Below are 288358 nucleotides of genomic sequence, written 5' to 3' on the forward strand. Positions count from 1 at the left end.
ACACAGAGTTGGCCTCTTCCGGTCCCATCAACTAAGCAATGCAGGTTGGCAGGGTCTTCTCTGTTGCTTCCCCGGGTCTATGGAATCAACTCCTCTTCGATGTCTATACTGCTCCCACCCTATGGGCCTTCTGCAAGGCCACTTTTGCAAGGCTTTGCCGGCAGGCCTGGGTGGGGGGAGGAGATAAATCAAGATAAATACTCCAATGTACTCTCATTTCCCCCATTTAGAGGCAAATGGGAAACTATTAGATCCAGAATGCAACAACCCTGCCATTGCAGGCTATCATGGCAGATTTCGAGGTAACAAAGAGATTTCAGCCCCACGTCAAAGTGTCAAGATTATTCTGTTCTCAGCCTCTGTATGTGTAATAACTTTGGAAGAATGGGCAGAGACATAGAAACATAAAAACATAGAAGACTGACGGCAGAAAAAGACCTCATGGTCCATCTGGTCTGCCCTTATACTATTTTCTGTATTTTATCTTAGGATGGATATATGTTTATCCCAAGCATGTTTAAATTCAGTTACTATGGATTTATCAACCATGTCTGCTGGAAGTTTGTTCCAAGGATCTACTACTCTTTCAGTAAAATAATATTTTCTCATGTTGCTTTTGATGTTTCCCCCAACTAACTTCAGATTGTGTCCCCTTGTTCTTGTGTTCACTTTCCTATTAAAAACGCTTCCCTCCTGGACCTTATTGAACCCTTTAACATATTTAAATGTTTCGATCATGTACCCCCTTTTCCTTCTGTCCTCCTGATACATTTTATGCTTAAGATCTTCCACCATTCTTGTAGCTCGTCTTTGGACCCGTTCAATTTTGTCAATATCTTTTTGTAGGTGAGGTCTCCAGAACTGAACACAGTATTCCAAATGTGGTCTCACCAGCACTCTATATAGCGGGATCATAATCTCCCTCTTCCTGCTTGTTATACCTCTAGCTATGCAGCCAAGCATCCTACTTGCTTTCCCTACCGCCTGACTGCACTGTTCACCCATTTTGAGACTGTCAGAAATCACTACCCCTAAATCCTTCTCTTCTGAAGTTTTTGCTAACACAGAACTGCCAATACAATACTCAGTTTGAGGATTCCTTTTCCCCAAGTTCATTATTTTACATTTGGAAACATTAAACTGCAGTTTCCATTGCTTTGACCATTTATCTAGTAAAGCTAAACCATTTACCACATTACAGATGCCTCCAGGAATATCAACCCTATTGCACCCATACATGCGTGAGTGCCCACACCCATAATTCAGTGCCTGAGGAGGGTGAAAAGAGCTTCCTCTGCCCCCCCCTCCCAGAGACTCCCTGGAGGCTGGAAAGGGCCTATTTCCCAACTTCTGGTGGGCCCAGAAAGCTCAAATTTCACCCTCCCCAGGCTCCCAAGGCTTCCCTGGAGCCATGGAAGGGTAAAAACGCCCTCCCCCATACCCCCGTAGGCTCTCTGGAATCCAAAAAAGTCCTCCCAGACCCTCTGTGTGAGCCAAAAATCAGCTGGCCAGCACACACATGCACATTGGAGCTGAGCTAGGGCAACAGCTCATGTGCCAACAGATATGATTCTGCATGCCACCTGTGGCACCTGTGCCACAGGTTCACCATCACTGTCCTAGAGTGTGCCAAGTTGGGTAGCCTGTGCTGACCGGGGCTGCTAGGAGATGGCAATTTGGCAACACCCAGAGGGAACCATATCTCCATATAATTGTCTGTAATTATTTGTAAAGGTGAATATAGGATCATCCTACTTCTGAATAAACACTGCTACAAGTTAAGTATTGCAGTTCTAAGCAAAGAGCTAGAAAATTAAATGTGAGTTAGAACTGCAAACAACAACAACAACAACAATAATAAAGCTTTCTATGAATTCTGTCTGAGATGCATATTTCATTAGTTCCTCTCAGTCTCTACCTTAGAGTACTTCATATACCTTTAAAATGGAAATAATAAATCTTTACACGACTCACAGAGCTGTCAAGAGGATGAATGGGGGAAATAAGTTTTGTTGAATCATTTTGCTCAATTAAAGTGCTCTGTAACAGATTAATAATAATTGGTTCCCCAAAAGACAAGAATAATGATATTCCTCTAGTTAAATTCATTCACGCTGCACTCCTAGCAAACACCATTACCAATTCCTTGCAAACAATAAGCTACACTTAATGTTCAATCCACGATTATCACTCCCAGGTTAGATGTCCTCAATAGGTTCAGTTTTCATCTTGGTTGACAAGAATAATGGAACTGCAAATGTTTCCACTGCATCTAAATGTTTTGAATGTTGTTCATTTCTTTTAAATCCCTTCAGTCTGTCTGGTTTAAAAAGTACTTTTAAGGATCATGAACAAGACCAGTGGGAACACATTTTTTGTGTGATGTTCATGGCTTAATTTACACAGTCCTAGAGCCAGGAAAGCAAGTGAATACTAAAGGGCTCTTGAGTAATGTGAAAGTGTTTTTCTGTCACCAATGACTACCTACAAAGATTTAATTTGTCCTCATCTCCATCAGTTTACTGGGATAGTAGGTGTTTTATGTATCATTACTCACACACAATAACATAGTGCACAATAACAGGTGCGTTATGAGTCACCTGGAGAAGGATACAAACGGTCATGCAAACATGTTTCAAGTAATGACAGTTACTAAAAGAATAATCTATTTGAGCCCAGATAATTGTCTTAAGGCTGCAATCCTGGACATCCCCAAAATTATTTACTTCTGACTAGACATGCATGGAAATTTATTATTACGTGTTCTAGTCTTGACTAAGTTGTTCAAGTGATTTCAAATTCATCGTTCTTAAATTAGATCCTGATGCTCTGAATTATGTAAACATTTATGTATGGAATAATTTGACTCGTTGAGCAATAGATTGTTATAGTAACCCCCCATTTTTAATCCATATCTTCTGAAAACAGTACTGGAGGCTGTGATAATGTCACAGGAACGGATGAAGCAACGTTCTCGGCTCATTTTAGGTGGGGGTAAAGATGGAAATAGAAACAGCCTCCCCCCCCTAGGAAATTGAACCATTTCCAATCCCTCTTAAAACTTTTCCCAAGGCAAGAAAATACTTCAAGAATGTGTTGCCAATTTTTGACAACAAAATTGCTTTCCTTCCCACCCTTAATTATTGGGGGGGGGGGGGCACAACGCCATAATATTTTGGGACTGCATGTGTGCAGGCTGCAGGTTACTTTCCCCTCAGCTACATAAAAACGGTTTAAGCTAGGCTTTATTTATTTATTAGGGAGAAATGCAGATTCTAATATATACAGTGGTACCTCTACTTACGAACTTAATTCATTCTATGACCAGGTTCTTAAGTAGAAAAGTTTGTAAGAAAAAGCAATTTTTCACATAGGAATCAATGTAAAAGCAAATAATGTGTGCGATTGTAGAAACCACAGGGAGGATGGAGGCCCTGTTTCCTCCCAGGAGATTCCTAGAGAGGCCCCACAGAGGCTTCTCCCTGCCTTTTCTGGCCCTGTTTCCTCCCAGGAGATTCCTAGAGAGGCCCTACGGCTTCACCCTGCCTTTTCCGGTTACAGTTTAGGAGGCTCGGGTTTGTAAGTAGAAAATGGTTCTTGAGAAGAGGCAAAAAAGTCTTGAACACCCGGTTCTTATCTAGAAAAATTTGTAAGTAGAAGCATTCTTAGGTAGAGGTACCACTGTATTGGCAAATTCTGATATGCATTCCTAGCTAGTATCATCAAAACTCTATTGGCTAACTCCAGCCTATTGAAGTTAGCTCTAGTCCCTGGAATTTTATAGGACCAATAAATGCATTGATCCTGAAGATGTATATTTTTGCAATTTTCTTCATACCTCAGATTTCCAAATGGAAATGTTTTGGATCTGCTAAAAGTAGAATGCCCTAGCAACAAGAGCAGAGATTTAGATGTGCAAAAAAAGAGAGAAAAGCATAGCATTTCTAGCCTTCTAAATTTTTAGGCATATTCCTGTTGCTCATTGCTGTGGCAATGGCATTTGGTGGGTGGGTGAGGGGAAAGAGAAGACGAATTGTCATAATTCTTGCTTATCTAACTAGAGTTCCTATAATTTTTGTGTGGGTTTTTACAGTAGTCTAAAATTGATATAGCCGTGAAATTCAGGTCTTTGGGACAAAAGGCAGAAGACAAGGCTTCTCTGGTGCAACAAGAAGATCACACTAGCCAATTAAAGTGTTGCTATTTATACGTGAGCACAGCGAGTATCTATGCACCAAGAACAGAATTTTTGTTTCTTGGTGAGCAACGTTTTATATATTTATTCCGGGGGGGCATTTTAATTTCTCTTCTGAATACAGCTAGTCCTCGACTTACAACAGTTCATTTAATGACTGTTCAAAGTTACAACTGTCCCTGAAAAAAGTGATTTATGACTGTTTTTTCCGCACTTAACAGCTGTTGTAGCATTCCCCATGATCATGTGATCAAAATTCAGATGCTTGGCAACCGACTCATACTTATGACGATTGCATTGTCCTGGGGTCATGCTGATTCCCTTTTACGACCTTCTGAAAAGCAAACTCAACGAGAAAGCCAGAATTACTTAACAAGTATACACTGCTCAAAAAAATAAATAAAGGAAACACTCAAATAACATATCCTAGGTCTGAATGAATGAAATATTCTCATTGAATACTTTGTTCTGTACAAAGTTGAATTTGCTGACAAAATGAAATGGACTGTCAATCAGTGTTGCTTCCTAAGTGGACAGTTTGATTTCACAGAAGTTTGATGTACTTGGAGTTATATTCTATTGTTTAAGTGTTCCCTTTATTTTTTTGATAAGTATATTACTAACTTAACACCTGAACTAACTGTGGTTAAAAAGGTTTTAAAATGGGGCAAAATTCACTTAACAAATGTCTCACTCAGCAACATAAATTTGGGGCTTAATTATGGTCATAAGTCTATCTATATTATCTTCACCAAAGCCAGACAAATAAATAGAAAGGAAAGATAGAAGGAGTTCTTATCAAAGAACCTCTGGATGATATAGCATAGAAGGAACATCCACTCCCTTGTTTTCTTCAACTTGGTCCCTTCTTAATTAATAGATTGGTCAATAATTGGACCCTCAAATCTAGTGATCCGGTCAACCCCATTAAAACCACAAGGACCAGGAAGGAAAAGTATGCTGGTTCGATATTGAGTCTTCACTTCAGTATATATGGAGCTCAAGAAATCACAATACAAATTTCAACTTTTGGTCAATTTCTTCTATGTACCGAATCAAGAAGAAGGGGTATCTTGGAGTCAGAACAGCCGAATGAATATTGACTTAACATACCCATGAGAAAATGGGCAAATCCTACCTGCTCATCATAGTTCCTATTCTGAAAAATGGGAGTCAATGAAAGAAATGTATTAAGGAAGAACATTTGTAGAAGGAAAGTATGCTTTGAGGAGAAGGATGCTGGGACAAGGTAAACACCATCTTTGGTCAGGAAAGTATTCTTTGAGGAGAAGGATGATGGGACAAGGCAAACACCATCTTTGTTTTTGCTAACAGAACAACTAGACACAAGAACAGTTTTTCCCCCCGAATGCCATCTCTCCGCTAAACAAATAACTCCATCAACACTGTCAAACTATTTGCTATGTTTGCACTACTATTAATCTACTCATCATTTCCATCACCCATCTCCTCCCACAAATGATTGCATGACTCTTTGTTGCTTGTATCCTTACAATTTATATTGAGTGGTTCCTAATATGATTTTATAGCTTATTTATACCCGGACTATCATTAAGTATTGTACCTTATGATTCTTGATGAACTTATATTTTCTTTTATGTACACTGAGAGCATATGCACCAAGACAAATTCCTTGTGTGTCCAATCACACTTGGTCATTATTATTCTATTCTATTCTATTCTAAAGTGGAAAGAGAATTTTAGAATTTCACAGACCTTTCTCTCCTTCCCTCTCATAGTTCTTATCTCTGTCTGGCACAAACAGGATTTTCTTTCTTGAAACAGACATATCATGCTGATTGTTGCAGTTATATTTATCTGGGCAACTTACATTGCTAAAAAAATGCAGCCTCACAAACCAATAGTTTATAAAACAATCTACAGATTCACCAGTTAAACAATCATGGTGAAACTAACAGGTAATGCTAAAATTGTTGGAATAAAATGTTGCAATGAAACTAAAACATATAAAGAACAATTGCTGAAATTGAGTATGTCTCGTTTAATAAAAAGAAGAACTAGGGGTGGACACAATAGCAGTATTCCAATATCTAACGGGTTGCCACAAAGAAGAGGGGATCAACTTACTCTCGAAAGCACCTACGGATAGGAAGCGAAGCAATGGGTGGAAACTAATCAAGGGGAGAAGCAACCTAGGACTAAGGAGAAATTTCCTGACAGAACAATTAATCAGTGGAATAACTTGCCTCCAGAAGTTAAGAATGTTCCAACACTGGAAGTTTTAAAGAACAGATTGGACAACTAAGTAGAATAGGGTTTCCTGAGCAGGGGGTTGGACTAGAAGACCTCCAAGGTCCCTTCCAACTCTGCTAAGGTCCCTTCCAACTCTGAAAAGGTTTCAAATGATTGGTAAAGTGCTGATTAATTGGGGAAGGTGGTGTGTGTGTGTGTGGGAGTAGTCCTTTGGAAGGTGCCTGGTTCTAATCCAGCTTCTGGCATTTGAAATTCTCTCCTAAAGGTTAAACCGGCCTGCTTTGCAGGAGTGCTGTTACAGATAGTTAAAATAACAGCCATTAATTTATGTTACTATCCTGAGTGATTAGTGGGATTCCTATGTGAAATTTCATTGAAAAATAGTATTTTCTTTAGGGATTATGGCCAGTTATCCAGACCTTTTTTGCCCTTACTGCAGGGGTAGGCAAAGTTGGTTCTTCTATGACTTGTGGACTTCAACTCCCAGAATGCCTGAGACAATCGTGCTAGCTCAGAAATTCTGGGAGTTGAAGTCCACAAGTCATAGAAGAGCCAACTTTGCCTACCCCTGCCTTCTCGAATAAAGTGTCACTAATAACAACAATAACAATAACAATAACAATAACAACAATAATAATAATAATAATAATAATAATAACAACAACAACAACAACAATTGTTATTATTATTATTATTATTATTATTATTTTTGAGCAGACAGGGTGACAGATTTTGAGGTAGAAGGAACAAGACGCTGTTGGGCAACTGGAAATCCGTCTCGGGTCCCCTAATTAGGGGGATCTGCTCTGGATTTTTCTGGAAGAGAAAACGGAGGACAAAAGTCTCGGCGGCGGATACCCGCGCGTCTCTGGAAGAGGCTGCTTCAAACGTGCACTTCCTCATCTACTCACAAGGTGGAGTGACAAGCGGGTGCATCCTCCTTCTTTGCGTCTCTCTCTCTCTCCCCCTCCTCCCTTCTTTAGTCTCTCTACATGAGAAAGAGACTGCGATAGCATCCTTGGAAACCCCCCCCAACCCCCCCCTCCAAGTTACCGTGCTAGACCCGGGAAAACATCACCACCTCCCTACTCCGCGCAGTCCCTGCACATAGGGGCTGTCTGCTTATGATACCCTCGTTTCCCTCTGCTCCAGCTAGCATGGGGCTATGGCAGGTGATGAGCTCCTTAATCCATGAATTTGGGGAGCGTCCCCACGCCTCTGCTTCAACAGACCCGACCAGCCTAGCCTTTCCGGTGGCGCAGTGGTTAGAGTGCAGGACTGCAAGCTACTTCTGCTGATCACCAGCCACCAGCAGTTTGGCAGATCGAATCCCAGTAGGCTCAATATTGACTTAGCCTTCCCTCCTTCCTTGAGGACCCAGATGGTTGGGGGCAATATATGCTGACTCTCTGCAAGTGTGAAGCGATATATAAATCTAAATGCTATTGCTATTTTCCCAATCCGGCGCCCTCTAACCAGGTTAGCTGTCATGCCAGTCCTTTCTCAGCGGAGCTACTCATTGTTCTTAGCTAGGGACAATGGGAAGCTGTAAACTGTGTGCGCCAGGCTCAAGAAACCAAGCTAGCTCCGGGGCAAAGTTTGTCGCGGAGGGCGGGCTGGCTGGCTGGCCAAGCTGGATTTTGAACCCTTCGGTTCAGATTGGCAGCCTTTTTTTTCTTTCTTTCTTGCTGTGGCGGCGCCCACGATCTTGGAAAGCGGGAAAATAAAGGGGGCGGTGCGTGTCTCCGGCCCTTCTAAGCAGATATGTGCTGCTAAGGTGGGACGGTGAGGTGTGCCCTGGGCAGGTAGCAGAATTGCGCTGGACTCACCGTCCCACCTTAGCAGCCCACCTCTGCTTCTAAGCCAGGTTGAAGTCAAAACTCCCCAAAAGAAGCAACGTGAGAAGATATAATTTTACTGAAAGAGTAGTAGATGTTTGGAACAAACTTCTTGCAGAGGTGGTTGGTAAATCCACAGTAGCTGAATTTAAATATGCCTGGGATAAACATAGATCCATCCTAAGATAAAATACAGGAATTAGTATAAGGGCAGACTAGATGGACCATGAGGTCTTTTTCTGCTGTCAATCTTCTATGTTTCGGACCGGCCAAATAAACTCTCCGAGAAAGCCCTCAGTCGGATCTCTTAGACGGCTGGGTTTTCAGAGCAACCCTAAAAGCTGTTGATCGTAGTTTAAATATCCGGATTCCCGCACTTTAAACAACGCTCATACGCCCTTCAACAACTTTGGTGCCCTGCCGTTCTTCTTCATCCTTCATTCAAAGAGAGGCATTGCACGGAGGGTTAACTGGGAAGGAAGCGCCCCCCCCCTCGTTGGCCTTTCTCCTTCCGAATATACACTGCTAAAAAAAAATTAAAATAAAGGGGAACACTTAAACAACACAATAGAACTCCAAGTAAATCAAACTTCTGTGAAATCAAACTGTCCACTTGGGAAGCAACACTGATTGATTGTCAATTTCACATGCTGTTGTGCACAATCAACTTTGGACAGAACAAATTATTCAATGAGAATATTTCATTCATTCAGATCTAGGATGTGTTCTTTGAGTGTTCCCTTTATTTATTTGTTTATTTATTTTGAGCAGTGTATTTTCCTTGACTTGAGGTCTATTGGCCTCGATTTTGGCTAAAAATACGGTTGCTTTGGAAAGAACTACGTGCATTCCCCCCCTCCCCAAATTTTACGTAGTTGCACTTGAGGGTAGGACGAGAAGCAATGGGTGGAAACTAGTCAAGGAGAGAAGCAACTTAGAACTAAGGAGAAATTTCCCGACAGAATAAATGATCAGTGGAACAGCTTGCCCCCCAAAAGTTGTGAATGCTCCAACACTGGAAGTTTTAAAGAAGCTGTTGGATAACCACCCGTCTGAAGTAGTGTAGGGTTTCCTGCCTGAGCAGGAGGTTAGATTAAAGGACCTCCAAGGTCCCTTCCAATTCTGTTATTATTATTAATTTGAAGAGACCCTAGGGACCTTCAGTTCCCCTGCAAGATGCGTTCCTCTCTTTCAGTTTCTGTAACGGATGGTACTTTTGATTTATGCTTGGTGTTTCAATCTAGTCTACCTAATGTAGAAATGTATTTATCGATGTGTTGGTTGGTTGGTTGGTTTGAGTTGAGTTGGAAGGGACCTTGTTCAGAGGTCTTCAAACTTGGCAAGTTTAAAGACCTTTGTGTAGGTCATCTAGTCCAGCCCCCTGCTCAGGCAGGAATCCCTGTACCATTCCGGACAAATGGCAGTCCAATCTCCCCTTGTTAGGTAGGTTAGGTATCCCCTTGTTAGGTATACTAGAGTTAGGTATGCCAATTCCTGTATACAGTATACAGAGTTAGAGAGGTTTTTTTTAAAAAAAATGTCTTTTTGTTGCTTAACAACTAGGCTACTTCATTCTTGCTTTCCAGGTTTTCTTCTCCCTTAAATGCCAGCGTGATTCATTCTACCTTTCTCTCAAATAGCTGATTTACGATTGGATCCTAATCCTGTCTACCCGGAAGAAAACTGCGGCCGGTAGTGATTCCACCGCTCCCAAAGATAAACCACTCGGTGCGTTCAAAGCAAGCGGGCGCATTTGACCTGCTCCGCTTGCAACTTTGGCTAAGTTGCATCCACAGTGTACCTCTGGCTGCTGGGCAGCGGTGGGTGGGAGGGGACGATACATCCCTCCCTTGTTTTTCAAAGTTATCAATACCTCTCGGGGGGAGGCAGGAAATCGCTCGCCCTTGAAACCTTTGCCAAGGTTTTTAAACTTGTCATTTCCGCGACTCGCGGGCAGCTGCCTAGAAAAGCCTGCCGGCGACTCCCACCTCGTTTGCAACTTCACCCGGTGTCCCAGAGGAAGAGAAAGGAAGAGAGAAAAGAGAAGAGGAGAAAAAGGGAAAGGAAAAAAGGAAAGGAAGGAAAGGAAGAAAAGGGGGGAAAGGAAAGGAAAGGAAGGAAAGGAAGGAAAGGAAAGAAAGGAAGGGAAAGGAAAGGATAAAAGGAAAGAAAAGGAAGAAAAGGAAGGAAGGGAAAGGAAAGGAAAGGAAGGAAAAGAAAAGAAAGGAAGAAAAGGAGAGGAAAGGAAGGGAAGGAAAGAAAAGAGAGCAGGGAGGGGAGAGAAAAAACAACAAGAATCTGAGACAAAGCAACCAAACAATTAGAAATAAAATCCAGATTCTTAAGGCAGGGTGCTCTCCTGGTGATTGGCAGCTTCAAAGAGAGGCCGAAGGAGGGGTGAGGGCAGAAAACAGGGACATTTATTAATATATCCCTCCCCCCCGCCGCCTCTGCTGCCCTGGGAAGGACGCGTCGCGTCTCCCTAGCTTATCCGCTGCCATCGATTGTGAGCAGGGATGCGGGGATGGGGATGTGTGTGTGTGTGTGAGAGAGGAGGGGCCAAGCCCCGGGCCAGCTGCAGAGGGAGGCGGGGGTCGAGGGCTGGGTCAAGGTTAGCGAGAGGCGGCTATTGATCCGGCTGTAAAACGCGAGGCGCGGAGCGCAGCGAGACCAAAGGGGGAGCTGTGAGACAAGACATCAACAGCTTTCGCTGGCGCTAATGATCGCCAAGTGCCAGACTGGGGAGGGGCGGGGGGGAGAAAGTAGAGGCGGAGGCATCGCCTTGGAATTCTCCCTTTCCTCCTCCTCCTCCTCCTCCTCCTCCTCCTCCTCCTCCTCCTCCTCCTCCTCCTCCTCCCCCTCCTCCTCCCAATCTCAACTCCCCCCTCCCGCTGGAGCTCATTCCAGGAGGTGCAAAAAACTCCCCCCCCCTCCTCAAATCGTTCCCTCCGTGGTTGAGACCACAGGCTTCCCCATCCCAGCGCTGTCCGGAGTGTGTGTGTGTTTGTGTGTGTTCCCATTGCCTTGGTGTGGTGGGATTGTTGCTTCCCCCTTCTGAAAGACCCAGAGGTGGGGAAGACTGGCCTCACCGGCCCTCAGAGGAAGCGAGAACAAGTGTGTGTGTGTGTGTGTGTGTATGTGTGTTCTCCAGACCTGTATGTGTGTGTGTGTGTTTGTGTTCTCCAGACCTGTATTTGTCATCCTGGTTTTGAATGCTCCCTGCCCGACGGTATTTTAAGGGGGCCAAGTTACACTCTGATGAACTACGCCAAACATGTTTCCCCCCTGTATCTTTTCTTTGGAAATTTCCCGGTAGGACTAGCCCAAAAAACATTCAAGATGGACTTTTTTTTTTAGTTATATGGTCCGGAGGCAAAAATGGTAAAGATGTAACGTACTTCTCAGGTTTAGCCTAAGGGGCGCATTCCCACGACCACACCCGTGTCAGCTCCGCACGAAGAGTTGTTCCGCACGCCTTCAGAATTCGGAACCGTCTTTCCCATTAGTTGATTCTGACAATTCTTCCTCTTGATAAACGCCCGCTTATTCTAAACTGAGCTACAAATCCGCTTCTCTTATTCGCTGTGCTTTATGAGGATGGCGATGTATCTTAAGAGTATTTTTAACTTCATGTTTCTCTAACTGTGAGGAATTAGAACCTGAAGAACCCCGGGAACCTTAGTTCTCAGACATCAAGTCCCAAGTTTAAAGGAAATTCGGAAAGAAACGTGCAAGATTCTAGGTTAGGCAGGGCGGTGACCACACGACTCATTAATGCATGCAAGATTGACAGGGATGAATATTTCTCTTTTTGTCGAGCTGATCCCAAATAGGACAGGAGAAGAAAGGATTATTTTAATCTGATCCTAAGAAATAAAACTGTTTATGACCCGATCCTATGCCTACATATATATTCAGCAGAAAGCGCAAAGTGAATTATACGGAGTAGGTGAAATTTAGTATGGGAATACTTAAACATGTAAGTGTTAAAATAAGTAAGTAAATATAAACAAATAGGAGGTTCACTCTTAGAGATAGATGTTTTGGGCTTATCACTAATATCTCAGGCTCGAGAAGAAAGGTGGAGGCATAATCGCTGGGAAATATAAATTGTTGGGTCAGTTACAGAAATAAAAATTCTCGGCGAGGAAGTTAGGATGAAAGTTCTGCCCGAGAAAATTATTCACGCGTGGAACTTCACAGCCGAGTGGCATCCGAGGGATTTCATACCCTGAGCATTTGCCGCGTTTTCTGTCACCCTTATATATATAAAACCCCCCAACTCGGATTAAGTGGTGGGAAACTACCCCGAGTCTCCCCACCCCGAAGTCTGGCGCCAAATGGGACTGGCGCGTTAGAAACCTTTCGTGTTGCACAAGAATCAATGGGAGGGAGGCTGGAGATGAGATCTATTATTTTTCAAAAATTATGCCGGAGCGGGGAGAAGCAATCACTGCTGTTCCCTCCAAAGCCTGAAGGCTCTTCAACTCCTTCAGCCCACACCCAGCAGCGGATCCTTTAAGAGACCCCCCTCCTCTTCCCCCACCCACCCCACCCCAGGATTGTTTGGGCAACTTTAGGAAATCAGCGCGTGCGGATCTTAAGAGTAACACACACACACATTTGCAAGGCGGCGGCTTCCTCTCTCCCAACGAGGAGGGTCCCCCTTCCCTTGGTACCGAGTTGCCTTCTTTTGTAGCCTAATAAACCCTGCCCAAGCTCGAGTAAAAAGCTGCAAAGGAGGGGGGGGGGGCGCGGATTGAAGAGGCGGGCGTCCAGGATCCGGCCCCTGCTCGCAAAAACCGTCGAGCGGGAGGCCGGGGAAGGCTTGGCCGAGAGGCAGCCGGGTCGGTTGAAGAACCGGGGCAGCCCGTTGAAGTACTGTACAGGCATGGCAGGGCATCACCATCCGTGGCACTCTGAAAAAAGGAGCAGGTGATGAAAAGTTAAGTTAAAAGACTGGGCGAGGCGAGGGGAATCGGGAAGAAATTGCGTCTGGACGTCAGATTTCCAAGAAAGTTAAGACTGATGAATAGATTACGGTAAGTCGGGCAAAAGAGGAAACCGCCCGCTTAATGACCGACAAAAACCGGAGCTAGGGAAGCTAAATAGATCCCTCATTCCCATTCAGCTTTACCTGGAAGAAAGTTCCCGGAATAAAGGGGTGGCTTAATCCTGAGTAAATGTGCATTGCCTGGGCGAGAACTTTCCAAATCCCATCGCTTGTAGTGAAAAAAAACCCTATAGAAATGTATACAGTACCTGCCTTCTGTTCAGGGATAAGTCGAATGGAATTGGGTAGGAACTGGGAAGGTAGGCAGGCTGGCTTCTATAGCCTTTGGGTATGCTTAAATCTTTCTTGGAAACGCAGGGGACTTATCAGCATGGGTTGGTTGCCTTCGCTTAGCCTATTAACTAAATAGCTTGACTCACACATTCTCCTAATCCGTATTTATCTAGTTGGTGGCTTAGAAACATAGAAACATGTAGTCTGCCCTTATGCTGTCCTTATACTAGAGTGACGTCCAAGCCAGATTCGTGATTTAACTCGTGGCTAAAGAAGTTAGGAACCCACACCCCGAAGCGGCGCTGAATCTGGCCAACGTGTGAATGGAGTTCAGGCCAATCAATCTCTCCCCAGGACCTCACTCTGTCTGTGAAGACTTGATTCAGGCGCGCGTAGCCGCCTTTCCAACCTACTCGCCCATACTGATGAATGGGTGGAGTGCAAGGAATCTTAAAACTGCCCGGAAGGGATAGTTTATCTCCCAACAGTAGCTCTCTAAGTCAGAAAGAAACATTGGGGGGGGGGGGGGTCCGCTTCAGTAGCCACAGATCAAACGTGGGCTGGAGTCCACCCCAAGTTGGCTTAAATTTAGTGCATGAATGTAGCCAAGAGGAAATAACTTCCCAAGCCGAAAGAAAGAAGCCTTGGTAGTAGTTTTGAGAGGGAGGGATGGTGATAACAATCAAAAGTACCCAAAGTGTCAGTTAAGATCCACCTACCATTCTGATCACCCATTTCCTCCCACTTGGGACTGTACGACTGTAGCTTGTATCCTTGTATCTTTTTCCCCGAACGCCATCACTCTACTAAACAAATAATTCCCTCAACACTGTCAAGCTATTTACTAAGTCTGCACTATTACTACTAGTTTTTCCCCTCATCATTCCTATCCTCCTTTTCCTCCCACTTAGGACTGTATGACTGTAACTTGTTGCATGTATCCCAAGATTTTTATTAACATTGATTGTTTCTTCATTGCTTATTTGACCTCTATGACAATCATTAAGTGTTGTATCTCAAGATTCTTGACAAATGTATTTTTTCTTTTATGTACACTGAGAACTTATGCACCAAAACCAAATTCCTTGTGCGTCCAATCACACGTGGCCAATAAAGAATTCTATTCTATTCTATTCTATGGAAAAATACATTCGACTGCCCCCTTTGTGTCTATGACACGCTGAGGTATCGTATTCGAGAGCGAGTTGAGGGAGTTTCCTCGCTTCAGCCCGCCATCCACCACTTCCGCGGAGCGCAGTTTAGTCGCAACTTCTCACAGCGATCTTGACCCGTTTTCAAGCGCCTCGAACAGGCGGCAGATTTAGCAACGTTGCAAGGCACGCTGAGTCGCATTTCCCGGGTGGGCTGCGTGTTTTTGGGGATGTGTGTGTTTTTTGGGTGGGGAGAGCCAATGAAATCGCGCTAGCGCGGAGATGTGGCGGGATCCCTTCCGCGCACGCCGGGTGCACTTCGCCAACACTTCCCCGACACCCCAGAGGCCTTTCTGTAAAAGTAGTATAGGCCACTGAGTAACAGTCCCAACGAACTCTTCTGGGAGAGTTAGTCATATATTTGCTCAAGGGGAGACTGCTATTATGTCTTGTTTAATCAGGACTGCAAGGCTGCGTCTAGCAGTCGACTATATTTACTTAGCCGGTCATTCAGGTTAACGGGTGGACAGTTCAGAGCGACTCCAAGAAGTTGGGCCAAAATTTGCCCAGCTGGGCCGAAGTCAAGCAATAGGTACCTTAACTCCCGCTTCACGTTTCGAGGGAAAATAAGTTAACAAGTGGCGTTACGGTCACTTTTAAAGGCTGTGTAGGGGACAACGTAGAGCCAGAATGGAGCTTCGGGATGGACAGGTCTTAGTTGAATATATATACTGCTCAAAAATATAAAGGGAACGGCTCAAAGAACACATCGTAGATCTGAATGAATGAAATATTCTCATTGAATACTTTGTTCTGTCCAAAGTTGAATGTGCAAAATAGTATGTGAAATTGACTGTCAATCATTGTTGCTTCCTAAGTGGACAGTTTGATTTCACAGAAGTTTGATTTACTTGGAGTTATATTGTGTTAAGTGTCCCTTTTATTTTTTTTTAGCAGTGTACTTCCCGGCCTTTGCGCTTGGCTGCATTTGGTGGCACCAGCTGGTTTGGCAGTCCAGTCCAGAATTGGGGGGGGGGGGGGGGGCTTGCTTGAGAAGGAGACACGACACCTTTTGGGGAACGTGCCTTATCATGCCTCCTCACACCCAACCCAACCCAGCGCTCCGAGTTCAAACTCCCACTTTGCGGAAAGGAAGCAATCCTGTTGACCAGGCAGCCCCTGGTTCCTTTTAAAACTTCGAACGTCTGAATAAGCAGGAATCTTTGGGGAGGGGGGGAAGGCTTTTTGTTTTTGCGAGGCACCTGGTTGAACGCCGGCTCCTTGATCAAAGCTGGAATGTTTCCATTAAGGGGGGAGGGTGCTCTTGGAAGACACCCATTAAGCCCGAGCGATCTTGCGCTTGAAGGTTAGGTGGAATCCCAGGCCTTCAGGCTAGACGAGGAAGTTGCAGGCGGTGGCAAAAGGCGCGCCTGTCCCGTTGCCAAGAACCTACCCAGCTCTTGGGCTGTTTGGGAAGCGCCCCGGGAGTCGGGTCCGGGAAGAAGGAGTCACCCATTGGGTCGAACCCGGCTTTGCATAGGTCAACCGCCGCTTCCAAGTCTTGGACCGGCAGCAGCAGCAGCCCCGGGAGCCTGCAAGGGAGCCTCCATTACAAGGGAGCCTTCACGTAAAAAGCGGTGAGGCGCTTGGGAAGGAAGCGAGAGTTAGGGCGCGCGTGTGCGCGCGTGTGTCTCCCTCCGCAATCGCGATTCACATGGAGGGGAAAAAAGGGGGTGGGAGAGAGAAATCTCTCTCTCTCTTTTTTTTCCTCCCCCACGCAGATATTTGTGTTATTGTAAAAAAAAGAAAGAAAAGGAACCACACACACAACTGTTGGAAAATACACAGCGAAGGTGTTCAGAGCAGAGTCGGGCTGCTTCTGCGTGCAGGGAAGAGAGAGAGAGCGAGAGAGCGCGTAGTTGGAGGGGGAAAAAAAGGGGGGGGGGAGAGATAAGCGAGTTGAATCTCTCGGGAGGCCGAGATCCAGCCGCCTGCAAGGCTCTCCGAGCAGGTGGATCGAGCTCCAAAAAAAATAAAAATAAAGGACCAGGAGATGGATTCGGCGGACCACCTCGGGCGCTCGCTCCAGCCGCTTCTCCGGGCCGAGCCGACCGCAGCCGCCTCCAACTCTTTCCTCCTCCTTCCCTTTCGCTTTGCCGGAGCCAGTCTGCGCGGCTCGCCTAACCTCCTTACCTACACCCTGCTTCTTCCCCTGGGAGACGGCCGTCCCATTTGGGCCTCCTGCCAGCGGGCGGCGGCAGCAAGGATGGCCCGGGTCCTTGTCACCGCTTCCCTCTTCCTAAGACCTGCGAGACCTTTGGGGCTGCTGTTGCTGCTTTTTCGTAAACTGGAACTGGGGACGTTGGGGTTTTTTTTCTTGGTGTGGAGGGGGGAAAGACCTCTCTCCTCCTGTCCTGCTGGATTTACTCACTCCCCCTTTTTTATTATCCCCCCCCCCCGAATCTCGGTTTTGGCTGCGGTTCTGCAGAAGGCAACCTTGGCTAAGCGATGGGAGCCGCGCGTGTGCTGGGAGTGTGTTGGAGGGTGGTTTCTTCTCCCCCCCCCCGCGCGCTTCTTGTTCTCTTGCAGGGTACAATGTTAAAAAGCCACCGCTAGTCGCCCCCAGTGCTCCTACTCTCTAGGTCTTTTTTGTCTCTAGTGCAGATTAAACGTCACGTCCGCACTTGAACTTGAATTTTATCCCATTGTACGGAGGCAGACCCAGCCATAGAGAGATTGAGCGCTCCCAGGGAACCAGGACTCCGCCATCTTCACATTGCAATATATCTCCTTAGTAATAGCCAGCAACTCACCCAGAAGCACTGGGGGGCTTCCTTCCTATCGAGACCTTGTGCCAAGCGAGGGGAAGGAGGGGGGGCGGTTGGAGAAAAAGCACTGGTAAAAAGTGGTGCGAGCAAAAAAGCAAAGCAAAAAAAAAAAAGCAAAAAAAAAAGCAACCTCAAAACAGTAGCACTTGAACTGGCAAAGAGGAGACACAGTTTGGGCTATTATCCCTTTTTTAAAAAAAAAAGCAAAGCAAAAAAAAAGAATTCTAATTAACTCAGCAAGGGTATTTTTGTGGCGTTTTTTTCTCCTCTCCGCGTGTGGGCAATTTTTTTTCTACTTTTGTGCGAGCTTGCGTGCGTCTAATTCAATTTCTTTTTCTTTTTCCTTTTTTAAAAGACAACCCTCCCGATGGAAGAAGTGCACTTTGCTTTTTAATTTTTATTTTTTGGTACCCTTTTTGTTTCACCCCCCTTCTTCTGACCGCTCTGGAAAAATAAATGTCAGCGCTCGGTGAAGTTCAAGAAAAGACCGGGAAGCCGTGGAAAAGGAAAACAAAACACCCCAACAACCCCAAAGACACTTCTTTTGAGAAAATATAAGCCAAGCCTGCCCCCCCCCTACTTCATTGACGATGTTGCTTTAATTGGACGAAGGACCTCATCCTGAGAAAACGCCGAGGGGGGAGAAAAAAAAGCGCTTTTCCTTCGAGTTCTTTATTTTGCTTTTCCCCATCTTTTTTTTAAAAAAGAAGAAATCCGTCGAGAAGAGCCTAGAAGAAGAAGAGGAGGAGGAGGAAGACGACCGCTCCCCCCCTTTCCTCCGCTCCCCCCCCCACCTAAGTCCAGCTCTCCGGGCGATGACCGTGTAAATGCCAGGGCAATGTCCCGCCGCAAGCAGGGGAACCCGCAGCACTTATCACAAAGGGAAATTATCACGCGTAAGTTGTGTCTCGCCAAGGAACCGGCTCGAAAAGCGGAACGTATGTGGGGAAAGAAGCGAAGGGGGTGGTGGTATGTGTGTGTGGGATAGAACCTGGGATGCGATTTAGAAACTGGACAGGGGAAGATTCGAGGGAGGGGGGTGGGAGAAAGTGAGGGGCTTGCAGAGTTGAGGGGGAAAAAAAGGAGATTCTGACCGCGGCGGGGATGCCTGGCAGGCTTATGGAGGGGGGACGTGTATGTGTGCTTGGAGGAGGGGGGAGGAAAGGAGGAGAGGCCGGAGCGAAAGAGGTGTGTATGCCGGGCGCCGAGCGAGGAAGGGGAGAGAAAGTTTGAGGAGAATTTGCAGGCAGCCAAGGAGGAAGGCCAAAGGAGCCGGCTGAGGGAAATGGGGGGAGAAGAGAACTCGGGGAAGGAGCGAGGGGGGGAACCGCGATAGGGAGAGGCGAGGCGGGTCCAAAGTTGGCCGTGACTGGAAGGCAGCGGCCGCCGGGGAGAAGGTGGCTCGGAGCGCCTAAACGAGAACCACATGGAGGGAACCGGGGAAAATGAAGCGGCCAGGCCGGCGTGGGGAGTTGCGAGAGGGGGAGGCGGAGGAGGAGCGTGGCAGGCGAGGTGGAGAGGGGGGGGGGGGAGATATCCAGCGATTGGGGCTGCTTCCCCCCCCCCTTCCATTAGGGAAGCCCCGCTCGGTAATGGCACATAGGGCCGGACGTGAGGGGGTGGGGAGGGGATGGCGGCGGCGGCCAGGTAGCTCGGCCAAGCTTGGAACGGCGTCTCTCTCCCTCAGCGAGGTCCTTCAACCCGGCACAAAAGCCTAGGGTGGTTTTTGCAGGGCGTGTGGAGAGAGCCCAGGCAGAAGAGCAGGGTGTGTGTGGGGTGGTGGTGTGGGGGGGGGGGAGATGTATGTAAGTGAGGGGTGGGGTGTGTTTGTGTGGGAATTTTGTTATTTTGGTGGGACCTCCGCAAAGGGGCGGCGGGCCCCGTTTTGAAAAAAAAAAAAAAAAGGCAGCGCGCGCCGGCCAGTCAGCGACCTCTGGAGAAAGTCCCGCGAAAAGCGCGCCACTTTCTGAGCCTGCAAACGGAGAGCAAGGTGCTGCTGAGATCCCAACGCGGCCCCCAAAATAGTTCAAGCAGATGGGGATGGGGTGTGTGTAGTGGTGGCTAAGAGGTGTAGAACGATACCTTGCACACATTGGAGGCAAATATGAGGGGGGGGGGCGTATCGGGTGTGTGTGTCTGGAGTGGGTTCACTGTCCCTCGGTTGCAGCTTCTGGTTGCAAAACCGACGGGACTGTAAAATAAAATAATAAAAATAAAGACAGCAACAACCGACCTTTTAGTTTGTATTTCTCCTCCTCTTTCCTTGCTTGTCCCGAATTGCTTTGAAATGCAATAGAGATCAAATGCTATTAAAAGTGCCTTGAGGATTTGCAAAAGAAGCCCCCTTCTGCTTTGTCGTTTGGCATTTAAAAAAAGCAACAACAACAGCTATAGGTGCAACATAAAGTAACTGCCCAAGGAGGAGATAGACCTGGAGTAGTTTTCCGGGACGTTGTGGGGGGACGACGGGGACACACACACTATTGCAGAGGAGAAAAAGGAGCGAAATCAGAACCGAGAGAAATGCAAACAGACTGTGCACTCTCCTTTTTGCACGCCCGGGCTGCTGAGAGAGCCGCCGCCGCCGCTGCTCCCGGGGAGCTGGGCGAAGCAAGGCGCGCGAGAGGGCTGAGTTGGAGAGACTGGGGGGAGGGGGAGGAGAAAAACCCAGGAAAGAATAGAATATGTATGTTCGATTTCTCCGAATTTAAATGCACATAAATGCACACACGGCCCTGCGTCTCCCCTCCCCCCCTTCCCAGAGTCTAGGACCAGCCAGCCATCTGCCAGCAGCATTTAGTGACAGCGGTCGCTCTCAGTCTTTTCCTTTGTTAGGGCTGATAAAAAATGTTATTTGTGAGAATACATCGGAATTATATGGATTGGAGAAAGGAAGGCGCTCCGACCCGGGATGGCGTTTTGGCTCGGGAACGTTGTTTTGCTTCTCCCCCTCCCCCACCTACTTCATTTCCCCCCCTCATCCCCCCCATTCTTGCATTTCCCCCCCACTTTTTACTACTCAGCTGCTGCAGCCCCACCGAGGAAGAGACGCTTGGTATCGGCGTTTAAGTTGATTTGGAGCAGGGGAATGGAGTGGATTTTAAACCCCAAACTCAGGCAAAACCTGTCCTGCTTTTCGAGCAAGCTGCGTTTATTTTTATTTTCCTGAAGGAAAAAAAAAACCCTAGCCAGGTTAGGAAATTCCCAAAAGGGAAGGAAGGAAGGAAGGAGGATTCTTACTATTATTTTTGCCAAATTATTCCAAGGAAATATTAACACTTTTCTGAAGGCTAGCTCGCAGGTGGACTTTAATTTTTTATAGTAAACAGGGTTTTGTGTGTGTGTGTATGGTGGGGAAAGAAAAAGATAAAGACAGTCACAGGTATTGGTACTAGAAGTAACAGACATAGTGCACACACATTTTGGGAAGAATTTCGAATCTGGCTTGATTTGGGAATTTCACTTCCCTTTCTCTCTTGTGAGGACCAACCTTCCATTACTTTGAAAGCAGATAACTAGATTTGCTAGAAAGATTCTCCCAAATGTCTCTGGACTTGTGGCTTAAGGTTTACATTGGTTCTAAAAAGTCTTCAGGCACTTCCCTTCTTCCTCAGCTTTCCCATTCAAATTCAACTTTTCAGGTGAAGGGACTTTACAAAGGGCCCTGAGAGAGAGGGCTTCTTGGATTAGCCTGTAGAAAGGAAAATCTGGGAGATAATTTTTGTCATGGGCACAAATGGTGTGTATGTTTGGGTGTGGGAGTGTAGAGGTGGGGAAGAAAGACAAAAATACCAAGAAAATGTCACTCTGTTTCAACTGTCAGAACTGAGGGAGAAAGAAGAGGGGGGGGGGAGTGTTTTCACCAAGATCAGGTTGAACCAATTTTCAGGAAGGTATTAATCAATTTTTAAAGAAGAGTGTGATTAAAAAGAAAGGAAAAAATAGTAAGAAGTTGGAAGGGAAATAGAAACAGGGACCAAATAAGTAAACAAATTCATATCAAATATCCCCTTCTCCACCTGTAATTTTTTTTCCTCAGTGACTATGGGGTGTTCTGAAAACTGCAAGTATCTGAAAGAGGAAGGGTCAACCAGCTTGGCAACTGCTTTTCAAGGTGGATGGCTCTATTAGGCAGGCATTTCTCTCTAGCACTCATTGGAGTGCTTTAGATTTTAGTCTCTGGATGCTTGAATAAAGATTCTTACCTTTGAGTGGTGAGTAGGCAGAAAGGAAAATATTCATGGCCTGAGAGAAAAAAATATTTACTGACTGATCCTGTACAATTACTCAGAAGTAAGCACTGCTGAGTTCAGTGCTGCTTAGTCTCAAGTAAGTATGTATAGGATTTTCAATTTTAAGGGAACAATCCAGATGCAGGTCAGGTCAGTTTTGTTGCTATCTTTCAGTGACAGCACTCTGACTTCATCGTTACCATATTTTAAATTTATTTCTTTAGATAAATACCTCTGCTTTCTCTGCATTCCTTCTTAATAAATGCATCTCACCTAATCTGTCAGTGATAGATTGATGAGTTGATGGAGGAAAAACTGGTTTGTTTTCTAGTGAAGGATTAGTGGGGAAATAGAATGAGTTACATTTAATTTAGTAAATTAAAATGAATCTTAAGGAAAATGCAGACAAATATTTTTGGATTTTTCTGTGCTACATAATAATATTAATTAGATTTTTTACAACATAATTTCTTGTTTAATAAGATAAAACAGTAAGATTTGAGCAGCAGCACTACAGCTTTAAAATGAACTGATAAATTAGAATGCAATCAAAGAAATCAATCATCAGAATAATTTTCATTGTGATATAGAGCTGAATTTTCCCTAAAACAATCTCTTCAGGATGGTGTTGCAGGATTGATAATAGAAGCACACCCTTGCTTTGCAAAAATAAATTTGCCAGATTTCTAGAATTCTTCTACTCAACAGGTGGCTTGCTGGTTTTCCTGTTTGGAACACGCTAATTTGAAAAATGTCACCATGATCTCAGTAAAAAAAATATTTTAAAGTTTTTCTTTTTTCTTTCTTTACTGAAAGGATTTCTTTCACCCAGAAGCAATTCAGCAATCTAAACAGACATATAAACTCAGGAGTTAGCTAGAAATAAATGTGTAGAAATGGTTTCAATTTCTGCATAAAATATAAGAGTGTGACGTGTGTATGCAGCAGGTATTATACGCTGAATTTTATTGCTTCTTCCATTGTTCTCACCTCTTATGAATTATTATTCATAAGTTGTACAGGATGTATTTTAGTCACAATTGCAGATGTAAAATATTTTATGAGACCTATTTTGGCTTTAAAACTCTATATCCCTTTTCTCTCCCTAATTTTTAGATACTGCCTAGCATCCAGTTTGCCATCTTTAGATGTCCTTTGAATGATTTAGTTTGTTTAGAAGAATAAATACATTGAGGAATAAATAACAGTTTTACTTTTTGTTGATAGGCAAATACAGGGATTAATTTGTTAGGCTTATTTAAGCATCTTAGTAAGCATGGAGATATACATGCATAAGCAGAGTGGTTCATTGAAAGCCAGGTTATTGTGTGTCTCTTCCATGGAAGTATGAGTTGAACAAAGGCTGTTCAAAAAATGAATTTGGTCCAGGTAAAAGAGGCCAAATTTTTCATGTCATTGGCTCCAGTTGGCACATTCAGCCTCCCTTATCAGAATGAAGTGGGTTTGAAGCTTGTTCCATTAGTTTAACTCAACGCATAACAAGGCTTTTCTTTTCCGTTTTCTGTTGAGATTGCTCTGCACTCTTGTTTGTTATTACAAAATACTGTCCAAAATAAACTTTCCTAGTTTTTTCAGTTGAAGTCACACTGGTGGTGATCAATGGCTTGCCTTGACGGCTAGGGGGCGCTCATAGCCTGTCTGATAGAGATTTTATTTCCCGGCATCTGTGAAGGCAAGGCAATAACAGAGAGGAATCGGGTTTCCATCCTTGCCTACAAAATGTTTTAGGTGTAAAGTTGTGGTATTGATTTTCATGCTGAGATCTATATAGTACAAGATGAGAGAGATTGCAAGTTAGATAAATCTATTTTTCTGAGCAAATTATGACTGATTAAACAACTCTGGCAAGATGGATGTTTTTTTTAAATTAAAATTAGCTTTTAAAAATGTCTTTTACTGTTAGTAGCTTGTCATTACTTTCTCAATTCCAAGTTGCTTGATTAGCTAAAATCAAGGACTAAGTCCTTCACAGAGTATATGCTTGTATATATTTATGCACATTTTACATATTGAACCTGAAAGGATATTACATGGAATGGGATCATTTTGAAACAATAAAGATCAGCGCAGTTGAATTGTTTAGGAGAGATTGGCCTAATGGAGTAAGAATTACAGAGAGCGTACTTAGATCAATATGCACATATTTCCTGTGTAAAATCATATACTGTAGATACACATTTTGAGCAACATAAATACTCTGACCAAACTAAAAAACTTTAAAAAGCTGTATGTTTAATGGTGGGGAAAGGGGATTTATATCAATTCAGATTTCGGCTCAGTTTTGAGCAGATGTTCATGTCTATCAGTTCATTAGAACCATAGTAAACAAATTGATGTATACAAAAGTGAATATTTAAGGAAACCAGATCTTACAAGGACTGCACTAGTCCATGGTATAGTAACTTAAAATTGATAACTATATAGTGTGAGATTCATCTGGTAGAAACATTTTATTCAAGTTATTTTAGAGAAACCTTAGTTATCAAATGTATTTAAATATTCTGTATAGTTTTATAGCGGCAAACCCTTTTAGGAACACCTTAATAATCATGGCTCTGAATGTTATGGAGCCATGCAAGCTTATTTTCATTGGTTTACCTTTGCTAGAATAATATGGATATAGAGCTTCATCATAGACAATATAAATAGAGAGCATCATAAACAGCATAAAAAGTTACTTTGACAGAAGGTAGGTATAGAATTATGTGATTGTGATTTCCCAGATTCCCCTGAGCAGCTTTACAGGAATTAAATCTCTTGAATCCTTTCTTGTTGAAATGTATGATGTATAATGAGTTATAAAAAGAGAATCCAGAAATAAGCTTTGCCAGAAGAAAGGCATTAAAGATTTTGTAGAAGTTTGTTAGGATTGTTTTTTTTTAAAGACTTCTGCAATATTTTCTCTCATGGCAGGGCACAAACTATGGGTAAATATTCTCCATTGACAGTGCAGTGGTCTCTATTTGAACTTTCAAAGAGAAATAAATTAGGTCAGACAAAAGAGTAGAGATGTCATTTACTATACGAGAACCCTTCATTCTCAGCTAGACAGGGCCTGCAATTTATCTGATCATTTCTCCACTTCATTTAGCGTTCCCATCTAGTTTCATGGAAGCATAGAGAGAGCAGGCAGCTTATTGGACTAACTTGGAAATGAAGTGACGAGAAGATCTCTTCCCTGCCTAACATCCACTCACATCCCCAGAATACATGTAGGTTCTAGAAAGCCTCAAATTTTGTCCCTGACAACTTGCTTCAATCTTAAAAACTTTTCACAGTAATAAAAGAAAGAAAATAGTAGTTGGTCATCAAAGTTTCACCAATAATTTTCCACACTTGTGAAAATAGTTGTTATGCCCTGCCTGTTCTTTTTATTTTGTTTCTGAATATTATTCTTGCCTGCTTTTTAAATATGTTCTACTTAGCGAATTTAATTGAAGCTAAAAGCAGTGGATAAAATTAAGAACATTGATTTAAGAAAAATTGCACACATGCATTTTTACTAAGAAGGTCTTCACTACATTGGTGAGACCTTAAAACTAAATTTTTGATCAGATTGTATCTTAAGGCTTCACTTGGGCTTGTGTGATTTAAGGATGCCCAAGAGATCATCCCCCAAACAGTTCTAAGTTAAAGAGGTAGGACACAATACATTTGCATTTGTGCAGTTTCAATTTATTTCAGATTTTTTATGTTGAAAAATTATTTGGTTATATAATTCTGCAAAACATTGTTTGGCTTGTGCAGGGCTCTAGTGTATTTAGCACAGTTCACAAGGTGGGGTTATATTGTTATGAATATGACTGCATAACGATCTAGGGGAAATGTGCTTAAACAGACTGGGCATTACTGATATGTAAGGAAATCTTTTAGCAGCTATTAGGATGATACTCTTCTCTTGTTTCTGCTTAATTAGTTTTATAAAATGCTCTTATAGAATCTTTTAGCATTCCCTGTTCACGTAGAATAATTCTCCATAGCGTTTATATTCATTCTGTTCTTTTATTTTATTTGGGAAAAGTACGGTTTCAGTCGACTAAGTTTCAACTGTATATTGGGAATTTTGAATTTTTCCTGTTCATCTGTCGGTACATTAGTAATCCTTAGGGAGCTGGGTGGCATACAAATTGAACTAACTAACTAACTAACTAACTAACTAAATAAATAAATATACATTAAAAAAATATAAATATAGAATTTAAAACAGATAAAAGGAGGATACAGCTCTTGCAGCATAGACAGGAGAAGGATAAGCAGTGGTCATAGACATCATGCAGGAATATAATTTTCTGGCAAATAAGGTATTTGGGAGTATCATTAATGGCATGAAATTCATAAGAAATGGCTTGAATGTTTTCTATAAATAAATTTAGTTTTCCATTTGCAAAATGTTTGAATGTAGAAGATTTCTTGGAAAGATCTAATGATTGGTTTGTTTTAGTGAGTGCTTAAATGCTAATCGTGAATTGTGTGGTACTCGTGGCACAGTAAGAATGTATTATAGAAATGTATGTGATTGTACACAGAGCATCACCTCTTTTAATGCTTCTGGAATAATCTGACTAAAATTGTTGAGTGTCAGAACATGCAAAACCTCTGTGTAACTTGAAAAATAACACCAATGGAATTTGGTATAAATAACGATGATGATTTACAATTCCTTGGAAACTACCACCACCTTTTGTGGTGGACATTTGACAAAGATGCCACCTACTTTCAACCCATAGCAAAAATCACATTTATTAAGTTTTTCTCACTTGTTGTCTATATATTGCTATAAATTTATAGTCTAGAAAGTCTCTCTACTACAGCCAAAAGTAGAAAAATTATCTGGATGGATTCTCTCTCTACATTCAGATATTTGGTTTTAACTAAAACACATCTATTTACACAGGCACAAAGGAAGCTTTTTAATCACAATCATATCATCTCACTCCCTGATTTATCTGTGAAGATTTACGGCTTTTATGGTCTGTACAAGAACCTATGTATTTTCACTTCTCAATTGCAATAAATCTTTTCTCTTCCTTCTGCATTTTGAATAGCTAGTTCATTTAGCAAAATATACAGATATTTGTATAGATTTTATTTAAATTAGAGAAGCGGAGTCATTTTTCAAGAAAGAAATTGAGAGAAACAGATTAGGGTAACACCAAGTATTCCAGAAATTGTTATAACCTATTGTTCTATACAATTATAGCCAACAATATACAGTTATTGTTCTATACAGTTATACAAGTTTTTAAGTGGTTGCTTACCCTAACCTTGCTGGAATAATTAAACTTGTGCTAAATAATTTTATTTTTTATCGTCCCCATCCCAAATTAAACTTGTGATAGGATTAACTTGTTCTCTTAAGGCAAAGGCAAGTTCTTCAAAAGATGTTTAGAGAAGGGCTTTTAGAAACTATAGCTTTGAGAGTGACATTTGCGTCTATTAATTCTCAATGAGCTCTAGGTAGTTTAAATAATTCTGCTTAAAAACATCCTGGTTAATGCTGGTTCCCCTATAGTGATTGGAAACCATTCCCATCTAGAGCTTGATTGGTAGTTTTGCAAAGCAGCCCAGTATAAATATGCATATGTATGTACCTGCAATATATGTGCCTACCAAGGCAGTGAACTGCTTGTCTTCAGTGGTCAAGACTGAAGGACAAGCAAGTTATGCAAATCTTCCCAAAAGCTGCATTGTACTTGTACATGCCATTTTAAAAAGTGGATTTCATATGTTTTGTATTCTCATTCTGCCTCTGCCAGCTGGGAATACTTTTAAGAAGGTGGAATAGAAATTGTTCACCTTATATATGTGTACTATTCATATTTGTAACATCTGCCAACCAACAAAGATAGACAAATTACATCTATCTGCCTGGCCGTATCTACATCTGAAACTTATCTGAATCAAAAGGAGTATTGTAGTCTAACTTACTTAACATTGCATAAAATGCTTCTCAGTTACAATTTTATACTCATTTAGTAGGAATTCACCTTGTTTTGTGCTTGCTTCTGAGCAGAAAAATACTCTTAGACCTCTTATAAGTAGATTTACATAACTATGAATTTGAGTTTGCTGACTTGCAAAATGTGATTGTGATGAGCCATTTTACCCTATCAGATTAGTTTTGTTTTATTCACCATTCATATTAGTCTGCATTTTCTATAATACTGATTTTATATGAAACTAATATGCAGGAATATGACAAAAGTGTAACTTTTTCACCCTAAGGGAAAACAATATACAGTATAGGCTGCTACAGTGACAAAGATTAGATTGAGATGAATCTGCAAACAAAATTACAAATAATTGGGATGATTAGCGGATAATGTTTTCCCTGAATTGTGGATATTTATTTTAGCGTATTCAGAATCTTCTCTCAGTGATTGGTCTAGGTTTTTAATGTGCCACTATGTAATTCTAATGAGTGTATATAGGCATAGTGGTATGCCTATATACCCATTAGCAATTTAAAAGTGGATATATGAGCAGAATCTCAAGACGAAAGCAATTTTCTTGGTGGCTGTCTGGGCATAGTTTTCAAATACAAAGTTATTTTTTTTCATATTATCAAAATCCTCAAATTCTGGTGCAGGGCCTGGGAAAATATGGGAGTGCATATAGAGTTTCTTTGAGGGGAAAAATATGGAGCCTGTTGGATATTCCTGCGAAATTAGGATTTCCCTGTAGAGTGGTGCAGCTGGCAAATGCTGCTTGATTCATCAATACATCATTACAAAGCGCAGCCATATATAGTTAATCTACAGTGTGCTCATCTAGGTCTGCAGAGATTTACATGGTAACCAACATTACGGTACCTATGATTGCAGCACCTGCTTAACACCTAAGCAGCATGTAGTATCAGCCCCATTTCTATTGGCTTCTGGCTTTGAGAAAGTTGTGGTGTTGCATAGTAGAACCTTGGCGCTCTTATCGGCAAGCGTGGAAGAGAGAGCATTATCATTTGCTGTTAATTTTTAAAGAAGGGCATTTTTTATTTAGCTTCCATTATTTAGCTTTGTCTTTTTTTTTTTACTATAAAAAAGTAAGAATTTTTCTTTTCTCCTCTATAGGTGATAAGGTTAGGGGGAAAAAAGAGTATTAAATGTTCAACTATTTCCCAACTTTACAGTTTACAGATTTGCAAGGGGAAAAAAGTTTACAGTTTTGCAAGGGAAAAAAAAAGTATTTTGAAACAGAATTTGTTCTCAAGAGAGCTCTTGGCTAATTACATTTTAAGAATAAAAATATGACCATGCAGATGGGAACACATAGTTACATTGTGAGATAACTGACTGTCGTCTGATTAACTGCATGGAGGCAGACTTGGTTTTGTTTTTGCACAATGTGTCAATTGGTACAGGAAGTCATCATTCGCCAAAAAGGGTCCTTCCTTTGGCTGTTTTCATGAAAAGTTTGGAGATAGTAAAAACAGGCAAATAGATTTAGCAAACATTACTCATAACAGTAAACATTGTGGCATGCATATTATCTATGCAGCATTATTAACTTATTTTACCAGTGCATTTAATTCAGCTATAAATCATAAAAAAGAAGTAGAAAAAAATTCCCCAGGCATCACCGAAGTACATAGCAGTTAAAAAGTTTGCATTTGCGTCTGATTGTTTTTTAATTCATATCCAATACCTCTCTTTTTCCTAAACCGGTTTCTTCCCCATCTGCAAGCAAGACATGTATTAATGTTCATTGTATCTTCAATTGCCCAACTGTAAATATATTAACATTACTGAAAGAAAAAGGTTAGTGGAACTGGTTTGCAAACCCCTGATGAAGAATGGAGTAATTATTAAGCCACTTAACTATGCTATGCTTCAGTCAGATGGAATGAAAACCTTTTGATGCTACAATTGTGTTGGAAGAAAACACACACTTTGGAATGATAAGCAGTTAGTTTTTGCAGGCTGGGTTACCCTGGTTAGTTTAAAGACAAGTCCTTTGAATTTAATAACATCTGGCCTGTTCAATTTTTAAAGATATTTTACATGATTGTTATAATTCTAACATCTTTATTTTTTTAAAATAAAATAAAATCTCTTAATTATAGAATATTATCCTATGTTTTATTTGTTTGTTTGTTTTGTCAAGTACATATTGGTGGTATACAAAGATCTAACAATATATACATGATATTAGTAAAAGAGGGGAGGCATACAAATCTATAAATTAAATTAAATTAATTAAAAGAAAAACATAAAGACAGGGGACAGAAGGCACTCTGGTGCACTTATGCACCATAATATATAGGTGTGTGTGTATGTGGTTGAAGGTTTGGATGTTACGTTGGGTCAAAAAAGCTGTCTTAATTCCTTTTGTGTGTTTGTGTACAAATGTGTGTGTGTGTGTAGAAGAATCGAGTGCTTTTGCTCTTCTTTGATAATGGATAATATTTATTATAATTTTTGAATTCATGAATGTAGCCTGGAAGAGCTAAGGCAAATATAGTCTACAAGTGTAGAAGGTCTTATGCATTATCATACTAGAACATAATATGCTCATCTTGAATTATTGGCCTTGGCTGTTTTTTTAGTGGAAATTCCATTGAAGTTAATAGCTGGAGGTTTTTGGGAGGGTTATCTTGTGGATCATGCCCCTTCTGTGCTTAGTTGGTGACGCAGTCTGGATTTATTGCTTTTAGATGAGATCATGAAATTTTGAAACAAAAAACGGTTTAGTTATCTCTATTTATACATGGACCCCTACAGAGCTGTACTGCATTTGCTTTTTGCTTTTTTTAAATGAATAAATGGCCAGTTTTTTAAAAAATGTCACCATGTTTTCATTTATTTTATGCATGGAAAAACTTCCAAGTTCTCATCAAATTCTGATCACAGATGTTCATATTTTTCTTGACTAATATGGATAATGTACATACGCATATATATTGTATGTGTCATTTCTAAAATTATATACTTTATATTTTCTATATATTAGGTTTCACTAGATAGTGAGCTGCTTCTTAGGTTTCCTTTACTTGTTTCACCAATATATTGATAATTAACAATGAGCTATTTCAGTTTTGTAATGATTAGTTGCTATATTTTTTTGCTTTTGTTGCTATTTTTTGTTGCCTTTTATTCTGTTTCAAAATAGAATACAATTTTGTGAGTTAAATTTTTAACCATTATTACTAAAGAAAGACCCCACACTTATTATTACTTCCCACTTATCTATCAACATTATTTTTACCTGCTCCAGATAATTTAATCTGTAATAATACTGCAATTCTATACTTGGTTCCCTGGGAATAAGCCTCCTTAACTTCAGCAGAGCTTACTTGTATGTAGATATGTATAGAACTGCACTATTCCACTTATCAGCATAGCTTTCTGTCTGGGTTATTAAATTTAATCAGAATTAAAATGACTGTTTTAAATAACTTCCATTGATTTCTTTGAAAACAGCAACGATAATTTGAGAGAGAACTTTATGCAAGGAGGAAATATAAAGCTGATTTTCTAAAATGGGATAGCTCCAGAGAATGAAAAATTACTCTCTGTGTGTACTGTGCACACCATTTACTTGGGTGAGAGTAAAGGGGAGAAGATTTAGATAAATGGGGACACACAGACTTACTAATCATGATGAGATGCTAATGAGACTCGCGTAGCACAGGATGTCAAGATAGCCAAATAAAATGGGAAAATTGATGACTTTAAGAATGTTTGATTTCTAAATTGTCTTACAATCTGGGAAAATTGATTTTTTCTTTAAAATATATTCAATCCTATTTTAATTCTTAATAATAGACTTTTTAAGGTTAAAAAATCAGCTACTAGCAGTTGAAGGGGATTTTGAAATGTCAAACAATATGAGGTCTCGAAAGCTGGCTACTTTGAATTTTTCTACTCCTTCCTCCCCTCTTGTTTGCTTTCCCCCTTAAAACCTTTTTTTGAATAAGTAGTATCTCCTACATCATAAAGTTAAGGAGCTTAAAAACTCCCCTCCCATTCCATATTAAAACACATACATAGTTAGCCTATTGTAATTTCAGCCACATATCTTACTTTAGCAAGCAGGGGTGTTAAGGAAATGCCAAGACATGTTTTTTTGAATTTTATCTATTTTCCGACTTCCATTCATTATGCTCCTTATTTGTGCCTAGGTTCATTTCTGGCTCTTCCGATCCTTTTACCTTATCTTCCTTTGTGTGTGCATGTTTTAATATTTTGACACTCTTCTCCCACCTAATAGGAATTCTTTTTGAGAAAGGATGCATATGTTGTCTAAAGGAGTCTTTTCACAGCCTTCGGTTTTCCCTTTCCCTTTTGGCTCTAAAATTATGTATATGTAATTGGTAATTAAAGGTGCAAGCTCTCTTCAATATAAACAGTATTGCTCAATGTTAGATCATTAAAGGGAACAGAAGCACTAAATAATTACCTTTTGCATTGTGACAAACTGTTCACACAGAAATCCACTCACTTCCCGCTCAGCACTAGGGTTATGATTACATTTTCACGATGGCAAAAGAGTCCTTTCATAAAATAAATTGGTAAATTAATTACGTTGCATTGTCTACCAGCCGCTTTTAAAGTAAACTTTGAGGAAAGGATGGAGGGAAAGTAATTAATGGGTTTCACACACCATGCATTATGCCTGTGTTTGAGTTACCTAGTGGATTAATTTGGCTACAAGTAAGTACAGGAAACTCAGAAGCTTTCATGCATGCATCTCCTATTCCTTAGGCTGACTTCTTGTTCATCCACCTCCGTTAATTGTAAAGAGAAGGCAGTTAGTGTTGGCATAATCTGAAGTACTATTATTATTATTATTATTATTATTATTATTATTTATTAGATGAATCCAACAAAGCCCAAGTTCTGATACACTCAGTTATTTTTCTTGTATACGTACCTCCTCTGTAAAAATGGCAAAACTGCATTTGACTACATTCATGTACTAATTAGCAATATTTTTTTCAAAAGCAGAAGTTAGATGCCTTTTGATCTAATTAAAACTGGGGGATTAGCCTCCTGGTTAGATAGTTTTCCGTTCATTATTAGAAAAAAATCCAAATAAAAATAAATAGCAGTTTTAAAAACTGCCTAGGCAAATTTCCCATTCGGTTCAGGGATTGCAATTCAGAAGTATGACAAATGTTTTACATTGTCCTGCTGCTTTTAGATCTCCAGGAAATTTGGAAACAAATCACCAATGCCAGTATTTCCATGTGTTCATTTTTTCCCCCCTGCGGAGTTCCACTATTCCCTTCTCTTGATAAAACTTCAATGGCTCATCTCTTTTATTTACATGTCGTTAATTCGCTGTGCATTGATCAGGCCAAATGATAAAATTCTTGTTTAGAGCAAAACACTGCCAGCCATTGGGAATTGTGCCTGATTAAGGTCCGTATTTTGTGTGGTTTTGCACTTAGCCTGCCTTTGAAATAAAAAGTTTATTGCACCTTATTAATATCGTGAATTAGCTATATTAAGTACTATTAAGTACTATTAATATTATCATCCTCTACAAACACAAGATTGTCCCAAAATTCTAGTTATTTTAAGTAATGAGAGGATATAGCATATAATAGTGTTGGTATTCAACAGTTAATAACAATTTAAAAATAACTATCAAAATGTTGAGCATTCTAAAGACTATTTATATAAATAAAATTTGATCAGTGCACGGACCATGGCGTGAATTGAATTGGGAAATTGACTCCCATTTAATTTTCAGCATTTTAAGATAATATTTATGGACTGAAATCGAGAACTGTTAGTTCTGAGCAAAATTCATTTTCTTTCAGCTAATAAGCATTATAATCTAAACAAATAAATTACAACTGAGTTTTTTTAATTTAAAAAAATGATATTTTCATCAATTTGTCTTTTGGTTTTTTTATAAAGGGTTTCTCTGTATAGTTTCTTAATGAGATATTTATGCTGGAAATCTCAATGTTGTATATTGTTTAATTGAAATAAAATAAAAATAAAAAGCCTTAAAGTTGATCGTATCTGAAAGTACAACAATTTTGCACTCCTCTACTCGCAACAGTATACGCTATGCAACTAGACTTACAATCCTAAGTTTAGGAAGCTTAGATCTACGTTGCCTTAAACATGACCTAAGCATAGCCCATAAAATCATCTGCTACAATGTCCTTCCTGTCAACAGCTTCAACTACAACAACACACGAGCACACAACGAATACAAACCTAAACTGCTCTAAATCTGACTGCAGGAAATACGACGTTAGTAACCGAGTACTGTAGTTGATGCATGGAACTCACTACCTGACTTTGTAGTATCATCATCTAACCCCCAAAATTTTCCCTTAGACTATCCACTGTTGACTTCTCTTGCATTTAAGGCAGTTGCAGTGTCCCAGAGTCATGTGATCCCTTTTTGCAGTGTTCCAGGGTCATGTGATCCCCTCCCGATTCCTAAGAGGTCAGTAAGGGGCATGCATAAGTGCACCGGCGTGCCTTCCGTCCCTGTCCTAACGTTTCTCTTTTGCTAGTATGTATAAAACGTATGGCTCCCTAGATTCAGTCTCTCAAACGCCATCCATGAAAACAGTCTTTCAGAGTTTTCTAAAAAAAGACTTTAGATTTTTTCCAGAAAACCTTCACAGCTAAACCACGCTTCCAACTGAGTAGGTTCAGTAGGCTACTTAGATCTTTTTCAACTCTTAACAGTCCTGCTCAGAGGATGATCTTAATATCAAGCTTTTTTTAAAAAAAATTTAAGGTCCTAATTCCTCTTTTTTATTTTGTTTTGTCAAATACGTATTGGTTGTATACAAAGATATAACAAGGCTCAGGGTAAGAATGAAAATGTACAACCCCACAACTGCAATCTCTGGCTGATTTCTTAATGCCCCTTAATGCACACTGAGCTTATAGACGGGTGTGTGGATAGATCATGGGGTTGGTCCAGAACGTATGGCTCCCTAGATTCAGTCTCTCAAACGCCATCCATGAAAACAGTCTTTCACAGAGTTTTCTAAAAAAAGACTTTAGATTTTTTCCAGAAAACCTTCACAGCTAAACCACGCTTCCAACTGAGTAGGTTTAGTAGGCTACTTAGATCTTTTTCAACTCTTAACAGTCCTGCTCAGAGGATGATCTTAATATCAAGCTTTTTTTAAAAAAAAATTAAGGTCCCAATTCTTCTTTTTTATTTTGTTTTGTCAAATATGTATTGGTTGTATACAAAGATATAACAATGTTTCTGGACAAACCCCATGATCTATCCACACACCCATCTATAAGCTCAGTGTGCATTAAGGGGCATTAAGAAATCAGCCAGAGATTGCAGTTGTGAAGTTGGATACATTTTCATTCTTACCCTGAACCTTGTCATATTAAGGTCATTGTGTGGCCTGGCAAGTTGGGGTACCGTTTTCCCCAGCTGAGCATTTATGAAATGTAGGGGGCAGAACAAAGCCTAATCGGTGTGTTTTGGGTGTGGGATCAGTTCCCTGCCTTTTCTCTTAAGGCAAATGGACGTGTCACTTTCTGCTGCTTGTAGACCTCAGGCTTGCTTTGTGGGTAGGGTTGAAAGAGATAGTCTTCCTGTCCAAGACAAGCCCAAGAACCTGTGACTGACTTGTGCTGCCTCTCAAGAGATTGCAGACATCAGGAACCACAGAAACTTGTTCTCTAAACTGGTTTTGGCAAATTTGTATAAATCTCCTTCTGGCAACATTGCTGTCACTTTCTCGGTACAATAGGGTTTGAAAAATCCTGAACTTGCAATGGCTTTAAACTTGGGAAAGACAGGTTTACGATGCCAGGAATCCGAGGCAAAACAGTTCCTCCTCCCCTGGTCATCCTGAAAAGGTGATGCAATAAAACAGCAATCAGCTCAAACTCACTTATATAAGATGTGTGTGGTGCCAAAAAAACCTGCTTTCTGTAAGCATGATTTATCCCTATATTTTTAATAAATCCTGAGAGATAATTAATTTCACTGTGATGCACTGAGCACTATTTCCATTCAAATTCATTTTGAACAGGTGCCTGCTTGTCGTCAAAGCTTTTCATGGTAATTTGACATGGCTGGTGCTACCTTGTTAGGTTAATCAGCCTCTTCACTATATTTGTAAGTCCAATGTATTGCATATTCATTGCTTCCAACACTCCTTGCAATGTTGGCCATGGAATGGATCCAATTAAAAAATATTTTGGAAGGCGAGTCAGTGCCTGGGCCATAAAAGCTAGAAATATGATAAATATCATAGCACAAGCTTAATCTTACAACTTCTTTTGAGAAAATAATACTCTATATGATCAATAAATATTTGAAAAATATCAGAAAAACCAGCAATATAAATTATTTCCAATGTCAATTGTTTTTCATGGTAGGCTTCCATAGTCAAATAGTTCAGTATTGTTGCTTGCTTTATAAAGAAAAAAGATGCTTGATTAGAATTGCTTCTGAATCATGGATTCCATTACAACTTGATGTAAATCTCTGGCCCTGTCCAGTGCATCTTACCACTTTTGGTTCTGGAAGTGACTAACAGGTATCTACTCTCCCCTGTTATTAATTCATTGCTGTGGAGTTTGATGGTTTATTCAGAAAAGCCTACTGTATTTTTTGGTGTATAAGATACACCTTAGTTTTTTGGGAGGAAAATAGGGGGGAAAATCTGTTTGCCAGATATTCATCTGGCTAGCATCCTAAGTCTGGTCAGCCTCAGCACATTATTTTAATCCCTGGTTATGGCTTTTAAAAAAACTGATTCAGAGAGAGTAACAATGGAAATCTTTGCAAGCGGGTAACAGCTGGGAACTTCGTTAGCTCCTGGTTAGGGCTGGAAAGAAACATTTGGAGCAAGTTAGAGCAATGAAAAAAATCCTGCAAAGACTTAGGGCTTGGAAAACATTCTTTGAAAAGGGTAACAATGAAAGAACCTGCAAGATAAGAGCTGGGAAGATCATTAGCACCTAGTTAGGGCTGGGGAAAAAAAGCTTCAAAAAAAAAAAAGCTACATTCAGAGTATAAGAAAAAGCTACATTCAGAGTCCTCGGAGAGGAGTGGCATACAAATCTAATAAATTATTATTATTATTATTATTATTATTATTATTATTATTATTATTATTATTAATTATTACAAGATGCACCTGAATTTTCAGCCTCTTTTAGGGAGGAAAAAGGTGCATCTTATACTCCGTAAAATACAGTAATTAGATATGTGTATTGTTTTGTTTTGCAGACAGACCTGATTGCAAAATGTACTCAGATCACTTGTGGAGATAACCAGGGTGGGAAATAGATTAAAAAAACACAACTATATGAATATTTAAACCAATTGCTCTCAATTATTTTTTCTTTCTCCCTTTCTCCTTGACCCTCCTTGACCCTCCCCCTTTTTTGGATTTCCGAACGAAGCAGAGGCTGACCACGTGGACACTGCCATCATCACCCATGAGGATGAGAGCCTAGTCCTAGGAGACCCGATTGGGCTCAGCATTGCGTTGGGTGGAACAGACCCCGACCTATTAACCTGTGGACAGTGTCAGATGAACTTTCCCCTGGGAGACATCTTGGTTTTTATAGAGCACAAGAAGAAACAGTGCCATGGCGCTGGTGGTGCCTGCTATGAAAAGAACGTGGATAAGAGCAGTCCTCCCCCTCCATCACGCTCCGAGCTCAGGAAAGTGTCAGAGCCAGTGGAAATCGGGATCCAAGTCACACCTGACGAAGAAGACCGTGTTCTCACGCCTACAAAAGGAATTTGCCCCAAGCAGGAGAACATTGCAGGTACAGCATGTTTTATGTTCATTCGTCTGCAAAGGTAGCCGTTCCTTGTCCCATCCTTTTTCTCCAAAAACGAGAGACAGGCTTCTTGACAGAATGAAAAATGTAAAATTGCCTGTGAGCAGTGTATAAGGCCATAAGCAGACTTTGAGAATCCTCTTGATTCTAAACCTCAGAATCCAGTTGATCCCAGTTTGTAAAGGGCTTAGTTGGATCCTTGGATTGTGGAATGCCCTCTGAAGATCTGCTTGTTTTGAGTGATAACTTTTAGTCTGTATTGTGTCAGATGTTCCATAGAACAGGTTGTTACGATTTTCTAGCCTGAGAATTCAGATATCGTCCCTTACTTAAATCATCGCCTTATCCTATCTTTGTTTGCATTCAATACTGTAATTCATTAAGACTTTCTACTGATAATTCGCAGCTCTGTGGATTGGCATGGACACTTAAGGCCTAGGTACTTTGACATTTTGTAGCCCCCCCCAAAAGTCAAAAAGATCCTAGAAATTAATTTTTTTGAACACTTATTTGAATTTCTATATTTTTCCAATGAGAATGGTGTCATCGTAATGATAGTTGTCTAATCTTTACTTTGAAAGTATTCTAGCCAAAGAGTACACATAATATATTCAAAGGGTAGAGAGAATTGCAGTGAAAAGCAATGATGCATAATCAGGGTGGAGACATCACATGTTTGGAGGGTCTTTTTTTTCCTTTGGATTTCATGGGTTGGGGCGGGGATTTTTTAATAACCATTTTGAGCTTGCTTTAGGAAATATGGCAGAGTTTTTGTGCATTTCCTACCTCAACATGGTGGAAATTGCCACTGATTTGGGTGAGTTAAGGTCTACTTGAGGCTTGTTGATAGTAGAAAAGATGTTGAGGGGCCATACCTCATATCAGATTGCTCAGCCCTGTTTGAAAGGCAGCCTCCCCATAGCTTAATGCCGCTTAGCTATTTCTTTAGTAAATATCAATACACAGTGTCCAGGCAAAAGAATATAAGGACTACATAAGAAGTTAAGACTGTTGAATTTTAAAGTAGTTTACTAGAGAGGCATTTAGTGTATGTTTTCTATAACTTATATGGAACAGTGAGAGAATAGGGCAGTTGTTCAAGGGGAATACAATATATTTCTGAAGAAAGGGATATTTAGGGCCTACAGATATAAAACAAGTTTAATTTGCATAATGCTTTCTCCCTAGTTAGTCTGTTGTTCATGTGCACGCACACACACACGTTAAAAGTTTTAAAGACAACATAAACATTAACACAAACTAATTCAAAATAAAGAAAATAAAGAAAGAGGAAAGAAAAAAGACATAAAAATAAAAAGGAAGGAGGCTTCCAATTGCCTTTGCAGAAAATATGATTGCAAAATTACCTCTTATTGTATAATTAAAAAATCATTATTTTCTGTTATTCGTTTTTTCTAATCATTTAAATCACAATTCATACGTACATTTCTTTTTTGTTTCATGCAAAAAGTCTGTAAGGGTTTCTAGTCAGCCTTAAGTGCATATTTTGTCTTTTCTCTAATCAAGGAAGTCAATTTAGCAAGTTACATCATCTTTACCTATTGTAGTGAAGTGGAGAAGTGTCTATTGTGGAGAGAGTCAATTTTTTCACTCTTTGTCCTTATAGTAATCTCACTGCAGTTCTCATATAAAAAAGAAAGTTCCATGACTTTTTCACTAGTTGTCTCTCCTTTTAATCTCAAAAAAAAAAAGTCTTCAGTTTCTATTGCAAATTTGTCCTGGATAGTTATCATGAACGTACTCTTCTGAAATAGAGTATTTTCATCCAGTATTTTCATGTATGATGGATGTTTTGCACATCCATCATACATGAGAAAATGTCCCTCATGTTGTTCACATGTAGTTTTAGTTAGCCTGTTGTTCTGGTGGGATGGTCTTGTGATTTTAAAGTGAAGATTCTATAAGGTTTTACTCATACAAATCTGCTGTTCTTTACCGCAGTCTTAGTTTTGAGTTGCAGATACAGCAGTACAAAACTAAACGAGGAAGTTGGATGCTTCTGGCTTACCTAGAACTGACCTTATTGGCTTCATAGCCTTTGAACAGGCCTGTGGCTTCTGAAGTTTAGGTGCCCCAACCGTTTGTAAGAAAAAAGGGGTGTATGCTTTGTTTCTGAAATTATTTTTTGCTAGTTAAGAATAAAATTAACGTGAACTTGTCTGAGGTCACAATATTTTTATTTCTATGGTGTTTGGGATATTCTTGTAAGCATGGGCATGTAAAGGCCTTCCTGTTTTCAGGGAATGAGTAGCCTGCACTTACTCAGCAGATTACCACATTATTAAAGAGGCATTACAGAAATAGGCTGCCTTGTTTGGGAGAAATTGATTTGTTTTTCCTCCCCTTTTAAGCCCTGGATAGTTATCATGAACGTACTTGGTCACTAATCAAGCTGAAATCAATTGAATCTTATTTTAACAATTAGAACAGGCTATTCAGCTGAATGAATTGTCTCTAGCAGGATTGGAACCTTCATGACTTGTCAATCAACTTAGAGCTATTGGGAGTTATAGACATGAGAGCTGTAGCTCAGGAACTTCTGGAAAACCCTGAACTGATTGGCAGAAAGACAATGGCTTTTGTGTTAGATTTGTTTTGTTATTAGAAATGTCTAGTCTTCCATTTTTCCATTGCTTTGGCTTTAGCATGCTTTCTCTGGATAATTCTTAGGCCTCGAAGGAGGATTTCCCTGGAGTTTTGAGGTAGGACTAGAAAAGACTCTTGTCTGAAACCATGGATAATTGTTGCTACCCAACACTGCTACTAGCTAGAGGCATCTGATCTGACTTCATATAAAAAGTTTCCTATATTTATAAGCTATAAAAGACATAGCCTACATTTTCACTTATATAGGTAATCCTCAATTTATGACCACAATTGACCCCCAAATTTCCATTGCTTAGAAAGACAGTTATTAAGTGAGTTTTCCACTTTTTATGAACTTTCTTGCTACCATTGTTAAATGAATTACAATTAAAGCTTTAAAGCGGACAAAACAGATAGAAAGGGAATATTTTTAAATATAATAGTGGCATAATTAAAAGTTAGACTAGGGATGGAAACTAGAGAGGGGAGTTAATGCAATACACATTTTTATATAATAACGTGAAGTAATATGAGGAGAAGTCAGAACTTGAATGATGATAGAATTAAGCATGTTTGAATAATATGGTGATTGGCATAAAATATTGAATAATTAAATAATGGAAAATTATAATGTAAACATAAATGCATGTATTATTAGTAAAACCATATAAGCCTGCTAAATGTAAAATATATGATTAAATTATTTGTAGTAAAAAGAATCTCACTCAAAATATGGTGATTGGCATAAAAATAACATATTGAAATATTGAATAACTAAATAATGAAATATTATAACAACAAAAATATGTGTACTGATACCAGAACTATATAAACTTGTCAAACATAGTAAATATGAATATTATTTTATTTGTACTAAAATGTAAGGCACTCAGGTGCCACACTGTTCACACATTCATATGTTTATAAAAAAAAATAAAAATAGAAAAATTTGGGGGGAAAAAAGAAAGTCAAAAGAGGTGATCACATGACCCCAGGGCACTGCAACCATCATAAATACACGCCAGTTGCCAGGTATCCAAATTTTCATTATATGACAATGGAGATCATAAGTGAAAAAACCAAGTGTGAAAAATAAGTGGCATTGAATGGTCGCTAAATGAATTGTTATAAGTCAAGGACTATCAGTAGTGAGTTTTAAGTTAGGCTTCCTAATGCCAAAGCATAAGATACTGAATCTGCCATATTAAAAATGGAAGATACAACAACTTCAGTGTAAGGTAACCTAATATAGTTCTACTTTTAGGTGTAAAATTGTCACGCTGAGTCAAGCTTGAGTACTGGATGAGTGTAGCTTGCTGTTACCCTCCCTAGGGCTGAGAAAAAGAGAGACTATGAAGTCTCTTAATTGATTTCATGCCTAAGTCAGGACTTGAACTCATAATCTTCCAATTAACAGCACAACACCTTTAACAGTTACACCAAACCACTAGGCTAGAAGTGGAGAGATGTGAATTTTACTCTTGCCTTGATGAGTATGGGTATCAACCATGGGGGGCTTGGGGCTATTCATTTCTCAGTAAGGAGAAAATGGCAAGCCCCTTCTGAAAATATTGCCAAGAAAATTGCAGAGATTTGTTCACCAAGAATCAAGACTGAATCAAGGCCCCCCGCCCCCCCAAAAAAACTACAACAACCCCCTTTACACAGGCATAATCTGAATAACATGATTGGTAAAAGAGTTGCATATATTTGTCCTTGACTTTCAAACTTCCCAAATCACAGGGCAGCTGCCGAATTCACTTTCAAATTTTAAAGTTATTTATATCTTCATTTACACTTTTCACCTTTAAAGGTTATTTCCTCCCGCTCCCCCCATACTGAGTTTAGTTTTGGACCATATCCCAGCCTTTTAGAATAAAAGATGCTTGTTGAATATGCAGCACAATCCCTTTGTAGTTTATCCATCAAAAAACGACATAAAGTTCTGTTTGAGCTGAACTTATTCCTCCTGGTGACTTAACGAACATATCCATGGGATTTGCTTGGCAACAATATACACATAATTTGAGATTGTCTTGTCTTCCCAGGATAGATCTGAAATTCTCTGAAGATCTCTATCCAACCTACCAATCAGGACTAACCATCTTCAACTTCCAAGTCCAGATACCTATTCACAGCTTCATCCGCCAAAATTACTATTGGGCCATTAAGTGACAGTAAATGCATACTTTTTTTGTGTTTACTGGGCATAGTTCTTTTAAAAATTCAGAAATAGCAGACACAGGCTACCGTAGCAATGCTATTGGCAGAATCTCAGAAATAGGAAACAGTTAAGTGTTTATCTTTCATGATGTTGTGAAAAGTAATTCTTTTGAACTTGCAATTTGGATGTTAGGAATTCCTCTTTGGAAGCAATTGTATCCTTCCAATACAAATATTAGCTTTGAGAGATTGAGTCTCATCAGAAAGTAAACATATCTCCTTTTTCTCACTAATATCTGCTAGGATTCCTCCCAGAAACAGCCCATTGTATTCTTTTAAGAAGCATGATGCAAAGATGTGCTTAATATAAATTCTAGCTTCACCCCTTTCACATCTTATAAGAAGGAAAACTCAGAGGACGAGGTATGAGCTGGTTTGGCTCTTAATGGCAGGAGAACATGAAAACCAAATTTAAACTTTGCTTCAATGATTTCCCTTATTTATTTTTGTATTGCATTTATGTCCTGCCTTTCCTGTAGGGGTTGAAGACTGTGTAAATGGTGATTACCCCTCCTTTTATCCTTTCAATAACAACTTGACAGGTATACAGTTATCCAATGAGTTCCTTGGTTAAGTATGGATTTGAATTTGAATCTCCTTGGTCCCAGTCCAGCTGCTTAACTACCATACATACTGATTCTCCTGGGTAATCCTTTGCTTTCTTGTATAAACATGAAGACTTGACATTCATTTCCATGGGAAAAAATAAGATGGTTGTCCTTGGAGGCCATGAGCTCTGTGTGGTACATGTGCCCACACACAGATTTCATCTGCATTGATCCTTGCAATATACACTGCTCAAAAAAATAAATGGAACAAGAGAATATAACTCCAAGTATTCAATGAGAATATTTCATTCATTCAGATCTAGGATGTGTTATTTGAGAGTTCCTTTTATTTTTTTTGAGCAATATACAGTACATCTATATGAATCACAACAATTCTTCTTTTTCCATATTCTTCAGGCCTTTGGCTAGGAATTATATTTGGGTAGTCACATTCTCCATCTATAAAAGCTCTATAGCTTTTATTTTTGTTACCTTCAGCATTCTTTCACTTTCAGAATGGCAAGTTAAAAAAACCCCCATCCCATTACTCTTCCAGTACTGTATAGGGAGAATGAGTAAAAATGATATTAAGCACACCATTTAAAAAAAGAGCAGAAACTGGAGGTCTTGATTTTTTCCCAAGCTAAAGCAAAGATTAATTTGACAATGATTGGAAGATTTTGAGTCTGAAAAAAAAATAAAAATATGTGGTTCATTTGATTTTACTCTATCCAGGATTCAAATTCCTTGGGTAAAAGAGGGCATTAAAATTAGGGTCAAAGCTCAAGTTCAGTATTGTTCTTTTATATTAGTTAAAGATTTTTGCTCACCTTCTCCCCTTTTTCTCTTTCTCTCTGTCTCCTTTTCTTTTTTAAACAGCATAGGATAGTTTTCAATAGTAGGATAAAAGCTTCATATTACAGCCATGGAGGATAGCCATGGAAAAAAAAACCCCTACAAAAGTCATTCACTGAAAAGGCTTTAGTGGGATATACCAAACCCCTTATTTATTTTTCAATAGAAAGGCTTTCTGCATTAGCCAAGAAAATCAGAATCTGTATTTAACACTAAAGGTATTTCCCAGTGAGAGTCTGTAGAGCATTGTTGTTAGATTTGTTAAAAAAAAGAGACTAAATACGATTTCATAAAAGGGAAACTTAATCTCTAAGGCAGTGCACTCTCTCTCTCTCTCTCTGTACCCCCTCCCCATTTTCCTACCTCCTCTTTTTTTAAAGTAATCAGCAGCCTATAATATTTTCACTTTCTCTATGACAAAAGATATTCTTAGGCTTTTCTGTGCTGCGACAGGAAGAATGAAAACTTCTTTATTCTGCTAAGAAATATGTAAAATAATAGAAGAATGGAGGAGATATATTTGTTCAAAGCATTTAAAATGTTATTTTAATCAAAGGCACATAACAATTGACATGCTATGTCAGCTAAAAGGAGACTATAACATTTGAACTGCAAATTGTGTTCATATTTATATATTTTTTTCTGCTCAACCAGCACTTTAAAACAAATTTAGAAAAAAATAAATAAATAAGAGAAGAGAAATAAAGATTAAAAGAATAAAGGGAGAAAACATCAGTGCCTCAAACATGTAAAAGTAATTGAATATGGCAGAAGCATTAATTATTTGAGCTTAATTGAATTCTGAGGACTGCAGCCATTGCATTTCAGATAGACAAGCTCTGTTTGTTATTTCTTTGTGTGTAGATTAACAGTAAAGGAAAAGTAGATAAGTTTCCCTTATTTCTTGAAAATAAATCTGTCAATTCATGAGAAGAGCAAGTTGTTCAGAGATAACTGAGTCTTTAGGTTGGAAGAGGAAAAAAAAAACAGAAATAGCTTAAGAATTGTTCTCAAAGGGAATGTAGTTACTTTTTTCAAACTCATGCCATGTCCTTAGACTTTCTTTTCCTCACAGTGATGTATGACAGTTGCTTCCATTGCCATTCTACCCCCCCCCCCAAACAACTACGTTTCGGAGCTCTGGAGTAACCAGATGAAGTTAAGCACTGAGCTTGGCTGAAACGTTTCTACCTTTCTTTTTCTGGGAGGCAGGACAAAAATGTGTAATACATTAGTTCATGGGCAATACATTTCAAAAAGAACCAGTAAGCACATTTGCTTTTTTAACCTGCTCCTTTCACAAATGCATCCTGGCCGAATCAAATAACTAAGTTTCTGTAGGTGCATTTGGTTTGAACAGGTATTTTTCCTATGACTACAATTCCTTTTTCTTTCCACATGTATTTACTATACTTTCAAAACTACAGTTTGGTGGTATCATAGTCGTGGTTTTTCCTTTTTTGGGGAAACAATAATCCTAATGAATGATCTTAATTTCACTGTTTCCTTCCTGGGTTTCATTAGTATTTGGCAGGTTTTTGTATTGGGAAACAGTTTTCCCCACGCTTAGTTTTTTATGTTTTGTGTCATGGAAAATGTTATTATTCTTTTTGTTTGAAAGTATATATAAAATGATAAAAATGAGACTGTCTTGATGCACAAAAAACAGAATTAACTATTAAGCAATGTAGCTAGATAAATAAAATATATATTCAATACATTTAAAGATATGCAGAGGATAAATGGGGATATTTAATGTTGAACTTGTGATGTTCACATGATCTGGAAATCAAGACCTGGAAATCTTGCACATTGGACCACCATATGGGCACATTTGGTTAGTCAGTTTATTAATTCACTATGGTGTTTGGATACTCTAAAACTACAGAAAGCCAACGTTAAAACTACTCTGGCTGTCCTAATTAATTCTTGTATTTACAACAATTTGCTGGGTTTTAACATATGCAGCCAGATAGGTGAATAGAATTAATGAAAATTATAGATGGAATCATGTGAGAATATTAAAGCATAAATCCTATGTTTTGCAGTGATAGCAAATCATACATAATGGTGTGTGTATGTGTATGTATATGTATGTCTATGTATACATGTGTGTGTGTGTTTGTATATATACACCCACACCCACCTACACCCACACACTAATAGCTGAATGATCGGTTACATTTCTATTGTAGGAGATTTGGGTAGAATCAAGAAGGATGTCTGATTTAAAGATAGTTCTCCATTATATACCATTGTATTTTTTGTAGCTCCTAATTTGTTTAACTTACGGAATGTGCTTTTGAGAAATAAGGATGTTCAAGAAAAGCACTCTCTATAGCCGTGATGGCAAACCTATGACACGTGTGCCACAGGTGGCACGTGGAGCCATATTTGTGGGTACATGAGCCGTTGCGCACTCCGGCCAGCCTTGCCTAGCCACACCTCCCCTCCCAAGAGTCTCCACATTGCCTGTTTTGGATGCCAGTAGAGGGCTCACACGAAGATTCTAGGAGGGCGTTTTTGGCACCTGAAGGAAAAAAGGTTCACTATCACTGGTCTATAATAATGAGCTAATGAAATAATTTTGAGTCAAATTTTTAAATTTAAATCAAAATCATCTACAAATAAATCCATAGTGATTCCAGGGAGATCTCATTTTGGTATACTATTCTGCATTCTCTCCAGGTGGATTCCTTCCTTAAGGAGGTAGGAAACACTGAAATAAAAGTCCATGTGATGTGTACATTGTTGAAATAAATTATCCTAGACTTCAGTCAAAGTGTTTCCCAGACTTAATAGAGGATGGAAGTTATTGAACTGAATGGAGGCTTTTGGGTTGACCTACCATTTCATGTTCCTTCTCCTTCCTTTCAGTCATAACATATAGAAAGCTGCTGAATCAACCTTGAGATCCTTCTTACTGTTTCCATAAATAACAAGCAAGGCTGTCTATGGAGATTCTCAGTCATCCAGGTCATGGTTGCCCCAAAGATTTTTTTCAAGGGGCAACTGGACTTTCTGGTTTTTCTTTGAAGATATTTCGCTTCTCATCCAAAGAATCTTTTCTTTAAAGACATTTTGCTTCACATCCAAAACGATTCTTCAGCTTGCATAAGTGCACCTTCGTGCCTATCGTTCCTGTCCTAATGTCTTTTTTTCTCTTTTCTATCTCTACTTTAATCTTATATTATGTTAAACATACTACAATATAATACTATATTTGTATGACCAAAAAACCCCACAGAAAGTCTAGTTGCCTCCTGAAAAAAGCACTTTTGGGACAACAAGCAAGACTGTGTTGGGAAGTCTACCCTGACTAGCTGTTTTTTACTTTGGTCCCTCAAATTCAGTACTTGGAAAATATCATGGCTTCACATATGGAAGTGTCTAGATTATTTAAAAAAAAATCTGAAATCAATTTACAGTAGAATTAGTCTTCCTCTATATACTATCTGTGAACTGTACATAATTTCTTACTTTGTTGTCATATCCTCAGCAATTTTTTCTTCCTTCCCCTCCCTTATTTTTTTACTAAAAATCAGTGACTTTTTAGAATCAAAGATTTTTTTGTTGCAGTTCTGAGCTCTAATACTTACATTTTATTTATATTACATATTAATATAGCCACTAAGGGTTTTTTAGTGTTATTTTACTTTGGATAGAGAGATGAAAAAATGTAAAAACAAATGGTATGAGGTAATTTTAAAAATTTAAAATAAAATAGTAAGACAGTATGATACTGGCAAAGATGACATTGAGTCTTGAAAGAGACCAGAGGTCTGGCCGACTCAAACACTGAAAAAACGTACAATATTTTTGCAAGACTTTTTTTTTGGCAATAGAATTGACAAAAATATTAATTATTACGTGCATATCTAGTGACACAACTCTGATTTTTTGAATTTTATTTTAAAGTATAGTCCAGATTTCAAATCTGGTCATAATAATAATAATAATAATAATAATAATAATAATAATAATAATAATAATAATAATAATAATAATAATAATAATATAGACTTGGGTTCTTGTCAGTTTTGCTTCCCAGTTGTCCTATTTTATCTCTGCTGAAATACAGTTGAAATTATCTCATGAGCAAGGATTTTTGGAATTAAATTATACAAGCATACTTTACATGCTTGGATGCTTTTCCATATGAAATAACTTATTGTAAAATCAAATTTAGTTCAATAAGAAAAAGGTTCTAGCTTTTTTTTTTTTTTTTTTAAAACCTGGCATTCTAGTACAGGGTGTGTTTTTTTTAACATAGGAAACCTTCAAAAAGATTTCTCCCATCCCCTTTCCATTCCCTTTTTATAGGTGGAAATGGCACAGTCTAGCAAATTTAGGGCCAGTTGACGGTTCTGATTATGTGCGTAGGTGCTCAGAAAGTGAAACCTGCGGGGAAAGATTGCATCACATCTGTGTTTGGTGCAGTGTAGCAATGTTAGTCCGCAGCTCACGGCAATAGAATGAGAGAACAACATTTAGAGTTATGAAGAAATCAGTAGTGCTAATTGCTGCAAAGACTGTAGAAGATACAACAGAAAGTCAGTTTTTAGTCCCTTCACCAAAGGAATAGTCTCTGCTTCATGAATAAAGTATCCTCACTTTTTCTTGGACTATAATTCCCAGAATAATTAGCCAATATAGGAACAATATAGGCTGATAATTCCAATATTCAATGAGGGTGTCAGACTTTTTCAGGGGAGGGGAGGAGAAATGGAACACTCACATACAGTACATGCATACACGCCCACATAACAAAATGAACAAAGATAGTAGCGGGTGGAAGTTAAGTGTCAAAAAGAGGGTTACAGTGCAGCCCCTGTTCTATGAATGTTTATTCTAGTCATTTAAATAATTAAACCGCTAGAGAGAAAAACAAACAGCAAAACCACTTAGACTTCTATACCACTTCACAGGGCTTTACAGCCCTTGTTAAGTGGTCTTTTTTACAGAGTCAGCATATTGTCCCCAATAATCTGGGTCCTCATTTTGCCTACCTCGGATGGATGGATGGATGGCTGAGTCAACCTTGAGCCTGGTGAGATTTGAACTGCCAAACTGCAGGCAGATGGCAGTAAGCAAAGGTAGCCTGCTATACTTCATTCTAACCACTGAGCCATCACATATATTTACTGGAAGCTAAACATTGTCAGGTTGTGAAAAAGAAGATGTCTGGAAAATTTAAAATTGTTGTTTTTCCTCCAAATTAAGTAAAATATATGTACCGTATGTTGCATAACTCGGGCATGGATTAGCTTTCCTTATATTATGACAGCCAATTGCCGTATTTTTCAGAGTATAAGGCACACCTTTTCCCCCCCTAAAAGAGTGAAAATGTCAGTGTGTCTTATATACCGAATACAGCCATTTTTGCTGTCGTAAAGCCTGGCCCCTGCATTCAATTTCTGGTGAAAACATTGGTCTGTTTTTTGCAAAAATGGAGTGGACAGAGGGTCTGGGAAGCCTGTAGAGAGCTACTGGGTGCTAGGGATTGGCAAAAATGCCCCCGTTTTTGCAAGAAATGGGGCATTTTTTAACCCATTTTTTCGTAAAAATGGAGTGGACAAAGGGTCTGGGAAGCCGGCAGAGAGTTCCTAGTGGAGTGGGAGAAGGCAAAAACGCCCCCGTTTTTGTGAAAAAACAGGGAAAAAACCCCAGACAGAAAAATTGGGGTATTTTTGCCATCCTCCAACATCCAGGAGCTCCCTACAGCCTACCCAGGTACATTTTTTACAAACTTCAAACTTGACAGCTTTAAGACTTGTGGACTTCAACTCCCATTCCTAAACTAACACGACTGGAGGAAGTATTCTGGGAGTTGAAGTCCATAAGTCTTAAAGCTGTCAAGTTTGAAGTTTGTAAAAAATGTACCTGGTTGTAAAAAGTATACATGCTTGTAAAAAGTATTCTGCTACACTAGTATTTTATTAAATAATATATTACCGCACAATTTTGTGCAGAATACTTTTGTTGTTGTTTTCCACCTCTAAAATTTAGGTGCGTCTTATACTTTGGTGTGTCTTATACTGTGAAAAAATACAGTATTACTGCTGTCCATTTGGAGACAGTCATTTACATTCTGGACCATTATGGATTCAGGCACCACACATTAACATTTGGGAGTCAGACAAGCCATTATGACATCTTCAGTACATAGAAGTAAAAGGCATGCTGCTAGATACAATGAACATGATTATTTTGAGTTCCTGTAGTAGCAGACAGATTGAAAATCAAGAGGCTGAAAAAGCACTGAACTAGGACTATATGCTGGGTACTTATCAGACCAAAGGGACTATGGATTGTGATATATGTATTTTGGTTGATAGAATCACAATTGAGTGTAGATAAGAACTAGAAGAGAATCAAGAATTATCCTAGAGGACAAAATATCAAAGGACAAAACTACAAATTACAAAATAAATCAGGTCTCTAGGATAGTCCCATCTTAAACACAAAGTATTTCATAGCCATTCCTGTCTAGAAAGAGCTGGTAACCTTTTTGGGTGGACAATACCATTTCAGATCTTAACACATCATTTCTTTCAGTTAGGTGCTCTCCAGGTTTGTTGGATTTCACCTGCCATAATTTCCAACCAGGAGAGAGCATCAAGTTGAGAAATGTTTGATTAGAAAGTTTCACTACCCTAGGAGTTGTTTACCACATACAGCAGCTTCATACAGCGTCGAATGTTTTCATTTTAATAGCTGTAATCCTTGATAGCTGGTAGATAATCCATGGTAGTCAAGGCTGAAATAATAAGACCCCATCTAAAGGTTATGTCCAGTTCTTGGCACCATCTTTTAAGAAAAGCTCAGAGAAAATGAAATAGTTAATGAACATTATTAACAAGGACTGGAAATATAAGGAGGACTGATTGAAGGAATTAAATATATTCCATCTTTGGAAAAGATAACTGAGGACTCTAATAACACTTTTCAAGTATACAAAAGGTACGGTTACTGTGACTTAGCCACCAAGTTTTAGTCTCACAACTATTCTGTTATAAGTTAGGCTATGACACACTAACTAACCAAGATGCAAAAAGCTTTTGTGCCAGAAAGCTAAACTTCACATCAAAATTATGAAATGTACTGTTGTCCTGTTTTTTTTACTTGAAAGTAAGTACAGTGGTACCTCAAGATACGAACCCCTCGTCTTACGAACAACTCGTGATACGAACCCGGGGTTCAGAAAAATTTTGCCTCTTCTTACGAACTTTTTTCGAGTTACGAACCGGCGTTCAGAGACTGCTGGGAAGCCGCACGGCTGTTTTAAAAGGTAACAGCCGGGCGGCGGGGCTTCCCAGAAGCCTCCCGAACGCCGGTTCGTAACTCGAACAAAGTTCGTAAGAAGAGGCAAAATTTTGCTGAACCCCGGGTTCGGTTCGGGAGGTTGCTGGGAAGCCCCCCAGGCCGGCTGCGACCTTTTAAAACAGCCACGCCGCTTTGCGGCTGTCTCCCGAAGCCGAATGCGGAATTTCGGCTTTAGCGTTCGGCTTCAGGAGACAGCTGGGAAGCGGCGCGGCTGTTTTAAAAGGTCGCAGCCGGCCTGGGGGGCTTGCCAGCACCCCCCGAACCCCGAACCCGGGTTCAGGGGGGTGCTGGCAAGCCCCCCAGGCCGGCTGCGACCTTTTAAAACAGCCGCGCCGCTTCGCAGCTGCCTCCCGAAGCCGAACGCAGAAGTTCGGCTTTAGCGTTCGGCTTCAGGAGACAGCTGCGAAGCGGCGTGGGTGTTTTAAAAGGTCGCAGCCGGCCTGGGGGGCTTGCCAGCACCCCCCTGAACCCGGGTTCGGGGTTCGGGGGGGTGCTGGCAAGCCCCCCAGGCCGGCTGCGACCTTTTAAAACACCCGCGCCGCTTCCCAGCTGTCTCCTGAAGCCGAACGCGGAAGTTCGGCTTTGCCGTTCGGCTTCAGGAGACAGATGGGAAGCGGCGCGGCTCTTTTAAAAGGTCGCAGCCGGCCTGGGGGGGCTTCCCAGCACCCCCCGAACTCCGAACCTGGGTTCGGGGGGTGCTGGGAAGCCCTCCAGGCCGGCTGTCACCTTTTAAAACAGCCGCGCGGCTTCCCACCAGTCGCCGAAAGCCGTTTTTTTGTGGGGGGGTTTTTGGTTGCACGGATTAATTGACTTTACATTGTTTCCTATGGGAAACAATGTTTCGTCTTACGAACCTTTCGTCTTACGAACCTCCTCCTTGCACCAATTAAGTTCGTATCATGAGGTATTACTGTATGTGGAAACTCTGATCTGAATTATAATCATGGCACATGGAAGTGGATAGTTTAGGATTTCTTTCCCAGAGCTACTTCTTTCCTCAAATTCATTTCACATGGAAAGATTTAAATAGAGTGGTCTCTATTGTGGCCTCTTGTGCTTCCTTTGAAGAAAAAGGACAAAAAATCAGTAGGTATAATCACACTACAGTGATGTCTGATATCACTAAAATATCTCTTTGGTCTGGCATCTGAACGCTAGAGAGACAATTCCAGGCTAACAGCTTCAGTTTGAAATGATCATCTGTGCTTTTATAATTGAAGGCTCTTCGCTTATTGTGTGTGGGAGAAGTGAAATTGGCTAATTAGTTGCTTCTGTCTTACATGCTCCTGGCAGATTTATGTTCATAGTACAGAAGTAGACTAGCCACAAGCAGGTGTCAATGATATAATCTTCTGTTGCATTGTACTATGTATATAACTTGCACAATTCGTACTTCAGCGTATGGTGGAAAAGGAAAGGCTAGCATACTTACTGCATCCTACAGGCCATCCTCCATCTCCATTTTGGAATAAATTACCATAGGCAGAGTTCACCAGCATATTTTCTGTACCCTGCAATCAGGGAAACCACTGAGAGGTGAAATGAATAGTCACCTCTTAATTCTAGACCACATATGTTTATAGAGCATCTTTGTCTCTACTGGCTTTGGACTCTATTTTCTCAATGTATCTATTTAAATGAAAATATGTTAGATAAGAGAAACAAGCAGAACTGCTTCTTGTTTTATGGGATATAGGTTTCAACATGCAAATTACACTGTCTCATTTTATGAATCCTGTATATGTTTGTGGATAAGTCTACTCTCCAATTTTTAACTAAAATACCATGACAAATCTGCAGAGGTTTATTTATTATTTATTACCGGTAATTAAATTTATATACTGCCCAGCTCACTGTTGAAATTATTCTGGGGTTTGCTCTAGATGGGTTTATATGATGTATATGGGTAGTTTAAAAAAGTATTACCACAGTAATAGTAATATACTGTGTCACAGTATAGCATCACAGCCCATCCGTAGATAAGCTGAAACAATTTTTTAACTTATCTGCAAGTATATACAATATATAAAATTCAATTGATTGAGTTTGAGGGTTTTAAAAGAAAAACAACAAGCACTAATTTGTTGTAGACTTTGGTGCATGTTTCCCCAGATATGTGAATTCTGGTTTTCAATTTTGTCTAATGTATATTGCTTTCCTATTTGTCCTAACACATATTTAGGTATACTTTTTCAATGAACATTGAAATATATCAACATATTTTTGTCTAACATGCATTTTTATCCCTTCTAATCATATGGAATAGTTCATCTTTATCGGAAACCTTCATCTTTATTGGAAAAGTAATTAGGCAATGACTTGAGATATTGGTAATTGCTCCATTCTAAGCTGTTTCCCTCTTGAGCCAGGGGGTCAAAGTGTTTTTAATGTACTACATGCTTTCCTTGTTACATGAAAGCATTAGACATATTTGGCTATTGGAAATAATTTCAGAAACTATGCATTTGCATATTCTCCATATTGTACTTCATGATTTCAAAATTCAAAGAATTGAACATTTCAGATAAGTTTTTATTCACAAATTGTCTGAAAATGCAAAAATTACATAATAATACTCCTCATCCGGGTACTATATGCAAAAAGACACACAATTAGAGTGCTGGGTATAACCTTATAATTCTGCTTTACAAATTAAATAGCTTTAAAACAGGTATGCTACTTTTAATTACTATTCTGTTCACTATGGCATCAGCCAGAGCTAGCTGTTTCATTATAAACAATTAAGTTAGCCTGTGTACTAAAATGAGGCACTGGGAATAGTATATTAATATACTGTTTTTATATTCTGCTCCATAATACCACTGTCATCTAATTTTATAGAAATTAACTTGTTTTAAATTATCTTACTTAAGAATATACAGAACTTATTATATACAATGCAGTTGATTGTAACAGAAATACTTTATTGTCTTAATGATAGTGTTATATATTATGTAGTTATATATTATGATAGTGAAGAACTGGGCTGGCGCAGTGGTTAGAGTGCAGGCTACTTCAACTAACTGCTTGCTTTAGTTCAGCAGTTCAAATCTCACCACCGGCTCAAGGTTGACTCAGTTTTCCATCCTCCAAGGTGGGTAAAATGAGGACCCAGATTGTTGGGGGCAATATGCTGATTCTATAAACCACTTGGAGAGGGCTGTAATAGTATTATGAAGCGGTATATAAGTCTAAATGCTATTGCTATTGCTATTCATTTCTCCGTACTGAAGGAGCGGGTCCAGCAGTCACATGGGTTGCTCATGTCCAATCCGGTGGAACTGAGCCTAGTATTAAAAAAGCTTGCCGGATCCGCCCCTTCCCCAGAATTCGCTCAGTTCGCATATCCTGCGGTTGTATGTGATAGCTCGTTCAACATTCTAACACCTTCCCTTCGATCTTTCCTTCAAAAAAGTAGTAAGATTTATTGTCTTTATTTTATTACTTGCACTATTTGCGCCAGCCGTTTTAAAAAGGAAAAAAAGTAAAAGGCGGCTAGGCTTTTTTACTTGGGAGAAGTTGCGGTTTCGTTTTCCCCCGGCGGTTTTGCCGGTTACGATTCCTGCGGCCGCTTGTGGATTCTTCTAATCCCTTGGCCTGGAGGTCCTGGTGCAAGTATTTATCATTGGATTATTGCTTATTTATTGTATAAAAATATATTTAAGGGCTTATAAATACCTCCTGCGGAGTGGGACGCCTCTAGTCTCCTGGACTTAGTCGATCGCTTTTCCCTTAAGAAATTCTACGAAGCGATTTTTTGGCGCGAAGGCCTTCGCGCCCTTTCTTAAAATATCTAGGCCTCTCGTGTTGGCCTTCTGCCAGCCGCGTAGGCCTCAGTCCACCGCGTGGATCCGGGAGCGGGCCTTGGGGGTCCCAGGCTAAATTCTCCACCGGCCTAGCCTCCAACCAGAGTGCCTTGGTTTTACTTAATTGCAAAGTTTAGGGAGGCTGGCCCCGCTGGATTTGGGGGCACGAACTCTGGGTTTGCCCAGATTGTCCTCACGTTTCAGCAGCTTCGAGGCCTCGAAGCAGGATCCATTCCTCTTGGGAAGTCCTTGAAATCTTCTCCTTATAATTTAGTTATTGGCTCAGCCTTGTCTTCTGTTAATTGTCAGACTATGGCTACTTTTCCCAAGAGAGGCACAACTAAAGGTCCCAGAGAGGCCAGGCCTACAGGCGATGAGATTACTAGTATCCCCCAGGCCTCTTCCTCCTCTTCTCCTGGGGCCCGCCCCTCGACCAAGGTCACCAGGGCCGAGAAGAGAAGGGACCTAGCCCTACAAAAGATTCATGATAAATCAGCAAAACGTTTGAAAGTGCAGGCCCAAATAATCAGTAGTCAAGACCCACCAGAGGCCTCTAGTCTGCCTCCTTCTGGGGTCCCTGTGTTATCTCTGGATGAGCCAAACCTAGACAGACCCCAACCTAACCTATGGGGCATAGGTCCAGAGGAACCAGATATTATGGAAGATTCCCCCCAGCCAGGATCCTCCCAGGCCTTTAGGAATTCTTCTGCCATTTCTGCTGATATTTCCAGTTTACCTCCTGAGTTCCAATCTATTTTTGCTGTGTTGTCCAAAGCCATTGATGCCAAACTCTCCTCCATCAATGAGCTTCCTTTACCTCTTCCTCCTTCTCGTTCCTCCCGCCCCTTGGGTTCTTCCCCAGCGGTCAGAGCTCCTATTCAGGATGACTCAGAGTCCTCCCAAGATGAATATGAGGATGTAGAGGAGGATGAAGACCCTTTCCAGGGCTTATCAGAGGATGAGGAATCCCAAATAAAGGTCCCTCCTCCTATTACTATTTTCCCTTCTCAACTATTCAAATCTCTCCTCCTCAAAGCTAGAATTTCTACGGGATTAGCGGCCCAGGAGAAACAAGCCTCCACTTCCACTGATCCCCCGGAGGAGAATTTACCTTACTTCACAGAGGAACAGGAGGATAACGAGGTAATCCCTATGCCTAAATTATTTAAAGATGCCTTACTTAAACAGTGGGATTTTCCAGCCTCTGGCCTTAATCCCTCTACCAAGGACAGAAAGTTGTATAAACTCTCCTCTTCCTATGAAGAGCTTCTATCTTTTCCCAAACCAGATGAACCTGTCAAAATTCTTCACTCGGCAGCGGCTGTGCCAGGCGAGGCGGAGGAAGTCCTCCGTCCAGAGGACAAGCGCATCGAGCAAATGCTCAAAAGAGGATTCTCCGCTGATTCCTGGGCCATTAAAAGTTCTGCAGCAGCCTCCTTCTTCTCCAGAGCCATGCTGCTGTGGCTTCGCCAACTTCAACAGCACATTCCTCCAGATGACTTGAGAGGTCAACAAGACTTCAACAAGGTCTTTGCAGCTGCCCAGTACGTGGCTGATGCCACCTTACAATCTACTAGATTTTCTGCTAAGTCTATTGCAGCCTCTACAACGGCAAGAAGACTCCTATGGATTCGCCCTTGGCAAGCGGGAGTTCGCCAAAAGTGGCAGTTATCCCAGGGCCCCTTAAAGCGCGACCTTCTCTTCGGTGATCTTCTGGATCCTCTCCTCACGGAGACCACAGACAAGAAGAAGGTTTTGGGTCCAACCACAAAAAAGGTTACTAAAACGCAGTCCTTTCGTCGCCCAGGGCGCCAGCAAGATCAAGCGGCTTCCTATCAGAGATCTCCAGGTCAGTATTCCCCCCGCTTTCGTTCCCAAGGTAGGAACTCCAGGGGTAGGGGTTTTCGTTTCCAAAGGGGAGCTGCCTCTAACAGGGCTTCAAAAAAACCTAGATGGTAACCTTTCCTCCATTCCCATAGGGGGTCGCCTAGCTCATTTCGCTGCAAATTGGCGTCTCACCTCCAAGGACCCTTGGGTCATTGACACTGTTCAAACAGGTCTTCTTTTAGAATTTATTTCTCCTCCCCCTAAACGTTTTATTTCCTGCCCTTCGTCCAGGTCATCCTCAGATTGTAACCGTATGGAGGAGGCCATTTCTCATCTATTGTCCATTAGAGCCATTCAGCCGGTCCCTTCCGGTCAGAAGGGCCTAGGTTTTTACTCCATCCTATTTATGGTTCCAAAGTCCTCCGGAGGTTGGAGAGCCATTTTGGATTTAAAGAAACTAAACCTATTCATCAAATATAGGAAGTTTAAAATGCACTCCTTGTCTTCTATTTTGGCCGCCATTCACTCGGGAGATTTCATGGTCTCCTTAGACCTCACTGAGGCCTACCTTCACATTCCTATAGCCAAATGCCACAGAAAATTTTTACGTTTTTCCTTTCAAGGCAGGCATTTCCAGTATAGGGCGATGCCATTTGGCCTTTCCTCGGCCCCTCGGGTCTTCACAAAGCTCTTGGGGTCCCTGGCGGCCTATATCCGGGCGTCTCCCATCCACATTTTATGTTATCTTGATGATATTTTAATTCATGGGAACTCCCTAGAGAGAGTGAAATCAGACCTTTCTGTCACCATGTCAGTCCTTCAGGACCATGGGTTTTCCATCAACTTTGAAAAAAGCCACCTCCAACCTTCCACTTCCATTCCTCACCTGGGAGCCATTATTGATTCAAAATCTTCCCAGGTTTTTCTCTCTCCCGAGAGAAAACTCAGTATTGTGGAGTTAATTTCTAACATTTTATCTAATCCTTCAGTATCCATAGTTACTCTATCTTCCCTTTTGGGGAAGATGGTGTCATGCATAGGCATCATTCCCTGGGCTCGCCTTCATGCTAGGGAACTCCAGTGGCTTCTGTTGCCTTTTCAGAGATCGGGGCACAGCAACTCAAATCGACGCATCGTCATTCCACTGAGTGTTCGCAGATCCTTCAAGTGGTGGAAGTCTCCGGCCATGGACAGAGGATCCCCGTTCAGGTGCCCGGATCAATTTGTCATCACCACAGATGCCAGTCTATCGGGATGGGGCGCCCACGCCCAGGGGATGATAGCCCAGGGCACGTGGTCCCCGGAGGAGGCTTCCAGGCCAATAAATTGGCTAGAGTTAAGAGCCGTCTCCCTGGCTCTGAAGCATTTCTCTTCTCGCATCCCCAACCGGCACGTTCTCATTCTCACCGACAACATTGCCACAAAAAGCCATATCTGCAGGCAAGGGGGCACGAGATCCAAGGCTCTCATGAGGGAGGCCCTCAAGCTGGGCCTTTGGGCGGAAAAACATCTCCAGTCGCTCCTAGCCGATCACATCTCGGGGAGTCTCAACATCCAGGCGGATTGGCTATCCCGAGCAACGATAGACCCAGGAGAGTGGAACCTCCATCAAGACCTGTTCCATCAAATCACCCTCAGATTCGGCCTACCAGTCCTGGATCTCTTCGCGACCAATGCAAACGCCCTACTCCCTCGCTTCTATTCCAGATTTCCATCCCCGGGAGCGGAAGCGATCAATGCCCTCCGGAGTCCATGGCCTCCAGGCCTACTCTATGCATTTCCTCCAATTCCAATCCTCCCGGACGTGATTCACAAGGTCCTCACCGAGAGGGCCCGAGTAATCTTAATCGCCCCTCATTGGCCCCGCCGGCCCTGGTTCGCAGATCTCCAACAGCTGTCCGTCCAGGACCCTTGGCGACTCCCCGTTTCGGGGGATATGCTGCGGCAGGGGGCCTCTTTCCATCCAGACCCGGAGTGGTTCCACCTCACCGCCTGGCTGTTATCAGGAGAGATTTAGAACTGCGTGGGCATGACCCCGATTCAGTGGAGGTCATTCTAAAGGCCAGAAGGGGCTCGACCAATCGAATCTACGACCACACGTGGTCCAAGTTTCACCAGTGGTGTCTTCAGGAAGGCCTCTCCCCTCTGTGCATCCCCATACACAGAATTATTTCCTTCCTTATGCAAGGTTTCCATAAAGGACTCTCCACCAGCACCCCCCGGCGTCATCTGGCAGCCATTTCATCTGTCCTAGGGGGCCCCCGCAGACAGCCTCTCCGATCCTTCCCTGAAGTTCAGGAATTCCTCAAAGGCATAGCCAACCTCAGACCTTCCAAGGTCCACAGGTATCCATCCTGGGACTTGCCACGGGTTCTCCACTCCCTCACGCAGGCACCATACGAACCCCTAAAATCGGCGTCCCTCAGGTACCTATCCTTTAAGGTAGCCTTCCTGGTGGCTATTACCTCTGCCCGATGCATTTCGGAGCTGGCTGCCCTCTCAATCAGGCAGGACCTTTGTCATTTCCATCAGGACAAGGTAGTCTTGCGACTGGACCCCACCTTCTTACCCAAGGTCAGTTCCATGTTCCAGAGATCTCAGGATATTGTCCTACCTTCCTTCTGCCTCCAACGAGACCATCCCTTGGCAATTAGATGGCACACCCTGGATCTCACCAGAGCGCTGAGAATATATATCCAACGCACAGGACCCTTTCGGAGGTCAGAAGCACTTTTTGTAGCCTATCATCCCAGAGTCATGGGGGCCAAAGTGTCTTCAACAGTAATAGGCCGTTGGATCAGAGGGACTATATCTAAGGCCTATGAGTCGGCCTCCCTCTCAGTTCCAAGGAACATCACTGCGCATTCCACCAGGAGCGCAGCCACCTCGGCCGCTTGGGCGACTCAAGCCCCGTTGGAGGAGGTCTGCAAAGCAGCCACTTGGGCCTCGCCAAATTCCTTCATCAGGCACTACAAAATTGATTCTTACGCTTCAGCGGACGCTGCCTTCGGCAGAAGGGTACTCCAATCCGTTATCTCACACGATAGCAAGCTAATCCCACCCTAGGGACCATCTATTGGGTATGTCCCATGTGACTGCTGGACCCGCTCCTTCAGTACGGAGAATAGGCGTTGATTGCTTACCTGAACGCCTCTTCTCGTACGGTGAGCGGGTACAGCAGTCACTTCCCGCCCTTGTATGTGTCTTCTTTACCTTTCTATCTCTTTCTTCCTCTAACAATGAGAGTTGAACACTACAGAGCTTCACAACTGAGCCTAGTCTATGGATTCGCGAATTCTGGGGAAGGGGCGGATCCGGCAAGCTTTTTTAATACTAGGCTCAGTTCCACCGGATTGGACATGAGCAACCCATGTGACTGCTGTACCCGCTCACCGTACGAGAAGAGGCGTTCAGGTAAGCAATCAACGCCTAGCTTCTGGTGCATTCAGATGTATATAATTGCAGCAATAAGCTTCCTGTGAGACCATACTTAGGTCTGTTCAAATGTCTGTCTTTCTTGTTTGCTATTGAATATGCTAGCACATCTAACTAAGGCTACTTTTTCCATAGTGGAAGGGAAGATTATCCAGGAATGGGTAGTAACTCTGCTTGTCTGCCTGGAGACCGAGTTCTCTTTTTTGGCCACACCTCCTCTGACTGGTTCCTTTCCAGTTCGACTTGGTCTTCCATTGAGTAGAGACACAGAAAAATTAGTTCTACACATTTTCCCACATGGGACTGAGTGGAGGTTGTATAATATGGCCTCAGATTTCTCAGACTTGCTGCAGATTCTGGCAATAGATCCCCCAGTGGCAGCTTTATCTTCTGCCTCTCCATTGGCTACTGATGTCATTGACAATCATTGACCAGAGGACAAGAAAACTGAGAGGGCTCTATGCAGAGCACACCAGATGGCTGCCTGGGCTGTTAAGGCCTCAATAGCAGCATCATTCTTCACTTGGACCTCCTTGTTCTGACTATGTCAGATGGAAGTGAGGATTCCCCCTGACAATGCATGATCCCATCAGGATCTTCACAAGTTAATTGCTGCGGCCAGGTTTACATCGGATGTCACCCTCAACACAGCGAAGTTCGCTTCATGTTTCATTGGGCCTCTGTCATGACTTGTTGCCTGTTATGTTTCACCAGTGGCAGGTGGACTTTATGAGTAAATGGAGGCTGGCCTCTGCTCCATTCAAGGGCTCTAGCCTATTTGGAGAAGCCCTAGACCCCATCTTGGTGGACACAAGAATAAGGGCAAGACCATGCCCTCCTTATATTGCAGGGATGAACATCATTATTCGTCTTATCCTCAGAAGCAGTCCTTTGGAGCTTCAGAGTTGGGGTTAGAGTTCAATGCAACTGGACAGGTCTGAGTTTAGGAACAGACAGCAAGAGCCAGGTAAGCACCCCTTTTGGGGCTTGGGAAGTTGTCCCTTTTGTCGGTGGGATTGATGCTCCCATTGGAGGCTGCCTAACAGTGGAAGGCTACGACGTTTAATATTTAATATTGTGAGGTTCGGTTTGCCTGGTGAGTTCTTGTCCCCTCCCCCATGTTTCTTCATAAGATACCCTGTGTCAAGGGAGATGGCTAAAAGTGGCCTGATGGCCTCGGCTATTTAGCATCTGTTGAACATTCAGGCTATTCAACTGGTCCCTTGGCACCAGAGAGGACAGGGCTTTTATTTTATCATATTCCTGGTCCTTAAGAGCTCAGGGGGCTGGATCTTGGATCTCAAGAGACTGAACAAATCATGTATAAGCAGATACCAGCCTATTTCCAGTCCTTGATAGCTCAGGGCCAGTGGACTCCAGCAGACCCACAACATCAATTGGCTAGAGCTAAGGGCTGTGCATTTGGCATTCAAGAAGTTCCAGGACTCTGTATCTGGACAATATGTCCGAAATTTGATGGATAATGTATCAGCCAAGGCCCACATAAACCATCAAGGGTGGTGGTGGTGGGACCTATTCCAGGTCCCTCATGCAGGAGGGGGAAGTACTGGGTGTGTGGGCAGAGAGAGATCACCTGTCCCTCAGAGCAGAACACATTTCTGAGGTGAACAATGTGCAGGTGGACTGGCTTAGTCACACCACTGTGGACCATTGTCAGAGTGGGGCCTATACCCATCATTGTTTCTAGAACTGATAGTTCGTTTTGGTTCTCCAGTCTTGGACCTTTTTGCCACCCCAGACAACAGTCAGCTGCCCAGCTTCTTTTCCAGGTCCCCGGCACCAGGAGTGGAGTGGACAGGTTCCCTCTGCAATATATGGCCTCAGGGTTTCCTTTATGCCTTTCCCCCACTCCCTCTCATTCAGGGGGTAGTCAGGAAGGTTCTGGAAGAGGGGGCTCAGATATTTCTCCTGGCCCCTTATCAGCCTAGGAGACCATGGTTTGCTGACCTAGCCAACCTGTTGGTGTTTCAACTGTGGAAGATACCTCGGGACAGAATCTCCCTCAGTCAAGAGGTCTTGGTCCATCAGGACCCTTAGTGGTTTCAGCCGCCCCGAGTTTGCAGAGAGGGGCGGCATATAAATCCAATAAATCTAATCTAATCTAATCTGATTGTCTGGGGTTTGAGTAGAAAGTCCTGAGTCAGAACATTTTCTCCTCGAGGGTGATCTGGATAATTCAGGCTTCTAGGAGGCCCTCCACTGACAGGATTTACAATGCAACTTGGACTTCCTTTTGTATCTGATGCTCCACAGGAAACATTTATCCTTATTCAGCGATGGTGATTCAAGTCATGGAGTTTTTCCAGGATGTCCTTGATAAGGGTCTGAAGCCTAACACCATCCACAGGCAGGTAGCTGTCCTATCTTAGGTTCTTTCATATAGAGCGAGGGAATCCCTTTCTCAGGATCCCATGGTCCGTCGATTCTTTAGGGGCACAAATAAGTTAAGACAGCCAGTAGTGCACAGGTACGCCACCTGGGACTGTTGAGATGTGCATGCTCTCACAAGGGGCCCCTTTGAACCATTACGAACTATGAACTTACGCTCTCTGACATACAAGGTGGCTTCTTGGTGGCCATCACATCGACCAGGAGAATATTGGAGTTAGCTGCTTTCTCAGTGAGAGAAGACATATGTATTTTTCACCCTGACAGGTGCTGCTGAGACTGGATCCTTCCTTCATTCCCATTAATTCTGCCAACCGTCTGCCCAGGGCCTTCTCATGCTCTTGGATGTCAGGAGGGCTCTCCATGTTTACATCAAGGACTGCTTCCTTTCGGAGGACAGAGTCCTTATTTGTGTCTTTTCAGCTGTCATCTATGGGCGCCAGGATCACTCCATGGACTGTGGGATGGTAGATCTCGGCATGTATAGGCAAGGCCTATAAAATCCAGGTTCTTCCGAGGTCTCAGAGTATCACAGCCCATTCCACTAGAAGTGCAGCCATGACAGCAGTGTGGGCAATGCAGGCTTCCATAGAGGAGGTTTGTCAAGTGTCAACCTGGTCCTCTCCGTCTCCGTTCATCCGTCATTACAAGTTGGACACCTATACTTCAGCGAAGATAGCCTTTGGCAGGTGAGTCCTTCAGAGGGTCCACATGAAACAGAGGGCTAGTGACCAGACTTCTCCCCGCCTGCTAGACTGACCGGCTTTGGTAAGTCCCATTCCTAGATAATCTTGCCCTCCACTATGGAGAAAGAGGTGTTGATCCTACCTGATATGCTCCTTCTCATAGTCGGTGAAGATTACCCAGCCCCATTCTGAGAGACTATCTGGTCCAGGGTCCAGGAGGCGTTACTGTTTTTTACAGGATACAAGTCTCATCATCGCTAGACCTTTGTCAAACTAGAAAGAACCAGTCAGAGGAGATGTGGCCAAAAAAGATGACTCGGTCTCCAGGCAGGGAAACAGAGTTACTACCCATTCTTGGATAATCTTCCCCGACTATGAGAAGGAACATATCAGATAGGACCAACACCTCGCCTCCTTTTTCTTTTTGGAACATGTTTTCATGTTTTAAAACTCTGTATTTATATGTGTTAAGTAAAGGTAATGAATAATTTCACCTGGATGGATGACTATGTGGAAGCCTAAACTAGACTTTTCTGGTTTGATTACATCTGAATGCACTCTGCAATTCATGTTAACTCTAGTGATTTACATCAACTATGGAGAGAGAATGTCTTAATTATTGTCCGACTGATCCCATTTGTCATAAAATTTGTCATTTTTTATTGCAGCTGTTTTTAATCTTGTTTTATCTAGATTTTCAATTGTTTTAATTAAGTATTATTTTTTGTAAGCCATTGGAGTCTATGGGAATGAACAGCCACAACAAATGTATTTTTAACAAAATAAATTCAATTTGCATCTATAAATTTCTTATGGATAAAATTGTATAATCAAGATGTGTTTTGTGAAAGTCACTTTTTATTTTTAAAGGACGCATAGATTTGAAGTGTAATTTTGTCATTTGATTGGAGTAAAAATTTTGTTACACGATGAATCCCATTCTCTGCCCCTTTGGGTAGAAACATAGAAACATAGAAACATAGAAGTCTGACGGCAGAAAAAGATCCCATGGTCCATCTAGTCTGCCCTTATACTATTTTCTGTATTTTATCTTAGGATGGATATATGTTTATCCCAGGCATGTTTAAATTCAGTTACTGTGGATTTATCTACCACGTCTGCTGGAAGTTTGTTCCAAGGATCTACTACTCTTTCAGTAAAATAATATTTTCTCATGTTGCTTTTGATCTTTCCCCCAACTAACCTCAGATTGTGTCCCCTTGTTCTTGTGTTCACTTTCCTATTAAAAACACTTCCCTCCTGGACCTTATTTAACCCTTTAATATATTTAAATGTTTCGATCATTTCCCCCCTTTTCCTTCTGTCCTCCAGACTATACAGATTGAGTTCATTAAGTCTTTCCTGATACGTTTTATACTTAAGACCTTCCACCATTCTTGTAGCCCGTCTTTGGACCTGTTCAATTTTGTCAATATCTTTTTGTAGGTGAGGTCTCCAGAACTGAACACAGTATTCCAAATGTGGTCTCACCAGCATTCTATATAGCGGGATCATAATCTCCCTCTTCCTGCTTGTTATACCTCTAGCTATGCAGCCAAGCATCCTACTTGCTTTCCCTACTGCCTGACTGCACTGTTCACCCATTTTGAGACTGTCAGAAATCACTACGCCTAAATCCTTTTCTTTTGAAGTATTTGCTAACACAGAACTGCCAATACAATAGTCAGATTGAGGATTCCTTTTCCCCAAGTGCATTATTTTACATTTGGAAACATTAAACTGCAGTTTCCATTGCTTTGACCATTTATCTAGTAAAGCTAAATCATTTACCATATTGCCGACGCCTCCAGGAATATCAACCCTATTGCACACTTTAGAGTCATCGGCAAATAGGCAAACCTTCCCTACCAGACCTTCCCCTATGTCACTCACAAACATATTAAAAAGAATAGGACCCAGAACAGACCCTTGTGGCACACCGCTTGTAACCTGACTCTGCTCAGAATACTCGCCATTCACAACAACCCTCTGGTGTCTATGCTTCAGCCAGCTGCAAATCCATTGAACTATCCAGGGATTAAGTCCAATCTTCACTAATTTATCTATCAGCTCTTTATGTGGAACCGTATCAAAGGCTTTGCTGAAGTCCAGGTAGGCAATATCCACGGCACCACCTTCATCCAACACCTTTGTGACATAGTCAAAGAAATCAATGAGATTAGTCTGACATGATTTGCCTTCAGTAAAGCCATGCTGATTTGGGTCCAATAATTTATTGTTTTTTAGGTGCTGATTTATCCTCTTTTTCAGTAGAGTCTCCATCATTTTAACGACAACTGATGTCAAGCTAACTGGCCTGTAGTTACCAGCTTCTTCTCTACTGCCCTTCTTGTGGATAGGCACAACACTTGCCATTCTCCAATCCTCAGGAACATCTCCTGTTAACAAGGATTGGTTAAACAAATCAGTCAGGGGGGTAGCAACCAATAGTTTGTGTATTCATTTTACATCTTTCTCATTGTATTATATATAAGAAGATAAGATTGCCCCCCACTTTGACACTCTTTCCCAAGGCTCTGAAGACCTGGTTTGATTCCACCAAGTACCTTATTTGACTGACTGATTATTGTCTCCAGGGAGCTGGTGGGTGGTGGGTTATTGCTTTTTATTGCTTTTTATCTTTGTAAGCTGTCCGGGGTCACTGAGAATAAGTTGGGCAGCTATATAAATATTAATTAATTCATTCATTCATTCATAAAAAGAAAGAATAGAAGAAAGAAAAAAAGGAGAAAAGAAAGGAAGAAAGAGTTTTAAAATAATACTGACTTGCCCAAGCAATTGAAGTAAAATATGAGCAGTATATGAGGGCATAAGGTATGTATGAGAAATATTTGGTTGTAGTATGTTCCATCTATCCGAAGTCAGTGAAATGAGGACCCAGATTGTTGGGGGCATTATGCTAACGCTGTAAAACTGTTTAGAGTGGGCTGTGAAGCACTGTGAAGTGGTATATAAATCTAACTGCTATTGCTATGTCAGATATGTATTTTAATATTGAAGACCTGTGCATGTGTATTCATACTTTTGTTTCAGGTCATAGAAAATTAATCTAATTTATTTACAATTATTCACTCTTTCAGTTGGGTAGTTACATCTTAATGTAATTGAAATTCAAATTCTAGTGTTTGAAAATGTATTCAATTGGCCCTTATTTGCACCTCACACCCTTCATAGTTCATAGATGTAGGCATGTTTCTATGTATAATATTGAAGAGAGATCCTCTTGATTGTTTCTTCTTAAAGGCAATGACATGGCTTATTAAGGGAGATCTGGCTTAGATACTCCTAGATGATGTTGAATCCTTGTTGTTGGATTACTTTGCTGCTGGCTGACTGGCAGTGACTAACGGAAACCAAAGTAGCATTTGCTGGCACATGTTTTAATTTGGTCATATTTTGAATTAGATTAATCTTGGCATTTACTTTCATTGTAATGAGACTTCATGGTTATTTAATCTTTACATCACCAAGAAAGACTTGGATCAAGCCTTTTATTTAGCTATAACAAAAGGCATCTGCAGTTCTTGTTCTCACTTTAGTTTACATCTTCACAGTTCCTTTTACCAATGCATTTTGGGAGATGGATTGTCAGGAGAAGAGGTGATCCTTCTAAATTAGGGGTGAAGATCTTTTCCATAACAGAGCTGAAAATTCTTCATGAGTCATTTTGGAGAAAAGATTGGGAAACATGCATTGATATGTATAAATAGCTGTTGAGGAAAGAGGTGATACTAAGCATGACACACTTTGATGATGTATCACTTACTGGTTTGTCTCTTTTCTGAATTTCCCTTTTATGTCTGACCTTGGTCATCTCAGCTCACAATACTAAGAGAGTTGATTGCAATATATGTTCATATGTGGGTTTTCTTTAACGCAACATTATACCAGTGCATGTTGAAAATATGTATGTGATTGGTTGGGGAGTCTTTACAGTGAATGTCAAATGACTTGAGATAGAATTTCAGTCTGATATTTTGATAAATCATTGTTAGGAGTGCAGCTGAATAAATAATACATAGTCATGTAAATCTTCACATTGCTGCATGCAGTGTAGGTTTCCTGAAACCTAGAGATGGAGGCACTGAAGATTGAAATGTCCACGGATCAGCTAAGCAAATGAATCATGCTAAACTCAGAATCAGGAGCAGACAGATTAAGGTTAGAGAAACATATTTGTTCATGCATATAACCTCTTATTTGCACTTACCTTGATAGGAATAGCACATGTCATTCATCCTTTATAATACTTAACTATAGAGAGCTGCTTTTGTATTCACAACCAATAGCTGTTGCTATAATAGGAAAAGACCCAGGTTGTGCCTTATGTCATTCATCTCTCAACAAAAAGTGTTGGACAAAATTGAAATTTGAAATAAGGAATTCAAATGACAAGTTGGCTTAAGCATTATATGAAGTGGTTTATAGAATAGGGGCTAGGTTTTTTTTTTACTTTACAATAAATGATTGAAACATATTTCTTCTTAACAGAACTTAAATGTATTTTATATAATTCTTAGGATATTTTATTCCAAAGAACTCAGTACGTTCAAACCATAAAAGTGGCTAATTTCATTTGTCTGTCCTCTATCCATCCAATTTATATGATCACTTCTATAACAAAACAGCGAGTTATAATAAAATGAAACATTTAACCTATGAAAGATATAAATTCAGAAAAATTTAAAGTACAGTGGTACCTCTACTTACGAACATACCGTATTTTTCGCTCTATAAGACGCACCTGCTGATAAGACGCACCTAGATTTTAGAGGAGGAAAATAGAAAAAAAATATTTTGAGCCAAAAAGGGGAGAGGAAGAGAGGAAGGAGTGAAAGAAGGGAGTGAGGGAGGGAAGAAGGGAGGAAGGAAAAGGAAAGCAAGAAATGGAGGGAGGAAAGGAAGGAAGGAAGGAAAGAAAGAAAGAAAGGGGGAAGGGACAGGAACAGAGGAAGGAAGCAAGGAAACTTATGAAAGGGGAGAGTAAGAGAGGAAGGACTGAAGGGAGGGAGGGAAGAAGGTAGGAAGGAGAAAGAAAAGAAGAAATAGAGGAAGGGAAGGTAAAAGAGAGAAAGAAAAAGAGCAAGAAAGAAAGCAAGAAAGAGAGAAAGAAAGAAAATGAAAGAGAAATAAAAATAGAGAGGGGGAATGAAAGAAATGGAATGAGGGAAGGAAGGAGAGAAAGAAAGCAAGAGAAAGAAAAAAGAATGAAAGAGCAAGAGAGCAAGAGAGAAAAAGAAAGAAGGAAAGAAAGAAAGAAAGGCAACTTCAAAGAAAGGCTCACTGAGCATCTCTCACTCTCTCTCTCTTTCTATCCCTCTTTCTTTCTTTCTTTCTCTTCCTTTCTCTCTCTCCTCTTTCTTTATCTCCTCTCTCTCTCTCCCTCTCTCTTTCTCTCCCCCCTCTCTCCCCCTTTCCCTCTCTTTCTCTCTCTCTTGCTATCTCTCCCCCCTCTCCCTCTCTCTCCCCCTCTCCCTCTCTCTTTCTCTCTCTCCCTCTCTTGCTATCTCTCCCCCCTCTCCCACTCTCTTTCTCCCTCTCCCTCTCTTTCTCTCTCTCCCCCTCTCTCTTTCTCTCTCTCTCCCCCTCTTTCTCTCTCTTCTTCTCACTTTCTCTCTCTTGTTTCCTTTCTGTCTGGGCAGATGGCTGCCTTCTGCCTTGGGGCGCGATTCGCCCCCTCTCCTCCTCCTCCGCCGCCTTCTGCCTTGGGGCGCGATCCGCCCCCTCTCCTCCTCCGCCGCTTCCTGCCTTGGGCGAGCAATCCCGGAGTCCGGGACTGTGTGGCTTTGCGCCATGAAGAGGAAACGGCTCCGGCAGCAGGGAAAAGTCGGCCGTTTTCTCTTCATAGCGTAAAGCCACCCTGTCCCGGACTGCTCGCCCAAGGCAGGGGGCGGCGGAGGAGGAGAGGGGGCGGATCGCGCCCCAAGGCAGAAGGCAGCGACGTTGGAGAGGGGGCAGATTGCGCCCCAAGGCAGGAGGAGGCAGCGGAGGAGAGGAGGCAGATCGCGCCCCAACGCAGGAGGTGGCAGAGGAGGAGAGGAGGCGGATCGGGCGGGCAATAGGGCAGCGTGGAGAAGCCAGCGGGGAGGCAGGGGCGGCCGCGGCTCCCTTTACTCCTACTGCCACACCTCCCCGCCCCCGCCCACCTCCCCGCGGGCTGGCAGGGGGATGGGGAGCGCGCGCCCGTGGAAAAGGGCGCTCGGGTGTATTTGGGGGTGCACGCCTGCTCACGGGCGCAGCTTACGAGGAACGGTGGGCCAGGCAGCAGCTAGCCAGCCAGCCGGCGGGATGGCGCTTCCGAATTCGCAGCCTCCCCCCCCCTCCCTGCCTGCATCTTCGCTCCATAAGACGAGGCTGATTTTTCATCCTACTTTGGGAGGGAAAAAACTGCGTCTTATGGAGCGAAAAATACGGTAATTTGTCCCGTGACCAGGTTTTTAAGTAGAAATGTTTGTAAGAAGAAGCAATTTTTCCCATAGGAATCAACGTAAAAGCAAATAATGTGTGTGATTGAGGAAACCACAGGGAGGGTGGAGGCCCTGTTTTCCCCCAGGAGATTCCTAAAGAGGCCCCACAGAGGCTTCTTACCACCATTTCCAGCCCTGTTTCCTTCCAGGAGATTCCTAGAGAGGCCCCATGGAGGTTTCTCCATGCCTTTTCCGGTTACAGTTTCAGAGGCTCGGGTTTGAAAGTGGAAAATGGTTCTTGAGAAAAGGCAAAAAAATCTTGAACACCCGGTTCTTATCTAGAAAAGTTTGTAAGTAGAGGCGTTCTTAGGTAGAGGTACCACTGTATTGCAATTAGAGATTGCTAGTCCTCAGGAACCCAAGCCGTGATCATAGTTCCCTCTAAGCTGAGCAGTGAGCAATCGCTCACTTAAAAATCATCATCAACTCAGAGTTTTCCAAACCTGCCCAGAAGCCGAGAGGGAAAGAGTGAGAGGGAAGGAGAGAGAGAGGAAGAGAGGAAGAGAGAGAAACAGATAGAAAAAAGAGAGGAAGGAAAAGAGAAAGAAAAAGAATGGGAGTAATGAAGAGAGAAAGAAAATCAAAATCTAGTTTGAAACTAGCTCAACTATTTAAGTGGCATTTTGATATTGATAGAGTTGCCCTATTATGAGCTCACTGTTATAGACACACAGTACAGTATTTTATTTTGAAATTCTCTGAGGCAAAACGGTGGGTTTTTTATTTGTCTGTCTGTCTGTCTGTCTGTCTGTCTGTCTGTCTGTCTGTCTGTCTGTCTGTCTGTCTGTCTGTCTGTCTGTCTATCTATCTATCTATCTATCTATCTATCTATCTATCTATTATTTCTGTGCCGCCAAGTCCCAAAGGGACTGCCGCTCAGACACTATACTTTTCTGCCCACCCCCCAAAAAAATTAGAGGGAACACTGGCCGTGATGGCATAATAAGATTTTGAGGGACTTCCAGAAAATCAACAATGGAACCAATCTCATTTCAGGGAATGAGAGGGTATTTCATAAGATGGATACCACAAGAGAAGGTCTCTTTTCTGGGTCAAGTGTAGCTCCTTAGGAAATGGCACCTATAGCATGCCTCCTCTGCCAGTTCTGACAAGACAGGCAGTTCCCCAAATAATTCCTACCATACAGGGTATTAAAGGTAAAAAAGCCCATCACCTTGAGTAGGACCAAGAAACAGAGTGGCATCCAGTGCAGCTTGTGGAGCAGAAGTGCCGTTCTAGAGGCACATATAACTGCTTGTGTCACTGTATTTAGCTGAAGCTTCCAGATATTCTTAAAGGGCAACCCTTGTAGAGTATATTATAATACTCTAATCAGGAACTTACTAGGGCATGAGTGGCTGAAAGCAGAACTCCCCAACCTAGGAACCGTATATATCCTTTGATGCCATCTGGATCTTTTTCTGATGGTACAAGCTAAGAAACTCTTTGTTTGCAGATTACTTGCAGGAGCAACTACATATAAACAAATTTGGGGGACAGTCTTTGATTAGTTGTCCCCAGTAATACTTTCCAGACCACACAGTGAATTCCAAACAAACTACCGACAATCTTTTCCTATTTGGGTTATTTGGGAAGTAAGAATGCAATTGAAACATGGTTACATTGGAAAATCATTAATATTAAGTATATAAATATTTTATCCTGTCTTTATTACCTTATAAGTAAACTCAAGACAGTGAACATACAGAGTACTCTTTCCTTCTCCTCCTCACAACAACAGCCCTGTTCAGCTGGCTTTCATGCCTAAGGTGAAACTAGTATTCACATGTACAGATGTGTGTGTGTGTGTTGTGCATGTGTGTGTGTGTGTGTGTGCATGCACTTCAGTCTCTGTATCTGTGTCTGTGTCTGCCTGCCTGCCTGCCTGCCTGCCTGCCTGCCTGCCTGCCTGCCTGCCTGCCTGCCTGCCTGCCTGCCTGCCTGCCTGCCTGCCTACCTACCTACCTACCTACCTATTTGGGGTTTTATTTCTGTAAGCCACTTTGAGTCATTGTGAGTGAATACGTTGGACATATACATTTTTCAAATAAATAAGTAAACAAACTGAAGGCTCACGTGCATATAATCAGCACAATTCAGAGGTAGGGTTTTTTGTCTGTACTATCAAGTTGTCTTCTGGTATGCATAAGTGGTTTACATGATTAAATATCCTTGTAAACATCTCTCTGCATGTATGTATTTTAGGGCTATGCATAGCTTGGAAATGCTTTGGAAGAAGTATTTTCAGAGATTGCTTAAGCGTAAAATTGAAGGCACTTCTTCCAGAGCATTTTTGAAGTGTGCCCGGAGTTCCAATGGTGAAGAGGGACTGGAAAATGAAGATGGTGGCTACGATTGCTCCATCAAATCAGTCAATCTGTTTTTTACATGAATTACATGTGGAAAGGAAATGGGCCTTTGATCATGCAGTTCTGGCTACCAACTTTACTTTTATGACTACTCTGGATGATCTATGTGTACTACATATATACACAAATATACACATACACATAAGAAATAAATTATCTGTGAAAGAGAAGGGAACAATTTTTCTATTTCTCCTTAGAACAGGGCTGAAAAAGATTGATTATTTTAAAGAATCTATTAAATTTGTTATCTATTGGAGTGAGTGTTTTATAAACTGAACTGGATTGAATTTGAACCAATCGATTTGACATCAAGGCCTTTGTGGGTATCTGGGCAAAGAAAGTTACGCACATTATACTGGATAGTAATTATTCATATTAACATATTGAATGCTTTGAAAAGCATAGATATAGGATACACAGATAGAAGATGATATTCACTAATTTGTCAGCTTTTCTCTTTCTGCTGTTAAAAAAATTAAAAAATAATTATGGGCAAGTCAATAATAATTAAACACTATATTAAATGTAAAAGAAAAATAAAACACAAACTCCTGGCATGGGTTACAAGGTAAACAAAGAAATTGTATTTTACAGTTAACTAAGGATTGATTGAAGAAAGTTATAGATGTTGAAAAAAGACAGCAGTGCATCCTATCCTATGATTTTTGATAGAAAAACAAATGCTTTGACAACTGGGTGATTAGTTAAAATCACACTGAATTGTTTTTACAACAGACTGAAAATCTTCGCTCTACCTTTCTTGGCCCTATGGGAAGGGAGTTCCTTACTTGGAAAGAACAGGAGTTTCATGGTTGGTTCAGAGTCTGCGGACACCGAGATGGTGTCTGCTATGCCACAGTTCAAGCCCTGCCCCATTTGCACAGATGAGTTGGGGGGAACAATCTCTTTGAGCGGCTTTGTTTGCAGAGAGGGACTTATCACTTTGCAATTTTTTTACTCCCTGGTAGATGTCCTGGGAGGCAATTTAACATGTCTTTCCAAATATTATTTCTATTTTTTGTAGTACAGTGTTCCCTCGATTTTCGCGGGTTCGAACTTCGCGGAAAGTCTATACCACGGTTTTTCAAAAATATTAATTAAGAAATACTTTGCGGGTTTTTCCCCTATACCATGGTTTTTCCCACCCGATGACATCATATGTCATCGCCAAACTTTCATCTGCCTTTAATAAATATTTTTTTCATAAACTTTAATAAATAAACATGGTGAGTAATAATCTGAATGGTTGCTAAGGGAATGAGAAATTGCAGTTTAGGGGTTTAAAGTGTTACGGGAAGGCTTGTGATACTGTTCATAGCCAAAAATAGTATATTTACTTCCGCATCTCTACTTCGCGGAAATTCAACTTTTGCGGGCAGTCTCGGAACGCATCCCCCGCGGAAATAGAGGGAACACTGTATATTCAAACTTGCACTGCATTGAGCAAATAATTGTTCAGCAGTTATATGAAATATTTTCTGTCATGTATACCTGCACATTTATATTAGCATAAGAACATCTCAGGTTTCAGAGTTGTGCTGAGAAGGGTGTGGATTTTAGCCTTGAATTTTGAAAGTGTCAGTAGTGAAGGGTGGGAGTTGAAAGCATGCATCTTATCCAAAGAGAGGAATGGGGTCTTGCCCATTTCCTAAACTGTAAGTAGAGGTAAAATTTCTTAACCAAGTTACATTTCCAGGAGACCGAGCTCACTGCAGCTTCACAGAATGTTATCTTGTGTGATTTATTGTGCATGTGTATTTTCCCCCCCTTTTCTTGAAAACACAACCCTAAAAGTTCATCACTGCCACTGACACAAAGAGACACTTGGTGAATTGCAGTAATCTCAAAAGGAAAATCCACGGTCTATTTTTTTTTTTTTAAAGGTTGGGATATCTTGGGATTTAGTATCTAAGCTAAGGAGCTGAGCCGGAAATCCCAGCGATGTAATGAAAACAAAACGGACTTTTCACTCGCGCTGTGGCATTCTGGCAGTCAGAGTGCTTTCGTGTGCCAATGTTTTTATTGTAGGTTTTCTCGAGAGAAGTAGTGGAAATGAATCGTTAACCCCTTAACAGGAATAAATGTCTGGAATTGCAAGCACAGCAGCAGCAGTAAAGTGTGTTTTCCACTATATAGCAGTCTAAGAGCGGGAGATGGTGATGGAAGGGGCAGAGCAAAGCTTTCCCTCAACAAGTGGCATGAATCAGTGCTGTATTTAAAGCAGCTGCCTCTTTTTGTCCTTCTTCCCCCCTGAGGGGTTCATTCATGCTCTCTCATCTTGTGGTGTACCCATATATATGTGTGCATGCACAGGCATATGTATGTGTTTAAAACTCCCAAAAACCTGGAATATCCCCTGACAGGACAGCTTCTTGATATTTGCTGGTATCTTAAAATCCATTTATGATTAGATTTGCATGAGCAAGAAAGAGGAAATTTGCTTACTCAAGAAAGTAAGATAGATGAAAGAAAACGTTACCCATATTAAAAACGTCATGTGCAGAGAACACAAATCTGTTTAAAAACATACATAACATGAAGCATTCTTTTTCTTCTTGAAAATTAGATAAGTTAAACTAATTAAGTTGTGCTTGCCTGCCTGCCTCTACCTTTGGGGGGGGGGCAGGGGAAAGGCTGGGGCTCTCCTGCCTCTGTTGATTGTGGTGTGATTTTTTTTGTGTGTGATTTTTTTTTAACCTTTTGATCATGGCTACTGCATAGCAATTTAAGCCCCTCCTTCCCCCCTCCCTCATTAGGATCTTTTATCTGCCTTTATGCTAGCAAAACTGTATGGTACATCTTAATCTAGCCTTTAGAAATTGGCAAAGCAATTAAAATCATTCAGCATCTCCCTTTTGCTGTCCCATACGCCTGTGTCTCCTTGTCTGGGAGGACCAGTCTCCAGTCTTTGGAATTTCACTGCCTTGCATAATTTAGGCATAATTGTGCAGCTGCTAGAGGGGCCATGTCTCCCCAGCTGACCTTGGTCAGTATGCCTGGTTGTTGAATAGATGCTTTGCCTTCTTTCTTTCCACTTTGACAGCTCCCTCCCACCTCCTCCCTCCCACCTCTCCATCCATTATACACACTCTTCTTTCAGACTATTCCTTTTCAGTTTTCATTTGGAAAATTTGTTGATAACTTGGGAAGGTCTGTTGGTGGGGCTGATCATCATAATGTTGATAATAATTCTGTATCTGCTTTTTAAACATTAGAAGTGATTACACAGTATTCTGTGAGTTGCTGCACTCTAATTTTGTAGTATTGTGCAGGGACAGACATGTTTTCTACTGGGTCGTAAGAATAGCCAGGAGCTCTGGCTACTCCTGATCCTCTCCTTGAAGAAGGAAAGATGCATTAGTCTATGGTAGCAAAGAAATCAGGAGTCTGGTAGCATATTCCTGATATTTTGCCACCATAGCTTTGGCTTTACCTTCCAGAACACCTCTTGGAAAAGAGTTAGTGTTGAGATTCAGTGTGGTTGAGCTAATGCAATCTTGTCTTGAGATAATACATTTGGAATATTTAAAAAAGCTTTAAAGGAAGATTTGTGAGAGTTTATGTACTTATATGTCTCCATATGTAGATTACATGATATATCCTACACATAAAAGTGAAGAAACAGCATATAATGATTTTTTTAACCATAGAGCCTATAAATACATCCTTATAAATAATTTGGGAAGAGCTCTGAAGCTTTGTAGCTCAAAACTGAGTTAGTCTCTCCTATCCAGTCCTAATCTAATCTAACTAATCCAATCTGATCATAATCTTGACTTTCTACACATAATTCCGGGATAGGATTTAGCCTGTAAATTTATTTCTAAGCCTAAATCTTACTTTAATCAGCTTTTAATGAAGAGAATGCTTAACGTTAGCCTGCCCCTTCTCTACTCACTCACTCATCTAGATACTAGGTTGAATGAATGCCACAACTATACAACATCTCTTCCCTTTTAGGGTAAGTCAGGTGCACAGACACAAAATGCCTGTAGTTTGTGAGAGAAAGGATTGCACTCATTCAGACATATAGAGACTTGCAACAATGAATGTATCAACATAATCTCCTTTGAGAGCGGAGAGGTGCCTTTAACATCCCCCCCCCTATTTTTTCTACAATATTTATAATAGTCTTCTGAGTAACTCAGAAAGAGATTTAAATTTATTTTATACTGGTGATGAGTGAAGAACATGCTGGAATATTAGGCCTGTGTAAAGGTTGTTTATGAAGTAATAACTCGTCTTGATTTTCAGCCATTGTTTATTTCTTTTCCTAAGTGACCACATAAAAGGGATAGAGGAAGCTTAAAAAGGAAACAGATACAAGCGGGGCTTCAAAACGCCTTGCCCTCCTTTTTAAAAAGACGTTTATTATTTTGTTCAGTGTCATTCTGGAGCCCAGTGCTGTAAACGTGTCTGCTTGAACTCTTAGCTGCAGGAGGTGGGGTCTGAAACCTTAGACGCCAGAGCTGTTGCTTACTCCATACAGACAAAGTCCAGGCTACAGGACATAAAGGGAATGAAAACAGCCCTTGAATTGTTTCATTCTGTATTTCAAGTGGTTTATTCTCTCCCCTCCCTTCCTCAATTAATTTTCACCTGGCTGCCTACTGTTGGGTGAAGAGGCCCCGTTATTAGCTTGTTAAAAACAAATGGCATCTTGAAATTGAAGGGAACCACAAAAGTTTCTTATTCCCCCCTCCTCCCCCCCCAATCCTTCTGTTGGGGTGGAGGTGGCTAGCCTTGGCTTGATGCCAGCCTGTCTTTCAACAAAAAGGGAACCATTCTGAGTTGAAATGTGTCGAGCAGAGTCCAGGTTCAAGGGCTGAAGCCTGCCAGTGGACCTGGCCTCTTTGTTACTGATTAATGCTGCAAGCAGTCCAGCTGGTTTGCTCACCTCTGTCTTCAAGCCACCACGCTCCCTTCTTTGCTAAAAAGCAAGATTTCCCACTGCCACTATTTCTGTTTTCTCTTTATTTCCTTGTCAAGATGCCTCTCTCCACTCCCTTACCAAACAACAACAGTTTCTTCCCTTTTCTTTCCCTTTCCAGCCACATGAGGGCTGAAGTCTTTTAAATGCATTCTATGCTTTGCTTGATACTTTCTACAGTGTTTGGAATTTTCGGTTTCAGCTTTAGCATCTTCCAATGAGCGTTGGCCTCTGAATTTCCTTTGAGGCACTTAAAGGAACAAAACAGCTTCTTTCAGCCACACTCTGGGAAGTCTGACTACTTCCAGCCCTTTTTAACCCGTGGAAAGCACAGGACAAGGGAAGAAATTACAGGATCTTTTACTGTAGCAAAAAGCGTTGATATGCATGGCTGGACTTTGCTCAATAAATAACGTGCTTAGCTTAAAGTGCCAGAATTCGTCACCTAAATTTCACTTTGAAGAGATGCAAATTAATGGCATCCTTGAATATGTGCTAGCTGAGGATGAAAGTCATCTGCATTTAGAAATCAAAGATAAATCTATACTCAGGTTATTCCATACTCTGTATTTTTTTGCCCCTTTCACTGTTGCTCAGGTCGCTCAGATGGATTAAGTGAAACAAGACATGGTGATATGATTTTGCATCCATGTAATATTTATAACATGTAATAATGTGTGTATTCATTATAGCTTAATATGAATCGATAGCATCTTTGAAGGTTAATGCCTTCTGGTTGATGTAAACTTTGTAAAGGATGAATTTCGCTAAAGGGAGATGGCATTTTGTCAGGGAATTCCAACTGGGACCAGGAAGTTAAGAAGATGGATCCTGAATTAGGGCAAGTCAAGACTAGTCTCAGCTCCAAAGAAGTGAAACACTGTGATTACAAATCCCTTTAGAAATTGAGTTTGAGGTGTTAATCATTTTGGGTCTACAGTGTGCTCTGCGAAATAGTGCTGGAAGTTCCCTTTGTGAAAATATATTCTGTGACTAGGTACATGGGTGGGGAAAAAAATGAAGCCACCAATGTTTCAGGGGAAGTTTTGTATGTTTCTTTCCCCTCCCCCCCAAAACCTTTAAAAATAGATTATGAATTGTTTTCTGATGTTTTAAAACTCAGCATATGTTTGGCTGTGCTATGCAAAATAGTTCCTAAGGGCTATTGTTATAGGAACATTTTAATGTAAAAGAGCTCCACAATTTATGCTAGATCAATAGCATCCCTGTACATATTTAATATGATCTATATAATGTAATTTTGAAATGCAAGGACAAAAGTTCACTTTTGTTTTTACTCCAGGAGACAGTGAATTATTCTCTTTGCTCATGAACTTTTTTTTTCTATTCTACAAGTTAGTCATCTCTTCCTGTTCTCCCCCAGATTTAAAATGTTGGGTGTGGCTTTGGTAGCATTTATTCATTCATTGGCATTTGTAAAATGTGTGCAAATTAATTGCCTATATATTTCTCTCTTCACAAAAATTTTCAGATTTTTTTCAGACTACCCCCCTTCCTCCCCTCACTGTTTTAGAATTCTTGGAATATTTATATCTGAACCAGTATACTAAATTATGAAGTGTGATTTCTAGGTATGTAGTCAGGAGCTATGATTGATCGCTATAGACTGAAATATCAAATTGGACTAACTGAGATGAAAATGAGAGCTCAAGTTGTACTACCATGACTTAAAGAAAGCATTCAAGTGTAAATGAATTGTTACACTCTAAATGCACCTACAAAAGGCACCCAAGTACAATAAAATAAGTGCAATATCAAATATAAATATAAATTATTATATATGTTATTTTTGGCTGCTACAAAATTTTCTGAAAGCCCAAATATATGTAAACCAAATATATGTAGCCTGAATATATGTAGACCAAAGCAATAATGATGATGATGACGACAACAACAACAACAGTGCCAAAGGATCTCAGTGGACAGTGCCAAAGGATCTCAAAACCATCGGAATTGACAAAATCTCCATCTGTCAATTGCAAAAGGCTGCTTTACTGGGATCGGCACACATAATTTGCTGCTACATCACGCAGTCCTAGGTGCTTGGGTAGCACCTGACTGGTGATGAAATACGAAGTTCAGCATGGTGATCTCGTTTGCTGTGTTGTATTGTTAAAACAACAACAACAACAACAACAACAACAACAACAACAACAACAACAACAACAACAGTACTTTTAAAAGTTAATGAACATTTCATTGTCCTCACACTTCTAAATATCAAATTCAAAAGAATAAAGTTTTGGCATCTTATCTTTATTTGGCCCCTTTAGCTTCAAATAGATGCCCATCTCTTACCCAAATTCAGAAAAAAATTGAAGAAAGACCATCTGTGAATTGTTAAAAGCACATGGAAGAGAAATAATGAGTTGTTAAAAAAAAAAAGAAACCCAAAGTTTTATAATATGGTAATGAAATTAAGTCCTTCTAAAGACTGTCACAGATTTGTTTCTCAGGGAAACAAATGATTGGGGCAATTGACTTTATAGTTAGAACTGTTTTTCATTACAATATTTCCTTTGTATTAATCAGAAATAAAAACGCATATAAATACTTTGCTTGGGGGGTTATTATTCTTTTGCTCCCTGTCACAACCTCTCTTCCTCAACTTTTAAATAGTTAAAGAATTCAAAGAGTACAGAGAAGGAGGAAAAGAATAACTCTCTGAAATTCTTGTTTAAACATTTATCTCAAGCTGTTACTCCGGAAATAAAAAATGTGCAGTGTTTGCCTATAGCAGATTCAGAGTTTATCTTTTGAAATGACACCCTCTCAAGTATGGAGTCGGAAGTGTGTTAATGTTTTGAGGTATGCAGTAACAGGTCTAGACCAGACAAAATATATTTTAAACTAAAAGGAAACAAGATACTGTGTATTTTTAATTTTTAAACCATGTTTTATAATTACAGGTCTCTTCTGCATCTGTTTCTCTTGTAACTTTTAAAAAATGTTCTCAAATGGCAAGCTTGAAGAAAAACTACACTTAAAAAAAAGAGAGGCCAATTTAAGTTTGATGACCGTAATCGACCAAAGAAATTCATTGTGCCAGCTGTGAATGAAAAATGTTCTTATTGGATTGTGTTCCTTATCTTAAAGATTTGAGAAAAAAAATTCTCCTCTTTATAATTTTTTAGCTTCGAAGAAAAGCATCTGGAGGGGAAAAAAGCTTTGCAGCTGCCAAAGCCAAACTTTATTGAATCCTTGAAGTTTCGTTTATAACAAACTAACAAGATAGAATCTGCCTTTGAATGTCAGTAAATACAGCTAAAGATCACAAAACTGTGTTCATAATTGTTCATGTCTAAATCTAGAAAATAATATTAAATTAACAACTATAGTATACTTTTCAATTTTGGGGGTTGATGGTTGTTATGATGTGCAAATGGCAATATCAGATAGAAGCTAGAAGTTTAAATAGTAGTAGTAGTAGTAGTAGTAGTAATAATAATAATAATAATAATAATAATTTATTAGATTTGTATGCCGCCCCTCTCCGAGGACTCATTTACTTATTTTATTTTTCAAAATCTTCATTCTGTAGAAGCAGATTTTGTTTTAGTATGTTGGTGGTGCCTCTATCTGGTTAAAGCTGTCTAGCTTATAAAATTATCTTAATGAAACATTTAGAAGAAACAAAACCTGCTATGGATTTTGCAATATTTTCTGCATAGATTTTAGCCTTTGCAGATATCATCTGTGTGCTAGATTTCCCAAGTCTGTTGTTATTATTTTTTAAATGCAGAGATTAACTTGAAAATTGCTAGCCAGTTCAAGAACATGTTATTTAAAACAGTGTCCTTATGACAAAATGATGGTAGCAACAAGAATAATTTACTATTTTATTATATGCATTGGTCCCATTTTTCTGATAAAAGAGGTCAGGCTGAGAAATTATAATCTTCTGAAAGTCATCCAGTGTGCACATAAATGAAGCTTCATTCCCTAAATTTAAGTTTAGATTTTATACTAATTTCTATGCCAGCCATCAACTTGAAGTTTAGATTTCATAGTAGTTTCTATGCCACCAGGAACTGAGTGATACCTAGTGAGGCTGAAATTCCCATAAGTAGAATTTTACTCAGAAGCACCGCACAGAAAATAAAAGAAATCCAATTCAAGTAGTTTGTTATGATAGTTTGAAATGTGCTGAAGCTAAGCAGGAAATAGTTTTGCTCCAGTTTTTGAGCACTTTTTTAAAACATGTGATCGCAGAGATCCAGAACTGTTTTTAAACTGTCACAGATCCTTGGTATGGTAATGTGCTTTGATGAACATCACAGTTCTCAAAGCAACATATATTTACAGTGTAGATTTGTTTCATGGAATCCAGCTTATTTGCATGGCTGTTTTAAAGAATACTTAAGGTTTGTTTTGTTCAAACTCAGTCTATGACAGGAGTGATCGCATACCTACTGTTTTCTTAAAAAGTTATTTTGAATATAGTAAGAGAGGAGAGTACAGTGAGCAGCTATTGCTTATAGCATTTTATCTATCTATCTATCTATCTATCTATCTATCTATCTATCTATCTATCTATCTATCTATCTATCTATCTATCTATCTATCTATCTATCTATCTAATTGGATTTGTATGCCGCCCCTCTCCGAGGACTTGGGGTGGCTCATAGCATATACAAAAACAAAACAACAATATGAATCCAATTAATTAATTAATTAATTAATTAATTAATTAATACTACATTAAAACAACCATTAAATTTAATTTTAAAAAAGGAAAACCAATCAAAGCAATCATTCAGCACTCATACTTAAAACAATCATTGGTCAAGGGAAGATTTAAAAGTCCCAAGCCTGGTGGCAAAGGTGAGTTTTTAAGCTCTTTCGGAAGGCAAGGAGGGTGGGGGCAGTGCGAATCTGTGGGGGGAGCTGATTCCAAAGGATCGGGGCTTCCACAGAGAAGGCTCTTCCCCTAGGTCCCACCAGCCGACATTGTTTGGTCAACGGGACCCTAAGGAGGCCAATTCTGTGGGACCTCACCGGTTGCTGGGATTCGTGCAGCAGACGGCAATCTCTGAGATAATCTGGTCCTATGCCATGAAGGGCTTTATAGGTCATAACCAACACTTTGAATTGTGCCTGGAAATGAATCGGTAGCCAATGCAGTCTGCGGAGTGATGGCGAGATGTGGGCATTTCTTGGAAGGTCCAAAACTGCTTGCGCAGCTGCATTTTGGATGAGTTGAAGTTTCTGAACACTTGTCAAAGGTAGCCCCTTGTAGAGAGCATTGTAGTAGTCAAACCTCGACCACAGACACTGGCACATCATTTCCGCTGCTTAGCTCCCATTTCTCGCTTAGCTTTCTTTTAGGATCACTGCTTTGTTGTTGTCACTGCTCTTCTTATTGCATAAGCATACCATCTTTGGAGCATCTATGAAAAATTGATTTCCTATGACTTCTTCATTGTTCTGAAAGGTTGTACATCTTTAACGAGAAAGGGGAGGATGAAAGTACAGCCTGTCTGCTTAAAAGCAAAAGGCAGCCAAAAGCAGGCAAGGTGACACCTTTTTATTGGATTACTTTTTGCTGGTGAGTGGCCAAGATTTCAAGCATCACAGATCTTATGTTCTGCTGAATAATTGAATTTAAATATGTCTTTTAAAATGCTAGCTTGAATGCTCAAAGAATAAATTAGCACAAATAAGTAAAATGACATTAAAAAATAGGAACATTATCCTTTGGGATTAATCCCAGGAAGATGTTCCATTTTTTGGGTTCTTCCCTAAGATTCCTTTGTTTTAACTTGACTATATTTATTTATTATTTTTATTTATTTATTATTTGGATTTGTATGCCGCCCCTCTCCGATCTTGATCTTGGCCAAGATTTCGCTAAATGAACATATCTATGGAAAAAATAATCAACATAATAATCAGAGCAATAAAGTTAGGAATCGGTTATGCAACATTGTGTTCTATTATATGCTTATTCAGCCCTGTAGTTGTTTGCATGTGAAAAAAGTAGCTAGTTCTCAGGCAGCAAAATGATTGTGTTGGCTGTTACTGAGACAAACGAGAAACAGCTAATAAAATAGACAAACTGAGGCAAGGCTTTGATTGGAAGAATGTGGAACCAATATCAGTATTGACAATACTGCTAGTTATACATTGGGAAATTTCAGGCTCAAATCCTCTCTGAGTTGTGAAGAATTGGGAGAATTTGGAATTCACTTACATTTCTAATAATTCATCATTTTTGGCAACTTAGTACTTCCTTGGTTTCAGTTGCAGATGTAAATGAAAGTAGCTTAGCTGTATAGTGGAATTCACAAGAAGGACACAATATACTCTCACATTTTATCATCTCATGCCTGATTTTTTAAAATCTGCATCATTACTACAGTACAATTGTTATACTGCCTCATAATCTGCAATATGACTTTTTAATCTGCAATATGACTACAGTAAGAATGTCATAGTGCCTCGTACTGCTGTCCTGTAATTTTTATTTTGATTCCAGAACCAGTGGTCAGTTAGCAGCTCATTGTGAAATGACTTTCCTATAGTACAGGGGCTAATGATTCTGATTTATATTTCAAGGTGTTGAACTGATTGACTGATTGCTGTGATGCCGAATGCCACCACATAACAAAAATTCTCTTTAAAATTGCTGTCTTGTTTGGTTCTTCCATAGGGGCGGCAACTAAGCATGGTTGTCAGAAATATTTTCTCTGAAGAATTATATCTTAAGTTCTTCTGTCTTAACAGCTGGAAGCAGTGCTCTACTTGTGTGTTGATTCCAGTCTTTGATGCCAATTGAAGATACGACTTCCATTTTTACCAGCTGTGCCCTCACTCTTTCAGCAACCTCCAGAAAGCAGTTCTGGGATCCTCCTGATATGCATTATATATAAAATTGATTTGCTTTCTGTCATGGGCATGGTTACAGGGTGAAATGATTCTATATTCATAAAGCAAAAACCTCTTATTATTACTCTTGCTCTGATTAACATGATAATAATATAGCAACAATGAAAGCAATAAGTCATGCGGGCTAAATATATGTAAAACAATATATTGTTTTACAAATAGCCGAGGTGGCACAGTGGTTAGAGTTCAGCACTGCAGGCTACTTCAGCTAACTGCTAGCTGCAGTTCAAGAGTTCAAATCTCACCACTGGCTCAAGGTTGACTCAGCCTTCCATCCTTCTGAGGTGGGTAAAATGAGGACCCAAATTGTTGGAGGCAATATGCTGATTCTGTAAACTGCTTAGAAAGGGCTGCTATTGCTGCAAAGATCCTATTGTACAAAATCTGGAACATGCAGAAAAAAAAAGAAAAAAAAAGAGGACTAGATAAGTAGGATTATAGGAGCAAATTTTAGGTTAGGTACGGTTGAATGAATCCAGTAACGTCTTTGTAAACCTTTATGTTGACCTAACTGTAAAAGATCCCAGCAAATTATTGCTTACTTAACAAACCATATTTTATTCAACAAAAACCATGGCTAAAATGTATATTGACATATTGTGTGATCCCACTGATTAGGCATCTCCTTTTTCTTTTCATTGATTGGGGAGAACAAACATTGTAACCCTTGCTCTATAAATGTCTTTGATGTTTGTCAACTGTTTGTTGATATGTTTCAGAAAATAAAAAGCCAAAAGATCAGACTCACAGAAAGAAAGTCGAGTTGTAGCAAGACTCTGAATTAAGGCCTTTCCATGTTACTCTGTTTGGTAGATGGACTATATGGAAATGAGATACTATTCTATATTGACTGTGGCTGCTTCTCACACAATATTCAACTGGCAGTGATTCAGTTGTGCCACTTTTTAGGCAATTGCAAAAGCTGAAATGTTGGCCAAAATGTTGAACCAAATGTATGAGAATGGTATTCATGAATTACGGGAAGTAATATGGGAAAATTGAGAAAGAGATCGAGTTTGATAATCACCCAAAGGGCATAATTATTTTTTATGATTATGTAGATAATGTGGAAAAGAAGGTGGAGATCAGGATTTAAGTTTGCCAAGTTTGTGGGAACTTTAATTATGAGTGAAACCATGACAGAGCTAATAATTCTTTCTAAGGAAATTTTGTCACCAAAGACAAAAATATATCTGTATTGAAAAGACTATTTTCTGCATAAAATAACATCGGGCAATTGTATATAAATTTAAGTTTGTGATGAGACAGAGTACAGGTAGTCCTCGATTTACAGTAGTTCATTTAGCGACTGCTGCTACGGCACTGAAAAAAGTGACATATAACCATGTTATACATTTAAAACCTTTTATCCTGTGATCAAAATTTACATGCTTGGCAGCTGACTCATGACAGTTGTAGTGTCCTAGGGTCATGTGATAATCTTTTGACAAGCAAATCAATGGGTAAAGCCAGATTCACTTAACGTTACTAATTTATCAACTGAAATGACTCACTTAACAATTGTGGCAAGAAATAACATAAAATTGGGGCAAAACCCACTTAACAAATGTCTCAGTTAACAGAAATTTGGCCTCAATTGTGGTCGTACGTTGAGTACAGTATTGTATATTTCGTAAACTACTCAAGACTCACTTATACCGCCAGGCATGGGGGAGTTGAGACACCTTTCCCCCAGTCATTTTTTTATACTTTGTTTTATGTTTGGTATGAGTGTTCTGTTTGGTTTTTAAAATAATGATAGGGTTTTATATGTTTTTAATATTAGATTTGTTTTTGAGAGAGAGAGGGGGGGAGGAAGGGAGGGAGGGAGAGAGAGAGAGAGAGAGAGAGAGAGAGAGGGGGAGGGAGGTGTTTTATGTTTTTCTTGCATCATGGATATGAACTCCACTATTTCAACGATCATTTTCTTCTCTATTACTCCCAATGTTTTTCTAATCCATTTTCATGTATATTGATATGTTATTTCTACTCATTATGTATTAAACAAAGCAAACAAACAAATAAATAATTTGCATTTTTTTTCTTGCTGTTTGTGGTGTACTTTGTGTGTGTTCATAACAACACCCCTCATCCACAACTGGGGTAACTGTTAAAATATTCTGTAGAGTGCCCACAGCACCAACCTAAACATTGTTAGCTTTTAGATATTTCAGCTTTTATTTGTAGCTGCTGATATTTGTGTACAATAAACTTGTTTAATTGGACAATTCAGAAAAAGTACTGTGAAATTTTGTAGTTAATATCATCATTAAAAATATCTTAATTCTTTCTTAAATTCAGCCATTCTTTTTTTTTTGCAGTCTGTAGTGCAAAGAGATATGTTAAACATGATTAAATAAATCATATTTACTTTGAGTACTTTCCTAGTGGAGGAGAAAAAAAATGGTTGTTTTAAACTTACTCATTTCTCCAGGTTTGCTTCCTACCTGTTTTTGAATGTGTGCCCAGAAATAGTACTTTTGTCAAACGAGTAGATTATGCCAACCAGCAGTTGCCTCTGCCAATTAAGCTCTGTATTGGAAAACCCAGCACTTTTTCCCCAACAGCAGCAATATATTTTTCCCTGCTTCCAGTTAACAAAAGAAATGAGAATATAGAACTGAGGGCATTAAAACCCACAGAAAGGAAAACATGATATTGGCATTTGAACAGACTTGCTGAGGAAAATTTGAATGTAGATTATAATGACCTTTTCCCATCCTGCTTAAGGACAATACTTGTGTCAATTTTGGAGCTTGAAAAAAGCAATAAGACCCAACAATACTTGTTTCCTTTGCCGTTTTGTATCTCCCTAGAGAAGTGGAGAAATTGGGGTTTGACATGCAAAGAATTTTCAGAGTCATAAACTGATGGCGATTAAAAGCTCTTGGTATAATATACTCTTGGTTTTGCTTGGTTTTAGCAAGCTCTGTGTTTGCCTGTGATGTCTATATCAGCTAAATTTTATGTAGATTGTTGCAGAACATATTGTTTTGTGCAGGTGACCTTTTCCAGTGACTCACTCACATACTGATTTACTTCTGGATTTCTTTCTATTAAAATATATCCATAACTGTATTAGAATAGAATTCTTCATTGAAGTAAGGAATCTCACTTTGGAATCTTTACAGCATTTGCAATCTCCTCCAAAGGGAATAATTATTCTATTTAGTGCAGTCTACCCTACCTTGTTCTCTCTGGATGGATAGGAACTACAGCTTCTAGAGTTTCCAGCCATGAAGTTGTTAGCTTCGTGCTGCTTTGCATATAGTTTATAATATATAACACTACAATATAACTTAGACTTAGAAAATGAGGTCATGTAAGTTACAGATAATTTTTACTTAACTGTATAGTTAAGGGAATCTGCATCAGTATATTTTCATTTTCAATTTATAAATAGACATATGTAAACTAATTTTAATACAAAGATTTACTGTGGAAGTTTTTAATACTCACTTATTTCTAAATTACAGCAATTGTTTATTACTTATATGATTCCCCTCCCCCCATTTGAATTACTGTAAAACTCTCCTGAATAGCTCAGCCCTCACTCTTTCATCATTCTGCTATCATTTTATCTGAGACAGTAACTGTTTTACTATTAAGAGATAGTAGGAATTAAGGTTATTATACACACCAAATCTTACATTTAGGATCTTGATTAAATATGGACAACTTGGAAGGTTGCAGTTGGCTGTGACTAATACATTTTCCCTGCATACAGAGCAATTTTATACAAAATGAAAAAAAAGTTTTATAATGTATGATTGATGTCCTTATTTTTTTTTAAAAAATGTTGTTTGCCTGGCATATTTCTGTCCTGTTATGTAGTGTCCCTGGGTAATTATGAGATTTACTTGATTATTTCAATTGTTGTGTTCATGTTCTGATGTTTTAAACATTTTCTGTTTCTTACATAGTTAAAAACACCACTTATTCATAATTCAAATATGAATCTATGCAATTAGTTAACTAGTACTAGAGTAAAGAAGAGACAATGAGAAAAAGGCCCAGAAACCTTTTCTTTTTAACTTGTTTACTTAGGTTTCTACATATCTTTTTAACGAGTCAGTTATTTCCTAGAGATTATCATTTATTGCTAATCAACCTTTATGACTTCAATAAGTCAAATACAGTGGAACCTCGGCTAACAACCACAATCCGTTCTGGAAAGTTGATCATTACCCGAAATGTTCGGTATCCGAAACAATTTTCCCCATAAGAAATAAAAGAAATAGATTAAATTAGTTCCCAGCCCCTGTTGACTTGCTATTTCTTTAATTTCTTATGGGGAAAACTGATCCCTCATTTATTGCAGGTGTTCTGTTCCAGGACCACCCGCGATAAAGGGTTTTTTTTCTCCCCCTCACACATTGTCCCTCACTCCCCCCTCTCTCTACCTCTTTACCTCTTGTCTCTCTACCTTTGTCTCTCTCTCTTGGGGATCCTTGCCAGGGGCTCCTAGAGGCTCCACTCTGCACCCATCAGCAAAGCATCATTTTGGCTATGACGATGGAGGCGCTGAGTTAGCTGGTCCCAGTGGCGGCAACTGCCGAGGCAGCTCCGGTGGCTTCCCTTCGAGGAGCAGCAGCGCCGGGAATGTCACATCCATTCCCCAGGCCCCTGCTCCCGCCGCCGCCACTATCCCCAAAGAGAAGCCACTGGAGCCGCCTCAGCAGTTGCCGCCGCCGGGACCAGCTAACCCAGTGCCTGCCTCGTCATAGCCAAAGCGATGCTGGGTGTAACATTTCGGATAATAACTAAAAATTTCTATTGCTGTTTGGTATCTGAATTTTTGTTCGGTATCCGGTGCAAATTTTTAACGAAATCTTTGGTTATTATCCAAAATGTTTGCTATCCAAGGCATTTGCTAACCGAGGTTCCACTGTATATTCTTCCCTTCCCTTCCCTTCCCTTCCCCCTTGGAAAATACTTGATAACTTTCAGACTGTATTTCATGGCAAAGAAATAAAACTCAAAGTTTATATATTATGATTTCTGGTGGGAATACTTTTGCAGTAGAAATGACAGATCCACAGAGGCTTTCCCTACCAGTTTGTTTAATTATATTAAATAGTGGTATAATCCTCAGTAGAAACCAAACCTCTGCTAAATCCAGTTTACTTGCATATTGAATCATAAGGAATAACTAGCCTAGTGTAATGTATAATAACAATCTTTATTAAATTAATAATTTGAAATGCTACTGTTCTTTTTTATTGTATCTACTAATATGACTGCATATTTTCCTCTTATCACTCATTAAAGGCTTGAAAGAGGGATTGATTTTTGCTAGGGGAAAACAAAAACCTAGGATGCTGTTTAGAATGCTAAATTGGAAGACTATTGATGATTTCGTAATCAGATCCTGCTCATCTTTTAAAGAAGGCCCACAGTACTTAAATTGAAATGCCATGTACCATCTCAAAATGAGGGTTAAAAGGGCTACTTTGTTGAAATTAATTACAGCCCTCCTCAGTTTTTTTTAAGTTGAGTGACATTTTAGAAACTTGGTTTGAAATATAAGAGACCACAGAAAAATGTTTTTTTTTTACATTTGGCATAAAGCAGGGAGCTATTTGAGTATACAGTGGTACCTCAAGATACGAACCCCTCGTCTTACGAACAACCCGAGATACGAACCCGGGGTTCAGAAAATTTTTGCCTCTTCTTACAAACTTTTTTCGTCTTACGAACGCCAAACCCGAACTTCCAGGTTCGGTGTTTGGGAGGCTGCTGGGAAGCCCCCCGGCTGTTTTAAAAGGTGACAGCCGGGCGGTGGGGCTTCCCAGCGGCCTCCTGAACGCCGAACCCGGAAGTTCGGCAAAAGTTCGGGTTCAGGAGGCCACTGGGAAGCCGCACTGCTTGGCTGTCACCTTTTAAAACAGCCGGGGGGGGGGGGCCTTCCCAGCAGCCTCCCAAACGCCGAACCCGGAAGTTCGGGTTTGGCATTTGGCTTTGGAAGGCTGCTGGGAAGCCCCCCGGCTGTTTTAAAAGGTGACAGCCGGGCTGCGCGGCTTCCCAGCAGCCTCCCGAACCCCGAACTTTTGCCGAACTTCCAGGTTTGGGGTTCGGGAGGCTGCTGGGACGCCCCGCAGCCTGGCTGTCACCTTTTAAAGCAGCCGGGGGGCTTCCCAGTAGCCTCCTGAAGCCGAACGCCAAACCCGAACTTCCGGGTTCGGTGTTGGGAGGCCGCCGAGAAGCCCCGCCGCCTGGCTGTCACCTTTTAAAACAGCCGGAGGGCTTCTCGGCGGCCTCCCAAACGCCTAACCCCGAAGTTCTGGTTTGGGTTTGGGAGGCCGCTGAGAAGCCTCCAGGCTGTTTTAAAAGGTGACAGCTGGGCGGCAGCGTTTTTTTGCGGGTTTTTTTTGTTGTTGCATGGATTAATTGACTTTACATTGTTTCCTATGGGAAGCAATGTTTTGTCTTACGAACCTTTCGTCTTACAAACCTCCCCCGGGAACCAATTAGGTTCATAAGACGAGGTAGGACTGTATAAGTTTCACTTGAAGACAAAGCAAAACAGAAACTCATTGGCATTTATTTTATTAAGATGATAAAGATGAACTGAACATATCCTTTCTCATGCTAAAGCCAGAAGTTTGACCTCCAAATGAATAAGGCTGCTGTATTATTATTATTATTATTATTATTATTATTATTATTATTATTATTATTCCTTAAAAAAGGGGGAAAATCTGTAAACATGCTTGGTTAAGAAATAAATCTGGCTTCACTGCTGACTAACCAGTACAATACCTTCCCCTGAACTTTGGTTAAGAAACTCATTCATTACTACATCTCAAAACTTGGTGTCAACAGGATGGCACATGGAGTACAAAATTAGAAATCTCTTAAAAAGAGCTGGATTTTATGATTCATATAAACAATTTAGTAATACTGCTAGTCAAGGAATGACATAAATGATATGCTGTTTTGTTTTTCTTTGGCTGTGTGAGGAAATGTCTGTCAAAAGTATTAACTTTTTGCTGTTATCCCAAGGTAACAATTGCCTCACCTTGTTCCACCTCTAGGGAAGACATTTTAATTCAGAAGACTTTTCTACACAGGAAGTAACCACTATTGCATAAATATTTAAATATTTTTTAGTGATTAATAATTGGACTCTTTTAATGTTCAGGTTATCTTTAATGGCTGCCTTTTGTCTGTGGTTGATTTATGCATTTGATCTTTTTATTTTACATTATGTTGTTTTGAATGTCCTTTTCGGTAAATTGTTTTGAATATTTACAAAGCTAGTGAAATTTTTTAAACATTTATATAAGAACAAAGAGAAGTAAGAAGTAGTAAGAGAGACACATTGACTAAGGGAATTATCCCTTATATAATTTAAAATAAAATACAATTGATGCCATTGTAATTGATATGTATTTGGAACACTTCCCTTGATATACAAGATTTAGAATTCATCTGTGTGGCATACTTATTCTGGCTGTTATTTCCAACCTCTGATATCTCTTGGAACATAGACTTTCAATAGTTCACATACTGTGGTAAACCATGGTAAACCATATGGTATTAAATAAACCGCATTTGAAAGGGTTTGCACAATCTGCCGAGGAATAAATAATTATTTACCAATCACAATGCAAAGATTCATATTGCAACCTAAGTTAAATCATTCAACTCATTATGGCTTTATTGTGTTACCTTCAGATTGAAAGGAACCTGTTTTTAAAACCAAGATATCCCACCACTAAAAAGCATATTGTAAAAATCCTTGGCATTGAAAAGTTAGCAAATGTAGGTAAATCACTTCAGGATGGAATTGATGTTTCTCTTGACAGCTGTTTTTTTAAACTTGGTATTATCTGATATGCTTCTTCTCATGGGATGGAGATAGCATCCAGTCCCACCCTGAAGACCACCTGGTCATCAATCTATGAACAATGTACTCTACAATGAAACATGTTGAGTCTGTCACTTTGCCTCCACCAAAAACTGGAAGCTCTACCAACAGGAGTGTCTTAATAGTTCTGACAGACTCCGTCCAATAGCGAGTAGACAAGGTCAACCCATTCCTGGATGCTAGCTCCATCCCATGAGAAGAAGCATATCAGGTAAGACCCACACCCTTTCACTCTGGTTTTCATGAAGTGATGCCTCTTTTAAGATGTGATCTGTATGTATTCTTTAAAAACAGATCCCCCCTCCCCCTTAATTACATACCTATATTCACATATTGTATGGATAGGACAGTTATGTATAGGTAATATATTATGGAAACATACAATGTCTTGAAAAAATCTTAGACTTTTAAATCAGTTTGGACCATAGTATAAAAACATTATCCTATCTCTGTCATCCCCTTTTCTATCCCCCCCCCCTTTTGATGCACGTTTTTTGTTGCCATTGCAGATTAGAACTTTTTACCACTTCGCCTCTTCCCAGTCCTTTTCATACAGTGATTCCAGGAACTGGAAAAAAGTGCTAGACAAGGTCCCAGTATAAGTAAAATAGGCAGAACTGTTAATTCTATTTGTTCTAGAACAACTGAGTATTGTTTTAATGTACTGAATTTAAAATGGTAGGTCCAATAATTATTTCAGAGGCTTTTGAGAAGGGATCATAATCCAAGTAATAGCATACGTAAAGCTTTTAATCAGTTCAAAGACTGCACAGGGTGTTTTTTTTTGTATTTATGTAATTATTTACGTTCTGAGCTAAGAAATAATATTTGTGGCAAAAAGATAATTTCAACTATATCTGTTCTTTCATAGGGAAGTGTTATGTTTTTAGACTGTGCATAACCCTTGAAATAAGGATTTTGGAATGGTTAGAACTATATAAGAAGCACTTTTTATGAATTGGTTGAGGCAGCTGACTCTTTTGCCATGCTCACATGGCTGTATCAAAAGCTGTTCCTTGCTGTGTCTGCATGCACAGCCATTTCACTTTGCATTTTTCCCAGTAAAAGCAAAGTGGCTGGGCTGGAAAAGGCTTCTGAAGCAACTGGGTCAAATTGGAAAAGGATGTGCATAGCTTAACAATTCAAAAACAGATGGTGTGTAACTGTTCCTGGGCATGGCAAAGTGATTCCTTTAAAGGATTTGCAAACCCCTACTGTTTATTCCAGGTTTTGTTCTCTGATCTTGTGAGAGTTTGGTAAGATTCTATTGGCTGAAATAATGCTCTACTTGAGCTAGCTGTGAACCTTAAAACACATTCAGAATTTAATGTGGCATACAACAGTGTTCTTGCAAATGTATAGAGATTACACTATGGATAAATTGATGTTGAGAGGGCTCTGCATTCTGAAGATCACTAAATTCTGCTAATTTAAGTTTAAATTGCTACCTCCAAAGTTTTCATATGTGCTTATGAGACTTAGTTATTCCCATCTCATAGCTGTTTTTTTGATTGATTTATATCCAGTTCACACTATCAATGAAACTGTTTTTTAAACTCCATCCTCAACTCCAATATACCCAAGGCTTTGAATATTAAGACAGGTCCCTAAAGCAGTGATGAATCTTGGTTGGTTGTTTATATACATTTATGATAGGAGATTAAAGTTTAATAGATCTGTGAAAATCATTAAGTATAGAGTTTGCTGTCTGAATCTTCTTGATTTAGAGCTGCTTTGAGATCTCTAACCAAGGTCTTCAGGGCATGAGTATGTACATGGGAAGGACACTTCTATTGGGACAATCTTTTGGTATTGTTGGAATAAATGTAAAGTTAAGTTTATTTAGGCTTGAATATACATCAGAATTCTTGAGCAGAGGACGCTAGAGGTATGAACAATATTTCCATTAATTATTATTAATATACTAAAATTGAGAACCTTCCTGCTGGTGAGCACTGAGAATTTTTGAATTGTTGAGATTTTTTATACAGTAATTTATTTATTAAGTTTGTTTGCTGCCCATTTTGTCACAACATTAAAATCACATTAAAATTGCAATAAGATACCACACAAGTTATTTTAGTTAATGCATAGCTCATCGTTCTCATTCTCCATACTGAGAGAGCGGGTCCAGAAGTCACGCGGGTTGCTCGCTGTCCAATCTGTCGAGGACCGAGTCTAGTCTTTAAAAAGCTTGCTGCATCCGCCCCTTCCCCAGAATTCACTCGGTCCTGCGATCCAGCGGCACTCGTGGTGGCTCGTTCCTCTCGCAAAACACCTTCCGTTCATCTACTTTCTATTAGATAAGTAAAATTCATTATTGTCTTTTATTCTAGAGCTTGCCTTGTTTGCGCGCCAGCCTTACTGGGCTCGGCGCCGAGAGAGAAGCCGCGGCACGGCTACTGCGGTTTATTTCCAAAATGCCCTGCTTGTGCTGCTGCCGGATTGCATTTACTAGTAAATCTACTCGGCCAGGAGGTTTACCGGCAAGCTAAGGATTGATTTTAAAAGGAAAAAAGGGCTCTTTTTCCTCCTGCGGTGTGAGACTGTTAGCAAGTTTCCCTTGATTGTCCCCCGGACTTTAGACTCCCCTCCATTTTTAAAATCTCAGAGTGATTTATTTTGGCACAAAGGCCCTCAGTGCCCAGTAATTGTCGGCCCTTGCGGATCACCAAGGGTGTCCCGTCTGGCGCCAGTAAGTCCGCCGCTTGGCCCTGGAGTAAGCTTTGAGTCCCTCAGGCCTTTTCTCCCTGGCTAGGCCTCCAAAGCAGTGTGCCTTGGTTTACTTTGATTAAGGTTAGAGAGGCCTGCCCTTCTGCACTCCCTGGCACGAACTCTGTTACCGACCAGATTGACTGTGAGTTGCAGATGCTCCTGGGCCTAGTTTTAAGATCCCTTACGTGGTGGACCTCCCCCACTCTGGACAAAGGATCTCCCTTCAGGTGTTCAGATCAATTCACCATCACCACGGATGCCAGCTTATCGGGCTGGGGAGCCCATGCCCAGGATCTGATAGCCCAAGGCGCACATGGTCAGCGGAGGAGGCTTCCAGACCTATCAACTGGGTGGAATTGAGAGCAGTGTCTTTGGCCCTCAAACAATTTAAACCGCACATCATCAATCAACATGTTCTGATTCTCACGGACAATATAGCTACAAAGAGTCATATTTGCAGACAAGGGGGCACCAGGTTCAAGGCCCTGATGAGAGAAGCCCTGAAGTTGGGTCTCTGGGCAGAGAGGCATCTTCAGTCATTAAAGGCCGACCACATATCGGGAGTCCTCAATGTATAAGCGGATTGGCTCTCCCGGTCGACTCTAGACCCAGGAGAGTGGAGCCTTCATCCGGCTCTGTTTCAGCAAATCTGCCTCAGGTTCGGTCACCCATTGCTAGACCTATTTGCGACAGAGGCCAATGCTCAACTCCCTCGATTCTACTCCAGGTTCCCATCCCCGGGAGCGGAGGCGACCAGTGCACTCAGAATCCCTTGGCCTCGAGGGCTCCTTTACGCCTTCCCTTCCAATTCCAATTCTTCTGAATGTGATCCACAAGATCATCCTCGAGAAGGCCCAGATGATTCTGATAGCCTCTCACTGGCCACGCCGGCCCTGGTTCGTGGACCTACAACGTCTGTCCGTCCAGGACCCCTGGCGACTCCCCGTTTCGGAGGATATGTTGCAGCAGGGGGCCTCTCTCCATCCAGATCCGGAGTGGTTCCATCTCACCGCTTGTCTATTATTCGGCACGACTTAGACATGCGAGGATACGACCCAGACACTGTAGAAATAATTCTGAAAGCCAGAAGAGTGTCCACCAACCGGATTTACGACCATACCTAGTCCAAATTCCACCAATGGTGCTCACAGGAGGATGGCCTTTCATCCAGCACCATCCGTCGCCATCTGGCAGCCCTATCTTCGGTCTTAGCAGGGCCTCGCAGACAACCGCTCCGCTCCTTTCCGGAAATTCAAGATTTTCGTAGAGGTATTTCGAATCTCAGACCTTCCAGGGTTCACAGATACCCGTCCTGGGACTTACAACGGGTTCTCCATTCCCTTACTCAGGCACCATGCGAACCCCTAAGGTTAGCGTCCTTCAGGTACCTATCTTACAAGGTAGCATTCCTGGTGGCGATGACATCTGCCCGACGCATCTCAGAATTGGCAGCCCTTTCAATTAGGCAGGATCTATTCCAGTTCCATGCGGACAAAGTAGTCCTGCGTTTGGACCCCACCTTTCTACCCAAGGTCAGTTCCATGTTCCACAGATCCCAGGACATTGTGTTGCCTTCATTTTGTTCCAACCAGAACCATAATCTTGCGGTCAGATGGCACACCCTAGATCTCACCAGAGCGCTGAGAATTTACATCCAACGGACAAGACCCATTCGGAGATCTGAAGCTCTATTCGTGGCCTACCATCCCAGATCCATGGGATCCAAGGTATCCTCAACCGTAATAGGCCATTGGATCCGAGGGACTATCTCAAAGGCTTATGAGTCCCTAGGGACTCATCTATTGGGTATGTCCCACATGACTGCTGGACCCGCTCTCTCAGTACGGAGAATAGGCGTTGATTGCTTACCTGAACGCCTCTTCTCGTACGATAAGCGGGTACAGCAGTCACTTCCCTCCCTGTATTTCTTTTCTAACTATGGTTATTCCTTTAACCTGTTTCTTTCCTATCATGAGAGTTGAACACTATTGAGCCACCACAATTGATCCTAAGTCTACTGGTTCGCGAATTCTGGGGAAGGGGTGGATCCAGCAGGCTTTTTAAAGACTAGGCTCAGTTCTCGACGGATTGGACAGCGAGCAACCCGCGTGACTGCTGTCCCCGCTCATCGTATGAGAAGAGGCGTTCAGGTAAGCAATCAACGCCTATTCTCCCCACAAATTCCATTGTGAACATAAGGAAGAGCTTTTTATGAAAGTAGAAGTATTTTTTTCTGAAATAATCATATTTGAGATAGTAGAACTAAAGAACATTTTCCGAAACATGTTTGAATTGTTTACTTGCTTAATAGACTTCGATGTTTGTACTATTATAGTATGGATGTATAGAAGACTCCATTCATGTTTGATAAAGAATGAAGCAAATTGTTCAAATTGACATACAGCCTAATGTGAGCTAACAGTTAAGGGTAGGTATTTCAATTTAAGCAAAAAAAATAAGAAGAAGAAAAGTAAAACATCACAAATCATATTAAGTCAACCTTCTAGTCTGTGGGATTACCTAATAACATTACAAAAAATGTTTAATCTTATATGTTTAAATGAGCCGTGAGTGCATTATACTAGTTGCAGGTCATGGTAAAGTGATTTATGACCGTGCCATTTTTCTATGAATGTGGTAGAGGTTGGATTTCACACATACAACCATATGTACAAATCTACACTCTTTTGAGAGAAGCCAATTGATAATAGGAAAGATATTCTTGTCATTTGTATGGTTTTCTTGCTATATAATCTTTGTTTGTGGTATACTACTCATTTTAATAAAAGGTAATATAAATATACCAGATATGTGAGGTGCTTGTTGTAAATCTGTAATAATAGATATTTTTTGGGGGAAATGCTGGATATGCATAATACTCATACATATATTGCTTTTACTAGAATCCACTCAACCTCCGTAAGTGAAAAATATACTATGGAAGCTGCAATCTGCACATGAGATCAGAGAGAATGTTGCAGCAAGATATCCATATCTTTTCTCAAATACAAGGAAATGACTGTTTAGGACAATGATGTATAGGGAAAATTGCAGAAGGAAAAAAAGTCAAAATCTCTCACCCACTTTATAATGAACCCTCTGTAGATGCATTTCATAAAGGAAAAACAACATTTCTATAAGGATAACTTCATATAGTTACAGTACCAGGGAAATAATAATTACAGAAATATTCCTGTTTTCCTTTGTGGTTCTTTGCTTCAAATAGCTGACCAGGAGTTGTGGAACTTTACATTTCATTTCCACAAGTGCACATTTTCAGAATGCATAGCACAGTTATGAGTATGAAGGATTCATAGCTTTATCAAACAAGTGAAGCTCTTTCCCTCCCTCCCTCCCTCCGTCTACCTCCCCTTCCCTCAGATGATTTACTGACTTTACTTTTGAAAGATGGCCTTTTGTGAAACTTAAGAATTTAATACTTAAATTAGCATGTTTGGGCTTTTAGAAAGCTTTCCATAATCAGCTGAAGAAGGTAAAATGGTTATTGTATGTTCTAACCTCTGCGTTGTCATAGATAATTGTTTTTCTGTGGTATAAATAGTAACCTATGATTCCCAAATCCCCTTTGTGGTCCTTGGAAGCACAAACTAACTATGATTGTTGAGAACTGATGCTATGTTGCAACTGTAGTTACACCATATATATAGATCTCAAGCAAATAATGAAATGGAATCCATAAAGCTCAAATTTAACTCCTCTCATATTTGTCATGTACTTCTACTCACTTTGCATTTTTAGCCACAAATTGTTTATTTACTGTTGATTTATAGAATATAGTTAAAAGTGGCAATAGTTAAAAGCGGAAAAGTCTTGTTTTACTTGCCCTTAGGAGTTCTGAACACATTTCTCATCTCTGGAATATCACTGAATACTTAACCATGCAATAGTGACAGATTCAACATTTCTTATTCAAAACTGCCTAAAAGTTGATGTCGTCATCTAATTACTTAATGATATTTGAAAGGAAACATCATTTAACATTGCTATTATATGCTTTATTGACACTCTTTCATAGAGTTTTCTGATAGTAAAGCTGAATTCATAAGACATTGATAAGATAAAGGCATTGATATTTATTTATTTATTTATTATTTTAATAATTAGACTTCTATGCTGCCCTTCTTGAAGTGACTCAGGGTATGAAGAAATCTAATTATTGTTTAAAAAGAATTATTAATAAAATCTTAAAAAGTCCCCATATGCAATCATTCCTATTCGTTCAATTCAGTCATTCACAACATTGGCCGGAGATAATCTCATCTCTCACAGCCCCATGCCCGCTGGCAGAAGTAGGTCTTCAGAGCTTTACAAAAGACCAGGAGGGAGGGGGCGGTACGTATCTCCAGGGTGAATTCGTTCCAGAGGGCTGGGGCCGCTACAGAGAAGGCTCTTCCGTTAGGCCCTGCCAGATGACATTGTCTGACCGATGGGACCTAGAAATGGCTGACACTCTGAGACCTAACTGGTCGCTGGGGTGCATGATGCAGAATACGGTCCCGTAGGTAATCTTGGCTTAAGCCACGTAGGGCTTTGCAGGTCATAACCAGCACTTTGAATTGTGCCCGGAGACCTATTGGCAACCAGTGCAGTTCACAGAGTGATGTTGAGATGTGGGCAGATCTTGGGAGCCTGACAATAGTCCCACAATAGCTTGCGGGGCTGCATTTTGCGCAATTTGCAGTCTGTGAACACTCTTCAAAGGCAGACCCATGTAGAGAGCATTACAGTAATCGAACCTCGAGGTGATAAGGGATGAGTGACTCCCTGTCTAAATAGAGCTGCAACTGGTGCACAAGGCGTACCCGTCCAAACGCCCCCCTCGCCACAGCCGAGACATGGTCTTCTTGATCTGGGGTGTTAAATGGGACAGAAATCTAGTACAGAAGGCCAGTGATTTAGAAATTTATTTTCTCACTTTTCCTTTCCAAGGATAAACATCTGAAACTGCCCTCTACTGCTCCATAAGGCACTGGTAAGAAGTAGGGATTAGAGCTTGCCATAGAGAGGATCTGCTGCACCTTTACCTTCGCATCTACATATATTTGATGCAGTTGAACACAGTGACTTTCCTTATGCTAAACAAGACCATTCCATTGTAGTGCAGACCAATTTGATTCTTCTGCTGACTTTTCTTAGGACTTTTCTAGCCCTGAAGTATTTTTAACAGGATATACCAAGGATAGAATCTGGGGTGTTCTTCACACAAAGCGTATGCTCTCCTATTAAAGTATGACCTCTCCCAAAGATGCTGTTTCTATGGAGATTTGAAACTTGTCCATTGTGTCTCATGTTCTCTCAAACTGTTCATACACTCTGTTCAAACCCTAAGCCTCTACAACAGTTTGGAGGAGGCACAGAGTCAGAGAAATGTGGCAAAAAATTCCACCTGCATGCTCTTTCAACAGTGTCTGCAACTCCATTTGCCAGAAAGACGTGTCAGGTTTAAACACGAGGTTCTTTTAGCACTCAGCGTAACACGGGATGCTTTTCAAATGACTGAATATCCCTTGGGAGCAGCCTGATAACATTAAAACAAAAACCATTGATCATCTGATGGTCTGTATAGGTTTGGCATTGCCCAGATTATAGATTTTCACCATTTATAGCTTTCTGAGCTTTTTTTTCCACATGAGAAGCCCTGTTATAGATTGTAGCGGTAGAAATAAAATTCTCCACGCATCTCCTAAAGTCATATAATGAAAACCAGTGCATCAAGTTTCCCAATAGAATTATCCTTCGGTAGCTCTATCGTTTTTTAACCAAAACATAATTGCTATTTTTAAAAAGCCCAATCTTCCTCTCAAGGTAAGCTTTATGAGGATATGGGCTTTTCGTCTGTGAGCAAACAGTATATTTAATTATGATTTCCCCTTCCCTGATCCAATCTTGCTACTCACTTAGGCATTTTTTTTCTATCCCCCATTTTTAAAAGAAAGCAGCTGATAAAACATTGAACCAATGATTTAATTTTTTTTAATTGTATGGCTTCAATTGGGTTATCTGCCTATCTTGTTTGTGAAATTTTGTGCTGTCTTTGCTGCTCAGGCTGTGACTCCCCAATCTTCCGCAGTTCTATTTCCATATTCCTGCATGCTTGTTCTTTGTTAATCACTTGGCAAGCGCTTATTTGAATATTAAAAATTTCTTTAATCATCAAAGGCAGGAGCACAGCTTCATGAATATTCATATTTTTTCTCCTCAGACTGGATTCTAGTTCATTACCCTGCAGTAAAGCCAAACAGTCATCAATCGCACTCATTACTGCCGCTGGCGTTTTGATTGGCTGCCTGCTGTTGGTAGCTTTCTCCCCCCCTCCAGCTTTTCTGTGGTGTACCTGCCAACAACAACAACAAGGAAAAAAAGCACCCACCCAACAATACAAGATTTTTGGAGGGTTGAAAACCAACTTCACAAACTTGTCATAAAGTCTTCATCACTTCTCTCCTCCCCAATTTCTCTCTTTTATTTTAAATTCAAAGCGGTTTTTTTTCCCAATAAAAGGAGAAACTTGAGCTTCAGAGATGAATATTTGTCAAGAGAGTTGACGTAAGTTTCATTTGCATAATGACTTTGTACTTCTGCATTAATAAAATTTGCATATGAAGCCACGTTAATTACTCCTGATCATGCTTTTTGCATTCATGCATAGTAATTTTCTCTGACTTGTGAGAATTAATGTCTTGGCATGGGGGGGGGAATAGACAGGGGGAGGCAGTAAGGGGACTATCAGGTTTCCATGCCAGTGTCCCTCACTTTCAGCCTCTCTTTCCTGCTCTCAACATTTCTTGTTTGATCTATGACTCATTTATACGAAATCAGTAGCAATTCTGGATGTAAAGAAATGCATTTTTAGAATAAATCTTTGCTTGATTAAAAAAAAAAGCGAGCAGGTTTAAAGGGGCTGTTAAAAATCAGTTGCTACGTGAACATTAAACCTCCCCCCACCTTGCTACCTATGCATTTTGAGTAGAGATTTTGACTGGTGCATTGGTGAACATTCAAGCTCTACCCTTCTCCTCCTCTATCCTTCAGCGTGTTGTATGTGTACTTGTTCTTATCACTTTTTCTGGTAAATGTTGTTTTATGTGCTTTATGATGTATTGACTATCAGTTTCTTTTGTAAAAACATGTATTTAAAAGATTAATAAGAGCTAGGTTTTGGAAAGGCTTTATAATATTTCTTTCTTAAATTGAATTGTACTTGGAGGCAACTGAAGTCAGTCTAAATATCTATGAATGGTAAAATTCTGTAGCAGTACAACAGTGACTTTGAATCAATATCCATAACAGGCAACGTTGCTTTAAATTTTGGGACCACTTATCTACCCATTGGTATAACAGTATGATTGTTCATAGGTAAAAAGGGCTAAGAATGTCAGTAGCCAATACAATTCCTTGAATAGCCTTTTGCCTGCTATTGTCTTGTAAAACAAAGACACAGTGGATTTAGAGCATCTTTTGTTTCAATAGCATCCAAATGCTTTGCACATGAAATCCAAACTCCCCCCCCCAATGTAATTTCAAATTCCTAATCTTTGCTTTTGCTTCTGTATTTACAGTAGTGAGATGTTAAATTAACTAAGGGATAGATTGATTTAAGATTCATATGTGACAACCTCAGTTTCACATTCCAGTTTAGTTGACAGATACACCTAAATTTTGTTGAGAGCCATAATCTTCTTGTTTTGACTGGAAACATATGTTGTATTCTAGTTCCATGGGATCTAGGATAATTGTGACTGTTTTTTATGTATGCATATTTTTTTCTAAATAGCATACATATATATCAATTGCGAAGGTCTACATAATATATAAGTTTGTGCATTTTGTTTCTAATATCTTTGAAGCAGTTTGTAATTCTTTAGTAAAAAAATCAGTTTATGCGAGGTTTCCAAATTTCTGAGAGAGGTGGGATGTAAAGGAATAGGCAATATGATCAATCAATAAATAATTTTGTGTATAGTACAGTATATACAAAAAGAAAATGTTCATATTTCCAGTATGAAAATCAGGAGACTCTTAAAAGCAGCTTACTGCTACTCAGACAATCAAAGGCAAAAGGGGAAAAAAAGTGAGTGCAAAAATTGTGTTCTTGCACAGGTTTCTGTTTGGTTTATTTTTTAAAAAATGTGGGTATAGTTATGCATTAGCAGTGTTTTCCCACAGATCTTAGATACAGATGAAAATAAATGAGGAACATACCTTAAATGTGGCAACCCAAGCCTTTTGTGTATGTTTTAAATTTTATTTGGATCTTGTGGTTTTATTTTCTTTGACTGCTCTCATTTTCTTTTTGTGTGCATATATGTAGCTTATGTGATGAGAGAGGAAGTATAAAAAATATCTCAGATGTGTTTGGTATTCATCAGTGTCTACAGTCTCCAACCCAAAGTTCCCATCTGCAGTAATGATATTTAATCTAGGCCAAGAAACTATTTGTTTCATTCTCATTTGCATTGGGGATGATTGCTGGATGACAGGGTAAAGGTAAAAGTGAATTTGATTACTGTTAATTGTTCTATTTTTAAAAATTCGGCTTATCTTGCTGTGAAGTAGATACTTTTAGTAAGTGAAGTAAACTGAAGAGACCTGTGGGGTTTATAGAGATTTTTTCTCTCTGTTTCCCTAATGGCCCTATAGAAAAATCAAAGTACCAGAGAGATTGCATGTTCAAAAGCAGACTTAAATTCAAGCCATACTTACTGGCATTCTTCCATGAAAAGCAGAGGGGGTGCAATTTTTGAACATTCTTGATAGCTGCTGATATGGAGAGTCCAGTTCCAGGTTTTGTTTCACTGTAGAAAGATAAAAATGAAAAATCACATTAGTATTGAACCTGGTTCTTCTGTTGTGCTACTTCAAAAATTGGTATAGCATGTAACTATAATTTAATGATACCTTATGGTCTAAAGAATATACCAATATGCAAAATAGATAAAGTGTTTTTTATATTTTAATGTATCCCCTATGGAATAAGTCTGTTTTTCATCTACAAGAGAAACCTTCTGGTATTGTTTTTTTTAAATTTAACAAGATAAAAGTATTGATAAAATTATATTTAATACTAGGACTGCTTATTCTTATCATCACCATCACTGTTATTTTCATTCTTTTTGCATTTTTCAAAGATATATGCTCTCTAGTTTAAAGCACATGCATATTATAAACATAGTTTATAGAATCATAATCAATATAAAAATATTAAACCAAGGAAATATAATACAGCAGACCTGAATCATGTGAAATAACATTTTCTTAACTGAGCAAATCTGTTCTGGTTTTAATTAATATGCATTGACAGTTTGCTTTCATTTATTTTTTCTAAACATAATGTATATGGACATTAAAGGAAAGGGCAGAATTTTAAATTTTAAATTGAATTATTGTAAGAAACATTACTTCACGTTTAAAGCTGGCTTAATAGGACTCCAGTAAATCAAATTCTAAGGCAATTTTATGCTTGTGATTGGCAAAATCCAATAGCATTAATCAGGAGGATAAGTTGTAATCTGGAATTTATTGTTGCGATCAAGCAATCTGGATTTTTGTGATACTGCAACAGATTTTGCAGTATGTACTAGCTTTTGCTCAGTGTCTCTTCTCCCCCCCCCCATTAATTCAGCCTGCCTTCTGTCCTTCACCCTATTTTCCCTTCCATTGGGTTGTCAATATTATGTACACATTGAGGTTAAATTGCTTCCATTTTCCTGGTTTCAAAGTAAAAATATTTTTTAAAAATTCTAAAATACTAGGTTTTCTTGAGGATGTTCTCTTTGGCAATATGAAGAGTGTGTATTGATTGAGGATATCTGAATTGCAAAATCCAAACAACTGTAAATAACAACATGCAGTTGTCATTTTGTGTGTGCGTGTGTGTCTGTGTATATTCCTTGTTAAATAGAAATACAGCTTGGTTTCCCCTGTGCTACAAGCAGATTTAGTTGTATTTTTAAAAACCACATTGTTGTGCTGTATTTGAATCAGTGCTGAATACAAATTCAAAAAATTCAGACCTATGTTACGGATAAATTAAGCTCATAATGTATTTCAAATGCCTGTAGGAAAAATAATTGTGGTGTTTGATAATAATGGAATGATATGTATGGGTTTTAATTGTTCTAATGCTTAAGATGAGTTTAATATTTTATTCTGTTGTTAAGCCGCCCGGAGTCTTTTGGGTGTTGGGCAACATATAAACAAACAAAAAAACAAAAAAACAAATGTTACATTGTAGGAAAATGTGACAAAAAAGCTTACTGTAAAATATAAGAGCCATAAAAACAAAACCTGTAACAATTAATTAATTCCTCTTGCTTCTGTTATTATTGCAGCATATCTGATACTTTAGTTTTCTCCAAAATCTAGAATATATATAAGAGCTACAATGGGATTAACCTTTATGTCTTCTAAAAATAATAGCACTACAGAAATGAAACTAGAGAAATCTTAAAGCTTGCCAAAACTATTAGTTTTTCAGTCGGGAAATAATTACTATATTTTCCAATTAGGAGCCAGCTGAAACCAAAGTTTCTACAATGAAATATCTCAGCTATTACTAAGCAACATTATCTACATGAACACTTATTTATATTTTCATATTGTACATTTTTTATCTCTGTCTCATAGCATAATTCAAATATGTAATTGTTTTCTTTCCATGGTAAGTGCTACCTATTAAATTGATATTTATTTATTTGTCTTGAACCTCATCCTAATTCTAAAATTGTAGGCAATGCATGTAGTTCCTGACTTACAACCAGTGATGCGCTACCAAACTTTTTACTACCACACTGTGGGCATGGCTTATGCATTTTGTTTCAACATCTTTCAGTGCAAATTTAATTCTCTGGAGTGGAGTCCATTTTTGCTACCGGTGTTTCCCCCCCCCCCCAATCCGGGCAGTAGCCCATCCCTGCTTACAACTACAGTTGAGAACAGTCAAATCATTTTAAGTGGTGTGATTGTTATGTGAGGCATCAAACAACCACACCAGTTTTTTGACCTTTTTGGCCATGGTTGTTAAGCAAGACATCACATGAGTATGACTTGCAATCTTCCTTGCTGGCTTCCCATTGACTTTGCTTATTAAAAGCTGGCTCAGAAGGTTTGAGATGGCAATCACATGGCTTAGGAATGCAACCGTCATAAATGTGAATCAGTTGCCAAATACCGAGAACATGATCATACTGACTGCAGAGGTGCTGTGACAGTTGTGTGTTTATCACTTATTTCAGCATAACTAAGTGAATTGTCGTAAGCCAAAGACTACCTGCATACATGAAGTGTCATCATCTTTGCCTTTCATGCCAATGTTAGATATAGGTAGTCCTACATCTGGATTCCCCATTGATGTTGCTTGTCCATAAGTCTCAGTCACCCTGGGATATTGCAGCTGTTACAAATACGAGTCAGTCGCCAGGTCTCTGAATTTTGGTCATGTGATTTTGTGAATCACATGACCATGGGGAGGCTGTGATGGTTGTATGTGTGAAAACTAGTCACGAGTCACTTTTATTTATTTATTAATTAGATTTCTATGCCGCCCTTCTCGAAGCGACTCATGTTAGTGGCATTGTAGCTTTGGTCACTGAATGAATGTAAGTCAAGGACTTCCTGTACTATAGGATAGTGTAGCTTTCCTGCTTTGGCATGTTTGAACTACAAGCGCTAAACAGTGCAGCCCTCCTGGGTTTGTTGCATTTATCCATTAGTTAGCTCAGTTATCAGGATTCTCAGTTGAGAAGGGAGGGGACTTATCAGTACAGTATATCTGGAGGAGATACCAGGTTGGGAAAGGCTGTTTTTTTTGCTTTTTCTGCCTTATCTTGCAGTTGTTTTGAATACCTTTTCTCATTACTTTTACCTATTAAGAATCACTTTGTCTAACAGAAGAGGCTGTAGGCCTGACTGTCTTAGAATTATTTTGGCAACTACTCAAGAGCCCAAGGGATATGACTCAGTGCAGAAGATATTAGCCACCCTCGTATTTAATTGAGGTGTGGTTTGTGCAAAAAACTTGCAAAGTCTTGGTCAGAATAAGTTACATAACATGTTAAGGCCTGTGGCCTTTGTGCAGTCTGGTTTGTTAAATTCTAGAGAAAAGTTAAAGAACCTGAATGGTATGTGCCTTTTCAAGTTCTGTGAAAATGACATCTCAAAATTCTCTCATCCTATTTGTAGAGAGAGTTATCGGTATTTTTTTTTCCTCAGTTGAAAATAAATTACTCCAGTGGGTGCAGCTAAATAGTAATGACTTGGGTTCTTTCTTTTCAATGTGGATATTTTTTTGCTGCTTTTGAAAATGGAGGAACAGGAATGATATCGGTAGCCATTTTGTGTTAAGGTCATTCTGGATCTAGGGAATTATAGGGCTCTATATAGAAAAGTCTCCTGAATATTTATACGAAAAATTTGGACTGCAAAAATCTTGGACCTCAGTAGATGTTTCAGAATTCAGAATTTTTTACTGACATCTAGTGATTGTCTGGATTTTTAAACCCAGATATGATAGCCAAAGAAAATAAGGGTGGGATAAACATTTATCCATCCTAAGATAAAATACAGGAAATAGTATAGGAGCAGACTAGATGAACCATGAGGTCCTTTTCTGCCGTCAATCTTTTATGTTTCTATATTTCTAGAGTTAAATCAGAGTTAAATTGTAAAATGAGCTTCAAAAGCAAATGTGTGTGTGTGTGTTTATGTTTTGAGGAAGGGGGTTAATTGTCACAAAAAAGGGCTTCTGAAAATGTAATCTCAGCCTACGGCTGTTTTGAAGTGAAACTAGTCCTGATTTGTGATTTCTACAAACAAGTTTTCTCTCTCTGGGAAGCAATTATCACAGTGAATGTGGGATACATAAAGAATCAACAATACTCATACTTTGTAGATTTGAATGAAACTAAGAGCATCAGTAATATTGTAAGATTGTGTAAATAGTGTAGACATAATTTTTTCTGCAATTACAAATTTAAATTTTAAAATAATTTAGGAATTCTTCTTTACTCTTCTTACTTTGCCTCTTTCTTGAGCTATTAAAAGATCATGGCACTATCTGTGCATTTTCTAAATGCCAAGCAAAATTATTTATATATATTTAGACATTGCACATCTGCCATTTGCTTTTATTGACTCGGCAGACAAGTCACTTCCAGATTGCAATGTAGGTGTAGTTTCTGTCGGTATCTTATTTTACCCGTTTGTGTAACAATTTGAAATGAGAAGGTGGGAGAGCAAGGAGTAAATAATCTGAAGGTCCAGACTCTGTTTGAAAAATAAAAATCACAAAGGACACATATTTTATCCTTGATGCTGCAGAGCTCAAGGATTTATGCCAAGGATTTAGGGCCCTTCACTTGTGGTTTGGCAACAACTTCACACAAATGTGTTGCCCTGGTAGTCTCTTAGCCATTTAAGATAAATGACAAAATCAAATGCAGTCCATGCAGACTGAAGTGCTGAATGCAGTGCCAAGGAAGAATTATTTCTATTGGATTCACATCTGTAGCTATCAGATCACCATGCTAGCTATAGTTTTCAGATTGGGAGAAATAGATGAAAAACATGAGGAGGATAAATTCTATTTTTAATCAAAAACTAGGTCTTCTAGGCAAATAGGAGGAAATCATTACTAATAGTTATAGTTTATCTTTTTAATAGTATTTATAAAATACTTTCCCACAACTGTGTCTGAGATGGAATAAATCAAGTAACAATAGCAGTTAATAAAAACATAACACAATAAAACTATACTGAAATGTTAAAACTAATTTAATCCCTTACTAGTAGATTAAATGACTCTTCATTTAAATAGATTAAAAAGAAATATCCCTCCCCACCCCCAAGAAAGCAAAGGTTGTAAACCAATTTTAGCTCCTGATGAAATATAGTCTGAAAGGTAGCATCCAGGCTTCTGATCAGGAATGTTTGTTTCTGCTCATACTTAGACAAGTTCATAAAGATGATAGTAAATCAGCACATACGCTCTTTACAGATAAGTGAAAGCAATTGACAACTTTTGCAGAACTTTCAAGTAATAAGAGCAATATGATCATAATACCAGTTATTGATTTGCAGCTTAGCAGTCTTTTTGTACCATTTGATTCTTCTTGAAACATAGTCCAATTTGAAAGAGCTTATTATATCATGCAATCCGTATGCAGGATCCAATCTGAATCGGTCACTGGGACCAGAGATGACCGGTCCAGATTCATCTTCACTGAAGATGGGCTCCCGCACCAGTCCAAAAGCTTGGAAGACAAAACCTCTAGTCCCAGTGACCAATCCAAACTCAATTTAAAGTGTTGGTCTTTACCTGTAAAGCTCTACATGGTTTAGGACTAGATTACTTACGGGACCATCTCCTGCCTCAGGTATCCCAGTGGCCGGTCAGGTCCCACAGAGTCAGCCTTCTCTAAGTCCCGTCAGCCAAGCAATGTCGCCTGGTGGTGCCTAGGGGATGGACCTTTTTGTACAGCTCCGGTCCTTTGGAATCAACTTCCCCCAGAGATTCCCACTGCCCCCACTCTCCTGGCCTTTCGAAAGGTTTTAAAAACACACCTATACTGGCAGGCCTGGGGCCGTTGAGCATTGATGCCCTGCTGCGGCTGATAGTATGATTGTGATTGGGATGAACGTCCTTGAAATGTTTTTAATTGTGTGTGTTTTAAGATTTAGGTTTTATACTTGGGTTTCATAAATTTTGTATTTTGTATTGATATTATTTTGTAATCCATCATGAGTCCGTTGGAGAAGGGTAGCCTAGAAATCCTAATAAATTAATAAAATAAATAAATAAATCCAGGTTGGCTCCTGCAACATTATCCTGGGACATGTAAATTCACCTTCCTTTGTGAGAAGTATGTTATAAATAAGGTTGCCAGATCAGGCTAATTCTGAAGTAGTCGAAGATAGCAAATTTTAAGTATTTAATATATTTAAACACACACACATTTTATGAACAAGTTCCACAACAGGTTCCACAGATTGGACTCCAATACTTAAAGGTTTCTGCTAATCATACCAGATTGATATCTTAACTGAATTCAGTCTCTTCTTTCATGCAGTTCTTTATTGAACACAAGCAAAGTTGAATAGTTAAGGTGATGACCTGGAAACCAAAAGACAGTGAGTTCTATTCCCATCTTAGTCATGAAAGCTAGCTTTGAGTCATTCACTCTCTCTCAGCCCAACTTGTATCACAGGGTTGTTGTGGGAAAAATAGGAGGAGGAAGGAGTATTAGATATGTTTTCTATCTTGAGTTATTTATAAAGTAATAAAGTTGGGGGGGAATCTAATATTATTTTTTTAAATAATAAAATTATTAATATTATAAGTCTAATGTTGTCTTAGAGTTAGGTGATGGGAAACGTTTCAAGTAAGAGTTATTACCATATATTGAGGATAATACACTTCAGATTATTTTTCCAGTGACTTTAAGTAGCTTTTAAATAATGTAAAAGCATAGAACGTAGACCAGGCAATAGCTACAGTGCTAAGCAGTTGTCCTATAGCCCAATTTTAGATCACTATAATATAGTCTCCATATATAATACATGTCTATCCCTCAAAACCTGTTTAGATGCTTCCTGTCACTAACAGTATCCAAAAACATGCAATAACCAGGATTCTGTTCCTATTTCTAACATTCACCAAGTCAATCAAGGCACTTTCTCAGTTAAAACTCCTGAGGCTCTGAATCCATTAGGAGTTGGGCGGCTTATAAATCTAACAAAATAAATAAATAATTAAATAATAAATAAAATTATAATTTAAATAATTTTGGGTGATTTCCGAAATAAAATGATAGCTCTTTGAATCCTTGACTAGGAGCAAAGATATTGAGTAGAAAATTGCTGTAGAAGGGAAATCTGTCTGCATTTTCTTTCCTTATATCCAGCCGTGGGCTACGAGCCGGAACGCCTATGAAGGTAGCAAAATTGCGCCTGTGTTTCAGCGAAGTTTTACCTGCGGCTCCGTGCGCAATTTTGCTACCTTCACAGGTGCAGCAGCAAAATCGCACTGGTCCCGCAAGAACTTACAAGACGTGGTGGCGAGCGCAATTTAGCGTTCCGGCTCGTTGCCCACTGCTACGTATATCCCAATAACTTGTTGTGACTTGATAGATATGAATGAAAATAGTGAATAGTTTAGGTGTTCTTTTATGATGCATATTGTTATTTGTTTTGTTGCATTCCCATTTTTTTAAAAGATTTGTATTTTGGGAGGTATATACTAATGTAGATGGGCATTGTATTTAAATAGTTGGAATTGTATTTGTAATTTTTAAAACTCCTTTGTCTATAAAATTCATGCGAAATAAATTGCCATACTATTATACTTGTAAGCTTACTACAGAAACTGCAGTTGATTACTACAATAAGTATATTGATTCAAGAGCATCAGATGGCAGCCAAATACTTAGTTTTTGAAAAATGGATGCAGCAGTCTGAGTTCTAACTAAAAGTTAACTTCATGCAATATGTGTCTATGTTATGCTTTTATTTAATTGCTTAAGTCATTCTGATGACTGCCAAGAGACCAAGAGGAAAAGCTTTTCCAACACACCAGAAACAGAGACTAAATACAGTTCTAAATAACAGATGATTTCTAGATTTGTGTGTATGTGTTTTCAATGAATAATACAGTTTGAGGGTACAATGCTATTAGCAACAAAGAAAGGTTATGTTCTCTATAGACTTAACATGGGATATATAATGCAGAAATGAAATTTAGAATGCATTGTTGGCTGCAGCTCAAGTAGCGACGAAGCCACAATGGGCCATAAATGCTTTATTCTGGGAGCTTGATTTCTGGCATTTGTATGAAGTTGCTTCAGCTATGAGTTGTGGCACTTTGTGTTAGTATGCTGGGCCTGGTTCAGTAGTAACTTGGCAAGCAGCGCCCCCCCCCCCCCCCCCCGTTTTTCTCTTGGCGATCTGGATTAGAATGGCCATAAACAGTAATCCCCTTTCAATCTGATTTCTAAACATGCCCTATAGCTCTGGCAAAGTCCCCTGGTGCTCCTCCCTAATGCCTATAAGATGACTTACGTCATACATTGTCCTCTCCTATCACTTCCATTTTTGGTTTCTTCATAGCAGCAGGAATGTTTCTGAGAACTCTTGCAGGGTTATTTCCTGCGTACAAATCTGTTTTATCAGAAGTGGTGTTTTTGACCTGGTAAATTATGGTCACAGCAGCTCTTGAGAGTAGGCAAAAATACATAAACTATCAAGAAGATTTTAGCAACTCACAGTTATTTAGTACATTATTGGAAAATGTATGCCTAAATATAATTTTTTTGTATCACTATTTTGGTTTTTAGGACAAACAAAACAACAGTATTAATTTAAATTTGTATGAAACAACTGGCGTGTTCTTTTTAAAGCACTTTTTTTTTTTTTGCTGCTTGGCAATTCCAGAAATAAATCACACATTTTTGGAGACCGACAGAAGTTGTTAAGATGCTGATCATTTTGCCACATGATTCATAGCTAAACTACCTATTATATTTTTGTTTATACAATGCAGGGATTAAAAAATAGAAAGGGGAACACCCCCCCCCAATAAATCACTAATAATCTAGTCATAGATAGATTAAGATGCTAGTGACTCTATAGAGGTAGTCCTTAAATTGAGACTGTAATGGAACCTGCCTATAAAGCTCATAAATTGTAATGGTAATAAAATATGACTGACCTGATTTTTGTGAGTTTTTGTGGTGGTTGTTAAGCAAACATGTTAGTTGTAAGTGTGAATGCCACAGTCAAGTGAACACTGTGGTTATTAAGGGAATCCATGGTTTTGCTGTGGTACAGTTTTGCCAAAACCCAGAAGTGTTAGTTTTATGCAAATTTGTTGTAAAGTGTAGTGATGTGATTGCAGAATGCTGCAAATGGCTGTAAAAGTGGCTATGTTGCCAACTACTCGAAGTTCGGTTACACAACATAAAGCCAATTTTTTCAGCTCAGTCAGTTGGTTTTTAAGCAACCAGTTGTATATCAAGAACTACATACTGTATTTATCAATGTCTTGAGAGTTACTGAGGAAGAAGAAAAACAGCACCAACATAATTGCATTTATATTTATAGCTATAGCTATGTATTACATGTTTTGCTGAATTTTTAAAATTAAGGGAGACTAGGATAGTGCTATTTCGGCCTTGTTCTGGCCTCATCAGCTAGCCTTACTGGGATTTGATCCTGGGGCTTCTGCCTTGTAACAGCTTCTGCCTTCTGCCAACAGGGAAAAAAAAATCTATATTTATATTTATATTTATATTTATATTTATATTTATATTTATATTTATATTTATATTTATATTTATATTTATATTTATATTTATATTTATATTTATATTATTTATATTATTTATATTATTTATATTATTTATATTATTTATATTATTTATATTTATATTTATATTTATATTATTTATATTATTTATATTATTTATATTTATATTTATATTTATATTTATATTTATATTTATATTTACAGTGATCCCTCGATTTTCGCGATCTCGATCTTCGCGAAACGCTATATCGCAATTTTTCAAAAAATATTAATTAAAAATATTTTCCCACCCGATGACGTCACTCTCTTCCTTTCTCATCTTTCTTTCTCTCTCTCTTTCTCTATCTTGCTTCTTCCTCTCTCACACTCTCTTCCTCCCTCTCTCATCTCTTTCTTTCCTTCTCTCTCTTTCTCTATCTCTCCCCCTCTTGCTCTTGAGCAGCGCGTGGGCGGCGGGGAAGACCCAGGGAAGGTTCCTTCGGCCGCCCAGCAGCTGATCTTCTTGGCAGTGCCGCAGCAGCGAGGAGCCGAAGATCCGGGTTTCCCCTTTGCGTGGGCGGCGGGGAAACCCCATCTTCGGCTCCTCGCTGCTGCGGCGCTGCCGAGCAGATCAGCTGCTGGGCGGCCGAAGGAACCTTCCCTGGGTCTTCCCCGCCGCCCACGCAAAGGGGAAACCCCGATCTTCGGCTCCTCGCTGCTGCGGCGCTGCCGAGCAGATCAGCTGCTGGGTGGCGGAAGGAACCTTCCCTGGGTCTTCCCAGGTGTGGAAGTAAAAACACCATCTGCGCATGCGCGGCCATGGAAAAAAAAGGGCGTGCATGCGCAGATGGTGTTTTTACTTCCACACCACTATATCGCGAAAAATCGATTATCGCGAGGGGTCTTGGAACGGAACCCTCGCGATAATCGAGGGATCACTGTATATTTATATTTATATTATTTACATTTACATTTATATTCTCTTTTGAGAAGATCTGGCATAGGCAAAGAAAATATTTCCTATATAAGTGAACATACAGTTATAAAGAAAAATCAATAATAATAATAATAATAATAATAATAATAATAATAATAATAATAATTCCCCAGACAAACCAAATAAAAGAAGGATTCTCAACATTTATCATCTAGCTCATATATTCTCGAAGCATGCTTTTCATAGTCATGTTTTGTCTTTGGTATTAGGACTGCAGCCTTTATTCATTCACTTATTTATGTAGTAATTCTACTACCATATTGAATCCCATTCCATGTACCTTGATGGTTTACAAATAAATAGTGCTAACACCAGGGATGAAATGCTACCATTTTGGATTGGTTCTCCCAAACCATTAGTAAAAAATGCTATATGTTTGGGTGAACTGGTATTTCTAACAATCAGCTGGGCGATGAGCAGCTGTAACGTGCGATTTATATTAGCTAGAATTGTTGGATTTCCTGCTTTCTAGCTAATCTAAATCGCGTGGCACAGCGAATCCCCCCCCCCCCCGTTCTACTTACCTTTGCAGACTTGGAAAGCTTCAAAATGTTTCTTTTTTAGCACTGTGTGGGTGTGCCTCAGGTAGCAGATCACAGAACCAGTAGCAGATTTCAGAGGATTTCACTGCTGGCTAACACATTTGGCATTTAAAAGAAAGGGGGAAAGTACAGTCATCTATCTTTCTAATAAGGAAGACCTTAGTGGAGAGAGAAGCCTTTCTACTGACTACTGTCTCTTTCTGCCCTGTGAGTTGTGCAATGGGCAGAAGGAATAACCTTGAAAAACAGGACGAAGAGCCATAACCAGGGCAGTGACTAGATAAAATAAATTTGAGTCCATGTTAGAGATGTAAACTAAGAAAGCATATCAGAAAGACTCTCCTTAGCTCTCAGGATGATAAAGAGAAAGAAGTGCATTCAGACTTGCAAGATTCTTTTACTATAACTTTATAATACAAGTAGTATTTGCATGGATGTTTTCCTTGTTTGGTCTACCTTGAAGGACTGGCATCAATTGCGCAATCTCAGTGCACTTCCTCCTCCCTCCCTTCCTGAAAACAAGGGAACATCTTTTCTGAGATACTTATTCACATTACAGTTATAGGCCTGGACTCAGATTTTAGTTAACAGTTAGCTTGGTTGTGGCTTTTTATCCAATTACTCAAGGTTATTCTCCTTTCTTCCATTACAGTTTATTAAGCAAATATGTACTGTAGGTCATGCCAGCCATACATTGATCCTGTTCTCCATTTCTGCTTTCAAACATCGGTACCACTGACAGATTTTTCTATTGTTTTTTCCTCAGGGCCGTCCAGGCCTGCAAAGCTGCCGGCGGCCTCCATAACTGCCTCCTCCCACCCTCATGCATCAGTGATCGCACCGCCACCTCTCCGTGCTCTAACCTCAGTCCCGCCCTGCCTGAGCCTGCCCTGCTGTGGTGCGCGCGCAATCTCAGTTGGCGGGTCTCAGAGTGAGACATCAGGCACATTTGGATGTCATTGTCAGTTGTCAGGTAACAGAAACATTTTATTTTTGCTCTCTGAAGATCAGCTGCCAAAGTGATATATCTCTGGAAGCATCAGGTCCATTTGGATGTAAGGACAGAACTAAAGCACTAGAAATCTCCCTTATCATTGCTGAGAGAGGAATTGAAATCAGTTTGGTCTTCTTTTGCCGGGGGTGTGGGCTAGTTGATCTCAGATGTTGCCACCAACACTGGGGCTGATGGTTTGTTTATACTGCATTGTGATCAAATGTCTGAGAATCCTCATACAAATGTGATACTCTGATATCAAGATTTCATCTCTCTGGGCTGTTTATGCTAAACTTAATTGGATAACAGTTAGCATCTGAAGTCTTTCTTCCTGATGATTTGCGTTCTTCAGATCTCATTGGAGCATGGCATACTTGTGGTTCGCACACTTTCCCTCCACTGCTATAAAAGCCTCTCATTAATTTTGTCTTTGTTCCATCACTGACTTGTATGGAAAGCAATGAAAGGAAACCAATCTTTATGGAAAAGACTTTGTAAATATTGAATACCACTGAAAAAGTAGTCCACTAATTTTACCCAGATTTGGACAACACCCAAAACAAGTTCAATGGGAGAAGTTCAATAGCTGATGATGACCCATTGGAGTCCCTATCTTAGGATACAGTGAAGCAAAACAAGTATATCTTTATGAAGTTCATAATTTAACAATGATATCCACTGCTCCAGCATTTGATGATTGCTGGCTTTCATGACTACTAATTAGAAGGGCTATAAGCAAGGTTTATGCAGAGGTAACATGTCTTTGAATAATAACTGCTAGGAGAAAAGAGAAGTTGCCCTCAAATTTGATTGGGCATAGTGGGAACCAGAATATTAAATCTTTAGCCCTTAAATAGCAAAGAACAAATCAGACTTAATTATGGAAGAAACATTATTATTCTAAAATCTCATTTATTGCTTAAAGTTTTTCAAATATGCTATAAATGAATTTTGAATAAAGCCTTTTTGAGAGATTCTCATTTTCTTATAATATATTAAGGCTATCATTAATAAGAAAATCCTTCCAGAAGATCAGGATTTGACTTACTTGTACTACAGATATTCAGAATATAAGCAACAAAAACACACTATCAGTGATCTACAAATTTTATATGATCTAATAAAGAGATGGACATACAAAAGAAAAAAAGTAATAATTTTATACAGAGAAATAAAGGTAAAGAATAAAAGGAAAAGCAAAAAGGTGAGAAATTGAATATTTGAGTTGCAATTAATTCTACACATTAGAATTCTACATATGTATAATTTTACATAAATGTAAGTTGAAGGAATTTCTTTCATGTTATAACACTCTTTCATACCACTGTAGCTAGCATTCATTTATTGCAGCAAGTTAGCCACACATATTATCTAAGGCTTATGCTGCTTATTATTGCAATTGTACATTTTTATTTCTTTGGCATAGACTGATTTGTGAGGCATAAAAGTCCTTGCCTTAAACTACTTACAATATAAAAAATATTTTTCCCAGTAGGCCTCTGAACATGAAAAATATTGGTTTTTCTTTTTGAGGTGGTAACCTTTAGATACTGTTTAGTATGTTTGAATTGTCTGATGCATGTTACCAAATAACCATGATAATGCTGCTAATGTGGATGATGTTAGGTTGAATAAATGTGAGAATGTTTATCTTGTGGAGTTGGCTAGATAAATGTTAAGATAAAGCATGGTGTCTAGTTCTAGGCCACATATAGCTTAGTTATTACTTTCCAAGGTTAATATTCATTTATTGGTTTCTTATGACCTGAATGCATCCTTGTAATATTCATAAGACCTTCATAAAGAAAATAGTAACCTAATTTTTCCATATTTTTATATGTGAATAAATGATGCTGTCATAGCATTTTAGAAAAACAATCCATATTCAGTGAAAGGGATTACATAGGGAAAGTAGTTCGATAAAAGATTTAAAGTACACTTTAGGTTTTAAATACAGGAAATTTGTTTCATTTTAATGTCTGAAACTTGCAACTCCCTGCATCCAACAAAACATGTAAAATAACAGTACAGGTATTTAAAAATGTATACTGACAATATAAAATAGTGCATTAAAAAGAGAACAAGAATTTAACACGCAATCTGAAGAATGTTAAAATTTGTAGAAAAGGTAAAAACTTGAAGCATAGGTAGAATGTAATGAAGGAGATATTTTTTGGTGCTTCAAAGTTCTAAAAATAAATTTTAAAAGTCTGATGCCACCAAACATTCTCCAGAAAACAAAGATATGGACAGGAATGTCACAATAATTAACCTTAAAAGTTGGTACACTTAAGCTTGACTTACAAGTAACTTGTCTTGTTCCAAAGCATTAAGGCCTTGAAAAGTAATAATTAACATCTTGTGATTCTTTTAAAAACACACCAGTCAACAGCAAGTACCCTTGATACTATAAATATTCCATAACAAAAATGGATGACTTCCACTAAAAGGATCCATTTTAGAGAGTCTCATCTAGATGGGAAGACAGTGGTAAAAAAACACTCTTATTTGCATGTGCAAGATCTGAAAGTGCAAGTTGGAAAATGAATGTGATAACAAAAGGTCAGTGACAAACACTTATTACATATCCTTAACATTTATTTGAATGATGTGCTTGGTTTACTTGAATTAGGAGTTTTACAGTTAATGTTGCTAATACTGTATATTTGCTTCTATGCAAATTTACTACTACTACTACTACTACTACTACTACTACTACTACTATTACTAATAATAATAATAATAATAGCGATGACAAAGAAATCTAAGACTACTGTAGATAAGAAAAAGTAAAATACCCAGAAAGAGAATTGCACCTTTGTATATTCACTCCCATATTGTTGGACATCTAACTTTTGGACTATTGGCATAGCTTTTAAAAAGCTATGCCAATTTAAATTGTGGGACAATCTCATACAATGGCATCTCAACCTAAGGTAATATTTTAGTATCATGCCATTTTATAAACTGTGTTTATAAAAACAGTCATTACAGTTTTATTCATTGTCTATTTATTAAATCTGTATGCCACTAATTTCCTTCTAATACAGTCATATAAACTGTTTTATCTCTGTTCTAAAGACTATTTATTCTGAAAAAAATGCTTATTTCAAGTCAAATTTTGAGTACACATGTGATCAAGGCATGTAATCAAGCACTACATTTCAAAATGAGACAGATATTTTCAGGCACAATGGAAAATACATAGAGTCTTTCAGTATTTGCTTTTTAGCAGATGGTATATCAACTAGCTGTAGTTCTGTTTTAGATTGGATACTGCAACTTTATCTTGGGACATGTATATTCATCTTTATTCGTAGTAATATTTTTCTATGAAGGTAGTTAGCACTTATGCTAGACTTCATGACTGATGAAAGTCCACCACATCTTAGTGCTCTTAATGATTAAAAGTAAAATTCTCTAGGGGAATTTTGTGGTGGCTTTGCAATAAAGGTGATAATGTATTAAAAGTTTTTACCTAAGAGAACAAAGAATTATCTTCATCTACTGTCATCTTTTTTTCATACACTCTACTTTTATCCCCAATTCAATATTTATTTATTTATTTATTTATTTATTTATTCATTCATTCATTCATTCATTCATTCATTCATTCATTCATTCATTTATTTATTTATTTATATGCCTCCCCTCTCCAAGGACTCGGGGCGTCTCACAACATATAATACACAAATACAAAATCTTGAATCCAATTAATTAATTAAAAATCTAAAACTGCAAAAAAGCGTAAAAAAACAATTATTCAATTCACTCAACATTCTTTCAACATATTCATTGGCCCGGGGCAAGGATCTAATGGCCCCAGGCCTGGCGGCATAAATGAGTCTTCAGACTCTTATGGAAGCCGGGGGGGGGGGTTGTTGATTCCAGAGGGCCGGGACCCCCACAGAGAAGGGTCTCCCCCTAGGCCTCACCAAACGACCTTGTCTAGTTCACGGGATCTGGAGAATACCGACTCTGTGGGACATGACTGGTCGCTAGGATTCATGCGGCAGAAGGCAGTCTCGGAGATATTCTGGTCCCATACCCTGTAGGGCTATTCAACTCTCCTTCTATAGCTTTCGCTTTTATGCCATCAACTCTGACAAAGTTTAAAATTATAAGCTTACTTTTATATATACACAGCTTCATAGCATCCATGTACACATATGTAAACAGTCCATATACTTTTGTGCTACACAAAATACTGTAGTCATTTCAATAATCATCATCATAATAATCATCATAATAATCAAAATAATCATAGTAATAATTTATTAGATTTGTATGCTGCCCCTCTCCACAAACTTGGGGCAGCTCAATCCTAGAATGTAGAAAAGCACAATACTATTTTTTAAAAATTTTTTATTTATTATTTAGATTTGTATGCCGCCCCTCTCTGCAGACTCGGGGCGGCTCACAACAAGATACAGCGAATCATAACAAATCCAAATAGATTTAAAATATTTAAAAAGATTTAAAAAGAACCCCATTTACTAACAAACACACACACAAACATACCATGTATAAATTGAACATGCCCGGGGGAGGTGTTTCAGTTCCCCCATGCCTGACGGCAAAGGTGGGTTTTAAGGAGTTTACGGAAGGCAGGGAGAGTAGGGGCAGTCCTAATCTCTGGGGGGAGTTGGTTCCAGAGAGTCGGGGCCGCCACAGAGAAGGCTCTTCCCCTGGGGCTCGCCAACCAACATTGTTTAGTTGACGGGACCCGGAGAAGGCCCACTCTGTGGGACCTAATCGGTCGCTGGGATTCGTGCGGCAGAAGGCGGTCTCGGAGATATTCTGGTCCAGAGCCATGAAGGGCTTTAAAGGTCATAACCAACACTTTGAATTGTGACCGGAAATTGATCGGCAGCCAATGCAGACTGCGGAGTGATGGTGAAACATGGGCATACCTAGGTAAGCCCATGACTGCTCTCGCAGCATAATTGTAATACTATTCTCTAGTAGTAGCAACATTTTTTTCATTAATACATGAAAGATCTCTCCTCCTGCTCCTACTACTGCTGTTAGCTTTTCTTGGAGTGTGTTTGTCTATGCTTGGAAAAATATTCTAGGTTTTTAGGACATTTACTTCCTCACGTTTCTTATTACAGTATACAAAAAGTGTACATTTTTACTTTTGGTACTTGTCCCATAAATATCTTTTTCCTAGCAATTATGTTTTCCTGATATGTTATTTTGCCCTCTTGGAACAAGATAAGGGAAAGGAAAGGAGGAAATAAGAAATTCTTGCAGAGCAGATCACATTTGGTAGTTCACAGGTTGCACATCATGCAGTTCTCCCTTAACTGAAGCAATCTTTCCTACTGGATTTTCCAGCTGGGCAAGTGATACTCCCCACAAGGTCAGGGAGAGAGAGTGTGTGCTTTTCTGATCAAACAGGTGTGCATATAAGTTATAAACTGCTCAGCACCTGACCTCTACAAAGCCTGTGTACAAATATTTATAAATACTTGCTCTGTTTTTTGTCTATAGGCTCAGGATAACAGCTGTCTGAATAAAGATGGTCTTATCCCTCCCTTTTAGATGTTATTCAGCACAAAATTAATTGTAAGAGCTTTTTATGACTTGGGTATCTAATTTAATTTGTATGAAAATGACGTTCCTTCTGTTTTATTTTATAATTTGACCCATATGTTTATTATGGTTTTTTTGCATCCTTGTAAACCGCCTTGAGTCTCCATGTGCGAGTAGACAGCAATATCAATATTTTAAACAACAAAAATAATAAATCAAGAGACAGTTCTTGCTCTTTCTCCAGAAATTTCCTTATGGTTTGTTCATTTTTCTGAGTAGAAATCCGATTCAAGGTATTTATCATTTGTTATTTCTTTTCATTTTTTCCTATTTCACTTTTACCAACCATATTGTGGCAGCAGCATATTTTCTTCTGGTCTTAGAATAGAATAGCAGTCAGTGCTTTTGCAATAGTGAGGTCTTCTGTTTGGTTGCAAAAATCTACCTATTTTTTTGCATAACTTTCCAATTCAGTGTTTTACTGGCTTGCACAGGTTTAAGTTCTAGAAGTTACCCACATAGAACAAGGATCCCCGATTCCTAGGCCATGGCCCACTATTGAGACATGGGCTATTTGGAACCGGATCATGCAAGAGGCAGCTAGGTGTGCATACACTTGTGAACAGTGCTCAACTCACCGGAGTGGCCAGCACACACACATGCACATGCAATTGCCCCTTAGCTGGGGACCACCAACATAGAACACTACTTGTTTCAGATGGCTCACAAGCTCTACAATTTCCATAGTGTGGAGGAGATAGCAGCCAGACGTGGGTTGACTCATCTGTTGGACAATGAGGACTGAGCCTGTTTTTCCAATATCTTTTCTGCCTGGTAGACATTTCATTAAAAGTTGTCCAATATGATTTTGTTACTTTTTCCACAGCTCCTGATACTTTTCTACAAAAGTATGATTGTCATGGTTGTCCGACACATCCAAATAACCTTTTAGCATCGTAGATGAAATTATCTGGGAATTTCTCCCCACTGAATTCAGCAGGACACAAAGTACATTTTTTAAAATAGAAGACTGTGATATGAATTGTGTAAGAGTCTTAATGACATGCATAGAGCATTTTGTAATGGCAAGAGTGCTTGCAGTGGTCTTTATATTTCCCTGTACTTTTTGCTAATACTACTTTAATCTACTACATGTTTTGAATTCTAATAAAGTCAGCTCAGGAACCCATTCCCTAACACATTGCTTTGAAATATCTGCAGACATCTCCATTGTCGTGTCTTTTTGCCTTCACTGGGAGGATTCTCCCTGTTGAATTGTATTCTCCTGTTGCAATATTGTAGGGTCTTTTTCATCAGAAGCTGGAAGGGAATCACAGAATTCTCAGTCTTGTATCATTTCTGTTTTGATTAGCTTTTTAGTAGGAAAATGAAGAAAGAGAGGTTGGAAGCAATTCTGATAGATCTATTTAAGTTCATTGAAGGCAAATAGACTTGGAATTATTTATAGAAAAGATAGTCTTTCAGGTGGGAATTATGCACAAATAAACACATGTGGGCACAAAATTTAGCAACATACATAACCTTTCTGTTCTCCATAGTGGGTGGAGCTAACCTCCAAGAATGGGTTGACACTGTCCCTTCAGCCAATGAGGACTGAGTTTGTCAAATTGTATATCTTCGCCCTCCTGTCTTAATTCCCCTCTTTGACTCAGTCTTCAGCCTGAATAGGAGGCATGATTTCCTGTTCCCATTCTTCTGAAGTGTTTTCCTGCCATCCATGAGTTCTCCCCAGATGACTTGCTTTCATTTGAATCCCTGGGTTGAGTGCAGCAAGGGCTTCGGCTCTTCCCGCTTGCCAAGACGAAGGCCATTACCAAATGGGGAGGTTTCCCTTCCAATTTTGGCCTTAGGAACTTGCTCTGCTCCATTCTTTCTGGCTCAGTGTGAGGCATTGTGTTCTGGCCTAGACAGCATTTTGAATGCTCGCTGTCACTGATTGGGCTCAACTGTCACTGGAGCTGTTGCGGTCATGTGACCAATGGCCAGGGAAGCCTTGTGCTCTGTTACTGCTCGGCTAGGGAGAGATAGTATGGACATAGACACTTGCTACAGAAGCTATCGTGCTTGAGCATCTGGCTATCATCTACCCTCCAGCATAGGGGTTTTGGCTCCACAGGCTGGTGTTTACCACCCGTATTTTGGGTTAATATCTTGCTGCCAAACTCATGTCAGTTATTGGCCTTGCAAGAGGAGTTACGCTCCTGCAGTAAGCATGTCACCCTCGTGCCGTTTCTGTAATGGGCGTGATCAAGCCAGGCAGCCATTTTCAGTTGGTCATATTGTGAGGCGGTAGCCATATTTCTACACCAAAGGCCATTCTGCAGGGCGGCAGCCACCTTAACCATTTTACACTAGCCTAGACAGTCCTGTTGTAACAGTGGCCAGTTTGAGCCGGGTAGTGGCCATTTTAGGCTTATCTAGGCCAATTGAGAGTAGTGGCCATTTCAAAGCAGCCTGTGACCGTTATTCCCCAGACCAATTGCTGGGGTCTCACTCTGATCTGGAGGAGGGCCAAATAAACCTGGACCTATCTGATGACGAGGGAATTGCTCTGGACCTCTGGCCTCATCAGGCCTGTTCCACCCTGGCCTTTTCGAGTTGCTTTTGTTTAAAGTGAAGAACATGGCCAATCTTGGGTCGTCTTCCTTGGGGATGGATGTTGAGACCTCTGCAAAGGTCTTCCTGTTTGAGAAGACCACTTCTGAAGCAGAAGTGATATCAGCCCCTCCACTCTTTGTGGAAGCTGTCCTGCGGCAGTAGTATTCCCCTGTATCAGGGCCCTTGCGCAATCATTTGGACAAAGTGTATTTCAATGTGGTACCTGACCTAGCACATCTCTGATGCCTTCCATGGATGCCCCTGTATTGTCAATGTATTCTTCGAACCACATGCCAGACAAATCTGATGAGCTGCTGTAACCGGAAGACTGGAGGATGGAGCAAGTGTTCCAAAGAACTCACCAGGTGGCTGCCTGGGCAGTCACAGTGTCCACCACCGCCTCCTTCCTTTCCCGCACGTTGTTGAGATGGCTGCAGCAACTTTAGGAACTTCTCTCTGTGTCAGATCTGAGGGATAACCAAGACCTCAATAAACTGCTGGCTGTAGCCCAGTTCATGGCTGATGCCACCCTTTAGTCAGCCTGTTTTGCAGCCAGAGCTATGGGAGCCTCCGCAATGGCCAAGAGGATGCACTGGCTGCACAGTTAGTCTGCGGACACATGCCATAAATGGTGCCTGGTGTCCGCCCCTTTAAAGGGCCAGCAATGTTTGGGGAGGCCTTGGAACACATATTACCTCACTTGATTCCAGACTCAGTGCTTGGAGGGTGCGGATGCTCTCCGCTGCAACTGGCCAACCGGCCTACTGAAAATCCCCCCCCCTTCCTCTTTACCCAAAGTAATCAGGAAGATCTGCCCCCCCCCCCTCCCGGCCTAGGCCTAGTTTGCTGAGGCTGGGCACAGAAAGAATTTATTCAGCCACCTGGAAATTTTTTTGTTCCTGGTGCTCAAAAGAGGGCTATTCCTCTGTCTATTGCAACATCCCTGCATTTTTGCAGCATGGGCTAAACAAGCTATTCCATTTTTTAGTGCTTGGATCTATAATTTTGTGCATGGTGATTGTTTTTGTGATGGCAGTCCCAGGACAGCATGTTACAGAGAAAGGCTTTGTCCTATTTTTGTATTCTAAGTTCTTGTTGGCTATACGGATTTTTCTCTATTTTACAGATCTTTCTAGCTACTACATAATGATTTCCCAAACTGGGAGGTGTACCTCCTTAGGGAGATGCAGGCAGAAGCATGAAGGGAGGTATGAAGATCTTTATTTTTTATGTCTTCATTAAAAATTAAGTTTCATTTTATTATTTTCATTGCTCAGTTGTGCTTGGGGATTTGGAGTTTTAGGGGGCAGTAAGAACATTAATACTACACTAAAGGGACGTATGATGGCAAAAATGTTTAGCAACTTCTGTATACAGTGGTACCTCTACTTACAAACTTAATTCGTTCTGTGACCAGGTTCATAAGTAGAAAAATTTGTAAGTAGAAGCAATTTTCCCCATAGGAATCAATGTAAAAGCAAATAATGCCATCCCCAAAGTTACCTCTTTTGCCTTGTGCCGCTGAGAATCCCTGCCTCCGGACTTCCGTTGCCACCCGAAGCTCCCGTTCTTGCGTTGCTGAAATTCCCCTTAGCATCCCCTCGCTGGGAACCCCTGGCTCCAAACTTCCGTTGCAACCTGAAGCGCCCGTTCTTGCACTGCTGGGATTCCCATGAGCCTCCTCGCTGGGAATCCCCGCCTCCAAACTTCCATTGCTACCCGAAGTGCCCATTCTTGCTCTGCTGGGATTCTCCTGAGCCTCCCCTCGCTGGGAATCCCCGCCTCTGGAGTTCAGTTGCCACCCGAAGTGCCCATTGTTGCGCTGCTGGGATTCCCCTAAGCCTCCCCTCACTGGGATTCAAAGCGGTGCTGGCAAAAATGAAGGTAATTCCAGCGAAGGGAGGCTCAGGAGAATCCCAGCAAGCACAAGAACGGGTGCTTCAGCTGGCAATGGAAATCTAGAGGCGGGATATCCCAGCGGCGGCAGCTCGGGTTCATAAGTGAAAAATGGTTCGTAAGTAGAGGTAAAAAAAATCTTAAACACCAGGTTTGTATCTCGAAAAGTTTGTCAGTAGAGGCGTTCCTAAGTAGAGGTACCACTGTATTTGAACAATAATTTTGTGCCTATTTACTGAAAATAGCTTCTCTTTTAAAATAATGACTTATGGTCTAATAAAGACAATAAAATGAATAAATAATAAAGGAAAATAATAGTTACTAAATTAATATAAATTAACATTTTTAATTTGATATTTGTTCCCTACTTTTTGCTTAGCCACTTGGTATTCTATAGTATAGTTTAGAAGAAAACATGATTATAGAAGACATACCTTACCTTGATTGAGCTGGGGATATATATGCATATAGGGATATGGTTAAATAATAGTGTAGTTATTTCTTTTTCTATCTTCTCGTCACTATTATCCTTAAACTCATTTTTGTTAGTTTTATACACCCGCTCAGCCAATGAGAAATCTAGATTAGACCACCCTTGCTGGAAGAAAGGAAAAGAAAAAAGTCTGATGCAATTAATACAATCTGTCTAGAGAGCTGCATTATTTCAGAAGCGTTTATGTTAATAATATGGTATGTGTTCTGCACATTTCATAGTGAAACAAGATGCAGACTTTTGTTTCATTCCAGACTGGGTTTATTAAAACCGAGGATCAATGGGAAAACAAAACAGTAATCAGAGTAGAGAATGCAATCTCGTCCACATTTTTTTCATCAAGACTTGAGGAGAACAGATAATAGTACAATTTTTGTGTTATACCAGTTATATCATTATGCAGACCAGACACTCTGGAACTGCATTGGAAAATAGTCTGCCCTTGTTCTCCTTACATCCACTTAGGTGACAGAAATGGTAAGAAGAACGTGGGCTATTTATTAAGTACATATGGAGCCAAAGAACTACAAAGGCATATATTGGTAGTACTGTACATATAATCAGAGAGTTTTCCCTATTGAGAAAATACAGCTTTGAGTAGGATGAGAACTGCTGAAGTTTGGGTTTAGCAAACATTACTTATTGATTATGGTGAAATCTATATACTATTTGGAAAAATGGAATTTGGGTGTCATAATTGCGCTGTGTAAAATATGTAAACTCCCCTCTCCCTAATTTAGCTCAGACAAAATCAGTGCTACATTTATATACTGCTCAAAAAAATAAAGGGAACACTTGAACAACACAATATAACTCCAAGTAAATCAAACTTCTGTGAAATCAAAGTGTCCACTTAGGAAGCAACACTGACTGACAATCAATTTCATTTTGTTGTCAGCACATTCAACTTTGTACAGAACGAAGTATTCAATGAGACTATTTCATTCATTCAGATCTAGGCTGTGCTATTTGAGTGTTCCCTTTATTTTTTTGAGCAGTGTATGTTTTCATTTAGTTTGGTCTCGTAGGCAAACATATTCAAATGGCTGAATACAGCCTTGTTTTTACATAGTTTTAAAATATGGTTCAGATATGGATGAATGTAAATAAATACAAACACTGCATACACAAAAGAAGGCAACCCCCACAGGCATTAAAAGTAAAATATATTTTGGAGCATTCTTTCCCCCATATACATTGATTCTGCTGTTACTAAGTTAACCAAAGTTTTAATTTGAAAAAAGATACTTAAATTGTTTCAATCTGGCGAATCAACTTCATCTAGAGAACACATTGGATGAAAATATTTTTAAAATGTTAAAAGTACATGCTTGTAGCTTTTAGGCATTTGATATTGTATATTTATGTGCTCATGTTAAATTACACAGTTATCAGGTAGAAGTAGATCGTATAATCTAAACACTAAGAGAAGAAAGCTGCAAGAAAGAATGGGTCCATCAATTAGAGAGTTAACTGGATTTTATTCTAATATCCCGATCCAAGAGCCTGAACTCTTCAAACATTCCAAATGTAGAACTAAATCAAAGAATTCTGCTTCAAATCCATACAAGATGTTGCTGTCTGTCTCTCCCCCCCCCCCACACACTTTCTGACATGAGAAGCATTTGGAAGTATAGTTTCTTTCTTTCCTTTTTATAGCTATCTTAAAAAGGAATTTGGATGTTTAGCACAGCTGGTGCTCATTACATTATGCACTATCAATAAAATAACATGTGTAATTAATTTTTAATGCGATGCTCTATGCAGTGCTTTAAAGCAGTTACTGTATGGGGGGAGAACTGACACTGGTCAACAAGCTTCAGAAATATTAAAAGAGAAAGCTCTATTTTTGCATTTTAAAAAAGGTGTGGAAAAGAGACAGTAGCTGTCATCAGCTCGCTGTTCCTTCGCCAGGCATAATAGTCTGAAACATTGTATATAATGTGCAAGGAGACCTGAAAAAGAAAAGTATTTAAATAATAACCTGATCCAGGGGATACAATAGATAGATGTTTGGCTGAGATTTGTGAGACTATGCTCAAATCCTTACTCAGTTATGAAGCTTGCTGTGTGGCCCTGGGCAAGTCTTACGTTTGCTCCAAAAAACTGTTCCCAACACCTTAGAAATAAATTTAATATGGGTGGGATGCAGATATAATGCTTAAATTTGCTTAATGTAGAAGTCCTTTATTTTTTTTAATGGTCTGAGCTCTGTTCAAAAAACCCCAAATTCCTAATCAAAAGTAAATGTATCACTGGGTCTAAGAAGAAAGTTTTCCTCCTTTTCTCTACTAATCTATATTAAAATTTAGTTGTGGCTTGTAAATATTAAGAAGGGGAGCCCTCTGGGAAAAGACAAATTCGAATTGAAGTCTAAAAGAAAACAAAGAGGGAAGACTTTGGGATTCTTCCAGGAAAACCATTCAAAAATAATATGAGCCTTCGCCTTTTCTTGTGGCTTTTTGTTGGTTACACTCAAAATAAAAACCAATGTTCTATGCTTCATGTTTGGAGAGAGACACTAATTTGAAAGACAGAAAACCAGGAGGACTGGTAAAATGCCTGATTCGTTTGCACTGATAATTGACCAAATAATAAACAAATCTATTTACACTTTTGTTTTATTCTCTTTCTCTTCTCTATAATTACAATGCATGCCCACTTTCAAAACCAAAACCAAGTGGGGATTTTCAGGATACCGAGGTGGGGATGGGAAAAAGAAGGGAATATTAGCAAAAGTATTCAACTACAATTACTGCATTTCCTACCTCTACCTGGGATCCTGTGCCTTTAAACATTTCATAGAAAGCAATTATTTCCTGGACATGACATTTTGCATTAGAGGATGGCCATCACAGGGAAAGATACACCTGATGATGTTGTTGTTGTTCCAGGTAGCTAATTTATAGGTAGAACAAATCTCTCGGGATATAGAGTAGGTAACTTGACTTGTTCAGGTAATATATTTACCTTAAACCTCTACTGTAGTCCTGTCTTTCCCAAAATTAAAAGATTTTTTTTCCTGATCAAATTGTTACAGGGAAGCCATTTAAGGAATTTCAATAAGGAAAGAAGGGCTTATAGTTTATAAGTTAATATAGTTTAAAAACCCTTTACAATGTAAATAGAGTATGATTTTTTAAAAATGTTGAAAAACAATTCACTGCTTCTTCAAACATTGGCTAGTTTGCCTCCTGAAATTTGGAGGAAAAATGCCCATGGGGGTGGGGGGATTAATATCATCAAACTGCCAGTTTGACATGGAAACAACTTGTTTTAAACCTTGCACTTTAAAAAAAATGGCTTCATTTTTTAAAATAAGTCGAGTTCCATATTTTTCAATATGATCCTGTCTTAGTTCATAAACAAAGTGATATGTGTGTGACTATTAGAAGTAGCATGAAAAGAATGCTGGCCTATTCCTCTCTGGCTTATTTCATTTACAGATTTTTTCCCAGATGTATTTCTCTAAATACAGCAGCTCTGAGAAAATGTCAGATGAAGCTTTTGCAATTGAACATCATGCCTAAAGACATAGGCAGACCATTATTCTATGCCATTTGGACAAAGATATTTCTGACTATAATATAATACATATAATCAAAGATACTACTTCTTGAAGATTAAGTTGTATGCCAGAAAAATCACATGCTCAAGATTAGTTTTCAGACCGTAGATGAAGCAGTCAAATACTTAGGTAAAATGTGGTATATTTCCTTAATCAGAAATTGGACATGAATTTCCTCTTTTTTTTACAGCAAAAATCACCTTAGCAACAGAATAAACTACTATGGGTGATTTGTATTGTAAAGTTAGCTGCAAAACCTTAATCTTACAACTCATCATTTTTATTAAATGCAGTCAACCAGCTGAATGTCTTTTTGCAAACACAATTAAAAATACAGAGTAGAGGAATGTTTGTCTGGTAATAAATGAACCAACATGTTGGAGAATATGGGAACTTCACACACTTGTGATAGTCCTGGGTTTTTAGGTATATGTATGCAATAACAAGGCATTTCCAGATATTTTCTGATTATGTGAATATAAATACTTCATCTGACATATTGTCGAATGATGTTCTTGCTCCATGAAAATTATCTGTTTTAGTGCTTTTACTCTGCATTTAATGTGCAGGCATACAGTACTAGTATTACTTAGTGTAATTAGAAATAGCCAAGGATAGACTTATGTAAAAGTACAACACTTTCAGAACACATTAGAAATTAACAGAATTTTTAGGGATATGACTGAATATAGTAACAGAGATGTTCATTGTTGTCAGAATTTGATTTATATATTTATTTATTTGATTTTTTTTTATGCCACCCTTCTCCTTAGACTCAGGGCGGCTTACAACATGTTAGCAATAGAATTTTTTAACAGAGCCAACATATTGCCCTCACAATCCGGGTCCTCATTTTACCCACCTCAGAAGGATGGAAGGCTGAGTCAACCTTGAGACAGTGATGAGATTTGAACCACTGACCTACAGATCTACAGTCAGCTTTAGTGGCCTGCAGTACTGCACTCTACCACCTCGGCTCTTGAATCATAATTAATAAATCAAAAGTTTTGGATAGAGATACAATATTGTCAACATTTTATTGGCTGTTTTGGCTGTCTGGCAAACTAATTTGTATTTGGAACAAAAATTTACAAGGGTAGATTTTTTTGCTGTGTGTATGAGGTTCTAACAATCTTTTGCATTGAGGTGAATGCCTACATTCTGGTATACTATATCAGATATAGTAGCTTGATTATATTTTGCAGTTGTCAAACTATGGCAATGGAATTGCTTTCTATTTGATCTCTGTTTGTACTACAGTGTGAACTTGTCTGACATTTGATCTAATACCTAATACAACAGTTTTACTTCACCATAGTGTGCTGTATCTCTTGAAATTAAAACAAGATTAGATTCAAGGTTATTAATTTGAAGTTAAAATTTGTAAGTAGGAATTGTAATTATTCTAATATCACATGTCCTACTATTTTGAAAAATTAGCACAACCCAGAAGTAAGGATTGAATTCCTACTGAGTAGTTTGCCCATTATTTAAATATAGGCTAGTGATGGTGAACCTTTTTTTCCTCAAGTGCCGAAAGAGCGTGTGATGCATTATCGCACATGCATGAGTGCCCACACCCATAATTCAAGGCCTCGAGAGGGTGAAAACAGCTTCCCCCACCCACTGGAAGCCGGAAGTGGCCTCTTTCCCAACTTCTGCTGGGCCCAGTAGGCTTGTGTTTCACCCTCCCCAGGTTTCAAAGGGTTCCCTGGAACTGGGGGAGAGTAAAAACATCCTCCCCCATTCCCCCGGAGGCTCTCTGGAAGCCAAAAATGCCCTCCCAGAGCCTCTGCAAGCCAAAAATCAGCTGACTGGTACACACATGCACGTTGGAGCTGAGCTAGGGCAACGGCTCGCGTTCCAGCAGATATGGCTCTCCGTGCCACTTGTGGCCCGCTTGCCATAGGTTCACCACCACTGATATAGGTTATTCCCTATAGTGCGCAGTGGTTAGAATGCAGTATTGCAAGCTACTTCTGCTGACTGCCTTTTGCCTTTAATTTAGCAGTTCAAATGTCACCAGGCTTCCAAGATGGGTAAAATAAAGATCCAAATTGTTGGAGGCAATATGCTGATTCTGTAAACCTCTTAGAGAGGACTGTGAAGCAGTATATAAGTCTAAGTGCTATTGCTATGTCCACATATATAATATAAATGCTTATATTATCAAGGAATCTTTGTGGATACTATAGAACATAAGTTTTAGTTCATAGTGTTCCTATATATATATGTGAAGATCACATCACTCCTCTGATGTGTGCAGTTATTTGAGAGATTTATTGATAGTGGAATTATTTGACATATTGCAATTTGGTATAACAGGGCTGGGAATTAATGGTTTTCAATAATCAGAAGCAGGAGACAAAACTGAATTTATAGAGATAGGATGAGAAAGAATGAAAATAAATTGTGCATAGCCAACAAGGACAGCATACTTAGTTACCATATCAAGGCATCAAAAGTCAGTCAAAATGCATTATTTGGATAATTTCTTTAGATGTCCTGCACAATTCCAACCATCATAGTAAACTTGAAATATCATATATTCTTGAAATGAAAACACAAAGCAATTCTTAATGTAGAATATTCTTAATATTTTGTGCAGTATTATTAATTATTTTATGGGTCAAATTTTTGAAGACCACTGGTTTTCATCCATAGCATAGAATTAATGAAATATTGAAAAATAAATATAGGGAACAAGGGATTTTCTGGTATATCTTGTTAAGCTTACCCAGTTTTGTAAGATCAGAACAATAGTGTTTAGCCTCTTTTTGTCTTCCAAGAAGAGGGAAATGAAAGCCTCAGTTATTCAATATGATCAGTCTTTGACATACAAAGCACGTTTATTTTTTTAAAAAATGAATTTGTCTAAAAAAATTAGAAGTCTGTGAACTTACAGAAGGTGTGAATATTTGAGATGACAAGGGCATTTGGAAAATGTCCCTAAAACTGCACTTTAAATATTTTTAATCTCTTGCTATATAAATTGTGTGAATCTCTAGTTAAAGAAGGACCAAGTTATACAGTCTATGTAAGTAACACATTTGAAGTTCTATTTTAAAGTCAAATAGAAACACTATTGGCTCACACAAATAGTCCATCTATAAGAGGTAAAATTATTGATTTCTACCCTCTACTGAGTATTAATGTTCTTGATAATGCAGTGAGTTGCATGTAAAATAGATATTTTCATTGCTAGGATTTTCCTTAATAATTTGTGATCTGACCAATCTGAGTTTATGTGCTTCATATTATCCCTGATTTAGAATAACTTGTAATTTGCCAAACCAAATGTAGGTTATCAGCCAAGAAATTCAATAGGTTTTATTGTTGTTTATTGTTGGGACTTCAAAAATGGGAGGGAAGCTGAGAGTTTGTCATAATAAGTAACATAAATTTCCTTGCACCTGCAAAATAGAAAAAAACAACAACTGCTGGTTGTTGCAAAGTTTGTAAATCTGGATTATGATGTTTATTACCATATTAGAAAGTTATTTTATTTATTTATTTAAATAATTGATAAATTGCCTAATTGTTGAAGTAGTTCTAAGTGGTGTAGAATAAATTAATAATTACACATTAAAAACAACAACAACAACAACCTTGAATATCAATTAACCATTAATGATAACAGAACAACACTTAACACAAAGTTGGGGAGAACACTAATACATACAAGAAAAGCAAAAATAATTGATATCAAATGCAGAGTTACAGCCATCCTTCCCCAGGGCCTGCTGAACTATCCTAGGTTTTAAGGGTTTCAGTGGGCATGTGGTTCCAAAGAGTAGGTCAGCCACAAATAATAACTGTTTTTGCATTGTATATTTTATTTCAAAGTATAATGTATTCATACTGTTTGTAATTCTTTTGGCTGGACAAAGTGTTTTCTAATTTTTATACTGTATACTCTCAGGTGGAGCTGAGAAGCACCTTCCACAAGGTCTTCCAGTGGACTGAGTGTTCATTAAATATATTCTATGGCCAAATCAAATCACCTATCCATTTAATCATGGAGTCTATATTCCTAACAAATCAAAGTACCTTCTTTCTATTTAAATATTGTTTCATATATTAATTATATAAGGTAAAATCAGGCTTCAATGATTTACTAGAGCTAGTATTTATCAAGTATTGCGAAATAAATCTAATGATGGCTTATAGGATTGAATGGATCATAATAATTCTAGCATGCAAGAAATCATTTTAATTCACTTTTTAGTTGCAATATTTTTCACAAAAATCAGTTCATACAGTTAGCTGTCCATAATGTGCAAAGTAATGAAATCATATAGATTTACTATACTGTATACTACTTATTAAATTACCATCTCTGATGTGTATCTAGCAATAGAGGTTAGCAATTTACTTGTATGTAATGTTTAAATATATTTCCGAAAATGAACATTTTTAATAGATTTTAACTTTTTGTGGCATGTATAAAATACCTTTTCATTTTGAAAAAAAATCTTTTTGAAACAACATCCCTGTAATCAAATTATAAGGATACAGCCCAATAAATACAAAGAAGAGATGCAACTTTTAAAACAATTTGACAATAATTACAAATCTAATTCCTGTAGATCAAAGGCATTTCAGCATAGTGATGTTTTTTCTGTACAACATGCAGTAACTGCTGTTGGAGGATTCAGGAATTAAGCTTGATTACTTGTCTTCATTAATTTTATGTGATTTTAGGATCATAATCAATATTGCATTCATATTAGGCTCATCAGCCATATAAGATTTCCAGAAATGGTATGTGGTTTTTCAACAAATACTTGCATTTTATTTTTAAATGCCCAGGCCTTCAGATTTTTATCAATCGTATTGAAAGTACGATTTGTATCCTTAATAAAGAGTACAACTGGAATAGTTTGTAGCATTCCTATTTTAAAAGGAGAATGTTTCTCTGACAATGTTACCTTTACAAGGAAGGTGAAATATACACTTTTCAGATTTTTAATTTTAAGAAAAATGTTGGGGAATATTATCCACTAATAAAAAAATCATATATGTCATAGAAGGAAATTTTAGCTCATTTTTATGTTTGTCATTCTCCAAATGTGTTGAATCATAGTACTGATATATATATATAGTTGATAGATTGTCTGTGGTATATAATATACATAAATAGCAGACAAACCCCCACCAAAAAACTGTACATTTTATATCTGCTTGGATCAAGCTTCTGTCAATTAGATAACAGGAAAAATGTTCACACTACCAGCGTTTCCACATCCCTTCACCCCCAGTTCCTCATAACACAATCGTTTTAACTTCTGTTAGGTTCAAAATGCAGACCGCATGCAGAGAACCCAATGAGTTGAACTCAGTTCTTACTCTCTTTCACTATAGTTGTTCAACAGAAAAATACAATAGAAAAATACAATAAGCTACATCAGGTATGGAATCACAGAAATATCTTTATTCCAGAAGTAATGGTATAATTTTCTAATGTATTTTTCTCCATGTTTTGTTTGTATTTGTCTGGTAATATGCAAATAAATAGAATTGGTGCAATGGAAAGATGCAAGGAACGTTGATTGTGAAAGCACTAATATTTGCCAAATAGTTTCTGGATGCATTGCCTCCATTCCTCTATTGCCTTTTGAATATTGAAACAGTCGCATGTCAGCAATTTTTAATCTAGGTGGCTTTCTCACTTTTCAGAACCGCAAAGAATGGCTATGTGTTGCTATCAAGGCAGGACTTAAAAGTGGTGTGTGAAAAATAAGTTGTAAACAATGCACACAAGAAAAGACAAGCCATAAAAATAGGACATTATACAAAGGCTTGCTGGAGTCTGATGTGAAGCAAGAGTTCTCATCGGGGGGGTGGGGGGATGACCTAGCTATAAGTTTTGCAGAGGTACCATAATTGAAAAGAAATTATCAATTTTTCCTAATATTTCCTGCAAACTAAGTTCAGTCCCCTGAAGCCATTCATATCTGTTGCAAACTAGACAACTACCGGGTGCCCTCTTAACATTTACAATTTTATAGACTAAGGTAGACTGCATTTAGCCAATACGTTTGCTATTGTCTGCCTGCCTGCCTATCTGCCTGCCTGCCTGCCTGCCTGCCTGCCTACCTACCTACCTACCTACCTACGAAAGACAGCATATATATCTCATATTCCACCTCCTTTTGCACTCTAGCTTTGTACAAATGTGTGTAAGCAAATAATGGTCCCAATAATAGTATCATTGCTTCTCTACCTGTTTTTTTTTCCTTTTGTGATCTCTATAATCTGTTATCCTCTTTGGGAATTGTGCTTTAGTAGCATTTAGTTTTTCAAGCATTCTAACAAGGTAACCTTCTCAATTCCTGATTTATTTTGAATCAGTAAAATACCTTTTAATTAACTCTGTTTTTGTCTGTTGTAATGCATTCATTGTTCTTATTTCAGGGCTTCCCAACTCCACAAGCAAAATTGTTTTGATTTAATTTGTAAATAAACATTGGAATTGTTGACGGATGGAAAGCACAATTCTGAAACATGTGCAGGCACACATTTGTACATACACATACACACAGAAATATAATGAACCAGGTATTGTATACAATTATTATAGTAAGAATAATGATATCATCACCAACAATAACAATAACAACACTGTCCTTTTAAATCTGGTCTCTCAAACTTTACTGGATATTTTTTACAGAGCCTGGTTTCATTTATAGTGGAGCCAGACTTGCTGTGTGAGTCGTTCGCATGCTGGAATTAGTCTTAAGCTTGCTTCTGTGGGGCTGCCAAATTCCATGTTTGTGTTTTATTTAGAATTCTTTTCACGGCCAGTCGAATCTGTTCAGGCATACACAGGCGCTGTTGCACCCCACAGAGAAAATAAGCAAGCTTGCGTTTTCTTTGGCATGGACTGTGGCCACAAAAGACTGCGGTCTAAAAAACATTTTTTTATATAAAAAAAGCTATTTTAACCCATAACAGATGTATAAAGTAGGCACATGCATGCCAGTTTCCTTAGTTTTAATTAAAAAATAATTATGGCTTTAATGGGATGCTAGTGACAAATTTGGATGAATGGTGGGTGACAATATCTGCAGGCTCCCTTCAAGTTATAAATTAGTGTATTTCTCTTGGCTGATGGAACAGATGAAATTAAGAAAAGGGAGCAAAGTCATTTTGTTTCCACAAGTCACATTTATTAAGTGTAAAATGAAATATTCCGAAATAATAGAAGACTGAGGAAACTTCATCCTTGGCTGAAAAATAGCTGAGTTGAGGTTAGGCTTCTACTTTGAAGACACCTGCATCAGTCATAATTTTTTTAATAGCCACTACTGCCAAATCTTTGTGGCTTACATCACTTAGATAGCTTTATTTATAGCAACATATAACCAGTTAGTGGGGGGATTTACATTCAGAGATATTTTAAGTATTGATAGGAATTTAAGTCTTGCTTTATTGGTAGGATTGCTGTTGCTAGTTCCACCTTAGAGACTTCAAGGGATAGACTACTACAGTACATGCCATATAAGATATACCTTGGTGACAATTTGACTCCTGGAAAGAAGAGACAAATTGCATCACAAGTGCACAATCATTTCTGTCTTTTAATGTAATTGAAGGTATAAGTATGGATGAGCAATCTGTGGGCCAGGTTTGCACATAGTACTGATTTTTCTTTTTTGTGGCTCTCAGAACCATGTTGACCATGATTGCCAAATTATTGAAGCATATTTCCCTCTATTTTGAAATAGGAAACAAATAAATATGATAGTGTCATTATCCTACTTTGGGCACATTGTACAAACACTAGCTCTCTAGTGATAGCTGAAGAAAGGATGACCAGCAGCATGGAAGAGTCTGCGGAGAGGGGCGGCATACAAATCTAAATAATGATGATAATAATAATAATAATAATAATTATTATTATTATTGTTATTATTAAAAAAAGATGGCTATGAGTACTTTTTAAATTTATTATTAGAGTTGGAAGAGACCTTGTAGGTCACCTAGTCCAACCCCTCTGCTCCAGCAGGAGTTCTAAACAGGAGTTAATACAGTACAATATAGGAAGTTCTGAAAAACCAGGTTAGAGACAGATTGTCAATAGGAAAATTCATCTGTGTTGTCACTAAGATATAACATCAATGCTGTAGCAGATAATAATCAATCAATCTCCTGGCATGGCACAGTTAACAGAATCCTCAGAATTCAGCTCCAAATCCTAGATCTGCCTAGCTTCAATGATTTGATGGCCTCTCACCCACCTATATCAATTCCTGCCTTTGGCCACAAAAAGAAAGTCTTCAACTACAGTCACTTGGAATGTGTAATATTGTGATATAAAACTAGTGGTAATCCATAAACTCCCGCTAAGATTTGAAACTGAGAACTTAAAACAAATGTTTACTTATTCCATTAGTCTGCTTGCATGCTAAGCTGCCCAAGAAATGATTTTATGCAGTTGCTGTTGGTTTATTTTTTATTTTTTTATTTTTATGATAAGGTGGTCAGTGGAAGAGAGCCATTTTCATTTGCGGTATGCAATCTGTATGGCATCTTTTTCCAGTGAAACCTAATTTTATTGATTTGGAAAGGAGTGATACCATAAGTGTCCTTAAAAGTTCTTCTGGACTATTTTAAAATAAAATAACCCAAATGTATTTATTTATTTATTAGATTTCTATGCCGCCCTTCTCACAGCGACTCAGGGCGGTGTAACGTTGTATGTCTGTTATTGTTTGTATGTGTATTAATAAAAAATAAAATAAAATATTTTATGCTGCATCTGATTGCTATTTTAGGATTATGTTACATCTGATAATACTATGATTTGTTATTTTATTTGTAATTTTGTAAGTCACCTTAGAATTGTGCTGAATATATTCTGAATGCAGGATACATTTTTAAAAATCTAGTTTAGAGCTTAAGTGCAAATGTTGTTAAATACATTGTCTGAATGTAAGATAATGTAGGATCTTTAAAATTAATAGTAAGCACGGAATGTTTCTACTCTATGTCTAAATTTCAGTGCATAGTCATGTTACAAATAGTGATGGGATGAAAGAACTTTTATTGGTTCCATTTTGAGTTTTAGAGAATAGAGTACTGTTGATTAAAATAATAATTTAAAAAAGGTATATCATGGCGCAGGTGAATGCTTTAATATCATGTGTATTTAAGTCCTCATTACCTAAATGCTATACTAAGTCACTTCTTAATGTACTATTATATACATAATTCTTCACTCTTACTTAGATGTATTATGCATTTTTTTCACTCATAATCTGAAACAGAAGTTATTAAAAGAACAGTCCTATCTTAGGGGGTATGACTTACTGGTTTTGGGGGGGGGGATTTTGTGCCAAATACTGTTTCTGGGGTTTCAATAAATAATTAGGGGAAAGGAGAACCTTCTTGGCAATGTTCTTGATATTGTCAGGTCCAGGTCCAAAGACAACACAGCAGAATCCAACTAAGTCTATTCATTTATTTACTAACACTTAATGTGCAGAATCCGTGGTGGCATAGTGGTTAGGATACAGTATTGCCACTACTGCCAGCTAACTCATTGCTCACTACCGGAGTTTAATTCTGAGCGACTCAAGGTTGACACAGCCTTCCATCCTTCTGAGGTGGGTAAAATGAGGACCCAGGTTATTGGGGGCAATATGCTGACTCTGTAAACCTCTTAGGGAGCACTGTAAAGCACTGTGAAGTAGTAATATAAGTCTAAGTGCTATTGCTATTTTGCCAAACCTTTGATTTGTGTTTGCATTTTCAAATTGTATTTCCAATTTATTTGGAAATAGAAAATTGCAGCAAAAAGTAAAGTTTACTGTGCATCTGTCAAATATGGCAAAGTATTGTTTTTGTGTGAAGTGGCTGATTATATAAATCTGTTGAATGTGCATTAGAAGGTAATCATTAGGCCCAAAGAACCTAATTTTTTGAAGGATTAGGGATTAGGAGTATACTGTAGGAGACCCATGTGTCCTTCACTATTATGTGACTACAATGATTGATTGGCAGAAAAAAATTAGGACATCTTCTGAATGTATTTGAAAAAGCATTTCTATTGCCCCAAAATAGGCAATCAAGTGAATAGAAACAGGCTTTACTGAAATTTATATTAGGTATTGTGACAGAGAATGAGTTGGCTGGATGGAGTCATTGAAGCAGTTGGCGTGAGCTTGAATGGATTCCGTGGAATGGTAGAGGGCAGGAAAGCCTGGAGGAATGTTGTCCATGGTGTCGTGATGGGTCGGACACGACTTTGCAACTAACAACAACAAAACATTGTGACAATGTAATCAAAATAACTATTCTTATTCTAAGACAGCTCTATCCAGTTTGGTCCTTTATTCACACACTGATAGTTGTATAGAATACAACTATCATGACCTTCAGAGAGATATCTGGGAATGATGGGAGTTGTCCAGATTGGGGAAAATTTCCTAAGATATCCAAAGTTCAAATATAAAAAGAGCAATATTCGTTGCAGATATATATTTCTTGTATGGGATAACATAGCATTGGTTTGACCGATGTCAGTGTTCTTTTCTGATGTCTGGATAAAATATGCCAAACATCTGGATTTCCCTGCTGGGAACTTTTTAAGCAGGAGAAGCGGGTGTTTGAAACATGCCCTTGTGGGTGGATTGGAGAAGGTTCTTTCTGCTTTGCATTATGTGTGAGTCACGCTATCTTCAGTGCTAATTCTTTCATGAATAAGATCCATAGGCTTTGGCCTCTGTTATCAAGGTTTTTCTTCCCAGCTATTAAACTCATATAATTAATTTGAATATTGATTTAGTTAGATAGTTCCAATCTTTTAAGGCACTAGAAGCTTATTAAAGTTCATGGGGTTCATATAATGCAAACTGAAAAGAAGTAGTTAATTAGAGAACATTGTCTGTGTGGGTCTCCCACAATTGGAGGGGGGTTGCTCCTCCAATTTAGCCTCAGTCTGAAATTTTCTCTTGATGGAAATGACGGAACATCTGGAATTCAATTTGACCTTCAGGTCAATTCTCCTTTTACTGAAACAAATCAAAATTAGACTCTTGATTTCAGAGAATATGAGTGCTGAAAATCTTCTTTCCAGCCACCTTCTACTACTCTCTGCTACTGTAACGTTTGTTGACATTATTGTGTCGAGGTAAATAAAATCTTGAGTGAATATATTTTTAATATGTTAATTAATTAGATTATGGTTTCTCAATTAGTTCTTTTACATTTCATTCTAGTCAGCTTTTTCCCTTTCTATATCCATCACATGCAGGAGTGGGTTCCTCCCTATTTGGACCCATTTCCCCAAACCGGTAGTGACCCACTGGTGACATCATAATGATGTCACAGAACTGGATCAGTCAGTGCCAGTCTGTGCCATATTTTTTTGATTTTTTAAAAAAGATCATCATGAGCATGCGCTGAAATCAAGTTCCGGCATTGCACGCGGTCACCATATTTTTTTCAGCTTTGTTTCTTTCTTTTTTTATATATATATATTTATTTTTCGTTACTGCGCATGTAAGTTGGAACCCACGCTGATTACATGAAATCAACCTACTACCAATTCCTCTTAAATTTTATCTTTGCAGTTGTATCTACAAACAACTGTAGCAGAAGGGAGAGAAATGGCTTTGTTTCTTAATAGCACAATTCTGAAAGCATGACTTATCCTGGTCCAAATTCTTCAACAGTCAAAATAAATTGGGACTTACACCATATCAGAACCTCCCCCCCCCTCTCTCTCACACACAAAATCTCATAAGCATTTTGGAAAGAGTATCTTCTGCCTGATTAAAAACAGTTAATGCTTGAAAGCATACCTGTTTTAATACTATTATGATGTACTTAATTTTCTTTTAATGTTTTTGCTACACATAAAAGCTTGTTGCTTTCTGGCCTTCTCTTTTATTTCTGTGGTTTTTTAAAAAAATATATAGGCTAATTTGATTTGTTCTGATATGTCTCACATATCTAATTGCTGCTGTTGAGAATGATTAATGTCCAGCTGAAGAGTTTCCACATCTATAAATGAAAATTGAAAACAGATGTTACTTTGATGAAAGTGTCTTCCAGCCCTCATCAGCAGTGGCTGACAGCACTGGCTGCTGAGATATAGCTATCTGTCAATAGATAGATATTTGGTGCCAAATACAGTTCATACACATACTGACAGAGAGCCAAGATAACAATTTATGATAATTTCATCTAGTTTATAAATACACAGATATAGATTCTTATGGCTGTACTATTGGTTGACTTTGATAGTGATGGATTGCCAAAAATAAACAAAGCCAATTTATTTTATGATTCTTGATATCTTTCTCCAGAATATTAGCTTCTATCGTCTCTATTGTTTCACATTTATCTCCCATTCATTAATTCACTGCTGGTACAAAAAAGAAAAAAAAAGCAGATTTAAAATCTTAAGAGTGGATAATAAAGTTGGAAACACTTGTAATTTTGGATGATTTTAAGAGTTAAATGCATGTTTAGCTTCTTTCTACTGAGGTTAAGGGACAGTAAAAAGAATTGTATTTGACATAGTGATGCCCATTTGCCTAATTCATCAGTGCTTTTCTTAGGAAAAAGTATTTGGAAATGGGCAATATGATCCTTTCCACCTTCTCTTTTGCTTAATTCTAAACAAGAATGATCCCCTAAACAGGAAAATGACAGTATTTTAATTCCTAAAAAAGAGTAAAGATAAATATCATTAGGAAGTGTCATGTGCTATGCTTTTTCCTCCCTTTTTAACTCTCAGACAAGTAAAACAATTCCTTTGCTTATGTTTTTATTTAACCGTTCATGCAACTGATCACTTAAGCAGAAGCTGGCATTTTTTTAGTCCACTTAAATATTGTAGTTTTTGGACAGTTGCAATTTTTATATGGTTTTCACCTAGTTGTACTGGCAGAGAGAGTATCGTAAGTAAAAATAGATGGCTACTTTAAGTGGAACATATGGATCTTTTAAGAGCTTATATACTGTATGTATTTTGGCTGGCATGGATGTAGCAAACAGCTTCTGTACTTAGAACATGTACTTAGGCAAGCCACATGGGGAGCTGTTCTACACAATATAACTGTAACAGGAAGATTGGATACTTTTAGGGTAGTTCCCTAGGTATTTATAATGAAATGTATTTACAGGTAATTGACATGAGAAAATGGAAAAAAATAATTTTTTTACATTGGAAAGTTCAATCATTCAGTCCTAAGCTGCCTGGTTAGTTAGTTAGTTATTTATTTGTTGTTTGTTTGTTTATTAGATTTCTATGCTGCCTTCTTGAGACGACTCAGGGCAGCGTACAACATTATAAATGCAACAATATATATATTAAAAAATCTAAATTACTTTAAAAAGAATTATACAAAATTACTAAAAGTGTTAGAAAACTGCTTATACAGTCATACATTTTCATCCAATTCAATCATTCATAATATTGGCCGGAGACAGTCTCAACACTCACGGCCCCCATGCCCGCTGGCAGAGGTGGGTCTTCAAAGCTTTACGAAAGGTTATCTTAAATACAACCAGTGGTTTTACACAACTGAAATGCAGAGATATTTAAATACTGTATATTATTCCTGGTAAATGGCTGGGAGAATGCTGAAAGTCTAGGTGTTTCTGAACTAAAGTTTAAGGAAGTTTATTTTGCTTTATTTAATTTAGAGAAAATGGATTCGTGAAATCTCAGATTCAGGAGTCTGAAATTTCACCTCAACCTTCCATTCCACAGGTTGCCTTTTTCTTAAGATTTCTTAAGCTTTATTTGGGGCTTTGATTGAGTCTGGGGGCAATGAAGCTACATATCTTATGAGGCAGCCTGTGGGACAGAGGACAAGATCAGACTAGCTGTCTTTCTTGTTACAGCCAAGAAAGAGGAAAATCCTCTGCTTTTAGCATGATGTCATTTCATCCAATGGGTGGGAGCTGTTAATACCTGCATTGAAATCTTTCTTAGGCGTTTCTTGTAATGTTGCTTGGGGCAAATGCTGAAGAATGCTACATGAATAATATTGAAATGCAAACTTAGAGGCTTTCTGTAATGCGTAGAAAAGTCTGCTTGATTTCTGACCCAGGAACAACTATAGGTATATAAATCGATATTCATATTCTTACACAGTCCATGTATAGTTTCAAATTATTTATTAGTAACATTTATTGCTATGGTGGGAACAGTGAGTATGCTATTGCATCTGCATAGGCTAATTATTCTGACATATTGAGCAGCTGCTGTTAGGTTATGGGTTTGAGTTTTCAAAATGCAAATCAAAGCTACAATTTCTTTGTTTCAAATGAGGTTTTAAAATTTTCTCATATTTAAATTTAATAAATTCATTATATCGATAAATGTGGATGTATGCATGTGTATAACATATCCAGAGACATATCCAAATAATCATAGCAAATGCATAATGTTCATTTCGGTGTTAATAGATCAAATAGCTGCTCTTTGAATGTTGCCCTGAAGTGATTAAGATTTCTCCCCACTCCCACATGTGAATGGGCATATGTGAAGCAAATGGAACTGGGCTGATTTGGATTAGAATTTCCTGAGAATTTCTACAAGTTGTATTCTTTCTTTTTTCTTTCTGTTTCTAACAAAAGAGAAGCAAATGGTTTATAAACTTTAGAGAATTACTTATTTAGTGCTTCAAGTAGAGAACAGTGTAAGAAGCAGAGGCTGGCAAGGTCTATTGGCAGATTTGGCCTATTAAACTGCAATTAAATAACTTGGGGATTTTCTGGAATGGGTAAAATCACTTAAATGTAGTGCTGACTCAGTGTTCAAGGTATGTAGCAGTATAATGCCACATGATACCTTGGAGAAACAGCTGGAAAATATAAATAGATTTCCACAGTGTCAAAATACTGAGAACTTGTTTTGCAATCCTGATGACGTCTCTATTGCTAATAATAGTAAAACTCATAGCAGAATGTATTCTCTGTAGTGTGTGGAGCTAACCTTCAAGAATGGGATGACACCATCCCTTCAGCCAATGAAGACTCAGTCTGACAAATTGATATCTTCATTCTCCTGCCTCAATTGCCTCTCTTTGACTCAGTCCTTGGGCTGAATAGGACGCGTGTTCTTCTACTGATCCCATTCTTCTGAGGTGTTCCTCCACCATCTATAATTGACAGTTCCAACCATGAGCTTTTCTGCCCAGCTGACATACTACCAGGGGTGGGCTACTGCCGAGATGGGGGGAAACGCAGTGGGGTAGCAAAAATGGAGCTCTGCCCCAGACACCCAATTTGCACTGAAAGATGTTGATAGAAAAGGCAGGATGTCCTGCATAAGCTACGCCCACAGTGTGGTAGTAAAAAATTTGGTAGCCTTTCACGGCCTACTACCATTGGAGTTGCTGGGTTGAGCAGGTGTGAGCTTCGGCTGTCACCACTGGCTGAGCCTTGAGTCAAGGGGCACTAGTTTCAGAGGGTTCCTCTCTCGCTTTCAGCCCTGTGCTCATTATTCTGGTACTGAGTGAGGTGAGGGCAATTTGCAGCAGCCATTTTGAGTGGGGCAAAGCCCTATTAGTCACACCCAGGGCAGTTTGAGGCCTCATGCACCAGTATAGAGTGCAGCCACCTCAGATTCTCCTTAAGGCTGATATGGCAGAGGAAAAGTCCCATAAAAGCTGTCCCTCAGAGACAGGCCAAACTGGATATGGCCTTGACATTGAGCCCTCAGCTGGGACACCCGGGTCATGCTCATGCAGGAACAGGTCCCACAAGCATTCCTCCTTTGTGGACATCCCTTCCAAGTCTCTAAGGCAGCTCAGAGGGATGAGAGTTGCAGGATGCTTGACAAGATCTGTGTCAGGTATACCCACACTTATCAGGATTCCCATCAGGCTGGCCCAGTGATCAGAGGCAATGACCTCAGGACATTGATCTAGCTGAGCGGGCCTCTCTGCACACCTCTGATACTGTCTCCTTGGACAATCCAAATTTTACTAGACAGAGACATGTAGGAGGTTCCTCCCCTTCAACAGGTTTCTGTCCTGCCCGTTTCACAGACGTCAGCAACCTCCACTCCAGCTGATGGACTTCAAGACCCGTTCCCAATTGTGTCACTTGACCCTAGTGTCAGAAATTTAATAGCCATCACAATAAAGCAGGATATTGAGTGGGTCTCCAACAGACTTCCACGACTTCCGCTGCTGATGTGAATAATCCTTCTGCCGGCACTTATCCCTAGAATATGTTGAATGCACAGGCGACGATTTTGACCAACACTCCTCTGAATGCTGTGGGGGTCTCAGTCTAACCTAAAAGAGGGTGAGTTAGATCTGTACCTTTCCCATGATGAGGGGATTTTCCCCAACCTTCCTGCCTTACCGGGCCTGTTTCATCCCCGTCATTTCAAATCACTTTTGTTTAAAGTTAATAATGTGGCTAATCTGGGAGCCATTCTGATGGAAATTCTACTAAGGACCCGCTGTTTGAGGTGACCACCTTGGATGCAGAGATGATACTGGCTCCCCTGCTCTTTTTGGAGGCTGTTAGCTGCCAGTGGCCTTCTCCCACTTCGGGGTCCTTGCCCAATCAGCTGGGCAAACTATATTTCAATGTGGTGCAGGATTTGGTGCAACATTTGCAACTGTCTCCCATGGACATCCCAGTGTCTGCTTTGTACTCATTGAACCACATGCTGGATGAATCCAATGAGCTGCTGTGGCCAGAGAATCGGAGGATGGAGCACACACTCCAGAAAGTCTATTAGGCAGCTGTCTGGATGGTTAGGGTGTCCACCACCACCTCCTTTTCCTCATGCATGTCATTGAGGTGGCTGCGGCAACTTCAGGAGTGTCTTCCTGTGGCCGATGTGAGGGCTCATCAGTACCTCAATAAACTGCTGCCTACGGTCCAATTCACAGCTTAGTTCACATCCAGTGCCACCTTCCAGTCGTCCCATTTTCCAGAAGATATATGGGGCTTCGGCAGTAGCAAGAAGGATGCACTGGTTATGCAGCTGGCAATCAGACACATGCCACAAGTGGTGTCTGGTGTCTGGCCAGTTGTTTGGGGAGGTCTTGGATCCTATCGTGATAGTCTCCCGCAATAAGAGGAAGATCCTCCCTTCCTATTCCTGTAAGGGCTTCTTTTGTTCCTCACCTTATAATAGGCACCCTTTTCAGGCTCCAGATCAGGGGATAGGGTATGGCAGATCTCAGAGGCAGTATGGCACCAGACAGGGACAGGTCTCACACAGGGCCGCCTAGGCAAACAATACAGGCGGCCCTTTTGAGTGCAGGAGGTTACGCCTTCTGGCATGTTAAGTAACCCACCCCAAACCCTCCCATTGGAAAGTCACCTGGTGCTTTTTTCCAGCAGATGGGAGGAAACTATGACATTCTCTGTTGGCCATGTTCCTGAAAGCGGGTGAATTTCTGTTGTCCCGTCATCCACCAGTATCCAACTCTGAGGTTCTCTTCTTGCTGATGGGTTCCTCTTGAGGACCACTTCACTTCGCCACCTTACCTGTAAGATGGCAATAATAATAATAATAATAATAATAATAATAATAATAATAATAATAATAATAATTATTATTATTATTATTATTTATTAGATTTGTATGCCGCCCCTCTCCGAAGACTCGGAGCGACATTTCTATGGCAATCATGTCCACTCGTACCATCTCTGAGTTTGCAGCCTTGCCTATTGTGGGGGAGGATTATCTCTGCATATTTCACTGTGATCATTTTGTCCCAAAAATAAATTCTTATTTTCACAGAGCCCAGGAAATTGTCCTGCCCAATTTTTGCCATAATCCTTCCCACTCTTTAGAGAGACAGTGGCATAAGCTTGATGTTAGGAGGGCCATGAAGATATACAGTACCTCAAGCGCACTTCCATTCCTTCCATTCTTATTTTTCTTTGCATACCAACCACAAGAACCATAACAGCCATATTTATCAACTTAGATTTAAAAAATAAATATTTTAGATTTATATTTTAAAGTCAAGTCATTGTAGAGTATTGATTATTAGACTATAGCTTTCTTTTGTTTTTGTTTCCTCAATGATCAATTAATATATTTACATAGGAATACATTTCCCTATATTGCAAAAAATACAACATATTTAAATATGAGGCTAATAAAATGAACATCCATAATAAAATGTCTGCTTGCTTATCAGGAGTATGCACATAAGTAAATACAATTGGTCAAATGTTCCACATAACTATTATACTGGCTAACCCACAGCATATTGGCTGTTAACCTTTTTTATTGTCACATTCAGGGTGGTTACTAGGGCCTCCAATCACTGCAGCAGAGTTATCATGGGAATACATTTTTATTATCTGATGCTGGTTTAAATATACTGCCATACTTGTTGCGAGTCCTCAACTGTATTCCTACAGTGTACTTAACTAAGACAGCTCTCAACTTAGCAGTTGAATTTATATATACATTATGCCTGGTTAGTTTTGACATTGGTACATTTCTTATGGCTTAAATGTGTTATGTGGTTAGTATACAATTTTGTATATTTTCCAACCACAGAAAAGGGTTAAATTCAGCCTTTGAGAACATTGCCATTGAATGATTGACCACAGAACAAAGGAACTTGTCAGCTTCTTTGTCCAACTAGCCTGGCATTGCCCCTTTAACTGCCAGCAGCTGGGCTTTTAGCTCTCTTCCTTCACTTAATTCCTAATATTTCTAAATGGAGATGTGGACAACTGAAATGGAAATTTCTATGACAAAAAAAGTTGATTTGGACTTTATAGAAATACTAGCCTAAATGGTCTGTGGTAAGGATGTGATGCAGAAAAGAAAATCCCCACCAAAATTAAAATTAATATAAACAAAGCATAGCTATTTGTTTTCCATTTCATGTCTTGGCAGTTTTTTTACAGCTATGAAATTGTGACTTTAAATTCCAGCAGTGACCAAACATCAGCATTGTTAGGGTCAATGATTCTATCTTATTAACAAATTCTGAATTTTAACCAGACCTATATAATAGTGAAATAATTATGCTGGTAACTGAGAGCGAAGAATAAAGGCGTGGAGAGTGGAGAGAAGGGTCATCAAAAGCTAGAGCCCCAGGGAGGCTGATTAATCTGGTTTACTTATAGGGTTTCTTCATTTTGTGCTTAGGCCTCAGGCTCTCCTTTTCCTGACCTGGGGGGAAGATTGAGCTGACACCTGAATAAAAGAAGGGATGCTTTCTCACACTTTAAAGTCAGCCATCCCCAGGCAAATCATACAGCTACTTTACACTGATATTCTTTGATATCCGAATGTATTTGCTTTTTCATAAATATGAAGGAGTAACTCAATGGTCCCTGGACATTCATTTCTGAAAAAAACATGGAATGACTGTCCATTGCCTAGATCCTTTGAACAAATTCTTTCGGCGTGTTTATCAAGGAACAGTTTTTTTAGTTCATTACATAAATCCATATTCAACATATGTTTTTCTTGCAGAAAAGTATTTATTGATTAAGATTAAATAGGGAGGGATATTAATGTGTGGCTCATAAACTGAATGAGATTTATTTGACATTTAATAAAATTCTATAATTTGATAGCTAATTAATAATCCTAACCATCAACCATCAGTATCTCTCCAGCTATATTCCAAAGAAATGTCAAATGTATTTATCTTTTTCATCTAACTTCTCCTCCTTGCCCATAGTGGTATCATCCTGAGCTGTGATCCAAAAGTTCTCTTGTTCTAATTTTTGTTACTGTTCTTGCCAGTTTCATCATCCCTTTGGGATTTTATTCATGGAATATTGTGCAGAATTCTTCGTTGGTATATGCAGTTCATTTTGGTATATGCCAAAAGTGTTGTAGGAAGACATTTGCCCTGTAGCTGTCTATTTCTGTTTAAAAAAAGAAAAAGTTGTATTAAGCAAATAAATGAAGGCAGTGTGGATTATAATTCCAACTTCCTTTCTTTAAATGGACTATATGACTTTAAATAGACAGTCATTTAGTTCAAATGAGGATTAAATATCTAATTGCAAGGCAGAGAAAATTGTGAGGTAATAAGTTTTCCATGTAATGCTGGACTCATCTTATTGGTACTTAATAGAACCTCTGGGGAGACAATCTAGATTTGAGAAGTGGCACGGTGAAAGAATTAAAATGCCATGGTCTGTATGTCTGTTTTGATCCATTGAAAAATCTGATCATGGATTTCTATGGCTTGAACAAGATGGCATACTTGCATAATTGATGATGAGTGTTATCAGGAAAAATGTAGTAGTCTCACATGTAGAAGAATACATTCATGACTCGGAGGACTGCTTTACTCAGCATTAAATTACATCCAACTTGGGGCTGGCTCATTTGAATATTCTCCATTTCTTATGAGTACAATATGAAATAGGTTGCTTGTGCAAAACCGGCATGTCAAATAGAAGGCTAGCCTAGATGGATTCTTGACTTGCTAGCCTTGGGTGTGCAGGGAGCATTTACATTTTCATTCCTATAATAATTGAAGTGTGAACTAGAGTGCAGTGCAAAATAGTTTAGTTATCAGATGTTGCTGTTTATGATGTGTTTCAGTTCTCTGTGAAGCTCTATGAAAAAATAGCTTATTGAGATGTAAAGCTTTTACCTTCAAATGTTCAATGAGTGAAAGCTAGAAAATGCATATTAATAGAGGGCAAGAACATTGGGCTGAGGTATGGAAGGCCAATAAGAATACCACTAATCATGAGACAAAACTGGGACAGTAAAAATGATTCTAACAGCAAAGTCAGGCAATATTCATAAATAGAAATGACTAGCTAATCAGAAGTAATAACTACTTTCAAATAGAATGTCTTGTAGATACTTCAAACATGTAGAAAAGCTACATTACAGTAAATTAATCATTGGTCCATAAAGTTCAAATAATGAAGCTATTCCAGGTTATAATAGATAAGTAGATTTCAGGATTGTGGGACCAACTGTATAATTTCTAGTATCTGATAAAGCCTTTTTAGCACTGTAATAGTGAGAGAATTGGCCAAAGTTGTGATATAACCATAAAGGGGAGAACATTTAGGTAGTAATTTCTTTTTGGAAATACACAGATAAAATATTCTGATAAACATGTGGCTATTCACAAAAACCGCAGCTGTGCATACATCTTTCCCCCCTCTATAATAGTTAATAGTGTTTAGCTGCATTCTGTATTGTCACATTATATGGTGTGTACATGTTAGTGAAATATAAAATGCCAAAGCACATTCATGACAAAGAATCAGTAATGTATCCTTCTAAGCCTTTCACATTGAGAAAAGGGTATGACAAACGATAAATACACATGTTTTCTGCTTCAAGTCGATCCTTAGCAGGATGGGTGTGGCAAAACTTTGCTCCCATCCTAATTGCTGGTTTCAACAATTGAAATTCACAAGAAGATCTGTTGTGTGAGTTTGGACTCTTGCTTTACATCTTGAGAACCCGAAGATTCGGCGGAGCTTCAGCTCTGGCCGCTTTGGTGGGTGTCGGGCCATGCAGGATGGCATTGACCTATTTGACCCAGTCTGCCACAAGAGTTGGTTTTTCAGCTCCTTCACGCCTTTAGTGCACAGACAAAAAGGGGCCCTGGGCTCCACTCTAATCATGGCAGCAACTATCTCCTGCTCCAGCTGATAGTCGGGCAGCATGAAGGACTGATTTCTTTTGCGGCTCCTGATGGTCGCTAAAGCTTTGCGATCAGGCGATGGCATGAGGTTTCTGATGCTGGCAACCAAGATTATTTATGGGAGGAGGAAGAGAGTGGTGCCTTTGAGATTTCAGAAGATGAGGCAATATCCTCATCTGGCCTTTTTCCACCCGGCCTCTTTAAGTCCCTCCTATTTAAGGCTCAAGCCACAGCAGGACTCGATGCTCCCTCTCCAGCAGCAACTACATCCCAAGGGAACTATGATGGCCCTTTTGGCCAGCTGACCAGGGCTCCAGTTTCCTCCAGGGCCCAGGTCACTGTGGATCTAGGCATCACCAGCCTCAGGAGAGATCCGGAAGGGGGAAATAGCTTAAGAGAAAATTCTGGGGTGGTTCAGGAAGCTGTCCCTTCAGCGTGTGATACGATGCTCCCTTTGGGGATCTTCTGGCCTGATTTTGCTCTGTTTGGGAAGAGACCACCCAGGATATCTGAGGGAGCAATCCATTTTGATCTCTCTAGAGTTTCTCTCTCTTCCCCTGAAGTTTTTTGTCCACTGCCTGATCTTTAGGCTGTCCTCAAAAAAAGGCTCTCAAGGATGAAGCAGTGCAACAACTGCTGGACATACGAGACACCCACCAGGTTCCTCTGGAACAACAAGGACAGGGGTTCTATTCTATCCTTTTTGGGTACCCAAAACCTCGGCGAGTGGGGGGGGGGGGGAGGGGGGAGAGCAATTCTAGACTTAAAGCATCTGAACCTGCACCTTAAGTATCAAAATATGCATTCCCTTCTATCTATCCTGATTTACATCTGCTGGGACGATTTCATGGCATCTCTAGACCTTACTGAAGCCTACCTACACATCCTGATAAACCATCAGCATTGGAAATATCTTCAGTTTTGTTATGCAGGTAGGCATTTCCAGTATAGGTCCCTACCCTTTGGGCTGTCATCTGCCCCTAGGGTATCATCAAGATTCTGGTGGCCCTAGCAGCTCACCTCCAGTCCTTGCTCGTATGTGTCCAGTGTTACCTAGATCAGTGTTTCCCAACCTTGGCAACTTGAAGATATCTGGACTTCAACTCCCAGAATTCCCCAGCCAGTATTCGCTGGCTGGGGAATTCTGGGAGTTGAAGTCCAAATATCTTCAAGTTGCCAAGATTGGGAAACACTGACCTAGATGATGTCTTGGTGCATGCATCATCTAAAGACCTCACACTGCATCATCTTCAGGTAACCATTCTAACTCTGAGGCAGCACGGGTTTTCCATCAATTTGGACAAGAGCTACCTTTCCTCTTCTACTTCTATTCTTCATTTGGGGACCATTATTAATTCCCTAGAGTGTAGGATCTCCCTTTCCCAAGAGAGGCATGATAGTATTAGGGGACTTACGTCTCAAATCCAACTGAAATGCAGGGTCCCCCTGTGTGCTTGTCCATTCTGGGAAAAAATGATCTCATGTATAACATCTATAACACCTAGGCCATGACTTCTCTCTAGGGAACTTCAGTGGTTCCTTTTACCATTCCAGAAGGTAGGCCACAGCACTTAGCTACACACGATCCTGGTTCCTCTGGCAATACTTCGTACTCTGACCTGGTGATGATCTCCAGCTATTTCCAGGGGCTGCCTCTTCAGGGAACCTCACAGAGCAGTCATCACCCTGACTGCTTTTTTTTTTTTTTGGGGGGGGGGGGGAGGCTTCTGGAATGGTAAAAGGAATGGATGAGAGCATGAAGAAGCGGCCTTCGGACAACAGGTGTTGCAGAAGGTGATCAAGGAGGTTCCCTAGACTGCTTCCACCCAGACTGCTGCCATCCAACACACAGACTGCTCCCACCCAGAGGGGACTTTTGGTTTTGGTATAGAACAGAACAGAATAGAATTCTTTATTGGCCAAGCGAGATTGGATACACAAGTTATTTTTCTTTGGTGTGTATGCTCTCAATGTACATAAAAGAAAATATACATTTGTCAAGAATCATGTCCCATCCTGAATGCTAGGTCCACCCAAGATGGAGAAGGGCCGTTGACCTAACCTGATAGGCCTCTTCTCAAAGGGTGGAGTCAGCATTCAATCCCGCCCATGAACAGTCTGGTTTGGCTGACTTCTTATGCAAAATTTGCTTTGGACAGTGGGTTTAGACTGTAAGAGATTGTTGACTGGATGGGAGCCTATGATTACTGCACATTGCCTGAGTTTTACCATATCAAGTCTAGTCTTCGGATTTGTCAAAGCTGGATGCTTGCAGGGCCGATCCTGGTAAAAAAAAGACAGACTTGGTCCTCATTGAATGCTGGCTCCATCCTATGAGAAGAGGCATATCAGGTAAGACCAACACCCTTTTCACAGCCTAGATCTTATAACAATATTAATTGGGTCAGTTGGCAAGTGTGAACTTGCCTTTCTTTGTCCATGTCTTTGTGTAGGTGTGATTGATAAATGGTGCACATCGTTTTGCAAGATAGCCTTATATTGCCAAATCAAAAAGTCCATGTCTATCTGATTTAACTCCTTTATTTCAGAGCTACCTGTATATTTGCCTGTGAGAGAAAATTATTCCTCCAACTAAAAAGTCTGCTCTTTTTGATGTAACCTAGGGAGAGACAAACTATTCGATTATTTTTATCTCACAGGACAACGGTTGAAAATCCCATCCTTAGATTTTATAATATTGGGGGAAGAATCCAACTCTAACTGTAACTATCTCCTCTATCTCTACTCTCACTTCTAATGTACAGTGGTACCTCGTCTTACAAACTTAATTCGTTCCGTGACCAGGTTTGTAAGTAGAAAAGTTCGTAAGGTGAAACAATGTTTCCCATAGGAATCTATGTAAAAGTGAATAATGCGTGCAAACCAATTAGAAAAATCCAAAACCTTAAGGCTTTTTTTAAAAAAAGCAGCGACCAAAGGAAGCAGCGTGTGAGAGGTTACTTTGGAAGCGAGATCAGGCGGAGAACGTAGAAGCAGGCAAGGGACATTTTGGAAGAGAGATCGGGCAAAGAGCGTAGCAGCAGGCAAGGGACATTTTGAAGAGAGTTTGGGCACAGAACGTAGCAGCAAGGCAGGGGCATATTGAAGAAAGTTCGAGCACAGAACATAGTAGCAAGCCAGAGGCATATTGAAAACAGTTCGGAAACAGAACGTAGCAGCAAGCCAGGGGCATATTGAAGAAAGTTCGAGCACACAACGTAGCAGCAAGCAAGCGGCATATTGAAGAGAGTTTGGGCACAGAACATAGCAGCAAGCAAGCGGCATATTGAAGAAAGTTCGAGCACAGAACGTAGCAGCAAGCAAGGGGCATATTGAAGAGAGTTCGGGCACGGAATGTAGCAGCATTCTTCAATGAGCCTCTGCCTTCCGTTCCCCCCACCCCTCCCTCCGTTATTCCTACACACTTTTCTCGTCGTTTTTCTGCTACGTTCTGTGCCCAAACTCTTCAATATGTTTTGCAATACTATCTCCTGTTTCCTGGTGAACTTGAATTTTAGATGACAGGCTGATACATTTTGCAATTCTGGGTTGAAAGGCAAATGCAAATAATAGTTCGATGATTTTGATGCAATAGCAAACTGTAATTTGTCACAAATGAAAAGGTACAGGAAGAGACAAGGAGAGAAAGTACATGAATTCAAGCTCATTCATCCTGTGTCAAAACATGGCTAAATGTCACATCTTAAATGAGTTGCATTCTTTCTCACATTGATTTTCAAAACATTGAATATTGTAGGGTTTTTTCCTTCATCCTCCCCTCAGGCGTTATACTCTTAGAAGTGAGAATTTCAAAATGAACTGCACTTTTTCTTTGGTCCCTTCACCTGTTGCAAATCTGACAATTTATGATGAACCAGGTGCCCGTATTAGAAATGTTATGATCTATGTTTCTTATCAGGTCTTTTTATATGATACTGCTTTTGATATGTAAGCCCTGTCTAAATATAATAATGGCTGTGGCAGATACTTATTACACATGTCTATATCATGCAAATATAGTTCTAGCTACATACAGTAAATAAATCATTTGAGCACCCTACAAAAATATGACGATGATTCCATTTTTAATCCACCTGAACATTCGTTCAAGTCGATTAAAAGCTAAAAATAAAGTAATACTTATATGGGATAATGAATCCCACAAATGTAAGTTTATTACATTTCTACACTGTCCACCTTATCAAAATGACTCTGAGCGGTTAACAAGAAAAGTTGCATGCATATAGTATTAATAAGGGAAAATACTGGGAAAAATTCCTTCACCTCCCCCCTCATTTGTTCTACTCTATGGTGTTTTTGCAGATTTAGGAATGAAGTAGTCAGGGGGAGCTGTTCCACAACAAATGTAGCTGAAATTCACATATATTTTGGAAGCAAAACCTTAAAAAAACCATTTCCACAGCATTCATTATTAAGATATTCATTCTTATAAGAGTATGCTAAATAATTAAGCTGAAGGAGGGGGAACTATGTAAATAAATGCAGGAATATATTTAAATAATGAAGAACATTTTTAATTTGCTCATGTAAAATAATTGCAGGCTGGTGGCAGCTCAAACCTTCAAATTTATTAAACTCTTCTTTCCATTCCCGTTGCAAAGGAGCAAGATTGCATTATTTTCTTAACAGTAAAAACTTGTAGCAACTACAAGAATTTACACTTTTATTCAAAAACGGAGTCTATTGTGCTCTGAAGTTGTTTTCTGAACCAGTTTGGTAAATCTTGCTTATGAGCGAGGATCCCTTGTGCCCGTTTTGGGATGTGCTTGTGTTGTTGAGCAGGAGGCTGGACTAGAAGATCTTCAAAGTCCTTTCCAGCTCTATTCTGATTCATATTCTGTCCCCCTTATTTTTGATGGTGGCACACAGGGCTATATCTGAGGGCACGCAAGTTGTTGTCTTATGTTAGCTCCCGGGCACATGCGCATGCTGACCAGCTCACTTTTGGCTGCATTTTTGGCCATTTTCGCTTTCTCTACAGTGCAAATGGCTCAATGGGCCAAAAGGAAGTTCACTTGTCTGCTCATCCGCAGCCTCCTTGTTGCTGTCAGAGATCTTCAGGATCTTCTTCGGCTTGAATAGTTGCAGCCAGGTATCTCACATCTCGGCCCACCTCTGGAGCCGATAACAGAGCTCCGAATCGATCCAGAGCTGTGTTATCGGCTACACAGGCCTTCAGGAAAACCTTCCTGGCTGCAGAGGAAATGGGCCGAGGTGTGCAGGGCCTGGTTGCAACTGCCTGAAGGTAAGTAGTAGGGAGGCTCCACTTCCTTTAGTTTCCAAATTTTCAATTGGCCCGTTCGGCCATTTTTTGCTGTCTCTGAGGAGAGCAAAAAAACAGTCCAACAGGCCTACTGGAAGTCAGGAGGCTCCAGTGAGACCTGTGTTCATGCTCGGGTGGGTGTGGGTGGTGGGTTGTGCATATGTGTAGGGCATTGCATTATGGGCATGGGCATGTGCGCACATGCTATCACACATGTGTGAACGCTTTTGGCCCCTGAGCCGAGAAAGGTTTCCCATCGTTGTTATAGTTCATTTGCTTCACAATACAGGGAAAAGACATGAGAACTCATTCTCTAAAAATAGAAAATATTGTGCTTATTCCTTATCATATCCATAATACATCTATGCTGGTTTTCCAACAAGATTTCTAAGTATCTTACAGCCCGGCTTGTAGTCAAATAGTATCAATAGCATAAAGCAGTGTTTCCCAACTTTGGCATCTTGAAGAGATCTGGACTTCAACTCCCAGAATTCCCCAGCCAGCAAATGCTGGCTGGGGAATTCTGAGAATTGAAGTCCAGATATCTTCAAGTTGCCAACGTTGGGAAACACTGGCATAAAGGTTCAAGGTTCAACTAAAAGTTAAAATGATAGGGAAAAAATCATGTTATTTTAAGCAAAAAGAGACAAACATTCTCTAGAAAATGCTTTTAAAATCTTTTTAAAATTAAAATTCTTTTAATTATTCTTTTTAAATCTGCAATGCCGTGAGAACTTCTAGTCACTGGAATAAATGAGATCATTCTTGTTTTTGCAAAATTCTGCTTAAGTCTCTTCTGTGTGTAAAACCTACTGAATCAGAGTAAGTTTATTCTGAGTAAAAGGAAATAATAAAAAAACTCATAGAGGAAGTGGGGTTGCCCCTGCTTTATATTGAGTCCAGCCCTAAAATTGAATTCCTACTATAATCATAATAGCCCTTTTCTTGGAAAATTGTCCAGGAAGGGTTTGTAGAGGGAATGCAGAAGAGGCAGAAAATGGAACCAAATATCTGACCATTTAAACATAAATTTCAAACAACCCGTGTATTGACAGCAATCAGAATTCTCGGGCCATTGAAACTTCCCCTGTAGTTGAACTGGGAAAGGTAAACCAGCTTCAGTGCTCTGTGCGCTGTAATTGCAATAATTTAATTTAGCTATTTAACCTGTAATTCAGTGGTATTTATTAAAGAGCATAGGAGAAAATGAGGCCATTAGGAGCCAGAGATGAATACATTGAAATGAAAATGAACACTTCTAACTGCTAGTTGACCTTCGTTTTGTGGCAGTTTTTATTAGAGTGGTCATGGTAATTACTGGGATGTGAATCAGGAAGAAAAGTGAATAATTCTGTAATGAACATTTTTATTCATTATCTCACATTTTCAGAAAGTGGGAAAGTCTCTTGTAAGAGGACTGGCAGACGCTCTCCCCTTTTGTTTGTTTTTCGACAAATAATGGTTTGTGGACAATAGCCCAGTGCAAAACATCCTTCCACTGGGCGAATTTGTGTCATACTAAATTGATGGGCCTGTGGTGTTCAATATGCAGCATACCAACTTTCATAGTGCACTCAGGGAGACATAGCTGTTTGCAAATTGAACAAGAAAAGTACCAGCAAACAGAAGGCAGGCAAGTTGCACAGATTCAAAGACAGACTGTGCAATGTTTATTCAAACAAGTTTCTCATGTTACAAGATTTAGATGTATCCAGTACATGGGGGAATGGATCTGCAAAGATGAATCCCATCAGTGTTTTATTTTCATTCTGGTGTCCTTTATTGAGTAAAGTGAAATATTTATGGTAATTAACTCATAGGTAAGCATCTGCCTTTACTTCAGTTAGGAGCTGTTTAATTTTTTTTTAAAAAAAATATACACTCAGCAATAAGAGTGCATTGGTACAGAGCAGTTGTGCAATATTCTGAATGCTTTGTAGAGGACAAATGAACAAAAATTTATTCTCTCTTCATCAAAGGAACCCTGATATAGTACAAGTATGTACGAGCAATAGTGAAAAAACAGCAACAATTAGAAAATGATGATGAATGTATGGGTAAAGGTAAGAGTAAGGGTTAAAATGGAACTCATTTTTTCTGCTGAGATAATTTTCTCACAATAATGTTAGATATAAATATTGAGTTTAGCTTTTTTTTTAATTTAAAAGTACGGCTCATTGAACGACTAGTAATGCCAGGCATACTATTTAAAAGGCAAAAACAACATAGCATGTTACACCAAATAATCTCTACCAACAAATGCTCCGTCCTACACATTGGTAAAAAGAATCCGAATACTAAATACATACTTGGTAAAACTGAACTAACAGCGGACCCTCACTCAAAGACCTTGGAGTACTCATTTCCAATGACCTAGGTGCTAGAGTCCACTGTAACAGCATTGCCAAAAAAGCATTAAGAATTGTAAACCTAATCTTACATAGTTTCTTCTCTAGAAACACTGATTTATTAACCAGAGCATACAAAACATTCGTCAGACCTATTCTCCGTACTGAGAGAGTGGGTCCAGCAGTCACGTTGGTTGCTTGCTGTCCAATCCGTTGAGGACCGAGCTTAGTCTTTAAAAAGCCTGCTGGATCTGCCCCTTCCCCAGAATTCGCTCGGTCCTGCGATCCAGCGGGACTCGTGGTGGCTCGTTCCTCTTGCAAAACACCTTCCCTTCGTCTTCTTTCTATCAGATAAGTAAAATTCATTATTGTCTTTTACTCTAGAGCTTGCCTTGGTTGCGTGCCAGCCTTACTGGGCTCGCCGCCAAGGGAGAAGCTGCGGTGCGGCTACTGCGGGTTTTTTCCAAAACGCCCTGCTCGCGCTGCTGCCGGTAAATCTACTCGGCCAGGAGGTTTACCGGCAAGCTAAGGATTGATTTTAAAAGGGAAAAAAGGGCTCTTTTTCCTCCTGCGGTGTGGGACTGTTAGCAAGCTTCCCTTGATTGTCCCCCGGACTTTAGACTCCCCTCCATTTTTAAAATCTCGGAGCGGTTTATTTTGGTGCGAAGGCCCTCAGCGCCCAGTAATTGTCAGCCCTTGCGGATCGCCCACGCGTGTCCCATCTGGTGCCAGTAAGTCCGCCGCTTGGCCCTGGAGTAAGCTTTGAGTCCCTCAGGCCTTTTCTCCCTGGCTAGGCCTCCACAGCAGTGTGCCTTGGTTTACTTTGATTAAGGTTAGCGAGGCCTGCCCTTCTGCACTCCCTGGCACGAACTCTGGTACCGACCAGATTGACTGAGTTACAGAGGCTCCTGGGCCTAGGAGCAGGGCCCCCCTTCCTCTTGGGAACATTGCCCTAGAAGCTTCCCCCATCAGATTTTGGCTCAAGTCTTGTCCCTGTAATTTGTTCAGGCCATGACTTTGTTTCCCAAGAGAGGCAAATCTAAAAGTCCCAGAGAGGTTAGGCCTACTGGTGATGAAATTGATAATTTCCCCCAGGCATCTTCCTCCTCTTCCTCGGGAGCCCCTACAATGGCTAGACCCACCAGGGCTGAGAAGAGAAGGGACCAAGCCTTGCAGAGAATCCATGAAAAATCAGCGAAACGTTTAAAGGTGCAGGCCCAAGTTCACATTAGCAATGACCCCCCCCCCCGAGGCTTCTAACCTGCCTCCCTCTAGGGTCCCTGTGCTCTCTCTGGATGAGCCAAACCTAAACAGACCGCAATCTAACTTATGGGGCTTAGGTCCAGAGGAGCCAGACCTTATGGAAGATCCCTCCGAGCCAGACCTATTCCAGGCCTACAGGGAATCTCTATTTTTACCTGCAACCATTACTAAACTGCCTCCAGAGTTTCAATCTATGTTTTCTGCCTTATCTAAAGCCATTGATGCTAAGCTCTCGGCCATCAATGTGCCTTCTCACTCTTGTCCCCTTCCATGCGCCCCTAGGCCCGTGAGTTCACTCTCATCCTACAGAGTTCCAATTAATGAGGATTCGGATTCTTCTCAGGATGAGAACGATGACGTGGACGTACAGGATAAAGATGACCCTTTTCATTGCCTGTCAGAAGATGAGGAATCTCAAATCAAGATTCCAACTCCGGCAGCGATCTTTCCTTTTCAACTCTTCAAATCTCTTCTGTTTAAAGCAAGAGTTTCTACAGGCTTAGCCGGGCAAGATAAACAGTCTGCTCCTTCCACAGATCCTCCTGAGGAAAATCTACCATACTTCATGGAGGAAAAGGAAGACAAAGAGGTCATTCCAATGCCCAAATTGTTTAAAGACGCTCTGCTCAAGTAGTGGGACCACCCAGCCTTTGGCTTCAATCCCACAACCAAAGACAAGAAATTATATAAGCTTTCCCCATCTTATGAAGATCTTCTTGTCTGCCCTAAACCTGATGAACCGGTTAAGACTCTACACTCTGCGGCTGTTATGGCTGGTGAAGCAGAGGAGATTTTAAAACCCGAAGACAAACGCCTAGAGCAAATGCTCAAAAAATGTTTCTTTGCGGATACCTGGGCTATCAAGAGTGCAGCAGCAGCATCTTTCTTTTCTAGAGCTATGCTTTTATGGCTTCAACAGCTCCAGCAGCACATCCCCCCGATGATCTACGAGGCCAACAGGATTTCAACAAAGTTTTTGCAGCGCCCCAATATGTAGCTGATGCTACCCTTCAATCATCAAGATTTGCAGTCAGGTCACTAGCCGCCTCAACGACGCCCAGAAGGCTTCTATGGCTGCGCCCTTGGCAGACAGGAGTGAGTCAAAAATGGCAGCTGGCCATGGGTCCTTTGAAGCGCGACCTCCTATTTGACAACCTCCTGGACCCTCTTCTTACTGAAACTGCTGACAAAAAGAAAGTTTTGGGGCCCACCAACCAGAAGGCCATCAAAACTCAAACCTTTTGATGTCCCAATCATCAACAGTCACACGTTTTGGCCGGCCAGGATGGACGTCTTTGTGACATCAAAGCTCCGCCCATGGAATTCCCCACCTCCTTTCCAGCCTCCCGACAGCTCCGTGGCTCTTTTGAAAAGCTAACAGCCGGGCGGCGGGGCTTCTCAACATCCTCCTGAACCCGAACACCGACCGCGAACTTTTGCCGAACTTCCGGGTTCGGCATTTGGGAGAACGCTGAGAAGCCCCCCGGCTGTTTCAAAAGGCGACAGCCGGGCGGCGGGACTTCTCGGCGGCCTCCCGAACGCCGAACCTGGAAGTTTGGCAAAAGTTCGGGTTTGGTGTTTGGGTTCGGGAGGATGCTGAGAAGCCCCCTGGCTGTTTCAAAAGGTGACAGCCAGGCGGCGGGGCTTCTCGGCGGCGACCTGAACCCGAACCTTTGCCGAACTTCCGGGTTTGGCATTGGGAGAACGCTGAGAAGCGCTCAGCTGTTTCAAAAGGTGACAGCCGGGCGGGAGCGGTTTTTTTCTTGCACGCATTAATTCGTTTTACATTGTTTCCTATGGGAAACAATGTTTCGTCTTACAAACTTTTCGCCTTACGAACCTCCTCCGGGAACCAATTAAGTTTGTAAGACGAGGTATTACTGTACAATAGTTACATTTAGCAAGTAAAATTATTAGCCATTTTAGAATAAAAGACACATAGCAATAGATGGCTTTCTTCATGAATAATGGCCTGAAGGAGAATAAGGACTAGGACATCTAGGGCAAAAGATGTTTTGAAACTACATGACACCACAGGTACTGGAGATTATTTAATTCCTCGGGAGGAAAGGTATGGCAAATCTAGACAACATACTGAAAAGCAGCGACTTCATCCTGCCAACAGAAGTGCATATAGTCAAGGCTATGGTTTTCCCAGTTTCAATGTATGGCTATGAAAGTTGGACCATAAGAAAGGCTGAATGACGAAGAATTGAGGCCTTTGAACTATGGTGCTGGAGAAGACTTCCACGAGTCCCTTGGACTGCAAGGTGAACAAACCAGTCAATGCTAGAGGAGATCAACCCTGATTGCTCTTTAGAGGCCAGATCTTGAAGATGAAACTCAAATACAGTGGTACCTTTACTTAAGAACGCCTCTACTTAAGAACTTTTCTAGATAAGAACCGGGTGTCCAAAATTGCCTCTTCTTAAGAACCATTTTCTACTTAAGAACCCGAGCCCGGAAAAATTTCCCAGGAAATTTGAGAATGGCACGAAGGTCCGGCCAGTTTCCTGCCATTCCCCCTTTAATCCTGGCCATCTCGGGCTTTTCTGGGCTGCCAGAGGAGCTTTTCGGTGGTGCTTAAGGAGGCTTTGGCAGTTCAGAGCGAACGAAGCATTTTCCTTTCTCTGGGCACTTGGAGAGGTAATAAACCTCTGCCAGCGCCCAGAGAAATAAATTCTCCCTTTGCTCAGGGCAGCGACTGCCCTCTTCCTCCTCCTCCTCCCACCCAAATTCCGAGCTTTTATTTCTTTCCTAATGGGTTAGCATGCATTATTTGCTTATAGATTGATTCCTATGGGAAAAATTGCTTCTTCTTAGAAACTTTTCTACTTAAGTACCTGGTAACGGAACTAATTAAGTTCTTAAGTAGAGGTACCACTGTACTTTGGCCACCTAATGAGAAGAAAGGACTCACTAGAGAAGAGCCTAATGCTGGGAAAGATTGAAGGCAAAAGAAGGGGACAATAGAAATGAGGTAGCTGGATAGAGTCACTGAAGTAGTAGGTGTGAGCTTAAATGGACTCAAAACGATGGTAGAGGACAGGAAGGCCTGGTGGAATGCTGTCCATGGGGTTGCAATGGGTCAGACACAATTTCACAACTAACAATAATATAATGTGGGCACAAAGCCATGAATTATAGGAAATATAATTCAATTCATAGCCCTGATATTCCTAGAAATCATATAAATATCTTTTGATTGGCTCTAGATCTATGAATTAAAGTGGTAAAATATAGCATTTTTACTATATTTGATTATATATTATTCTGTTCCACTGGAGGGCAGAATGTTTGTTTTTTCCTTTTTTATATATGTATTGAACCTTCAGAATATAGTGAACTTCTCATCTAAAATAAAGAAATAAATATACAGGCTTAATTGTTATATGGTGAATATTACACAGTTGCAATTCAGATTTTTTATTTAAAGAAACCCACAATTTGATATTTTGGAGATATTTTGAATATTTTGATATGCAGGGTAATTTAGGCTCTGACACCCTAATTTTAAAAAGTATGATTAGAATGGATTCTTTATCTTTCAATCTGCCTGCCTAAAAACTTTGCCTCATACTTATCTACCTGTGCTATAAATTTTCAAGAACTAGTTTCTACTGTAGTCCAGCCACTAATCACTTCTTTCTTCTCTCAGATGGAAAACTGTAAGGGTCTCTTCCCTGCTTAAAGTTTAGCTGATAAAATGGCTTGCACATTTTCATTTATTTTAGATCTGATTTCTATACTTAATTTTAAAACAGATCTAAAAAAATGATAGCTTTATTCTGTTGAAAGGCTTGGACAGTTGCAATAAAATCTAGTGAATTTATCCACTTGTTAAAATGGTGTTAGGTTATACCACACCATTTCATTTGTTATAAATACTTACCTATTGGAGAAAATACTGTTTTCTAGTCTGCAAAATCATAGGCAAGGGCCTGATATTGCTTGACTGAAGCTATGGAGAACCTATTTGTCTCAAGGTCTAATTAGTCTATAATTTCTGTTATGGTTGACCAGTTATCATATTGGCTTGGGCAGATGGAAAGCCAATATTTGGAAGACACATTCATTCCATATTGTTTTATTTGACCTTCACACCTGTTTTTTTTCTTCTTTGCTCAAAGGTAATGGGCATAGTTCAGAGGTCCCCAAAACAAGTCTTCCTTAGGTAAACAGCACCCATAGATATACATTCATAAAAAACTAGAAGTCAAAGACATACCAATATATTTGTGGCAATATGGAATCTTTCAAATTGGTAGGTCGTCTTCGGATGTTTGTAATTTGAGATAATTAATCCTTTTATGAGTTATGCCTCCTGAATCCAAAACAATTGTCATCAATATTGGTCTATACGCAGAATAGTGGGCTGGAGTGGTGATGACATGAGGACAGAAGAACAAGCTAGCATTGAAGTCATTGGGATCAAGATGAGGAGAAAAGGCTATAGCAGCTTAAGGACAGTGTTAACCTATTTCAGTTACCTTCTGATGTTGACAACTTATGCTGTACAGATCTGTCTTTCTGATCTTGTTCATTCAGTGCTTAGAGCAGAGGAAAGGTTATTACTTTAGTGGGCAACTGAAATAGGATAACACTGCCCTTTCTTTTCAAAAGGTTTTGGCAGATTTTGTGCTTTGTTATGGACCACATAAAGAGATAGAAAGTTTCCTTGCTTTTCTGCCCTCAGGAGTAGGCTTTGTGTGCAAAAATAAAGAATTTAAGCACAAACCTGTCTGTAAGCATGTGTGTAAAAATGAGAGCATATGTTTTACACACAGAATATGAAAAGAGAATAAGAGATTATTGTTATATATGCAAGCGACTAATAATTCCACCTTGGCAACACAAAAACCTTGTCCCTCTGTTTTGTGCAAAAGTTCATGCACAAGAAAACTTAAAAACAGAACATTCTTAAGTTTTGAAGAAGAAAAAAAGCACCAGTTAGGAATAATTATGGGCATTGGAAAAGCAATATCACCTCTTTGGTTGGATCCTGTTCCCCTAAACTGTCAGCAAAAAATGATCACATGCTGGAACTTTGAAACTCTTCATCTGACTGGTTGCTTGGTTACAGTATCACTTGTCATGTATTCCATTAAAAGTGTGTGTGTGGGAAGTTCAGAAGATTGGATGTGCTGTTGGAAATGCAATGAGCCCATTTGATCATATCTAATTCCCATTCAATATTACTGTGGACAAGTGTTGTCTAATTATTTTCTGCAAGGCTCCAATTTATACATATTTTGGCATGAATGAGAATGGGGCACTGGGCCATATTTTTGTTTCTAGACTTCCATTTTTAAAACCTTCTGACTTTAAAAAAATTTTTTTTTGGCTTCCTGTGAGATGTTTATCTGGAGAAGCTTTAGAGGTGATAACTACTGTAGCACTCACTAGTTACTTGTAGCAAAATTAGTTTTTCTTAACATAATAGAAACGTATATAGCAAAACTATTTAAGTGATGATAACATCTGGAAATCATACTGAATTGCAGCACATAATAAACCGATTCCTCATGACTGGATTAAATGTATGTATAGACCTCTCTTCACATCTTCACAAACCTATTGCTAAAGTGCAGGTCTTTTCATTTTCTGATGGCGTTTGAGTGTCCAATAGATATAAGGGAAAATACTCTTTAAAAACAGCATGCTATCTTTAAAATATATTACATTTAATGTATTTTTTAATCTGGAAATTTCTGTGAGATCTGGGTATTAAATAAACTACTACTGTATTCACATTCCTCAGGCATCTTTGAAAAATGTACATGGGATTTTGAAGAAGAGAATCTAAGAGAAAATTATGAAGGCAGATATCTCAAGAACTGTTGGGAAGATGATTTGTCTGCAATTCCTGAGGGTAGGACTAGATTACTTGAAAGGAAGTGGCAAAGAAGTAGATTAAGCTAAAATTTGTAATATAATCTTGTTTGACAGTGGATATAACATCTTTACGGAGTGATAGGTTACCTTTCGTTGGAGATACTTTAGTAGTAAGTAAATGACATATTTGAGGGATGCTGTGGCTTTGGTGATTGGAGGAGAGAATAGAAATAAATTACCATAAAAGTCTCTTTCTATTCCATGATTCAATTATTTCTTTTCTGTATTAGATGCCATAGTTAGAAACATATGGTAAGAAGAGTAATGCAGCTCTCCCTTTTTATTATTTTTTAAAAAGCAAATTAATATGGAAATGGGATGAAAGAACCATAAGGTTAGACAAATGGAAACATTTGCGACTTTGCCAGATTTGTTCAACATTTAATATTTGAATAAATATATGCATTGGGGATGGGAATAAGGATAGGAATGAGAACCATAGGGTCATTGCCCACTAGTGAGAAAAACTTTCTCTGTAGGTCCTTTGCTTATCATCATCATCTGTAACAATTTTTATGCTGCTGTATAATGGACCTCCCTCCTGCTATTCTTGGTGCATGAGGCCCCTGATACTGTGGGGTTCAAAGGTATACAGTGGTACCTCTACCTAAGAACGCCTCTACTTACAAACTTTTCTAGATAAGAACCGGGTGTTCATGATTTTTTTTGCCTCTTCTCAAGAACCATTTTCTATTTATAAACCCGAGCCTCCAAATCTGTATTTATTTATTTATTTATTTATTTATTTATTTATTTATTTATTTATTTATTTATTTATTTCTTACTTAGATTTGTATGCCGCCCCTCTCCGAAGACTCGGGGCGGCTCACAACACGTGGAAACAAATCATAAATAATCTGATAAATTTAAAATTTAAAGATTTAAAAAGACCCCATATACTAACAGACATAGACACAAGCATACCATATATAAATTAAACATGCCCAGGGGAAGATGTTTCAGTTCCCCCATGCCTGTAACCGGAAAAGGCAGGGAAAAGCCTCTGTGGGGCCTCTCTAGGAATCTCCTGGGAGGAAACAGGGCCAGAAAAGGCGGGGAGAAACCTCTGTGGGGCCTCTCTAGGAATCTCCTGGGAGGAAGCAGGGCCGGAAAAGGCAGGGAGAAACCTGTGGGGCCTCTAGGAATCTCCTGGGAGGAAACAGAGCCGGAAGGGGCAGGGAGAAGCTTCCATGGGGCCTCTCTAGGAATCTCCTGGGAAGAAACAGGGCCTCCACTCACCCTGTGGTTTCCCCAATTGCACACATTATTTGCTTTTATATTGATTCTATGGGGAAATTGCATCTTCTTACAAACTTTTCTACTTAAGAACCTTGTCACGGAATGAATTAAGTTTGTAAATAGAGGTACCACTGTATAATGCTAGTCTCAGATCAGTGCAGCCCTAGCATGCAACAGAAGCTAAAAATGTTCCCAGCATTTAATATAAGAATGGTAAGAAGGAGTTTTCTCAACATACTAGTAGTGGGTTTTTAAGGTTCTGTTTATAAATGCTGTAGATTTACAATAATAGTAATAGTATAGGACTAACATATCCATACCTTATTTTAACTAACAACATAATATTGCTATTTCAGATGTGTCACATTTTTTTAGTGAAGAGAAGATTTCCTTTGAATAGTATTGAAAAAGCTTAACAGAGAAGTCTGTCCCAAATTCATGTTCCTTTCATGTAGCTTTTGTAATTTTAACTCATTAAAAAAAATCTATTATATAATACTGTATGTCCTTAAAAATCTCTGCTTTCTAAATACATTTTCCCCACAAAGCTGAGATCTGCCTTTGAAGTTATCAATATAAAGTTCCTCTTTCCCTTACCTACCACTGATTTTAAAGGACCAGGCATTTTAGAGTTTAAAACATCTAAAATGTTTACAAATTTCAGTTTTAAATGGCATGTGTTAACCTTTCTATCAGAGTTTTACTTTCTATTTCTGCTATCTTAAAAATAAGAAGTCTAATCTTTGAATATGTTGTATATGTTTACATTTAAAACATGTAACAAATCAACTGATGTCATCATTCTGAAAGACTGTATTTTTAACATTTAATATGAATGCTTTAAACTAGAATTAACCGATACTCATTTTTAGTTTTAATAGATATGAATGGGACAAACCTAACTAAATTAGACAATTCCCACTAGTGAAATTAGTGAACGATGAAATTTCACCCCCCTAGAAAAAATAAACATTCCAGTAAACTTGCCTAAATGTTTGAGTTTGGGAAATGAAATTGAGAATTTGTTACTGCCTTTCTGTTTCTGCTTCTCAGAGCAGGAAAACACACAGGGTTTGATAAGATTTATACTCCTGCCATATTGTCCTGATCTTAGGCTTATCATCAAAATTCCTTTCTTGGATAGAGCATAATTTTCAGAAGATTTTCCATTGAAATTGGCTTGAGGATTTATTCCTTTATTGGATAATTAAATCCAACATTTCCAATATTGTCTATAAAATTGGTAAGCATAACCCCTTACTGGTTTTGAGAGAAAATGAATGAAAACCTTTGGTAAACCGATCATCCAGATCGACTTGGACTGACGCTCATATCAGTTTTGAAAGTCCTTTAGACCCAATTTTGTTGAAATGGCATTTTTAAAATCATGCAAGTTAATAATAATAATTTATTAGATTTGTATGCTGCCCCTCTTCGAAGACTCAGGGTGGCTCCCAACATAACAGCAATACAATATAAATACAAATCTAATATTCAAAATTTAAAAAACTAATTTAAAATACATTGTTATAAAAACTTATCTGCTACACAATCATACACACTCCATCCAACTGAACATAAACATAATAGAGGTCAAGAGAAAAAGAGGAGGGGGGAGATTAATCCCGCCATGCCTGGCGGAAGAGGTGAGTCTTCAACATTTTGCGGAATGTGAGGAGGGTGGGGGCAGTTTGAATCTCCAGGGGGAGTTGATTCCAGAGGGCCGGGCCCGCCACAGAGAAGGCTATTCCCCTGGGTCCCGCCAGAGGGCCTTGTTTAGTCGACTGGACCCAGAGAAGGGCGACTCTGTGGAACCTAATCTGCTGCTGGGATTTGTGCGGCAGAAGGCAGTCTCGTAGATTCTCTGGTCTAATGCCACGTAGGGCTTGTTAATGAACAAGCTCTTAGTTGCTATCTATACTATAATCACCAATTCATGTAGGTTGATCATGTAAGAAAAAGAGTAAGTGAATCATTATATGAATAAGCCATATAGCAAAGAATATGCCCATAAATCTCTGGAATAACTTGTTTGGTTTCTTCCTGTTAGGCTGTTGACAATAGCTAGTAGTACTTTTGCATATAAACTCTAGCTTTAATTGATTTATTTGTGCCTTGTGGAAAGGTTTTTTGAAGAATCAAATATTGGTTGTCTGGCATTTTCCATTCCTGTGTGAATAATCACATTGTAGATGGATTTAGAAAGCAGATGGACAAATGGGTCTATGAAAATAAGCCATTTTGTACTGCACATTGGGGAAGGCTATATCTGCTTATAGGCTATGGCTGTTACCATATTTTCTAAGGGAAAAACGTCCCTTAGATTTTTGATCAAGTTGCTACAGATGGGTAGGCAGACAATGAAGGCACTATATGATTAATTTATTAATCATATTTACATTTTGATGATGATTTGCCCAAGTAGCTTCACACTGAAGAAAGAATGAGCAATTCTTTTACAATATTTTTGAAGAGCACTCCAGAAAAGTAACGGGGGGAAAGAACTGGAGGTCACAACAGGAACAAGTGAAATATGCTGTTCATGTGTAAGGTTTCGTGCAACTGATTATTTTTTTCCCAAAGAAAATAATGTCCTTTTTATTTGCTTTTAACATTTTGCCCTTGGCATCTGTTCCATCCATTGTGGACTATCCTAGACAGTTTTCTGACAATGGGTTAAAGTGAGCACTTATTGAAAAGTGTTCTGTACTTAATTACTTTTCCTTCTTCTGGAAGCTATTTTTTTCATAATCACATGTTAATTGTGTATTAGCAGCCTTCCTGATTAGTTGAAAACATAATGAAACCTTTGTAAACAAGGGAGAGAGTGAAGTAGATAGAATATAAAGCAAAACATAAGAGGTGTAAACAGGAAACATCTCTAATGGGGAAGTTTCTAAAAAAGTAATGCCAGTTACACAGGGCAAAACCGTATATTAGAAGAAATGTGGGATGTCACTGAGAATAGCTTATTGAGGGTCTGATGCCTCCTCCCTAATTTATTGTTTACTTATTTAACATCTAATATCTTTTAATATGGTCTGGAAATCTTACAAAATTTAAACAATTGTAACATGTCGTACATTTTAAAAAATGCAACAGAAGTAGTCAGTAACGATGGTAAATAAAATCTTTAAACAGTAGTAAGCAAAGACTAATAATTATACATATCTTGGGCAAATAAAACATCTGGGTTTATACAACTTACTCTTTGATTATAGATGTCTTTATGGTAGGTGTTCTCTTCTGTCTTCCATTTCATCCAAGGCTCGCTTTCTCCATATGTACTAGTATGCCTTCTAAATAATTTATAGCAATATTTTCCAGGGTTACTAAAAACTTTTAATAATGCTAATAAGAGTTGCTGGGGCCAAGATTAAACACCTCTTCATTTTTCAGGGATTCTCAATCTCTTACTCTCATTTTCTAGATGATTGCAAACTTAACATTGCAAAATAAAATGTCATTAATTGTAAGCTACTATTCCACAAACTGATGTGATACACAAAGTTGGGGTGCAGCAGATGCTAATAAGGAATCCAGGAATTATAATACCCCTAGAAATAAAAGGAGAAAAGTTTGCTTTTCTGGTTAGATATAATGTAAGTTATAGTTTCAAGTAGAAGAGAATATTTTTAGTCAAGGGGTTTGGAGTTTAGAGAAGGATGCATATATTTTCCCTTTTTCTTGTGATATTGATTTACTTTCTTGTTGTATAGAATAGTTCGTAACTAGCCATATAGTTATTGTTTTTTGGTAGCAGCTACACAATTAGCATCTCATTCGTCTGTAAGGATTTAAAATATAATGCAATCCTAGTATCTTCTATCTTATTGATTTGATGCTACCAGTATGCTTGGTATATTTCTTTTTCTTGCTTTACTCCTGCATGAGTTTTTGGAGAGGGGCGGCATATAAATCCAATAAATAATAATAACAACAACAACAACAACAATAATAATAATAATGAAAAGTTTTTAGTATTATGGCCATATGCTAAAACAATTTTTCGATTTAAAGGTGTTTTTGATAAGGTGGACATCGCCCTTGATTACCCTCTTCTGCTGCTGCATGAGAGAAAGTCACTCAAATAAGTTTCTTGCAGCTCTTTTTAAAAAAAATATTCTTTCTTTTTCTTTTTTCTTTTTTTTTTAAAAAATGGGTGGCTGGGATGCTTAAAACGGGAATGCTACTGTATGTGAGAGCAATATCCACTGTAAGCACTCCAAGGGAAGCCTGCCAAAGCTGTATGTGAACAGCAGCCAAACAAAACACAGGCGCCTTTCCAGTGAAAACCAGCACACTTCTGCAAATAGAAGAAAAATTGACTTTCTGATTTGGAGTGTTTCTACAACTCAGAAGCAATGCTACAGAAATTGTTCTAAAAATAATTTCAGGCAGTGCATTTTTACAAAGCTTTTAAAATGCTCATTCCTTCATCATACTTACAAGAGAAGATTGACCAGAATAATATTAAAATAAATTTGCAGTATTTTTTAAAACTTACAGTATAGTGTATATGTGGCTACATCTAAGGAGCAATGTGTAATGCTTCTCCCACTTCCATGTTTAGGATTTTTTTTCTTTTGATACTGTAGTTACTTCATTTACAATTGTTATTTCTATAGTTATCAATAAACTGAGTTACATAGGAAAAATAGTAATGTATAAAACTAGGGAGCAAACTCATACAATTTTCCCATTGCAAAGTCTTCAAGACTTCAACAAATATTTTTCATAAATTCAGAAAATCAAAAAATCTGTTATTATTCAGATCATTGGCTTGGTTTGTCATCTATGTTTCCAGTTTGATTGTCAAAGCTTTTACCATTTTCTTTTGTATACCCATAGTTCTTATTTTACAATCCATATTTTTTTATATTTCCATTTTCATTTTTGAAAATCAAAATTTGCTTCTTTACTATTCTAAGTCTATTTAGAAATCCCTAGAATGTTTGAAAAGCTGTCCGGTGAGTTTACTTTTCATCTAGAACAAAAGAAAAATTATGAATTTAAGAATGTAAATAATTAGAAATAAAAGCAAAAAGTTAAATAAGGTTTTGATCTAAGGAAGTTATAAATGTATTTAGGATCCAGACAACTTTGAAACATGGAGACTTTTATTAAAAGATTTTGCAAATAGTTTAAATAAAATAAACAGCATTTCTTGGTAACCAGAATCTTTTCTCTCAGAAAAATAATTTGAGATTTTAAATTTCAAACATTGGACACTAGAGGAGACTGAAGATTCCAAGCAAAAAAAGAAAGAAAGAAAAAAAGAAATAAGGAGGAAAGGAGACAAGATGCTATAACATTAGAAAGTTCTCCTTTGCTTTCTTCCTCTTCTTTCTTTTTTTTGTTTGGCATTTTTCTTTTTATTTCTTTTTTAGTTTTCTCTTTTTATTTTGCTGTGTCTTTTCATCTATATTTATTGTATCTATTTAGTATAATTTTCTATTTTCTGTCTTATGTTTTTTTCTTTTCTTAATTTTATTATAGACTTAATTCTATCTTTTATATATAGACTTACATTTATTTTGATTTAAACTTTTATTTTTAATTTTTATATAAAAGAATTATTAATTAGGTAATATTTGGTGATATTATTGGGTTTATTTTTCCCCTTTGACTATGCTATTGTAAGATTTTTTTCAAATGTTTTTCTTTTAGGGGTATTTTATCAATAGGCATTAACTATATGTAAAGGGTATTGATTATTGATATGAAAGCGATGAGGAGAAATTTGAAACATTCTCCACTGCAGCTGGAAGGAGAGTCCAACATGGGTAGTTAACCAATCTTATTGGTAGAGACTGAGTTAATTATTTACATATTAATTGGGTACCGCCCCCTTGTATCCCCCATGAGCTCAGTTTTAAAAACTCAGTCTAAGAGTAGAGACTTACTGAGTTTGATCTTGAGCTAATTAAAGCTAATAATTTATTTAAAAAATTCGTAAAAATAGTAAAAAAATATTTAAAAATGTTGTGAACCTGTTTAATGTTCTGCTTTGTTTTTCAGACACAGCTAGCAGCAGTGGAACAGTCAACAAGGGGTACCTGCCCTCCGTGGGCAGCACCCCCAACGATTCTCAGGGGTTTTGTATTCCCCCCGAGGGAACACCCCGTAGAGGAGCACCCAGCCTGGGAGTCCCTGGCCTCCGAGGCCACACTAGGGCTGCCGGCCGAAGGTGGGGGGGTCCGCCCCCCCCACTGGGAGGCTTGGAATCGCTCTCCGGGATTGGCGCGGCGAGCCGAAAGAGCGATCAGCTGTTCGGCGGCTGGAAAGGAGCCGCCGCCGAAGCCGCCGCCGCCGGAGGAGAGAAAAAGCCGCCGATAACGCCGCAGGCGCTGCCGAGACAACGGCGCGACCGCTGAGACCACCAGGCGTTTTTCTGGACAGCGGAGGCGAGAGCCAGGGCGACCAGCCTGGCGGGGATCGCCATTGAGGCGGGCGCAGAGCGGCGAGCCCAGAAAGAGCGCGAAGCGCACGGGCGCCGCCATCTTGGCCATTCCGGCGCGAAAGCCGGAAATTCGGGCGGAAAAAGGCGCGAGAGTGGGTTATGAGCCCCAGTGCGCATGCGCAAGAGGCCAAAGTGCCGAGACGCCATTTTTAAGGTGACTTGCACGGGCGTGGAGCCAAAAAGTTTACTGGTCTGCAATATTAGACTTGGATTATCCTCCAACTGTGAGTAAAATGGAAGAGAAGGCAGGAACTGACAAAAGCAGTTCCCCAGCCGCTAAGGATAAGGGCAAAGGGAAGGCAAAAGACAAGACAAAAGCCTCCCAATCTTCTAGCTCCTCATTGAAGGAAGCAGAAAAACGTATTAAGGCCCTTGAAAAGAAACTGGAAGCGGCCCTGCAGCCATCTCCTTCGGGACTGCCCCTTACACAGCGGCAGCAAATGACCCCTGAACAACTGACCTCCCAATCTCCCCTGGGGACCACTGGGGCCATGCTAACAGGGGACTGGTCGCCTGACAGACAATTTGTACCTATACCTCAGGCCATGCCATCACCTGGCACCTCTTGGAACAGACCGGGGTCTGCAGGGCACTCGGTCAGAAGCCTACAGGGACCTTCAGCTACGTTTACCCCTACGGCAGCAGGCTTAAGGGGTCCCTCTGGCCCTTGGCAACAGATGACACCTGACCTTCAGGAGCTCATTGCCAACGTATACTCACAGGGCATTGCTACGGGGGCACAACAAAGTGCGAAGCCCCCACAACAGGCTCCAGAAAGAAATACATGGACAGTACCGCCCCCTTCTGGCGTGGGGTCGCTGATGGAGGAACCACAGTTTGAGGAGAGTGACAGAGAATATGATTGGTCAGAGGACGAGACAATGCCGGAGCCGCCACCATCGGTGGGACTGTTTAAGCCCGCACTATTCAGGACCTTGCTCTGTAAGGCCAAGCAGGTGATGAACCTCGCAGCAGCGCCTAAGGCAACTGATCCTACTGACACAACAAAAACTTCTGAGGCACTCCTCAAGGAAGATCAGCCTGAGACTGAACACTTTCCGGCCTCTCACATATTTGTAGAAGGAGTTAAGCGGCCTTGGCAGCACCCTGCGGCTGCACAAGGGCCTTCAAACATCGAACGGAAGTTTTACACCTTCGACGAGGAGGTCGAAAAACTCCTGGAGTTCCCGCCGATTGACCAGCCAGTGGTGACTCTGGTGTCCAGCGCGCTGGTGCCTTCCGAAACTGGCGACAGCCTGAAACCCGAAGATAGGAAGGCTGAGATATTGCTGAGGAAGGCGCATCAGGTGTCTGGCTGGGGGTTCAGAGCGGCTGCCGCAGCATCATTCATCAATAGAGCATCCATCATGTGGCTGCAGGAAATGCAGGCCAGACTCGGACCTGAGGACGGACGACTCCGGCAGGACCTGAGCAAGCTGCGAGCGGCAGCGGAGTTCTCAGCAGACGCCACCCTCCATGCGGCGAAGTTCTCGGCTCGAAGCATGGCAACCACCATGTCGTCACGACGGCTTCTCTGGCTGCGGAATTGGCCAGCAGACTTAAAATCAAAGTGGAGGCTGGCCTCGAGCCCTTTCCAGGGTTCCATGCTCTTTGGGGAGAGTCTGGAGAAGGTCCTCATTGAGGACAGGGACAAAAAGAAAGTGCTCCCCAGGGCTAATAGGAGACAAGACCGCAGGTTCACACCATACACGAGGCGCCAGAACCCTCGCTGGGAAGCCAATACAGGTGCAGGACAGACCCAAAGATCCTTTGGTCAGGGTCAATACAACCAATACAATCAACCATCCTTTCGGTCCGATCGGGGATCTTTTCAGGACAGACCCCGAGGTTACCAACAATCGAGACGGCCATTTCGAGGAGGTAACCAGAGAGGCTTTCGTCGCTCCAAGTGACTCAGCCGGGATGCCAATAGGAGGGAAACTTCAGCATTACAGTCTCTCCTGGCATCACACATCATCCGACAAATGGGCCTTAGCCACTGTTTCACAGGGACTTCGACTGGAATTTGTCCAGTCTCCACCATCACGATTCCTTCATTGCCCCGCGATACGGGACTCACAAAAGAGACTACAACTCCGAGAGGAGATAAAGCATTTATTGGACATTCATGCTATAGAGCCGGTGCCCCGACAGGAAGAGGGCAAGGGGTTCTATTCAGTGATCTTTATAGTGCCCAAGGCCTCAGGAGGCTGCCGGCTCATACTAAACTTGAAGCAACTGAACGTTTTCATAAAGTACAGGAGGTTTCGAATGCACTCCTTACAAACAATTATAGCATCCATACGCTCCCACGATCTGTTAACATCAATAGATCTCAAGGAAGCGTACCTCCATGTGCCCATACATCCAGGTCATCGACGGTTCCTCCGCTTCTGCGCCGAAGGGGAACATTTTCAGTACAGGGCCATGCCATTCGGCCTCTCCTCGGCCCCGCGAACCTTCACAAAACTGTTGGACATTTTGACGGCAGACCTGCGCCAGAAATCTGTTCGGCTGATGGCTTACCTGGACGACATAATCGTTTTGTCCAGGTCCCCATTGGGAGCCAGGAGGGACTTAGACAGGACAGTGCAATCACTGGTATCTCACGGTTTCACAATCAATATGGAGAAAAGCCACCTGTCTCCCACCACCAGATTACTCCACCTTGGAGCAGTCATAGATACCATAGCAAACACGGTATCTCTCTCTCCGGAGAGACAACGCACAATACGACAACTAATCTCCAGCATCCGACACGACAGGAGAGTTTCTCTGGCGTTATTATCCAAAATCCTGGGGACCTTGGTGTCGGCCATCGGCATCGTTCCCTGGGCAAGACACCACATCAGGGACCTACAGTGGTTCTTGCTCCCAGCACAGAGGGCCCGGAGGAGCCACTGCAACAGGAAGGTCCGGGTTCCAAGGACAATCAGAGAGTCCTTGGAATGGTGGACGTCACCAGCCTTAAGCAAGGGTTCCACCTTCCGACTCCAAAGCCCAGTAACCCTCACGACGGACGCCAGCCTTTTTGGATGGGGCGCACACATTGGACACCATATGGCCCAAGGCCTCTGGTCGGACAGGGACTTGGAGCCGGTCAACATCAATTTCCTCGAATTGAAGGCAGTGTTTTTGGCCCTTCAAGCGTTCACCCCACTAGTGCGGGACAGACACGTGCGGGTCCTGACAGACAATGTTGCGACCAGGGCCCACCTGAATCATCAGGGGGGCACGAAGTCACAACGCCTCATGGCAGAGGCCAACCGTCTATTCAATTGGGCCGAGACCAACTTGGCATCCTTGTCGGCCGAGCATATTGCTGGCATCAGCAACACTCAGGCGGACTGGCTGAGCAGGGCCATTCTAGATCCCTCAGAGTGGAGATTGGATCCCGACATCTTCCAGCAGCTGACACACAGATTCGGCATGCCATCCGTGGACTTGTTTGCAACCCAGCGGAATACCCAACTTCCCAGGTTCTACACACGTTTTCCGGACCCAGCGGCAGAAGGGACCAATGCCCTTCTTTCCCCTTGGCCACCGGGTCTACTTTATGCCTTTCCTCCCACCAGTCTCCTGCCCAGGGTGGTGGAGAAGATATTAGAGGAGAGAGCGGAAGTGCTATTGGTGGCACCTCACTGGCCTCGACGCCCTTGGTTCTCCGACCTCGTGGCACTATCGGTGTCTACACCGTGGAGGATTCCGGATCGGATCATCGCCCTCAGCCAGGGGAACCTTCAACATCCGGATCCCCAGTGGCTACATCTAACCGTGTGGCACTTGAGAGGAGCAGGCTGAGGCAACAAAAGCTACCAGAGAAGGTCATTGATACAATACAGGCAGCACGTCGCCCTTCGACGTCAAGAATATACCAAGCAACTTGGCAAGCGTTCTGTAAGTTCTGTGACCAGCACCGTCTGAATCCAAGGGAGACATCAGTTATTCCGGTGTTGGAGTTCCTACAGCAAGGAATAGACCGGGGGTTAGCCCCTAACACTTTAAAGAGGCAGGTGGCAGCCCTCGCCACTATGATACAAGTTCCAGAGGCACGCTCCTTGACATTTCACCCGTGGGTGAGGGACTTTCTACGAGGAGCTACAAATAAACATAGCCCGCCAGTCCGGAGGTTTCCGTCATGGGACCTCTCGTTAGTTCTCAAAGCATTGACAAAACCACCTTTTGAGCCGTTGAGGACCATATCTCTCCGACTGTTATCCATTAAAACAGCTTTTCTGGTCGCAATTACCTCCGCACGCAGAGTGTCGGAAATAGCGGCCTTATCTGTCAGACAGGACCTCTGTATCTTTTACCCAGATAGGGTTGTACTAAGACTGGATCCCACCTTTATACCAAAGGTAAACTCTACATTTCATAGGAAGCAAGAGTTGATACTTCCTGATTTTTGTACTCATGGGAACCACCCATCGGAGTTGCGATGGCACAAAATAGACGTCAGGCGAGCCCTGAAGATATACATCAGGCGTACGGAGACGTTCAGGAAATCTGAGCAATTGTTCATATCATGTTCACCTCACAAGATGGGACTTGGACTATCCTCCAAATCTATAAGTCGATGGCTCAAGGAGTGTATCACGGAGGCTTACAAGGCTAGAAACCAGATCCCACCATTGGGACTGACGGGTCATTCAACACGTAGCGCGGCCACGTCTGCTGCCTGGGCCACGCAAGCGTCCATCGAGGATATCTGCAAGGCCGCAACATGGGCGGCCCCTACCACCTTTGTTAAACATTATAAGTTGGATTCGTTTGCTTCAGCGGACGCAGCGTTTGGAAGGCGTGTTTTGCAACGAGTTTGTGCCTCCACGACGTCCCTGACAAGACCTTCTCCCTCCCATGGGCCTTAATCTTTGGCATATCCCATGTTGGACTCTCCTTCCAGCTGCAGTGGAGAAGGACCGTTGTACCTACCTGAACGGTCTTCTCGCTGCACTGGAAGGAGAGTCCAAACCCACCCGGCACTGCAGAAGTTCAGGGACGCCGGTGTTGGGAGGCCCTTGTTGTTGGTTATTGACAATAAATATTGGTTATCCTCTTACATTGTCTTCGTTTTTAAAACTGAGCTCATGGGGGATACAAGGGGGCGGTACCCAATTAATATGTAAATAATTAACTCAGTCTCTACCAATAAGATTGGTTAACTACCCATGTTGGACTCTCCTTCCAGTGCAGCGAGAAGACCGTTCAGGTAGGTACAACGGTCCTTTCACCCTATTCAATATGAGATACTAGAATTTGGAACAGTTTAAATGGGGCCTTAGCTAATAGTATATTTGTATAGCATTAAAAAATTGGGCAGCTAATTTTATCCAGATGTCAAAACTGAAGGTGGTAGCATTTGGTTTCTATACTATAACTTCCTGAAATTGATTTATTGTAAAACAATTTGATGTTGTTGTTATAATTGTTATTGTACTGTGATTGGAGAGAAAAAATCAAAAAATTCTTTGCCACAAAGAAATACTTAAAGCAATTTTTGAAAAACGGTACCTGACATTAGTAGCTTCAATATCAGAAATATCAGTAATAAAGTTTGTTTTTGTACATAAATTAGTGTCAAGCTGCCAGTCAGAATTCAGACAAATAAAACTCAGAGTCCTTTTATAAAGGTTCAAAAGTGAATTTATCAAAATCAGAACTTGAAGCATCGAAAGAAAAGCAAAGTCTGAGGAAAAATGGTGCGTTACATACCTATCAAAAACCCCTTTCCACCCCCTGTTGGGCATTTGCCCAATCTCCATTGTCCAGATGCATCAGGTGGCACATGTTGCTCCTCCCGTACTCTTCAGGAATTTTCCATCTAATGGTCTCCTCCTACCACCTGGGAAATCGAAACTTAACTCTCCTCCTGCACGCTTCCCAACCCCCCCATGATCTCTACCCCTCCCGTCTCTATGACACCCAAGCAAAAGAATGCAGCAGCATAGCAAAGGTTGACATTTAGGTCCAAAAGATATCAAATCTGATGCAGAAATATTACAACCAGAAATACAGGGTTAAAATGTGTGGTTTACAAAATAGGGTAAACTATTTAAATGCCATTCAAAATAAGTTCTATAAATGAACGTCTTAATTAATTTTGTTTTATTTCTGAATAAATAGATATAGTACATTGATTGTACTGATGGTGATTTCTAAATCATGGTTAATAATAAGTATACAGACTTTGAGGTTATACAGAAAAATTCGTTAGGAAACTATGACAAATATTTTCAGCTGTGTAGATTTTTTAAAATAGTTGCTTCCAGACCTGAAATTCCAATATTTTATTAGTGCTATAGTAGTAAATATACTGCTCAAAAAAAATAAAGGGGAACACTTAAACAACAGAAAATAACTCCAAGTAAATCAAACTTCTCTGAAATCAAACTGTCCACTTATGAAGCAACACTGATTGACAATCAATTTCATTTGTTGTCAGCATATTCAGCTTTGTACATAACAAAGTATTCAATGAGAATATTTCATTCATTCAGATCTAGGATATGTTATTTGAGTGTTCCCATAATTTTTTTGAGCACTGTACATTACAGCAAATGTTAGATTACATGACCCAACATAGAAAATGATTTAAAAATTAAGGGACAAATTAATGAGGTTGGGCTTTACATATTTTTTTTCAGATATGAGAGTTGGTAGTTTAGGAGAATCATAGCAAGTTGAATGGGGAATTTAAGAAGCAAGTGAGGTAAAACGAGATATGCTCAAGAATGAATGATTGCAGATTACAAAAGTGAGTAACCGACCTAAAAGAGGTTGAACATAAGAGTCATGCTGAATCGGGCCAAAGCCCTTCGAGTCCAGCATTCTGTCTCACGCAGAAAGAGAGGGCAAAACTCTCCCTTTCCCTTGACCCCCAACAATTGGTACCCAGTGGAATCCTTCCTGCCTCAACCAACATAGAGGTGGCACTTGGACATCCTGTTCCTCCCCAACCACCTCTTTGTCTGAATTTTCTGCCAGCTCTGCTGGTAGACCACAACTTCTGTATCACAAGACAAACAGAAATAAAGCTCCCTGTTAATGAGAATTGATTGATTGATCATGTACTATCAAGTTATTTTTGACTCCTAGTGACTAAACGAATCTTCTCCTTGATGATCTATCCCTAGCCTAGGCACTTAGGCATTCCAATGGCCCTCACATCACCACTGCATATTACAGTGGTACCTCAAGATACGAACCCCTCATCTTACGAACAACTCGTGATACGAACCCGGGGTTCAGAAAAATTTTGCCTCTTCTTACGAACTTTTTTCGAGTTACGAACTGGCGTTCGGAGACTGCTGGGAAGCCGCGCGGCTGTTTTAAAAGGTGACAGCCGGGCGGCGGGGCTTCCCAGAAGCCTCCTGAACGCCGGTTCGTAACTCGAAAAAAGTTCGTAAGAAGAGGCAAAATTTTTCTGAACCCCGGGTTCGGTTCGGGAGGTTGCTGGGAAGCCCCCCAGCCCGGTTGTCACCTTTTAAAACAGCCGCGCCGCTTCCCAGCTGTCTCCCGAAGCCGAACGGGGAAGTTCAGCTTTAGCGTTCGGCTTCAGGAGACAGCTGGGAAGCGGTGTGCCTGTTTTAAAAGGTCGCAGCCGGCCTGGGGGGCTTCCCAGCACCCCCCGAACCACGAAACCAGGTTCGGGGGGTGCTGGAAAGCCCCCCAGGCCAGCTGCGACCTTTTAAAACAGCCGCGCCGCTTCCCAGCTGTCTCCTGAAGCCGAACGCCAAAGCCGAACTTCCCCGTTCGGCTTCAGGAGACAGCTGGGAAGCGGCGCGGCTGTTTTAAAAGGTTGCAGCCGGCCTGGGGGGCTTGCCAGCACCCCCCGAACCCGGAACCCGGGTTCGGGGGGGTGCTGGGAAGCCCCCAGGCCGGCTGTCACCTTTTAAAACAGCCACGCGGCTTCCCAGCAGTCACCGAAAGCCGTTTGTTTGCGGGGGTTTTTTTGGTTGCACGGATTAATTGACTTTACATTGTTTCCTATGGGAAACAATGTTTCGTCTTACGAACCTTTCATCTTACGAACCTCCTCCTTGCACCAATTAAGTTCGTATCATGAGGTATTACTGTAATCCATTTTGCTGCTAGTTTCCCTCTTCTTTTTCCATTCACATTCCTGAGCTCTAGAGCCTTATCCAGAGAACTAGATCATTACATAATAGGTCTGAAATAGAATAATTTGAGTCATTTGTGTCTCTAATGAAAACTGTGGCTTGATTTGTTTGATGATGCATTTGTGTGTTTTCATGGTTGTCCACAATATTCTCAGGAGTCTTTCCCACACCAGGTTAGAAAAGTGTAAATATTTATATTCTCTTCCAAAGCCAACTTTCAATTCCGTAGAGTGTCACAAGGAATATTATTGCTTTCATGATTCAGATTATTGTGGGTATAAAGCTATTGTGGCATTTGAATTTCTTTTCCAAAACAAGATTTGATTCACAAAGTAAATATATATGAAGGAAGAGTGAATCTGTTAAGAAGGAAGATGACTGAGAAAGTCATAGTTGGATGGTTCTTTGAAGAGAGGAATAATAATAATAATAATAATAATAATAATAATAATAATAATAATAATAATAATAATAATAATAATAATATGATCTTTCCAAACAATAATACATATTATTATTATTATTATTATTATTATTATTATTATTATTATTATTATTATTATTATTGTATGCCGCCCCCTCCGAAGATTTGGCGCGGCTCACAACAATAATAAAAGTGTGACAATGTAAACAAATCTAATATTAAAAAAGCATCTAAAAAACCCCATCATTTAAAAACCATGCAACACACGCATACCATACATAAAACTATAAAAGCCTGGGGGAGATGTCTCAATTCCCCCATGCCTGGTGATATAGGTGGGTCTTAAGTAATTTGTGAAAGACAAGGAGGGTGGGGGCAGTTCTGATCTCTGGGGGGAGTTGATTCCAGAGGACCGGGGCTGCCACAGAGAAGACTCTTCCCCTGGGGCCCACCAGATGACATTGTTTAGTCGACGGGACCCGGAGAAGGCCAACTCTGTGGGACCTGAAAGGTAATATATAAAGCAGTGTGTGGACAAAGCATAGAAAGATATTGTGTTATACAATTATTTATTATTTATTATTTCAATTTCTAGGCCACCCCTCTCCGGAGACTCATTAATTAATTGAAGTAGTTTAAATTAGATGTATTTCCTTATTACTATTATATTATTTCTGGCTATTTGTCTAATTATATTATTTCTTATTATTTGGTTCTACTTTGCATGAATTGTATATCCTGAAAAAATTGATGGATACATTTGTATTAGTATATATAATATACATTTTGTTTTTGGAAAATGGCAGTGACAAAGCACTTCTGTTTTGTTGCCAAAACCGACATAGAAATTAGCCATAAAGTCATCAGGAATGGAATGCACCAGGCAGGAGGCTTCAGTATTACTGTTACTCCAGGTCAATTTATACAGCTGTTTTGATAGAAATATTAAATCTTTTCACTTGTCATCATCTTGCTATTGGACATCCTCCATTGTTTTTATTTATAAAAGACTGAAAAAAAGCAAATTCCTGTAATTGTTATATCCTATATTCATGCAAATTGAGTGGCTGTGAATATAGTCAACATCAAGGATCTTGAGATAGTTACATGAAAGCCAAGTGAATATCGATAGCCTTCTGGTCAATAATGCAATACATATCAACCCAAAATATCGATTTCAAGATGCAGCAACAAATAGCACTGAGATTAGGGATGTTCATGGGTTGACTAACTGGGGGGGGGGGGGGGCTTCACCTTTTTTTCTGGCTCATGCAGAAACCTGAATAAAACACAGCCTGCTTTAAAATGTGGCAGAGAGGGGCTGTGTTTGCACGAGAGCCAAAGACTTTATTCCAAATCCTTGTTGAAGCAGGAAAAGCCTGATTATATATCTCAAGCATGTGTTGTTTGAGCAGCTGCTTCCCATGCCATGATTTTTGAAAGTGGCAAATTTTAGATTCAGTTTAAACATGAATTATTTAGAAATTTTTGAGAAGTGAAGTGTTCAATATTGAATCTATGGATTGCAACTTTTTTTTTTCAAATCAAAGCATTTGTATTTTTTTTCTTCTGTTCACTTGTGTCCAAATCTCGGAGATCGCCTTAGACAAGTCCAGATTTTGTTGCATTTCTTCAACTACTGTGTCCAGTTCTGGACACATACTGTAAGCTTTTGTCTGAGAAATAGTTTTCAGAAGTTTCAGAAAAGTGCAGCAAGGATGATAAACATTAAGTACTGGGGAAAGAGATTGAAGAAGCTGTGGATATTTAGCCTTGAGAAAAAATAAATGGGAAGGCAAATGGTAGTAGTCCTCAGACATCTAAAAGGAAGTCACATAGAAGGTCAAGACCTAGTCTATCTCATTCCAGAGTGGAGAAAACAGAGCAATTAATTTAATTCACAGAAAGCAGAGTTGCACTGGGTGCAATTCAAGGTGTTGGTTATCACCTCAAATACCTAACTGGTTATTTAAGGCACTCAATCTGTATAGTCTGGAGGACAGAAGGGAAAAGGGGCGACATGATCGAAACATTTAAATATGTTAAATATGTTTATCATGTTAAAATGTTAAATATGTTAAAGGGTTAAATAAGGTTCATGAGGGAAGGGTTTTTTAATAGGAAAGTGAACACATGAACAAGGGGGCACTATCTGAGGTTAGTTGGGGAAAAAATCAGAAGCAACGTGAGAAAATATTATTTTACTGAAAGAGTATTAGATGCTCTTTCCTGATTGGTAAATCCACAGTAACTGAATTTAAACATGCCTGGAATAAACATATATCCTTCCTAAGATAAAATACAGGAAATAGTATAAGGGCAAACTAGATGGACCATGAGGTCTTTTTCTGCCGTCAATCTTCTATGTTTCTAACCTTAAATAAATAATAATCTATGCCCTGCAGTTTCTGTCCAGATGATAAGAGCTGATCGAATTGGTGCATGCTGGGTCCATTGAGTAAACAATTTGTCAAAGTTCCAGGTAACATCCAAAATAAATCAGAATCTGAGTCAAAGTACTCCTCAAAGTTCCAGTTTATTTCTGGAGCCATCCTGACACCTACATAGGAAAACTTGGATCTGAGTTTCCCACTCTGTTGAAAGTTCACATCTCTTGTTCCCCACCCATAAACTTATCACGCTGCCCACTCAGATTGTGCCAGTGTGGCCAGCCCTTGAACCAGTCAAAAAATATGCTTTGTGGCTGCATTTATTCCCTCCCAAGTTCCCATCAACATCAGGTCTTCTATAGATAATGTAGCAAGCCGTTAATTTATTAGCAACTTCTGCACCAGCTTGACTGGCAGCTTCCTCTAAAAAAAAAAAAAAAGCATATCCTTCAGTGGAGAGAGATCACAAGGGTTAGGGTTGATGTTGTCTGGACTGCCATTCTGTCATTTCTTGTATTGTACTTTTAATTCGTATTGGTATTCTGTTTTTATTGTGAGCTGCCCAGAATCCCCCTGGAGTTGGGCAGCACCAAATTCAAAATAACAAATAAATAAACAAGTAAGTATAGTTATTGTCTTGTTTATATATTAGAAACAGTACAAGGATCCATCATGTAGGCAATCTAATTATATTGTCTTGGATTAGAAGAAGAATATGAAATATTAAAGTTCTAGTTAGCTTGTCCTTATTACCCAAACTCTGCTATTCATATTTTCTATAGCCAGATCATCTTGATTTTAGGAATTTGATTTCATAATATAAAGCAACATACCATGGATGCTTGTATTAATAAGCAGGACATCCACCATATGACGATAAGAGTCACATACCCTGCTTTATGTCTCTTGCTGTTCCACGTACATAATACTGCATCAGCTCCCCCAGAGTAATGAACACCTTGCTGTTTTGTTCTCACAATCGATAACATGGATTAGGATCCCCACTTCATACATTTGAAAGGTTAGCCTGGGAGGGGGACCCCTCCATTTAACTATTCTGCTTTATTTTGTGATTACATCAGGGTGGTTAAGGAACAGCTAATCCTCATTAAGTGACCTGAAAAATTCCATCCTTAGATCGGTATGCAAACAAATTATGTAGCAGAATTGGGGCAATGGGTGGTGGTGGATGGTGGAGAGTGAGAAAAATTGTTAATTTCACGTTGAATTCAGTTTTCAGTTTGGTTTTAACGATCTACTGGGCTTTGGGGTGAGTTTACCTCATGGCAACCAGTTATTTTTGAAGTAAGGGAATGGAGGTAGTAGAAAAGAATAATGATCATTGCTGAAGGCTTACGGTTTTTACTTTAATTGCTATAGTTTTGTATAGCTGGAGAGAGGAGGAAGGAAGGTTTTATTTTGAGACATCTGTAGGTTGGCAGCTGTGCCAGCCATGTCAAGCAACAGAAGCTTGCAAAGCCAAGAACCCTGGCATTTTTGATAGCGACAGTGTTGTGAATATAGGTTGCATTGCAGTGTGACAGCATATTCCCCCTTTCCCTCCTTTGCATATGCTTTTGATGTGTGTGTATGTCGCGTGCACATATGGAATGGTGAGGGAAAGGGTTGTTTTGTGTTTTAACTCCAAATAGCACTTCCTCAGTTTGTGTGCATGTTCATCAGCATTGTAGCAGAGCAATTTTGCTAATTATATTGAGCAATCCACTTTAAATTCAGGAAGGTTGCAACTTTGAAACTGTAGCATTTTGACTGGCTAGAATGACCAAGCTTCCTTTCTCTCTCTTTTGCATCCCCCTCCCATTTCACAGTGAGCTAGTTGAAGGAAGCTGGCATTGTCGCAGAGTGAAAGCTCTGCAGAAGTGCCGCAGGTTTTTTCATATGGAAATGTGAAATAATGGGGTGATTAAATAGAGCTGTATATTAAAGTACATCTGACATTAGAATTAGCATAATGTGCTCTAGCCCTAGGCTGAGTACTTTATTTGCCATCTGCGTTGGACCAAAATCCCCTGGGGAAGCGCTAAAATATTCTGAATAAACTCAGCCCGAGTTCTTATTGAGAGTAAAATACCATTTGTGGCACGTCGTATTGATTCGTCTTAATTGCGGTGCAGAAAAGAACATTCAGTCGCCGATGACTTTTGTATTCTGTGACAAGTCAGCTGGAGTTATTCTAACACTGCAGTTGGTTAACCTGAACAGGCTGTGGTGCTCGGAGTAGGAGAAAAACACTATCTTCAACCACATAAAGTGCAATATCATCTCATTTTTCTTTGGGATTTTGAAAGCCAAATATAGCCACAAAATTAACAGAGAAACAAGTAGCTATTAGAAAACATATTTTTAAAATTGAAGTTGAATTTCACTCTAATTTTATATGACTATTTGAACAGCATTACTTGAGGGGGTTGGAAAATCACCTATTTTGAGCTTCACTTATAAACAATATGCAGATTCTTCAAACAGTGCTGCTTATGAAATTATTTTTTATTTTATCACTGAGATATATACAGTATCTTTCATCATAACTTATTGAAACATATGAGACAAGAAAAAAATAGAATAATCTCTAACCCTCGTTAAAATGTACAAAAGCAGTTTTTAACTCTATAATTTTGTATCATTGTGACTATTCAAATGTTCCCCAAAAACTATAGGAGGTTTTTGTTGCAAATTCAGATTAAGGGAATAACTCTTAACTTTAGAGACAAATGAGACAAATTTACAAGAACATGTCTGCTGTTTTCTTGTGTTTTATAAATCTCTGTGGACCTGAACACTTTTGCTATAATGCCACTCCGAACAATATACATACATTACTACTTGTTTGTAGTGCTTCAATAATGAGTCCCCTTTGTATTAGATAACCTATATAATTCCATATCCAGACTCGCTATAACATCAATTATCTCCTCATACGTTAATGTACATTCTATTAAAAAAAGATTTACAACCCTTACAATACTCTTTTTGCTTGAATGTGGAGATTTTGTGGACTTGAAGAAGACAGAATAATGACTTCATAATGGTTAAAGCAATGAATTAAAATAAAAGCACGTTCTTTTGCTAACTAGGAATAGATACCTAATATCCTCCAGTATATGTCTTGTTAAAATATATTTCACCCATATACATCTAGGAGATACATTATGTCAGATTTGTTTCTTATCTTTTGGAATAATTTTATATAATTATGATTATATAATTTTTTCTCACTTAATATTTCTGTCTATTCTCTTGACTTCCAAACTATGGGATTATTCTGTCCTGAAATTCAGTTTTGTAACATCAGCACCTCAAAATTCTCCTCTAGAAACAACAGGGGGGGAAAAAGTAGGGGGAAAAAAATCCTTGCTCCAGCTTTTAGACAATTACAGTGTAGGAGCTAGATTTTAAAGGAAAATTGCCAGTTTATTTCATACAATGTAACAAGGGTTGAAAGTACTTGAAATGTATTTGAATGTCTTATGCAAAAAGAGGCAGGCTAAAATGTCCTTGAAAAACCTTCTTCTCAAAAGGCATTAAATGTGGTGTTATATAAAAACCCACCTTGCCATGGGTATATCCTATGTCCTTTTCATTTCACTAATGGACAGATCTTTTCTATCTTACATTAATGTGGGTTTTTTCGCTTAAATTAATGATATTTCTATTTTTTGAAGCTTATTTCTAACCTGTCTATCCACCCATATTCTGTCAACTGCAATAAAATATGATTATTAAAACTACCTTTTTTAAAGTCATTAAAGCATTTATGAATTGTGTGGATTTGAGTGAAATGATGGACTGCAAGGGGTTAACTTAAATATTACCTGGTTACACTTTTCTCCTTATTCATCCATCACCCGCCACCTTCGCCTTTCAGGGAAAAAAAGAGCATTTTCTGTTTTTTTCATGCTGTTCGCAGGTATCAATGCGTATATAATGAATTTCACAATTCAGATTGTGAATTGTGAATTTTCAGATTGTGAATTTTCAGATTATATGGGAAATATAGATAAATCTCTAAACTTGCATAATATTTTTATACTCAGGGTTCTTTAAAAAAGTAATTTATGTTTCTAACGTTGGCTAAGGTTCTGTCATTACCTATAAGAGGGCATCCATTCTACAGGGTTGGAAGTAGAATTGAGAGAATAGTAGGCTGAGCACCCTGAAAATTTGGCATTGCTAAATATTTTTTAATTTATAAAATAAGCTGGATATGTTCATGCACAAGTTTAATTATTTTTTTCCTTCTCTCTAATCCAGGGGTCTCCAAACTTGGCAACTTTAAGATTTGTGCACGTCAACTCCCAGAACTCTTGGAGTTGACATCCACAAGTCTTAAATAGCCAAGATTGGAGATCTCTGCTCTAATCAATCTCTTTGTAAATAACCCATATTGTAATGAAAAATGAGGACAGTAGAGATCAGTATCTTGCCAAGACCAGTCAACCTTTAATGTTGATTTGTTTCTATCTAAAAATGTTCTGTCTAAAGACAGGGTTTTCTGTCTAGAACTGTTTCACCTATAATATGAGAATTTTTGTCCATAAGCAGTTTCTATGCACTTGGTGGAAATCTAAATGAGCATCTTTTTCTTTTTTTCTTTTATTTAGATTTGTATGCCGCCCCTCTCCGAAGACTCGGGGTGGCTAACAACAATAAAAAACAATGTAACAAATCTAATATTAAAAAGTAATCTAAAAACCCCAATTTAAGAGACCAATCATACCAACAAACATACCATGTATAAATTCTATAAGCCTAGGGGGAAGGGAGAAAAAAAATTTCAATTCCACCATGCCTGACAACAGAGGTGGGTTTTAAGGAGCTTGCGAAAGGCAAGGAGGGTGGGGGCAACTCTGATATCTGGGGGGGAGCTGGTTCCAGAGGGTCGGGGCCGCCACAGAGAAGGCCCTTCTCCTGGGTCCCGCCAAATGACATTGTTTAGTCGACGGGACTATATTTTTTTCTGATTCTTAGTGTGATTCCATGTGAGTCCCTGAGCTCCTAGTAATGACTGACTTGTTCTTCAGATTAAGATATTGCTACTCACAGAATCGGTAAAACCTTTGCCAATGGCATCCTTAATGGGGGAAAAATGCATGTGTTGCTCATATGTTGACTCCCAAATTGCATGCCAGTTTATATATATTTATTAGTTTATATTTTATTAGCAATATATTGAATTTTATTATATTTCTACCTGATTTACTTAGTAAAAACTGAAATGGAAGTCATATATATTGCTATGGCATAGCTGTGCTGAAATGCAGACCAGTACATGCTTACATTCAGAACATCTTTGTTCATTGTATAATTCAGAGTTACTTAAAAAGCAGCACTGTAAACATTTAGAAGTCCGGTAAAGGACTGACAGCAAGGAAGCTGGATTGTTTCCAGTGTAAACTCTTCCTTCTGTTTTGGTCTAGGTTAGAATGGTCTGCTCTGGCTCTGATTTAATTTAGTAACAGATAGTGAGAGAAAGGAATAACAATTCCAATGGCGATAAAATAATTTTCCAATCTAGCTCTTATAAGTGAAATAGTGTTATTTCTTAGAAATTAAAGTCTTGCTTTGAGAAGTTACCTTCTAATAGTGAGCATCTAATAAATAATGTTTTCTCCCACAATGCTTGTTATTTCTTAGAAATACAAGTAGTCCTTGAGTTATGACCGCAAATGGGACCAGAACTTCCACTGCCAAAGCAAAGCAGTTATTAAATGTACCCTGCCCAATTTTACAACCAATTTGTTAAATGAGTCAGCCTAGTTAAGTGAATCACATGGTCAATAAGCAAATCCTGCTTCTCCTATTGACTTTGCTGGTCAAAAGCCAGCTGGAAGGTCATAAATTGAGTTCATGTGATCCCCAGAATGCTGTAATTGCCATAAAGACCTCCCAGTTGCCTAGTGTCCTAATTTTGAACACATTTTCATGGGGATGCTGCATCGGTGGTAAGTGACCAGTTTTTATTTATTTATTTATTTATTTTATTTATTTATTTAATTTATTTATTTTGTCCAATACACAATACACATGGAAGAGAATAGACAAGTAGTAATATATATAAAGAAAAGGATAGGAGAAAAGATATAAAAATAGAGGAGAAGATATATGAAAGGAAGAAAAGATAAAGGAGATAAAGGAGACCCTTTTGTCATAACTTCAAATGAGTGCTAACTGAATGGTTGTAAGGTGAGGACTGCCTACATGCCAAAGTCAGTCACTTAATTCTACGAAATTACCTGACCTACGGGCAATGCTTACTTTGATTTCATTTCCTATACCCTTCTATGCTGATAACATCTGTTAAAAAGTTGTTGCATACAATCTCATTTACTATATGTTTTTTGTGTGTTTGAGTCAGTTTTGACTTCTGGTGTCTCCCTGGACTAATATGTGTAGTTTTGTTGGCAGCTTTTTCACTTTTTGCCTGCTTCCTAGTGCTGAAAGACTGGCTCAAGGTCACCCAGCAGGCTTTATGCTTAAAACAAGGACTACAATTTACAATCTCCCAATTTCTAGCCTGTTGTCTTATCCACTACACTAGACTGCCTGTCATATTCCTTTTCACATTTTCCAAGTCAGATGCTCAGATTTACCAATATTTTTTCCATTACAACTCTTGGTTCTGTTCTGATCACATCAACCTTGCAATATTTCTTTGCTGTAATTCTGTAACCAGAATTAAGCATACCTGTTTTGTGGATTCCTATTGGTATGGTAGCATAACATGTAAAACTGAGCTTTAATTATATTTAATAAATATATTTAGTAATAATTGAATTAAAGGTGTGGTTTAATTGAACATTCACACTATTTGTTATTGGGAGCATTAAAATACAACAACAACAATCCCAAAACAATCCTTAAATAGAGAAGTCACTTAATACTTGTTATATGAAGAAAAAAAGTAAAGACAATAGAGGAAATGGAAACATGTCTGCTTTTGAAAGATGTGCTTGCTTTAAAATCCTGCAAATTGTTATTTTCCAAAGTTTCTAAAGCTGAACTGAAGTAGCATTAAAATCTCTGTTTTTTATGATGTCTGATGCTGATATCTAAAAAGAATGTTTCATTGTTTTCTTAAAAGTTAATATTTTGTGCTATGTTTCTTTCAGACATACATAGAGATTACACTCTAAATTCAAGTGTATTTGTAACTAGGTTATTTTTTTATTTATTTCTAACAACCTTAGCTTATATCTGATTAAAAATAATGCTAAAACAGGAAATCTTACAAATTTGAAAAGGTAGATAGACACAATTCTACTGATTCTTCTTTTAAAATTCTAAAGCAAATTAAACTATATTTTAAATTCAATTATTATTATTGAATTAAAATGCTATAATTGAAAGCACTGTTTTGCTACATTGTTCTTTCTGTTGTAATTAGCTTATATATACATAGGTAAAAATGAGTTAACTACTGTGTTTTATTTTTACGAAACATAAGCAAATGGAAGTAAATTCCTTTTTAAGACTTTGCATTTGGAACAAGATCAGGAGAATTCTATATGGCCGTTCCTTTTTCTACATATTGCATCCTACCCTCAAAACGTCGCTACAGAGCACTGCACACCAAGACAACTAGACACAAGAACAGTTTTTTCCCGAACGCCATCACTCTACTAAACAAATAATTCCCTCAACACTGTCAGACTTTCTACTAAATCTGCACTTCTATTCTACTAGTTTTCCTCATCATTCCTATCACCCATTTCCTCCCATGTTGACTGTATGACTGTAACTTGTTGCGTATATCCTAAGATTTTTATTAATATTGCTTCTTCATTGCTTATTTGACCCCTATGACAATCATTAAGTGTTGTACCACATGATTCTTGACAAATGTATATTTTATTTTATGTACGTTGAGAGCATATGCACCAAGACAAATTCCTTGTGTGTCCAATCACACTTGGCCAATAAAAATTCTATTCTATTCTATTCTATTCTATTCTATTCTATTCTAATGCTTGCTCATAGCCAGCCCTTTTGTTGGAAATATTTGAAGAATATTCACAATGTTGATACTCCACTTCCTTGTCCAATAGACCTTCCATCTATTGAATCAAAACGTAGCCAGATCTGGCTTAGAATCCAAATACATACTGTAACCAATATTAATTTTTATACACAATATGTTAAATATTACATAATGCTATAATTCTTCATTTAAAAGAAGCACTGATTTAAATGAGATTTAGCTCTTAAGAGAAACAGTAGCCACATAGTTTGAATTGAGTTTGAAACCATATTGCTGGCTTGTTTATGTTAATCCTGTAAAACATAGAAACATAGAAACATAGAAGTCTGACGGCAGAAAAAGACCTCATGGTCCATCTAGTCTGCCCTTATACTATTTTCTGTATTTTATCTTAGGATGGATATATGTTTATCCCAGGCATGTTTAAATTCAGTTACTGTGGATTTATCTACCACGTCTGCTGGAAGTTTGTTCCAAGGATCTACTACTCTTTCAGTAAAATAATATTTTCTCATGTTGCGTTTGATCTTACCCCCAACTAACTTCAGATTGTGTCCCCTTGTTCTTGTGTTCACTTTTCTATTAAAAACACTTCCCTCCTGGACCTTATTTAACCCTTTAATATATTTAAATGTTTCGATCATGTCCCCCCTTTTCCTTCTGTCCTCCAGACTATACAGATTGAGTTCATTAAGTCTTTCCTGATACGTTTTATGCTTAAGACCTTCCACCATTCTTGTAGCCCGTCTTTGGACCCGTTCAATTTTGTCAATATCTTTTCGTAGGTGAGGTCTCCAGAACTGAACACAGTATTCCAAATGTGGTCTCACCAGCATTCTATATAGCGGGATCATAATCTCCCTCTTCCTGCTTGTTATACCTCTAGCTATGCAGCCAAGCATCCTACTTGCTTTCCCTACTGCCTGACTGCACTGTTCACCCATTCAGTGCAGTCAGGCAGTAGGGAAAGCAAGTAGGATGTAAACAATTAGTGTTAATAACATAGCCACCAGGAACTAAATTCCCCAACTTTTTTTAATCTTTAATATAAACAGATCTTTGTCTGCAAAAGTTTGGTTACTTGTGTATCTAGGTATAGAGAGTGGAGACAAGTTGAACCAGAATAGAACAATGACTACCCAGAACTTAAAGCAAGAATTAGCCACTCCATGCCCCCCAAACACCAGAAAGGGTTGCATAAACTAGAAATTAAAGATACGTCAAAGGATGGAATTTGTCCAGCATTCTTTGTGGAGTGTTGGGGGGGGGGGGTGTGTGTTACTTGTTTCCAGCACAGGACAAAACCACAGCAAGAAACAGAGCTGTTAGGGGAAGCCCTGTCTTGAGCTGTGGGTATGCTTTGCTTTGCTTGCTTACCTTTTTAATGCATTCAGATTTTTGCACATAATGCCAGCCATCACAGAATAAGGAAGAGCACAATTATTTTCAGAAAAATTATATATTTCAAAATAGACTGGTGAGTTCAGCAAATGTACAAATTAATTACTTGTATAGGTTTAAACTATGGGATACTCAACACTCATTGTTTAATCTAATGAGATATATTTGTTAGAAGTCTAAGTGGTGTTGTAGCAAATCATTGATACCGAAAGTGACTTTTGTGTAGAAATGTGAAGTAGAAATAAGGAGTTTATATGAGCTATTTGAGAAAATTATTGCATTTTAAAATGATTTTTGTTATTTTTGCAAGGAAAAAATAGGAATAGTCATACATTATTCTGTTAACATAGCACATATGTTTATATATTATACAGTTAATTTGTTAATTTGTCTAATATTAGAAATAGTTTTTCTAGTTTGTAAATAATCTTACCATTGACAGTGCTGTCAATGGAATTCTAGTTTTAAAATGAGAACAGAGGATTGAGGACAGAGAACTTGTTCAAAGCTAAGTGCACACAATAACATTTCTTTTCTCCTTATGTTTTAATACTGCTAGTATCTAGTTCAAAATAATATGATCATCTGCATAACTAATGCAGGTAATTAGCTTATGATAACCAGTATGGTGTAGTCGTTAAGGGGTTCCCAGTTCAAGATCAGACTCTGCCATAGAAGCTTATTCTCTCTTAATCCAATTTATCTAACAAGATTGTTGAGGAGGAAAATTGGAGGAGAGGCTGCTGTGTAGGCCACCTTAAGCTTCTGGAGGAATGGAATGATAAAATCTAACAAAGGGTATCATATTAGCACAAGACTATATCTTTTGAATCAGAGTGGTGTTATCATTCTAAGCAATTAGTTGAATGTCCTATTTTTTCCCTGAAAAAAAATACATATTTGTCAAATATACATAAACAAATATTTTGATCAATAAATTAAAATTCTAATCCTGTAGAAATCTGATTTATAGCAATCAAAAATCTTAAATATAAATATATATATATTTTAAAAAATTAAAAACAGGGTCAATTGTTAGTGACAGAATCAAATTGATCAGCACAGTATTATTATTATTATTATTATTATTATTATTATTATTATTATTATTTTTAATTGGATTTATATGCCGCCCCTCTCCGCAGACTCGTCCATCCTCTGGATCGACCCTCCAGTCTAGAGGGTTTAATGTAACCTTCCATTTGTAATTTCCTAATACAGTGATCCCCCGCCCCGCTCGTTGCGAGGGTTCCGTTCCAGGACCCCCCGCAACGAGCGGGTTTTCGCGAAGTAGCGCTGCGGAAGTAAAAACACCATCTGCGCATGTGCAGATGGTGTTTTTAACTTCCGCAGCGCTAGCGAGGAGCCAAAGATTGGGGGCGGCGCGGGTGTTTTAAAACGTCGCCGCCGACATGGGGGGCTCGCTAGCACCCCCCCGAACCCCCAACCCGGGTTTGGGGGGGTGCTAGCAAGCCCCCCATGTCGGCGGCGACGTTTTAAAACACCCGCGCGGCTTTCCAATGAGTCCCGAAGACAAACGCGGAAGTTTGACGTTTGTCTTCGGGACTCATTGGAAAGCTCCGATCGTTTTAAAACAGTTGCGCCGTTCTCCGCTGACTCCTGGCGAACTTCCCCGCTTTAGGAGTCAGCGGAGAACGGCGCGCCTGCTTTAAAACGATCGGAGCTTTCCAATGAGTCCCGAAGACAAACGTCAAACTTCCGCGTTTGTCTTTGGGACTCATTGGAAAGCCGCGCGGGTGTTTTAAAACGTCCCCGCCGACATGGGGGGCTTGCTAGCACCCCCCCAAACCCGGGTTGGAGGTTCGGGGGGGTGCTAGCGAGCCCCCCATGTCGGCGGGGACGTTTTAAAACACCCGCGCGGCTTTCCAATGAGTCCCGAAGACAAACACCGAGGTTTGACGTTTGTCTTCGGGACTCATTGGAAAGCTCCGATCGTTTTAAAACAGTTGCGCTGACTCCTGGCGAACTTCCCGGGCGAAGGGCGAAGGGCAGGCGAGCGGGTGCTGGGGGGGGCTTCGCCCTCCCGCCAGCAAGAGGGGGAAGACCCAGGGAAGCCGCCCAGCAGCTGATCTGCCGGGTGCCATCTACGCATGCGTGCCCATAGAAAAAAGGGCACGCATGCGCAGATGGTGTTTTGACTTCCGGGTTCAAAAATCGCAAATTACCCTGTTCGCAATGGTCGGGGACGCAATAACCGGGGGATCACTGTAGTCCATTTTGAAGAATTATATTGGAAATCTAACCCTTCTTGAAAATGGCCTTCAGCTGATTAAATAATAGACCTCATGCTGCTCCTGTTTAGCTCTGTTTGCTGTTGTAACCAAATTCTGAATCAAAATAATATCAACAGTAAGTTTAGGATTTGTAATTTCAATCCTGCATAGCACTTCATACACGATTATGTTACTTTGTAGTCACTTGTAGATGTACCTTATGCGTCGCAGAATGCAAGTAGTGTTGTTACTAAAGCTACTATAATATTATATAAAGTAATATTAATTATAATGATGATGTTCTTCATTATTTGAACAGATTACTGTAAAAGTAATAGCAATTTAAAAAAAGAAATAAGCTTGAACAAAGCGAGAAAGCAGAAAGAAGTATAAATTTAATTTTCTTCAATTTAACATGTTGGGGGACTGCATTTTATTCCTGGCCATATACTAGAATTTGAGTAATGTATAATGGGAACAGGAAATATTGTGTATTCAGGTAGCACACTTCTACTCACAATATAACACCTAATGTAATAGAGTACCATTGGTATACAAGAGAAAAGTAACACTAAAGTGTGGAGAAATGGGCACCTTAGGGTTAGCAATATTGATCGCATTCAGTGGACCCAGAATGCTAAAAGTGAAATGTTAGGAAAATAGACAAATGGGAGCAAAAGAATTGAATACTCTTTTTAGACCAACTGAATAGAACATTGCCCTCCACACCATAATGTTTATTTCACCCTTAGTGCCTATAAAGAATGTAATTGACTCAAATGTCTTTTTCCCACTTGCATATAATATGCAATGCCAAGTTAGACAACTTAGATACACATTGAAACTAACCTTACGGCAGATTTTTTCCAAAGCAGCCATTGTGCCTCAACTATATAGCAATCACTTTACAGCGCTATCTGACCATCTGAGCATTTTAAAAATACTTGGCAAGTTTTAGCATATAAAAATATTCAGAGTGGATCTTCAAAGAGTTTTTGACGTTGTTCTGTTCTTAAAAGTGAGCGTTTACACTGCTCAGGGCGATTTTGAGGCAAGATAACCATGAAGTGATAATATGGAAATGAACGTTTTATTTATTTATTTATTTATTTAAAATAGAACTTCATATAAAATAAAGAGAAAATCTAGAGAGAGCCTTTGAGGGTTGTGAAAAGTGAAGCAGGCAGCAAAAGAAGGAAAAAACTCATCAAAATGAATCTGTCAGAATAGATTGGTAGTTGGGGAGCCCCAGTCAGTCTGTTAGCATTTTGAACAGGGGCTGCTGAAGAAAACCATTTAGGGCCTTGGAAATGAAAAGAAAGAAGGCCTATTTTTATCATTAGAATTTCATACTAATATACAGTGATACCTTGTCTTACAAACTTAATTGGTTCCAGGACGAGGTTCTTAAGGTGAAAAGTTTGTAAAACGAAACAATGTTTCCCATAGGAATCAATGGAAAAGCGATTAATGCGTGCAAGCCCAAAATTCACCCCCTTTGCCAGCCGAAGCGCCCGAAGCAAAAACATAGAGATCTGGAGGTGGGGTTTCGAGGACTTCAGTGTTTTTGCGATGCTGCAATTTCACTGATGCTCCCTTCGCTGGGAAACCCTACCTCCGGACTTTCGTTGCCAGCGAAGCGCTCATTTTTGCGATGCTGGGATTCCCCTGCTGGAAAACATAGCAAAAACATGGAAGTCCGGAGGTGGGGTTTCCCATGGAGGGGAGCCTCAAGAGAATCCCAGCAGCGAAAAAACGAGTGCTTCGCTGGCAACGGAAGTCCGGAGGTGGGTCATCCCAGCAGCAGCGGTAGGTTTGTAAGGTGAAAATAGTTTGTAAGAACAGGCAAAAAAATCTTAAACCCTGGGTTTGTATCTTGAAAAGTTTGTATGATGAGGCGTTTGTAAGACGAGGTATCACTGTATTTATGTTGGATACACATTAATAAATGGGGTTTGAAAGGGAAGCAGAAGTAAAACAGATTAATTTTATTTTGCATTTCATAAAGGTAAATTTTTAATGACAGCTATTTTACAGGAACATCCCTTGTATCTGGTAGTAAATTATTTTGCTGATTTTAAAAATGGAAGACTCATTCGGCCATAAGTAATTCCAGCCAATATTTCTAGGTGCCAATTGAAGAATATCTTTTCATTCAAAGTTTCGGTTTTTCTTTTTTATACCCTCACCCCAATTTTAATTAATATTATTTTACAGTGCTTTAATTTATTGTATAATTTTTATTTATAAATTGCTTCAAGTCATATTTGCATGTGAAGTGGTGTAAATTATTATTGATCAATAAAAATAATTAGCTGCACAAAATCAGTTTAAGGAAATGGAATATTCATTCTTTTGAAGCCATGGGGCTTTGTAAGATTATGTATTTGATTTGCTGTTAGATCACATTTCAAAAAAAGGGTTTGTTAAAATCCATTCATGGGTATGCTGAAGCAAAATGTATTGTTAAAACAGCTTTTTGACAGAATATACTATAAATTTTAACATACCTCTGTGATTTCTGTCACTTTTTATGCTACCATTGTGTTTTTAAGAAGCATTAATGGTCTAGACTTTTTTCACATTTAGTTTGAAGAAAGAAATATTTAACTCTGAGTACTAATAATAGGAGCACTAACTGTTGAATCAACCTCAGAATTGGTATAAAACACCTTCTCTCTTTCAGATGTCTCAATTGCTAGGATTAAGAGGCCTTTCTTACATTTTGGACTATAACACCAATATTAATTGCTTTTAGAAAGCTATAGTTGAAATTCATATTATTCCAAAGCATTTTATACATTTGGAAATACCAGCATTTCTATGGCCATTTGCCCACTGTTAAAATTGGGGAGGGAAAGGAGGAATGAGAGCATTATATTCTCAGGGCATGAATATCCACCCATTTGTGATTTCTTAGTACATCTTAATTCTTAATATAGCCAACACTTTGGGAAGTAGTAGCATCTGTGTGCTTAAATTGTCTGGTTTAAATTGTCTGGTTTACTTACTGATTAGCTTCCCTCCCAGCTTGTATATGAGAGTAAGAGAGTTTGCTTTTTCATTCATGAACTGGCTCACATTCATTTATTCTGTCTTGTCATATTCAGGGCAAGTACCCATGATCAAAATAATTAAATGTCAGAGCCCATGTACCATTAGCAGTTAGTATGTCTGATCATGTTGCCATGTTTCTTTTTTATGGGGTGTGTGTATTATCTTCTAGTAAAGCAGAAGTTGGGGGGGAAGAAACATGATATTATCCTGATCTATTACTTCTGGTTGTTGTTGCTGGGAATAAAAAAAACAGAATTAGAAAATTTTATTATTTTTTTTGCTTTGAATTTATCTGAATTAATGTTTCACAATGAAGGAATTCACATTTTAGAGAATGATAACAAATCTTCCATTTTATAATTTGTAAAATCATGAATGTTGAGTTACAAATTGCCTATGCTGTCTTTGATAAAACTTTTTAGGAAGTTTTAAACCTATATTCTGGATAGTTCAAGGAAAAAGAAGGGTATTTTAAAAAGGCAAATACATTGCTGACCCCTTTCTATTAAACAATTGGTATGATTGTTACATTAAACACAATTCAAAATCAGTTCTAATATCTATTACCATTCAATTATTATAGTAGCTTAAACATCAGCATGTTCAAAGCTTTTGATAAAGGGAATGATGGAATGATTTGTACACAAGATTAATTTTTCAGATTTAGACAGGATTCTAATATTCAGTTTTCACTGGATGCTAAATGATTGAGTAGAACCTTGGATATGGAGAAATGTAAGCTGGTTCCTTCTAAGTTGGTATTAAAACTTCAAAGAACTTCTATGCTATGAGCTAGGACCGATCCTCGGATGAAGATAGATTTCAGGCATGTACAAGTTATGTTAAACAAGATGTTTCCTCTTTAAATATGTTTACATTACAACTGTTAGTGGGAAAGTTTATTTACAGTTCTCTAGATTACCTTTCTAATTATTCTCCCTTTTTCTCTGTCTCTTATTTTTTCAACAGGTAAAGATGAGCCTTCAAGCTATATTTGCACAACATGCAAGCACCCTTTTAATAGCGCTTGGTTCTTGCTTCAGCATGCCCAGAATACACATGGATTCCGCATCTACTTGGAAACTAGTCCTTCAAACAGCTCCCTTACTCCACGCATCACCATCCCTCCTCCTCTGGGACCCGAGACTGTTGCACAGTCCCCGCTGATGAATTTCCTAGGCGACAATAACCCTTTTAGTCTCTTGCGAATGACAGGTCCCATCCTGCGTGATCATCCGGGCTTTGGTGAAGGTCGGCTTCCTAATACACCTCCCCTCTTCAGTCCGCCACCTCGTCATCATCTGGATCCACATCGCCTTAGTGCCGAAGAAATGGGGTTAGTTGCCCAGCATCCTAGTGCCTTTGACAGAGTCATGCGTTTAAACCCCATGGCAATTGAGTCGCCAGCGATGGATTTCTCCAGAAGGCTTCGAGAACTGGCAGGAAACAATGCCACCCCGCCACCAGTCTCGCCTAGTCGCAGCAACCCTATGCATCGCTTATTGAATCCTTTCCAGCCAAGCCCTAAATCTCCTTTTCTGAACACCCCTCCATTGCCACCAATGCCTCCAAGCAGCACTACGCCTCCTCAGCCTCAGGCAAAGAGTAAGTCCTGTGAATTTTGTGGAAAAACCTTCAAGTTTCAGAGCAATCTCATTGTCCACCGGCGTAGTCACACAGGAGAGAAGCCCTATAAATGCCAACTCTGTGACCATGCTTGTTCCCAAGCCAGCAAATTAAAACGCCATATGAAAACACATATGCACAAAGCTGGATCCATGACAGGGAGGTCTGATGATGGATTGTCTGCTACAAGTTCCCCAGAGCCTGGCACAAGTGAACTTACTGGAGAGGGACTAAAGTCTAGTGAGGCAGATTTCAGGAATGAGAGTGATCCTTCTTTAGGCCATGACAATGAAGAAGAGGAGGAGGAAGAAGAGGAGGAAGAGGAGCTGGAAAATGAAAGTCGACCTGAGTCAAGCTTTAGCATGGATTCAGAACTAAGCCGTAACCGAGAGAATGGTTCCAAATCGCTGCCAGATGAAAAATCCCTTGTTCTAGGAAAAGTTATAGAGAATGTAAGCCTCGGTACCATCCAGCAATACAGTGACATGCTGGCTGAAAAGCAGAAAAGAGGTGGATACATGAAAAGGTCCTCAGATCAGCGAGATCTGTGTCCTCGAGACCTTTGCCAGAGAGACACAGGTGATGAAGACTCAGTAGCTGGAGAACTTGACCGCACTGAGGAAGGGACAGTGAATGGGAGAAACTTTGGGCCAGGTGAACCCTTCCCAGGGCTATTCCCTCGCAAGCCTACGCCTATCACAAGTCCCAATTTAAACAATTCCTCCAAAAGAATAAAGATAGAAAAAGATTTGGACTTGCCACCAGCAACAATAATACCTTCTGAAAATGTTTACTCTCAGTGGCTGGTAGGATACGCAGCATCAAGGCACTTCATGAAGGATCCATTTCTAGGATTCACAGACTCCCGACAATCCCCCTTTGCAACTTCTTCTGAGCATTCCTCAGAGAACGGAAGCCTGCGTTTCTCTACTCCACCAGGTGATATGCTGGATGGTGGTCTCTCAGGGCGCAGTGGGACGGCGAGCGGAGGCAGCACCCCTCATATCAGCGGACCCGGTCCTGGTCGACCCAGTTCAAAGGAAGGACGGCGGAGTGACACGTGTGAATACTGTGGCAAGGTCTTTAAGAACTGCAGTAACTTAACGGTGCATCGCCGGAGCCACACAGGAGAGCGGCCTTACAAATGTGAGCTCTGCAACTATGCATGTGCCCAGAGCAGTAAGCTGACACGTCATATGAAAACGCATGGCCAGCTAGGGAAGGAGGTCTACCGCTGCGACATTTGCCAGATGCCCTTCAGTGTTTACAGCACCCTGGAGAAACACATGAAAAAGTGGCATGGCGAACACTTGCTGACAAATGATGTAAAAATTGAGCAGGCAGAAAGAAGTTAAGCCCCCCACTCCCAACTGGGTTAAAAGCAGGGGTCTAGGTAACATTTAAGTTGTACAGTTTAACTATTGCCAATTGAGAAAAGCTGACCTAACTTGCCTCCATAAACATATCTTAGTGTAACTATGGCAGGTGCCAGAATTTGGCACTTAAATATAACCTGTGTCTACAAAGTTCTATTAAACCTGAGGATTGGTTAAGGCAGTAAAAATTGTGAAGCCTTTTAACTGTGCAATAATTTCTGTATTTATTGGGTTTTTTGTTTATGTTTTGGCATGTGCAGGTACTTTTTTATTTTAGGTTTCCTTTAAAATTTTGTTGGGTATCCCATTTTAGTTTTCCCCAATAGTAACCTGAGATTCTTTGCATTACAAGGGGAGATGCATATCAATTTAAATTATAATTTTAGAGGGCCGCTGCTTTGTTGAATCTTACGCTGAGTATGTGTAATTTCTTGTGAAGAAGCCAACATTTTATATTTTTTTGTTGTTGTTGTCCTTTAAAAAGAAAAAAAAATCATTTGAGAATTAGGAAATATTAAATAGTGTCGCGGATAACAATCTTAAAATTTAGCACTTTCTTTTGGATTTGGATTTAAAAATTAGCACTGATGATGCCACTTAAAATAGAGGCCTTTATTTAAAATATTATTTTTAACAGATTCTAAAATAAACATTTTGAGAAATAAAAAAAATGGGCACCAAATTTTCTAAAGGCAGCTATAATAAAAGCAATAGCAAAATTTGTGCATTATTTTTAGGGAATTTGTTTAAATGCCTTATCCATTTTTTTCTTCCCATTTCTCTTACACGGTTCATTAAATAAGGAGAAACCTAGAGTCCTGAGAGCTTCATTGCCAATTTTAGGAAGCAAAATATAAAGAAAAGCTTGGTTTTAAAAAAATTTATTTTGCAGGCATGTCACTTATCTTTGTTCACATTACACATTATGCACATCGTAATTTTCACTTGCTAACCTGAGTATGTACATTTACAATAACTGACCATTCCATACCAATATGTGGCAAAAGACTAGTCAGTGTTTTAACTGAAGGGTAGTTTAATTAGTCAACTTGTGGGAGTACATGTGTGCATCAAGAAATGCATATACAATATGAGCAAAATGATATTTTGATTATGCCATTCACTGAAAAACTATCAAATCAAGTTAAGTCTGCATAAAATTGCTTAGGAGTAAACAAAATCTCTGAAGAAAAAGGAATTCATTTTAGGTGTTCATTTTAGAGTCATTCCATGTGTGTGAACTGAAGGGGTGCATAGTGCATGCTCTATGTGCAAAAAATTCCCAGGCCTTTTCTTTTTTAACATCCTCAGGTTGGGGTGGGAAACACCCATTTCTGAAATGCTCCAAATTGTTGTTCATGTATTTAGCAATTCAAAACTGGACAAACTATGTAGCTATCAGACAGCCTGTTTTAATAGTTAAGGGGAGAAAGTGCTTTTTCTTATATGATGTTTACTATTAGCATTTTATAATTATATTAGTTGACTAATAAAAATATTGCCCAATTAATAAGAGATTTCTTTATTTACTTATGGTACAATTGTACTGTATGCTCAGAATATTGTTCTGAGAGTAAGCCCTGTTAAAGATAGTGAATATGCTTTTTAAAGCTGATTAATCAATTAAAGACTGAAGCTCTAAATCTTAAATTATTATCATATCACAGACTTTCTCTAAATGTTGTCCTGATTAAATAGGTATTATTTAATTATAAAATAGGTTAATCCCTTTTCTCTAGTTTATTCTAATGTTCTTTTGAAAGGAAATTCCACACAATTTTAACACTTTGCAGCCTTCAGTGCAAAGAATTGGATGCCAGCTAATTAGCTAATGAAAAAGCAATTACTTTAAACAAGATGAATACTAAACATAATTTTATAGTATACCTATGTCACTAAAAACTAGATATTTCACTTTATATGTAATATGCCATGCATAATATGCCTGAATAAAGAAAGAAAAACATATCAATCACAAATAGAAGTTGTATCATCTATCCCTATCCCCAAGGATTAGTTTTTGGGCCCAGTTTTTAAAAACCTATTCATAAATTATTTAAATTAGGGTTTAGCAGCTAGTGGCCAATTTGCTGATGACGTTTCATTATTTTAGGTGGTTAAAACAACAGGTTGCAAAGAGCTCTAATAGAGCTCTTTTCAAACTGCATAGCTGGGCATTAAGAAGGTCATTGCAGTTCAGAATAAAAAGTATATTACCATGTGCTCTTTATTTTTAATTTCATGAGTGTTTTTATGAGGTCTACTGGCACAGCTACACCTAGAAATGGATTTTACAAACAGAGATAGTTTAAAGATAACATTGCAGCAGTGTATAGTTCTTATAAAAACAACAACAGCAAAAGTGTTACTCCATAATAGAGATTATTAGGAAAGGAATAAAAATACATTTCAGGATACTGTAATATCTTTATATATACAATAGTTATATTCAATATTCATGATGTAATCACACTCAGGATATCTCTATGTTTCTGGCCATAGCATCTCAAAAAAAACCCCAAAACCCAACCCATACTGGAAAATATGTATGAAAGGCAACAAAATTATCAAGAGGCAAGAGCAAATACTTTGTGAGGAAACATTACATCTGGGACTTTTTAGCTTAGATAAAAACAAGTAGCTTGGGAGAAAACAAAAATGTATAAAATAATGCCTACTGTGGAAAAGCTTTTTTCCCCAGTTATTAGAATCAGTATTATCCGGTAAAGTTGAATGTTGTGAGATTCAGTACAAATGAAATCTGCTGTCACACGCTATAATGATTTTCCCACCTTTTTATGCCAAATGGCGTATGAATTCTTTATTCGTAACTAGTAGACACGATGGTCTTACATTATTTCCTGAATCAAAGTTGGTACGCTTCAAAATACCAGTTGCTGTCGAACATAAGAGATGCTATGAGGTTTGGGTCTTAAAAATAGAATTCCCAATGTTATCTAGTTGTACACCGTAAGAAGGATCAGGACTAGTCAGGACTTTTCAGTAGACCCTTCTTATGTGATCTAATTTATTATTATTATTTTTCTAATTGGGGAGAATCATATTTGGAATGTATGTTAAGGCAAGATATAGTTAATGTGGTAATAAGGGATTGCCAGCGTCGTTAGAGCACTCTGAATTCCTGAGTGTAGGAAAAACAGAAGAATATGACAACACGGATTTCAAAACATATATCTCCAGAACGTGAATATAATATCACCCCTTTGGTTAATCTTAGGAACAGTTCTTTATCTGTTTGAAATATGGCAATTTTGCCTGCTTCAGTTACTGTTCTAAGAACTTCATCATCCAGAATCACTGGTTTGAGATGGGCAGCTATACGAATTGAATGAATGGCTAATTTGAATGAATGAATAAATAAATAGATCTCCAAACTCAATTCCCAATACACATACATTTACAACTTCATTATAGAGTCCTTTAATTTTTCTTCCAGCATTATCCTCCATGGAGAATAAGCAGGGTCATGGCTGGTGTTCTCATCCCTATTCAACTCTTTAAAGTTCATCTCCCTTTGAAATGGCCAACTTAAAAGAACAACTGAATAAACAGTAAGATTATATGTACCCCTAACTTTGCCCAGTATTTAGTAGATACCAACTAGCATAACATCCAGCACCCTAATAGTTGCCTTAGAAACAGCCTACCAGCCACATAAGGTAGTTCACCAAAGGCTTCCTGTTTTGGCTGCTTGCCGGAGATACTGAAGCAGAGATTTTCAAGTACCTGGCAGGCCCCTATATTGCTGGTGATTTGTAGTCAGATTGTACAGATTTTTAACTAATGGCATGATGAAGCCAGTGCATAAGGCTGCTAATCATCACAGTTAAACATTCATGGGAACATTTGTAAGAATATTACACCCCAAGATTAGAATGTAAACAGCATTTTCTTTTTAAAAAATGCTCTTGTATGGTTGCATAAAACTTGATGCAACTTTCTGGACAATACTCGTAGTTTTTAAACTAGTTCAAAACAGAAATGGACACAAGGCAGATGTTGATCTCCAAAATAGTGAAAGTTTAACTTTATTGGCCTACAAGTATATTTGCACTGGCTTATGTGGCTAGTAACTTTACATTAAATACAGCAATGCTTTTATTGTTCCTATGGTCATTTAATCAAAATGTTTCTTAAGAAAACTTAAGTCTGATAGTAAACCTTTTCATTGGACCTTAGTAGTAAGCTCATACCGAACAACGATAGACTTATTAAGTACAGCAAATATTATATAAGGACCGACTGAACTGATGAGGCATTTTTTCATTAACATTCTCATATAATGCACAGTTATGTTATTGTAAGGAAAATAGGTCAACAACCAGTTTTTATGTGGGTGTTGACAACTTGTAAGAATTACATTTGTTAGGAAAGTTTTGAATTTTGCAGCCTTTCAAATGGTACTGAAATGAAAGGTGCTTGGTTTAACTAAACTCTTGAGTTTGAAATTGCAGATCTGAGTCCTTTAAAGCAAAATGTAAAATGCAGTTTCTTTATAAATTCTGAATTTATACAGTTATACAAAGCTCTTAATGACTGAAATTAAAACTTCCTTAAGAACTCTGCCATTTTAAATAAGATGTTTTGGGCTTATGCATTTTTTAATTTAGCATTTTTAAAAAAATACATTGTTTTTGTACATTTGTTTTGGCACAAACATTTCAATCCCATTTTACACATTGCATAGTTATTGGAGATTCTTCATATATATTAAATCTTTTTTTCCAATTAAATGGTAAATGAGAGTTTCTGAAATGGGTGTTTCTGAAATGTTCCCTGAATTACTGAAGTCACTAATCGCTTCATTGTTACTTCTGTTTGAATATTTTATTGAAAAACCTTTTTAATTCGGAACATTCATTTGGTAAATAACATTGATTTGAAGAAGAAAATATACTGTAGTATTTATTCACTTGCTTTGCTTTTCTGTTTCTAGTTCCATGGTTCTTCTGAGGGAAGCATGGACAGTGGCTAGAAGAGATAGAGGCTCTTCTTCATTTTCTTCTCCTCAACTTGAGTATTTTGACTGAAAGCAAAGCCTAATTTCTGTTAATTGATCAGACGTGGAACAATATGCTTTCCCTTTTTTACAAAGATCCTTTCATCCTGACATATAATACTTTTTGTGAGTTATTGTAGCTCTAACTCTTGCTGTTCGTTTAGCCTTTCAGATCAGAACAGGTGCCCTAAGCTGAAAATGTCAATCTTTATCTGTTTGTATATGTTTGTGTGCTTTTGATGTAGTGGTTAAGTCATCAGGCTTAGAAATCAGGAGATTGTGAGTTCTAGTCATGCTTTAGACACAAAGCCGACTAAGTTATCTCGACTAGCCACTTTCTCACAACCGTAGGAAGGAGACAGTGGCAAACCATTTATGAGAAACTTTGCCAAGAAAACTTGCAGGCAATCTCCAAGAATTGACATATTGGATGGGAGGAAAAACAAAACACACCTGAACACACATATCCATATACAAATCTTCATAATCCAAGACTTTCTAGGTAATAATTTTAAAACCCCTGATATAGCTACTATACATTATTATAACATTTACATTTTGATTCTGTTGACCCGCACTTTAAAGCTATTTTTTTGTTTATTTGTTTGCATTGAAGACCAGTGGCTTCTAAACAAGAAATTACTGCATTTTTGTCTTTGCTGGGCCCAGAGATGGGTGAACTATTAAAGGGGGACATCTGAGATTAAGTGTCAGTGTTGCTAAGCATGGCATTCACAATACTGGCACTATAAAAAACTAATAATAATTTATTGGACAGTTTTTTTACTGCCATTTCAATTTGATGTGAGTGCCTTGAAAACTGATCTTCCTATTTCAGTCTCTTGAGACACATGCAAACAATTTTTGTGAAATGAAAAGACTTTTCAGAAAAGATAGAACAAGAAAGGTATGTTCTTTAGATGAAAAAAACAAAGAGCCACATTTACATTTTTTTAAAAAAAGCCTGGTTGAAGATAGTGGACATGAAACTGCCATAAGACCCAATCAAATGAAGATGTATATCCAGCACAACTTCGGACATCCATTTGCTGAATTATTCTCAGCCTTTCTCTTTTTTTTCAGGACAACGCTGCTTAGGAAATGGAATGGAAATGATTTACTGCTGAATTAAAACTCAAATGACACAAATTGCAAGTTGTTATCATTGAATGAAAAATAATTCAGGAACAACGGCTAATTTTTTAAAAAGTTAAATTTAGTGCACTCTGTCTTAAAATACGTTTACAGTATTGAATACATACAAGGGTAAAAAATGTGTGTATGTGTGTTTGAGCAATCTTTTTTTTTTCAAAGTTTGCTTAATAGGTTATTAAAAATGCCATAATGGCCATGTGTATATTGTTTTCTTTTGGTGACGGGGTTTTAGTATATATTATATATATTAAAATTTCTTGATTACTGTAAAAGTGGACCAGTATTTGTAATAATGGAGAATGCCTGGGCATTTTACAAAACCAGAAAGAAAAAAAAACTTTTCTCTTTTTTCCTTGAAAATGTTGCAGTAAAATTTAAATGGTGGGTCTATAAAATTTGTTCTTGTCACTGTAACTGTAAAGTCTGAGTTTTAGTAATTTTTTTTCTGCCTTGGGTGTTGAATTTTTATTTCAAGAAAAAATGTATAGAAACTTGTATTTGGGGATTAAAAGGTGACTGCTACACCATGTAGAAAAAGTACGTAGAAAAAAATGCTTAATATTGTTATTGCTTTGCAGATTTAAAAAAAAAAATCACATTTCTGACCTGTACCTATTTTTATCTTCCTCCCTTTCCCACCTTCTCCCTTCCCTCTTCTTCTGGAATGAATATTGATATTGGTTGATTCATATAATGTAGGCACTTGCTGTATTTTTACTGGAACTTGTAATTTTTTAACTGTACGCTTGTCCTTTTAAAGGGATTTAATGTACTTTTTTGTTAGTGAATTTGGAAATAAAAATAAAAACAAACAAACAGGCTGCCATAATATATTTTTTTAATTTGGCAGGATAAAATAGTAAAAAAAAATGTATGTCAAGACCTTATTGTACAGAAGAAGGTAAAGTAAAACGGTTGTTTGACAACCTGTGGGTAAAAGAAAAAAACCAATTATTATTTTTAATTATTGGAGGGTGCGATAGGGGTATTAAATTTTGTTTCATTTAAATTTTGTTCACTATTTCAGTTGTGTGCATGTGTATATATATATGTATATATATATATAAATATATATATATATAAATATTTTTTCTGTCAGAAATGGCCTACAAAAAAACTGCTTGTTCCTTCAAGGCAGTAATAACTTTGAAGCTGCCTGGACCCCTTGTATCAAGGCCTTCCCAGGTATAGTTGAACTAGGTGGTTGGCTGTTGTCTGTTATTAGAAGAAATTTCATTTTTGTGAACTTGTTTGACTTAACATTCCACAATTCCCCTCACCCCAAGTGGAGGTGACTTTTTCCTAGCAAACGTAAACTTTTCTAGCTACGTTCCATAAAACATATATTTGTGTTTAAGGTATCCAACGATACTGAATTAGATGGCACTGCATCTCCTGAGGGATGAAATGGTCTGAATGCTGTCCTTCCCTCATCACTGAGCAGATGGCGGTACTCTGTCAAGTGTGGGTTGCGTAACCAGACCTCACCTCTCCCAAAAGCTCAAGGTTTTCTACTATGTAAAGCCTTCTTCCTTCAGAAGGGCCTGATCTGGAGACTTTAAGGGATCAGGGTACCTGTTTATTTCCACCTTCTATCCTGTTCTCTTCACAGCTTTCAGGTGAAGTCATTTTAAAAGGGAAAAAAGAAGAAAGTGCAGAATTCTGTTGAGTACAACTGTGAATTGCAGTGAAATAAAAATTGGTCCAGGCGCATCCTACTTCCCCCTCACTCCTCTTTCTGTAAGAAAGGGACCATTGTACAGGTTTTGCCAGTCTATGTTCTTTTGTCTGCTTTGCTGCTACTGTTGACTCCTAATTGTACATTCCATAAATTTTACAAATATTTGAAGGACTAGGATGAAATTCTGTACTTATTTTATTGACTAAGTTATCTTTCCCCTCCATCTTTTATTTTATTTGGGTGGAGTAAGGCAGGGAGTAATTGCTGAAGTCTGATGAAAAAGCTACTGATAACTTTACCTAAGAGGGTTCTGATAATGTTATAGGAAAAAAAACATTGAAAGAAATTGATCACAAAAACAAAACACAGATTTAGATCTAAAATGCACCAGTTACGAAGGAGACTTTTCCTGACCATGGGATGTTTTTTTGCAGTGGAGAGATACTACTCATGGAGAGATAGATCTTCATTAATTGTCCTCTTCCAGCAATCTTATCCTCTCCCAATTTCTTCCATCTCTGAGAACATATTTTGCTAACATTAGGGGCAGTGAACAATAACAATGAGCTGAAGGTCCCATTCTCAGTGTTAAAATGTACAAATATAACACTCTTCAAGAAATGCTACAGTCAGGAAAAGAAGATGCATCAAAGTTATTCCATCTCTTTCATAAAATAATGCTGGAAGAAAAATCCATTGTGGAAAGACAGTTCATTGGATGTATCTCTAATGAACTTCAAATAGCAGATAATTAATTTAACTACTATTCTACAATATTTTATGCATCTGATTTTTCCTTAACTGGGTTATGGTGGGTGAATTCTTCTGGAATATTTTTGGTAAAAATTCAGGAGTATAATTTTTATTCCGAGATGCTTGTTTCACCTTATCTGTAATCAATTGAATTCAAGATATCTCGCTTAGTCTCTTTTTCATTGTAAACGAACTCAATTCTGAACCACAAGCAGTTGTGATTTGAATACCTGAGAATACAGTACGTGGTATTCTAAAGCACAAATGTAACTATCAGGACTCCTCCTTTTCTGCTTTTAGAGTTCAGGTTTTACAAGGCACAATGTTATAGGCATATCCTACTTATTTCTGCTGTTACAACTGAAAAAAAATAAATTTTGTTTAAGTGAAAATTATTTCATATTTCAAGCCAGACCCACACTTGTTAAATTCATTCAAAGAACATTTCTGGGCTGACTTTTTAAAAAAAATAAAATAAATGGATGTACATTTTTTTAAAAAAAGGACAAGTTGTACCTTTTGAATACTGCCATGACTTCAGCATTTCATCCTAGTCCTGATCACAGTCCAAGGTTTTATTTTCACAGGCATACTCATTTTATGGTGCTCTTTGTATTTTAGAATTGCAAAGCAAAGTATTGTTGATTTCAGTTGTTTGCATTTGTACCAGCAAGTAAACTATTTTTATTACCTTTTTCTATTATTGTATGAGCTTTCATTGTTTACTTGGAGGTTTTGTCTTTTACAACAAGTTTGGAACTATTTATTATTGCTTGGTATTTGTGCTCCATTTAAAAAAACGAGCACATTTTCTATTATGGATACAAATGCTGAGATGGCAGGATGTCATTTCAATATCACTTAGTAAAATATTTATTGTTCCTTTTATTCTCTGTACAAGACTTTTGGCCTCTTTTTCTCCCCTTACTGTCATATTGTTGAGTTCAGCATGTGTCTACCATTTCATTTGTACACTCATTCAAAACAACGTTTGTTCCAGTTTCAAGTTATAAAAAATAATAAATTGGACATTTGACATGATCTCCAAATATTGTCTTTACTGCTTATTTTAAGGAGTTCAAACTAGCATGGATTATATGGAAGACATTTTTTCAACACATTTTTAAGACTTTAAGATTTTTAGGGGGGAGGGGAGGGTTTTTACAATATGTTGCTAAGTGTACTTTGAAACTTGTAAGAATACTTCTTCGATTTCCCTTTTTGCCTTTGTATACATTTGGATAAAAGGAAAGTTTTTCATCTAAAAGCAAAGTCGTGATTATTCGAAGAGATTCAAGTACAGTACTTGTTTTCCTTGTTCAAGAAATAAATCTAGTATCTTGGATTTCATATTCAGATTTTATTTTTTAATTTCCTCAAAGTTGAATCCTGGCCCAAAGTCCAGCTCTCAACAGCCTTATAAAAGCCTCATAGCTTTATACCTTCAGTTACATCTACAGTAGTAGAATGAAGAGAATGGGAATGTATAGGATCCACAAACAGTCTTCGCTATTAAAATGATTGGGGAGCACTTTGTTCACAACAGGAGTTAAGAGAACGTTATACATTCAAGTAAATATGCTTAAACATTGTGTTTTGATGAAGGACCAATCTAAAGAATATTAGAAACTGAACAGAATGTGTTTGAGTTAAAAAGGCAGTAAGCAGCAGCACAGTGAAGGGAACTTTTAGTGTGCATAAACATTAGAGTAATCTAAGAAACATGCATATGCACATTGAGGATACCTTGGCTACACACATAAAACTTGAGAGTGTTCTAGAAAGGAAGCTGAAGAAATCCTGCTGAGAATGATAGACTAAATAGGTATCCAGAAAATATCAGTTGTAAGGAAACTGGTAAGGTAAGGCTTTAGTTGTGAAATATAACAACAACACCCCATGGAGAGGGGTGGCATACAAATCCAATTAATAATAATAATAATAATAATAATAATAATAATAATAATAATAATAATAATAATATTGTGGAGAAAAAGAAAGTATGGATCATCGACATCGCAATCCCAGGAGACAGCAGAATTGAGGAGAAGCAGCTAGAGAAATTAGTGAAATACGAAAATCCAAAAATCGAGCTGCAATGACTGGCATAAGCCGATGAAAGTGGTCCCAGTGGTACTTGGCACGTTGGGCGCAGTGCCAAAGGATCTCAGCGGACATTTGAAAACCATCGGAATTGACAAAATCTCCATCTGTCAATTGCAAAAGGCCGCTTTACTGGGATCAGCAAACATAATTCGCCACTACATCACGCAGTCCTGGGTGGTAGGGAAGCGCCCGTCTGGTGATGAAATACGAAATCCAGCATAGTGATCTCGTTTGCTGTGTTGTATTGACATAATAATAATAATAATAATAATAACAACAACAACAACAACAACAATAATAAATAATAATAAAAATGATGCTGCCTTAAGCTTGTAGGATTTTATGTAGGATTACATAAAACCTGAAGAAAGACTAGGATGTGGGGCGGAGGAAAAACATTATACTTGGAAACCATGGGTGTTTAGTGTTTAGGGTTAAGCAGCGTTTTAAGATTTTTCAAACAATGCAGGGTAATAAAGATGGTTATTTACATAATTTTATCTACGTGATTTCAGTATTATTACTAAATTAGGAAATAACGTGTAAGTCTATGATGGCGATCCGTCCTAAAAAAGGAACTGTCTCAACTTTTCATGAGGCCTGTTGACTTTATTTCTGTTTCAATATGACTTGGAGATTGGGGGATTCACAGCAGGCATGATTTGATTCCAATTTTGTGTTCTGACATTTGAGAGCAATCTGATTCAATCTGAGTTGCTATGAAATTTGATTTGGGAGGAAAATCCATCCACACTATAATGGGGAAAATTCAGGCATGTTTTAATTTTTTGCTAGAATGGGATGAATATAATAGAAATGGTAAATGCTTCAAAGGACATTAATTAAAGATGACTTTAGTTGGGTACCTTCAAAGATGTTACAACAATACATTTTTAAGTGTCTTCCATCAACCTCTTTCAGGACAGAAATGTTGGTGAAGAAAGGACAATACTTTTTAATATGGTCAGTAATAATATGAACAATTGTATACAAAGCAGTGCAGGTTTTTAGATCAGGGCGTTTTCAAATATATTTAAACAAATTCAATTGCACTAACTCTACACACCATATATGCACAGTTCTCCAAAAGTACATAAAGTGGTGATAGGATGAACCTGAAATAGCTGTAAATAGTTTGTAAAAAGAGAGCCCAAACTGAAAGAAGTCCTTGGTGATACTTTCTGTCCAGCCTGAACTTGGAAAAAGAAGGAAGGAAGGAAAGAAAGAAAGAAAGAAAGAAAGAAAGAAAGAAAGAAAGGGGTTTATGTTGTATTTAGAGGAAAGAGACTTTCTCCCTTAAGCAGCTAGCATGTCTTCCCGCTTGAAAAGTGTTCCCACATACTTTTGGAGTGGGAAGTCCTCTCCTTTTTCACTAGAAGAGAAAAGTTGGGCAGTTATTTCCTGACCACTGGAAAAATGGAGCATAACCCAGACTAGGGCTATGCATGTTTCAGTAATGGTTTTGAAGAAGTGATTTAGACAACACAGGTTACAATGAATGTAACAGTCCTTTAAAGCAACTACAGTGGTACCTCTACTTACAAACTTAATTCGTTCCGTGACCAGGTTCTTAAGTAGAAAACTTTGTAAGAGAAGCATTTTTTCCCATAGGAATCAATGTACAGTAAAAGTAAATAATGCGTGCGATTGGGGAACCCACAGGGAGGGTGGAGGTCCTGTTTCCTCCCAAGAGATTCCTAGAGAGGCCCCACGGAGGCTTCTCCACGCCTTTTCTGGCCCTGTTTCCTCCCAGGAGATTCCTAAAGAAGCCCCATGGAGGTTTCGCCCTGCCTTTTCCGGTTATAGTTTTGGAGGCTTGGGTTTGTAAATGGAAAATGGTTCTTAAGAAGAGGCAAAAAAACCCCTTGAACACCCAGAAAAGTTCATCTAGAAAAGTTCGTAAGTAGAGGCGTTTGTAGGTAGACGTACCACTGTATGTCTTTTTTCAGGTGGAAAACACGAATAAGTTGATTTATTCAATTAGAATTTCACTTCTGCATTTTTCTCCAAAAGATGAATTTTAGCACTGTGTTTTAGATCAGAGTTCCCCAATATTTCCAACTTTGCAGACCAGTGGGGGGAGGAGATAGTATGCACAAGTGGCTGGCAAGCACACGTGCCTGATGCTCATATAAATGTGCATGTGTTCACCCACTCCTAACCCAAGTGAGGTATGTGTGCATGCGCTTGCGGGCCCTTTTCATGGCCCAGTTGCAAACCCCTCGCAACCCACTAGTGGGCCCTAGCCACAAGTTGGGGACTCCTGTTTTTGACTACTGTACACTATGTGGGGCTTGTGAGAATTATTAGTAATTGACACTGGTATTAAATGTGGCTAAGTTATTGACACATACTATGTAGATCATTGGATACCTTTTCTACTTTATTCTGATGTATGCGCATATCCTGCATTTCTATTTAGAGATCACACTATAGCTTCACTATATATTTGGAACGAACCAACCTTTTTAATATCTAAAAGGTCTGAGGATATCTGAGATATTGTTTTTACTTCAATGTTTAACATCTAATGAGGTTTATCAACATAGTACATTAGATTGATGCACACGTGGCAACATTTCATTTGTCATAAGAAGAACATACTGATCCAATATTTCCCTAGCTTTAATGGGCTATAATGAAGACATAAACTTGGATTAAATTATATAGAATCCTGGGGATCTTTTGGACAGAAAAACAATCTTCCCATTAAAAATCTTGAGAATACCAGCTTGTCTCTTTAAAGTTGATTTACTTCAGGAATATACAAGATAAGAGCCCTGAAAACCTTGGATACAGTTTCTAGAATCCCCCCAAAAGTTGTCACCAAAGCCTTCAATTTTAACAGAAGAAAGTGGAAGAATTTGTACTTAACTGTCTATTTAATTGGAATTTAATTTAAATCAAATGTCCTTTTCCAACCACTTCTGACTTCTATCACCCTGATCCTTGATATATCAAGTAAGTAAGGGGCGTGCATAAGTGCACAATTGCGCCTACTGTCCCTGCCTTACTGTTCTATTGTCTTAATTTACCCATACCTACTTTATTTATGTTTATATTTATACCAACACCTGCTATTCTGTACATGTTTTTGACAAACAAACAAATAAATATACTGCTCAAAACCTAAATTTTGCAATCTTCCTGTGGAAAAAAATTGATGGAAGTGAGAAAACAAAAAAACGAGATATAAAACTACCTACACTTTCAGTCTCCAGGGTTCAGTGTCTTAATAGCTGAAGACTAATTCTTTCACATATAGCAGATTATGTCAGGGAAAGTTGTAAAGTCCTCCCCACTGAGAAATCTTGGAGGGGTTGGGGGAATCTAACTCACAGTAGGAAGAACTGTATTTTGCTCTTGATCTTTGTCTACCAAATGTTGGGGTGTTGATCTACCTATCTTATATGCACAATTCTCAAGTAATGATTTTCAAAGCAATCTGGAGAAGATCATTCCATATGTCATGCAGAACAATTTAACATTTCATTGGAGATGGTTTGCATCCCTGTATGGCTGGTCTCATCGTACATCCAGTACTTGAAATGGAATGGTTTAAGATAATATAAAGGCTTGAATTTTATTTGTCCATCTGTAGACTATGGATGAATTCCAGGTTTCACAGTATTTTCAAATATACTTTTCTATCTATATACTGAAGACACGTCTATATCCATTGTGCATTTGGGATTAAATGCCTCTGTGACCTGCAGCTAAGTGAAAGACTACAGACATTAAGCCTGAAGTTTGTACCTCTACTACAAGTACAGTATATTTGCTAACAGGGCTGGCATTTCATTTTTCTCAGCAAAACTATAAGACTTGGAAAGTGAAACAATCCACTTTTTAATAAGAGTAAATAGCTTTATAGAATAACAGTCAAACTTTTCATTTTGCTTTTATCATTTGAAAACTTACATATTCCTTTCATAACAGAAGCTAGTGCTCTTTTTTTTATAAAAAAGCAGAAACAAAATCTGTTCCTTGCCCAATATTCAAGGGATATTGCAGAACAACTTGGGAAACATATTTTGAATTCAAAATCCCACATGTTCATGCCACAAATATGCTTCTGAAATTTGAATTGAAGTAAAAAGCTGAACCATACTGTGAAAATCACATTGCCAATAAAACCTTACAAAAATCCCATAATTTTTACTTTGCTCTTTATTCTTTAATGATATGTTTATTTGTAAACATATTTTAGGGTGGGGGGAACAAAGGCAAATATATACATCTCTGCTAAATCTTTAGTTGTCAAATGCTATTGTATAATTTATTATTCCAACAGTTAACAGCCTATTTTCTGAAAAAAAAGATTTGCAAGTTAAAGATGCTCAAAAAAATTTAATAACTAGGATAGCATAATTAGAAAGGGAACAGTCAGGGAATCAAAGGTTTGAGGGGACAGAATGTTTTAGCAAGCAGATTAGATAAGGAGGTCCCTAGCTTTTTTTGCTGAGATCTTCAGCTATTTCCATCTTTTGGAGATATTTAAGAGAACCCTGGAAAGGTACTATGCTGCTACTACATGTTCCTGGGAGAAACTGTACGATCATTGGGACATTTAGAGACCCTGTGAAGTCCTCTGCTAAGTACAGGGAATCCAAATTAAAACACTCAAAATGTGTTTAGCCTTATCCTCTGCTTAAATGCATACAGTGAAAGGAAATCTAAAAGTTCTCTGATTCAACTTTTTAACTGATCTTATTGTTTGGAAGTGCATTTTTTTCTTGTCTAATACTTGCTAAGAATCCATTTTAAAAGCGTTGCTCTGCATCTATACTTGGAATGATGGAAAATAGATCTTCATTCTTCATCATTAAAATATCTATAAAATAACAGATTTCTTCCCAGTCTTCTTTTTCTGAGGCTAATCATTTTCAGTTCCTTCAGTTTCTTCTCCTGTTGTTGTTGTTTATCACAATTGTTACTCTACTCTGAATCTGTTCCAGTATATCTGAATCCTTAAAAAGTGATATCCAAAACTTAATACGGTGGTTAAGATAGGGTCTTCCCCCAAATAGAACGGCTTGGAACTATTATTTGTCATGATTTATAAACAATATTTCTATTAATGCAACCTAAAACTACAGTGCATTGATCTCTTTTTCATTCACATATTCATTTTTCAGTTTCTTGCTATTACACAATCCTTTTCACAAATTCTATCGCCATATCATGAAGTAAGAGTCAACTGCTAGCAAGGAGAATTTCAATATATAGAATAAGGTCAGGAAGCCTTTTTCTACTTTGCCCAAGACACCATAACATCACTGAGTCAGTCCTGGAATTAGACTTCATATTAGACTTGTCTTCCACAAACTGTTACCTTTTAGACGTTTTGGAGTTTCTGGCACCAAGATTTTTTCCACAACATAGCTTTTGGTTGAATTATGGTGGTTACAGTTACAAAATATAGGAGGTAAAATTTGTAGCTCAGGAATGAATATCTCCGGGACCGCCTTCTGCCGCACGAATCCCAGCAGCCGATTAGGTCCCACAGAGTTGGCCTTCTCCGGGTCCCATCGACTAAACAATGTCGTCTGGCGGGTCTCAGGGGAAGAGCCTTCTCTGTGGCGGCCCCGACTCTCTGGAACCAGCTCCCTCCGGAGATTAGAACTGCCCCCACCCTCCTTGCCTTTCGTAAACTCCTTAAAACTCACCTCTGCCATCAGGCTTGGGGGAATTGAGGCATTCCCCCCTCCCCCGGGCCTATAAAATTTATGTATGGTATGTCTGTGTGTATGTATGTCTGGTTTAATAATGGGTTTTTAAAAAATTTTAAATTTATTAGATCTGTTGTGAATTGTTTTATTGTATGTTGTGAGCCGCCCAGAGTCTACAGAGAGAGGCGGCATACAAATCTAATAAATAAATAAATATCCTTAGTGGTCTCTGAGCTTGGTTGTTTGCTGGCAGATGTTTCATTCCCAAACTAGGTAACATCATCTGTAGAGATATATCGCAGTCCCAGCATATGTAGACAGCAACAGGTTGGCTCATTTCCTTCATATCTTTCCCTAAAAGAGATAAATGGTTGAAATCATAGCTGTTGAATATCTCTCAATTTGTGCTACAAAGCAATGGTAGTTGGCCATTGAGATAAGGTTTTAATTTAGGAGTTTCTTGCCTCCCTCATTTATCTTTGTCTCTTCGTGTTGTTATTATTACTCCCCTACCTTCAGTGCATCCAGCTCTTTCTTGGAGTCTGACATTTTCTATTTGGTGGCTTTTAAGGAATATGGATTTTAAGAAGAAGTATAATTTATGTTCTGCCCTTTAATGATGCACCTTTTAACCAATGAAAGAACAGCACTGCATTTCTATACATATAGCCCTGCTGTCCCGGTTGAAGTAGATCATTTTAGCAAAGGAAAACAAAAGGTTGTCTGCAGTGGGTATCTCTCGGCCAGGGAAGCTACTTTGTCTTAATTACCTCAGGATGAGAGACTGCCCCTGAAGCAATCATCTTTGTTTGTTAACACACCCTATCGGCTCCACTGCTCTGTATAAATAAAACATGACCAAGATTACAATGTCATGTTCTTCTGCATTGCATACTCTGGTAACTGCTCAAGCTGCATTGCAAAAACATCCCAGAGCAGTCTGGTGCATATCAGAGGGCATCAAGGAATATTATTCATTCCTAAGCAACCACATGCAAACTTGTTTCTAATATTAAACTCAATTGTTTGCTCAAACGTTAAAAAGAAGTGCACAAAACTCACTTCGTTTTGCTTTTGTTTCGGTTAAACCAGAGGTCCCCAACCTTTTTTGCACCAGGGACCGGCTTTCAGCTAGACCAGTTTTCCATGGCCCGGTGGGGGGGGGGGGGGAGGGAGAGCTAGCTGTCAGCGGCGCCGTAAAAGGGGCGATCAAGAGAGGAATGGGTGAATGAATGGACGGAGGGTGGGAAGGAAGGAAGGAAAGAGGGAAGGGACAGGAACAAAAGAAGGGTGCAAAGGAAGCAAGGAAAGGTGTGAAAGGGGAGAGTAAGAGAGGAAGGAGTGAAAGAAGGGAATGAGGGAGGAAGGAAGGGAGGAAGGAAAAGGAAAGCAAGAAATGGAGGGAGGAAAGGAAGGAAAGAAAGAAAGAAAGAAAGAAAGGGGGAAGGGACAGGAACAGAGGAAGGAAGGAAGCAAGGAAATTATGAAAGGGGAGAGTAAGGGAAGAAGGTAGGAAGGAGAAAGAAAAGAAGAAATAGAGGAAGGGAAGGTAAAAGAGAGAAAGAAAAAGAGCAAGAAAGAAAGCAAGAAAGAGAAAGAAAGAAAGAAAGGCAACTTCAAAGAAAGGCTCACTGAGCATCTCTCACTCTCTCTCTCTTTCTATCCCTCTTTCTTTCTTTCTCTTCCTTTCTCTCTCTCCTCTTCCTTTATCTCCTCTCTCTCTCCCTCTCTCTTTCTCTCCCCCTCTCTCCCCCTTTCCCTCTCTCCCTCTCTTGCTATCTCTCCCCCCTCTCCCTCTCTCTTTCTCCCTCTCCCTCTCTTTCTCTCTCTCCCCCCTCTCTCTTTCTCTCTCTCTCCCCCTCTTTCTCTCTCTTCTTCTCACTTTCTCTCTCTTGTTTTCTTTCTGTCTCTTTTGCTTTCTCTCTCTCTCACTCTTTCTTGTTTTCTTTCTCACGCTCTTTCTCTCTCTTGTTCTCTCTCTTGCTATCTCTTTCTCTCCCCCCCCCCTTTCTCACTCTCTCTTTCTCACTTTCTCTCTATCTTGCTGTCTGTTGCTCTCACTCACTCTCGTTCTCTCTCCATTCTTCTCAGCGATGACGCGCGCACGCCCTGCCCGCCTCACCTTTGCGAGAGCACTTTCGCCCCGGGCTCTCAGCAAGGGGGTTTGGAGGAGAGGCGGGGCCGGCGAAGGTGATATTGAATGTCGGGGGAGAACGGGCGGCTGCAAGCGCTCCCTATCCCCCTGCTAGCCCACTCGGAATATTCAAAATAAGAAAAGCCTTCGCCGGCAAAGGTTTTTCTTATTTTGAATATTCCGAGTGGGCTAGCAGGGAGATAGGGAGCGCGTGCAAATACCCGTTCTCCCCCGACATTCAATATCACCTTCGCCGGCCTCCGCTGAGGAAAGCCTTTGCCGGCATTTCCTCTCGTTGTCAAGGAGGCGCAGCGGCGGGCGGAGAGAGGGAAGGAGGGGGGGGGGGGCAGCGGCGTCCCTCCTGGCCTTGGCGGGCCGCCCAACCCTCCCCACCTCCTGCAAACGCGGCGGGCGGCGGGGGGGAGAGCGAGGAGCCGGTTCCGGCGGGCGCGGGGCTTGGCTGGCTGGCGGGGGGAGCGCCGCTGGTGATGCGGAAAGGCCGAGGGGGCCCTGGCGCCGCGGACCGGCTGAAAAGCTCCAACGGCCCGGTCCCGGTCCGCGGACCGGCGGTTGGGGACCTCTGGGTTAAACACCAAACTGACAAGGATGCATGGTGGCATGTATAATAATAATAATAATAATAATAATAATAATAATAATAATAATAATAATAATAATAATAATTTATTAGATTTGTATGCCGCCCCTCTCCGAAGACTCGGGGCGGCTCACAACAATAATCAAAGACAATATAACATTGCAACAAATCTAATATTTAAAAGAGAAAGATATATAAAACCCCAACAATTAAAAACCATGCAACACATACAGACCAAAACATAAAATATAAAAGCCTTGGGGAGGTGTCTCAGTTCCCCCATGCCTGGCAATATAGGTGGGTCTTGAGTAATTTGCGAAAGACAAGGAATGTGGGGACCATTCTAATCTCTGGGGGGAGTTGATTCCAGAGGGCCGGGGCCTCCACAGAGAAGGCTCTTCCCCTGGGGCCCGCCAAACGACATTGTTTGGTCGACAGGACCTGGAGAAGGCCAACTCTGTGGGACCTTATCGGCCGCTGGGATTCGTGAGGTAGAAGGCGGTAAAGCTTTTATCTCCTTTCCCTTTAAAACTCCCTACTAATCATTTTTAGTGTGTGTGTGTATGTATGTTTTTATTTTATTTTTATTTATTTATTTTGTCCAATACACAATGAGGGTTTTAGTGGGTATACAGTATATATATATATACACACACATAGTAAAATACATGATGAAGGTTATAGAGGAGATACTCATAGTAAAGAATAGAAGAAGAGATATAGGAATAGAAGAAAGGTATAGGAGATATAGGAGAGCAATAGGGGACGGGGGATGGAAGGTATGCGCATCAAAAAGTATTGCAACTTAAAAACTGAAACATAATCAGGGGTGGGCTACTGCCTGGACGGGGGGTGGAATGCAGTGGGGCAACGAAAATGAAGCTCCATCCCAGAGCACCCAATTTCTACTGAAAGATGTTAAAAGAAGTTGCAGGGTGTCCTGCATAAGCCACTTCCACAGTGTGGCAGTAAAAATTTTGGTAGCCCTTCACTGAACGTAATATATGAGAGAGACTCATTACATGCAAGGCAAGATAGTTCAAGCCATGATTAGTTATAATTGTGATGATTATGGGGTACAGCTCATGAAAACTCCAAATCCACCATCTCAGAAAATTAGAACATTACATGCAATCAATAAAACTACTACCCTTTTGCAGCAATTACTGCCTCAAAGTGGCGTGGCATGGAAGCTATCAGCCTGTGGCACTGCTGAGGTGTTATGGAAGACCAGGATGCTTCAATAATGTCCTTTAGCTCTTCTGCAGTGTTCGGTCTCATGTCTCTCATCTTTCTCTTGGCAATGCCCCATAGATTCTCTGTGGGGTTCTGGTCAGATGTGTTTGCTGGCCAATCAAGCACAGTAATCCTATGGTAATTGAACCACTGCTTTTGGCAGTGTGGGTAGGTGACAAGTCCTGCTGGAAAATGAAGTCAGTATCTCCCCTTCTGCAGACCTCTCAAATATACTTAGTCAGAAAGAAACTTTGAGGAACATATTATAGGAAATGTTGACAGGAGATATAACTGTTTTCTCCCTTCCCCCTTTTTTTGGGTTGGATATAAATGCATCCGATCATTAAGGTTGTGCCAGCATCTCTGTGTTCCCTTGGTGCATGTTGGCACTCCAACGCTCAATCTGGGAACAAACATGCTTACATAATATGCATTAAAAAACAAATAAGTTTTGTTTGCCTCTTGAAATTGAGGAACAAGGTGGGGGAGAGAAATGAGAGAAAATTCATTTTGAAATAGCTTATTTTGTCCAAAGGGAGAGGATTTGATTTAGTTTACTGGTTATCTAAGTTATGAATTGTGCACAAGATTTGCTGTGAACCTCTTCTGAAGCAAAATTCTGTCACTCATGTCTGGTCAGGTGCTGGTTATAGAGAAGATATTACATGATAAGTTGTTACCTTTTAAAAATATTTTATAGTTTTTTTATATAAGCTATATTTCTGGTCGTGAATCAAGACACCACTCTTAATATAATATGAGAAATACAGTACATCCAGTGATGGGCCGCCAGTCGCATGCATGGAAGCAAAAAACTGGCGAAAATTGCCCAAATCTCGCTCACATGAGGATGCTCGCGCATACAAGATTTGGGTGATTTTTGCCTATTTCTTTGTTTCCATGCATATGCAGAAGCAACAAAACGGCAAAAATCACCAGTATCTTGCTGGTTGCACACATGCATGGCTCCAGACCTACCGGAGCCGTGCACCTGGGCACACAAGACGTACCGGAGCCTTGCACCTGGGCACACAAGACGTACCGGAGCCGTGCACCTGGGCACACGAGACGTACCGGAGCCTTGCACCTGGGCACACAAGACGTCCGTGGGAACCGCAATCTTTCTTTGAATTTTTTTTTGAATTTTTAACATTTTTTCCTTCTGAGCATGTGCAGAAGCTGAGTTCCAACACTGTCATCATCTTTTTTTCAGCTTGTTTTTTTTGCTATGTAGCACAGGAGGAAACAAACTGGCAGTGAGGTAAGTTAGAAACCACTTACAAATTCTAGTGTTTTCTTTTCTGTATTAGAAAGACTTCTATTTTGAGCGGGGCAATTGTAGCCCCTGTATATGTTCGATGTTTGTTTGTTTGTTTTGTTTGTCTTTTTATGAAAAAATAATAAAATATTATGGGGGGAAAAAGAAACCACCCCTGCTTGCCACCCCCGTGCTCCCTTTGGCTTCCAGGGGGTTGTAGGAGAAGTTTGCTAAGCCTAAAATGGAGTATGGGGTGTGTGTGTGCGGTGCCTCCATGCCCCTTTTGATTCCCAGGTATTGCTAGGTCTAGAACAATGTGCAGGGGATTGCATTGCCCCTGCCCCCATTTTGATTCCCAGGGGGCTGTAGGGAGGCATGCTAGGCCCAAAATAGGGTGCAGGGGGGAGGTGTGGTGCTTACCCCATGCCCCCTTTGGCTTCAGACTGCTTACAGGCTGCTAAGCTATCCTTGTTTAGGCTAAGCCAGGGGTCCCCAAACTTGGCAACATTAAGACTTGTGGACTTCAACTCCCAGAATACTCCAGCCAGCATAGCTTGTATATGCTGGCTGGAGAATCCTGGGAGTTGAAGTCCACAAGTCTTAAAGTTGCCAAGTTTGAAGAGCTCTGGGCTAAGCTAATCAACAGTGGAGCTCTAAGAATGACAGATGATTGCCAGCTTTTCTTCCTGCTACCAATGGAAGGGCTTCTTCACAGGGAGGGAGGGAAGGAGGGAGGGAGAGAAGCAGTGATGGGCTCCTACGGGTATGGTCAGGTACGCAGTACTGGTAGCAAAATTTTAGTCAGGTAAACAGTACCGGTAGCAAAATTTTGATTTTTTTTCTTTTTTTGCCTTCTGGGCTCTGGATATGATTTTCCTATTGCAGTAAATGAGGTTGAATGTGTATAATTTAGAAGAGCTATGCATGCGTGTGTGTACATACACTTTCTAGCAGATAATCAAAGGAACACAGTGGGGTAGCGAAAATGGAGCTCCACCCCAGAGCACCCAATTTGCACTGAAGGATGTTGAAACAAAATGCATAAGTCACACCGACAGTGTGGTAGTAAAATTTTTTGCAGCCCATCGCTGGAGAGAAGGGTCAATCCTTTTACTCGCGCTTTAACCTCAGTGTTTGGGGATCCCCACATGCACTGAGCATGATTTGAGAGCTCATTGAACGGGCTGTTAGCTATCCTTGCTAAGGCTAAGCTAATCAGCAGTGGAACTCTAAGAATGCAAGATGATCAATGGGTGTGTTCTCAGTTTCGAAACATCTGGCTATTAGAAACATAGAAACATAGAAGTCTGATGGCAGAAAAAGACCTCATGGTCCATCTAGTCTGCCCTTATACTATTTTCTGTATTTTATCTTAGGATGGATATATGTTTATCCCAGGCATGTTTAAATTCAGTTACTGTGGATTTATCTACCACGTCTGCTGGAAGTTTGTTCCAAGGATCTACTACTCTTTCAGTAAAATAATATTTTCTCATGTTGCTTTTGATCTTTCCCCCAACTAACTTCAGATTGTGTCCCCTTGTTCTTGTGTTCACTTTCCTATTAAAAACACTTCCCTCCTGAACCTTATTTAACCCTTTAATATATTTAAATGTTTCGATCATGTCCCCCCTTTTCCTTCTGTCCTCCAGACTATACAGATTGAGTTCATGAAGTCTTTCCTGATACGTTTTATGCTTAAGACCTTCCACCATTCTTGTAGCCCGTCTTTGGACCCGTTCAATTTTGTCAATATCTTTTTGTAGGTGAGGTCTCCAGAACTGAACACAGTATTCCAAATGTGGTCTCACCAGCATTCTATATAGTGGGATCATAATCTCCCTCTTCCTGCTTGTTATACCTCTAGCTATGCAGCCAAGCATCCTACTTGCTTTCCCTACCGCCTGACTGCACTGTTCACCCATTTTGAGACTGTCAGAAATCACTACCCCTAAATCCTTTTCTTTTGAAGTATTTGCCAACACAGAACTGCCAATACAATACTCAGATTGAGGATTCCTTTTCCCCAAGTGCATTATTTTACATTGGAAACATTAAACTGCAGTTTCCATTGCTTAGACCATTTATCTAGTAAAGCTAAATCATTTACCATATTACAGACGCCTCCAGGAATATCAACCCTATTGCACACTTTAGAGTCATCGGCAAATAGGCAAACCTTCCCTACCAAACCTTCCCCTATGTCACTCACAAATATATTAAAAAGAATAGGACCCAGAACAGACCCTTGTGGCACACCGCTTGTAACCTGACTCTGCTCAGAATACTCGCCATTAACAATAACTCTCTGATGTTTACGCTTCAGCCAGCTGCAAATCCATTGAACTATCCAGGGATTAAGTCCAATCTTCACTAATTTATCTATCAGCTCTTTATGTGGAACCGTATCAAAGGCTTTGCTGAAGTCCAGGTAGGCAATATCCACGGCACCACCTTCATCCAACACCTTTGTGACATAGTCAAAGAAATCAATGAGATTAGTCTGACATGATTTGCCTTCAGTAAAGCCATGCTGATTTGGGTCCAATAAGTTATTGTTTTTTAGGTGCTGATTTATCCTCTTTTTGAGTAGAGTCTCCATCATTTTAACTACAACTGATGTCAAGCTAACTGGCCTGTAGTTACCAGCTTCTTCTCTACTGCCCTTCTTGTGAATAGGCACAACACTGGCCATTCTCCAATCCTCAGGAACTTCTCCTGTTAACAAGGATTGGTTAAACAAATCAGTCAGGGGGGTAGTAATGACAGATTTGAGTTCTTTAAGAACTCTGGGGTGGATGCCATCTGGACCCATTGCCTTATTTATCTTTAATCGTTCAAGTTCTTCTAAGACATCGGCTTCTAAGATCACTGGAGCTGAATCCATACAGCTGGAAGCAATGCTATATCCCTCTATAGTATTATTTTGTAAGGTGTCAAAGACCTTCTGGGGTTCTTCACAGGAAGGGAGGGAGGGAGAGCGGGAGGGAAGGAGAAATAGAGATGGGAAGAGAGAGAGGGGAGGGGAGAAAGAAAGAAAGAAAGAAAGAGAAAAGATAGAAGGAAGAGAGACTAGAAAGAAAAAGAAAGGAAAGAAAGGAACAGAGAGAAAGGAAGAGAAAAAGAGAAAGAAAGAGGAAGGAAGGAAGGAAGGGGAAGAGAAGAGAGAGAGAGAAGAGAAAAGAAAGGAAGCACCATAACCCTGCCACTAAGTGTGTCTTCAGAACATACTTTGAAACAGCACAGCAATTTAGGCTGGAGGATATCTCAGAAGTCATCTAGTCCAATGGGTGTACACACATAGCATATATATATATACTGTATATAGGGTTAAATAGTATATTTTGGAGGTTCAGTAGTAGTAAATAGACAGGGAAATTGTATCTTGTTGAGGCCAGGCACCCTAACCCTAACCCTTGATGTGAGTAATGTCAAGTTGGCCATGCCCAACCAGTATGATGCTCATGTGACCTAGTCACATGATCACCCGGCAACCCCCGCCCAATCATTATGTATCAGTCAATCCACTGAAATAAGTGAAGAAGGTATGCTGGACATCACTGCAAGTTTCAGTATGTCATTTGAAACAAGCATACATTATTTACATTATTCATCTTGAAGACATTTTGTGCTTTGATGAGAAAAAGGGTCAAAAGCACGGACATGAATTATTGGTAGTATGAGGTGATAAAAATGCTATTTTAGTTCAACTCTGGGATTATTTGATGTATGTTTGGATTGCCTTTAGTAGATTTCGGTGGGTGGGAAGGAACAGAGAATGGGAGGAGTGGAAGAGAATTCCTAATAAGAATTCATATTCATTGGGATATATGTATAGGATTCGTGAATAATATGGAAGGCAATGAATTTAAATTTAAAATTAGGAACTGGAATACAAGTGCATTTTTAAAAATTAAACAAGTCCATTGTTTGCTAAAGTATCAGTGATACTAAGGGATGCATTCTTTTCCTATAAAGTACTCATTAAATCTTTTCATGGTTTCTGGGGGGGGGGGTTTCTAGATTTTTAATTAGTTAATTGGATTAAGATATTGTGTATTGTATATTTTATATGTTCTGAGCCGCCCCGAGTCCTTGGAGAGGGGCGGCATAGAAATCCAATAAATAAATAAATAATCTAAAGAAAAGGCTCATCAAAAAGAGCTACTGTAAGTAGATGATCTCATTGTATTATTTTTAGTTCTGTACACTATTGATAATTAATTTATCTAACATGATACTGATTTTCTGTGGGGGGGGGTTGGAAACATTTTTATATAATACACAACAAAAATTAATTAGATTTCAATTAACCCTTCTGTCCAAACAACATCCAAAATACTAAAAAAAAACCTTCTAATTCACTTAGGAGAAAAAGCAGTGATGGGCTACCAAAATTTTTACTACCACATTGTGGGCATGGCTTATGCAGGATGCCCTGCATTTCCCCCCAACATTTTTCAGTGCAAATTGGGTGCTCTGGGGTGGAGCTCCATTTTTGCTACCCCACTGCGTTCCCCCCCATCCGGGCAGTAGTCTGAGAAAAAGTTATATTTTTGATCAGCATAGATTTAAAAGAATTAATAAGCAAATTATTCTTTATTAAATGAACAAATATAAATATGACAGAATTGGGAAGCAGACTCTGCAAGTAAGAAATTAACATCAAATTATTTTTGCCAGTTCTCTGAAGCTGTTCTGCTCTTGGTTTTCACTTTGCCAATTAACATTTGTTAGGGAATATTTATGCATGAACAAATCAGTTATCTGTTACTTTCCTTGATGCAATTTGATGGCATTAGAAAGCTTGATATTCTTACAGTACAGATATAATTTTGTCCTGGGCCACTGTGGCCTGACATAGCTTTCGTTGTCTTAATTGCAGGTTCTCTTATTTCCTATCGCTGAGGTGTCACAAAGGATTTAACAGGATAATTACCAATGTTTATCATCACTTTTCCAGTTCTCTTCCTTCAATGTTCTAATAATACAAGATCCTGCTTCTGAACAATCATCTCAGTCATTATACATATCAAGCTAACTCGAAGTAACTTGAAAGCCATGTTGGGAAAAAAACCTCCAACTTATGGAGTAATAACATAAATGATTATTTTTATCTAATTATGTTAAACAATAAAAGAAAATGGAGCAATTGTAGCATGTATGATTTACATTAACTAATCAAAAACAAGCATAGTACACATGTACATAAATATATACATAAATACCAATACAGGAGAATATTTGTAGCTCGGCTGAAGTGAGACATCTTGGTGCTTTTCTTGCAGATGTTTCATTATCCAAACTAGGTAATATCATCAGGACTAGGTGCTCCTCAGAGAGCATCAAGGACTCCTCATACAGAAATAACTTGAACTCCAAGAAATATATATATATAGTCTTTATATTTTTAATTATACGCATAAAGTTCATAACAACCATCATTTTTGAAAAAAAGCTTTTCTGTGTCTGGGAGGGGAGAACATTTTTTTTCTAAGAGGGCCCATGTGACCTATTATTTTTGCAGCTTATTGCCTAGAACAGATGTTTCTTTCTATTTAAAGAAAATAGATGAATGGCAACTGTTATCTGATTAGAAGAGAAACCCTACAGACTCTATAGGTGCCACTGATTAGCTCATCCTTTATGGTCAAACATGGATTCATTAATTCATTCATTCATTTAAGGTGTGATGGCTCAGTGGCTTAATGACTCTGGAGATGGTCTCTCAAATGGTTTGAGTCCTAGCACTGTGGTGGGGTGCATTCCCATCACTTGCTTCAGCTTCATATAGCAGATTGAAAGCATTGAAAGTAGATACGTAAGTACCACTTCGATGGGGAGACAAACTGGTCCTCCATATGGTGGTTAGAATCACCAAACATTCCTGGCTGCAACATCCATTTGTGAGGCGGTTTTGGTGGAGAGAAGATCCTTGGATGATGCTGTAGGAAAAGCCGCTCATCTTTATTTATTTATTTATTTATTTATTAGCTTTGTATGCCGCCCCTCTCCGTAGACTCGGGGCGGCTCACAGTAATAATAACAATATATAACAAATCTAATAATTTAAGAGAAACACTAAAACCCCCATTATTAAAAGCAAACATACACACAAACATACCATACATAAACTGTATAGGCCCGGGGGAGATGTTTCAATTCCCCCATGCCTGACGGCAAAGGTGGGTTTTAAGGAATTTACGAAAGGCGAGGAGGGTGGGGGCAGTTCTAATCTCAGGGGAGAGCTGGTGCCAGAGGGTCAGGGCCGCCACAGAGAAGGCTCTTCCCCTGGGTCCCGCCAAACGGCATTGTTTAGTTGATGGGACCCGGAGAAGGCCAACTCTGTGGGACCTAATCGGTTGCTGGGATTCGTGCGGCAGAAGGCGGTCCTGGAGATAATCTCGTCCTGTGCCATGAAGGGCTTTATAGGTCATAACCAACACTTTGAATTGTGACTGGAAACTGATCGGCAACCAATGCAGACTGCGGAGTGTTGGTGTAACATGGGCATACCTAGGGAAGCCCATGATTGCTCTTGCAGCTGCATTCTGCACGATCTGAAGTTTCCGAACACTTTCTTTCTGGTGCAAAGCTAACTTGCTCTCCTGTAGTACATAAGAGCTGGTAAACTACTACTTTGCACTAGCATTGTAGTTGCTTGGCTAATGTAACAACGGTATACACTAAAGCAAATAAATAAACAAATTCCATGTTATCCCAAGTCTAACTGTAGAGGAATCATAGTAGAGAAGTCATGGTCACTGCTAAGACTGATCCTTTTGGAGATAAAGTTTGTTGGGACAAATCATAGGAGTCATTGAAGTTGTGTATTCAAAGCCTCCTTTCCTGCCAGATGTGACCCCTTGCATGGGGAATAAACTGTTTTCCCCTGGTGTTAACATATTCAATACATTGTATAATTTTCCAATCGTAGGCAGTGGGATTGATCATATTTTCCAGAAATTTCTCCCTATAGAATTTTATCTGTCACTAGCCATATTTAGTTTTTTTATATCTTTCTAACTTTCTAAATGCCTAGTTCTATACGGGCTTCAGTTTGTTACATCATTAAAACTTTATGGAATATTCTATCCTTTATTTTCTTTCCAAGCATTTTGTAAAACACTTTGTGAATGTGTATACTTAAGAAGTCGTTTGTGTGCAAGTGTGTAATAATACTGATCAAATTCATCAAGTAATTTTGAATGCTTTAATCCAATGATTTCTCTTTTGAATTACATTCCACTGTATAATTTAACATTTTCAGACTCGTTCACTGTATCAAATGTTTAGAGTTAGAATGACATGTGCAAAATATGGAGACGCAGTACCTTAAGAGGAATTATTGCAGATGGGGTGTCAAATAGCACATCAAAGAGCATCAAAAAATATTATAATCTATATCTCATGGGTTATTATCATAGCTCACTTATAATATTGTATATGTTGTGATCTCTGCCACTTTTAGGAATGGCTGGGGAAGATTCCAAGTGAAATACTGACTTAGGTTTCAAGTAAAATTGATTTCTTGAGGAGAAAACAATTAGATTATTTATCCAACTTTCTCCAGGGCAAGGGACATTCTAATAGAAAACATTTCATGGGAGTTCTATCAATAATATTTCCCATGGGAATTGACACGGAAAGCCACGGAGATTGTAGAATCTCTTTCACTTGTACTGGAGAAAGGATGATATTTATTTTCTAACAAAATAAGTGCAACAACAAATTGTAAACATTTTTACTGAGGAGAATTTCTCTGATATGTTATTTTACTTCTAAAGAATCCCCAAATTTTATGATGAAATAAGAAATGACGGAACAAAATGACATTTTTTAAAATTACCAGGACTGACTATTCATAAAGTATCTCCTTATATTAAATATGTAACGAAAGTACATTCATATGAAGGGGAAGGTATATTAATCTATAACAATTCAATTCTGGTCTGAATTTTATAATAGTTTCTTTCAGTTTCAGCATTTCATTAAGGACAAAATTTAATGATTATTTTTCTTTACTACCTCTCCAAAGAATGACAATGAAATAATTTAAAATACTATGATATGAGAATATGTTTAATAATTAAAATAGAAATATATTAAAGTCCATAATATAATTGGAAAATTCTAATTCCCAATTATAGAGAGACAGTTCAAAACTTTTCTCTATTCTTTCTCCATTTTAGAATGCTGACAATAAATAAGAACATTGTTTTTTCAAATGATTCTGGAGAAAATTCAAGAAGAAATAAAATACAGTGGTACCTCTACTTAAGAACTTAATTCATTCTGTGACCAGGTTCTTAAGTAGAAAACTTTGTAAGTAGAAGCAATTTTTCCCATAGGAATCAATGTAAAAGCAAATAATGTGTGCAAACCCATTAGGAAAGAAATAAAAGCTTGGAATTTGGGTGGGAGAAAGAGGAGGAAGAAGAGGAGGAGGATAGTCGCTGCCCAGAACGAAGAGAGCCTTTCTTTTCTCTGGCCGCTGGCAGAGGTTTATTCCCTCTCCAAGTGTCCAGAGAAAGGAAAACGCTCTGTTCTCTCTGGGCTGACAAAGCCTCCTTAAGCGCCACCAAAAGGCTCCTCTGGCAGCCCAGAAAAACCCTTGATGGCCGGGATTAAAGAGGAAATGGCAGGAAACTGGCTGGGCCTTCATGCTGCTCTCAAATTTCTTGGGAAATTTTTTCAGGCTCGGGTTCTTAAGTAGAAAATGGTTCTTAAGAAGAGGCAAAAAAAATCTTGAACTTTTCTAGATAAGAACCTGGTTCTTATCTAGAAAAGTTCTTAAGTAGAGGTACCACTGTAACTTGTTCCAGTGAGAAAAAAGGAAAAGCAAGTGATACATGCACAGGTGAGAAGATAAAAGAAGCTGGTAATGCACAATTAGAAATCACAGTAAATAAAATTGGGATATCCTTGTGGGCAAAGTGGAGAGAGGGGTTGAAATCTTGAAATGGATTTCTTTAGCCACCTTCATTTTCAGCTAGTTTGTGCAAGGGTTTAGTCTACTGGGGCATCGGCTGTGAATAGAGAATTAAGAATGTAAATATTCATCATGGTACCTTGACATCTGAAAACTGCACACATTGTGAAAATATTCTCTGGCTTATTATTAAGTCCTTCAAACTGTGGAGGCTCATAAAATGCCCTTCTCCTTATCTCTTGTCATGTCACATTTGTGTGCCTCTGGGAGAAAAAAATGTGTTTTTGGCACCCCCATCCCCCTGCGATAATTACAAATATACTTTATTTAGGTCATAGCAACTAGGACTATTGCACTTCCTAGAGATTCATTTTATTAACTTCAGAATTTAGGCTCTTATCTTGACAAATGATTTGGCATCATTTTGGATGCTTTCTTCCGTCGATATTCAGTTTAGTTAGAACAGGTAAAAACACAATTTTTCTAGAGAGTCATAGATGGCTGGAATAACACAAAAAAGAGGGAGGACCGAAATATCTATTGCAGTTGTTAAATGGATGGTTGACTCTCTCTCTCCCTCTCTTTCTCTCCTCCCCTCCACTGTTTGTGTGTGTGTGGCATTGGTAGAGTAAGACTTCATGATAAATATATTATGATGGGTCTATGAAATCATTACAGCTCTTGGAACAAGCACTTTAGTTGGCTTTCATTTGTAAATCTCATGAGTCTTTCACAATTTGATGGCCCTCCTTCAGGGGAAACCTTCAGAAAATGGAGAGTGTCATTCTACACAGTAAATGCAATTGGCAAGTCTCTTTCTTTTTCTCTGATGGGATTGCCAGTAAACTATTAAGGTATGATGCAATGATGGGGATGAAAAGCAGTTTTAGCATTCAGGCAAATGCACCATGAAGTTTATGCACAATAGCAAGGATGAAGTTTGACTGATGATAGTAGAATGATAATGTAACATCTTACCTTAACATAGTTTGGGCTGCCAATGTTAACAATTTGACTTGGGGAAGTTTCTGGAAATTTTGGTCCTATCTCATCTGGCTGGGTACCAAGTTGAAAAAGGATGCGTTGTGGCCAAGATCACACAATAGAGTAACTCAGGATTTATTTTCCTACATAAAAGAAAGTGGGAAAGTGTCAATTTGCAAATCGATATGATTTTCCCACTTAGGGAAGTAGTCAATTTGCAGACACTCTGAAATGAACGCGACAGATTTATTATGGCAAGTTCCACCACACTGTTTGTCCATTTTATTGTTTTAGGTATTGCAATAGTTGCTGAGAGTGAGATACAGTCTGTTTCCAGTGAGTGACAACAAGAACACTACATTCTTCTTCCTTTGGTATAAAAACTATAAATATTTTTCTCCAAGGAACTGTTCTGTTCCTTTGTTTTATTGAAAATGTAGATGTAAGTCTGTTTTGCATGTAAGGAACAAATATGTAGTGTGTGTGTGTGTGTGTGTGTGAGTGTGTATATATATACACACACACAAAATGAAAAGAAGGACCAGGGGAGATATGATAGCATCGGGGTTTGCCACAAAGAAGAAGGGGTCAACCTATTCTCCAGAGCATCTGAGGGTAGAACAAGAAGCAATGGGTGGAAACTAAACAAGGAGAGAAGTAACTTAGAACTAAGGAAAATGCCTTTTCCTAAAGTATGTTATACTTTACCATTTGGGAAAAATGGCTATATCCAAAACTTCCAGCTATATCTCATTACCTTAGAACAGTGATGGAGAATCTTTTTTTCCTCGGGTGCCGAAAGAGCATGTGCACATGCTATCGTGCATATATGAGTGCCCACATCCATAATTCAATGGCTGGGGAGGGCGAAAATAGCTTCCCCCGCCTTGCGAAGGCCCTCTGGTAGCCAGAAATGGTCTGTTTCCCAATTTCTGGTGGGCGCAATAGGCTCGTGTTTCTCCCTCCCTAGGCTCCAAAGGCTTCCCTTGGATAATAATAATAATAATAATAATAATAATAATAATAATAATAATAATAATAATAATAATATTCTCCACTCTTGAATTTAATCATACTCTCCTTCTGTCATATTAGAAGTTACATTAACAATTCTTAGAAATCTCTGGAAAAAGCACCTCACAAACTTTATCTATTTCCTGGAGTACCAGCTTGTGCATCTTTGCTTTAGCTGAAATTAGTGGTACAACAATGTTTCAAAAGAATTATAAAATAGGTCTTTTCCACACATATAAAACACCACAAGTGTGTTTAGTTATTGTTACAATTCACCAGGGAACTTCAGGGATGCTAACTGAATTCGTTGTGGAAACCTGGCTTACCTCACAATACAAGTACTGTAGTTTAAGTAATGCCAACTTTCTATGAATACATTTGGCAGGCCTAGAGAGAATGTTTCATTATACCTCAAAAATATAAACAAGGGTAATGTTCACATCATGTATTCAGCATGTAGACAGCTCAGACTAACTAAGTGGTCTTCTGGCTCCAAGTGCTTTGATTGTTTGCTTAGCTCTCTTCTGCACCATAATCAAAGATAGGAGAGACCCAACAGAGTGACATGATTGGGTCAAAATAGTAAAACCAAGGTATGCATCTGAAGAATTGGCCATTACTAGATTAGGATTAGATTATTTATTTATTTTGTTTATTAGCTGGACTTCTATGCCACCCCTCTCTGAGGACTCAGGGTGGCTCACAACATATAATAAACAATATACAATATCTTGGATCCAATTAATTATTTAAAATCTAAAACCCAAAAAATCCCATAAAAATCCCATTCCATTCGCTCAACATTCTCTCAACACATTCATTGGCCAGGGAACAAGAATCAATTGGCCCCAAGCCTGGTGGCATAAATGAGTCTTCAGACTTACAGAAGGCAAGGAGGGTGGGGGCAATATGAATCTCTGGGGGGAGCTGATTCCAGAGGGTCAGGGCCCCAACAGAGAAGGCTCTCCCCCTAGGTCCTGCCAAACAATATTGTCTAGTTGGAGAAAGCCGACTCTGTGGGATCTGACCGGTCGCTGTGATTCATGCAGCAGAAGGCGGTCTCAGAAGTATTAGGAGTTATAATATGACCATAACAAATTTATGCAGACTAGACTTGACTGGACTGGACTGGACTGGAATGGAATGGAATGGAATGGAATGGAATGGAACGGAACAGAATAGAATAGAATAGAATTCTTTATTGGCCGAGTGTGATTGGACACACAAGGAATTTGTCTTTGGTACATAGGCGCTGAGTGTACATAAAAGCAAATATACATAATGTACAAAAAATACTACTGACAGAAATTTTGCACTTTAAAATATTTACTCTATTTTGTGTACAATTGAACTATAGAAAGTGTCGCCACCAGATGTGGTCTTGCCAGCTATTTAAATACTGCAGACAAATTAAGGAAGGATAAAGCTATTGATGACTACAAATCAATAATGGTTATATTATTCTGAGGCAACGTGCTTCTAAATTCCAGATGCTACTATGGGAAGAGGATGTTGTGCAAATTAAACCTTGGTCTGATCCAGCAAGGCTCTTAGTTTGATCTCTAGGGAACTGGAATGCCACTGAACTCATGACAGTGATACTAACAAAGCACTTGTTAAAATAATGTAATTCATAAGAAAAAAAACCCCTTCTATCTTGATCTTTTGGTGCACTCATTCTTTAAAATGAGAGACAGAACTGTTAAACATAGGGAAGTGAGCCTTTGTTTTACGCAGCAAAGGCCCAGTGCTTCCTTTGACTGTGCGATCACCAAGAGAGTGGTGCCAGGTCATAGGAGTTCAGCCGACTGCTGTAGAGTAGAAAAGGCATGCCTGCCGTCTCTTCAAGACATCAAACTTTGGCAATTCAACATTGCCCTTGGCTCTGAAGGAAAATCACCACAGGTTGAAAGCTCTTAAGTCCTCTTCCAGTCAAAAGAGGAAGGGGAGAGAACCAAGTTGGAACACAGACAACCATTGCTAATTGTTCACATTACCTGTAACAAACCTTCATGTTGCTTTGAAAACAACAACAACAACAACAACAATTACTTACGCCTTCTGCTGCATGAATCCCAGCGACCGGTTAGGTCCCAAAGAGTTGGCCTTCTCTGGGTCCTGTTGGCTAGACAATCTCGTCTGGCGGGATCCAGGGGAAGAGCCTTCTCTGTGGTGGCCCCAGCCCTCTGGAATTAGCTACCTCCAGAGATTCGCACTGCCCCCACCCTCCTTGCCTTTCGCAAGAGCCTCAAAACTCATTTATGTCATCAGACATGGGGCAATTAGATCAAGCCCCCTTCCTCTCTTTACAAGATGTAACGTGTGGTTGTGAATGAATTGGTTGACTGTTTTTTTTATTATATATGGGATTTTAGTAGTAACTTTTAATTAATTAGATTTGTTGTTGTGTTGCTTTTGTACCCTGTGAGCCACCTCGAGTCTTCAGAGAAGGGTGGCATACAGATCTAATTAATAATAATAATAATTAATAATAATAATAATAATAATAATAGCAACAACAACAACAATAACAACAAAAACAACATTGTATTTAGAAGGCTGTTGGTGATGTTCAACATATACCATTACAACAAAATAAAAGGATAAATTGACTTACTTATTGTGAGTCTGGTGGCTTTTATAATGTGGTTTTTATAATAACAAGCACACAATGTTAATACAACATAGTTTAGGATTTAAAAAGGGGAACAAGTTGACTTAGGAAATGAGAAATAAAATTAGGGCCAGCCTAATCTGAGGCAGAATGTGGCAGCTGCTTCAGGCAATATAATGGCTCATTGCTGAAAGGCAGAGCTACGTCTCATATGTTTGGTCCTGATCCTTAAACTGCAAATTCACAACTCATGCCTTTGAAAATCTTCGATGTGGATTTTCCTAAAAGTTTATTTTATTTATTTTATTTATTTATTTTGTCCAATACACAATACACATTGAAGAAAATAGATATGTAGTAATATATATAAGGAAAAGGATAGAAGAAAAGATATAAAAATAGAGGAGAAGATATATGAAAGGAAGAAAAGATATATGAGATAAAGGAGAGACAATTGACAGGGGACGGAAGGCACACTAGTGCACTTATGTACGCCCCTTACTGACCTCTTAGGAACCTGGAGAGGTCAATCGTGGAAAAATGATGGGGGTTAGGGGTTGACACTACTGAGTCCAGTAATGAGTTCCACGCTTGGACAACTCGATTGCTGAAGTCATATTTTTTACAGTCAAGTTTGGAGCGGTTAATATTAAGTTTGAATCTGTTGCGTGCTCTTATGTTGTTGCGATTGAAGTAGTAGTTGTAGTCATTGACAGGCAGGATGTTGCAGTATATGATCTTGTGGGCAATACTTAGATCATGTTTTAGGCATCGTAGTTCTAAGCTTTCTAGACCCAGGATTGTTAGTCTACTTTCGTAGGGTATTCTGTTTTGAGTGGAGGAGTGAAGGGCTCTTCTGGTGAAGTATCTTTGGACATTTTCGAGGGTGTTGATGTCTGAGATGTGGTATGGGTTCCAAGGATGGGTCTGGCAAAAGTTTTGTAGACTGTACAAAAGATAACCAGAGCAGAAGCTACGTAGGATCAAGTTAACAAATTCTTATTAAACTATGATTTGTAATACAACAGAGAAAGGAAATTAGTAAATATTAGAACTGGACAGCTGGTCATGTTAAATATATTTTTAAGTGAATGTAAAAGGGAAAAAAAAGGTTCTCTCTTGCTCTCCATTTATTTCCCCCAGCATTCTGTTGGACAAAGTGGTTTAAATTCACTCTCAGCTGGATCAGTGGAGATGTCAGGTTGTGTATTGGTTGTGCCAATTCCGGAGTTGGTGGGGGCACACTGCTCCCTGCCACTCATGTCCTAATCATCTCATATTTTGGAGTTCTATAGTATTGTCTACATGGGGCTGCCCTTGAAGAGTATCCAGAAGCTTCAGCTGGAGCAAAAATGCAGCAATCCAGGCCTCTAGAATAGTCCTATGCAACTTGTGATACACATTACACCTCTGTTCTACAAGCTGCATTGGTTGTCAATGAAGGAATCTTAAGGAATCTACTCTCCCTAGAAGTGAGGTTAGCTCCAACCCTGCAAGTCACTGCAAGTCACTCAAGACCTGGCTATGATATCAGGCTATGGTCTCTTGTGAGATGTTTGGGATTATACAAATATACTAATATATTAATGAATGAATTGTTAAGGAGTGTGCAGAACCCTTGAGTTATCAAGCACATGCACAGAGGAAATGTAAAATTATAGCAGATATCCAGGAGATATGAGTAATTATTCAGTCATACAAAAACAGATATATTAAAGTTCCATTAGTGTTTACTTTTTAGAAATAGTATAGCCTAGTTAAACAGTCCAGTAATACACATTCAAATCAATCAATATCTATCAATACAATACTATTACAATCCTGTCTTTGTCTTAAATATCCGACATACTGTACATTACAGTTTACAAATACATCAAACTACTACAGAGGTTACTTATGACTTTGACCAACCAATCCCCCACTGCGGGGAGGCAGAATCGATTAGGAGGTTCCACCCCAGGCGCCTAATAGACCCGGATGGGTTTCAGAGGGAGCTTGGGGTAATTCCTGACATGTTTGTCTGTAGTCCAGCTGAGTCTCTGGTGACAGCATGGAATAATGCTGCGTTATGGGCTCTGGACCAGATTGCGTCTTTGCGGCCTTTCCAAAGTAGTAGACCCTGGAGATCGCCTTGGTTTAATAAGGAAATCTGGGGGATGAAATGCCAGAAGAGATGCCTACAGCAAGCATGGAGGGCCAGTAACTCTGAGCCTGACCGAACATGGGTAAGAGCCTATATTAGGACTTACCTTGTGGTGATAAAGGCGGCAAAGTCTGTGTACGTTACTAACCTTGTTGCATCTGCAGTTTCTCACCCAGCCCCCACCCCTGTTTAGGGTGACCTGTTCCCTCCTGAATAAAGTGGAAATGGTGGAACCCTTACAGGGTAGAGCTGAGGAATTTGTTCAGTTTCTTGCCGATAAAGTTGATGAGATTCAGAATGATCTGGACTCCAATTGGTAACCCCTGAGGAAGTGGACAAGGCCATGGGAGCTGTGAGTTCCTCCACCAGACTACTGGACTCGTGTCCCTCCTGGCTGGTTTTGGTCAGTCGGAAGGTGACACATGGCTGGATCCAGGTCAACGCTTCCTTGAGTGAGGGATCCTTTCCGCTGCCGTTGAAGGAAGTGGTTGTATGACCCTACTCAAGAAACCATCCCTGGATCCAGCCAAATTGAAGAACTATAGGCCAGTCTCCAATCTGCCCTTTTGGGGTAAGGTTGTTGAAAAGGTGATGGCACTCCACCTCCGGCAGTCCTGATTATCTGGACTCCTTTCAGTCTGATTTCAGGAGCTGTCACAGCACAGAAACCACTTTGGTTGTGCTGATGGATGATCTCTGGAGTGCCCAGGATAGGGGACATTCCTCTATCCTGGTACTCCTTGAGCTCTCAGTGGCCTTCAATACCATCGACCATGGTATCCTTCTGCGACGGCTTGGAGGGGTTAGGAGTGGGAGGCACTATTTTATGGTGGTTCTCTTATCTCTCTGGTCGTTCACAGTCAGTGTTAGTGGCCGAGCAGAGGTCCACCCCTCAGCCCCTCCTTTGTGGGGTGCTGCAGGGGTCTGTCTTCTCCCCTTTACTATTTAACATCTATATGAAGCCGCTGGGTGAGATCATCTGTCGGCATGGGGAGAGGTATCAGTACACTGATGATACCCAATTATACATCTCCACCCCATGCCAAATCAGTGAAGCGATGGATGTGATGTGCCAGTGCTTGGAAGCTGCAAGGGTCTAGATGGGGGCCAATAGGCTCAAGCTCAATTCAGACAAGACTGAGTGGCTGTGGGCATTTCCTCCAAAGTACTATTTGATCTGTCCGTCCATTGTTCTGGGGGGGAGAAACATTGACCTCCTCAGATAGAGTCTGCAACTTGGGTGTCCTCCTGGATCCACAGCTGAGCCTTGATCTCCACCTCTCAGCTGTGGCCTGGGGGACCTTTGCCCAGGTTCATCACGTTTACAAGTTGCGGCCCTACCTGGACCAGGAGGCTCTATGCACAGTCATTCAGGCCCTCATCATCTCCCATCTTGATTATTGCAATGCACTCTACATGGAGCTACCCGTGAAGAGTGTCCAGAGGCTCTAAATTGTCCAGAATGCAGCTGCGCGAGTTGTCATGGATGTATCTCAGTTTCATATGTGTGAATGACCAAATATAGATTAGTAACCCAAACTTGAACCCCCTGACCATTGCTCAGAACAGGCAATCAAATGGGAAGAAGCAACAGATATTAAAAAAGCAGTGGCATCATAACAAATAGTGTTACACAACATGGCTAGTAAAGTCAATGAAGGATACAGTGCCTTCTGGGAACCTATTAGATAATTCAAGCACGATGACAGCAAGAAAAGGTCTATTTGAACCCAGAACTATAATGAAGCAACTGAGATTTGGACAATTCTCTTCTGCCAGATGAAATGAATTTGGATCAGGATCTATTATTTGCAGCCAGAATGTTACAGTTTTATAAATGCAAGCCACTTGTTTTCAAGATGTAACTTGGAGTTTAAAACTTTTGGTAAAACCAAACAAACAGACAAACAAACAAAACCCCATTGCTTAAATGAAAAAGCAAATACACTAAACCTGTGACTGAATTACTGAAAATAATTTATTCTGTTCCCAAACTCTTAAGATTGCTATTCTGAATGGAAGACCTTGGAAGTTTCCTAAGAACCCCCACCTCTCACTGAATTCTGACATTCTCTTTGCTTTCACCCATGTCTGTAGCCACTGCTATTACTCCTTTACACCATGGATAGATAATAAGCCCCCTTTTCAGGAATAGAAAAAGCTCTTATACATTTTAATGTGACCTTAGACAGTGCCTTTCAGAAATCACAGGCACATCTGACTACACTTGAGGTTGAATTGAGCTAATGGCATTCACCTCATCTTTAGATGCAAAATTGGAAGATAAAAAGACCTTGATATGAAAAGGAAAGAGGAGAGGAGGGAGGGAGGAAAGAGAGGCAGATTAGAGATATTGCTTAAAAATCTTATGATTGCTAGTTGATAACAAAATGTCTCCTATTTCTGGGGGGGAAACCCTGTGGGCTTGCAAGATGTCCTCGTGCTTTTTATTTTTAATGATAGAATCTATTTTATTCCCTGGCCAAAAAAAAAATTTCAATGTTGCTGCATATGTGACCAGGAGATATGCTGACCTTTAGCAAATCTTATTTTAAAAAACTGATGGAACAGTTATTGCAATATTCCTTCCCTGTAAGATTAAAAAAGGAACTTTCTTCCTCTGTAATCAGAAGTGGATTAAATTTATTAAAGGTGCAGCAACTCATCCCCCTTTAGAAAAAAAATGACACTTGCCAGTCATATTTCATTATGAAAATCCATTTGAAGACATAGTTTCATTCCCCCACCCCCTGTATATAAAAAACATACCAAGGTATTAGAAAGTGAGCTGGTTACATTTATTTGAATCTGAAAGATATTTAGTGTTAACAAGAGGAGGACACTCAGTGCAAGTAATCAAAACAACAACAACAACAACAACAACAACAAAACAACAACAACAACAACTGGAGGCAGCAGAATAGAACAGAAATGACTAGAGAAAATTACTAAATACAAAGACCTACAAATAGAAATAGAACAACTGTGTCAAAAGAAAGCAAAGATAGTATCTGGGTGCAATCCCAAAACATCGGAAGCACCAGTTGGAATTGAGTAAACAACCATCAGTCAACTGCAAAAGGCAGCTTTACTCTGAACAGTTTACATCCTGCAACAACAACACTAAACAATAACATCTGCCTATCCAGTTCCTGGGAAGGACTCCATAGGTAGATAAAAATGCCAAATGTGATCTAAACATCTGACTGACTGTGCAACCAACGATAATAATGATTAATAAGCAAAAAGACAAAACATGTAGATACAATGCAAATAATACATTAGATAAAAAAAATATACTAAAGCTGAAAAGGTGTTGACAATAGAAGAAAATCTTCCTCAGAAGAGGGAGATTATATTGACATATAAGTTTTGATTTTAAAATAAAATAACTTCTTGTGCCAGAAGTCATTGTTTAATACTGAATATTGTTTGTCTCTCATTTCCATCTAGCAGTGAACATCTTTGCAATCTGAATAACGGCTAATAAGTAAGCGATAAGTTAATTCACTAGCTTTATATATACATTTTAAATCCATGAGTTTTTCAGGCAATGAATGTTTGGCGGCTTGTGAAGGTGGAGAATTTTCAAAGCAAACTAAATCTGCACTCAGTTTACTATGATTAAGTAGGAAAACATGGATCTGTCAAAATTCCCACCTGCGAAACCCATAGAATAATTGTTTCATGAGCTTGTAGAACTGGGAGTATGCCAATTGTCAAAACTCAATATTTCTCAAAGCTCTATGCTCTTCTAATCTCCTATCATTGGCATATTGATGGATGGTTTCTTTTTTGCTGGTAACACTGGGGAAGGAGAGAATTCATAGGTGGCCTCAATGAATTGGTGGCATCAGGATAGTGGTTATAACTGTGCAATTAGAAGCCCCCTTCCCTTTTTGCTCATGTGTCAGAGAAGCTGGGCTTTGATGACCACAGATTTTACATTATTTTTTGTTATTCACCCTCATGATTGTTTGTGTGACGTATTCTCTCTATACAGTGTTCCCTCGATTTTCATGGGTTCAAACTTCACGAAAAGTCTATACCACGGTTTTTCAAAATTATTAATTAAAAAATACTTCGTGGTTTTTTCCTCTATACCACGGTTTTTCCCATCCGATGATGTCATATGTCATCACAAAACTTTAGTCCGCCTTTAATAAATATTTTTTTAAATAAACTTCAATAAATAAACATGGTGAGTAATAATCTAAATGGTTGCTAAGAGAATGGTAAATTGCAATTTAGGGGTTTAAAGTGTTAAGGGATGGCTTGTGATACTGTCCATAGCCAAAAATGGTGTATTTACTTCCACATCTCTACTTCGCGGAAATTCGACTTTCATGGGCGGTCTCGGAACGCATCCCCTGTGGTTGAAGGTGAAATAGTGATTGACAGGTAGGGCAATGAGGCAGATAATTTTATGAGTAGTGTAGTTCTAAGCCCATTTGCAAGCAATGGGAATAATAGTGACAAATTTTATATAATACAACTGCCTCCTTAGTTTACTTTGTGGGTTAGTTAAATAATTAACAAAATCAAGGTACGGGATTTCAAACAAGTAAATGTGAGCATGTATGAAGTAGGATTTATATTCTACTTTTCCTTTAGGACCCTAATTCCTGTTTCCAATTTTCTCTTTGACAACATTTTTGTGAAGCAGCTTTGACTCACAGTGACTCATTCCACGATGCCCAATACGTTCCTAAGGAGACTTGAATTTGAATCTCTCTTTAGTTCACCAGACACCATAACCAGTTTGCCACTCATACCTGTTGTGGTTAGCTCTGGCCCAGTTCCTGCCCCAAGGACTGTGGATGTGGGGGAGACATCCACATGCTGCAGGCCTGTTTTGCCCCCGGTGATGAAGGCTCCTCTGACCAAGAAGACATGAGTGACAGGGAAGAGGAGAGTGTGGCAGACAGATCAGAAGGAGATCAATTATCTAGCTCCTCCTTGGATTCAGAACAAGAGTTAATGATACAGCCACGCATTCGGAGAGCGATGCATAGGCAACAACAACTGAGAGATTATTATCAAAGAAAATGAGGCCACCTGTGGTTGGGTGGGGCTGTGGTAATTAGTGAGGCTGCTATAAATAGCAGCCTGTGGGTTTGGCCATTGTGGAGGATTATCTGATCGTTGTGTTTCATGACTGCTTTACTGACTTTGACCTTTTGTGTGCTGATTTTTCCCCGCTTTGAAACTAAGCCAGAGCAAAGTGTGTTTCACTTTGTGAAAGAAGGACTGTGAATTGCCTCACAGCTAAGTATCACAGAACTGATAAGGGACTTGTACAAATTACCAGTTTGTTTGGAGACCAGTGCTCTTTGCTATACCAAAAGAGGGCTTAGTTTAAGTGAATTTTCATTATAAAGGACATTGTTTTGAATTTTCAAACATGTGTGTGTCTGAAATTTGTACCTGTGAATTTTTGGGAGAAGTTTACCAGAGACCCCAAAAGAACAATACCATTATAGTTTTCTTTCTGTTTTGTTTTCTCTTTTAAAAAACTTTTACCTAAGAAAAACTGAACATACAAAAACAATTAGGCAGAATTTTTACTTTTTAATCTATTAGCATGCAGAAAAGTCATGTGTGCCCTCCCCTCACAGTTAGGGGGAAAAAATGCAACCATGAAATCCACACCCGTAACCAATCTTAGATTACCACATAATTCTTCTGAATTTTAAAAAAATAGCCTTTACCACAGTACATAGAAGATCACTCTATTAAGCAAACATTTCTGCCATAATTTTATAAGTAATATTCAAAGGCTTCCCATTATTTTCTGTGATACAGTGAGGTGTCCAAAACACACTGACGGGAACACTTTCTAGCAAAAAAAATGTTTTCATTATTATTATATTAGTATGCAAAATGTGCGTGTCAGCAAGAGTTGGGAAGGGAGAAAGTGACTGGTAGCCTTGTCTTCCAGAGACTTGTAACATTATTTTAACTTGACTTCTATTGGCCTGAAGCCTGGGTAAGAATTACATTCATTTTTAATCTTGTTTCTCCAATTGGCAAAAGAAAAAATAAGTTGTCACTGAGATACACTGGCACTGAAGGGCCATTTTCTTAATTTCTTCTTTTCAGCACACATTGCAAAATATGCACTGCTATTTTCCCATACTTTTCATTTTTATGTTATTTGATTTATTTATGAGATATACGCTTAAAATACTTGATCTGACCTGCAGGAAAAAAAAATCTATGGAACATTTTCTGTGTGACCTTTTGAAAGATGGCTACCAATGGGGACGAGAAGCAAAGCAAATATGAAAGTCCTGTAATATACCCAATTATTAACTGTTAGAAACTGATATCCATGAATATTAATTGTTTGCACTATGACCCGAGATAACTATCATTATTAAGGTTGTATGAGCAGTTTGCTTCGAAATAGCTAAAATCCTGGGCTTTCCAAATCTCTTTAGATCTTTTTTAACATTTGTAATTATTTACAATTTGCAGATGCACTTCCTTTTAGATAAACAGTAACTAAAAATGGAAGATGATATAAGCAGTACTAGTTACTCTAAATTGAGATTTGAGATTACCAAATTGAACAAGATTAGTTATTCTCCGTACTGAAGGAGCGGGTCCAGCAGTCACATGGGTTGCTCATGTCCAATCCGGTGGAACTGAGCCTAGTATTAAAAAAGCTTGCCGGATCCGCCCCTTCCCCAGAATTCGCTCAGTTCGCATATCCTGCGGTTGTATTGTGATAGCTCGTTCAACATTCGTTCAACATTCTAACACCTTCCCTTCGATCTTTTCCTTCAAAAATAGTAAGACTGTTTATCCTTATTGGTTTTACTTGCACTAATAGCGCCAGCCGTTTGCGGCTCGGCTTTTTTCCCTTGGAGAAGTTGCGGTTTCGTTTTCCCCCGGCGGTTTTGCCGTGTACGATCCCCGCGGCCGCTTGTGGATTCTTTTAATCCTTTGGCCTGGAGGTTCTAGTGCAAGTATTAATTGATTGCCTTATTGATTCTCTATTGCATATATATTAAAGGGCTTAAAATATACCTCCTGCGGAGTGAGACGGCTTTCTAGTCTCCTGGACTTAGTCGATCGCTTCCCCTTTAAGGCATATTCGGAGCGATTTTTCGGCGCGAAGGCCTTCGCGCCCTTTTTAAATCTAGGCCTCTCGTGTTGGCCTCCTGCCAGCCGCGTAGGCCTCAGTCCACCGCGTGGATCCCGGAGCGGGCCTTGGGGGTCCCAGGCTAAATTCTCCACCGGCTAAGCCTCCAACCAGAGTGCCTTGGTTTACTTAATTGAAAAGTTTAGGGAGGCTGGCCCCGCTGGATTTGGGGGCACGATTGCCCAGATTGTCCTCACGTCTCAGCAGCTTCGAGGCCTCGAAGCAGGATCCATTCCTCTTGGGAAGTCCTTAAAATTCTTCTCCTTTTTTATTCAGTTATTGGCTCAGCCTTGTCTTCTGTTAATTTTCAGACTATGGCTTCCTTTCCCAAGAGAGGCACAACTAAAGGTCCCAGAGAGGCCAGGCCTACAGGCGATGAGATTACTAGTATCCCCCAGGCCTCTTCCTCCTCTTCTCCTGGGGCCCGCCCCTCGACTAAGGTCACCAGGGCCGAGAAGAGAAGGGACCTAGCCCTACAAAGAATCCATGACAAATCAGCAAAACGTTTAAAAGTGCAGGCCCAAGTACTCAGTAGTCAAGACCCCCCAGAGGCTTCTAGTCTACCTCCTTCTGGGGTCCCTGTGTTATCTCTGGATGAGCCTAACCTAGACAGACCCCAACCTAACCTATGGGGCATAGGGCCAGAGGAACCAGATATTATTGAAGATCCCTCCCAGCCAGGATCCTCCCAGGCCTTTAGGGATTCTTCTGCCATTCCTGCTGATATTTCTAATCTACCTCCTGAGTTCCAATCTATTTTTGCTGTGTTGTCTAAGGCCATTGATGCCAAACTCTCTTCCATCAATGAGCCTCCTTTACCTCCTCCTCCTCCTCGTCCCTCCCGCCCCTTGGGTTCTTCCCCAGCGGTTAGGGCTCCTATTCAGGATGATTCAGATTCCTCTCAGGACGAATATGAGGATATGGAGGATGATGAGGACCCTTTCCAAGGGCTATCAGATGATGAGGAATCCCAAATAAAGGTTCCTTCTCCAATTACCATTTTCCCTTCTCAATTATTCAAATCTCTCCTCCTCAAAGCTAGAATTTCTACGGGATTAGCGGCCCAGGAGAAACAAGCCTCCACTTCCACTGATCCCCCGGAGGAGAATTTACCTTATTTCACTGAGGAACAGGAGGATAACGAGGTAATTCCTATGCCTAAATTATTTAAAGATGCCTTGCTCAAACAGTGGGATTTCCCAGCCTCTAGTCTTAATCCCTCAACTAAAGACAGGAAGTTGTACAAACTTTCCTCTTCCTATGAAGAGCTTCTATCCTTTCCCAAACCGGATGAACCTGTCAAGATCCTTCATTCGGCAGCGGCTGTGCCGGGAGAGGCGGAGGAAGTCCTCCGCCCAGAGGACAAGCGCATTGAACAAATGCTCAAAAGAGGATTCACGGCAGATTCCTGGGCCATTAAAAGTTCTGCAGCAGCCTCCTTTTTCTCCAGAGCCATGCTGCTGTGGCTTCGCCAACTTCAACAGCATATTCCTCCCGATGACTTGAGAGGTCAACAAGACTTCAACAAGGTCTTTGCAGCTGCCCAGTACGTGGCTGATGCCACCTTGCAATCTACCAGATTTTCTGCTAAGTCTATTGCAGCTTCTACAACGGCAAGGAGACTCCTCTGGATTCGCCCTTGGCAAGCGGGAGTACGCCAGAAGTGGCAGTTATCCCAGGGACCCTTAAAGCGCGACCTTCTTTTCGGTGATCTTCTGGATCCACTCCTCACGGAAACCACGGATAAGAAGAAAGTTTTGGGTCCAACCACAAAAAAGGCTACCAAAACGCAGTCCTTTTGTCGCCCGGGGCACCAGCAAGATCAAGCGGCTTCCTATCAGAGATCTCCAGGTCAGTATTCCCCCCGCTTTCGTTCCCAAAGTAGGAACTCCAGGGGTAGAGGTTTTCGCTTCCAAAGGGGAGCTTCTTCTAACAGGGCCTCAAAAAAACCTAGATGGTAATTTTCCCTCTATTCCCATAGGGGGTCGCCTAGCCCATTTCGCCTCAAATTGGTGTCTCACCTCCAAGGACCCCTGGGTCATTGACACTGTTCAAACTGGCCTTCTGTTAGAATTTATTTCTCCTCCCCCCAAACGTTTTATTTCCTGCCCTTCTCCCAGGTCCTCCTCAGTTTGTAACCGTATGGAAGAGGCCATTTCTCATCTATTGTCCATCAGAGCCATTCAACCGGTTCCTTCCGGTCAGAAGGGCCTAGGTTTTTACTCCATTTTATTTATGGTTCCAAAATCCTCTGGAGGTTGGAGAGCTATTTTGGATTTAAAGAAACTAAACCTATTCATCAAATATAGGAAGTTTAAAATGCACTCCTTATCTTCTATTTTGGCCGCCATTCACTCCGGAGATTTCATGGTCTCCTTAGACCTCACTGAGGCCTACCTTCACATTCCTATAGCCAAATGCCACAGGAAGTTTTTACGTTTTTCCTTTCAAGGCAGGCATTTCCAGTATAGGGCGATGCCATTTGGCCTTTCCTCGGCCCCTCGGGTCTTTACAAAGCTCTTGGGGTCCCTAGCGGCCTATATCCGGGCGTCTCCCATTCACATTTTATGTTATCTTGATGATATTTTGATTCATGGGAACTCCCTAGAGAAAGTGAAAACAGACCTTTCTGTCACCATGTCAGTCCTTCAGGACCATGGTTTTTCCATCAACTTTGAAAAAAGTCACCTCCAACCTTCCACATCCATTTCTCACCTGGGTTCCATTATCAATTCAGAATCTTCCCAGGTTTTTCTCTCTCCCGAGAGAAAACTCAGTATAGGGGAGTTAATTTCTAACATTTTATCTAATTCTTCAGTATCCATAGTCACTCTGTCTTCCCTTTTGGGGAAGATGGTGTCATGCATAGGCATCATTCCCTGGGCTCGCCTTCATGCTAGGGAACTCCAGTGGCTCCTATTACCCTTTCAGAGATCGGGGCACAGCAACTCAAATCGGCGCATTGTCATCCCACCAAGTGTTCGCAGATCCTTCAAGTGGTGGAAGTCTCCGGCCATGGACAAAGGATCCCCGTTCAGATGCCCGGATCAATTTGTCATCACCACAGATGCCAGTCTATCGGGATGGGGCGCCCACGCCCAGGGGATGATAGCCCAGGGCACGTGGTCCCCGGAGGAAGCTTCCAGGCCAATCAATTGGCTAGAGTTAAGAGCCGTTTCCCTGGCTCTGAAGCATTTCTCTCCTCGCATTCCCAACCGGCACGTTCTCATTCTCACCGACAACATTGCCACAAAAAGCCATATCTGCAGACAGGGGGGCACGAGATCCAAAGCTCTCATGAGGGAGGCCCTCAAGTTAGGCCTTTGGGCGGAAAAACATCTTCGGTCGCTCCTAGCCGATCACATCTCGGGGAGCCTCAACGTCCAGGCGGACTGGCTATCTCGAGCAACGATAGACCCAGGAGAGTGGAACCTCCATCAGGACCTGTTCCATCAAATCACCCTCAGATTCGGCCTACCAATCCTGGATCTCTTCGCGACCAATGCGAACGCCCAACTCCCTCGCTTCTATTCCAGATTTCCATCCCCGGGAGCGGAAGCAATCAATGCCCTCCGGAGTCCATGGCCTCCAGGCCTACTCTACGCATTTCCTCCAATTCCAATCCTCCCGGACGTGATTCACAAGGTCCTCACCGAGAGGGCCCGAGTAATCCTAATCGCCCCTCACTGGCCCCGCCGGCCCTGGTTCGCGGATCTCCAACAGCTGTCCGTCCAGGACCCTTGGCGACTCCCCGTTTCGGGGGATATGCTGCGGCAGGGGGCCTCTTTCCATCCAGACCCGGAGTGGTTCCACCTCACCGCCTGGCTGTTATCAGGAGAGATTTAGAACTGCGTGGTCATGACCCCGATTCAGTGGAGGTCATTTTAAAGGCCAGAAGGGGTTCGACCAATCGAATCTACGACCACACGTGGTCCAAGTTTCACCAGTGGTGTCTACAGGAAGGTCTCTCCCCTCTGTGCATCCCCATACACAGAATAATTTCCTTCCTTCTGCAAGGCTTCCATAAAGGACTTTCCACCAGCACCCTCCGGCGTCATCTGGCAGCCATTTCATCTGTCCTAGGGGGTCCCCGCAGACAACCTCTCCGATCCTTCCCTGAAGTTCAGGAATTCCTCAAGGGCATAGCCAACCTCAGACCTTCCAAGGTCCACAGGTACCCATCCTGGGATTTGCCACGGGTTCTCCATTCCCTCACGCAGGCACCATACGAACCCCTAAAATCGGCGTCCCTCAGGTACCTATCCTTTAAGGTAGCATTCCTGGTGGCTATTACCTCTGCCCGACGCATTTCGGAGCTGGCTGCCCTCTCAATCAGGCAGGACCTTTGTCAATTCCATCAGGACAAGGTAGTCTTGCGACTGGACCCCACCTTCTTACCCAAGGTCAGTTCCATGTTCCACAGATCTCAGGATATTGTCCTACCTTCCTTCTGCCTCCAACGAGACCATCCCTTGGCAATTAGATGGCACACCCTGGATCTCACCAGAGCGCTGAGAATTTATATCCAACGCACAGGACCCTTTCGGAGGTCAGAAGCACTTTTTGTAGCCTATCATCCCAGAGTCATGGGGGCCAAAGTGTCTTCAACAGTAATAGGCCGTTGGATCAGAGGGACTATATCTAAGGCCTATGAGTCGGCCTCCCTCTCAGTTCCAAGGAACATCACAGCGCATTCCACCAGGAGCGCAGCCACCTCGGCCGCTTGGGCGACTCAAGCCCCGTTGGAGGAGGTCTGCAAAGCAGCCACTTGGGCCTCGCCAAATTCCTTCATCAGGCACTACAAGATTGATTCTTACGCTTCAGCGGACGCTGCCTTCGGCAGAAGGGTACTCCAATCCATTATCTCACACGATAGCAATCTAATCCCACCCTAGGGACCATCTATTGGGTATGTCCCATGTGACTGCTGGACCCGCTCCTTCAGTACGGAGAATAGGCGTTGATTGCTTACCTGAACGCCTCTTCTCGTACGGTGAGCGGGTACAGCAGTCACTTCCCGCCCTTGTATGTGTCTTCTTCACCTTTCTATAATCCTTTTTCCTCTAACAATGAGAGTTGAACACTACAGAGCTTCACAACTGAGCCTAGTCTATGGATTCGCGAATTCTGGGGAAGGGGCGGATCCGGCAAGCTTTTTTAATACTAGGCTCAGTTCCACCGGATTGGACATGAGCAACCCATGTGACTGCTGTACCCGCTCACCGTACGAGAAGAGGCGTTCAGGTAAGCAATCAACGCCTATTTAATTAACATAGCAAGGAATGTTTATGTTTACTAGAATCTACCCATATTGTTTCTGTATGTTCAGGTTGGATTGAGGGTTTAAAAAGATAAATAAATAGAAATGAAATGAACAACTTTGGAGAATTAAGGCAGCATATTTTTTCCCGAATGCCATCACTCTACTAAACAAGTAATTTCCTCAACACTGTCAGACTTTCTACTAAATCTGCACTTCTATTCTACTAGTTTTTCTCATCATTCCTATCACCCATTTCCTCCCATGTTGACTTTATGACTTTAACTTGTTGCCTATATCCTAAGATTTTTATTATTATTGCTTCTTCATTGCTTATTGACCCCTATGACAATCATTAAGTGTTGTACCACATGATTTTTGACAAATGTATATTTTATTTTATATACGCTGAGAGCATATGCACCAAGACAAATTCCTTGTGTGTCCAATCACACTTGGCCAATAAAATTCTATTCTATTCTATTCTATATTATTATTCATTCATTCATTCATTCATTCATTCATTCAAGAAGTTATATGAGATACTTACAATTATGACTAATAAACTGTGTGAATTTATTACCATGTGGCAATAAAATTGAAGCCATGATCATAGTTCCCTCTAAGCTGAGCAGTGAGCAATCGCTCACTTAAAAATCATCATCAACTCAGAGTTTTCCAAACCTGCCCAGAAGCCGAGAGGGAAAGAGTGAGAGGGAAGGAGAGAGAGAGGAAGAGAGGAAGAGAGAGAAACAGATAGAAAAAAGAGAGGAAGGAAAAGAAAAAGAAAAAGAATGGGAGTAAGGAAGAGAGAAAGAAAATCAAAATCTAGTTTGAAACTAGCTCAACTATATAAGTGGCATTTTGATATTGATAGAGCTCACTGTTATAGACACATAGTACAGTATTTTATTTTGAAATTCTCTCAGGCAAAACAGGGTGGTTTTTTTATTTATTTGTTTGTTTGTTTGTTTATTATTTCTGTGCCGCCCAGTCCCGAAGGGACTGCCGCTCAGACACTATACTTTTCTGCCCCCCCCAAAAAAAAAAATTAGAGGGAGCACTGGCATGATATTGATCACCAACTGGTTGATCAACTTTATGAGGAAGCATCAAAGTGGGGGAGCTATGGGAATTCAACCATCAAATGAGAATGCAACCATCAAACACTCAGATTGCATTTTATATTCTATTCTCTGCTGGTTATATCTAACAAAAACAAGAACACAATCCTTGTCTTTAGCTTCTGGGTCATGGATGTCCACCTTTATTGCCTTTTAATTACTTATAGATTTAATTTATAGATGAGTATTGAGATAATTTTGAAAAAGTATTCAACAGTTGTTTTGTAAACATTAGCTTAGTCCCAGAAGAAGGAGGTAATAACAAAGGAATTCAAGATTGCCCCACCTTGTTTCTCTTTGGTACAAGAGAGGAGAGTGAAAATCTGTCAACTTTCCAAGATTCTGTTTTCATAACCTTCAGCAATACACTAGCGTTCCTGCAGTCCTCATGAAATTTTCTCTAACCTGCCCTACATTAAAAGGCTGACAAAGCCCTTTGATTTTCCCATGACTCATAGAATTTCCCATCAATTCCTAATTTTATTTGTACCTCTGTTATGTAACATTAAATCAAAACTACAGTATATGAAAGTTATATGCTTTCTTCTCCATAATTTTAGTTTGATTATATACTATCAAGTCAAGGCTGAGTCTCAGCTTTAGTTTAAATATGAATGTTTTAATTTTGTCGAGTGATCAAGGCTCCAGGCTAGAAAGAAAGAAACTGTGGGTTCAAGTCCCACCTTGGCAACGGAAGCCAGATGGGTGACCTTGAGCCAATCAATCACTATCAACACAAGTCATCTCATAGAGCTGCTGTTGTGGCGAACATTGGAGGAGGAAGATATGTTGGATACGTTTGCTGCCTTGAATTATTTGTAAAAATAATAAAAGTAGGATATAAATAGAAAAAAAATCCTTGCAATTTGCTCCTTTGTTTACTTGTACAAGTATTTAATTTATACTATATAAGCACCACCATTTGCTGCATTCTTCTGTCAATGCCATACAAGGTTCATGGAATCATCACAAAAGGACTCCACACTTTATCTCTTCAACCAGGTCCTGGCAGTCCTCTCCATCTCTTCTTTTGAATTAAACAACTATCCACAAAGAAATGCCTTAAATTTTGGACAGGGGTGGAAGTTGTATTGTACCAAGTCTGGAATATATGGTGAATGGGCTAAGAGAGGAGTTTTGTTCATAGTTAGTTCTTAGATGGCTCATGTTGTGTGAGGTTAGTGAGGTTATGTTGCAGAAACACTTCCTTCTTGTGCTTCCAAATTTTGTTTAATTATTGTTTCAGAGTTCTGAGTGTTGCAACGTAGCACTCTAAATTGATAGTGTTCCCAGATTCAAAGCAATCCATGTGAGTAATACTATTTGCTTCCCTGAAAACTGTATCCATAAATTTTAATTTATGTATATTGTATTTGATATGTTGTAAGCCACCCCAAGTCCTTGGAGAGGGGCGGCATATAAATCCAATGAATGAATGAATGAATGAATGAATGAATGAATGAATGAATGAATGAATGAATGAACCAGGCAACCAACCAACCAAGCAACCAACCAACCAACCAACCAACCAACCAACCAACCAACCAACCAACCAACCAACCAACCAACCAACCAACCAATAAATCTGGGATCTGATTTTTTCTCATGATTGAAACTTTGTTATCATAGTCCGTGGACTGACACTTCTTTCTAGATCATCATGGTGAGACCATGATGATGAGGCTATCATGCTATGTGATGAAAATCCTCCCCTTCATTTTTGCCACATGACAATAATTGCCAGCAAATTTCACTACTGAAGCTTTCACCTCTGTTATCAACATGCAAGGAACCCATCTTGCAGAAATTTCCTGATACTGAAAAACATCAGTAATGTGGTTCATCCTGTGAGTTTCCAAGCTTAACAATTAGTTTCTTTTGAGTGACGTTCCAATTCTTAATAAGTCCACCTTTTTTTGTGTGTGAAAATTTTTGTTGCTGTCATGGGTAATTCACTTCACACAAATTTGTTCTTTCTGGTTCATCATTTACATATATTTTTTGGCCCAGTGATAAACAGTTCTGATGTCAACGCAATCATCAGTTTGGTCCAGTGATAAAGGCATTAGGATAAATAGCAGGAGGCCATGAGTTTCAATCCCAGATGGGTTTATTTTGGGCTAATCATTCTTACCCAACCCACCTCCAAGAGTGGTTTTTATGGGGAAAATAAGAGGAGGAAGGTGAGTTGGATATGTTTGCCACTTTGAGTTATTTGTTAAAATAATAAAGGGAGAATACAAATAAATAAAATAAAGAACTGTGTTTGGTGAATTGAAGTTGGAGAAACTTTTTCAGCAGCTCAAAATTCAATCACAGCCCTCTGACAAACACACACGGCAGCCTTTCATTTTAAGTAACATGATTGTTCGGTGACTCTGGCTTCCCCATTGACTTTGATTGTCAGAAGGTCACAAAAGGTTATCACATAACCCAAAGATACTGCAAAACTATCTTAAATACGAACCAGTTGCCAAGCAGGCAAATTGGGATCACATGACCATGGGGATGGTGCAAAGGTTGTAAGTGTGAGAAACTGTCATAAGTCACTTTTTTCAGTGCTGTTGTAACTTTGAACAGTCATTAAATGAATGGTTGTAAGCTGAGAACTACCTGTAGGCTCTGTTTTAGATTGGAGTCCTAAACTGCGAAAGAGACCTTGGAGTCTTGGTGGATAATCAACTAAACATGAGCCAACAATGTGCAGCAGCAGCTAAAAAAGCCAACACAATCCTAAGCTGCATCAACAGGGGAATACACCCCAAGACCAGGGAAGTCTTAATACCACTCTACTACGCCCTGGTCAGACCACACCTGGAATACTGTATTCAGTTCTGGTCACCACACTTCAAAAGAGACCTTGAAACTCTGGAGAAGGTGCAAAAAAGAGCAACCAAGATGATTAAGGGACTGGAAACCAAGACTTACGAAGAGAGTCTGAGGGAACTGGGCATGGATAGCCTAGAGAAAAGGAGGGCCAGAGCAGACATGATAGCAGTCTACAAGTATATGAGGGGATGTCACAGAGAGGAGGGGATCACTTTATTCTCCAGGGCACCAGAGGGCCAGATGAGGAACAACGTCTGGAAGCTGACCAAGGAGAGATTCAACATGGAGATAAGGAGGAACTTCCTGACGGTCAGAGCGATCAACCAATGGAACAAACTACCAGCGGACGTTGTGAACTCCAACACTCTGGACATTTTTAAGAGAAGATTGAACTGCCACTTGACTGGTGTGCTATAGGGTTCCTGCTTGGGCAGAGGGTTGAACTTGATGGCCTTCAAGGTCCCTTTCAACTCTAACAATCAATCAATCAACAAACAAACAAACAAACAAACAAACAAACAAACAAACAAACAAAAGAACAAACTTGTACCTGGAGATGTTAGGATCTGAGCTTGAACTTTCCATACATAAGTCATTCAACAGATATAAGGGCCTTTGTCAGTCTTTACCTGATGCTAGAAGGATAATGATAATGGCAGCTAGTTGGAAGTATGGTTATGGGATACTGGTGTAGAAACTCATTCCAGAAAAGGAAGCTTGCAGATCTCTAAGTTCAGTTTTTAACTTGTGGTCAGTTTTGTCCATCAACTATCTTTGCCTAAAAGAAAAGCAAGCACAATTCATTTTTATTGTCCAAAGATGACCAGGCAGGGCCTGTTTTCAAGTTATAACTATAATTTCTATTCTTAAAAGGAAAGAGTGGGAGAAAAGGATTTGTATACACAAATATGTTGGCATACTGGTAAAGGAGAAAGGGGTTTGCTTTTTTTGAAACTGTGATAAAAATGATACTATGATGAAAAGAGTTCTACTTGCACTTCTTTTGTAGGGTTGAAATTAATTGTTATGTATATTTTAAAGGAAATGTTTTGACAGTTTGAGGGTAAATATCTTAATATGGACATTTAAACCTTGCTTGATAATTATGCAATTCTAATGTGTTCTCTTTCCATGTCAAAGTTCTATGGAACTTCAGCAATTTTTTTCTTCAGGAAAGTAATAATTTTCCATATATTTTATGTGACTCTATTATCTTATTCAAGTGGATGCTGATATATATGTACAAAATATTCTTGTAGGAAATACAAAGACATACAGTAGAGAATACTGCAATCTTTCTTTAAAAAAACAACCAAACATAATCATTTGCTTAAGATATGTGAAGTGTGCTAGTAATTTTAAGCTGGTTAATTTAAATTTAAAATGACATATTTCAAGCTTCTAATCACTTTGAACTGAAGTGGTTTAAACCAAATGTGAAGTGCCGGAGAACAGCAGTTGAAGTATTTCGGAATGGAGCAGAGAGTTGTGAATTTTTCAGAAGAGTTTAGCTATTTAAAAAAAGAAGATGAGCAGCAATACTTTAACACTTTCTATATTAAAAATAATAATAATAGAATGTGTTAGGTTTCAAATGATCAAGGTTTTCTTAAGACTGTGCAGAAAAAAGATGCAAGTTATGCACAGCTTGCGAAAAGTTGTGATAAGAGAAACAAATAACAAGAATTTAAAGAAATCTTTAGCTTTGGCGGTTTGAGCAAAACACAAAAAGTTGCAGTTAACAATAAGCTAATTGAAACAAGTTATTTATTTATTTATTTTCACATTGGATCCACGGTACCTCTTAACCGGAATGATGGGGCTTCTTCTGTTCATGGAAAAATTTCAGAAGTAACGGATGATTCATTGATGGAGGTGATTGCCATTGGTTTTTCTATTGATGATTATTGGGTATTCAAAATAGCCTGTACGCTCAATTTTCATGATAGATTTTTATTTGGCATATTCCTTCCTCCTACTGGAGAATTCCATGAATAAAACTTTGCCCAGAGATAGTCAGGATCTCTTTGGAGAAGGGTAGCATACAAGTCTAATAAATAATAATAATCTTGGCCTTTGTGTTTGATTAATTACATGATGAATAAAAATGATTCTTATTAAAATAAATTAGGGAAATATTTCAAATAACTACACAATAAGCAATCCTGTACTTCTGCTTTGTCAATTGCATGCACGGAGAAGTTTCAGAATATTTAATATTCTCAATATTAGTAACAGTTAATGTGATTTAAACATTATTAGGAAGTGTTAAAGGTCTTCTTCACACATCAGCACAGAACCTACCTAGTATTCATTAAAGCAACCACACCTTCTCTTGTTTTTAAGTCTGAATGGGGGGGCGGGGGAGAGAATATGGCTGCTTTTGAATCAAACCCTTTCAGCAGCTGCATTACTTCTGCAATTTGGTCCACATCCTGAAAAAAGAAATAGACTGCAGAGAAATGTGTTCTTCAAAGCAACTCTTCCAAATCATTTTCATAGCACACACGGTTTATGACTAGTGAGAAAATTTGTTTAGAATTTAAATAGAAATATGGGTCATTTTTGTGACCTAACCTTCTTTTGCCAAATATTTTAATATAAAATACCTGATATAGGCCTCATGATAAACCCCAAAGTTGGCATGCTCAAAATTGAGGAGATTTTTATTTCTCCAATGTAGCTTGCTCAAAACTTATTTTGTTCATAACCTTTTAAAAAAAATATTTATTTTATTTATTTATTTTGTCCAATACACAATACATATTGAAGAGGATAGACATGAAGTATTTATATATAAAGAAAAGATATAAAAGTAGAGGAGAAGATATATGAAAGGAAGAAAAGATATATGATATATGAGATAAGGAGATACAATTGCACAGGGGACGAAAGGAAGGCTAGTGCACTTATGTACGCCCCTTACTGACCTTTTAGGAACCTGGAGAGGTCAATCGTGGATAGTCGAAGGGAGAAATGTTGGGAGTTAGGGGTTGACACTACTGAGTCCAAGAACAAATAGAAGAACAAATGTCTAATTAATATAAAGGGCTGATAATGGCTAAAATAATATTACAAAAAACATCCAACCTGCAATATACAATTACAAATATATTAATAGTCTGATATTCCAAAAAAACCCCAAAATATTTCCTTATAATACAATCATTACAAATCTGTTTAGATAAAATTTTAATTTACTTTGACTAAGGAAGGTATATATGAAAGATTGCAGCTAATTGACACTTGCTTAATTGTGCTAATTGCTAAATTTTGCTTATATTTAATGATGGGCACTAATTTTAATTGTTAAATCTGATTTAAATATTGCCAAACATTCAGACATTCCTACTCTATAAGTACAAGTCAAATGGTGAGACCCAATGTTCAGTTGTACAGCATGTAAAATCTTGCTTGTTAAATTTTCCAGTGTGGTTGACATATGAAAACAATCCATATATTTCAGTTTTCACTATGTTATTGGCTGTTTCTAAGAAACTATTTAAATTCATTTAAGAAGAAAGCTGCACTATGCTGATGTAAAAGTGAAAGGGCAATGGCCAATAAGGTACAATGTTGTGTCTTGCTTTCTGTATCCTCAAGAGAGGATTGGCTTTTTTTGTGTGTTTTCCTTTGTAGCTAATTCTCATTATCAGATTGACATTAATACATATTTACATATGTGAATGTGTAAGGCCCTGGAAGGCCTCTCCCTATCAGGATGGTGGCAAAGTCCTACTTTGACCTGCAATGTGTGGAGCTAAAACGCTCTGTGACTTCAAGCTTTCGAATAGGAATTCATGTCGGAATTCCTCTGAAACTGCCAAGCAACCTGTTCTGGCATTCAACTCTCAGTGGTTCTTTGGGGAACAATTTGAACACTGGCAATGTTCCCAGAGGCAGAGGGCATCTCTATCCACACAGTAGTAAGTCTAATCACTTAGCATTAAAGTATGTGGGTGCATTTAACAGTAAAGAGCGATCTACTTTCTATAATATAAATATATAAATATAGACCCTGCTTAAAAAATTAGCACTATATCTCCTCCTCTGCTGAGTGTAGGGAATGTAGCATCGTAGGTACAAGCTTAATTTATTGAATTAGAAATTCATTCAGGTTTCATTCAGGTCACTTCTCTGCCACCATCACAAAATGCCTTTGAATGAGCATTTGTGATAAGGTATCAGAAATACTTTGACCTAAAGCTAAAAGTTATTGGAAAAAGACCTGTAACTGGTTGCAATAAGGAAATAGAATAGACTTCTGAATTCTTTTTATTAGGAATAACAGAACAATAACAACCGAAAGACATACAATACTTATCACTACACATCATTATGGCAGCAAGAATTGTGTATGCTTAATACTGGAAAGTCGAAAATATTCCATTGGAAAACATTGATTGAGAAAATATACAGATGTGTGGAAATGGACAAACAATAGAACTAAAAGGACCAAGAGACTCATATTATTACAATGGTTGGACTAAATGGTACATTTGGATTAAATAAGAGAGAGAAAGATTGAGAGACAATGTGGGGGGAAAAGACCAGGAAATGGGTAATACGAAGTATTGTAATAAAACAATGTTTAACATTTGGATGCAGATCTGTGTGTAAAAGTAATATGATGATTAAAGATAAAAAATAAAAATATATATTTTTTTAAAAATAAATACTTTGACCTGCTCCTAAAATGTTTTGTAAAGGAAAATAGTGTAAACCTAAAGAAAATTTACGAAATAATGCAGTTAATATTTCCAGTGGAAGCCCATTCCTTAGTTGTGATTACATTTGGGCTAAATCCTAATTCATTTTAAAGGAGTTAATAGATTGTATCCTGACAACTGCAAGTAAACAATATACATGAATGCATACATATATTTATGCTATTAATTAAAAAGCAAAGTATCATGCACAAGCTTTACTACCTCTAGATGCAAATTTATAAATAATAAACTACCTGTTAAAAGATGATTTGCATTTATAGGTAGTCCTTGACTTACAACCATTAGTTTAGCAACTTTTCAAAGTTATGATGGCACTGAAAAAAGTGACTTACAACCGCCCATCACTCTTATGACTGGCACAGAGTCTCTGTGATTATATGATCACAATCCAGGGACCTTATTAACTGGCTGCATTCACAACGGGGTCACTTTTGATTGATATTTACAATCTTCCTAGCTGGCTTTCAGCAAGTAAGATCAACGGGGAAGTTGGTAGAGAAAATCATAAGTTATGGGGACTTGTGGTATCTCTCTTAATGCTGCATTCCCTAATGGTGAACTTTATGATCCCAATTATGATAATAAGTCAGGGACTGCCTGCATTCATCTTTAGATTTTATTTCTGAACACCTTCTGATATCTCAAATATGTATAAATGCAGTTTCCCTCCACTGCCTGGATCCAACAACATTCTACAAGACCATGTAAAAATACATATCTTGAGATCTTGTGTATATGATTAGAGGAACTGATACAGCCGTGTATCAGTTCTTGGCATGTATGTGGCCTCAATATCTTCCTTTTACCAGCTGACAGGAATGTTTAAGTTCAAAGCTCTTTCTTTCCTTCCTACAAGCTGCTTATAGCAATTGTTTTAAAACAGTGATGCTAAAATGACTAAGAATATTTCTTTACTTTTATATCAACCTTGAAATCTGCTGTTCTGCTTCAAAGATTCAAACTGGAAGTTTTTAAGAAGATGTTGGATAACCATTAGGTCTAAAGAGGTGTAGGGTTTCCTGTCTAGGCAGAGGGTTGGACTAGAAGACCTCTAAGGTCCCTTCCAACTCTGTTATTTTATTGTATTCTAGGTGGGGACAAACAGTATACTTTTGAAGAGGATAAAAATTGGAGCATTTTGTTTTTCTTAACTTGCAGATGTATCTGCCTCTTTTCATATCGTTTTGGTCGTATAGTCAACAATAGAATAGCTACAACAAAGTATATCCCATAGCATTTTTTAATCTGACAGAACTGATACCAGGTAGCTCCCCAAGACAGTTAATTAATTAAAGCCAAATTGTTACAAACATACAGTGTCTGCTTGCCTTTTCATGCAACAGTATTTTTAAATCTGAACTATTAGAAAATATGGAATTGGCATTAGTTATTAGACAGCTTCATGAATGTCATAATAAGCAAGGCATTCTGTCTCTATAAAATCCTCTCAAATATCAAAAGAATTCTATCATGCCTCCACTGGTCTTTCTCTTTGTTAGACTAGACATACCTACCATATTTTTCGGACTATAAGACATTCGAAGTATAAGTCACACCTAGCTTTTGGACAGGTAACCAAAAAAAATCTGCCTCTGCCTCCCATTAATTTGCTTCCTTGCAGCAAACAGCATGGTTAACTTCAGCACAACTTGATTTAGCATGAGCAACTGATTGGTGGAATACCTGGAATACCTCCTCCCTTTTCCAACACTTCAAAACTACAGGACATGAAATTGATTTTGACAGTACTAAATTAATTTCCAAAACAGAACACTACAGCAAAAGAATAATCATGGAAGCCATCGAGATAGAAAAACATCCCCAAAATATGAACAAGCGGGATGATACCTCCTGCCTACCAGACATCTGGAAACCAGCCCTCATTAACAAATGTATGCCAGCCATAGAAACTGAAACCAGACTCAGAACACACATTGCAAAACAATCAAGTAGCCTGCAAGCTCCAACTACTCAGGATATCACCCCTAATCCACAATCATTAACTAATCAGCATATCTCAGTTACATCAACGACCCCAGGTGTTACCCCACTGACTCACCAGGAAGTTTCTATACAGCAGGCAATTGCTGAGCCATCAAACCACACCCAGCCACCAGTATTTATAGAAGGAAGGCAGCTCAGGTCTCTCTGTGTTCGCCCTAGAACAAGGACAGAAGCACCAGCCTGAAGATGACAAGTGGGACCTCGTCGAAACATCGCCAGAAATTTCCAAATCCTACACAGGAAGAAACCCGAATATGCCAAGACCGTCATACCTGTACCCGTGAAAATCTACGAAAACAAAAATCATTTTTGTTGCTATTCGCTGTACCCTTTACAGAGTCTCAACATTTTTTTTTGTATCATGGCGGTGAAAACTGGATGCAATATTCCAGATATGGTGTTACCAAAGCAGTGTAAAGCTGTACTAATACTTCATCTGTCCTTGATACTATCTGTCTGATTTTCCTAGGCTGCATTTAAAAGAAAGTGGGGAAAAAACTGAAAATTGTCAGCATTTAATAAGCAGGTTTAATCTAATAAGTATTGACCCTTGCAGCATTTGCAGGATACTTTATTGAATATTGATCTGGATAAGAGCTCTAAACAATGCATTCCACTGCATCGCTATAACTTCTCGACCAGAGGACCCATTCTGTGTCTGCATTCTAAACATTACGGGAGCAATGTAAAGTAATGTAACAAAAAGCAATAAAATTCACCCACACTTTTGAAATTCAATAATGTAGACCAGCTTTTTGTAATGCCCCCCCCCCCATCTGAAGATTGCTGCTACTTTAAGGAGACCATCATAAAATGGCCATTTTTCCTATTGGGGAGATGAGAGGAGATGAAGTTATTTAGAAGGCAAAAATAGATACGATAAGCCTTCAGAAACTTAATAAACATATTTGGCATAAAATACAAAGCATTACACAAATTAATGCTATTACTGAAATGGCGGTTTGAGGCCATGTATGAGATGTGATGATTTTTTTTACCTACATTTCTTATCTATTCCATGAGCAAAACTCAGGGCTAACTGTAGTTTACAATCCATGTAGATACAATCTGTGAAACATTTTCTTTGTTGGTTCTGATTTTGTAACTTCTGGGACAATGCAAACATTTTCAGAGGAGATTTCAGCAACTATATTCTTATTATTTAGTTAAATGAATGCTATGTCTTATTGCAATCATCAGTATACCTACTTGAAGAAGAATTTGATGTCATTATTTTCTGCTCTGAATAGGACATTTCTGGAGGGTGTGCAGTATGTGGAATAGCAAAGAATAGATATCCATTGGCATAGCAAGGGATATGAATCAATTTTTGATAGTGAAGTCTGAAATAATACCAGTTGTAGCAATAGTGAGGATTTTCCAAGGAACATTGCACAGATATAAGAAAAATACCATTTTATCCAGGGCAAAACCCACTGAGGGTTTTCAACATAGATTGCTGGGGGGGGGGGGGGGAAACCAGAACTGCAAAGAAGTATTGAAAAGCAATCTGAAATCCCCAAACTTTGTGGATAATACAGATTTTTTAAATTTTAATTCCTACTTCATGCTGATCCTCAGAAGTGAGCATAAAAGATGGCAGAGAAAGCAATGGACACTCATTTGTTTAAATGGTTTTTAAAGTATGCAAAAATCCTAAGTGAGGCTATTGCTCAGAAAATGGGGGCTGAAATTAGAATGAAACTCTTGAGATTGATGTTGCTGAGAGTAGAGCTGTATCAAAAGAGAATGATTCCTGGGGATATTATGGCAGACAGAGAGAGACAATTCTCGCTCTACTTGCTTTTGACAGTCTGTCGCATAGGATGGAGGCTTTTTCACATTCTACATTTTGACAGTCCATAAAGGCTAATTAAACAAGTCTCCCAGGTCCAAATGCTACCATCCGAGGAGCACTCATTCTTCTTACCCAAATAGTTAATATCAGATATCATGGGCATGTGGCTAGTTAATGTGATATAACACATATTGTTGGAACCTACTGAACACAGATATTACCAATTAACACATGATATCAGCAATCAGCGTCCCTGCCATTTATAGAACACTTCACATCTTCACATTCCAGTTCTCATAGCTTCAAGCCTTATAACAATCTGAAGCCTTTATAAACGGAAGGATCTGTGTGTCAGATGGAAAATTAAGATGCTGGTTGGGGAGGGGGTTATAAATAACTCATAGAGACACACATTTACTGTGAGTGTATGTGCACAAAATTAATATTTTTCTTTTGTCATTTTGGGGGTGTAAATTGCTTAGGGTTTTCTATCCATCTCTAAACTGCATGAACAGATATGACAAAATAACCCGTGGTGTATTTTGACTTAAGTCTATAGAGTTACTTTTAACAGATAAACAACAGTGCACATTTGGAATTCATAGAAACATAGAAACATAGAAGTCTGACGGCAGAAAAAGACCTCATGGTCCATCTAGTCTGCCCTTATATTATTTTCTGTATTTTATCTTAAGATGGATATATGTTTATCCCAGGCATGTTTAAATTCAGTTACTGTGGATTTATCTACCACATCCGCTGGAAGTTTGTTCCAAAGATCTAACACTCTTTCAGTAAAATAATATTTTCTCATGTTGCCTTTGATCTTTCCCCCAACTAACTTCAGATTGTGTCCCCTTGTTCTTGTGTTCACTTTCCTATTAAAAACACTTCCCTCCTGGACCTTATTTAACCCTTTAACATATTTAAATGTTTCGATCACGTCCCCCATTTTCCTTCTGTCCTCCAGACTATACAGATTGAGTTCATTGAGTCTTTCCTGATACGTTTTATGCTTAAGACCTTCCACCATTCTTGTAGCCCGTCTTTGGACCCGTTCAATTTTGTCAATATCTTTCTGTAGGTGAGGTCTCCAGAACTGAACAGTATTCCAAATTCAGATTTTGTTGTGTGTGCCATAAAATACTTCTTAGGCATAGATATTAGGCATAAATATCTCAGGGACCGCCTTCTGCCGCACGAATCCCAGAATTTTTTTAAAAAAAATCAGCGCCTTAACCACTGAGCCCTTATATTCATTCATTCAATCCATTTTATTGGATTTGTATGCCGCCCCTCTCTGTAGACTCAGGGTGGCTAACAACAGTGGTAAAAACAACATGCGACAATCCAATACTAAAGTAGCTAAAAACCCTTATTTTAAAACCAATCATACATACAAACGTACCATACATAAATTGTAGAAGCCTAGGGGGAAAGAATATCTTAATTCTCCCATGCCTGACGACAGAGGTGGGTTTTAAGAAGCTTACGAAAGGCAAGAAGGGTGGGGGCTATTCTAATCTCTGGGGGGAGTTGGTTCCAGAGGGCTGGGGCCACCACAGAGAAGGCTCTTCCCCTGGGTCCTGCCAAACGACATTGTTTAGTTGACAGGACCCGGAGAAGGCCCACTCTGTGGGACCTAATTGGTCGCTGGGATTCATGCAGCAGAAGGCGGTCCCGGAGATAACCTGGCCCGGTGCCATCATAATTACCTAAGAGTTGCCACTAAAACCGCAAAATAAAGGCTGAATTTTATATAGTTTATTCTAAGTTGAAATTCTATTCTTAAAAACTCACTGGTAAACTTTAGATATCACGGCATCTAATACTTTTGTCCTCTGAGACAGCCGAACCCCCAAGACAATGTTTAAGTGAGAAGTTTCTTAAATATCATTGTACTGTATATTGTTCTAATTCTATTCGTACAATCCTCCATACTTAAAAAAAAGCTGTCAATCTGTCAACAGTAATTCTAGCCATAAAATTTGCATTATGTGGGACTATTCATATCTGGATGGAAATGGCAGTAATCAAGAGCCATCTTTGGATACCCAGATTGCTACTCATGAAAGGAAGCACTCATATCTCTATGCCACCTACATGTCACTTTCTTTACATTGACCTGAAAAACTTCTTTAATTTTTAAGGGGTGCTAGATTCTCTTAATCAAAATTACATTGTACATGCTGTTTAGCAATTCCGAGATCAATAATCCTATCACCTCTGGAAGGTAACAGTTTGGGAAAAGTTGCCATGAACAAAACTATAAATGACATTTGATTGAACATGGTTATTGATCTCAAAATAGCTTTGCAATCTGCAGAATGCAATTATAGTTGTTTAATTTTCTGGTTTAAATATATGGAGGTTGGGGAATAGATAGATTGATATTGGGACTTCCCAAAATTCTAGATGAAAAAAAGGATAACTAGTCCAATAAATGTTGATTTTCCTGGAGTCTGAGAATTTTAAACACCTTTCTGTGCATCTAATGATGTAATATTTTGGTGAAGGTCAAACCAATGGAATTTCTCTCTTATAATTTGACTCAATCCGATAGCCTCCTCTTATCTCATTATAAATCTCCCTGTAAATGACCCTGGGTGACCAGAGAATCTTCTACTTTCAAACCTTTGAATCTACAGTATTCTGAAAAGCCTGACTTTGCCCATCTTTGTTGGATAATTGCAATGAATATGTGTCTATTTTTCCAGCTTTCACTTGAAAAATAATTAACAGATTATTAAATCTACAAGACATGTACCATTATTATCATCATGATCATGGTGTTTAAAATCATGGCTAATGTTGAAAATGTTATTATTTTGATCGAAAGAGTGAAAAGAAGGGAAGAAAGAAGGGGACAGGAAATATGTATATTTAAAGTCCAGCATCTTGATTAGTGTGTGAATGTGTACACATACACTCACTCTCAAACACATTTCCCACCTGTGCTGTGACAGATGGATGAAGAGGGCCCTGGGAAAGTGTTAATTGCTCTTTTTTATGCTTGTGGTTTGGAGGTTCAAGAGACCTTCTAATTAAGGAATCTGCAGAAGAACTGGTCGTCTTATAATACCAAGAAAGGGCAATAGTAGTCCAATTGCTTGACAGCTTGAAGATGCATGCAGGGTAAGAGGATAAAAATGTCAGAAGTGCTCGATTGTCGTCATGTGGCAAATGCAAGCTATTTCTAAATGTCTTTTTAAAATGAAGATATGCTCTGAGTTTGTAGTTTCTGCAGTTTTGTGCCAAGAGCGAGTTATAACATGCAGACTTCAGCATCCGGCTAATTTCAGTTGCCATAAAAATCCCCAGGTCTCTCTCCCAAACCTGTCTGTTGCTTGCAACATCCACTGCCTTTTACAGCTGGGCCAGCAAGCCATCAGTTTAAATGAACAAAGCAGACTGTTCTCTTATCCTCCCAAGACCTACATTTAGAGTATCCACATGCTGGGGTAATTATGGCTAAATAATTTAATACTATAAAAAACTGACATATCCATTTAGGCGCAGTTCTGTTATATTGTTTAACTGTATTGGGGTGCTGACCTCTATTAGATGACTAATATTCTGACTAAAGAAAGACTGGTCATTTCCCCCTTTCCTTCTGGTTAGATTTTATTCATAAAGAGTTTACTCCACTCCTGAAGACTGATTATTAGTGAGCATAGACTGGTTGGCATTAGGGAAGTTCGGCACAATCATAATCACATTTGATTACCAGTTCTGAACAAGCCAGAGATCGCGCTTGTAAATGAAAATGTTCTCTCTGTTTAATAGCTCTGGGATTTGTATGTGATCATGCTGTGTGACCAACTAAAATAAAATAATAATAAAAATGAATTAGATTATTTGCTAATGCCAAGGCACATTAAATATTTTTTGACAACAGAGAAGATGCTTTCTAAATTGTAATTAGCCTGGAAATTATTGCACAAAGTCAGCTTCCCTATAATCCTTTAAAATCAGAAGGGTTGTAATTGGCCTTAGAGATTCAACACTGCTTTGTGCTTCATTTTCCAGAAGTTCTGGTTCTGCATATGTAATAGCTGGATCCTTTGTGGCTGTGATACAAAACTCCATCAGGGAGGGGGAAAGTGTGAAGCAAGTAAAACAATTGGATTATTTCCCACACTTGCAATGCATGCTAATGGACAGAGAACATTTATAAACTGCATTTAGACTGGCATGTAGAGAAACATGGTGAATATTGATCTGGATTACATCATGTTAAGAAGAAGAAGTAGTTAGATGTATACCGAGAAATTGTGTGTAAGAATATTACAGGCGTTGGTAGCTTTAAAATTAATTAAATTAAACCCTATCTTGTATTTATTTTCTGCTCAGCTTTCTAAAGAGGAAAGAGTGTGTCCTTTTGGGGAAACGATTCTCTGTTCACTGTATCATATACAGAACCTGTTCTGATATCTGCGAGACCGCCTTCTGCCGCACGAATCCCAGCGGCCGGTTAGGTCCTACAGAGTTGGTCTTCTCCGGGTCCTGTCGACTAAATAATGTTGTCTGGCGGGACCCAGGGGAAGAGCCTTCTCTGTGGTGGCTCTGACCCTCTGGAATCAACTCCCCCCAGAGATTAGGAATGCCTCCACCCTCCTTGCCTTTTGTAAACTCCTTAAAACCCACCTCTGTTGTCAGGCTTGGGGGAACTGAGAACATCCCCCCCCCTTGCCTATGTAGTTTTGTGCATGATATGACTGTGTGTGTGTATTTTATCTATTGGGGTTTTTTCTTTTTAGACTTTTTAATGTAAAACTGTTATTTTAGATTTTAATTATTAGATTTGTTACCATGTATTGTTTTTATCACTGTTGTGACCCGCCCCGAGTCTACGGAGAGGGGCTGCATACAAACCTAATAAATAATAATAATAATAATAATAATAATAATAATAATAATAATAATAATAATATTAATAATAATTTTGCAGATAATCTTCTAGAATCCTTTTAGTGGATTCATCATAGTGACATGGCAACAATGATTAGTTCTCCTGAGGCCAATTCAGCCGCTCCCCATGACACATGGAAGGCAAGACACTGACGTTCTGCCAGGTTGCAAGAACACTGATGGCCAACAACCCATCATCAAACCGTTCAATCAAGGTGTGAGCGTAGGAGTGACCACATGCAAATTCAGTGACCACAGGAAGCATATTTCAGCAGAGGAAGCCTGAGTGAACTCAATAGCCTGCTGTGCTACTCTGATTCCACATTACGTACTCCTCTTGTGTAACTTCTTTGGTTGGGGAAAAAAGAGAAAGTGTTTGATTATGTTTAGTATTTCCTTGATGAAAGAAGGTCAGCTTAGCCTGAAATGAGAGATCACTTAGTTCAGTCAAGACTTTCTCGTGATTTGACAAAAGAAAACCTGGTTATGGTCAAATAATGTGTCCCTTTTAAAAAAAGAAAGAAAGAAGAAAAAGAAAGGAAGGAAGAGAGGATGTGTTAGATTCTCTTAATAAAAATTACATTGGACATGCTGTTTAGCAATTCTGAGATCAATAATCCCATCACATCTGGAAGAAAGAAGAGCTGACGTTTTGCCAGGTTGCAAGAACACTGATGGGCAACAACCCATCATCAAACCGTTCAATCAAGGTGTGAGCATATGAGTGATCAGAAAAAGCAAAAAACAACAAAACCCCCATGGTGTATCCCTTCGGAGGGAAAATAGCAAGGCATATTTTGGCCTCAATGGTTACTTTTGTCAGCATTTCTTGAAATGGATCTTCTCCAGATCAGATTTATTTTCCAGCCAGACTGAAGCCTCCAGCTATGAATGCAATCCTTAATTAAGGCCTCCCTAGGCAGCATGTTAAGTTTTACTGCTGTCCCTTCAGGACAGCCAAACATTTTACTATTACAAAATTTGGGGAGGTTCTTCATTCATTGCCAAGTGACAGATATAAGGGGCTGAAAGCTGCTGAAATACTGTTGCACAAGGGTTACATAAGCTTCTTATATATCTGATGTGAACGAAACTTGCAGAGTTTGTATTCTCTGTAACAATCTGTTGTGTTGGAAATGTTCTGAGAGAAAGAAAAAAATGGATTACATAGAATCATATCTTCATTGTTAGCTTAGAATTAATAAAATCTTCTATATTTTTTAAAAATATTTCCTTTGTGGTGAATAATTCAAATTCTAATCACTTTAATTTGTGAACAAGTGATCTATTGCCCTTCCAAAGCTAGGTGTGAGCCCCTATTGAGTGGGGCTTCTCTTCAGAGTTGCATGTTGACTACTCATACTTTGAACATGCATATCATTCAGAGGCTAAAAATTTGTATGTGTGGCTACATATGAAGAAAAACCTATTGTCTATGAATGAATTTAAATCTCTAGGTCTTATATTTAGGAAAGTAAGAGGTTGTACTTTTTAAAAAAGTATTTAGAGGGGTAGGGATTGAATAAGAAGTAAGTGGGGTAGGGAAGGAGTTGTCTGCATCAATAGCAGACCTTGAGTTTAACGACTTATCTTTTTTATTAAGCAGTAAATATAGGAAATGAAAATAGTGAAAGATGTAAGAGTTAGGATTAACATATGATTAGATTTTTTAGTAATTGTGTAAGTATAACATTAAAATTGAACTCAGATTTGTTGATTTTTAGACAGATTTTTAGTTGCTTCGTTTTCTAGATATCCACTGATACCATTTCTCCCAGGCCTTATAGAAGTCTGATTCTTTTTTTGTTTCGGAGTTCCATCGTCATTTTAGAAAGTTCAGCGCATTCCATAATTTTAGCAATGATATTTGGAATTGTGGGTATAGTATCTTGTTTCCACTGTTGGGCATATATTATTCTGGTTGCAGTTAATATTTGTGTGATAAGGTATCTGTCATCTTTTTTAACTTTTTGTCTAAATATGCCTAGAAGAAATAGTTCTGGTTTGATTGTAATCGGTATCGATATGACTTGATCCAATATCTTTTTAATGTCTATCCAGTATTTTGTGGCATAGGTGCAGGTCCACCATAGATGATAGTAAGTTCCCTTTTTCTTTTTGCATTTCCAGCATATCGGAGATATGTTGGGATACATGTATGAAAGTCTAGCCGGTGGTAGGTGCCATCTATAGATCAATTCCATCCTAAAGTGCCAGAGCAGATTGCCAGTGGTCTCGCTTAATTGCCATGCATTATTATTTTTTTTAAAAAAAAATAACCTGGAGAAGAAATGACATCCCTCACAACAGAAGACCTACATACAGTACATTGTACCTATCTTCAAAAAGGAGAGAACGGAATATCCAGGGAATATAGACTTGTCAGTCTGTCATCAGTACTTATAATATTCTATAACAAAATATAAAGACAGTAAATGTAAGCATCTTGAAAAACAAAGCAATAGTTATCACAACTTTCAAGAAAAGTCTTTTTCAATCAAGTAACCTCCTTAGTAGACGGTGGGAAAACTATAGAAACAGTATCTTGATTTCAGCAATTCATTTCAAAAAGAATCACATGATATTCTACTCTAGTTAGCAAGCTACATTTGCATGGACTTCATGGCATAACAGTTGAATGAATACTTGACTTGAAAATTATTTTCAAAGGGGGATTTCAACAGGAAGCATGGTTGGAGAAGTTAAACCCATCTATGATACTTTACTCTTAATATTTATTTGGGTAAAAAAGGTGTGTGGGGAACTTTTCAGACTTATAAATGGCAAAAGTTAAATGAGAGAGCTAATTTCCTAAAAGGCAGAGATAAAGAATGAAACGATATTGGTAGTTTAGAGAGATGAACTAAAAATAACAATATGAATTTTAATGGGGAGCAGTATTCCCTCTAATTTTTTTGGGGGGTGGGCGGAAAAATATAGTGTCTGAGCGGCAGTCCCTTTGGGACTGGGCAGCATAGAAATAAATAAATAAACAAACAAACAAACAAACAAACAAACAAATAAAAAACCTACCCTGTTTTGCCTCAGAGAATTTCAAAATAAAATACTGTACTGTACTGTGTGTCTATAACAGTGAGCTCATAATAGGGCAACTCTATCAATATCAAAATGCCACTTAAATAGTTGAGCTAGTTTCAAACTAGATTTTGATTTTCTTTCTCTCTTCCTTACTCCCATTCTTTTTTTTCTCTTTTCCTTCCTCTCTTTTTTCTATCTGTTTCTCTCTCTTCCTCTCTCTCTTCTTCCCTCTCACTCTTTCCCTCTCGGCTTCTGGGCAGGTTTGGAAAACTCTGAGTTGATGATGATTTTTAAGTGAGCGATTGCTCACTGCTCAGCTTAGAGGGAACTATGATGGGGAGAACCGTAGAACTCTTTATCTGGAAGGAGAAACAAAGTCAGAGAAATTGGAATAGTTCAGACAAAGTGGATAATTTGGGTGGTCAGATCTGAAACCAGGGGTGCTCACAGTTCTCTCATGCCTGTCGGTCATTGGAGAGGCAATCGCAAAGGGAGCGCGAGGTATCGCACAACTGCCCAGATGCTGCTATTTGGGTTCTTTTACCCTCTGAGTCTGCTTTGCACTTTTTTTACATGTGCAGAGGCTAAAGAACCCAATGGCAGTGTCCAGGGAGGTGGACAGAGCCTCACACTCCCTTTATGACTGGTTCTCCAATGACCGACAGGCACAAGTGAATCGGGAACATTTCACCCCTGTCTGAAACATATAAACCAAGTCATATAAAGAAACATTGGAAGAACTGATAGGGTTTAGCTCTGAATAAAGAACCTGAAATGATGCAATACCAAAGACTTGTTTTCCAGAATTCAGGATACAGAATACAGTTTTAAATAATAGGAACATGGATTAGAACAACGTTAGGAAAAAAAAAATCTTGATAACAGTAGCCTGCCAGTGGAACCATTTATTCAGAGAGATAGTGGTTTCTTTTTCTCTAAATATATTCAGGCAGAGGCTAAATAAGTATCTGACAAAGTTGCTTCCAGTTGAATTACTGTATTGAAAAGTGGTTGGGCTCTGTGGCCAGAATAGCTTCCTCCAACTCTAGAATTCTATGACTCTACTTTACATTATAGAAGAAAGACCTTCAGTTCCAAGAATTATCCTTTCAAACTCTAATTTAGATTAGATTAGATTAGATTTATTGGATTTATATGCCGCCCCTCTCCGAAAACTCGGGGCGGCTCACAACAATAATAAAAAACAGTACACAATAACAAATCCAATGCCCACCAATCTAATTACAATTTAAAATTAGCAATTTCATAAAACAATCCCAATATATATAAAAAACAGGCACACAGTCAATCAATCAACAAAACAGCATGGGCAAGGGGGAGGTGTTTTAGTTCCCCCATGCCTGACGGCAGAGGTGGGTCTTAAGGAGTTTACGAAAGGCAGAGAGGGTGGGGGCAATCCTAATCTCAAGGGGGAGCTGGTTCCAGAGGGTCAGGGCCCCCACAGAGAAGGCTCTTCCCCTGGGTCCCGCCAGATGACATTGTTTAGTCGACGGAACCCGAAGAAGGCCGACTCTGTGGGACCTAACCGGTCGCTGGGATTCGTGTGGCAGGAGGCGGTCCCGAAGATATTCTGGACCGGTGCCATGAAGGGCTTTATAGGTCATAACCAACACTTTGAATTGTGACCGGAAATTGATCGGCAACCAATGCAGACTGTTGGAGTAATATGAAGCCCATAATTGCTCTCGCAGCTGCATTCTGCACGAACAGTAGGAAGGGAGAATGGTGGCCTTTAAGTTGTTCCTCAACACTTAACCATTGGCTAATAGACTGAATAGACAAGGAAACATGGACAGAGTCTTTTCCATTATGGGGAAATGCCCTGTATTGCTCTTTTGATCAGGAATCAGGAATCTCTTGTGATCCTGGGCACTATTAATCCTGGGCACTATTACTGCCTCTGCAAATCATATGCAAATGTAAATTTTTGTCCTACTTACTGGTGAAGCATTTCCTCTTTGGGGCAGATAGGTCGGCTAATCATATTTTAATGAAAAAGAACATTGCTAAATTTATAATTAAGATTAAAGGGCCTACATTCTATGTGTCAAAGGACATAAGAATTTTCCCTTGGAAAATGATTTAAATACTAGTAGAGTATGAAAAATACTTGCTAATTGATTGTATAGTAAAAGTAATAAGTGATTTCTTAAGACTAGGACGTTCTTAGGCTTTTCCAAACAATGATGTTGATGCAATTGAGTGCCTACTCACTTGGATTCATACTTTTATGACCAAATCTTGTAATCTTGATTGTGGGCTAACTTAGGGAAAACTCATTTTGAGTCAGTGAAAACTGTAGACTGAATCACAGCTGGTTGAAACTGCTAAATCATCCAGCCTTGGGATTAATAGACTGGGTGACCCACAGGTCTTTTAACCTTAATGGAGAGTTGGGAATTTGGGATTAAGACTGGAAACATAAGAAGAAAAAATAGATATCACAGCAAATTGACTTTTTTTTAGAAACATAGAAGATTGAGGGCAGAAAAAGATCTCATGGCCCATGTAGTCTGCCCTTCTACTATTTTATCTTAGGATGGATATATGTTTATCCCAGGCATGTTTAAATTCAGTTGCTGTGGATTTACCAACCACGTCTGCTGGAAGTTTGTTCCAAGCATCTACTACTCTTTCAGTAAAATAATATTTTCTCACATTGCTTCTGATCTTTCCCCCAACTAACCTCGGATTGTGCCCCCTTGTTCTTGCATTCACTTTCCTATTAAAAACACTACCCTTCTGAACCTTATTTAACCCTTTAACATATTTAAATGTTTCGATCATGTCCCCCCCCCTTTCCCTTTTGTCCTCCAGACTATACAGATTGAGTTCATTAAGCCTTTCCTGATAAGTTTTATGTTTAAGACCTTCCACAATTTTTGTAGTCCGTCTTTGGACCCATTCAATTTTATCAATATCTTTTTGTAGGTGAGGTCTTCAGAACTGAACACAATATTCCAAATGTGGTCTTACCAGTGCGCTATACAGTGGGATCACAATCTCCCCCTTCCTGGTTTTTATAACTCTAGCTATGCAGCCAAGCATTCTACTTGCTTTTCCTACCTCCTGACCGCACTGTTCACCCATTTTGAGACTTTCAGAAATCATTACCCCATAATCCTTCTCTTTTTTTACACTTTTAACATTTTCCATGAATATTGTAATTCACATATTAAGATAATGATTTGGCTTTATCTAAAAAATCACCCCCATTCAGTGTAGGGCTTTTAATAACTCTAGTTTTCTAGAAGATTCAGGTTGCTCCTCGTCAAACATTATTGCTGATTTGCATCCATGACTGTGGATGGTTGAGGGAAAGCATTAATGAAATCCAAAGATACTTTTTCAAGGAGCAACTGGACTTTCTGGTTTTTATTTGAAGACATTTGAAGAAGCTTCTTGGATGAGGAGCAAAATATCTTCAAAGAAAAACCTGAAAGTCCAGTTGCCTCTTGAAAAAATAACTTTGGGACCACTATGACCTGGATGACGAAGAATCTCCATAGACAATCAGTGCTAATAGATCAACTTTTTCTAATCTACTACCTGTCCATTTTGTGGGAAATTAATTCCAAAAAATTTCTAGCCATCCAAAAATTCAATCTATACTAATAATGCAATAGATAATAATGCAATAGATAATAATTTGGATCTTCATATTTGTGGTGGAAGTCTATCTCCTAGATACTATTTCTATTTCATACATACAAATGGCCTTTTCTTGATGCACCCAAATAGTGAACAAATGTTTTATTTAGCTTGAATTCTATAATATAAATATGCTTCATAATATTTACCTTCTACTTTTTATCCTCTTGTTAATGCTAATATTGAGTGGCACTGTATTATATTGCCTTTTAAGTAATTTATTATTAATAGCTTGAATTCAGACTTCATTACCTTGATTAAACTTACATCAGCAAGAATTAATATGCATCTTGTATCCTAATAATTTTCATGGGTCTTATGACAAATAAATCCAGATCTAACCTATATTGGCTTGAAATCTAATTGTATGAAGGATGGGCACAATGTTTTATAAACATTGGCACTTCTCTCTAGAATATCTTTCTTCATTCATCCTTTTGTCAATAATCTGGGGCTCAACTGAGTCATAACAAGATATTCCAATATAATTTTTCTATGTTGTCCTTCTTTTTTTAGAACTTTTTCAAGATAATTTAAATTATATTTTATGAAGGGATTTATGCCTTTTCTTAGTCATGGCTGAGAGTTAGCAAATAACAAATGTTTAAACTATTCCTTCTTTAGCTGTTGTTAGACTTTGCTGTTGCATTGGTCAATAAAGATATTGTTTCCTTATACACCCAACGTTATCGGGTGTATCTTATAACTCTTTGGCTGTTAATAATGAAAATAACCTGTAACCCATCACATACCTAAGGAGAACATAAGAAGAGCCAAAGCCCATTGAGTCCAGCATGTCCATGGGGATCTTGAGCAGTAAGAGAAGGCAAGAACCTCCCTTTCCCCTGGCCCTCAACAAATGATACTCAAGGGAATCCTGCCTGCCTCAACCAACATAGAGGTGGCACATGGATATACCTCTTTATAGAAATCTTCTATTTTTATACAATGGCAGTTGTCCACTCTTCAGTATCTGTGGCTATGCTGCACTCATGAAACCAATATATGCAAATATGGACCTGTTGTTGAAACATATCCAGTATACCAAGTACAACTGGAATATATGTGGAAATCTAAAAGTAATGGCTCTGCTGCTTGGAATGCTACTGGAATATACCAAGGATTGTTGCAAAATATGCAAATGAGACAGCCATGGAAGATAGTCACATTACATTAGAAAGAAATGGCCACTCCAAAATTTTTTGGTTTCTGGCAGAAAAATGTGGTACATGAGCTATTTGTTTGACCAATAAAGATAGTTTTGTCACTGCTTTACATAAAAGTTTCACTGATGGAAATTTTGGGGCAAGGAAGATGAAGGTTTTTGTTATTTGGTCATTCCAAGAATAATTGGTGCCAAGATTAAAGAAGATATTTTTGTTAATCTACAGGTCAGATACATCATTAGTGACAAGCAGTTCAAAGATCTGTTAGTGAGGCCAGAGAAGCTGACCAAGGAGAGATTCAACCTGGAAATAAGGAAGAACTTCCTGATGGTCAGAACGATCAACCAGTGGAACAACCTACCAGCGGACGTTGTGAACTCCAATACTCTGGACATTTTTAAGAGGAAATTGGACTGCCATTTGGCTGGGATGCTATAGGGTTCCTGCTTAGGCAGGGGGTTGGACTTGATGACCCGCATGGTCCCTTCCAACTCTAACAATAAATAAATAAAATAAATAAATAAATAAAATCATATGGAAAGCATTCAAGGATGTTGTTGGGATTTTGGGGGCAAACGCAGAGAACTACATTCATCTGGCTGAAAAATTTCTTACAGTATACAAAACCATGAAATGCAATATGCCACTGAAGATTATTTTCTGAATTCAGACTCGGATTTCTTCCTCAAAAATCTAGGTGCAGTCAGTAATGAATATGGTGAAAGGTTTCACCAGGATATTATGGAAGAGTGGTATCAGGGCAACTGGAATCCATTAGTGCTGGCTGATTATTGTTGGAGACGGTTGCAAAATGCACCAGACAAGGAATACAAATGAAAATCAGCAGGAAAACACCTATGACCCTGTTGAACTCATGCAGCATTTCAGAAATATTATATGGCATTTCTTCATTTTTCCACATTTGAGCCAAAGCTATTCTAGTTGTGGTTGTGATATGAATTATCAAATATGTGTGATATGGTTTGGTTCTCTAGACCAGTGTTTCCCAACCTTGGCAACTTGAAGATATTTGGACTTCAACTCCCAGAATTCCCCAGCCAGCGAATGCTGGCTGGGGAATTCTGGGAGTTGAAGTCCAAATATCTTCAAGTTGCCAAGGTTGGGAAACACTGCTCTAGACCACAGCGGTATGAACCCACCACTGCCTACCAGGCTTCAGAAAGGCCTGTGCACATGCGCGGGAGGTACACATTTGTAGAGGTAGAGGGAAGCATGTGGCCACGTGCACACATGCTAGCACCCACACACACAATCTTTTGGCACACAAACCAAAAAACATTTGCCATCACTGCTATAGTACATCTGCAGCATAGTAGTAACAATAATTTTAAAAACCGACACAGCAATCTATAAGCAAGAAACATAGAAACATAGAAGACCTCCTGGTCCATCTAGTCTGCCCTTCTACTATTTCCTGTATTTTATCTTAGGGTGGATATATGTTTATCCCAGGCATGCTTAAATTCAGTTATTGTGGATTTACCAGCCACGTCTGCTGGAAGTTTGTTTCAAGCATCTACTACTCTTTCATTAAATAATATTTTCTCACGTTGCTTCTGATCTTTCCCCCAACTAACCTCGGATTGTGCCCCCTTGTTCTTGTGTTCACTTTCCTATTAAAAGCACTTTCCTCCTGAACCTTTTTGAACCCTTTAACATATTTAAATGTTTCGATCATGTCCCCCCTTACCCTTCTGTCCTCTAGACTATACAGATTGAGTTAATTAAGTCTTTCCTGATAAGTTTTATACTTAAGACCTTCCACCATTTTTGTAGCTCGTCTTTGGACCCGTTCAATTTTATCAATATCTTTTTGTAGGTGGGGTCTCCAGAACTGAAATGTGGTCTCACCAGCGCTCTATACAGTGGGAACTTGTGATCAGAAATAATATATCAGAAATTACCATAGATGTAATGGGGCAAATATAGCTTCATTTCCTTTTAACCAAAATTGCTTTCCCCCTCTCCCAAAGAAGAGGGCTTGGCTTAAAGTATTGGGACATCTTTAGAGATGTTTTCTTAGCTTTGGTTATTTCTCCTAATTGCAATATCTTTTCAGGCAAGGGTGTCATCAGATCCTGGAAAACTTTCTTGACAAAGCTTGTTGCTACTCTACTGGAAAAGAGGTCAAGACTATAGAATAAGACCTGCCAACCTCAGGATCTTGCACCTAAGCAACAGAGATTGTGGGCAGGCGAGAACAAGCAACTTTTGCAAAGGTGGTGATTGCAAAATGTGAAAGGCTGCCTATGTGAACTCAGACTGGTGACTAATAAATAAATAGCCCTTATATACTCATGTCTGCCATTTGATGCATCAAGGCTTTCTGCCAAAGGCTCCTATGAAAACTGAGAATCCTGCCTCTTTGCCTCATCATGAGAGGGGAAGGAGGGAGGAGGAGGAAAACTTCTCCACAGAAACCTTCAACCTCCGGGTAACTGTGAACTGTGCATCATTAGCCCCAGGCACAATTTCCAGTGATGAGTAATGGCTTTTCTCACAATCCATCTTTTATATTAATGTCTATAATAACACTGGGTAGTATTTCTGTGGTTTAAAGTGACCTCGAAAGAGAAGCATGTGAGTTTCTAGAACTTGGTGGATCTCTCACTATGGCTGAATTGTAGTTTCCAGTAGCTACTTTTGGCTTGGCAAGTGAGCAAGTGAGCCTACCATCCTTATTGGCAAGTGAGCAAGTGAGCTTCATTTATTTATACTTACTTTGCTTATGTTTAAACCTGAGATGGTATCCCAATGCCCTGCTTCACTGTAGTCCATCACATCATCTCCTCTTTTGTAGGTGTAACTAGTGATGGGCAACCAAAATTGCTACTGCCACACTATGGGTGTGGCTTATTTTGTGGGTGTGGTTTGATGATCACGTGACTGGGTAGGAGTGGCTTACCAGCTGTGTGACCAGGTGGGAGTAGCTTGAACGATCATCATCGTTCAAGTGGACTGTTAAGTCCTCGACTTACAACTTCACCAGTGTCGCTCGCTGAGGTGACAATTTGCTTTGTGTTTCCTGTGCTCTACTTCCTGGGTTGCCCCCTACTTCAGGCTGGGTAGCTAGGTGAATGAGTGCTGATCAGCTGTTGAGAAAAGAGGGGAGGAAAAGGTCCCCTGCAACTCCCTGCCGCTTTCCAAGGAGTAGTAGGAGGAGGAGGATGGGAGGGGGGATTTAAAAACAAGCTGAAGGAGAGTTACAAGGTTATTATTATCACACAATGCCTTTCCCCCCCCCCTGCTCTCCTTTTTCCCCCTGCTGCTGCTGCTGCAGCACTCTCCTTGCTTTTTTCCTCTTTCCCCCTTCCTGGCCTCGGGAGGTGGCTGCGTGAGGTTGGAGGGGAGCCGGGCAGGAGAGAGGAAAGCTCGTCCAAGGCCAGGAAGGAGGAAAGAGGAAAAAAGCGAGGAGCGCAGATGCAGACACAGCAGCAGGGGAAGAAAAGAGAGACCAGCCGAGACCTGTAATTCCAGAAGTGACAGCCGCCGATGAGCTGGAGCTGGGCATGCAACTTCATTTCCGCTGGTGGTACTGCTTTCCACCCCATCCTGCCTGCTGCCCACCCCTGGGCGTAGCCCTCCATAATAGTTTACATAAATATAATGTAATCTTGATTTCTGAAACATCTACCAGTATCTACTCCTGCCATTATTTTTAGAATTCTTTAGTATCATTTGCAGACAGTCATGGATTTGTAATCAGCTAGAAAATGTAGAGATTAGTCAGATAAAAAATAACAAATTTGTGGTGCATAGAAGACTGATATAAATGGTCACTACTTTTATGATCGATATAAACTTAGTTGCTTGTTTAATGTGATGTAAGGGAAACAAAAATGCATAGAATTCCCATGGATTAGTTGCTACATTTCTTCAGGCAATTATTGGCTGACTCAACAAATGGTAATTTCCAAATTACATAAATAATTGTTCCACTTTATTCTACTTTGGTTATATTTTCACTTCAATAACAATAGTGCACTGTTGGCACTACATTTAAGAAAGATTTAAAGAAACCTGGAACAGGTTCGAGAAGGGCAACAAAGATGAACAAAGGCCTGGAAATCAATTTGTACTGGAAGAGGTTGAACAAGCTGGACATTTTTAGCCTTGAGAGAGGATAGGGAGGATGGATATGAAAGGACTGCTCAAAAATCTGAAAGGACATTTAAAAAAAAATCACTTTAAAGTGTAAGATATGGAATAATGAATTTAAGCTATAGGGAGGCAGATTCTGATTGTTTTCAAAAGCTTCCTGAAACCAAGAGCATTAACTTGACACCCAAAGATGAGCTGTTGAGAGAATGCCTGAGGAAGCAGCAGTCATGGGATGTAGATCAAGCAGCGTAATTACCATAGTAAAACAAGACTCTGCATGGGATGTACCATTGACAGATAGCTGAGGTGATCAACATTGGAAAATTATATCAGTGACTGGAAAGGGCTGGACTAAAAGATAGCACTAAGACACTCATCATAGCAGCACAAGAATAAGCGCTAAGCACTTGATCCATAGAGGCAGGGATCCACCATGCTAGACAGAGTCCAAGATGCAAACCATGCAGAGAGGCCCCAGAATCAGTGTATATAATGGTAGGGTGTAAGATGCAGGCAGGAAAAGATATAACGGTTCAACAAATAGCTGGCATTGTGTACAGGGACGTCTGCATGGTCCACAGTCTCCCAAATCCAAATGGGAGATTGCACAGAAGGTCATGGAAAATAACAGGGCTAAAATCCTGCAAGAATTCCAGATCCAAGATGGACAGACAGTTACGGACCAATTAGCTAGGCATCATGGTAGTAGACGAAGACCCACAGATAGCTGTGCTGATAAATGCACAAAGTATCAGGACAAAAGGGAATGAAAAGCTGGAGAAGTACCAGTCTGAAGGATGAACTTGACAGGAAGTGAAAAGTAAAGGTCCAAGAAGTCCCAGTGGTAGTAGAAACACTTGAAGATTTGCTTCTATGCCTCTTAAATTAGAAGAATGGTTTCAACAGACCATTAGAGCATTCTGTCCAGAGAAGTGCAATGCAGTGTAGGTTAGGCCAGTCTAGATGAGAACAGCTAAGATAACAGATGAGAACAGCAATTTAGAACTAAGGAGAAATTTCCTGACAGTTAGAATGCTCCAACACTGGAAGTTTTTAAGAAGATGTTGGATAACCATCTGTCTGAAGTAGTGTAGGGTTTCCTGCCTAAGCAGGGGGTTGGACTAGAAGACTTCCAAGTCCCTTCCAACTCTGTTGTTGTTGTTACTATTGTTGTTGTTGTGGCTGCTGCTGCTGCTGCTGTTATTATTATTATTATTATTATTATTATTATTAGTTTTATTATTATTATGTCAGTACAACACAGCAAACGAGATCACTATGCTGGATTTCGTATTTCATCACCAGTCGGGCGCTTCCCAAGCACCTAGGACTGCGTGATGGAGCGGCGAATTATGTTTGCCGATCCCAGTAAAGTGGCCTTTTGCAATTGACAGATGGAGATTTTGTCAATTCCGATGGTGTTCAAATGTCCGCTGAGATCCTTTGGTACTGCGCCCAGTGTGCCAAGTACTATTGGGACCACTTTCACTGGCTTATGCCAGAGTCGTTGCAGCTCGATTTTTAGATCTTCGTATTTCACTAATTTCTCTAGCTGCTTCTCCTCAATTCTGCTGTCCCCTGGGATTGCGATGTCGATGATCCATACTTTCTTTTTCTCCACGATCACAATGTCTGGTGTGTTATGCTTCAGAATTCGGTCAGTCGGAAGTCGGAAGTCCCATAGTAGTTTTGCTTGCTCATTTTCGACCAAATTTTCGGGCTTATTATCCCACCAGTTCTTTGCCACTGGTAAATGGTAGTTCGGGTACAAGTTCCGGCACTAATAATAATAATAATAATAATAATAATAATAATAATAATAATAATAATATAATAATAATAATTATTATTATTATTATTATTATTACACAAAACCTCAAACTCCCAGATCTTTGGAAGATGACCTGAGATTGAGCAAGGCATGTACTTCCATAGGAGTGCACATGCATTAAAATATAAAATGAACTAAAATTGATTGTTTTATCCTGCTGGACCCTTGAGAAATGTCCCTAATTTGTCTCAAGACAATTTAGATGGTGAAGTATAGAATTCTTGTTCATTTAAGGATCTATAATTTCAATTGTAAGAATAAAAGAAAGAATGGAGTTTATTTTAAGCAATTACATTTATATCGCTTAGTTTCAATCCTAGAAATACTTATTTTGAAACATGTGCCATTAAAATCAGTAAGCAATTGCCCTTCTGATCAATACAGGAAAAACATGCCTTTCTGAGTGATAAGCCTGTGTGAGCAGGTCTGCCAAAATTGAGGAAGTTGGAAGAGTAGAAACGCTCTATCTCTGGGTAAATAGTAAACTATTAGGCAATTGCACACGGCCCTAATATGGTTTATGCAAATAGATTTAAGTTTGTCTGACTTCTTCACAATGCATTTAACTCTCTGTCCCCAACCCTACCTTGTCTTGAACAATGCAGTCGTTTGACAAAATCATGATTGAAGGTATCTATTGTTTAGAAATAGAATTGTGGCAAGGTGCTTCTTGTCATGACATCTAATATCACCTGTCTCCTCTTAAATGTATATATACAGGTCATAGCACAGTCTTGAAACACCTTAGTTACCCAACTCAGGAATCAGTGTGGGAGTGTTGGGTGTCTAACTAGGATTCAGGTTAATACTCTTGGGAATCAGATATACCATATCTTAGATACTCTATATGACCAGATACATATGTACAGTGGTACCTCTACTTACAAACTTAATTCATTCTGTGACCAGGTCCTTAAGTAGAAAAGTTTGTAAGAAGAAGCAATTTTTCCCATAGGAATCAATGTAAAAGCAAATAAGGCGTGCGATTGGGGAAACCACAGGGAGGGTGGAGACCCTGTTTCATCACAGGAGATTCCTAGAGAGGCCCCACGGAGCTTCTCTCTGCCTTTTCTGGTTACAGTTTCGGAGGCTCGGGTTTGTAAATGAAAAATGATTCTTGAAAAGAGGCAAAAAAATCTCCAATACCCGGTTCTTATCTAGAAAAGTTCCTAAGTAGATGTGTTCTTAGGTAGAGGTACCACTGTACCATCTCTCAGATGCTCTATGTGACCAGATACAGACATATCTTGTTTTACTGTCTTGCACTGTTAGTGACATTTTTGCAAATTTCTAGAAAAGAACTTAAAGGTCTAATTAGATCTTGAAGATGTATATGAGTTTGAAGAAGGTGATTGATGCCCGTGAAGGTACAGCTTCTTAATGGAGGCCTCCTGACAGCAGTTGCCGAAGCCTATTTAACAGCTGATGCCTTGTTGTGATCCATGTTGTCATTTTTTTCATTACTGATTAAAATTAAAAATCTGCTTGGCAAATCCATTGTAAAAGATTTCCTTCATGAAAATCGACGGGTACAAATTATTTTGTCAATCGCCTGGCAATCAAAATGTGAGTTCTTCGTGCACAATTCATTTTTGTCCTCCCCCTTTTCAATGTTCATACCAGGGAATCCTCATAACTAATTTTTTGAAAGGACAGAAAGCAGCATTAGAAACACTTAAAATATATGTATTAAAGACTTATCTGTATGTTTTGATTAAATGTCCTCTTTTTTGCTCTTATCATAAAAGTGGAAGAAATATTTCCCCCCTTATTATAGAACTCATGGTATGCTGTGTAATTGTCTAATGCTCTATAATGACAGGTGAATAGCAGTAATAAAAGTCCTTAATAGGAAGAAAATGTGGAGAAATGCAGCTCCCCCAGCCCCCAAAAGCAGCAACAAACCAGCTCTGCCTGATATGCAGAATTTTTTTTAAAAAAATCTTGCCATAGTTATTTTTTGAAACCATCTGCAGCACATTTTCTCCCTTCTTTTCCTATTTTCAAGCTTTAAAAAACTAAACTAACTAAAAAAGCTTTTGCAAAAAATGAATGACCAACTTATCAACCAGGGCGTGAACTGTATTAACATCAGCTTGATATAAAGACATGAAAAATGGAGTATATCCCTCACAATGTCTTGCCTTCATGGCATGGGACCTGATTATTTACGGGATCATCTCCTGCCTCACATGTCCCAGTGACCGGTTAGGTCGCACAGAGTCAGCCTCCTCTGGGTCCCGTTGCTCAAACAGTGTCGATTGGCGGGTCTGCGGGGAGAGCCTTTTCTGCTGAGGCCCCGGTCTTCTGGAACCAACTCGCCCCAGAGATCCATACCGCCTCCACTCGCCTCGCCTTCTGGAAGATGGTAATAACACACTCATGCTGGCAGGCCTGGGGAACATGAGTGGTAGCTTTGTTCCAGCCATTAGTACGAATGAGAGATGATTGATTATATCGGGTTTTATCTGCGAGCAGCAGAGCCACTGTGAATGGCAGGGTAGGGGGTGCATACAGTGGGACTGCTGTGAACGCCAGGGTGGGGGGCAGCACAGCAGGTCACTTATCTTATTTTCAGCTATTTTTGCTCCAGCGCATGCGTGGAAGCAAAAAAAGACAAAAATGGGCAAAATCTTGTGTACGCGAGCATCATTGTGTGAGATTTGGCTTCTGCACATGCCCGGAAAGCTGAATCTTGTGCCAGAAGTGAGCAAGTGCATGCACCAGGCTTGCGCGTTCATGCCGCGTTCCGGGAGTGCTGGGCAATGGGGGCCTGCCGCTGGGCAGACAGATTGGGATTGAGTAATACTGCAGGACTTTGACTGATATAATGAATGTAGCCCAGTAAACTAAGAGTCTGTTTCATTAGATATTCTGTGGTTTATAGACCTGGGAATTGGATATGCAGTATGTTACAGAAGTGAGTACACCCCCTCACATTTTGTAAATATTTAAGTATATCTTTTCATGTGTCAACACTGAAGAAATGACACTTGGCTACAATGTAAAGTGTTGAGTTTACAGCTTGTACAACAATGTAAATGTACTGTCCCCTCAAAATAACACAACACACAGCCATTAATGTCTAAACTGCTGGCAACAAAAGTGAGTACATCCCTAAGTGTTAATGTCCAAATGGGACCCAAAGTGTCAATATTTTGTGTGGTCATCATTATTTTCCAGCACAGGTTGCCACTGGAATCCTCTTCCATTCAAAGCTCCAACCAGAATCCAACTCAATCAAGCAACTTAACAATTTATGAATTTTCAACATGAACAGTTCATATAGACTCCAACCTATATTCACAATTCCTGTTCAGAAAGATAAACTTCATTCTCTGTTCTAGGACTTTATTTTTCTTCTTCTTCTTGCTCCATGCAAATTACATCCAATGATGCATCATGGGTTTGTAGAGGCAGAGGAGGAAGAAAGCTTTTCTTTATCAATTTCTTGGTACTTCAAAAGTGAATGCATTGATCTTTCACTTTCCATTGAGATTGCTCCTAAAGCTTTTTAAAAGAAATCAATCTAGTTTTGCTAGATAGCTTTCCCTTGGCGTTGGTGCAGCTGTGTGAACAATTAAAGGAGACAAACGGTAGTAATTTGCAACATTCTTTTATAAGATGACCCAGATGTGCATTTTTGTCACTAACCTTTACATTTATGTATATGATTGTACAGGCTTTTCAAACATTTCCAATCTTTGCAATGGAAAGGTCAGGAGAGAATGAATGAGTATGTCTTTCTCCTTGCAACATACTAAACTTGACTGCAGATTTTGATGCATTGGCCTGCTCTATTCAAAGTAATGTGGGGCTTCCTTCACCTTTCAAGACAATTGCAATGGATTCCTGTTTTTTTAAATATTATTATTATTATTATTATTATTATTATTATTATTATTATTTAGATTTATATGCCGCCCCTCTCCGAGGACTTGGAGCGGCTCCCAGCAAACAATACAGTACAGTCTACAAATCCAATGTTAAAAACAGAACAATTAAGAAACCCTTATTAAGAACCATCACACAACTCAACATACCGTACATAAAGTGAGACAGCCGAGGGGGAATCAATTTCCCCATGCCTGGTGACATAGGTGGGTTTTCAGTAGTTTACGGAAAGCAAGGAGGGTGGGGGCGGTCCTACTCTCTTGGGGGAGTTGGTTCCAGAGGGCCAGGGCTGCCACAGAGAAGGTTCTTCCCCTGGGTCCCGCCAAACGACATTGTTTAGTCGACAGAACCCAGAGAAGGCCAACTCTGTGGGACCTAATCGGTGGCTGGGATTCATGTGGCAGAAGGCGGTCCCAAAGGATATTCTGGTCTGATGCCATATACGGCTTTATAAGTCATAATCAACATTGATTATTGATTATTGTTTGCAGCACTGGTAAAAAAATTGTAGACAATAGGCTACAGTGGAAGAACAACAGTAACAAAAGAGCAATTCTAAAACATTGGATCCCCACCACCCATAGCATATTTTTAAAAATCATTTTGTAAGGGGAAAATTATTTATTCATCCATCCATCCATCCATCATTTATTTATTTATTTATTTATTTACTTACTTACTTACTTACTTACTTATCTACCAATCAAATTTAGAGACTGCCCATCTCACTCACAGAGTGTGCAATTAAATACATTAAGTCTTATAGAATAGAATTCTTTATTGGCCAAGTGTGATTAGACACACAAAGATTTTGTCATTGGTGCTTATGCTCTTAGTGTGCATAAAAGAAAAGATACATTTGTCAAGGTATATCATACATCACAATGTACTCCCTGTTGGCGACTACTTCACCTTTAACAACAACAACACAAGAGCATGCAATAGATACAAACTAAATGTAAATCGCTCCAAACTATACTGCAGAAAATACGATTTCAGCAATAGAGTGGTCAACGACTGGAATTCGCTACCGGACTCAGTGTTCCCTCTAATTTTTTTGGGGGGTGGGCAGAAAAGTATAGTGTCTGAGCGGCAGTGCCTTTGGGACTGGGCGGCACAGAAATATTAAATAAATAAATAAACAAACAAACAAACAAATAAAAAACCCACCCTGTTTTGCCTCAGAGAATTTCAAAATAAAATACTGTACTGTGTGTCTATAACAGTGAGCTCATAATAGGGCAACTCTATCAATATCAATGCCACTTAAATAGTTGAGCTAGTTTCAAACTAGATTTTGATTTTCTTTCTCTCTTCCTTACTCCC

General features: G+C 39.3%; 1 protein-coding gene across 4 annotated transcripts; it reads left to right on the forward strand.

Moving 5' to 3' along the window:
• Positions 1-17429: 17429 nt before the first annotated feature.
• BCL11B (BCL11 transcription factor B) lies at positions 17430-202695 on the forward strand. 4 transcript variants are annotated; one of them, XM_070752464.1, is made up of 4 exons: positions 17430-18430; positions 37150-37518; positions 115143-115349; positions 200170-202695. In XM_070752464.1, the coding sequence occupies exons 1-4, from the start codon at positions 18373-18375 to the stop codon at positions 202179-202181; spliced, it is 2646 nt and encodes an 881-aa protein (XP_070608565.1). In that variant the 5' UTR covers positions 17430-18372; the 3' UTR covers positions 202182-202695. The 4 variants fall into 4 exon arrangements, with proteins under 4 accessions (XP_070608565.1, XP_070608557.1, XP_070608574.1 ...); XM_070752456.1 differs by having other exon boundaries at positions 17604-18430; positions 37147-37518; XM_070752473.1 differs by lacking the exon at positions 115143-115349 and having other exon boundaries at positions 17604-18430; positions 37147-37518.
• Positions 202696-288358: the final 85663 nt, after the last annotated feature.

Source organism: Erythrolamprus reginae, chromosome 1 (assembly GCF_031021105.1).
Source record: "Erythrolamprus reginae isolate rEryReg1 chromosome 1, rEryReg1.hap1, whole genome shotgun sequence".
NCBI classification, from domain to species: domain Eukaryota; kingdom Metazoa; phylum Chordata; class Lepidosauria; order Squamata; family Dipsadidae; genus Erythrolamprus; species Erythrolamprus reginae.

Excerpts from the sequence above, each read along its gene's own strand:
- BCL11B (XM_070752456.1), top strand. The coding sequence starts at position 18,373 with ATGTCCCGCCGCAAGCAGGGGAACCCGCAGCACTTATCACAAAGGGAA. Across the intron at positions 18,431-37,146 it reads ACAAAGGGAAATTATCACGC|CAGAGGCTGACCACGTGGAC; the intron begins GTAAGTTGTGTC and ends TTCCGAACGAAG. Across the intron at positions 115,350-200,169 it reads ATGTCATTGTCAGTTGTCAG|GTAAAGATGAGCCTTCAAGC; the intron begins GTAACAGAAACA and ends TTTTTTCAACAG.